Below are 223,029 nucleotides of genomic sequence, written 5' to 3' on the forward strand. Positions count from 1 at the left end.
TGGTTTCTAATAACATATATTCATGGTTTAGAGTGGCCCTGTCAAAGTCCTCACTCAAATCCAATTGAGAACATGATGCAGGACTTGACAACTCACTTCAAAAACCTTTATCCACTATATGTGAGCTTAAGCTATTTTTTGCAAAGAATAGGCAAAAATGTAAATCTTCACCAAAGAATGGTAGCTCCTTTTGAAGCTAAAGCAACTCTAAAAGAAAACATGGTCTTCGAAGGAATCGTCTTAAGTGAAGTTGCTAACTGCTGCAAGTTGATAGACCAAAAAAAGTTGTTTAATACTTCACAATGGAGGCTTAACTGACCATATTAGTTCACTTAAAAAAATGCAAAGCACAGAAGCATTAGATTGCAAATGTAGTTCCACAGCTTGAAGCATCAACTCGCTCTCTACTGCCACCCTGAGGTCACATAGTGGAAGTGTAGACCTGGTACTTGGAACAAAAACGAGCAACTCCGACTGAGGTTTGCTTTATTCATTTATTAGATGTTAAGGAACTCCACAATGAAACAAAAATAATTTACTCATGGCGTACATGAAATTAGAACACATCTGTTAGGGTCATAAAGGAAGAGGGAGGGGTTTTTGGAGGAGCATCTTTCTGGGTGGGAATGAAAATGATGAGGAAAATTCTGATTTTCAGCGTCGTATGGCGTTCTCCAGGCCGGCACTTCAGACCAAAGTGTCGGTGAAACTTCGTCAAAAAGTCCATCTCCTTTCAAAACGCGTCATACAATCGCTGAATACATTTTCCTGCCAGAGAGGGATTTTTTTTTTCCTTTCCTTGTTTTAAAACAGCTCATTTAAAAAAATGAAAGTTGAGGAGAAAGATGTGATGCAGTCCATCCAATGTAAGTGCTTTTTGTGACCGTTTCTCGCACGCATTCACACACATGCACACATAACATTCTCTCACCAATTTAAACCTTTAACTAAAATGTGTTTCATCCAACTTAAAGCAATGGAGTGTGACGTTTGCATGCTTTATTTCTCAGAGACATTCCACTGTGTTCTCAGGCGTCCCTCGCTCAAAAGTAGCCCCGCATGCAAAAAAAACAACAAAAAAATCAGCTGCATGACTTGCGTCCGTATACTTTAGGATTCTTTTACATGCGCCAACGTATTGCATAGAACTCAGGGCTCCTGAAATTCCCTCCCGCGCCGTTTATGCAATCAATGGCTTCGATTTTTTTAATTTTTTTTTTTTATTTACTTTTTTCATAATTAAAACTATAGCTCTACATTAATGACAGTCATTACAACGGTATGCTTGAAAACAACTTCTGTCACCAATTCCTGCTCGACAAAAAACAAACAAAAAAAAAAAAACAATGCATCACTGCACTATCACAGGTCTGAGTGTAGATTATGCTTGTATTAAAAAATTCCTGAGTATCTTTGACTGTTAAGGAAAGGGGACGAGACCCTGATTAAGTTTGCTTCGTTTCACTACTCAAAGGGATTTTTTCATTTTCATTTTTTAAATTATTTTTAGTTAAAGTACCACAGGGCTAAACTATCACTGGGTTTAAACAACAGTCACACTCAGGAAAGTGGAAGCAACACCATGAAGATACAGCAGGAGGATTTTTAGTAGCCTGTGCTTCACTTCTGTGGTACTTGAGACAATTAGTTCACTTATGTTACTCTCAATCTTCACGGAAAATAATTTTTGATGAAGAAAAAGAAAACCGCTTTCGTTCAATTTGATTTTTTTTTTTAAGCCTGGAAAACTTCAGAGGGTTTCTAGAGAACAGCTCAAAGGGCGGAGCGGGAGGAGGTGTGGTTCCAAGTTACTGCGCAGAAGCATTTCTGCGGCCGTTCCCGTTTCTTGGAAGTCAAAACTTTTATTACACTCAGTCTGAACCAGTGTCTTCACAAGTTCTACACCACCACACACAAAACAGAGAAGACACAAATCAGAATTTCAAAAGATAAACCCAAAAGAAAGATTTAAGAAACAAAAACAAAACAAAAAAAAACACACACACCTCACATGGGAAAAACAAAATAAATCTGTAATTTAGAGTACTTCCTCTTTGTTTTTTTGGTTAGACAGTTGCCCAGCCACTTGCTACAACACGGTTTGCTTCCTTTGTATCTGCCGTGATGTCGTCCTGTCCTTTCTGCCTTGGGGGGGCTTTGAACTCAAAAAGACGTGTTCAAAAGTGAGTTGTTTTTTTTAAAACATGTCTACTAATCATTAAATTACAGGTCAGATAATTCTTAAAAAAAACAAAAAAACAAGCTTACGTTAAATTATGAACTGTGTTCGGTCATAAATTCTCATCAACAATATTTGCAAAAATAATAATGGGGAAAAAAACTGAAGCATTTCTGGAGTCTGGCTACAAACTATGTCAAACGTATCACAGCCAGATTTATTGAACTTCAAAAGATTTTGGAACATTTTAATAGCACCAATGTTTTGTACCATAGAATTCACAAAATATATATATATATATATTAGAAAAATGTTTCAGCTGCAACTCAGATGTCTGAAGAGATGGCTGCAATGGGGCCACCTTATGTAGGATCTTTAGCTCAAAACCTTTATTTTTATTTATTTTTTTTAATATGTAGATTATTTTTAAACCAATTTTGTGTACAGCATTGCAATTTGTAGGAGACCATTGGTATTGTTCCCCCGACAAAACATTAATTTATGATTATTTTTATGTTTTAACCTCACAAACCACACTATATCTACAACTAGCTCCTTAAAAGACTATCACCATTCGAAACAAACACAAAAAAAAACCTCAGACAACTTTTCACACACAGGGAAGTTGAGGATATTTAGAAGAAAGCTGAGCACATTCTCTACTTCGCTTTCAGAAAGTTGCACAATCAAGATAAATTAAACTCTCAAATCCGATACAGAAATCAAATAAAAGAAAAATCTTCACATCCTTGTATTTTCTTTCTGAATCTAACGTGGAGAAAGTAGAGAATGTGGCAGCAGTTGTTTCACGCAACATCTGTTTCAACTAGAAAAAAAAATAAAATAAACAGGAGTGAGACTGCCTGGACGAACAAAAACATGCACAACCATTCAGACGGCACCGACCACCAGAAACCTTGGTTCGCTGTAAAGAAAAATGGTGGGAACGGAATTGGACGAGGATAGAACAAAAAAAAAGAGAAAAAGACAAATAGAAGCATCTCTACGAGCTAACTGTGAGATTTGAAAAAGGACTGGTGTGCAGAATAATCATTGCATCACTCAAAGACAGAACTTTTTTTTTTTTATAGCTTTTTTTTTCCACTCTTTTTGTTGATCTGATTGTTGATTACACAAGGTTGTTGTTTTTACGTTAGTAAATGAAAAGCCAACAGGGTTATGTGTTGGGATGGGGAGGTTTTGGAGAGGGAGTCTCAGAAAAATTAGCCTACGTTAGGTTTTCCTGAATCTTTTGCTGGTAGAGGTCCAGTCCCAAGACCAGAGAAAGTTCTCCTGTTGGTGACAGGTGTCCTCCGCAAAACTGGAGAAGTCAAATGTTGCTGCTCCCTGGGGAGGGGAAAGAAAAAGAGGCAGAATAGAAAAAGTTAAAAACATAATGACCGTCATCAAAACAATACAGCAAATGAGGTTGTTAGATTTTAATTTTTTTGATGGACTGAAAAGAGTGCCTTCCATGAATAAAAAGCTGAAGATTTTGTTTCTAAGAACAGTACAGTAAATATTGTATAACATATATTACATAACACTAGTTTGTTTTATTGAACTACTAAATTGAGGGCCTCCGTTTCCTAGTTCTAGTATTTATTCTACGGTATTATCTTTAAATTCACAGTGGTTCACTGAGATCATTCTTCACTTCCTAGTTGTAAAACTACAAAATGCAGTGAGACATAAACCCCACCGGATGGCACTGTGGAGCACAATCTTCAACAAAACGACTCTAGACTTTTAAATATTAAAATGTTCTTGTTTGAGCTTGATTTTTGACAGACAGCTGACAAAGTCCATAAATCATTCAGAAGCCTTCGAACTTGTAGTTTACAAATATGAGTCCATATCATGAATGGAATACAAAGGTGCATTAATATTAACATTAAAAACTTTGACACTTGTTTAAAATTGTATTTCAATGTTGGGAGAATACCATCAGTTTAAAGCTTCTACAACTTTCTGGTGCTTAAAAAAACATATTGGTGACAGCAAAGCTTAAATATCTTCAATACGATGTCATGCGAAAGCGAGTTTAGGAAATACTTGCCAGACATAATAGCCAAGCAACAAGTTTTTAAGCCCTAAATGGTTAAAAAATAATTTAAAAAAACAATTTTGAAGTACAACATAAAATGACACTTAATATTTTCTACAGCTGTTATATTTTTACCCACATGAAACTCCACATCTGAGATTATTTGCAAAACCCCTGAGAGATTTAAATTCCTTTGTGCTGCACTAAACGTCATGCCTTTCATTACAGCTTAGAATACAACAGAGTAAGAAAAGAAACAAGGTTTTTTGGGAAAAGACTAAACTGAAAAAAAATCTACCAGGCTTCAACAGATAGCCTGTAGACTGACTACTTTAAAATAATAATAATAATATTAATAATAATGTTTTTAGTCAGGTCACTTTCACAGGCCAACTCTTACTTTGTTCACTACTACATTGGTTGCTATGAATATGTGAATAGAGCTCTAATTCATGTTCAGTTGTACCACTGAGTGCATTACCCACATAAAGGAAAGACCACAGATTATTGTAAAATACAATGAAAATTCTGGAACAACTGGCTGAAGTTTAGAGTTAATCTGATAGAAAAAGCCCACTTTGGAATCTGGACTTACCTGTACACTGAGAACCAGGGAAAAGGGGGGAACAAATTGTGTTCTGCCACCAGAACTCATCTTGCTGGCTGCCAATTCCTCCCTGACCACTTCTATTTAACAGAGGGAACTAGAAACAAAAAAACAGGAAACATTCGATCAATGTTCCTGTGAAATTCACAAGCACAACAATTTGTGAACCTTCATTACCTCTTGCATGTCGCCAACATAGTCATAAGCGATCCCGTACTTGGGGGTCTGACCTGCTGGTGAACATAAGTGGGGCTGCTTTTCCTCTGCAGATTCTTCTTGTTGAATCTTGCCCACATCCACCTGTTCGCCTGCGCTCGGAACAGCCGCTGCTGTCATTTTGCAGCTCAAGCCGCTCTCTTGCTCGGCAATCGGCAGAAGGGTACTTGAGCCCTCCTGCGAATCCAGAGAGGTCTGGGCACTCTTCTCCATGCCAGACTTCTTTAATCTTGGTAAAAATTTACCAGATTCCAGTTCTGACTTCCCATAATAAGGTCCCTCGCATTCGGCGTCCTCCTCCAGAGGTTTGAGGTCGGCCTGAGGATCGTCGAACACGTCTACCGGCGCCGCGATGGGAAAACTCATCTCCTCTTTGTCGGTCTCGGCCTCCGAATCGCTAACACCACCAGGAGACAGCTCTGAGGCCGATATTGGTCGGAAATGAGTCCTGGGTGAAATGCGGATGGCTCTGTACTGCGTCCGATTGATGCCGTAAATTCGAGTGTGGAAGGCTTCGCTCTCTGAATCCGAGCAAAGAATAGATTTAGGCTTGAATCCCGGACTGAAAGAAGCCATGTCCTCAGGCTCCAAAGAACACTCGACATGGAGGACTTGAGAGAAGGGATTGTTCAGGTTGAAGGATGCAAACGGGTATTCTAGACCTTGCTCCTCTTTGTGCAAGCCCCCGTATGATCCAAGCAAATCTTCATGGAAGATCAGAGAAAATCCCTTATTCAATCCGTCTCCACCTCCTTTAATGGCCTGGTCGCTCTGCCCAAAGGAAACGAGGGGCCTCCATAGGGGCCGGTGCCCAGGGGCGAAGCGGCTGCCCGTGAATACATCTCTGCCCGTGATGGTCAGCATGTCGGAGCTGGACGCGGAAGCAGCGGCGGCGGCGCATTGTAGCAAGCTATCTTGAGTATCGCTAGGTGGCACGACAGCCCAGTTTTTATCGCCGCTTAGTGTTTTCAACTCTCCATACACTCCTCCGAGGATGAACGATGTACTTTCCTTGTCGGAGTTCAAGTCCCAGGGCTTGGACGGAGTCATGTAATCCCCAGCGGCGTCCACTTTAGAGAGTTTGTTTTTGGCCAAGTCCTGTTCTTCTTTCTTGCCGTCCCAAAGGCGATACTCAGATCGCTGCACAGCCTTTTTCTGAGGTCTCTGAACCGAGACTCCTTTAGTCTGGACCTCTAGACACCGGCAACAGCAAGTGCCCGACTCATCGGAGAAGAGCCCCTTGCCTGGCTTGTCTGCCCCGTGCTTCGATGCAGCAAATTTTCCATCTCCTATGGCGGTCCAAATGTCTTTTATAATCCCTGAGCTGTAATTGTCACTCTGTTGGTTCGCGTTGTCCGAAAACACATCTGTGCTGTACGGTTTGCTCTCATCCCTTTCTAGCGCTATGCCACAAATGGACTCTAATTTAGATTTTTTGGTAAAGGTCTGATTGGGTGCTGTGCTGACGCTGACTTTTTCACACTTTTTGCCCGAGTCTTCCTGCAAAAACTCCAATATTTCATCTTCTAGATATGTACCCGAAAGAGGAGGAGGGATGACTCGGTCCGGTTCGTCTCTGCCGAACGGAGCGGCGTCCTCCACCAGAGCATTGCCCTGCTCGTTGTCCGACCGAGTCTCCTCTGAATGCGACCATGGGCTGCAAGTTCGCGTCGATAGGTTCGAACAGTGTTCCGTTTCGTCAAAGGCACTATTTTTGGTCCATATTAGCAAGCGGGACTGCTTATTAGAATGCGGGTCGAGACAGCTACTAGAATTGGTGTTGTTTTCGTGACTGACAGAAAGCGAGTCTCGGGGGAAGGGAAAAGTGGCGCCCTCACACTGCACCTCGAAAAGGGAGAAGCAGGATGAATCCAAAGCAGATGCTTCACTGGGAGCTTCAGGAACAGCTGGTTCTTCTACTGGTCTGGATAGCTTGCTCAGAGTCAACGACACGCTATCCAGCAGCGGAGAGAGCCGGACGGGAGAGTCTCCAAGGAAGCTTTCCCCGTCTATGTCTTCGGAAGAAGATGGTGAATAACACCCCCATACATGTACCAAGTTTTCAAAATCCTCCATTAAGAATCCAACAGTTCCCGAAGCTTCCTGTGAGTCTGCCTGTATTGCACTTTTCCCTTGCTGCTCAAGGCCATCTAACACTAAACAGCATTCTGCCTCATTGTCTCCTTGCTCTTTACTTTTCTGTCGAATCAGGCTCAAGATCCGACTCTCTTGTATCGTGTCTGAGGCACTAGTATCCAATATGGATTGATAAATATCGACTTCATAGAAGTCGGTAAATTCAGACAGATGCTTGTCATCTAAATCTCTACTATCTTCTGGCTGAGGGCAGCGCAAAGTGTCAGTGAGGTCGGCGGGTTCGTTGTCCACGTCGCCAGGTGCTTCCACGAAGTGCCCGTCCACAAATGAGCCTGCTGGTAGATAGGCCCGCTGGTAGCTCTCGCTGGCAATGCAGATTCCCTGGATTTTTTCGGGCAACCTTTCCATTTCCTCAGAAAAACCGAAGCCATCCGGAGAGCCCACCTTGCTGCGATACTTCGTTTCAAGCTTACTTTGACAGCTGCTGAATGGTACAAGGTACTCCGTGATGGGCTCGGTGTACCACAGGGGCTCCTCCTTGTACTCTTTTTTGTTTCTGGCTTCAACTGCAGACTCCCTCGCTTCCAGCCAACCCAGCTCTTTACGAATCTCCTTCAGCGGTCTCTTCCCCTTCTTATAAACTTGTGGTTGTTTAGCAACGCTGCCGGTCGCGCCGCCGCCACTCGCTCCTACTTTTCTTCTTTCCTCCTTATCGACCACCTTCATCTGCAGCTTCACTTGCCCGTTGTTGCGTGTCCTCTTGTTCTTGGTAGCCTCCCTGGATTTGTGCCTTACTCTAACTGTTTTGCTTCTGGATGACTTTGTGTCACCCTGGTTCCCACTGGAGCTCGACCCTGCCTCACTAGAACCAGAAGACCAGGATCTGGGTCGATATTTGCCCTCAGATCTGTGTCTGATCTGTCTCTTAAAGTGGCTGATGGTCTTCTCCTCCGCTGCTGCGCCACCATGGCATCGGTTTTCCTTCTCTTTCTTGCTTCGTCGTTGCTGGCCTCTCTCGCTGGTCACAGTAGGGATGGTACCACACGCCTCGAGGTGTCGCTCTTTTGCAGCCTCACCGTCACTATTGCAGTCTTTGGGGGAAGAGGTGTCTGTGCTGGTTTGTGGAGCTGCAGAGGATGATGAACTGGAGTATGTGCAGGCCTTGGCCTTGTTCCACACCGTCATGATCTCTTGGAGACAAACAGGTTTCTCTGACAAAGGAGGAAAGGCTTCATAGTACCTGCAGTCACACCAAAAAAAGGAAAGGGAGATTCAATTGCAATCAGAGTAGCTTTTATTAACTTGTGGCAAACAAGTTAGGACAATAGAAGACCACAAAGCTGAACAAGTAAGATTAAACTACAAGAAAATGTACAACTATCAAGATAATGCTCTACTTATAAAAAGCAATGTTAAAAAATGACATTTGCCTACACATTTATGCCAAATTAGCCATGCTTTATTGTCTTTCAAAGGGAAATTTTTTTAAATGAGATTTACATTGAATCAGATCAGCTGCAACTCCGCAGTTGTGTAACATACTGACAGATGAGTTCAAGATCAAATCTATTTTAAAGGATTTTGTAGAGAAGATCCAAAGCAAGTTCAAAAATCTATTCATCCAGATTTCTTTATTCACTCATAATGAGACAATGGCAAAAAAAAAAAACTGTGCAAGAATTCAGCATTCATCTGCAAGAACCTCAGAATATCAATATGAGAAAATACATGGACTGTATTCATTAAATTAATTTGCTGTTTATGAAGACTTAATTTATGTAAAAACAAATTACAATCAGACTTCAAACTTACATTTCCACCTGGTCCTTAGAAGAAGGCGAATCGGCACGTTCTGGTGACTGACAGCCATCAGATTTCTTTTGAATGCGTTTCTCTTCTGGAAAATGATTTTTTTTAAAAACAACAAAACATCTTACTAAAGTTACCATTTGTGACTTTTTCTTTATCAAAACAACTGCAAAGACAGCTGAACAGGAGAAAAATATTAGTTTCAAACCTTTCTGTTTGTTTTGGATGTCCTTAAGTTTAGAGCAAAGCTCTTCAACCAGACTCTCAATTCCAGAGTTCTGCACAGAAGACAAAAAACAAGAGGAATATCTGAGATTCACATCTTTCCAGGTAATCAACAAACAGTATGTAGCTACTGAAACTAAATGCTATGTTTCTGTTACATATTGCACACTCTGTATATATTATATGGTCAAATTTGCCACATCTCAACTATTAAAGACATGTTCCAGAAAATAAAATGACTGCAGTCTGTTTGCAAGTTGTAGTTGATCTGGCAAACTACTGTATTTTCCGCACTATAAGACGCACCTAAAAACCTTCAATTCTCTCAAAAGCCAAGAGTGCGCCTTATATATGGACCAATATTGAACTACGGTAAGCAGCCGCCGACTTCATTTTCCCCCGTAGAAGAAGAAGCGCGCGGTGCACGCTGGGTTTTGTGTAAAGACCCCAAATAGATACGCTTACAACACAGAGTTTAAGCTCAAGGTGATCAGTCACGCAGTAGAACACGGGAATAGAGCAGCAGAGAGAGAATTTAACATGAACCAATCAATGGTGTAGAAGTGGATATATATTGTGATTGCACTAACGTTTGATTTACCGTAACAGTATCAGACTGTTTTTTACGTGTTTATTGAATCGAGGAAAAGTTCCCCTCCACTATATGTTATACCTTGCTGTTGTTAAAAGATAAACTGTGTCACGAAAATACCACGTCACTGACTTTACCTCGGGAAAATAATAAAACAGCTGTTTATTCATTTTGGGAATGAATGGAGTTTTCAGAACGCTGGTTTGTAATCTATTAATAAAGTTTGACTGACCTATCTGACTGTTTTGTTGACATTCCCTTTAGCACAGTTCCATCTAATGGATGTATAACATAACCCCAGCCTCTACTGTAGCGTCTATTCTATGCGCCTTATAATGTGGTGCGCCTGATAGTGCGGAAAATACGGTACTTTGAAACAGCAGAGGGAACAAATGGCATGCACTCTTCTGGGATTGCATGCCATTTGAGTAGGTACCGGCAGGGACGCTCTTTCCACTCAGGAATAGGAGAGAACGCATGCTGATTACGGAAAATAGCCTAACTTCCCATCATCAAAAGTCCTTTTTAAATTTTTTTTTTTCCAAAAGCAAAACGACTGTGTTAGTTTATTAATTTTCCTTTCCAATACTACCCACTTTATGTATCTTGAAGCAAATTAAACACTTGAATTTTCCCAATAGTTTTCAGAAATTTTTTGAAAAGCCTGCTTAGAACGCATTGTTTATGCCAATTCGAACGCCCCTCCTGACACCGCGCTGAGCGTCGCGAACAAATGACCAAATGAGCCAACAGTGATATCATATTAAACCTTAAACTATATGCTTTCTAGACATACCCCGTTTGTCAAAGGTTTTTTTTTTAGTTTTTTTGTAAATCATAATTTAAGCTAATTGAGATATTTGCTACCTTCGACAAACAAGTTTAAGTCTATCTAAGCAATGCAGCCAGTTTTGCTAGTTTTGATTTCCAGGGCATAACGAGGCAGTTTATCATGATTCAGCCAAAGTAATGAAATAATGAAGTCTGATTTTTTTTGTTACTGTGCTTCTTTCTATTGAGCAGTGAAAATAAATAAAAGGTTTACATGTCTTTGGCTTCAACTTTTTACTTAGGGTTTGTTGTTAGTGCTGCAGAGCCTGTGCCGTTCAGAGCTGATGTTGCTCCTCCTGCACTTTGGACTGAACCATTGTTGCAACAATGGTTTCTTATTTTTTTCTTTGATGAATGGTGGATTTACTTCGTTCTACGTTTCTTTCGCCTTTACAAATTGATATTGTTTAAATACAAAGGTTATTTTTACGATTTTTTCAGGGGGGACAAATAAGGGTAAAATATTCTCATATTGTAATTAAATCATTTTTTTTCTCTTAACTAGAAAGAACTATGTGCTTTCATAAAATGTTGCAACGATATCAAAAATAGTATTGATTTTTTGTTTTTTTGCATCGGCACTGAGTTTGAAATTTGAGTACTCTACATTCAGCACAGAAAGGTCAATTAGCTTGTTTTTTCAGTCAAATCAGTAAGATGACTAATGCTAAGGAAAGAAGGCTTGTACTAACAAAGTAATGAAAGGCCAGCAGCTACAACTGCAGCCAGCTGATTTGTAACACTATAGGCACGTTCATTTAGCAGGAGCGGACATATCCTTCCAAAGATAAAGAAAGCAGCAGAACAGTGAGTTTCATGCACTGCTTTCATCAGCTAACGTTTACTGCAAACACATCCTTGTAATTTACTGCCTTCTTAAATTAAACGACAACGTGAATTACTTCATTTACAAACTTAGGGTTTGTAATCAACAAAAACCACAAAGCAGCTGCTCTTGTTTCCAACCCGACCGATTCCTGCTGCGCTCCGGTCTGGTCCGAAATAGAAAGTGTTGCTGTAGCGCTTCGCTCCGGCCCTTTTATTTCCTCCTGCATAGCTGCTAATGCCGGTCAGCTGACAGCCAGCCGGCTTTGCTGCAATCACATGCAGCGCTTACTGCTTAAGAAAACAGAGCACAGAGTCCGGCCCCCAGAGAGGAGCATGACACGGCTCCCGTGTTGCAGACCGTTCTCTCCAGCTTTTCATGTTGCATCGACTAAAGCAAACAGTCGTTTAGTCATGAAAACAATATTTGTTTCCTTTTAAGCACAGAAACAAAAGTGCGTTTTTCTGCCGGGTTGCACTAAATGTTTTCTTCTGTTCCTTCTGGTCTTCATTAATTATAAAACACAGCGTGGCTTTATGCTTAGTGAAAGCTGGAGTGCTGACCTGATGATGAAAAAAGCTACAGTCACCTGGCCAAATAAAGTGACGATGTATTTTCAGTCCAGATCTTCCCTTTTTCAATGCTCTGGCTTCCCTCTTTGACCCAGCTTTGTTCATTGCTTCTCTGCTGTGACTTATGCAATTAACATCCGCCTGACTTCACCTAAATAACAATGACCAATATAGTCGATTCTTAAAGCACACAGTGCCTAGTAAACATGTTCATTTCAAATTTTGGGGGGTTTTTGTCAGAGTGTGAACAGAGAACAGAGTGAATTTTATGTGGAATCAACACAAAATCTGCACCATCCTGAAGCGGGCGGGAATGTTTATGGTTTTATTTATGTTTATTTAACAGAGAAATCTATAAATCTCTCATTTATACTCAGCTTTAATTCAGCAGCATTTTTTATTATAACTTAATTTATTATGTTTTTAGAAACTTTTTTATTGTTATTTATTTTTAGTTACTTTTTTAATCATTTTTTCTCATTTTTGGCCCCTTCTCTGTTACTCTTACAAACAAAAAAACAAACATACATTTTTTTAATAAGAAACTGTCATTTCAAGATCTTTTCCATAAGTTCTTGTGCAAAACCTGCTTTCAATATCTACAGAAGACTTTTAAAAGTAACTAGATTCAAACTATGCTACTTATCTTTTTTCATTATCCATATTTATCAAAAAGACTCGCATCATTCTACAAAATACGTTTTCTCCCCTCTTGTAGTTGATTAATTTTATTCTAAAATCTGAAAACAGAAATAAATTCTAGTTTAATGTTAAAACATTTACAGAGCACATATATAAAACATTTTTGCAGCTCTTGGCAAATTTTATTTTGTAGCAGCGGGGGGAAAGGGTTGCGGACCCCTGCTTTACACTAACCCTACACTTTTCCTGGTTGGTTCCTTGGTCATTACTGTAATTAATACTCTCCAACAGAGCACATCTGTACCCAGACTGACTTAAAATCACACAAAAGATTGACTATTTATATCATGTTTGACTTTTGAAGGTTGCAATGGATTTTATTTATCAGAGTAAATAGGGTAAAATAATAAAGCACACCCATATAAGTCTATTTTTTTGTTGTTGTTTTTAACTAAAGAACTGAAAGCTTCCTTCCACTGCACAACTACACATTATTTCCTGCAGGTCTATTTTTTTAACATAAAATATGAAAATGTAACCGGGATGTGAATACTTGAAAACATACAAAGTACTTTTTATTAGAAGGTTAGGTCATTGCTAAAGGTGGAGTTCAGTGTGGATTTCCCTCAACCAAGATTAGAGATTATTTCAAACCTTTCAGAAACTTAACAAACAAGTTGACTAACAGCAGCTGATAACCACAGGATTTCAACCGCTGCGTGGAACAGAGCTTACTTCATCAGATGCAGAGCGAAGGCATTGCACGGCGGCTTGCTTCTTTATCTCCTCCAGACTCAGGTCGGTCCCTCCTTTCTTCTTGCCCTTGCCCCACTTCTTCCCAGCTCCTTTCTCCCATCCCAAGAAGATGTCATTCTCCTAGAAAAAAAAGAAAGAACAATAAAAGTTATTTATGTGACAATTTAAAAACAGAAACAATGACTTTTAGGGTTTCTCTTTGGTTGGACGAGAGCCCACCTGGTCCTGCAGGTCGTAGTCGTAGCTGTCGTGCAGGAGAAGGCTCAGGACGTAGCGGGTGTAGATCATGGCGTCTATCCCACACTTCTCGAGCTCCTGGCCAAGCCAGCTCTGCACCGGCCCCAGCGACTGGAGCAAGGACATCTCTGAAGCGGGCAGGGGGAAGGGGCAAGAGAGGTTCTCAGGAGGAGCAGGACCGTCTGAATCGGTGCTCACGGGACGCATGGGACCTCAGGTGTAGGCCATCTTCAGGCAGAGCAGCCTCATAGCGGGAAGCTAGCGAAGGCGAAAAGGGATGAGGAGGAGCCGATCTGGACGATGAGGTGAGGGTCGGGGAGAGGGGGTCACTCCAGCAGGATGTACTTAAGGGGTTCTACATGGGGATGCATGTAGGAAGTTTTTTATTGCTTTAAGCAAAAAAACAAAAAGAAAACAGAAAATAAAAAAGGAAAGGTGATTTTACTGGCGAGGCATGGCTGCTGAAAGCTCCCGGCCGCTGAGCAAAACACAAGACGTGTTTCTGTCTCAGGCAGAGAGGTCCATGGTGGGACTGGGTCTTACTGCACCGGCACGATCTGGAACACAAAACCAGCCTGTGTGAGTTTTTATGCAGAATAAGAAAAATGCAGCCTGTTTACATCTCAAAATATTCAGGTATCGAGAATACATCTTCACAGTTTACGGTTAAAATGCGAGTGATTATAGGGCTGGGCGATACGGACTTAAAGTTTTATTACAATACTTTCCGGTCACAATAAAAGTGACAATAACAGCTATTTATTACTTCTTTTTATGTAACTGTATGACTATGAGTCACAGCAAATATAGCTCCACAACCTCAAATAGAGCTTTGGAAAAACATTCCCCTTTGCAATGCACTTCTTTAGGATACCAGTTACAAAGAAGTGGGTTTTTTTCACTAAGATGCACACGGTAAATGGATTTTCAAATTTATTGATACTTATTGATGCTTTCATTGAGCAAATAATGGAGAAAATAGTAAAACTATCAATCACTGATAAGGACGGTTGTGGGGTTGGTTTTTAAACATCATGAATTGGAATTTACTGTGACAACGATGATTAAGAATCAATATTTGAGGTTACAGACATGAACACAGCTTAAATTGGTTGATTCCTTCATTTTCTACTAGATTTAAAACTAATATGCCTATCAAGGCTCCGCCAGAACTTCCTTTATTAGTCCTTTAAAATATGAACTCGGATAAAATCAGAATTGGCTCATTAAACTTTAAAAGAAATCGGAAATGTAAATGAAGGCAAAGCAAAAACTGTGTCAGAACTACAGTATATGTATGTAATCTACAAGGGCAATTCTATCCAGCTAAAATAATAAATTTATGCTACAGAGACCATTATTATGACAGTAATAATAGTTAGAAAAGTTAGAAATAATTCTTGATTATAACATAACTTGTGCATAAATAATGTTAAAGTCCCACACTAGCCTATCCTTATGCGAAGATGAACACAATTCCGGGGAGGTCTGTTTTGAAATTCATGAATTAAAGTAAAAAATAATAATAAATAATCCTCGAACACATTTACTTCGACTTATATCCATTCTCAAAAACAGTAAAGAGCAAGGCAAAAGGCGTAGTCCTGGATCACCGACGCCGCTGTGAGCCACTTTTGACAGCTGGGGGAGGAGAGAGAGAGAGAGAGCGGGGTGGAAGTGGGCAGGGAAAACAGAAAGCATGCGTTTCAGATGGTGAAACTGCGGGTTCGGACACCGACGACGCGAAGAGCAAATGGAGGCTGTGGAGATTTGATTGGCTGATCCGGGCGTCATTCAGCGGTGGCATTTACAGAGTCACCCGTCGGAGACGTCAAAAGGGCAAGATAAGGAGCTTTTCTGTGCGCTACCACACGACTTGAGCGATCCGCACCCTTATGCACAATAACACTGAGTCACAGGCAAACTGAGGGAGAACAGCTGAGAGGTTAACGAGCCCGGCCGGTACCGCGGTTTCTAAATATGGCTGACGGTTGTCTAGAAGCCAGCAGTTCTCTTGTAGCGGCAAGAGCCCCGGCTGCCAGTTTCTGTCTGCGCTGTCAACATACTAACTTCATTCAGCAGGTCAAACTTACCCCTACGGCCGTTCTCTGTACAGGACATGCGCTTAATTAGAATAAAATCTTTCCCAAGACACTTTGTAATTTAGAAGCGTTCGCAAACAAACGTGTGAAGCATGAGACGCTGAAAAGAAGCAACACTACAAATAATCATTTTTAAAAGGTTTCAGCTGTACATGGCGTTACATACCGGCAGTTTGTGGCAACAAAAAAATAATAATACTGCGTTGTGTTAAGGCAAGCTCCCTAACTGCGTGGAATAACATTAGGTAGCAGCGCAGCTATTTAACAAACACTGTGACTTCTGCTATTAAATGGCGATATTTACGTTGCTTTGCAGTCAAACCGCAAGGTTAGCTGGACCACCGACCTTTAGCTCATGTTAGCCAAGTTAGCTACCTGGACCTCCACGTATTCCGTCACAAACTTCTCTCTCTTTTAATAATATGGCATACGTATATTACCCCAGAATACGTTTAGGCGTTTGCGTTTAATGACGCTGTTGCCGTTTGCCTGCCATTAAGAACAGAACACTTTGTTACGGGCAGGTGAAGGGAGGTTGCGCTCAGTGGCGGCGATACACTGCTTTTATGGCTTTCCATTAAAATGACGACAAAAACACAAATACGTCAAATATTGGGCTGAATTTGCAGTCGAAAAGAACCGGGCTTTAAATATCTAAATGTCAACAATAGAAGTAAATGCGTCCAAAGAGGCTGGAACCATTTGAAAGCTAACGTTAGCTTTCACGTAGCTACGCTTGTTGTTGTGACCGAGGGGGAGGAACAGCGGCTGCACGGCACCAGAGGACTGTCAGACGTTTTTTTCCCCCCCCCAACAAATGTGCGCCATATCGTCATAAGGCGAAGGAGTTAACAAACTTAACATTATTCACCAAGCGGGAGCAAGAGAAGCTCGACATGTAAAGAACACCAGCGGAGACGGTTTACTCACCTGCCGTGGCCTGAAGTAAAGAAGCAGCGAAAGGGGAGCGGCTAGTTCTCTCCCGCTGCCGTTCCGAGCTCGAGCTCTGGAATCTGCTGCGGTAGCAGCGCGTATCATGGACGCCAACAGAAATGGCGCTGTTTTCGCACCTAGCGCTTCTTCACCAAAGCGCTAGCGAAACTGGCGACATTCGGGCTCCCGTCCAGGAAGGTCATTCGTCGATGACAGGGGATACGCGGAACCACAATGTCCACCGTCAACGAGCCAGTTTCATTCACGTACGACTATTGAATGCGCCACCCTCCGCGTTCGTATCTAGGCAACAAGGCAAACCTCTACTATCCCGCTGCGGTAGGTTTGATTCCTCCGCCCGGAGTATTGCATCAGAAGTCCAACTAGTACTCCCACAGTTTGCGCTCACACAAAGTGAAATTGAAAGACACGGAGCAATACTGAATGCAGAGATTGAGCTGTACAATAAATTCTTCAATCATCGTGATCAATGTTGATATTCACAAATTTACAATTGGATTATTCTAGCTACATTTGACAATATTTAAAGCACCCTGTAAAAGTATCGACACCCTTAAGATTTTTCAGCCTCAATATATTCTAATCTAATTTGTAGTAGACAAAATAGCACCTTACAGGAAGAATAATAATATTTTATAATGTATTGTTTGTTCGTCTTTTGTTTTTCAAATTCAAATCTGTCAAGCATGGTATTCATTTCTTTCAGCCCCCTTTACTCTGAAATTCCTAAATAAAATTTGATGCAACCAACTGCATCCAGGTCACCTAGTAAGTCAGTATAAATCTAGCTGTCAGGGCCACACAAAAAGTTGACATTAAGTTTGACACATATCCTAAAGTGTCAGTTGGAATGTCTATACACTTTTACACAACCAGATTTCTGCAGCTTTTTACAATTTTACCTCCAACAAGTTATTTAGCTTTTCATTTAAATAGTAGAGAATATATGTCAGATTACCCGTTTCAATGCATCACAAAAACTGACACCTTAGCATGGGTCTGTAGACTTTTTTTTTTTAACATCCATACACTTTCTTTCTTTTATTTTTAAAATAAGAACAACAATAAGAAGCATGTGTATATCGACAGGTAAAGTGACTTTGTGAAACAGTATTGCTAAGGAACTAGCGCAATGTACAAGCATAAATATATTCAATAAAAGGTACAAAATAACATTTTTAAATAGCTACAAGGAAGATGAGTGACATACAGAAGCAGTAAAATAATACGGGATGTTCTTAGATGATTCAGTTAAATATAGTATAAAAAAGATCAAAAATCAGCACAAAAAAACAAAAAAATGAAAACCTTCTGTACATACATCCAGTTCTTACCGGTTAAGATACCTTAGCCAGTACCTGGTTAGTGGATGAAACCAAGGATTGTTTGACACTCTAAATAAAATCTTTGTCTGAAAACTGAAAATAGGATCTTTCAGAAAGATAATGGTCAGAAACATGAGGCCGAGTGAGAGATATAGTAGTTTTGTCAGTAATTTGTCAGTAATTGTTGATGTCAACACACAACCTACACACATTAAAAGTTAAAATAATAATAATAAAAACAATCCTCAAAAAAGTAAATAAAAAAACAAGTTTTCTATTTAAGACATTGATATAATGTTTACGGTCACATCTGTTTTTGACATATGGACACAATGAAGAATAATATAACTAAAACGACTGATTCTTATATTGCATGTGTATGTGGATTTTTCTTTACATTTTTTTATTATTGATGTTTTTTTCTAAACAAATGAGGAAAGTCAGTCTGCATTGGGGGATTCTCCAGAGACTGACCCTCTTCCATAAATCAAAGGTGTGTAACGTGAGGCCTGACCACAGGGGTCACCACCTGTAGCATTACATGAGTTGAAGCCCATTGCCCAGCTGTCTGCACCGCTGTCCAGATGACATAAAAACGCTGCCTCGTTGTTTTTAGCTAGCAGCTAAAAAAATACAAAAAATGTGTACATGAGACACTGCTGGCAAACAGCAGAGCTAGTTTGTGTGTAGTTAGCAGCAGTTCAGAGGATCCCTCAGGGCTTTTTAACAGATAAGCTTTTGATTTGTATCTGGAGCCGGAACAAAGCCACCCGACGGCCCGCTGACCTTACAGACGCAAAGCCAAGTGGAAGTCGTGTCAGCCTCCACAGTCAATATCCTGCATGTCCTTGTATGAATCATCCTAATCATTATTGGAATCTTTCTGCTTCGTCAACGTTTCTGTCTTCCCTGAAGCTGATAAGATCTCGCCTCAGCCTCGAGCTGCAGGCCGCGATTTAGCATTTTTCTGCTCCGAGCTTTATACTCTGACAACTTCCTCCTTCGGCACTGTTAATTGAAACTCGATTTAGAGCATGTGGCACAGCTATAAGATTCCTTATAATCCTCTTTCAAGAAGATGGTTTAAAGGCATTAGGGCAGATTTTTTTTTTCACTCCTTAAAAAAAAGACAAGACCACAACGAGGTCTGTACTGGCAGCTCGTTTGAGGAAATGCTTTTTGCATTTCAAGTTGTGTCTATTGAAACCGAATTTGAAACCAGAAGTTTACACACACTGAATGAAAAGACGCACATTTTTTTATAATCTCACTGTTTAATCAGACCAGCCTTCTCTTGGTTTAGGTCAGCTAGAATGACCGACACTATTTCTATTTTTCTAGATGCCACAAGAATGAGAGAAAGAATATGTCAGAGATGTTTTTATTAATGTCTTCAAAATCAGAAGTTTGCACACTGACTGATTACTATGTCCTGTACAGTCATGAGCAGAAAGGCCGCTCAGAAAGGAGGAAGCCGGTGCTCCTAAAGGAGAATTTAAAAGACAGACTGCAGTTTGCAAATGCACACAGAGACAAACATCGTTATTTCTGGAGACATGTACGGTGGTTTGATGAAACTACAGTAGAAATGTTTGACCATATGGCCATAGTATTTGGATAAACCCAATAACTGAACCACCTGGAATTTGGACTCTGTTGAAGTTTTTAATGTCACCCAATCGCTAACATTTGCCTATGACGCAACAGTTAACGCTGTGAAGCTAACCGGAAATTGCCTGGGCTGTAGAGAAGCACAGATCCGAACGTGACAGCTGTTGATGTTAATTCAGTATTTGGATGCGCGGCCAACAATGACTGAACGGCTTCGTTCGCTTCCTTTGCTGCCATTGCTAAAACTACAGGCAGATTGCAATTCTAAAAAAGCGCAGAAAAGCGCATTGTTCACAACGTCTCCGTCTGCTTGCTAACTGGCCATGTAGAAATTCTACCAGAGAAATCCAAGTGAATGGGAGAAAACCCAGACTGAGTTTTAAAGTGAGATAAGAACTGAGCAGAACTGCGTAGGAAGACAATGGCAAGGCTCTGCCACTAAAGAGGGAAATATTTGAAGGTTTTTGCACAGTTTTACTGAAGGTGCCTGCAAAGGAAGCAGACACATGTTTGCATGTTTGACCAACCTGACCTGACAGGTATGGTTTGGAATTTTTGTTGCTGCATTTGGTTCGTCTCAGACAATTGCAGTTAATCAGAGGTAATCCAGATAATCTGACTGGTCTCATGAAACCAGTCAGTCAGTGAGTTAATCATCATCATTTTCCTCATCAATATTGTCATCAGCATCCAGTCACATGCCAGCGTTCACTAAAGCCACAAGAGCAGCAAGTGATTCTTGGCTATTGAGCTGACACACTTCTCACTCTAATCCTTTTAGTGAATTGAAATAGTTGCCTGTGCAGAGACCAATCACAGCCAGATGAATTAATCAAAGGGGCCAATAGGGATCGTTGAGGAACACTCTAATCCCCGCCTTTATCAAAGCCATATGACTTTAGTTCCTCTTTATTATCTCCAGACCTGTTTACCACAGTCTGGTTTCAGTCTCTGTGTTGTTGCCCAACTGCATGCTTGTTCTTCACACAGACCTTCACTGCGGCCTGTCTGACTACGGGATATTTTTCTCCCTCTTCTGCTCACAGTTATGCAATGTTTTTGCTGGCAGCCAGCTTTTATTCTCTGTCAGCCATTATTGTAGGCCAGTCGTATGTATGGTAATAAAAACAAACTCAGCCATGAACCTGTAAACGTCCATATACTGTATTCCCCTGATTGTTGGCAATCTCCTCATTCTCGTTTGCTGGAACGTGTTGCTGGGATCATGCTCTGTCTTGCAGAGAGGTTTTACTGCAAGCCAGATCAGAAAGAAAAGGGGGATTGGTGTAGTTCTGCCTTGCAGTGAAGGTTCAGTTTAACAATGTACTGTAAATATGTATTGCGTTACGACAGTCAGCGGTCGAGGGGTGAGTAATTCTATGACTACCTGACTAATGAAAGTCAGAATTTTTATGCTTTTAGGTCTGTAATTTGCAATTTGGAGTCAAAACAGACGCTTGTCTTTAGCAACTATGCGCACCGCGCGGCAGAGCGTAGTCCAAGCTTGACTCAGTTCAGCTCCACTGTTGAATTTTTGTATAGTTTTCCATAGCTTCTTCTCCACAGGTATGGCTTTCACCTGTTCTCCCTGCCCCGGTCAACCCTGACCAGATTCGTCTCCAATTGCAGACATGACGCGGTTCTTCCCCTTTTTTTGTGGAATCACCTCAGGTCTGGTTCAAACCGGACCTAGCCAGATATTACGAGCAGGCAATGTGATCGGCAGCAGACTGCAGCTGTAGATTGGCCTGTGGGTTTACGTCGACATCTCAGCCACCATTTTCAATCTGCGATGAGACCCAGTAGTTCGCCCTGAAAATTCTGGATTTTCTAATCAATAGCTGCAAAAGCAAATGAGATTGATTAGCAATGCTTGCCTACGACTGATGGTGTCATAACATGCTACGGTGAAATATCATCTCTGTCACTGAATATTGAGCACATCATGACAGTCATGTATGACACTCATGTGACTGTCAGACAGCAAGAGCTCCATCAGTCAGAGGCCTCCTCAGATTCGCTATCTCATGTGACTGCCTCCTCATGGTAGTAACATGACTGACTACCAGCCCACAGCATGACCATCCGCATCAACTCGCTGAAGATACTTGGACGATATGAGTTCCGACAACTTTTTTATTTCCCTTTGGGATCAATAAAGTATTTCTGAATTTCTGAAGAGTGGGTATAGTTCATGTGTTCAGGCTGAAACATGTTCAGTGGAAGCTCAGAAATTAGTAACTACAAGCCAAGAACAAAAATAGAACTTGCAATATCTCACTGAGATTGTGTTCTAAAGCAGATTCCAGAATACAGACTCCTATCTTGGAGACCATTATTGTTTTCCTCAAACCACTGAGGTTAAGATGCTTAAACAACAACTTCTAAAACTGGTAAAGCATATCATTGGTTTGATCTACTGTGTATCTCTTCATTTAAACATCCATTCATTGTCTTTACCCGCTTGTCCGTGCAGGGTCATGGGAGCTGGTGCCTATCTCCAGCGGTCATTGGGCAAGTTGCCAATTCATCACCGGGTAACACAGAGAGGCACAGCACAAACAACCATGCACACACACACACACACCCGCACACACACCCGCACACACACACACACACACACACACACACACACACACACACACACACACACGCATGCACACATTCAGATCTTAGGGAAATTCAGAAAGGCCAATTATCTTAACAGTCATGTTTCTGGACTGTGGGAGGAAGCTGGAGTACCCAGGGTTTGAACTCAAGACTTTCTTCTTGCTACAAGGCAACAGTGCTGCCAACTGCGCCTTTCATTAAAAAAAATAAAATAAAAATAAAAAAACAAGTTATAAATCATAAAAGACACATAAATATAAAGGTATGACACATTGTATTACTTTATTCAAATCACAAGAGCGTATCCTAAACTTTAGAATGAACCACTAAACGCTGCAGACTGTGAGCTTCTTACGGCTCAACTAAATGCTAAAATGCATCTCCTATCCTGAACGGTTTTCTTGGTTCTTCTTTCTTGGGCCCCTTCTATCTTTCTCTTAGGTGGTTTTCGTGACATTGGTTTGACCCACTTAGTTCCAGTTATTTTCATTGTGTGTCAGTCAGACCAGCAGCAGCAAAGCTTTTTCTTTCACTCGCTGCAAATTCTTGCACAGGTCACCGAGTTCTTTCTATAGCGGGACCACGGCTATTTAGGGTACGACACGTTCTTTCTGGACTCACGGCGCTCGCGTAACAAAGCCAGGAAAAGGGGGGAAATCTTGTGATCTTTTATTCAAAATAGTTTTTTTGTTTCAGCAGGATCCACATGAGACGGTCTCTGTTTGATAACCAGCATAGATCCGTGGTAAGTCTGTAGCGATGTTTCCTTTACAAATCCGCACAAAAATTACTATTCCGTTAATGTAAAAAAATAAAACAACACACAATTTTGCAATTGTGGTGTTTCCACTAAATAAGAAATGCAATTAAAATCACATGTGAATAGGTTTGTTCATGTGAAAAGCAGTGTTATCATCCTCCAACTACTTCCTGTCATCTTTTTCATGGTTTGTGCGAGTGGCAACATCTGGTTGTTGATAATGTGATGCAAAAAAAGTGTTTTGCAAAATACACTAGTTTTCCTTTGGCCCAAAAAAAGAAAATAAATGTTTTTTTGAAAAAAGCATTAGGTAAGACGCTTCTGACATTGTCTCTATAAGACTGACTTGACACGAGGATTATGACATTTGCAGCCCATGAATAGGATTCGTCTGCAGTGGCTCTTGCTGTGACTACAGCCTCAGTCCATTTCTTATGACGTTTCCCCAAAATCTTGACCTACCAAATGTTTTCTTCTACTCCACTTTCCATTGTTATGCTTGGATACAGAACTCTTTGAAAAATCAGTTCTCTTCAGCGATGACCTTTTGTAGCTCACTGTCCTTGTGGAGGGAGTCAATGCCTCTGGACATTTGTTCAGTCAGCAGTCTTCCTGATGATTGTGTAACCTACTAACCCAGATTGAGACAGCATTTAGAGGCCGAGGAAACCTGCGTAGGCGTTTCATCTCGATTCACTTATTAGGGGGAGACAATATTTTTCCTCTAAGGAAAGTTCCACTTTATGAAATGAGTGACTTTGTCATAATATTCTTTTTTTTTTTTTCAGATGTTCGTGTGCAGCCGGTGCTATTCTGGAAACTTTTAGATTTAAAATCAATGATGTGATAGAAGGGCCCAGTCCAAGCCCAAATCTTAATCCAATTAAGATTCTGGGCACAAGTTAGAGAACTGATATTAAGAATTCAGAACTCTTTATGTCCGAAGCTGGTAGAGACATGCCCGGAAATTCTTGTGCCTGTAATTGCAGAGAAACGGGCACAACAACGTGTTAATGTGAAGGCAGCAAAGCGGTGGTACGTTGACGCTTGTTGTCGGAGCGCGACATAATTTGCCCCCCCTGGATGTTGCCATATATACAGTATATATATGTATATATATATATATATATATATATATATATATATATATATATATATATATATATTGTGATTGTTGTAGCCTAAAATTACAGATTTTGCAGCAATATTTTTTACAAAAAGTTGCAGTAAAAGTTGTGAGGCAAATTAGAAGGACGCAAAGGGGGATTGGTCAACATTCAGTCGAGCTGCAGTGACTGGTCAGTTTTGCGGAAAAGTTGCGATGACTAGTGAAAATTGCGAGTCTGGGCAAAATTTGCGGAATGATGAATTTTTTTGCATCATAATTTGTTGATGGCCAACATCGTGGCCAATACCAGGCGTCTTCCGGGTACGGACGCCTTTCTGTGTGGACTTCTATGGATGAAAATCCTCCCGTCCTCTAGGCAATTGGTGAAGCTAAAGCCAAGAACTCGTCGGAACTATATCAGACCTCGGTGACGATAAAGGAGAACAGCGCGTCGCTGTCGCTTTGTTTGACTTTGCGTGCGTGTGGGTGTTTGCTGAGCGCACAGCGGAGACAGAGAGCAGGCCTGTTTGAGCCGGGACACGCCACCGGCCACGCTGCTTTTCATTACATCACAGGCGAGAGAGGCTGTGGTGGCAGAAAAATGGGGATTACGACACCGGGTCACAGTCCGTCCGCAGAGAGAGTCTGCTGCTATCTGGGCTCTGCAGGCATGATTGCGCTCTCAAAGCAAACAACGTGTCCTCACAACCCTGGTAAAGCCCGTCTGCAGTGTGCAGCTGACAGACTGCAGATAGTCGCCTCAACAGGTTTACGATGCATCGTTTGCACAGTTTTATTTTCACTTTGAAGTTTGTTTGAACAGAGCAGTTAAAGCCAGACTAAAAGCCCAGCGACAAAATAGTCGAGAAACCAAAATCACTGCGTAAATGCGGATGGGGTATGCATGAGTTGTTTTTATTTTATTTTGATGTCTGTTTTTCAAAAACCCACTCATAAAGATTTTATTCAATAAATGCTTGTATTTATTTGTCATGTTATGTTTTGTTTTTTTTTCATTTAATGTGGATAGTATACAATATTGAACTTATTTCTGTTCAGAGAAACGAGGAGAAATCAGTGTGTTAAGTTCAGATTTTTCACCATCTACGTTTCATCTGATCTGAAAGGTTTTCTTAAGCGTCAGCCATATTTGTTGGTCCTGCTGTTAAAGATGCGGTTTGAAATCACTTCTGCATTGCGCATAGAAAAACAAAAACAAAAGTCCTGTCATCAATTTGAATAAGAGAGAAAATAGTAGTTTAGCAAATTAAAACTGGTGGCACAAATATTGGTACCCCTTAAGTAAATAAATTTAAAAAAATGTTTAGAGGAGATCAGAAAACCACCTCAAGTGAGTATAAAAAAACTTCTTTTATATTCTTTGGGGGGGAAATTAATTAAATAACTTTAAAGTTATTTTTGAATTTTGCCGTTTTCATTCATCTTTTCTAATGCAATTCTTTTAAAAAAAATATATTGATGGAAACACGGAGAGTAAATCATGATCAAACATTTACTCCTATTACTAACGTGACATTGTTTGAGGTTTGCATTTTATAATATGGCGGAAATTTGCCTTTATATTTGTCCTGAACTGAGTGGTAGTTAGTATGAGAAACAAATTCTTGCCTCCCTATGGACAATGGTTTTATGATGTTTGCTGAAGGTAAAATACAGACAACTTGCAGCTTCCTTTCAGTCTCTATTCCCTAAAACAGAAATCAAGCAAAAAGGAAGATTTAGCATGGTTCCCTGAACTTTGCCGCCCGCTTTTGTTTTCAAGCATTTTAATTCGGAACTAAAACCAAAACCAAACAATGGATGTTGGTGAGAAATTTCTGCGTCAGAACTGAACTGAATGCTTCCTGTTCCACGAAGGCTTCAAAACCATCCACCCGATATCAGCAGAATGTTCTTTGCCCTCGCCTTTCAGCTAGCTAGCGACATGAGTGGGTCAAAGGTCACACACTAACTGCTGGTAGTGAGTGCTGTTCCCTTCCTTTCATTCTCAGACCGTTTGGTTATGTCGACAAAGATAACCCGGCTCGTCCGTAGGCGGAGGCAGACGGCGTCCTGCGGCTGCTTCCATGAATTAGCATGCAGCAAAACAGGCTCTGCAGAGTGTTTAGTCTACGGAGCGGATACCAGCGGCCTGTTTGACAGTAACATCCCCTGTGACACTCAGCTGAAAGGTATGCGCGGTATGGGAGGAACTCAGCGGCACGCCGTCTGAGCCCTGGCAACTGGTTGTTAGCCCAGGCCCTAACCTAAAGGCCGTGCACACGACCAACAGGTCGGTCTCTGGAAACAGGTTCCTGGGTGAAAGAAAACGGCGCTCTTATTAATATGATCTGCTGGTTGATTATAGAAGATTGCATGATTTCCTCCTGCTTTGCGATGCAAATTGATCACGAGTCGCTCAGCACCTGTTGCTGGTTTGAAATGTTTCTCATGATTTTGACTGCTAAAAAAAAAAAAAAAAGAGTAGACCTTAAAGTTTATACGGCGGACTTTAGACGGTATAATGAGTTATATTGTTAAGCTGTACTGCTTTAAGTAGGCTGCATATGTTATCCCTGATGTTCTGTCTTCAGGAAACGGTGTGCCTTTTTTATTTTACAACTGCATTCCTTTCAATCTGCACTTCTTTCAGAGAATACAGGTCGGACCGGCAGGGTGGTGATGTGTGTGGTTCCCTTCAGGCTGACATGACGGAAATATTAGCAACATGGAATTTACTCGCCTGTTGACATTTAAAGGGAATGGCACTTACTCATCTTGTCTGATTTATGTCAACTTCTCTAAAGAGCTTCTTTCATTCAAACAACCTGATATCAGTAAATGAGATTGTTTTTTTTTTTGTTTTGTTTCACGCTTCCAAAAATCAAAGTTCTTAATAATGGCACATTACCTCTAAAAATAAGTTATACTTTGGTGCCTTTGTAGTCATCGATGGATTCGTACCAAACATTTACAGGTAGAACACTGGCTTTTCCTGTTTGGGTTGTTTCATAGCGGCCATACATCAACTCATACCACACCAGACTTTTCTCATTTTTGTCAGCTCTTTATCGCTGACGAGGGTTTTGTAATCCACAGTCAAAACAGCTGTCAAGTAAAACCAGTCTGCTGAGGCGCTTGTCCAAAGTCTCAGAATTACCGAGGTCCGTCGGTACAAAAACCAAATGACGTTCCATGTACAGATAAACAGAGCAGAGACAAAGAGCAGCAGTGTGCTCACCGGCGTGTTCCGGATGTCAGGCCACGAGACGAGCCGGGACACCGTGGTGGATCATATGACCCGGGATGTGTGGCTTTAAAACTGAATGACTTATTCATGACTGCGCTTGTCCGTCTCCTCACATGGACCGGGGTTCAGCAGCGTGTACAGCAGCCGTGCGCTTGTAGTTGTGTGTCCCTGTGGTCAAAAGTCCTGAACACCGAAATCCTGTACAAGGTCAAGGGTGAGGCCAGTGGGGAAAACTTTGCCATACAAAATGATTCCATTATTTTATATTGACGGAAATATGCTGAGCTAAACGACGTCGGCTCTATTAAGGTGCCAAACCGAGCGCAGAAATTAGTGATGACTATTACATGTACAGGTAATTTTATTTGTGTACCACATTTTCAGCGACAAGGCAATGCAAAGAGCTTAAAACAAAAGTGTATGTGTGTGTGTGTGTCCAGGTGAGGTTTCTATCTGCATCATATGAGATACAGGAAGGCAAAAATAACTTTATACATCCGTAACCTTTTTTAACTTGATTTAAATTTTATTTTTGTTCATCGTTGTTGCAGTGCTGAAATATAAAGCTCTGCCGCAGTCTCAGGTTTGTTGGAACTCATAAGAAGTTTTCTTCCAGAATTATCCTCCTCTTAACTGCAGCCGTCCTCCCAAACGGCACTCGGGTTTTATGTGCCAAAAATCTGGAACAAACTTCCAGAAAACTGCAAAACTGAAGAAACGCTGAATTCTTTTAAATCAAGGCTAAAAATATTTCAAGTTGCCGCTGATTAATAATAACTGGTACGCTGCTTAATACGTTTGAAAATTATTAGATTAACACAGTGTAAATGTCTGTTGCTTTTTTCATAACTGCTTGTTGTGTTATGTTTTTAGCACTTTGCCTTGTTGCTGATATGTGCCATGCAAATAACATTCACATGATATCGTCCAGTTTCTCTGTCCTTGGTGAAAGCAATCATCCCCATAGCATAATGCTTCCACCACCGTGTTTCGCCACAGATACACAATAGAAATGGCTCCTAACCCATAAAAGTTCCAGTTTGATTACAGACTCGATCATCTCTGGCCCCCTGAAAGGATTTTGTTTGGCCTCCTGACCACAAGAACGGTAAAAAATTTAAATAGAAAACAACTGACGACCCAAAACATTTGAAAATTGCCTGTTTTAAGGCAACAGTTCAAAGCCGTTTTTATGTTTTGGCTCTTTAATTATATACAGATTGAATTAAAAATGTATTTACCATTGAGCAGGTAAAACAAAACAAAAACTTTTAAAATTTTTAATCTAATGAAGTTTGTGGCTCACCATTAGCTTAAATTTGCAAGCTTTGCCAAAAAACACGGACACCACTGACCGAGAGATATCAGTATCTGTTGGTATGTGTGTATTATTGTGGCCCAGTCAAACTGCTTCTCTCCTGACTCAAGGGCCACATCCTCTTCCCCCGTCTCTGGACACCTAATCCCCATAAGCCTCTGTAATGGCCCTGGACTGGAGAGAGGAAGCGGTGAAGGGAAAGTTTGAACTTTGTGACCCCTCAAGCCGATTATTACGGGCCAGCTGAGTTTCACAAGCGGCCCGGCGAGGCCTCCATCTCAGCCCGGACAGGCACATCGCGACAGAAACTTGAAGACATCGTCAGGATATCTGTAGCTCAGGCCGAGAGCCACCAAGGCAAACACTCCACTCTACTGCAAAACGCTGATCTGACTTCTTTAAAACGAGGAGGATAAAATGCCGTGTGCCACTAGAGGGCAGCACCAACATTTGGTAATTACACAACTGTTCTCTGCGGGAGAAAGTGTGTCACTTGGCCGCAGCCCCGTGGTGGGCCGAGAGGGCGATGACCTGAATCTAAAACAGAAAGTATCACAAAGGTGGATTAGCAAAGACGCTCATCTAACCGTGACCCCTTCAGTCAGAGGACCGGTACAGAAAATCAGGTGTAAAAACATTACAGAGCTGCTTGAATAAAAGTAGTGATGCCACTCGTGGTCAAATCTTACTCAACGAAAAGTAAAACATTGCTCGGTCAAAAGTTTACTCAAGTTAAAGTACTGAACTTACTTTTGAAAATACTTAGGTATTCAAAAGTACTAAAAATACGTATTCAAAATGATCTGATTCATACTTTATAATTTAAGTACATCTTGCTTTCTGAGTGCTTTTACACAACCTTGTAACTGATGCCAATGAGGAATTGGCATGTAGAGCCACTCAGCTACAAAATGTCTACACCACCTGTAAAAATGTAAGCATGAAAATCCTTTTAAAAAAATTACAGCTACTTTTTACTATAGCTTTGGCTTGAATTTCTCCAACCGTCTTCGTTGTCATCGTCTTCTAATCTATCTAATCTATTCCCGAATGTTTCTGCACTAAATCAACAATGTTCAATTTCATATTTCTAAGATTCTCAGCTAATTTGTTTCTTTGAACGAGGTAATTCATGCAATGCTTCTCCAACCGTCTCCATTGCGGGAGCTCAGCTCAAGACGCTTAACGAGGATGACGTAATTCCACGTTCCCCCCCCCCCCAGGTGTGTTTGGAGACTGTGATTGGTTCCCCCTCTTCAGTAAAGAAAATCAGAAGCAGCTTGTTTTAGCTAGCTGCAAAGCTAGCCGAAAAGAACAAGTAACGTCAGGCTTCCTATGAAAGTAGTGGAGCCAAAAGTACATTGCTTGTCTTTGAAATGTAGTGGAGTCAAAGTCATAAGTTCCCACAAAAATAAATACTCAAGTAAAGATACCCAAAAAATTTACTTCAGCACAGAACTCAAGTAAATGTACTTTTGTTACTGTTTGACCACTGAGAGGTCAGATACCAACACCTCTTTTCTTCATGTGGTTTTTTATCTAATAATTCTTTACCACAGGATAACTTTAAACTTGAAGAAGGTCATTAGGTGTTGCTGTGTTTACTTTGAACACCCACTCGAGTTCAAAAATAGCCCTGCTTGAGAAACAGCTTGAGGGGAGGGAAAAAGGTTTGTTTGTGGCCGACTTTGCAGAGAAGAAGCCACAGCTCGACCGCTCGCTGGAGATGTTTGCAAGGGTCTGTTTCCATCCAAGCCGTGCGTCTGGTGAAACGAAGTGACTCGCGGCGCTTTAAAAGATAAAGCATCTGAACGTGTTGAAAACTTTACCCCTCTGAAGTGAAATGCACTTAAGAGCTTTCAATTGTTTTAAGATCAGATGACCCCAACTGCGACAGACTGGCGACCTGTCCAGGGTGAACCCCGCCTCCCGCCTGGAACGTAGCTGGAGATGGGCACCGGCACCCCTCCCGACCCCATTAGGGACAAAGGGTGAACAGAAAATGGATGGATGGATGGATGGATGACCCCAATAATAAATCTTTTTGTGACTCAAACCTTCGATGTCCAGACAGCAGACCGACTGTGGAACTTCTAAAAGACGACTTTGTCGGCATGAGGAAGTCTGAGTATTTCAATGAGGAAGTTTGCGATCGCTGTTTAATCTGATGTGTGAGAGAGAACACGATGTACGGACCTGAGCACACTCTCATTATGAGTTGTCTGGACAGAGTGTGTAGTCTCTGGCTTCGAAAATAAAAGATCTAGGACAGGCTTGAGAAGAGCATGGCTTTAGTATTTATGATACCAAATATTTTCCAGTGAAAAATTACATGTAAATTACATTTCCTTTTGTTTTGTTCTGCAAAATGTTTAGTTTGATTTTCACCCGTCTTCACTTTTGATGGAGTGGAGTGGAGCACAACAAATGCATTTCAACAATATACTGAAAGTTTTATGAGATCCAGTTATGGTCTCTTTGTTTTAGCGGTAGTTGAGTTGTGTGAATCAGTTGTTGAGAAGAAATTTGAAAAAACTTGTGGGTAAGTGACGTTTAAGGAACTTCAGCAGGATTTTGTGTCGGATCAGAATCTAGTGCACAAAATTTTCAGTTTCATCCTCTCAAAAAATTGCTCCACAACTGCGGACAGCGCACTACAAGAGCTTCCTTCCCCCTTTTTTATTGTTTACTTCTCCTTATAGTACTTTTAATTTGTTGAAAACAAAACCATTATACACCACAAGGTACATGTGTGTGATTACTTTATTTGCCTCAAAGTAACAGTAAGTACAAGGGGTTTTTCCTCTTCCTGCCGGTGGTGGCCCCAGGGCCTCCTGGGCTCCTCGCTCTCTACTGTTTGCAGAAGCGGCTGTGTGCTGCACAGGTCAGGGCGACGACCAGCGTGACGAACTCTTGGAAGTCAACCTCAGCGTCCCCGTTGAAGTCCAGACCTTTCAGGAACTTGTCCACTTCGCCGGGGTTCTTCGCTGCCTGAACATCAGGAAAAGCAAATGAAGGTTTTACTGGCAAGTTTGCCAGGTGGTTCTAAAAGGAGCATTTAGACTTTCTGCTGATTAAATGTGTATATTTGAGATAAAAACAAGGTATTTGAAGATAGAAATCAATGAAAATGTACAGTAACCCCTGCAGAGACAAAAGCCTTGACGTACATCGACTGACTATTTTTTGTCTAATTTCTAGTATATCTTAGTTCACTTGAAATAAGACAAAATTACCTCACAAGTAACTTTTCAGCAAGATAAAGGAGCTTGTTTAAAGTCAATTATGAATGAAAAAATACTAGTTCCACTTGCAGGTAATCACTTAGGGGAAAATGTTTTGTTATAGGTGAAATTATCTGCCAGTGGAACTCTGTCTTTTTAAAATGACTATTAGGAAATTATTTACCTAAAACAGTCTCCTCTGTCTCGCTAAAAAGTTACTTGTAAGTTAGTTTTGTCTTATTTCAAATGTACTAAGATATTTGCACCAGAAAGTAGACAAAAGTACTTAGTAAGATTTTGTGTTTTTGCACCGTAGTCCAAAATATGCTCCCCAGCAATGACACATTGTCTCAATAGACATTTAGAAACTCTGTTAATGTCAATGCTATGAGCTCTGCATGACTATCTTGTCTGTTTCCACCCCGATGCACCCAGGCATGCCTCCCCAGGTGAGCAACGTACCTTGAGCAACCCAGGCAGCTCCTTCTCCATCAAAGTCTTCACCTCCGTTTTGCTCAGCGTGCTCTTCTTCCCGTCAGAGCCGGCGTATTTGTCGAAGGTTTGTATCAGGGTGGCCATTGCCATCTCCAGTTGACTCATGGTTGCAGCCGGTCTGGTCCTTAGCGTAGTTCGGAGGCGAATCGGAGCGGCGGATGCACAGGGTGTGGGCCACACAAGGTGGAGGCTGTTTTTATATTGCGTGGACCAGTGACGAGGCTAGACTTGAAAGGTTAAGCAATGCCGTGTGTTTAGCATAGGTGGTGGCTCCGACTCTACAGACAACATCCATACTCCACCCAGTGTACATACCCACTAAAAGCCAGCTGCTATCATTGTCTTGTTGATTTAAGGAGAGGCCCTATTATTAATGTAACCACAAGATGGGTCGACTTAAGCTGGAGACCAAATTACTTTAATACTTTAGGTTGTTATCATCTTATTGGGCAACCTTGGATCCAAACATTGCAGATTGTTGTCTTTTTTTTTTTTTTTTAAGGATCACGATATCGAAACAGGTTTAAATCCACAATCACTACGTTTCACCGTGGTCAGTGGTTGCCTATACTTCTGCACACCAGCGAACACAAACAGGTTTGGTGAACAGAAGTGTTTGCTTTTGCTTGCGTTTTCATTTGTGCACCTGATTTCCTGCAAACAATCCCGTAGGGTTTCTGAAAGTAAGCTACCTTCGCTCACGCAGTCAACAACTGCTTTCTCCGCCTTATTTTTTATCTACAGGGATCTGCTTGCAGATATATTATAATAAAGTGCATCAAGAAAAGGTACAAATGTCCATTGCTAGCATCAGCTTCATTGTTAATGTGACCTGATAAGCCCAGACAGGAAAGTATAGTCTATATTTGTGTCCTGGTTGTAGCCTGAATGTTACTTTTGTACCTCTGACAACTGTATCTTCAGTTTTCTTTGCATTTATTCTCTACTGGCTGCGAAACAGATTGCTCCCTGGAAATAATCAAGTGTATCTTGATCTTGTTGTACAGCATGACTCTATAAAGGATGAATAAAAACTGACAGCCAAGCCCCTACTGATGGCCAGAGATCCATGTCAGATTGGATGACTTTATCTTACAGTTCTGTAAAATAATAAGTGTCCACCTTACAGATTTCTTCCCCATTGAAGATTGTCAATCAGGTACTATTTATGTGACTTCTTGACTCTTTGGAACTGCCATTATTTAGACCCAGATGTGGCAGCTTTCCGAAATGTTTTAAGACTGCTTCTTGTATTAACTTTGGTTATTTTGGTATAATACATTTTTTTAAAGATCTTAAGAATTTAAAACATTATCTGTAAGGGGAGAAATGCTCTTTCATAGCACCGTATGTGTATTTTGTCAAAAGAGCTTAGAGCACAAGACCGTCCTACGGATGTGGTGAATATGTTTGACTAGGGCGAAAGGAAAAGGAAAAAGTTTAACTGCAACCAGAATAAACCAGGTCATGATAGGAGAAAAGCCGCAGTAGGTGGTTAACACCTTCTGCTGGTCATTGCAAGGAATATGAAATTGTTGTGGTCATGTGATGATGCAGTTATTTTGATTCAGTTAGGTGAAGGGGAGTTTTGTTGAACTTTTCAACCAGGAAAGAGGTCTCTTGTTTTGATTGGTTTCCATCGACATTTTTGGCCATGAATGTCATATCAAGTTTGGCCTTTAGTTGGTTTGTTTCAACTCTTCTTTTTCTGGATTATTCTGATTGTATGACATAGAGCAGCAGTGTTTTCTTTTATAAACCAATTCCAGTTCAAATGATTGAATTTAATGTGGATTTTATTCCGTCTACACAGGATCAAAATTATACATACGGGCTCAAAGAGAAACATAGACCCCCACTAATCTTTTGGTGAATGCGCTATAGGAAGTTGCACTGTGACCACACACTTCTTTAATTCAGTCATTCTTGTACTCATCGGGAAGCTTCTAGGGTAATTCTTGATGAGCGCGCTAGAATTAGCATATTCAACTTTTGTTGACAGAATCGGTGACTCTTTGGCTGTTTTTTGTTTTGGGTTTTTTTGTCCAGAAATTAGCTTTAGTTTGTATTCTGCCTTAAGTTAACATCTTGTTCTGTGTTTGCTATTGTCATGTTTAAACATGTTGTTGATTCCAAGTCTGAGCCACCTGACAGAATCAAATAAGAAGCTCATGACAAAACACTGACACAAGCTCACTTAAACTTTGCAACATAGACGAGAAATGGATTCAGTGTGAGGCTTTCTGACCTTATGTGACTTTGTTTTTTTTTTTTTGTTTGTTTGTTTTTACTGTAATTTAATCATTGTAAAGGCAGGTGGAACACAAAGATTGATTTGTTTTGCACTATTAGTTGTATTTGAAACCCTTTTCTAAATGCTTCTCTGGGGATTTTCTAACCTCTTTCTTATCCTGTTGTAATCTTTCTCGGTACATCCGAGGGTAATGTCCCTATGATACCTCAGCAGCCTTTGCATTTGCTGCATCTCTTCAACAGATTCTGCAGATAAGCTTGAGTTGAGCTCATCTTCTATTTTGGTCCTCTTTGCTTGTTGCGTTGGAAATGACATTTTCTTGCACAATGCTCACATACACACAGGATGCTTGTCCAAAGGGCTCACTGCCTTTCTTCAGACCAACTTAGCAACTTTAATATTATTACTTCTGAATACATTGTTGTTTCAAATACAACGGACTCCCGTATTTGCAAGTGTTAGGGCCCACAGTCACCCACTAATAGCTAAAATTCCCAAATACTAGGGATCCCCTCTAAACATGTGCATATTATAATAGTTTAAATACCAAATATATTCTATATGCATTAATATGAACAGTGGAAAGCGATTTGGTATTACCATATAGAAGCAAACATTCACAATCTTCCTTATCTCTGCTCTTGGGGACACAGACAATCAGTGCCAAGGAAAACTATTGGCACACCTGGATTAGCTGCTTCGCTAATCCTAGCAGTAGCCTGTCAAGTAGCATTGCGGCTACGTATTTCAGATTCCCAAGCTGCCTCGTCTTTCGAATGTTTTGGGTATGCGCTGTGAAAAAATACGTTAATAGGTCCATTTTCCACAAATGTTTAAGTTGGAGTTAAATTCCACAGAAAAATCTGCGAAAATATGTGAACATACAAATACTGAACTGTAAAACAAAAGAACTTTTTTCTTTTTACATTCATCATCTGTAATCTTCATATGTTCTAGACTTCTTTGTCTCTAAACTTGTTTTGCTGTTTGCTGTGACTTCATGTAACATAAGGAATGAGCAATATTAAATGATCGTTAAAGTCAAATAATTATATGGTGGCTTGATCTTGCTGTTATATGTAGGAGCTTTTTATCCTGTTTTACCAGCATTTAACATTAAATCATTAAGTTCTGCCCCTTTAGCCCATTCCACCTTTACATTTTGTTCTTCCACCTTGGGGTATTTTTAAATGTAACCATTAAAGCAGGATTCTCATGTTTATTTATCAGTATTGAATTTCCATTAAATAAAACTAACAGTTTTAGGTACTGCTGACAGTACCGATGTGGTTTATTCACTTTCACCAGCCACACCAGGATGAGAGATAGGATGTTTTAGCATTTTAAGAGGAGCCTTCCTTCTTCATGATAAAGTATTAGCATCGCTGGACCGTTGATAATAGGGTAGAATTGGAATCCAGAAATCCTGGGTCTGACGGATACAGATGACATCCACAGATGACTAGACGAGACTTTGGGAAATAAAGCACACAAAAAGACTTCTAGTTGCATTTTTAAGCTGTTTCTTCATCAGGTTTTACTTAGCATCTAGCTTCTGTACCTTCTAGTGGCTGCTAGCTAACTAGCGTGAAGAACGCTGCTATGTTTTAAGTCCTTGGGAAGCCATTTGTGAAACCTTATGTAGCCTATATTTAGCTAACATTTTATAAAGTGCTTAGTCCATTGACATAAACCTGTAGTACAGTCCTGCTGTTTCAAACTGAAAGAAAGTTGTGTTTTCCTTGCCACGGTGCTTCTATTTGTGAATAGCCGTAGGAACTCCCCCGTGAATCTTAAATGTGTGTGTTCAGCACACAGTTAGTGCTGGGAGTGTTTTAGTATGGAAGTTCCAGTCAGAGGACATAACAATCTGTATGTAAGCTCTCCGATAATGAGTATTCTGAACGATAACATCACTGAGACACAGTCACAGCAGAGTAAATCAAAGATGTATTGATATAGAGTACACTAAAGGCTCATAGACAGACTTTGACCGTCATGTAGTCGCTTGCTCTTTCCACTTCCTGCCTTTGACCTATTATGCTGCAGTGCAGCAACACCACACTTTCCATTCAGGGTCCGTATTGTGAAACCTCCCACCCCAGCTGTAGAGTTAGCATGTCTTTGTGATGTGGACCACTGCCAGTAATGTGGTTAAGACACAGTAGAGGTACACTTGACACTTTTATCCCCATAAAAAAGTACATGCGTCATATTTGTACACTTACAGTCATATTCAGTAGATCAGAATGTCTTTCAATGAGGTTTATGTCAGATTAAAAGTACCTTTTCAAAATAACTGCATGCAGGTCATAATACTTATCAATCCCACTTTTCTTTATTAAAAACATTGTTTTTATCTGATATACGATTCTAAAGCATAAAATCCTCATAGTAATAGAAATAAAAACTTGTATAGATCAGTGTGTGTGGTGTGTGTGGCGCATGTAGTGTTTCACTGAGTGAACGGACTTACTGAAATAAATCAACTTTTCAATAAGTTGAATATAATTGTATGTGTGAATAAATGAATTGGCCACTCTATTGAATAAGACGTGGTTTATATGAAAATGTGACATATTTACACGCATAAAATGACTTATGTTACTCAGATACAGAAATATACAGCATTTACAAAATTCCAAGTAGGAACGTGTCGGATGAGATCCTATTTAGTTCTTTTGGGCTCCACTTGCTCGAAGTAATCCAAGGAGTCATACATGAAAACTTCACACTAAACAAAACAGAGAGAAACAACAAAGTTGTTACAACATAGTTCAGGATGTTTAATAAGAGATTTAAAAAAAAAAAAATTGTTATACACGTTTTCTAATTTGCGCATAATCAATGATTCGAATCCATAGATGCAAAGTAGCTTTGTGTTATAATTTTTTAGTGTTTTAAAAGTAATCAATAAACAGTTAAGGCTTTTTTGTTTTATGGTTTCTCATAACACTAAAACTGAATATCCAGACTCATACTCACCCACTGAGTTGAGCCTCTGGAAGAACTGGTGCTGGTTTTGTCCATATCTGCTTGGATAGAGTCAGTGTGTGGAACTTCATAGATCACCCTGGCGGCTTGTCCTGAAACACACACACACACACACACACACACACACATGAGTTTTGACATATTTACAGGAACAAACAACCATTCGTTTTTTCACCTGACGAATTAAATGAAAGTGTTAAGCTTTGTAACAGTTTCTATGAAAGTGAGACTTGATATCACTTCTACTTTAAAAATAATGTTCCTATAGTTCCTTTATCACCACTAAGCTCTAGTTTAGTCACACACTTAGGGTCCTATAAGCATAACATCACACTTCAAACTGAAGCAGGAACTTATTTTTGCCGTTCCTACTGAAACACTGCAAGCTACATATATCCTGATGTGTTAAATATCTATAATATATATCTTTGTCAGACATGTACCACAGGGTGCATGCTTTGGTCCCATTTTCTTTTATTTCATCAAGTTCAAGTGCAACACTATGAAATAATGTTGCACTTGAATTAACTCAACCAAATCTTATTTAAAAATGCAGTTTATAAAGAGTTCTGAATGGCTTTCAAGAGACTTTTCTGAACATAAATGAATAGCAACTCCCCGCTACGCATAATGAAGAATAAATGATACTTTATGAAAACGGGCTATATTGAGTTTTATTGGCGATCCATTGAGATTGGCTGATGGTCAAAAGTTGTTGACTGCAATTGGTACAGCAGCAACTAGGACAGGAAGTAAAAGGAGTGGCTGCAGTTTGCCTCGCCCTGGTTTCTTCAAACTCACGTTGCTCACCGATCAGATCAGGTTTACGTTTGTCTCATCTTAAAACAGTTTGGTGGCTAAAAACTTGAAATACTGTCAGATTTTCCAGACACTTTCAAGTATATTTCTATATCTTTATCAGATTAGGTAAATCATGAGTGGCAAATATAATTATGGCTGCCAAACGGGCACTGGTGATCATATTGCCTTTAATACTGTTATTGGCAAACAATTTTCGAGTTCCTGAATGAATAACTAAAATGCAAGTGTGTACATGACAGATGGTATTGAATAAAAAAAAGTGTATTTTTGTAACAATAGTTACTCTGTGTGAAAACATTTAACACGTTCCATTTTAGAGGTACTTCTTCTTGGAATAGAACCATAGGAAACCTCTTTTGCAGAAGTGTTCAGTCAACAAACCCACAGAGACCAGCCTCTCTGGGCTGCCACTGGTGCTTTACAAATCAACAACCTGCCACACACATTTGAGGCGTCAAAACTTAAGCCAGCAACCCAATGCAACCTTTGAACTGGTGGCGTGAAACTCAATAGGTTCACAATGTACTAGACATTAAACAGGGTACAAGATATTACTGAAGCAGAGGCCTTCTACTCCGGTTATCAAGGGCTGGTGTCCTGCAAGTTTTAGAAAGGTCTCTGAATCAAACTCATTACCTCCACAAGTCCAGTCAAGTTCTCCAGAGTCATGCTAACGACCTGATTATTTGACTCGTGTGTGCTAAAGAGAGACACAGCTAAAAGTTTCAGGACATTGGAAGTTGTTGAATCTGAAGACCCCTGTCCGAAAGGGCTAAGCACGTCTGTGACCTGTGACGCCTTTTTGGTCTTAAGTTTGGTCGTAGTTTCAGCTGTAGCTGTTTCTGACGGTACCAGGCTTGGCTGAAGTTTAGTGATCTACTTAGTTACCTCAATTCAACCCAATGTTTCTTAATGGCAAAACCTTTGTGATTAACACAAACCGCACAAGGATAATCTCTGAATATCATCAACTTAAATCTTCGGCTAGTGACGCTGCATCTCTTGAGGAGCAAATGTGGTTTAAACTTACACAAGTCAACTGTGACACGCTGTCTGACCTGTCGGGAATGTAACAGCGATGGGTAGCCTTTAACCCTCCTAACTGACTTAGTCTTTTCTCAAAACACACAGAACGGGTGAATAGGCCTCATGAAATGTTTTGTTGAAAGCTCTATAGAATTCAGTCTTGCTCTATGGATGGATTTCATGCACACCCTTCCTGTGGATTGAACGTCATGTAAATTTTGGGCTTTGAATGATTTGTGTGCAGCATTCTGTAGGCAGGTTGAAATGGTTGTACAACACACAACTTCAATGGATTTTATAAACAGTGATTAAGTGATCAAATATGAACGTGTGGTCAGTTTTCCCTTAAGCCACATGTTCATAATTATACATTCAGGATCAAACATACACAAGCAGTCTTAGTCTTGTATAAATGACCCTGGAGCAAGGCACCTCAGAAGAACACTGTACTAGCAATGAATCGAAGCTTAAATTATTTTCGGCAAGATATTTAAACACTTTTTATGGCCAAATGAATATAGTTTATTTAAATTGGTTGGTTTCCTGGAACTGATCTAACTTGAATCTGTTGCCCATAAATATTAATCATGACTGAAGTCACAAAGCACTGAAAATTATTATTCCCTGGTTTATCAATTCCAAAACAAGTTTTGGCCGAGGTATAGACATGCTAAGATGATTAACCACATATCAGAGAAAAAGTCAACGAATTCAAACTTTTGGATTAAAATTGATGTGTGTAGAAATATTTTTGGTTGTTTGTTGTAGAAAAAAAATTATAAATAAGTTAAAAATCTAAATATGAAGCTGATGGTGAGTGTTTGAAAATCGGACAGCAACTAATGCAAACATGACAGTGAAACTGAAGTAAATTTTTTATTTGTTAAGCCAAAACCTGGTTTAGTTCCGGCGCTAAGCAAGATTACTGATGTTTGTTTTAGTAAAGCGAATCTTAATCTAAAACCTGTTTTGACTTTTTATCCCTTGAGAACTTTGCAAATCAGGGAAGGATTTTCAGAGACATTAGTCCATGATAAAAACCCCGATATGTTTGTTCTGTCAATGTAAGAAAGAAAATCGATGTGTTCAATAATGCAGTCAAGACTATATTTACAGAGAGACTATGAATGTCAAAGTGTTTTTAAGAGACGATATCCTGCATTCTTGCTTCAGCCTAACAAAATCCATGTTTATAAAGTGAAAATCTGTGGTTGCTAATTTTTCTTTTTTCAGTTTTTCATCTCTGCTGTGAGATTGTTCTTTATTTTCTGAAACCATTTCTGTGTTAATCATTTTTTTACATCTTTACAGACGGCGAACAACACATTGACTCAGATTTGTTGACATTAAATGGTCTTCGCTGCTTCATCAATCACTAAAATGCACCTTAAACAACCGTTTATGTTGCCTACTGGGCATTTAAAACTTTATTTAGAGAATAACAGCGAACAGTCCAAAGACACAAGATGAACGCTGCAGGTTTGATGTAACATTACAAAGGCCTTCCTCGTTTGTTCTTTGCAGCTCAGCGTTTCGTTAGCGGTTACTTATTGCATTGTCAGTATGTTTTGGCTCTTTGGTACATTTCACAGAGGAAGCCGAGGCAGTGTTCTAGAGAAATTTAGCACAACTTTTCCAAGTTTTTTCTAAATGATTCGAAGAAATACAATAAACCTTTTTTTTTGTAGATTTCCAAATAAAAAATAATTGTGAATCTTTTTTAAATTTAAGTAAAAAAAAAAAAAAACACTGTTTGAAGGGAACTGTCTGAAAGGGAAAAATGCTCTTTTGCAATATAAAAATAAAAGATTATATATTTTGTGTTTTTGAGGGAGTTTTCGTCATACCTTCCTTCTTTCGCAGAGAGCAGAAACAGATGAGAGTGATGAGGAAGAGCGGGACCATGACACCCACGCCAATGATTACGGGATACTCCTGATTTTGTTTATCACTTCGATCTTAATGTGGGAAAAGGAATAAGTGTTTATTTTTATTAGCAAACACAAAGCATTCTTTCCTACATATTCTTTTTCTGTTAAGCAGAGAAAACCTCTGATAAAATTCAGATTTTTTTGTCAAAGACGTATGCTCTGCATTCTAAATAATGCACACAGTTTATCTGTTAATCTATTAGAAAGGCTGCAGGTGTTGTCACTTACCTTCAAGTGTGCTTTTAGTGATGTTCTCTCTGGCTATAACTGTGATGGTCGTTCCTTTTCCTTCAACTTCTTTTAAAACTGGTATCTCCATAGAAACCTTGCAGATGTATCTTCCTGAATCACCTGTTGTCATGTTTTCTATTATCAGAACTGAACACTTATTTTTCTGCTCATTCTTAGAGCCTGTAGACTGATTTATGACAGTCTTATTCTCTATTAATGTTTGGTTTTTCAACCATTTAATGCCAACTCTTTCTGCCCCTTTCCAGCAGCAGGTGATGTTTCCTGTCTCTCCTTCTTGGACAGAAACATCAGGACTCTGAGTAACAACAAGTGCATCTGAAGAAACACCTGGACAGAAACATGATGGACACGTTAGTTTATACAGAACAAATACTCCACGATTACAGAACCAAAACCAGAAACTGAAAGTTCCCTCAGTTTGAAAGTTTTTGGTAAAGCCAGCGAGGATGTTTAATGTTTAACTTCAACTGTTATGGTTTTACAAGATTGAAACCTGCATGTAGCAAAATTTATAGAGCACTTTTCAGAACATGAATATCATATTCATTTTTGACTTTCATTGAAACATTGACACTCAAAGACACATCTATAAAAAGACTCACTGCATATATAATGGAAGGTAATAAATGTCTCATCATATATAAAGCGACATTAGATATAAAATATTTAAAACTTTCAAGTAAAAGTAAAGGACTTGTACTGGATGGGTGAAAGACTCCGACCATTGTATGCACATTCATATTTCCGTCATAAAAATGTCCTCATCAGCTGTAGCGACAGTGTAACGTAGCTCAGTCTGGGCCCAAGCTAAAACGGCGATGCAAAGAAGTGGAACCAAAGGAGAAGTTTTGTTTTCTACTTACTCCATGATGAGAGCGCGCAGAGAGAGCTAAGAAGCAGACTTCTCAGTAGGAGCTTCATCTTTCCACCTCGATTCATTACAGAAGACTGATCTATTTCTCCTGTTGCGGCTCTAAGTACCACCCACCATCCTCTCAGACCAACACACACTCAGCGACACACATTCGACAGAAACAGAAACATTACATGACTGTTTGGTTTTTTTTTTTTCAAAGAATCTGAACCCACAAATTCTGTTGCTTCCGTCTTCAGACAGACGACAGAGAGAGAAAGAGAGATGGTTCCGAGAAACGGCCTCTGAGATTCACTTTTCGGTCTTTTATAATAACATGATCATTACAGATCTGTAAGAAACACTGCAGACAGAGCAAGAAAGGAAAGTCAGAAACGTTCAGAATAATGACAAGCCGGTGTTTGCATATACATCTGGGGATCAGTTCCTCTTTAGTACGTGCGCTCCTTAAGGTTCACCAGGTACACAGATACAAACTCTTGGCTGATAATAATCTATAATAACTTCCTAAAAGCTATTTTTAACCTGAAAAACAGCCACAGTGTCAATCAGCAAAACCTTAACTTTAACAGAAACACTTCAGCTCCTTAAAATATCAGTCCCAGAATGCCCTGCGCTTTTACAGGCGTCTGAAACATAGTAAGGCTCTGCTGACTTTATGAATGGCTGCATTAACTGTCAAATAGTGATATTTTCACATTGATTAAAACATTTGTAATTAAACCTCATAAAGTTATCTTGCTCTGGGACGTTTGGTCAGCGTCAAGGTATCCCAAACTTTAAAAAAAATGCTGGCTGCCTCCTTGTGTTTTACCTCCAACCAACTTACAGCTGGTACTCTACGATAAGGATGTTTCTCGTCATCTTCATCATTATGTTAGAATATTTTAGCCTCATTATGAACGTTTTCATTATGAACACTCCTGATAGTCCAATAGATTCAGTTCAATTGGGGACCACAACTTCTACATTTGTTCCATTTTCAGCTGCTGTAGTTCGCTTTCACACTCCTCTTTAAAGAACCTGTTCCCCTCCTCGCCTGTGGTGGCGCTGCACCAAGAATCAGTGGAGGAAATGACACAAAAACCTCTGAAGAAGACACTTAACGCAACTCCCATCTCCACCAAATGTAAACAAAAGTGGAGTGACGTCAGATTTTAGCGTTTGTAGGATTTCTCTTTTGTGGTTGATAAAAAAAAAAAAAACACGAGCCATTTCTCAGGCTAGCGCTAGCAGATTTGTTTTGGTTACATTTACCCAGAATGCCCTGTGCTATAGTCCGCTTCCTGCTTTTGGAATGGTCTATGGTTTGCGCGGCGTTCACACATGCATTGGAATCGCCTCAGAATTCACTTCAACCGAACCAAGACGGAGTTTGTAGGCGGACCGGAGTTCTTTTTATTTTTTTTTTTACTTTATTCATCCCAGCCGGGAAATTATTTCGCAGTTACAGCACACGACAGGAGCTGTGTCTGCAGGCAGCCAGCTGAGCCGGCGCCATTTTTTGAAGGAGGACATGCGGCAGAGGTCGTCGTTTCTGGTCCCCATCAGAGTTTGACCAGTCACCCGAACGGTCACGGTTCTGGACTGTGTGTGTGAGGAAGTACCCAGATAGAAACCCCACAGTGAGGACAGGAACGCTCTGTCAGAAACAGCCTAGGCCCTTCTTGCTGCAAAATTACAGTGCTACCATCTGCTCCACTGCACACATATTATATATATTTAGTTGAAAATTTTTGTGTGAATAACTTGACACCATGATATTTTTCATCAGTGTTGTCATATCACGACAATCTCATAATGCCCAATGCCTAGTTTTTGGGTTCTGCATGTCTTAAGAAGTGTTTATCATTTTAATCTACATTTAGTTCTAATGTCTTTGGACTGTCTTCTTTAATAATACAATGCATGAAACTGCATTCATTAAATATTTGCTTTATTTCCTGCTTTATTGTATTATTCACATCCAAGGTCTGTTGGTTCATTTCCTTGCTGATGCTCCTCTGTGGTTATCTGAAGAAGACACTTAACGCAACTTCCATTTTGCCCTGGCCCTGGCTCTCTGGTGGTTAACACTTCAGCAGATGTAAGCAAGACTAATAGCAGGTTGCTAGGAGAAGCAATTTAAATAAAATGAGACTGACAGTGGAGGTGATGGTGAATTTAACTAAAAGTTAATTGTTGAATGTGTACATTTTTTCTTCCACTCCTCTCGTTTTGACCTTTGTGTTGCTTATCTTCTGTTCCATCCTATGTTCTGAATCATGTTTTCTAGAGATGCACAGGGGAAGGAAGTCACTGGCTGCCCGATCAAAGTAGCAAATAGGAATTAACACCTGTGCAGTTTAGTAAAATTTAGTGCTAGACGGTTAGTGGCAATGAACTTTGTGCCTATTTCTCACCCTTCTGTTTGGTTGCTTTGGTTATACCTGAGTAACCAAAGCAACCAAACTACTGTACATTGTCAAGTGTATTTTTTTTTAGTGCTTAAAAATCTTGAAGACAAAAGTTTTTGAAGTTTTTCCACTGCTTTCATTAGAGATGAAAGCAGTGGAAAAACAAAGGATTTTTATGATTGTTGGGATGAATAACGCACCAATATGTCCACATGCTTTCTTTGGCATGACTCCTAGTCGACATTGTCTTGTGTTGTATTAAATGTATATTCCAATGCACTATTTTCAAAGTATCTCAATTCATATACCTGTCCACACAAATTAACCTCATAGTGCTACGTTTAATCCCTGACAGGAAGTCATGGTGGTTTTGAAACAATCTGATTGGCTGACACGGGTTTTAGCTTTGCACTGCACTGCCCCCTGTGGGTGTGGCGTATTCAAAACAATGTTCAGGGGCAGATTATTTGTGGCGATTCAAGTGGATGAAAACTTTCCAGAAAACGAACCCGTGTGCACAAATATTATACTTTTAAATGATGTGATGGAAATTTGTACAAGGCCGCAGTCTTCTCCCACAGCATTACCCTTCCTAATATTCATTTGAAACTCACATCTCCATAATGGTAACAACAACAATCCACTCTTCTTATTAAATACATTTATTAATGAAATAGGGAAGAACATTATTAATCTAGACAGTGACTGTAGGTCGTGTCGTGATCAGAGTCTGTTTTGTCTTTTAAATAAGCCTCCACTTGCAGCTGGTGGGGCGTGTTGGTGTTAACCACATCCTCAGTTTGCTGCCTCCATCCGAGGGGCCGAGTGTTCATGTTCCCCTCCTCGTTCTCATTACTCTCTCTGCTATTCTACAGGTCTTTCTGACACGAGTTTATTAAAAGATGTTGTGACCGGTGTTTCTCTTAACCCTCAATAATCCTCACTTTTAAACTCTTAGCGTTCTAGAGCTCAGCTGGAGTCACGTCTAGAATGTTTAGATCTTTACTTCAATGCTGCCTATCAGCTTTTAACCTATTCCCATTTATGTTTGTCCTATTCTTTGTTATGTCATCAGGCTGATTTTCATCAGTATCTAATTGCATTTTAAACAAGCACTGGTAAAGACAACTTGGATGTTGCTGTTTACAATTTTGTGCATGCTCAGCACAAAGGTATCCTTTTAGCTGCCATCCAGAGCCGCGCTGCTGCAGTAGAACAATTTTGTTTACGAAATAAAACCTGGATTTGTCGGTATTGTAAATTAATCGCAGTCTGCCACCTCGAAGGAAAAAATAATGCAGAAGAACCGCCAAAGAGTAACTCAAAATTACTCGTATTCTTATTTTTTTTCTTGCTCTCTGTGTCAGCTAAGCTGCAGGCTTGTTGCCATAGCAACTGACTGACAACAACGCCACTAACGGATCAGAATTCAACACCAAAAAATATGCAAACATTTCCCACACAAAAATAACAGAACATTCTTTACATTTTTACAGTTTTATGTTTTCAGGTTTGATCTTTATTTTGCAGTTAATAATGTGGTTATTAAGTGATTGTTGTGGTAGATTAGCTACCACAGCTGAGGATTAGCTACCACAGAAATGGTTTGATTTGCCAAATTAAACACCTGCTATAGTGATGATCTGTCAGGGAGCCGGTGTGTGATTAGCCTTTTTGTTTTTTAACTGAACCAAAACACCAAATTCTGCAGCACGTCTAAATGTTAAGGTTGTCAAAGTCAACCTAGCATAACTGACCTATTTCTCTCGCTATTTTGTTTTTTAATGAGAACCTTTTCCTGATCTTGTTATCTCGTTCTCTTAGTGTTGACAGCTAGACTATATAACTTTACAACTTTTTCTTTCTTATGTCATGTGTACATGTAAGATTTAGCGCATTATGTTGACAACTTCACAACTAAAACCAATGGCAGTGAACGTTGGTGACCAGCTTTTTGCCCTTCAGCAGGAATTTTACACACATGATGTTGTGAACTGCAACATTTCCTACCAGCGCTATAAAATAATTAATCCAATCAATTATTCAAATATTAATGACTTGTAAAATTGTTTAATTGTCAGTGATGTCCTAATCTGATGAGGAGACATCACTCCTCAGTAGTGTAGTGGCATTTTTATTTTCGTGACTGCTCCTGAACACAGGCCTTTCGTCCCCAACTGCACCGCAGACACTTCACCACATGCAGAGAACATGGCTGCCAAAGAGCAATTCTGTTTGGAATTGATTTTTGAAATAAAGTACTGCAATAAGTTGAATTTTCAATAATATCCTCAACTGATAAAAAGGAGAATGAGATCTAGATTAGCTCGTAGTGGCATTTTTATTGTCCTGACTGCTCTTGAACGCATCAGGCCTCTCATCCCCAACTCTACCACAGATGTTGACGGCCATATTCAAGGGCCGTACTTGCCAAAGAGCAACAAAGTGCCTCAAAAGTATTAAATAAAGTCAAATACTGCTATATTACTGACATCTGCAGTTATTGAATGTGCGATATTACATATATATTTGCATTAGTGAAATTTCTTTTTTTCAAAGAATTTTAAACTGCTATAAATAGCTTACTGTCTATGTTGTTTACTCCTTTTCTTTCTTTTTTTTTTTACCATGTTCGGTCTCAATTAAGTTGATAAGCACAATACAACTGCAAGTTACATGTAACAATGGATGCAGTGGTTAGAAGAAATTCCATATTAACCATTAAAATAAGAGTAAGAAGAACATGGCTTACTGGTTAAATATGAAAGAACAGTAAGTTTGTGTGACCCCAACTCAACTAGAGGAGGGACCAATGTGTGGCTTTACGCCTTTGGTTTAAAATATAAAAACATGGGAAGTAGAGAGAGCGCCTGCAGTACGAACTGTGTTAAAAGTCACAGACCGTGAAGAGGCAGGTACCAGTACTCGGCGGTAAACCAAACTGGAGCCATGATGTTTCTACTGAGCTTTCTGCTGATTATCTGCGCTCACGTCTCATGGAGTAAGTAACAACAAATTTATATTTTACACTAATTTCACAGAGTGCAACTTAAAGTGGTTGACTTTATGAGTGTTTTTAGATTAACTCGGATATTTGTTAATATGTAACTTACATGCAGAAAACAGACAATTTTAAGAAAAAAAAACCTTTGTTGGGAGAAAATTAAAAAAAAATTAAAAAGTAGCTAAGTAAGTAACAATGTGCTAAAAACAAAAACAATCAAAAGTGCAACATTTTATGGATTTGTCATTGTTCACTGGCGTTGGATTATTTTTGATTTTTGTAGACGTACACAGCAACAAGAATGAAGAAATATATATTTCCAGTGGACAAAGTTACCAATCCAATAAATATTGACATTTCAATTCATATCAAAGGAACAATAAAATATGATTTTGACTTTGATCAAGCTTATTTATTTGTCTGCTTTGTTCACCTGACGCATTGCTTACATTTTTTTTAAAAGTAGCAACAAAATCCTGAGTTGAAGGGAGAAATCATTTCTTTTATTTTAAATATTTTTCATTTCATTTAACTGGCAATGTTTTGTAAAAGTCTCTTTTTTTTTCATTTGACATTAAAGGACTTTTGCTGTAATTTTTTTGTAAAAAAAAACAAAAAACCCCAAAACTGATTTTATTAATTATGATTGATTTGTAAAAGAAATAAAGGGGGTAAAATATCCAAGAGAGTGAATACTTTCTACATCCTTATACAGGCTTTGTTTGATAATTTGCTCCCTAAAATCAGCCTCTTAAAATGTTTCAACATTGTCTTTTAATTTGGTTTGAAACATATGTGTGAAAAGTTATCATGAGAGATTAATAATGAAAACTAACGTGTCCATCACGTCTCTTTCCAGGTGTTTCTTCAGATGCACTTGTTGTTACTCAGAGTCCTGATGTTTCTGTCCAAGAAGGAGAGACAGGAAACATCACCTGCTGCTGGAAAGGGGCAGAACGAGTTGGCATTAAATGGTTGAAAAACCAAACATTAATAGAGAATAAGACTGTCATAAATCAGTCTACAGGCTCTAAGAATGAGCAGAAAAATAAGTGTTCAGTTCTGATAATAGAAAACATGACAACAGGTGATTCAGGAAGATACATCTGCAAGATTTCTATGGAGATACCAGTTTTAAAAGAAGTTGAAGGAAAAGGAACGACCATCACAGTTACAGCCAGAGAGAACAGCGCAGACCACCAACCTGACAGCGCAGACCAGCACAGTTCAAACTGTATGTAAGATACTCATGTCTTAATTTTCCACACTGTAAAAAAAGACCTACAACCTAGTTTTTTCACAGCTTTATGTTAAATTACTCTTAACCTTGCGTGTTTATGTCATTTAGGATTTACAACTGTTTGTTCAATATGAGAATTAAAAAGAAAGATTTTTTAAGATTTCCTGTAAATTCAAGTTTGTAAAAAAAAAAAACCACAAAAACAAAAAAACATTTACCCTACTATTTGGTAGAACTGCCTTCTAAGCTGGTTGGATTGAGTTTAGTATATCCTGTGTCCTCTAACAGTGGTTGGAATGAGGTGGAGTTGTTACCCAAACTTCAAACATCCTTTCTCATGTCTTGAGATGGAACATTAAAGTCTCCATGTAACAGAAAATGGCTGATTTCAAATGTATGTCTTTTGATTGTTGTTGAATTACCGTACATGAAAATCAACATTATTAAATTCTACTAAAAAAAAAAAGTAAGCCATTTTGTGAAGCATTTAAACATCAGCAGGATGTCATTCAGACTTATTTGGTTATTTTGGTCATAGTAATATGAAGTCTTAAGAAATGAATACAGTAAAGTTATATATGGCATTGTATTAATTTTTACGATTATCTCCAAAAAGCTAACTGCACGAGGAGCAAAATAATATACAGAGGTGGAGAACATGGGTATGGAAGGGTTTGTTTTTGATGTGAACATAATGGTCCAAATAGGATGAAGAGGTGAACTGAGCTGGAGGGAGTTGGAGGGAGTTGGAAGGAGCCATCTACCACTGGAAAATATCAACTCTTCAGATTCAATTGTCCATAAATCTGTTGAATTCTGCAGCCAAAACAAAATGAGGCCGGACACTTTGACGCTAACATACTGAAAGAACTGTTGCATTGTTGGTGCAGCTGTGTTTTGAAAAATCCCAACAGTTAGCCGTGGCCGTTAGCATTAGCATACCGAGCCAGGGTATTGCTCTTCTTTAAACAAAGTAAAGTAAAACATCACAACTCCTTCTTTGTACCACATGACACGTTTTTATTTAACTGTGGAGTGGAAGAAAATGACAGTTTAGAACGACTGAAACTCGATGTAGCCGTTGAGTGAAGTTAAGGTGTTGCGCTAAATGCCGTTACCTCATGTCGCTGAAAGAATGCGGCACATTCTCACCTTCTGTAGCTATAAAGAGCAGGAAGGGAGGCGAACCAGCACAGGCCTCACCACTCTGTGTGATTCTCATCCGGTACACACTTTAATGGGCTAATATGCTAACTGACAACCAGCAGAGAAACTTTTTATTCTTTATTCATTTACTAATTTTGGGACAAAAAGAAATGTTAATCCCTCATAAAGTGTTTGCATGCGATTTTGGACAAAACCTTCTGACAAAAGATCACTCAGTGAATTTTTCTCTACATTTTTTTTAAAACATTTTATCAGTCTAATTTACAGAGTTGTCAGTTAAACATAGTAGAAGTAGCATTTCTTGTGCAGGTTCTGGAGATCATTCTGTCTTGTTTTGTAAACCTTTTAGTACTTTTGTGCAAATTATTTCTGTTTATGGATGGCTGTTTTCAATGAGGTATGTAGGTGGATCATAAAGATGCTCAAATCTTACATGAAATTAATTTTAATTACAATCTGGCTTCTAAAAACTTTGTTATTTTCTGCTTTCATTGACTGTGGTCCAAATCCCCATTTAGACAAGTTGACAATAAAATTGTACAGATGCATGACACCTAATTAAAGCAGAATAATATTGCAGCCTGCTGCTGAGATGCATTATTTATATTTTACATATAACCACATTTCAATAGATACCATGATGATATTATAGAAAGTGATTTAAATAATCCACAAGTGGGCGTGAAAAATCTTTCTCTAAAATGACATGACAAATAATGAGATGTTTTGCTACAATAACCTGATTGATAGATCTAACTTCTGCTTATCTGATCTCTTATCTCTGTGGAGGGATTTCAGATGTTCCCCAAGAAGATACTGTCACATTTATTCTGAGATGTCTGCCCATCCTGGCCCTCATCACTGCTTCCTTCTGGCTCTACCACCAGGGGTCCAAAGCTCAGAGAGACACAAGAGGTATTCAAAAAGTAGCTCAACTCATAGTGATGAGAGGTTAGCTGTGGTGAATCTGACTGGTGTTATGTTTTAGTTTCAGCTACTCCACTGCAAAGCAAAGACGAAGACCAGGAAGCCAGTGAAGGACATGAGAGACTGACTGAAGGACATGAGGGACATGAGGGAATGACAGAAGGACATGAAGGAAAGACAGAAGGACATGAGAGAATTACAAAAGGACATGAGGGACATGAGGGAATGGCAGAGGGACATGAGGAAATGGCAGAAAGACAAGAAGGAATGACAGAAGGACATGAGGGACATGAGGGAATGGCAGAAGGACATGAAGGACATGAGGGAATGACAGAAGGACATGAAGGAAAGACAGAAGGACATGAGAGAATTACAAAAGGACATGAGGGAATGGCAGAGGGACATGAGGAAATGGCAGAAAGACAAGAAGGAATGACAGAAGGACATGAGGGACATGAGGGAATGGCAGAAGGACATGAAGGACATGAGGGAATGACAGAAGGACATCAGAAAATGGCAGAAGGACATGAGTGAATGACAGAAGGACATGAGGAGATGGCAGAAAGACATGAAGGACATGAGGGAATGACAGAAGGACATGAGGAAATGGCAGAAAGACATGAGTGAATGACAGAAGGACATGAGGAGATGGCAGAAAGACATGAAGGACATGAGGGAATGACAGAAGGACATGAGGAAATGGCAGAAAGACATGAGGAAATGGCAGAAAGACAAGAAGGAATGACAGAAGGACATGAGGGACATGAGGGAATGGCAGAAGGACATGAAGGACATGAGGGAATGACAGAAGGACATCAGAAAATGGCAGAAGGACATGAGTGAATGACAGAAGGACATGAGGAGATGGCAGAAAGACATGAAGGACATGAGGGAATGACAGAAGGACATGAGGAAATGGCAGAAAGACATGAGGAAATGGCAGAAAGACAAGAAGGAATGACAGAAGGACATGAGGGACATGAGGGAATGATAGAAGGACATCAGAAAATTGCAGAAGGACATGAGGTAATGGCAGAAGAATGATGAAGAGACAATGGGATTATGACAAATCAATGCAAAGCAAAGTGTTGCTCCTACAATACTAGTTACGTTATTTCCTAAAATATTTGGTGAGAATACACAATATAATTCAATGGCAACTGACAAAGGACAAAATACCCAGAATATGAAAATTCCTAGATTCAAATAGGCCCTTGCTTTTGTGGGGTTATTTTGTATTTTGTTGTATTTGAAGATAGATCCAGTTTGTATTCAGTTTAAATGCTGGATTGGTTTTTGGTTCTGTGTTGAGTTTTTGGAAGATTATCTTGGTAAAATGTTTAAAACACTTTACCATGTTTCTAAGTTCATTGACTGTAAACTCAACTCGGACCTAGAGGCTAATCTATTGGAAGAACGACTGCGTGCTGGGACATGTTCACACCAGGACATTCCTTGATCGCCTGGATTAATGACTCAGACCTTCATTCTGCGGACAGAATCAGGGGTCTGTCCGCATACAACACTGACTCAAGTCACTCAACCAAATCAAATTTACCACCTCTGATCTAAACCAATCCCCAACCGGAACATTGGTACTGATGTCGGTTTGAGACGATCTTCACCACTTTTGTTCCATTTTTGACACTCTGCCCCAGGCCTCGTTCATTAAACACTGAAGAACATTGTGATATTTCTGGAAAAGTCTGTAATTCCTTTACTGTTGGTTTTTCATTGACATGGGCTCCTCTAGTCATTCCACAGGGTCCATGTTCCCCCAGAGATGCTGAAACCACAACCGGTGTGGTTCTTCTTAGGAGTCACAACACGAAATCACCTCACACCACAACACCCAAGTTTTCAGAGCAGCTGGGTTTGGTTTTGTCACCAGACATTTAGGAGGAAAAGATGCCGACGTTTAGTGATAAAGGGCACTTACTTCCAGCTAGCCAAAGGGATGGTGGCAGATTAGACTCATTTTCACTCAGGTTACCCTGAGAACCAGATCTATACAGATAACCTATGGTTTCTGCAACACTGTGCTCACTGGATGATGTTGTAACATGAACATTTTTTGTTGTTTTGACGTCAGATGTGAAATATCTGACAGATGCTCTGGATATTTCCATGCCTTTCTTGAACATGGTGAACTGACTAATACTCTGTAAAGAAAAGCAATTAAAAGTTCAGGAAGTAAAAGCCTGCATCTCACTTGTCCTTTCACATGTATAAGCACAGTTTAAAATGTGACTGAATACAAATGTGGCAGCAAGCAGCTGAAACAAACCCCATGTCTCATCGTCACCCACTGAGGGAAAGACGCCCGGTTGACGATGTGAATCGGCGTAAGAAAGGAGGAGTTGACTGCCTTCTGCTGATCTGCAGGAGACAGTTTGTGTTTCACGGAAACTCTGCGAGCAAAAGCTGGAACGCTTGTTCTGATCTGGACGTAAAGTTTCTGAAGCGATAACGGCGATGAAGCTTCCTCCGAACACCCTACTGCTCCTCTGTGTCCGTTCATCTGGGCGTAAGTGAGAACCTGAAAGTATTCTTTCATCTGCTTATGCAGAACTCACAGGAACCCAACCAAATTAAAAGAGCTCAACTGTAGGTTACACCAGAAACTTGTTAATAATTATAGAAAGTGGGTAGTCCAGGCGCAACCTGCTGAGCGAATACTTACTCAATTATCAGTGCTTTTCTATGCACGTTTAAAAATGTTCCAGTAATCATTTGAAATAAACTCCACAACCGATTCAGGCAACTAGTTCTTTCTTGTGCCATTGTTCAAATAAATGATGAATAGTTCAAAATTAAAATGACAATCATGCTGATGACGTGTAAACATCAAATAAACTTGTGTTTTGCTTACTGCATTACTGCATTTTTTATTTCATGTAAAGTCACAAATTCAATCGGAACATGTCCAAAAACAGGATCTGAATTGTTTTATTTGTCTTACCATGCGACGTGACCCTATTTTGTATTATCTGATGTTATGCTCCAAGTGTTTCTCCAGTCACTTGTTGTTACTCAGAGTCCGGATGTTTGTTTCCAAGGAGGAGAGACGGGAAACGTCTCCTGCTGCTGGGACGGGGCGGCTGAAAGAGTTGGCGTTAAATGGCTGAAAAGCCAAACATTAATAGAGAATAAGGCTGTCATAAATCAGTCTAGTACGGGGTCTAAGAATGAGCAGAACAATAAGTGTTCGAATCTGACAATAGAAAATATGACAAACACTCATTCAGGATAAACACATCTGCCAGGTTACTGTGGAGATACCAGTTTTAAATGACTTTGAAGGACAAGGAACGACTATCACAGTTACAGCCAGAGAGAACACCACTGACCCAGCAGGATGTAGTCACTGGTGAATAAACTCTGTTGGTTCAACAGATAGAACTGAACAGTTTGTGATAAAAACCCTTTTATCAAGTAATGCTGAATTAAATTGTGTATTTTTTACATCAGTGAATAGAATAACTTTTTTTCTTTTTTTTTTATCGCTCTTTTTGTGGGCTCTAGTGTCCCTTTTTCAAAGTAGGTTGACAGGAAAGGGGGGAAGACATGCGGTAAACGTCGTTGGATCCGGGAGTCGAACCCGCGACAGCCGCGTTGAGGCCACGTTTTGCCTGAATGTGGGTCGCGCTAACCCCTCCGCCACCACGGCACGCCCCAAATAGAATAATTTTTACTGACATTTGATTTTGCATTCCCCCGTTGTTGTTGGGGGACGTGAGGGTTTGTGCTTTGTTTAAAAAATCTTTCCAATAATCCTGTTTACTGTAAACTCCTTTGCTACTTTTTAGATTATCCATCTTCCTCAATAGGTGATTCATTTCTTTCATGTTATCACACGACCACTGTCTTTCATTAATAAGGAGCATGGCTCCACATTTCACCAGATATTACAGTAAACTGGATGTATTGTATCACCATGATAAGGCCAAAGCAGCAGGCCAGTAAGTTTCTTTTTATAACATTCAGTTACTTTATAAACTGAATGTACGGCAGTAAAATTTACTTTTGAAAAGTTATACTTTAGTTGATATTATATTTTAGTAAGTAGTAATTAAGTCAAAATTACTGCTTCTTGCTCGCTCCTCGAGTGGCATTGATACAAAATGCTACTTGAGGAGCGAGTAGCATTCATAATATCATAATCATAATACTTGGTTCAATATTTAGAAAATGATTGTCATTGTAAACAATAAAAAAAGTTATTTATTTCCACCAGACAAGAGTAAAAGCAAGAAAGAAGAAAAAGAAAATGAAAACAAGCCACCATGCCGAAGTGTCATGCAACTTTATATTATCTGTTCGAAAAGGAGGAGAAGATGCAAGATCTTGCAATGTCCTGTCCTCAAATTATGTGCTAATTTGGATATTTTACAAATTGAGATGAAAAAATATAATAATCTGTGACATGTTGTGTGTTCATTTGACCTCCAAATGGCACAGCATTCTTCATCTACCTGTACAATCAAGAAACTTCATTTTAACATATAAACTATGCGTTTGGCTTCACCTCGACAACACACTCTCAGAGAGGACAAAAAAAGCACAGTTATAAAACCTTAATATATATACATATGTAGGTTTGTGTCTAGTGTATTTCTGGTTAAACATGTGATCTACTGTAACTCAGAGTGCGTATAGTAGTAGAAATGGTACCATAGTAAGAGTACTGTTGCTTAGAAAGTAATGTTACTCAAGTAAAAGTAAAAAAACAAAATGTGGTAAATGTTACCATAGTTACTAGCCATCTCTGTTGGTAATGATTCTGATCTTTCCAGAAAACCCACGCGCTCCCCAACATCCACATCAGGTTTCTCCTGAAGGGCCTGCTCATCCGCTTCCTCTCCGTCCTCTTGGCCGTCTTCTGTGTTCACCGTTCAGCTGGGGAAGCTCAGAGGAGAGTCTCAGGTTCCCGACCAGCTCCTCCGCCGTGCCGTATACCAGCATGTCCGCCACCGATCGTTCGCTGCGTCGGAGCTGACCGGCTGTGTTTTCAGCTTCAGCTGCCGCAGAGAATGATAACGCATCGCTGCGACGCAAAGAGGAAGACCAGAGAGAAGAGGACAGAAAGGAGAGAGAGACGGACGGACAGAAAGGAAATGTCCCAGGAGGAAAGAGTGAAACATTCTAGTACCTGCCAGGTGTTCTGGGAAATAACTACTCGAATTCAAATGATTCATTATATTCAACACAGCTAGAACCTCAGACAGAGAGAATGAGACACTGAACACCAAAGAACACATGATGTCAAAGCTCATTCACATTTTTCAATATGGATGGATGGAATCTGTAAATATCAATATGTTTTAATGCTTCCACTTTTCCATACGGATTGCATTCTTAAAGGGGCAGTGTTGTGTAAGTTTGTCCGCCTCGCAAAGTCGCAACTTCGCAAATCAGATCCTTCAGACTAGCTGCCAGCAATTAGCAAACTCGTTATATGAGCTACTTCTCAGAGCAACGCTGGTAAAAGCGTTAAAGGGTTAATAGAGGAGCCATGTTGCAATGACTTCCTGAAGGCGGACTTTCGGAAAGAACAGGAGCTTCTTAAAGAGACAGAGGCTTAATTTCAAACCTGTGGAGTCAAATTTATCTCTAGTCATGTTTGATATTTACAGCATTTTATAACAACTAAAGTTAACATAGTCACTTGATTTTGCTATAAAATAGCACTAAGTGCCTAGAGAACACATAACACTGCCCCTTTAACAATAAGAGACCACCACGGTCAATCCACCATTTGCTGTTTCATCACTAAGCCAATTTCTGGCTTTTTAACTGAGAACTTTGTAATTCTTAATAAATAAAAGAAAAGACGTCTGCTGCACCAGTCACCATCATCGGAATCAAAAGAGCGACATTCTGGTCCGATTTCATAGAAGGAGAACATCTGTTTTCCGTTCTCAGATGTGAAAAGCAGATTATGTTAGTGACCCGGTTGTTTACAGGGTCTGTTCAGGCCACCTGGCCCCTCTTGTTCTACTTCTCATGTTGGTCTGCTTAAAGAAAATGGCCGCATGCTCCGCTTTGACAGAAACAGGAAGACGAACCACAAACCTCACAGCTGCCACTGCCGCGCATCAGCCTTCACATCAAGACTCTGCAGTACAATAAATGACGGCCTGTAAATTCACAAACAAACAAACATGGCAACTAGTCACCTCCTAATGGACCGGCCGGTCTTGTTCCTACACGTCACGTTGTAGTTCGTCGCGTATTCTCACCCTAGTTCTAACTAGGGCACTTGTGTTTTGTCTCCATATTTTCACATGTATTTCTGGGGAATATGTTGCTATTTGACACCTATGAGATTGTACAAACTGGAAGAAAAATATTAGATTGGCTCTATAAACTCGTGAGGTTTTTCTGCCAGTTTGTGCAGTTGAGAAATTTTACAGTTTACAATTATTACATGTAGATTATGTCATTTTATTTCTTGTTTATGTGGCATTACTGATATTTAACCACTTAAGTTAATGTGACTGTGTGGTGATGTGAAAGTGGGACCTCTGTATTCGGTCATTATTATCTCTCTGACTCGGTGCTGTTCACACTTCTTTTTACACCAAAGTGTCACCTCTGAAAAAGGTGCGACTGCCACTTGCCACTGTGCTTTCTAGCAAAGTTTGATTTAAACATTTGATGGTTTGGTTCTAAATGAGCATTTATGTTTGACTGATCTAAACCACCCAGACATCCAAAAAATGATCAAATATCAAAAATAACATCTCAATTCTCTGGTGATTCTATGTTGCATTGTGTTTCTGTGTTTGATATGATGTAAAGCACTTTGAAATGCCTTGCTGCTGAAATGTGCTATACAAATAAAATTTGATTTGATTTGATTTAGGGTAATGCCACAGCAGTCAAAGACTTAAAATATTAAAAATATATATTTTAATCTTTTCTTGCAGTAGCAAAAATATTACTCTGGAGAGTCAATGTATGCTCTTTTTTGGTATATTGATCAAAGTACTCAATTAGTATGATTCCATGACTTCCTGTTTCCCTGTGTCACAACTACGATGTCACACGGACGCCCACTTAAATGACTTTGTCTTCAAGTTAGGTTCGATGTGTGTTGAGCTTCTTAAGGGAGGAAATGGCGGCAAGAACAAAGCTTCTCAGCTCAGGTTTTCCACGTCAAGTCAAGTCAAGTCAAGTTTGTTTGTTTGTTTGCTTTGCACCTTTCAGCTCAGACAGTTCAAAGTGTTTTACGTGAAAATACCTAACACAATGAAAAAGGAAAACAAGAAACATGACGATAGAGCAGGGAGAAAGACATCACTTCAAAACGACTGTAAAGAAAAAGCCAGATTGCAGTTTGCACAGAGGAGTAAAGATCTTTATTTCTGTAGAAACATTTGATGAAACTTAACAGGAGCCGTTTGGCCTTAGTGACCACTGCTGCATTTGCAGGAACAGTAGCGATGCTAAGCATACCAGTACATGTTTGTTTTTTGTTTGTTTGTTTGCTTTAACTTATGTAATCATTTGAGAGCGTCAAATGGAATTATGAATCGTTAGCCGAAGGGAGTGACTGACTTTGCTGAACAGAGAGGTGCATACGTGACCTTTACCGCTGCCTCTCTCAGCAGATATTAGTTGTGGAAATCTCTCATAAGAGATGATCCGTTACTCCAGTGACTCAGAGGTCAGGATAAATGTTAACACCGTGCCATGCCACCTACCACTTCCCCGTGAGCCTTTCTCACTGCGTGAGAAGATCAAAGTCTTTTTTTCTATCCTTTCATACAAAGCATTTTTCATAACTTGTCGATATTCTGGAACCTCCGGATTAAAAATGACAATCCTCTGTTTGGAAAACAACCCTGCTTTTCCAAATCGTACTTTTACTTTTTAAAATCAAATGGGAACGTTACAGCCGTTTAAGCATTTCACATGTTTGAATGAACCAGTGAAAATCCGCCTCTGTAGACGCTGATACCTCACAATCTCTCAACAGAATGGCCACCTACTTAAATCCGAACCTTTCTTTTAAACTCAATATGAACTACAGACATTTTTGAATTAGTTTAAAAACACACACACACATTTGGCCACCTTGATAAAATAATGACCTGTGTTATTTTTTGTTTTGTTGTTTTTTTTGTTATATTGTTGTTGTTGTTTTTTTTTTTTTTTTTTTTTTTTACCTAAAAACAATTTAGGCAATACAATCATTTTGGCAAAAAAAAAAAAAAAAAGAAATCACCAAGGCCATTATTTTAGGAAGGTGACGATGTTAAACTTAATGTCAGAAGCGGAGCGAGACGTTAGTCTTACGTCCACCTCTGCTGCCATCTGGTGGCTGAAGATTGTAACTTCCTGCTAAGGCCTCCCAGCAGTTTCTAGCCCTACTAGCAGCGGCTCTCTAACCGCTGGTTATGACTGCAGCGTGTGCTACTGCTACCGTCGCCCCTGGCTGTGGTTTAGCGCAAACAACTTCACCTGATACCAATGCTTGTTGCGGCTTCGGCTTGTATTTTCCGTGATCTCTACACGTAAACAAACCACTGAGGCGTTTTTTTCCAACTTAGCAGGAAATGGTTACATCAAACAAAACAAAAAGGCCAACCAAACTGTCAAACGATGAACCCCAAAAGGAATAGAATCTCACCCACAAGCTGAATGCAGGGAAGAATTAAATGTACTCACCACTCCCTGGCGATAAATCACAAGTTGAAAAATGATCAAGTGTGTTTGCAGCAGTACATTTTTATGCGGAAAAATAACTGGATGAAAACACATGACTTAGTGATGTTGTGAAGGCTAAAAATGTGCAATTTTGATTTAGATTAACTGGACCAACAAATATCAGACAGATAAAAGCATAGTGTGTAAGACTGTGGTGTTGTGGGTCAAACCAGATGGTCATCAGTGCAGGAGCACCACAGGGAGCTGTACTCTCGCCGTTCATTTTCACTTTGTACAGTTCATACTTCCAGCACAAGACAGAGTCCTATTAACAGCACAAACACCCAGTTGACAGTGTAGTTATCAGGAGCATCAAAACAACATTAAAAACATGTGGTGAAGTATTTATTGCCCAGTGTGGGAACAATAATCTTTGAGTTAAAACAAATCAGCTGATTGTAGCTTTCAGGAGAAACGGGAAAATGAAGAAGCGGAGACATAAATGTCTCAGTGTTTACCGGTCTACAAAAAGAGACAGAGGGAGGTTTGTCCATTCAGGAATTGTGGCAAGATGTATATCTTCGATGAATGTATTGTGGAGAGTGAGACCTCTTCTGCTATCATCCATTAGACTACAGCAGCATCACAACCAGGAATTCAAAAACTGTAATACTGACCCCTACAGGAAGCTAATTCAGCTTCCTAACCACAACCTTCAGCATTGTTTCTACAACAACTCTTTGCAGAAACTTGAGTAGTTTGAGGTCAGCAACATTTAATTTCCCTTTTGGAATAATAAGAGTATTTTTTGAATTGAAATGGATTAATTGAAAATGAAAGCGAAAGTGGGAGCAAGCTCTGTGTTCCTGATGTCTGAAAAATAACTTGCTTTAACATTGTCATCGCTGCATAAAAGAGAAAACATCTGATCCAAGTGACCAGCGACAAAAAGCTAGCAAGAATTCAGCTAGCAGTGATCACATCCAGACCGGTGAGGCATCTGTTTCACCAGCAGGGGGCGCAAGACACCAGTATTCTGAGTGCAGCCCTCTGCGTTTTTATTTCTAGCTTAAAAAAATGTATTTTTCTTAATCTGATACCAATACAATATCAGATCAATAGCAATGTTGTGATTCTGTGTCAGAAAGTCTTTGTTGGGTTTAATAAATCTAAACATAAAAGGCGCATTTTAAAGTTTTCATAGCTCTGTGTGAAGGTGGTGGTAAACCTTGGTGCGGTTGACCACGCAGAGCAGATGACGCAGAAACACTGTCACGCTTTCCTGGAGACGACCTTCGTTTCTGTAGAACCGGTCAGGAGAAAAGCTCTTCATTCTTAAATTAATCTTAAAAACTACACAACAATGCTTCGTAATGAAGATAAAGGTGTTAGCTTTCAGTCACATTCATGGTTTATACCCTCTATGCTTTTTCCACGTTTTGCAATGTTGCAACTAGAAACACGACGGAGTGTGTGATCTTGAAGTCGGGGGGGAGGGGGAAATCATGTGGTTTCTAAAAAATGTTAACAGATTAAAAATATGAATAAAAGCCTCTGTTCTGTGAAGGCCTCAGATCCAATAGAAAACAGTGAACAAGCAGAAAGCGTCCAAGAAGACTGTATTAATCCCTTATAAAGTGTCAGCAACAGTTCATCTTTTAAGTGTTACTATCACAAGCTCTCTGTTTCAAACAAAAATAAATGTCCAAATATTTATTTTCTTCTGGTTCTTCACCCAACCCTGTGACTGAACACTATATAGTTCAGTCTTTCACTGACATTGGATAGTAAATTTGCACATATGATCCACCGATAAGGTCACAAACTAGCACAGCTTGAAATATCTTGGCTAAGCAAGATCTCTGTGATTCATTGCACCAGATTAATAAAATGAAAGTAAGTAAAATGTCTTCAATTTTTTACATGACAAGAACATGAAATTTGTGTGCGTACCGGTATTACATTCCACACCTTATATTATAATATATTTAATATTACGATATCTTCATTAAAACAAGTCTTAGCCAATCCAGCTAAACGGTTTAACTGTTTTAATGATATTCTGTTTTTCTGGCTCCCATACAAAATACAAATTGTGTCATGAACGGTGCGGTGTAGGTGGTGAGGCAGACGCCAGGAGATCCAGGTAAGTGAAATAAAGAATATTTAATGACAGAACTGATCCAGAAATGTAGTCCAACAACCAAGGCAGCACTGCAGAGCGGAAACCAGGGCTCTTCACAGGTAGCGACAAGGAGAAACGAATGGACTGAGCACAACATCAGATAAGACGCCAAACGAGACGAGGACCCGACGAGGAACAAAGAACACAAGTGGGAATAAATACACAGAGGGTGATCACGGAGAACGAGACACACCTGGGAGAAATCAAGGGGCGACAGGACAACACGGAGACACAGGGAACACAAAATGAACACAGAGAAAAACTCAAATTATGATAATTTGAGGTTGAAAAGGAACATTGCACTTTGCCCTGAGCCCTTCACCCACACATACACAAATTTGTTGTAAGTTTGTAGTTACTATTTTGTTTGTTGAAGCACTTGAAAGACACTTTATAAATTACTTTTTACTTTCTTGCTTCTTTCCTTTCTCCACAACCACACATGTTTGGTTGACTGGATACTTTAACTTACACTTAGTTGTGTTTGAAAGTTTTCGTCTAGTTTGTGTCTGTGTTGACCTTTTTTTGGGCTGGTAGCCGGGTCAGTTCAGGGAGAAATCCTGCCTCTCACCCGTCGACTATTAGAGATGGGCTCCAGCATCCCTGAGACCTACAGGTCGGCAGACTGAATGTAAAAATAAATGGACCTATAGGCAGTTCAGTCCACGTCCTCTACTGGATGAACATGATGATCACTAGACATCCCGGTCTTCGTTCGTTTCCCTTTTGCTTCTTTAGTCACAGTCTCTTCTCGGTTGTTTTCTGTGCGTTGTTGCGAAGACGCTTTATTTCCAGAAGCAGCTGGAAATTAAAAAAGAAAAACAAACATAACATCAGTCAACTCCACAGCTAAGTATCCATACAGGATACTTTGAGAGGATGTAATCCAATACCTGCTTTTTTTCTCTGGGCTTTAGTCCCTGCATAGTAGAGCCAAAAGAAGGCAGTGATGAGGGCGACGACGGGCAGGGACCTCAGGATGAAGGTGAACAGTAGCTCCTGGGAACCGTCTAAATACAATATCCACACAGGTTATTGTTGTCAGTTCAGCTTTTATGTTATGCGGGTTGTGCAAAGTCTTGACGGCTCAACATATTCAACGAAACATCTGATTTACCGTCAGCCGGTCGTTGGTTTTCTCTCTCTCCCCATTTCTCTCTGGTTTTCTCCTTATCTGTAAAAAACAATCAGCTAAATCTTCCTGTACGGATTGTTGGTAGTTCCATATGGTATCGCGACAACAAATGACACTATTAGTTACTAAAACTGCAAATATCAGATATGTCACTTACCTTTAGCCATGTCATTCATTGGTCTGTCAGTTGTTTTCTCTTTGTGTATGACTGCCTTCTCTTTATCTTCTAAATAAAGATAAAGACAGAGTTTCTAGAACAGACATTCTCCCATTCTCCGTTGCTGTATTTCTATGAGCCTCAGGTCTCTGGTGTTTTGTCACCTACTGTCTGCAATATGGGTTTTACTGTTGTCATCTCCTCTGTCTTTACCTACTTCTTCTATCCTCTTCTTCCCTTCAAATTAAACAAATATGTTATTTTACAGGATTCTTGGTGAATCTTGGTCAAAAGAGTTTTATTGGTTACCGTTTCTCGTCTGGTGGTCTGCTCTGTCAGCTGGGTTCTCTCTGGGTGTAACTCTGATGGTTGTACCAGCTCCTTCACTTTCAATTAAAACGGGTATTTCCACGCTAACCTTGCAGATGTACGTTCCTGAGTCAGTTCTCTTAATATTTCCCAACGTCAGATTCTCACATTTGTTTTCGTGCTCCCTCCAAGAGCCTTCGGACTGACTCATGACGGTCTTATTCTCAATTAAAGTTTGGTTTTTCAGCCATTTCAGGCCGACTCTGTCGCCAGTGTCAGTCCAGCAGCAAGTGACGTTCACCGTCTTTCCCTCCAGGACAGAAACATCCGCACTCTGACTCACAGCAAGAGCGTGGGACAAAACACCTGCGGAGGGACACAGTCACAAGCATCGGGAAAAATATTCGCAAAAATGTGTGGAGAGGAAGCAGAGCAGTTCTGTTTTCTGTAGTATTTATTCGTTTTTCTGGAAAAGTGAACATGCGTTCTGATGAGGCTCATTCGTCAGATTACAAGTACCTTTTGAAAACAACAACCTTCAAGCAGGTATTAAACACATTTCTTATTATTTCTGTGTTATAGATGTGTTTCCTTTTGGTCTGATGTAATATTCTAATCCCGATTTTGTGTTTTCATCAGCCGCAAGCGGAAAATCATCGTTATTAACAGAAATAAAGACTTGAAGTCACCAAGCTGTGTGTAATTTATCTATATAAAATGTTTTACAGAGTGAACTAAACTGAATTTTATTTACTTAAATAAATGAACTTTCAAGAATATTCTAATTTATCGAACATGACTGTCGATGTGCACGATAGAAACACATCACTTAGTTTTTCAATTTTATTTCGTAGGACCATCAATTACAACTATTAAGTGAAATCGTTATATCGATTCGAATATCGATATAACAATATTATATCGTAATATCGTTCTGTCTTTAAGCTTTGCAGGATTCATTCAAACATTTTTATTCCAATATGTCCGAGCTCAACCGATTGCGACTAACTGTTGTCGAGATGACACAGTTATATGTTATGAATTTGTGATAATTGAAGCAAAAACAAAGATTTTTCTGTTCTTACTTACCCCAGGATGGATCTAAACCGACACACAGGAGCAGAAAACACTTGAGGAGGTTCATCCTGTCACCCGACTGTCTGCAGCCTGAATGGAGTGATGATGCTGAAAGATGAAGACTTTCATCTGAAAGTCTTCACAAAGAGGAACGTAGGAAACCACAGGTTATTTCCTCCGTGCGCGCTAGAGTCACACCTTTCTCTCACAGCCCGTTTCTCTAGTTTTTTTTCTAAACATGGAATATCTGAGGGACAAGCTAATATTTCATAAATGTATTTAAAAGCCGTGAACGTCATAGCTCTTCAAACGTCATGAATCAGCTGATGCAACATAATCCAAGTGCTTCATTAAATGCTATAAAATAAATAGCATATGAGCCACAGCATAATTTGAAGTGCTATGGCTCTTTGTACATAATTCAGTCACATTAGATAAAAAAGTATTTCTTTCTTTTCTGCTGATCCTGTTCTAATATACCATTTAAAGTATTGTTTTTAGCTTAGCTGTCAGTACTTTTAATTTTTGCCCTATGGACATTTTTGATTTGGTTGATCTGGAGGAAGGGAAAAATAATGTTTTCATAGAACTGCTCTTCTTCTTTCTCTAGGTTTAAAACTGATTTCCCAGCAGAACCAGAACCTGCTTTTGAGATTTTCTTTGTTGCCTCTCAATCAATTCCTTTTCCTCCGCACCATGTCAGTAATACGACAGCAGCACGTCGTTCAGAGACTCCCGCTCGCATCGAGCTCTGAACCATCATGAGGTCTGTTTATCGGAAATGGCTTCACTCTCTGTCTCGGACGGCAGAACAGGAAGACGCTCAACCACAAACCTACAGACTCACAACATCGATCTGCAGCAGATAAATGCGGGACCGACATGAAAACAAGAAACAGACATAGAACAGAAGCAATTTGGAGAAATACAATGACAACTCCTTAAGTAAATACAGTCATGGTGTATGTTGTAAAATATGGATTGTTTTAGACTATCTTTCCTAAACGCCAAATTAAAGAACAGGAGAATTGAGTTGGTGGCATTTACACTCAAGAATATTCTGATTTTGACAACATGTTGGGTTTATTTCCACAATCCTCTCACGGGAAGATGAAAACATGGCTCCAAAAATTAAAATCTTTGTCCCAGAGGGCATCTTCAAATCATAATCTAGCTCTCTGTGTTGCTTTTGGAGAAATGGCTTCATCCTCTCTGAGCGGCCTTTCAGCCCATGTGGGAACAGGACTAGTTCTGTTGTGGATAATGAGTCACTCTAACAGGTTTCAGACAGAACCTCTGTGGAGGATTGGCTTGTGGCATAGTTGTTATAATAAGCTTTAATAAAACTCTTAAAGACAAAGGGTTCAGTCCTAATCACTTCTCTATCAGAAAATTCCACAACGCACAATTCGTCTTCAGAAGCCTGTTTGTTCCTGGACCGTATTAAGGCCAGATGTGTTCATGCTGTTAATACAAGTGGCACTTTCAGGCATCTGGATGCTGCGAAAGGAAGCAACATGGTGGAAGTGTTGTTACGCTAACATGCATTCACAGCTTGTGAAGCCAGAAGTCACAGACGGCATCATCCCTTGGGTTTTCTCAAATGGTTTAAAAGCCACAGTCGGCTCAGTGGATGTAAAACTGACAGGAGCAAATCTCTCTGGTTGTTTGCTTCTGTCTGTTTGGGTCAGAAGCAAACAGACAGCAAAGGTTGGTCCAGAGTAGCGCCACCAGTACGTTTATAAAGTTTGCGGTTGAGCTTTTTCCTGTTTAGCGCTGCTTTCACACTAACAGAGGTCATGTTTCATTAGCATGACCTCAGATGGACTGTAAATAACTGAGTCTCTAAATGAGGCTCAGTTATTACACTGACGTATTTTGCAGATATGAGAATAAGAAAACAGAGATCTCTGATGTATTCTTCTTTTTTCCCTCCAGGGGTCTTTTGTGGGCTCTAGTGTCCCTTATAGGAAAGTGGGCTGACAGGAAAGCGGAGAAATCATGCGGCAAATGTGGCTGGGTCCGGGAATCAAACCCGCAACGGCCACATCGAGGACTCAAGGCCTCCAAATGTGGGTCGCGCTATCCCCTACGCCACCACAGCACGCCTCCCCAGATGTATTCTAATCTTCATTTTTATTTGCAGGGTCCTGGATCACTGAACCCTACAGAGCAAATTGCGAATGAATTAAAAGTCGTTTCACATTTTGTAAAGACGTGATTTCTATAACAATCGTCAGACTGGACCTCAGCTCCCATTCTCTTTGCTCATCCAGATAGCGTGTGCTGCTTCTGTGTGTCTCCTTTCTTTGTAGTTCTCTTAAGGTTGGACATTGAACTCCAGTGGAAATCCTTAAAAATATAAAACATGCATTTTAAAAAATACGAACTGCAAAACTCGTGTATTTAGTTTTTAGAACAAATACAGATGGATGGACTTTGCCAACTGATCTCTGTCTGCCTGAGAAATGAAGTGACGCTTTAGAGAGGAAGGAACCTGGTCTGCGGTTTGTCACATTGCTCCTCAAAAACACTTGAGATTATTTATAATGAAGAGAAAGAGGCGGCAGAGTGATCTGTGCTAGAGGTCAGATCTGTGCTAGAGGTCAGATCTGTGCTAGAGGTCAGATCTGTGCTAGAGGTCAGATCTGTGCTAGAGGTCAGATCTGTGCTAGAGGAGAGAGACAGTTATCGTTATTTAGAAGTGTTCGTTGGTCAAACGATGGCACTTCTACTCACCAGTCTGCTGCTCCTCTGTGCAGGTTCATCTTGGAGTGAGTAACTTTTTTTTAATATATTCATTTATTTACCGTTTGTTCATGTTGGATGCTGTCTATTTCTCAGAAGTGAAAGCTGTAAAACAAAAGGATGAATGTTTGCTAAACAGCTAACTTCAGCTAATTACGCTTGGTTAGTTTGTATGAAAAAGCTTTTATTCTGGGAAACACAAAACCTCGTGCTCAACATGGACGTCGCGTTCAAAGACTAAAGTGTAATAGCAGGCTGATGAAAGTAATTTACTACTAAATTAAACTATTATCATAGGTGAGTAAACCATGGCTGGGAATTGTTACAAAGAGACAGAAGGAGTACACAGCTTGATCTGTCATTAGTCAGATAATAAAAGATTAATTAGAACAATCAAAATACAATAAATGCAACACAGATGAGCCGATGACTTCCTGTTCCAAGGCAGAGGAGCAACTCAGATCTAAGTCTGTTGAAAACTAATCTTGATGTTTGATGTCAAAAGTTTATGTCAGGCATTATGTAAATATGGATATTTTATAAAATGACAATTAAAAACATTTATTTCATCACTGTCTGATCAGGAAATGCAATTGTAATGAGCAAGAGCGACATTTTCCCTCAGCTATTTTCTGCTCTTTGTTTAAATCGAACCTATCATATAAATATCCCTATGTGGCTCATTTTCATATCAAGGTGCAAAATCAGGACATTTTCAGCTTCACACAACTGATTCTCAGCTGTGTTTCTGTCCAGGTGTTTCTTCAGATGCACTTGTTGTTACTCAGAGTCCTGATGTTTCCGTTCAAGAAGGAGAGACAGGAAGCATCACCTGCTGCTGGAAAGGGGCAGAACGAGTTGGCATTAAATGGCTGAAAAATCAAACATTAATAGAGAATAAGACTGTCATAAATCAGTCTACAGGCTCTAAGAATGAGCAGAAAAATATGTGTTCAGTTCTGATAATAGAAAACATGACAACAGGTGATTCAGGAAGATACATCTGCAAGGTTTCTATGGAGATACCAGTTTTAAAAGAAGTTGAAGGAAAAGGAACGACCATCACAGTTATAGCCAGAGAGAACATCACTAAAAGCACACTTGAAGGTAAGTGACTGAAACACTGTTAATCTGACTGCTGGGTGAAATATTAAGTTCAGAAATCAGAGAATAATTACAAGTGTGAATCTTATTTGTTATTGCATCGCTGCCTGTCTGCAGCTGTGCAATATCACAGCTGCAAACTGTTATATTGAAGCTTTGCAATAATAATTTTTCATTTTACAAGAATAATTTTATGGAGTAAATTTGCCTTTGTTGAAAATTTGATAAGTTAAATCACGGCAATAATATCCTGCACTGTTTCCATCTTGGTTTACCATTTGCTATTTCAGACATGTTTCACTCCCCTGCAGCACACCTATGAATAATTATAAAAGGAATATAATAAACATAGTTCAAAATGAAATCTAGAATATATAAAGTCAAAACAAATAAAATTACAGTTCCACTGTTTGTAAATAAAAGAAACAATAGCAGCAAGGCTTACAAAGAACAGCAGGAAATTTTAGTCTAAATCCAAGTAGCTAACAATTTTATGTTTGACATTATAGAAATATTTATTTTAAAAAAATACATCATTTCAAGCTGCATTCTTTAATAGGAGCTATAAAATGTCTGGAAGAGTTCAAACCTTCTGTATTTTTCTTCATTAATCTTGTTGTGTGAAGACAACAGATTAGTAAAAAACCAACAAAGCAGCTTAAATGGACCAGAATTATAGGTGCAAAGTTCAGACAACATGGCAGCGCCAGAAGATTTGACTTCATGCAGTCTGCATTTATGATATATGTTCTTCTAAATATTCAAACTATTTGTAAAATATACCAAAAAGCTTGACTTTCATTAACTTCTGCATTTATGTTCCTCTGTCTCTGTAAAGTACCATTAGACCGTTCCAAACCTAACAACATCATCTTCATCCTGAGAGGCCTGCCCATCCCCCTCCTCATTGCAGCCCTCATCTGTGTTGAGTGTTTAGTTCATAAAGCTCAGAAGAATCAACCACCAGGTACTGAGAAGTTGTTAGATTAGTAGCATTAACTGCATTAACAACAGCAGAGCTGACTGATGTTTTGTTTCAGCTGCTCCTGGAAATAAATCCACTTCAGCCCAGAGCAGAGAGGAAGAACGAGGAGACGACGGAGGAACGGAGAGAGAAGAAGAAGAAAATGAAGAGACGAGATGAGGATGATCACTTCGTCTAGAGGAGATGCAATTACATTACATACCGTAACAAGTGTTTTTGTTACAGTATTGTATTTTTGTGGATTATTCATCCAATATTTTTAGTGTTCCAACTTCAGAAACGTGAAGAATAAGAAAATGTAAGGAATTCCTTAGTAGTAACAGATGAAGTGGGTTTTAGGACACGGAGTGGTTCTGAAGGCAGAACGACGTTCAGACTGAGTTTCCAGATGTAACTTGGCTTGGTGTTCATTCAGGATATAATCCTGGTAACAAGTCAGAGAAAAATTAAATTAGGTTAGATTGGGCGTGCCGTGGTGGCGTAGCGGTTAGCGCAACCCGTATTTGGAGGCCTTGAGTCCTCGACGCGGCCGTCGTGGGTTCGACTCACGGACCCGACGACATTTGCCTCATGTCTTCCTCCCTCTCCTTCCCCGTTTCCTGTCAGCCCACTATCATATAAGTGACACTAGAGCCCACAAAAATACCCCCTGGAGGGGTAAAAAAAATAAATAAAAATGAGGTTAGATTAGTAGTTTTCACTAATTACAAAGATCATACAAGCCAAAGCTACACAATCTGGTATTGTGTTTATATACAATCCATGTGCCCATGCAACAGATTCCACCAAATGGATTATTTCAGTTGTAATTATATATTTTCATAGACACGTTGATAAAATTGCTGACTGTTCTCACTTCATTAATTGAACACAAATCTTTTTGTCTTAAACTTTTCCAGCATCCTGCCCTTTCTGTCGCTGTGATCACCACAGACAGACATTTTCCTCCTGCTTACAGCTGCTGCTATAGACAGTCTTATATAATAAATTGGAACATATTCGTCCCGATGAGTCAAAAGAAGCTTTTATAAATAACCTTTAAACAAGTTTTAAATGTACTTTTCGTTAAGGCCCCATTTCTGTTTTAAACGTAGTTTTGTTTTTTTTAGTCTGATGTAATATTCTAGTTGTAAATGCCATGTTTTTACTAGCTGCAAGCAGAAAATTGTCATAAATAAAGGCTTTCAAATATGCATCTGTGTGTAATTAATCTTAATAATAAAGTTCCTAAAATAAACAGGCAAGCTACCCTTCTAATGATATTAAAGAGCTCAGAAATCAAAACCCAAACATCCAAAGATTGACACAAAGACTGTCCTTTCTTCAAAGTAACCTTCACCATGCACATTTAATCAGTTCACAACCTTGATCTTTCCTTTCTTAAAACATTCATTTCAGCAATGCTTTGAGAACATGAATGTATATGTACAGATAAAAGGAGTAAAATGTTATATATCTGTGGAAATCAAATATCTTCAGGTGTGAAGCCGATCTTATCCACCAATGTTATCAACACCAGCAAAGGTCTAAAAATCAACCAGCTTTTCTTTTCTCCCTTGAGAGGCTTGACTGGCAAACCAGCCGTCCAGGTCATGTCTGCACATTTACAGTTAACAATAGTCACTCCATATTGAGCAACATTTCTGATTAAAAAAAAAAAAATGGTATTGGCCAAAATCGGAATCAGTCAGTTAGGTTTTTTTAAAAGATCGGTAATCGACTACCGGCCAGGTGCACCCCTACTTATTATCTGTGATAAAATATTTTGAATTTGAATGTTGACGCATTTACCACAATTTAAGGGGAAGGCGGTTCAGCAAAATGACTTTGTAACACAGTTGGGCTTTAAACTTTCGTCAAGCACGGAGATGCGTAGATAAATGAGCATCTGCACTGTCTGGAGATTTGCTCCCATTTGTTGTAGCTGCTTGCTCCACCAGGAGGGGGCGCAGAAAACCAGGAAATCTGTTTTATGATGGAGTTTGTCCTTGAGTTTCTCTTCTCCTATGGATCATGTTTTAGTGTGACGCTCTGCGCCGTCGCAATGTTTCAAAAGCACAGAAATATGACAGAGATCAATTCACACAGCACAAAAAGTTTTCCACCGACATGCTGTTATTTGAGTAATTTTAAGAAATCTATATTAATTTGACTCTGAGCAACAAAAAAAATCTGAGGAGACATTGTAAAGAAAAAAAAATTATAATAAGGCCAAATTCAGACAGAAGAAAATTCTATAGATATTATTATCAGGGATTTGTTGTTTTGTTGTTAGACTGACATCTTTTTAACGACAAAGTTGATGAAAACAAAAAAACTCTTATTTCACCTGATAATCATACATTCATGTGCGGTACTAAGACCGCAGCTACAACCGGAACTGGAACTCTGCAGATTTTCAAAAGAATAAACTCATAGTTGCACATAAGAGCTTTACAGGATTTCTTTGCCCACACAATATATTTAAATTTTTTTCAGATACATAATGTTGTTTTGCAAATTAATGAACACAAAGATTTAACCTCTTGTAGCCGCCGGAAACTGAAATTTTAAGTTAACGTCCGTATATGTAAGAGAGTTTGATAGTTTTGGCCCTGGGGGCCTCTCATAGGGGCCCCATATGTCTGACGTTGAATGTACGGAGCTTTATGGTTTCCTCCTGTGATGAACAGAATAGGTTTGACCGACCAAACTGGTTTATAATGGATTTAGTAAAACTGAACTGCTAGTGGCTTTGTGTGACTCGCCCGCCAAACGGAAGTGATTTTTTTATTTTTTGTCATTAAGTGGGAGGAGCTAGCTGAACCACGTCCACTCTGTTAATGGAGTCTGCGTTTTATTCTGCCGCAGTCTCTTCTCCACGTGTTTAGACAGAAACACAGTTTATAGTTTTATTTTCTACTCAGTCGTATCAGACCGTGTATTTAGTCAACAGCTCGCTATGGACGGCGGGAACATTATAGAGACATAGTAACGGGAACATTTCCTCAAGGTGAGTCTCTGACACTAAGGCATCATGTTAGCTAAGAGAGGTGTGGAAACACGAGCTACAGCGAAGCTACTAAGTTTTAATTAGAAATATTACATAAAATGTCAAATTAGTAAGTTATTTAGTTTCCTGTGGTCTGGCTGATGAAACATCTCACGGTTTAGGTTCCTCATTACTCATTACTATGTGTTTGAACTGATGGATATTAACATATTTAGGATGAATTAACATGAACATCCAAGTTATTATTTTGTGGATGAAGCTGATAATGTTACTTTTCTAAATTGGCCGAACAGGTGCGCATACAGAAATTACAATTAATAGGCACACCAACAAGTTTAAAACATCCCTGGTGAGATAGCTTTATAATTATAAAATCAGAATTTCCAAATGTTTGAATATTGTATACATTCATGAAAGCATGCATTCATTACAAAAATATCCTTTGAAAACTTCTGGGCCCTGTTAGCCCATTTCAAACAGTTAACAGGAGCACATGTCTCATCAGTGACACGTTCTTTGTTTGATAAAGATGTTAGAGTGATTTGTCAGAACTCATGATATTAAGATTCTTTAGCATTCCTACTTACAGATAGTCTTTTTACAGTCATACAGTAACTATCTGATTGATCCATCATTAGATGGGAACTTCAGTATTACTCTTTCACTTTAAAATGAAGTTTATTCTACAGTTTAGCCTCATCGTAGTAAAAGCAACAAGGCCTCTCAATGATGGTGAAACATCTGAACTCTTGGTTCACATCTGGATGTTTCTGATGATGCAACTTTTCTGAAACTTGAAGGCGACAAATTAATGAGCTCTGATATTTTTTATCTCATCTCGGGTTCAAAGCCGTGGAAACTGTTAAAGCTTGAAGCTGTTGCTCAAATTAAGGCTGTTTTTAAAACTACAAGCAACATGTCTGTGACGTAGACATGGACCCTGATGAGATTCTGACAGTTTGATGATGTTGGGTAAAAATGACAAAGAGTTTCAAGATATCATGGTATCCATGGGAACATTTAATAGTTAAGATAGAAATGCAACAGTGTCCTAAATGCTGCAAAACTAATTTAAATGAGTTAATACAATTGGATAAATGTAATCTTAAGTTTTCTATCTCCAGATAGCCCTGTTATAAAAAAAAAATCCAGATTTAGTTGCTAAGTTATGATTATGGAAGGGGTTTGGACTGTTTTTTTCTTCTTTTTTTTAAATTGATGGAACTGGAACTGGAAGATGTTAAACAAATGATGTTTTCAGAGCACCATTTGAATAATGGTCAGAGCACCATTATTCAAACCAAGCAGTAAAACCTTGATTAAATGAATACGTTGGGACAGGTTTATTTCAGGCTCCAGCCTCCCATTAAAGTTGGGTTGGGCTCAGACATAATGTCTCAGGGCTCGGTCCGAGTCGGGTTGGGTCCAATCTAAACTTTGTTTATATGGAGTCAATTAAGATAACTGTTCGGTTGGTGGTTTTTATCACTGCGGAGAAAAAGTTAGTTATCTTCATCTGCTTGATTAATGTGTGACGGGGTCTGGATTGTCTGTTCAACTTGTTGAATATTAAATGTGACAGAATAGCCCATGTTGATATCAGTTAAAATTGACAGATAAAAGTAGAACGTGACGAAGTATTTCTGACGGCGTCAGTCAAAATGATGGACAGCAGAAAAGTGTAGTGTGACCTCTGACTCTGTTTTCTCATCTTGGTGACACTTTATGATATTTTTGACGTTACTGTTGTGACCTTTCTTGTGTAGGCAAGAAAATAGATGTGTTTTAATGAGAGGATTTCTCATTATAACTAGAAAGTTTCTCATTTGAACTCGCAGTCCTAGATTTTAGACGTTACATGTAAAGTACGTCGTATAAAATGTTATGAATGTAGGATGATTTCAAAGCCCAAATGTGATCCTTTGAAATCAACTGTAAGCTTTCTATTATTTACTTGTGTGAAGGGAAGATCTGTGCAGGCATGAAACAAACTCCCATTTAAGGTAAGTATGGGAGGATCTCATCCAGATTTATTAAGAGATCATGTTGATCTTTTTGTCATCTGCTTCATGTAACAACAGAAGCTAACTGGGTCAAAGTTTCTGGTTGTTTGAGAACAAAAAGCAGGATTAGCTCAGGTTATGTTGTTGTTGCTAGGAGCAGGAAAAGAGACAAATAACAGGAGAGATTCTCACATTCAATGAATATTCAGCCTGAAATCTCAAGTTGGTTTTTTTTCTTTCTTTGAAAATTGAGAGGAGAAACATCTTTACAGTTTATGGGGGAAAAGAGTTAATTCAAATATGGACAGTGAGATTTTGTTCAGCTGACCTTGACATGGTCAGTTTGAAATCCAGCAGGTCTGTAGGATCCGATGATGTCAGATGCAGGAAGTGGAGTCAGAATAAACAAAATGGAATCCACAATAAAATTACTGGGTGATATTGACGAGAAGGGCAAGATATTCTGTAGGTCCTGGCGATATGGCTATGATTATCCATAATTGTCAATATTGATCATTATAGATTTTTGTTTTAAAAATCTGAAATGCTGCCAGACGTTACTTTTTCTGCTTTATCCTTAATTTCCTCTCCAGCTGCTTTCCTCACTTTCTCCTCTCACGCCACGAATGTTTTTTTGTGTTTTTCTTTTGTCAAGCGTGGTGGCGAAACACAAAAATGCCGCTTCGCAAGTTACTCAACAGGTTGTTGCTCGGTCACCAAATGGCGAGAAACTTAGTTGATGGTCCTCATCTTGCGTAACTCACCGTGAGAGCAGCTGAAGCCTTTGCCTACATCCCCCAGAATGCTGTGTGGTTCTGAATTGGAAGTTCAGTGACATTTTTGAACGTTCTGTCAGACATATTTTCTATTGATATTGATTAAGTGTCTGTTGCTATAGATGTTATTTAGTTTCCGTACCCGCCGTTATGCTGGGCTCTCCTCTCCTTTCCACACACACAGAATGAATTAGTCATTCTGGCAAAAAAAACTAACTCTGAAACACCAACGTCTTCCCAAGAAAATAAATGAATCACTCAAAGAGTTTTTTGTCGGCACACAGTTGACCGGAGGCGTAAAGATACGACGATTACACGGAAACATGGAGAAGCTAACTTGCTAGCTGCAGCTAGTTACCTTGTTCTGCTGAACTACAGCAGTTTGTTTGATTGTGAAACAGAATAACAATAAATGTTGACTTTTTTCTATTGACTTGTTCATTTTTAGTCATTCACATCATTATAAAATACTGTTTGGGTTCATAAATAGCTAAAATGGAATTTAGAAAAATGAAAACAGAAAAAGTGAAATTTTGGGGGGAAAAATCTTCATGGATTTCATAGTTTGTCGTATTCTGCTTAAAATACGTAATTAATTCTGCTTTGCTCTGACTACTTTTAGTAAAACAGATAACGTGGGTCAGAAGTGTTTTTTTTAAAAAGGGTCTGGAAGTGTTTTAAGCAGCTTTTAAAGGGGTTGGATGCGTTCAGACTGTCTCATTTGAGGCTCTTTGTCCTTGAAAGACACAAACAGCTGTCTGTCTGTCCCCCTGGTAGAACAGTGTATCATTAATCCACAGTGGGATTTCTCTGTCATTAGCTCCAGAAGGACAAAGCTTTGGGGAATATTAAAGCCGGAGGCGGCGACTTTCTGCCTTTATGTTTTATTAGAACACCAGCAGTTTTTATCATCTTTGTTTTTCCCTGGTTCATAATTTACGAGCACATTGTAATTAGTTCTACTTGGCTTCGACAGACATGCTGTGAACTGATGTTATGAGTTCTGAATAACCTTATTTCCTGCTTATTGTTAAAGGAAAGCTACTGTGAGTCACTCTGATTAAACATTCTGGTGTTTTGTGAAGAATCCCAAGGCCATAATGGTGTGTGTGTGTGTGTGTGTTTCTGTGGTGCACTGTGGTGTTTGAGTGACTGAGACATGCACGTTTACTTTACCATGACTGTGACTCATACACTTTTGTTGGTTAGAAACAGGAAAACTGAATGCTGACAAATGAGACGAGAACAGATGATTTTGTGAAACTCAACCAAATAAAAATCAGGTTGTTGGATTTTTTGTTTTTGCTTTTTTTTCAGCTATGGCTTCCCAACCGATGTGTGTTCATGAGGAACAACATCAGACTGCTGATGTCGTTTGTTCTGTTCAGCTCAAAGCTAAACCAAAAGTGGTCAGACTGAACTTCAGTGTTTCCAGTGACTGGGCTACAGCTGCCAGCCTCGGGGTGTCGGAGCAAACAGGAAGTTATTGAACCTTCAGTCCGTTTGCTTTTTTAACTGGAGGACATGTTGACTCCTGATGTTAGTGGGATTCTGCTCTATCGATAAATCCATCAGGTTTTATTTAGAGAGCACTTTTGAATGCAATCGGATGTAACAAAGTGTCTCACAGAGGTTTAAATCAACAAGAAGAAGTTAATGATACTTGATTTGATCATTGGAATAAAGTATGATCTGAAATATAGAAAAAACACGTAGATGTAGTGGAAAAATTTACATTGTAGGACACAAAACTATTTATTCTGACAATTTGAGAAATGGGTAAAACATAATGTTTAGAAATGCACCGATTGCAGTTTCCTGACTGATGCTTATTTTGATCTTCGCCGATGCCAGTTTTTTTTGGGGGAGTTTTTTGTTCTTGAAAAAGTCGCTAAGTCGGCAACAGTGGGTTGACCATAATTAACCGCTCATATTCAGACGTGATGCGGTAGGCGGGTCTGTTGGTCAGTCCTCTCTCACAGGAGATGGCTGAGGACAGCGGCTGATTTCTCAGACATTTGCAGAGGCGGATAAGATCGGTGGATGAGATCGGTTTCACATGTAAGGCTGAGGCAATTAATTGGGTTAATTATGACGAATTGATTATTGAAATGTCAACTAATTTAGTAATAGATTATTAACTGGACAAGAAAAGGACATTTGCTGAAAGAGGAATGTATTCAGAGCAGTAGATGAGCCAAAACTGTATAAGATATCAAATAAAAGCCGTTGTCTGTGAATCTGTTCTACCCAGAAGTCCTCAAGTGGCAGTTTTAGCTTCACTTGGTTCAAATTCTGTTTTAAAAAAATCTCCTATTAAGCACCTTTTGCTATGTAATTATTAATCAGTGAATCCAAAAAATTGTCAACAGATCATTCCTACACTGTATTGATGCAGTGTAGCAGAACATTCTGAGCTTTTCACATGTTAGACGTATTTTATAGCTGCTGACTCATCCAACCAATCAAGCGTTCACTAAAGGAATGCTGTTACTGCATTTTAGGCAATAAAACACTCTGTTTCTTATTTAAAAAAGGAGTGGAATGATTTTTTTATATCTGCTATTATTGCATCAACTAAGCTTAACTGGTTAAATGATGAATCTGCAGAATGTGCCATTAAAAAAAAAAAACAAATTAAAGAAATTCAGGTCAAATTTACCAGTTTACCCCTAATGATGTTACATTTTATTTATGAAATCTTCAGTAAAAAAGGCATTAAAATCACATGAATGAAGCAAGACCAAATAAATTTAAAAAAAAACCCCAATCTATAACATGATGAATTAAGTACCAGAAATAATGTGTTAAAAAATTTGGGTGCACCGACGAAAAAAAGTTGGTGTATAGCAGAATGTAACTGACCAGAAAACATCTTGATAACTTTATTACTAAGTAACTAAATATGCAAGTACTTTTGTTTTTTACAAACATTCAGTGGTAATAGATTTCAACCTTAAAATCTATAAGTACTTTGTTACGATATTCAGCATCTCACAGGATCGTGGTGTTTGTTTTCATTTCTCTGGTTTCAGCAGAAACTCCAAACGTCACTATGAAAGGCCGAACCGACACTCCACAAGACCGGTGAGTGAAACCGTCGCTTCCTCTTATTCATAAAACCAACATGGAGTCTGTTGCTGAAACTTCTGCTTTTACATCCATCTTTCTCTCTCCTGTCTTTCTGTCCCCGTTTCCTCCCGTAATCTCTAGGTTCTGCTTGGTGGGAATCTTTTTCTTCATTCTAGGCCTGGGAACGCTGCTGCCATGGAATTTCTTCATGACTGCCTCACTGGTAAGAAGAAGAAGTGAAACGGTTTCCATAGCGATGCTATATTTGACAGAATGTGAAAAGAAGGATGTGGGTCCATCAGCGCTTTACTTAGAGAAGATGGAAGGAGGGGGATCTTAGAAAAGGAAATGGGTTTTAAAACAAGCAGTAAATGACTCTGTCCTCAATCAGACCAAAAATGATTATTATCAGCATTATCCTGCAAGTTGTGCATCAGGAGTCGAGTTTAGAAAACAATCAGCAGCAGAGGCTGTAAAAGTCAAACAGTAGCCGTTAATCACTGGAAAGAACGAGAGGCTGGTTACATTTTAACCGATGATAACAACGTTGCCATAACTGCTATCAAACGTTTCGTCTGACTGCTGCAGACAAACGCAACACATGGCTTTGGAAAATGGCTCCTACGACACAAGAGGCGTTTCTGGTTACATTAAAGATGTTTTTTTTTTTTCTTTTTTTAGCAGATCTCGAACAAAATGTCTCGATCAAAATGAGTCAGAACAAAACACAGTCTCTGTTGACGACGTGCTGCATGATGAAGGGGAAGGGAAGAGAGAGCATGCTTTTCTTTCTTTTTTACCAATGCAAACTGAAAGGAGTAATGAGCGTCTTTTGCTAACCCAGAATAACCCGAAATAATATCCAGTTCCAACCTTTCAGTTTTACTTTATTAAAATGGTTAAAAGTTAAAAGTTCGCATGGATAAGTTAATTATTAATTGATTAGAGAACAGACAAAAAGCTGTAATGTGTGTTGGCCTAAATCAGAATCAGCAGGTCAGGCTTTTCAGAGATATAAAACCGGCCAGAAAACTGCAATCAGTTCACCACTAAATATTATGATTTACATATTTGTCCAATGGTCAGAATAATTGTTATCTCGTCTGAAAATGTACATTTTATTTTTATTCCAGCCACTAAAACCTGACTTTCCAATTATGGTCAATACTGATATTAGTTTTTTTTTTTTTTTTATAAATAACTGATGCTGTCAGGTGCTATAAGGTCACAATACACCTTTAGTGTTCCGGTCATATTTTAGGGAAAATTATGATTGGTTCTTTAACATATTGTTTCCAACGTATCCAATAACAGAGATAAATAAGTTGCTAGGTTTGTCGCTAGTCGTTTTTATGAAAAGTCTCTAGATTTGTTGCTGGTCCCTATTTTGAAAAAGAGCAGCTGGATTTGTCAAGGTAGTTGCTAGAGAAGTCAATCAATCGCGTCACAACTAATTAGCCTGTCGATAACAATGATGAGACTTTTATACAGCAGCAGTCTTTGGTCAGAGGCTCCTTTACATTCACTCCAACACTGACTGCTTGTGGACATCCTTCATTCCACAATGACTCTTTGAATATACTTGGATGATTTGAGTTGGATTTGATTTCCTTTCGGGATCAATAAAGTATTTTTGAATAGAATACTGGAGGAAAACCTGCTTAAAAAAATGTTTGTTTTTGGATCAGAGCTTCACCTTCCAGCAGCAGAACGACTCTAAACATTAAGCCAGAGGTACAACAGAATGATGTAGATCAAAGCACATCCGTATGTTGGAGCGGCCTAGTAAAAGCCCAGCTCTGTTTCCACATGTCGAGTATAAATAAATGGGTCTGATTTGACTCCTGCTCTCTGTTGGCAGTACTTCCAAAGCCGCCTCAACAACACTGAGCTGACGAACGGGACGGCGGTCAGGAAGGAGTATCACTTCAACAACTGGATGACCTTTCTGTCCCAGCTGCCCCTGCTGGTCTTCACCCTGCTCAACTCCTTCATGTACCAGAGGTCAGCACTAACAGGCAGCACCGCCCTGGTGGTAACCTGGTGGTAACCTGCGACCCCGATCACCAAATTGTTTTCCGTTCCAGGATATCGGAGGCCATCCGCATCGCAGGCAGCCTCGTCTTCATCCTGCTGCTCTTCATCCTCACCGCAGTCCTGGTGAAAGTGGACATGCATCAGGATCTCTTCTTCTCCGTCACCATGGCGATCATCTGGTTCATCAACTGTGAGTTTCTTTGTGTGGAGGCTGTCTAGAAGCACCAGTTTTTGTTTTTGTACACGTTGTGATGGTGCTGCTGGTCCGCAGCGTTCGGCGCCGTGCTGCAGGGCAGCCTGTTCGGCCTGGTCGGCCTGCTGCCGCAGAAGTACAGCGCCGTATTCATGAGCGGCCAGGGCCTCGCCGGGACCTTCGCCGCCATCGCTATGCTGCTCGCCACAGCCAGTGAGCCACCCCCCCCACACACACACAAACGCATCACTCTGTTGCCTAGCAACGTAGTAAAGCCGCTATAAACGGGCGCCTGAAATCCTTGAAAGTGCTTGGATTTCATGTAGGTGTTTTCAACACAGTTGCAACTTGATATTTTCACACACAAATAGACGTTTTTTTTCACACCTTCTGAAGTTAAATCAGACTAAACATTTCCTGTTTCACACTGCAAAAGCACAAAATCTTACCAAGTTGTTGGGTAAATTGTATTACTAGTATTATATATTCGTTGTATCATGTAGCCTTGTAGTTACATTTAGATAATGTTTACTTATATGCTTTTTCTCTTTTACTCTTAGTATAAGTAATGTTTCTGTGTGTTCAATAACTTTGATTCCTTCCTGAGGCCTCCCTGGGAGATAGAAGTGACAACTACTCCCAGCAGAGTTTATTGCCCTGCAAGAAACTCTGCTCTCCTTTGTTCTTTAGAGAGCTATAAAGCCATCGCCTTGAAGATATACAACGTGCCCTGCTCAACCCCATGCCTGAAACAACAATATTCTAGTGTTTAGGTAACCTGTGTCTGACTAGTGATTGTCATTTAGCGCTGCAACTATGTGATGAATTGTTTCTCCCGCCCTTTGAGAGTTGCAGCGCCCAATGTGAGAGGATTCCTAAAAGCAATAAAGAGAGGAGCAGGCATATGTGTTTTCAGAGTGGTAGGAGATTGTAACTGAAAGCACATCTCTGTCTGTTCTCCTCGCGAGTACAAAGAATCTAACTCTCTTGTCTTTCCTGTGTTTGTTTAATTTGTCTTTAATAGGTATTTAGACCTGACACAAGTATTTCCAGTCTAGTTTCTAGTATAAAAATATTTTAATACACTTCAAATAAGACAAAACTATCTCATAAGTAACAATACTTAATAGTCAATAATTCGTTAATATTGATCAAAAAGAACTATTTATAAGTGATATAATCTACCAGTGGAACTAGACATTTTAAATTATAAGAAAAATGACTTGTTCCACTGGCAGATTATTTCACTTATGTCTATATTTTTAAAAAATCAATTAAAAATAATGAATTAATTATTGAATTAAATCAAGCTCCTATAGCTTGCTGAAATGTTACTTGTAAGTTAGTTTTGTCTTGTTTCAAGTGAACTAAGATGGTTCCTCTAAGAACCAGGCCACAAATACATGTTAAGAGTTTTTTGGGGTTTTTTTGTCAAATTGTTTTTTTTGTTTTTTTTTTGCTCGAACCAGTCAGGTTTACAGGGTGTTTGTAAGAGAGACATACATTTTTATATATATATTTTAGTTTACCTTACCTCTGCTGTAGAACATAGAATACTCACAAGACATTTTTGATATCTAATAAATGATATTACATAATAATGAACTGAAACTGTCTTTTTTTCTCTTAGTTCATTTGTATTGTTTTCATCTCCAAAGTTTGAAAACTTGCCTTGCAAATGCATGAAAGTTGCTGTGGGGAAAAGCCTGTGAACCCTGATTAACATCGGTTCATTTCCAAGGACGCATTTCATGCCGAGTCTCGTTCTGTTCCCCGTTGTGACGCAGGTGATGCGGACTCTGCATCTGCAGCCTTGGGTTACTTTATCACGCCCTGTGTGGGAACTCTGCTCACTCTGTTGAGCTACCTGCTGCTGCCACGCACGGTCAGTACGACACACAGACTGCAACCTTTAAGTTGTCATTTTACGACAGTAAAAGCTGCTTCGTCTGCCTGAGAACCTGCGTAGATTAATTCAGCTCTGCCGTGTTTTTATAGTGCTGTCTGGGCTTGTTTGAAATTCCATTGTTGTTTCTCTGCAGGAGTTTGCTCGGTTTTACCTGAACAGAAGCAGCAAGTATGAAGAAGGCACAACGGACAAACTGCTGACTGGTGAGACTTTGTTTAGGGCGATAAATGTGCTTCACAGTGTGACTGAATCAAATCAATTCGTTGGAATATTATCTCATTAGGTTTGTTGACTCTCCGCTTATCCAGTTAAAAGCCAGACAAAGACGGCTCTGTTAGTTGTCACACACACACTCACTCACACACTCACATTTTCCGTCCTGCTTCGAGCCCTGAGGTGCCTCCACTGATGAATTAGACACAGGAAATAAAGGATATGATAAACCCAACTGGTATGGAAGATAACAGAACTTTTTCCACATTTTGTCTCCTTACAACCATAAACTTGAATATATTTTAGTGACATTTTATGAGCCAGACCATAAGTGAAGTGGAAGAAAACTTCACTTTTTTCTTTTTTTTTTTCCAAATTAATACCTCAAAAATAAAGTGTGTGTATTTTTATTCAGCTGGCTGAGTCAGTGTTTTGGAGAATCATGATGTTTTCATACCTGATGGTTGACAGGGAACAAAATTGCAACGTTTGTCAAATATTCTGCTGGTGTGGTTTTCTTTCACGCCAACAAAAAGGTTTGAAAAACTTGTTCATTTTCTCGCCTGTGGTGGCGCTGCACCAAAAACCACTGAAAGAAATGACATGAAAACCTCTGAGGAAGACATTTAGCGCAACTCTCTTCTTCATAAAATGAAGTGGTGTCAGATTTTAGTAGTTGTAGGATTTCTCTCTTGTGTTTGGAAAAAAAAAAAAACTGGGAGCCATTTTTCCTGCTAGCGCTAAATTAGCATGTTTGTCTTGGTTGTAATTACCCAGAATGCCCTGCGCTGTAGTCCACCTCCTGCTTTTGGAAGTGGACTAGTCGGCGTTCGCATATGCATTCGAACCGCACCAGAGTTCACTTCAACCGAACTGAGACCTAGATTTGTATTTTTTGAGCGTTTTTCAGAGTTCAGTTACTCGTTCACAAACCGGATGTTTTAGACAAACGGACTGGAGTTGGACCGAAGTGGACAGACAGAACTGGTGTGAATGCGCTGTTAGTTACAGCTGTAAGCAGAACGAAATCTTGACCAGAATGCTCTGAACTGCAGACGGAACCTCTCTGGAGAACGGGAAGCTAAATGGCCAACTTAACGGCACGGTGGCCACCGTAGCCCTCAGCAGCAGCAGCAGCAGTCGGGACGAGGCCAAGCTGGAAACCAGTCCAGACAGGAGCGAACAGGCCAACAGCTCTGCAGAAAAAGCCTCGGTGTTGGAGGTGTTAAAAAAGGTACGGGATGAAATTCTGGGAACCTCCCGTTTTCTCTTTGCTGCTTCTTCAAACGTACAAACCGTTTCATTTCTTTACGTCTCAGATTTGGGTGATGGCGTTCTGCGTGACGTTTGCGTTCACCGTCACGCTGTCCGTATTCCCCGCCATCACTGTCGATGTCCGAACAGCATTCCCAAATGGAAAATGGGGTAAGAGTGAGCAGCGCTGATTCAGAGAAGATCTGCGTTCAACATGGAGCCGGTTTACTGTCGTTTGCCTCCCTTAAATTGTCTCTCCTCTCTCAGAACACTACTTCATCGGGGTGTGTTGCTTCCTGGTCTTCAACATTAGCGACTGGTTAGGCCGGACCATCACTACGTGGATACGCTGGGTGAGCCTCCAACTAGGGCTGAAACGATTCCTCGAGTTATTCGAGTACCTCGATTATTTAAATTCCTCGAGGAAAACTTGCCTGCCTCGAAGCTTCGATAAGTTGTGTCTTGTTATTTAATGCACCGTGTTCCGGCCGGGTCGTTACTTGCGTTGCGCAGCGCTCTCACTTCCGCCTGAGTTGTTGACGGAAGCTAAGCGTTGGCAGCATAACGTCCAGGGACCAATAAACATCCTTAAAAAGACGGGAGCGAAGCCTGGAGTACGGCAGCTTTTCTCCTCCCGGAGCTGCTGGTTCAGAGCGAATGGCAGGGACTTTTGTCCTAAATGTCCTTATAAGGTGTTTAGACACATATTGGTGGGGGCAGTTCTTTTTTTTTCTTCTTTTTTTTTGCCTGTACAGTGTGCTAAAAGAGAAGAATGTCGCTGTAAATAGCATTCAAACCCCATGCAAATGCTAACAGCTCGTCGGTTTCTATTTTTAGCTTACTGACAGTTTATATTCCTACGAACACAACATGACCTCAACCAATCAGGGAACCTTAACCGACGTGTTGCTCAGTCTTAGCGTGACGATTGATGTGAGAGTGAATTTAGGAGAACAAAAGTTCCATCATAACTTCCTACCTGTACATTTAAAGAGAAGCAGCAAAGGCAAAGGAGGCTTATTATTAGTATTATTATTATTAGCACAGCTAGCTAGCAATTGATGATGTCATCCAGGACTTGTGACCTTGGATTATAACCTCTGGTGCCTGGAAGTTGAACTGCTAGTTGTGACTGAAATATAGCAACAGTCTCTTCATGTTCAATGCAGGAACACATTCCAACTGGAGAATATTCCTCCTCACAGCATCATCATCATCCACAGTAACTCTTAGAAGATACTTATTGACATGAGTTATGACAATATTTAATAATTTTATTTTTGAATTTGAGTTAATTTGTCAGCTTTTAGAGAGTTTAAAATTTAGACTCTCAATAATTTATCCAGCTTTAGCCACTATTTTTTCCTCTCGTTCTCTTTATAAATTCAAACACGATGCTGGAAAGACAAACATGTAGAATATGCATCAAATGTTCCAGCGTGTTTAAGGCCAGGGGTGCAGCTATTCTTTTACACAAATCTGTCCCTTTTACTTGTGATCAAATTATTTCTGATCACAATGGTAGATAGGTTATTGTCACAGATTCAATTAGGGATATACGTGTTACATTAGCTAATGTCTATGCTCCCAACTGGGATGATGAAGCTTTCTATAGATGCTTTTTCTCTGAACTTCCGGATATGTCAACACATTATTTAATATTAGGCGGAGATTTCAATTGTTGGCTCAACTCGACATGCGACCGTTCTTCATCCAAGCCGGCCGTGCTCTCTCGATCGGCCAAAACAATTCATTCATTTATGCAGGAGTTTGCAGTATCTGATGCGTGGCGTTTTCTTAATCTTTTGAAAAGGGAGTACTCCTTCTTCTCACCTGTACATCGTACATTCACTCGCATTGACCTTTTTCTTATTGATAATAGGCTGGTACCATCCTTGTCCTTGTGTAGATATGATGCCATCGTTTTGTCTGACCATGCCCCGCTTTTGATGGATGTTCAATTAGGCATGTTATCATCCCAACGTCCATTACGGCAGTTAAACACGTCTTCTCTCAAACACTAGCTTTATTGACTACATTTCGAAACAGATAGATTTTTTTCTGACAACAAATAGAGCACCGGGTATCTCTCCCTCCCTTCTTTGGGAATCATTGAAGGCTTTTATTAGGGGAGAGATCATTTCTTTTATTCATTTCGAGAATAAATTAAGGAATGAGAAGTTGAATACCCTAAGACGACAAATTGCGCAACTTGATAATATGTACGCGGTCTGTGCTTCCCCAAATGTGTATAAAGAGCGTCTTTCACTGCAATCCGAATTTGATATACTCATGACCCACCGCACTACAGAACTTATGTTGCGGTCCGGGGCACAGTTTTTCGAACACGGTGATAAGGCCAGCAAATTGTTGGCACACCAAATCCGCCAGGTGTCTGCATCGAGTCAGATTATCAACATTCAAACTGACACAGGTGTGACGACAGATCCCTGTCAGATTAATCTTGCTTTTGAGAAATTTTATAGGTTATTGTATTCATCTGAATCCACATCCACAGATGCTGACTTGGATAATTTTTTCGCCAAATTGGAAGTGCCTACTGTTGATCAGGAAACGGCGGTTAACCTGGGTAGACCTATTACTTTGTCAGAACTTAATGCGGCTATGCGATCTCTTCAGGGAGGAAAATGCCCGGGCCCTGATGGGTACCCCTCTGAGTTTTATAAAGCGTTTTGGGATAAACTTGCACCACTCTTATTAGAAATGTATAAGAGAAATGCTTTTGTTATTGGAGTCCTGCCCGAGACTCTTAATCAGGCCACCATCTCCCTTCTTTTGAAAAAAGCCAAAGACCCTCTTTGTTGTTCATCCTATCGGCCGATAAGCCTTTTAAACGCCGACTTTAAACTGTTATCAAAAGTTTTGGCTATGCATCTTGAGTGTGTTCTGCCTACAGTAGTTCACTTAGACCAGACCGGGTTTGTTCAAAATAGACATTCTTTTTCTAATGTTAGGAGGCTTTTTAATGTTATTTACAATGATTCATCCCATAACAATCCCGAAGCCTTGATCTCTCTCGATGCTGAAAAGGCTTTTGACCGAGTTGAGTGGTCTTACCTCTTTTATATTGTCAAAAAGTTTGGTTTTGGTGAAGCTTTTTTGACTTGGATTAAGTTACTCTATTCTAACCCACAGGTCTCGGTTAGGACTAACAACACTCGGTCGGAGTACTTCCTCCTTCATCGCTCTACAAGACAGGGATGCCCATTGAGTCCCCTTTTATTTGCCCTGGCTATTGAGCCGCTTGCCATCATGCTTCGTTCGAGTCCCACTATTGTGGGCATACGACGTTATAGTTTGGAAGTTAAGGTCTCACTTTACGCTGATGACTTACTTTTATACGTTTCAGATCTGCACAACTCTATTCCTGCTGCTTTGCACCTGCTTTCAGACTTTGTTATCTGGGTATAAGCTGAATCTGGGTAAAAGTGAATTGTTTCCTATTAACTCAGCGGCCTGGGCTCTTCCGCTGCATGGCATTCCTTTCAAAGCAGCCAATGACAGTTTCACATATCTTGGAGTTTGAGTTACGCATAGGTATGAGGACTTATTTAATGCTAACTTTTCTCCCTTGCCGTTGAAAGTTAAAGAAGGCTTTGAGCGCTGGTCCTTACTTAAACTGTCTCTGGTAGCTCGAATTAACTGTGTCAAAATGAATGTTCTCCTCCGTTTTTTGTATCTTTTTCAATGTGTCCCAATTTTTTTAACCAATTCCTTTTTTGGTCGGGTAGATTCTCTTGTTTCAGATTTTCTCTGGGAGGGGAAGGTCCCTAGATTGTCTAGACAATATTTACAGAGACCTAAGCCACTTGGGGGGATGGCCTTACCGAACTTCAGGTACTACTATTGGGCTTCCAATATTGGGGTTTTGACAGCCTGGCTTCGGTGTGGCCCATCCTCTCCTGACTGGCTTGTAATAGAGACGAATTCGGCAAAACCTGTGTCTCTCGCAGCTCTATTGTATTCACCAATTAAATCTTCGACTGTTGCTTGCACAAAGAATAGCGTAGTTAAAACCTCTCTTAAGATTTGGACTCAATTTCGGCATTATTTTGGTCTACAACTCCTTTTTCCATATGCTCCTATCGCAAACAATCATGTCTTTTCTCCCTCTCTCACAGACAAAACTTTTGTGATTTGGTCAAACCTTGGCATTCAGACCTTTAGGGATTTATTTATTGATGGTGTCTTTGCTACCTTTCAACAACTCTCTGCCAAATTTACTCTTCCATCTCGAGACTTTTTCAGATTTTTACAGGTGCGCAGCTTTGTTCATAGTAATTTTCCCACTTTTCCTAGGCTGCCTGAGGACTCTGATCTTGACTCCTTGCTTTTGCCCATTCCTAGGCTGAAAGGATCTATTTCAATTCTTTATACCCGCATAGCTTCGATCCGCTCTGAGTTTTTAGGCTCAATCAAGGCCCTCTGAGAGGAGGATATAGGAGAGGCTATCCCTGACGAGCTTTGGTCACGTATCTTAATACGGGTACATAAGTCTTCTATATGTGCTAGGCACTGTCTTATTCAATGCAAGCGTGTGCACCGCTGTTACGGCCAGTGGCTTTTTTTTTTCTGTGTTTGTTGTTTTTCAGTGGCTAATCAGATTGACTCCACCTGGAAGTGGGTGCTGCCCTGCTTGTCCTGTGCCACATCCTGAGGCCTACCGTGATTGGGTCATCAATTGCCGGCTCCACCAATCACTGTTGAGGCCTCCCTTTAAGAACCAAGGACATCCTGGGAGAAGGCGCGGCTGTTTCCTTGTTTAGACAGCTTGCCACTTTGTTAGGGGTTTGACTGCTGTAACCTTGTTTTGATAGCTCTGACAACCTTTGTTAGCTTGGATAGCTTGTGTCACTCACTTTGTCCCTGTGTGGGATCTTTGGGTCTCTGTTAGAGATTTGTAGGTTGTTTTGTGTACCCTGTTCTGAAAGTCTACTTTTGTTTGGTTAAGTTCTTTGATTTACAACTGATTGTTTTGGGGCTTTGTTTTGTTTAGTACCCTTTTTGTTAGTCTCTACATTTTGACTATTGTTAATTTTACCCCCTTTATTTTTGTTGAACCCAAACAATAAAACCTCTAAACTGTTAGAAAAAAAAAAAAAAGCCACTGGCCGTAACAACCGCGTTTACTATACCAGGGCTCGTCTGTCTAAATTTTATAGCACGGTTTCCCCAGTTTGTGATAGATGCCAACAGTCTCCTGCAAACCTTATACACATGTTTTGGTTGTGCCCCCAGCTGAAGAGTTTTTGGACAGAGATATTTGTTGTTATATCAGATGTGGTTGGCAGAAAAATTGATCCGAACCCCCTGAGTGTTTTGTTTGGGGTGTTTTCGGGGCCATCTCCTTTGTCCTCTTCCCAAGAAAATTCTTTGTCCTTTATGACCATTATTGCAAGGAGGATAATTCTTCTTAAATGGAAATCACCACAACCTCCTTCTTTCATACTTTGGTTGAGGGATATTGTTTATTTTCTTAAACTTGAAAAAATTAGGATGTCACTACGGGGTTCCTCTGACAAATTTGCAGAAATCTGGCAGCCATTGCTACGATTGGTTGGTCAAGTTAATTTCCATTCTGTCCCAGTCTAGTCCTTCATGTATGTATTTGTCTGCTCATCCTGTGTCCTTTTTCTCGGATTTTCCTTTTCTTATGGTTCCATATTTACTTTCCTGGGCGCAAACTGTACTTTCTTTGGGTGTGGCAGAATGCATCTTAATTTTTATTTATTTCAAAACATTTTTTTTTCTTGCGTGTGTCCTTGTTCTTATGACTTTTTCTTATTGCCTGGGAGTGATTGGAGGTCGTTTAGTTGTGTTTTTTTGTTTTGTTTTTTATAACTTAAGGGAATTGTATGGTTTGTTTTATATGTATCACATTGTAAATGTATGGCTATGCAATTCCTGTTAAAAACCAAATAAACAAAGTTTGAAAAAAAAAAAAATGTTCCAGCGTGTTTGTAGAATTTCATCCTCATTTCTGTGACCAACACGAAGGAAAATGATGAATAATTGTTATTAGTTTTAACAAATGTGAATCAGAAAAGTGCGCATATTTAATACAGTTCCATCCAACCCAGGTGGGAGGATTATATATGAATTGAACGTTTCCTCTCTCCCTCCTCCCCTGCAGCCTGGTAAAGAGTCTCGTGTGTTCCCGGCCCTGGTGGTCTCCAGGGTGATCTTCATCCCCCTGCTGATGCTCTGTAACGTCCAGCAGCGCTCCCACCTGCCCGTCATCTTCTCCCACGACGTTGTCTTCACCCTCATCATGATTCTCTTCTCCGTGTCCAGCGGTTACTCCGTGTGCCTCTCCATGTCCTACGCGCCGCAGTGAGTACACCGCAGCAGGCGGCTGACCTCTGACCCCCCACTTGGTTCACAACTCCGCCACCATCATTCTTTGTCTTGTTCTGATCTTACCTGTTCTGGAATTTAGTTATTGCATCACCTAAAAAAACAAAACATTTGAACTTTAGACAGTCAGACTGGTTCTGTGTGTGTGATTCTCTTCATTGTGTTGGTCTGACTCATCAGGTCTTTGTGTGACTTGGGAAGGTTGCAGCTAATTCATGATTTAACAAGGCATTTGAGAACTCCTCTTTATAAGGTTACTCCTGTCTGATACTAAGATTTATTTGATTAGCTCAAAAAATAAAGGGAGAAAGAAGCAAAAACAAAGATGGTTGATCATTTTTAAGAACGTTTAGTAAAACATAAACCCTAAAGTCGCCTCTGTAGTTCTCGAGCACGACTTTTGCTTCTGTCACTACACGGCCCTCTTGAAATCAAACTGAATGGAAAATCTTATTATGTGCAACATAATTGAGAACGTATGCATGTTTTAGTTATGTTAACATTCTGAATAACATCGTCTTTAGTGACTGGCGGCTAAAATCTTCTGGTTTTGTGGCGTCTCTCCAGACTGGTGGAGCCTAAAGATGCAGAGACTGCAGGAGCCCTGATGACCTTCTTCCTGGCCCTGGGTCTGTCCATCGGGGCCGCCCTGTCCTTTCTCCTCAGGAGTCTGGTGTAGTTCCCATAGAAACGGCACGGTAAAGCACCTCCACACTCCTTGAGGAAGTGGCTGTCAGTTTGTCTAAAAACACATCCAATATTAGTTTTCATGTTAAGTTAAACTGGTTTCTGTTCAGCACGTTGTTCCAGTGGAACAGAGAAACATTTCAGGACTTTCAGTCCAGAACAATCCGTACATCATTCTGAAACCACGTCAGTTTTCTGGGTTTTCGTCGCTTCACAGTGTTTATTTTAAGACAAATATTTTTGTATTTTTTTTATTTGTACATTGTTGTTTTGTAATGATTTGAACAGGAAGTAACGCTGAATGAACCAGGTACTACAGCAGGATTTCTAAGCACTACAAGCTAATTTGATGGTAAATACTGCCATCTGGTGGCTAAAGTGTGTATTGTTGGTTTAAAGACATCTTGAGACATTGACTAATCAGTACCATGATTGTTTATCTCTGATTTTATTTCCTCATCACTTTTACTGGTGAGGTGCCTTTTTTTTTTTTTAGTGTGTTTCAACTTTCTTTCCCAGCCTGCAGCTTCACCTGGACTCCATGTGATCATTATTTCCTGATTAAAGACCAAGCAGCAGAGGCTTTCTACGCATTTAGTTTCAAACTGTCATTCTTTTAAATAAATTTAAAAAAGCAACCCAGCATAACAGTTTTTCCGTACTCAAATTCCCCAATTTCACTTATTTATTTATTTACCATTTAAGTGTAAAATCTGAACTTTTTAGCTGCTTAGCCAACGTTTGGGTTTTATCTCTAGATAAAATCCAAACGTTCCACATCTGAAAAGAAAAAAAATGCTGGAGTCTGTTTTTGGTTTCTCTTAAAAGTATTGAAAATAAAATATTTTTTATAACCTTTGGGACGACCCGGTTTTCAGTCGGAGTAAAAAGAACTCTGGTTTTATTTTTCCAGTCCTGAGTTGTTTAATCGGAAGATGAACTCTGTGTGTTTTACAGTGTGTGCTGCTCCATGATGTTTTACTTCTCATTTTGACACCACCGGAGTGTTTTTGTTTGTTTACCACTAAAGATCATTTTCAGTGCGTTTATGTTCCTGTTTATGTCGACAATGTGGCAGCTGTTGCTTCAACACGTTTTCTTTACAATGGGATCAAAAAAAAAACCTTGAAAGTGTCTGATTTTGGTGATTTTTTTATTTTTTTGCTGGACTTCCATCTACTGTAAAACGGACCAACAACACAGAGAGGAAACGGCAGAAGTTCACTGCAGTTAGATGAAGACTAATCCATGAAATCCAGTTCCATCAGAACCAATAAGGTTCTGAAAGAGACTCAAATGTTCTGGGGGAGTTTAAGATTCTGTTGCCTTAACGCGCGGCCCGGTATGTTCCGGTTCCCACTTTGGCGATGACATGAAACTGTACAAGCAAAATGTGTTTTGTATACCATCAGTATCCATAGCAACAGACTGCGTCCTCATGTTTTCAGTTCCGACCGAATGACCATGTAGTGATCCGCTGTGCCGTTCACAGTAGAAACCAGTTCCAGCAAAGGGAATCATTTTTTCATTGTTCCTGTCAATAAATGAATCCCAACAGTTCTGTGACGTCTGCTGGTTTATAAACAATTAGAGTGAAATAGTACAAATTAAAATCTTAAAGGAAAATATCTGCTCTACTTAAGTCGTGTTGATTTTCATCAAAAACCAGACGGTGCATCATAATTTTTTTAAATTTGTTTTTAGTAGTATTTTTATTAAAATTGGCTAAATGCATTAAATGTTTTCAGAGTGTTAACCAAATCCTGCTCTTATTGCTGAGGGAGGATTAAATGTTTTCTAGATTTTTCTAATTTGCACATCTGTGAAAGTCTATTTCTGCCATGAAAGCAAAGTCATAATTTTGACATCCAAAATCATAATTATGAGACGGTCGCACTGTTTCTCTACGGCATCTTATCGTTCTGACTTTAAATCGTAAAATTAGAACTTCCTGTTGGATGGGGGGTTTTTTTTCCTTTTATGGCAGAAATGGCCTTCCATACAAAACACTTTAAATTTTGGAGTTAGGATTCACACATCCCTTTCCTACACAAGATGACTTTAACTAGTATTTTATTGAAAATTTAACTAGCCAAAAACAGAAAAATGACTCATATTATTGCATGCCTGCATAATGTGGCACAAAAATTTCTTTTCTAAAAGATGCTATTTTATTAATGCCTTTGAGTACTTTTGACAAGGTTTGGATGCCTCTGCACTAAGAATGAAGTCTATTAGAAAATGAAAAACCTAATTACATTAATTACACACTGATCTTATGAATGTAGATTTTTTATTTTGATCCATAAAACTAATGAAAACCCAAAACTCACTTCATGTTAGAATATCGCAAGACTAATAATATTTAATACAGAAAAGTTCCAGTCTACATAGGTGACAAGAAAAACTGCAGACTTGACAGTCGAGCGTATTAATGGAAGATTGAGTGAAAGGAAAAAATACATATTTTTGAAGTGCACAACCCTTCAAAATATGTTTTGAAGTCATTGTGAGATGATTGTGAGACTTATTGAGCTCTGTAACTCCATGTCGCCTGGGTTACCAATCTGAATGTGAATTAAACTTGGGTGTAAATAGGCCTTTTGCAACAAAGAAATCAATTAATCGTGTGATAAATGAAAATGATCGACCTCATTTCAATTTATCGGTTTTGTTTCTTCCTTTTTCTCAATAACACTGAATGAAAAGACTCGACTCTAGTTCTCTCCTCTGATCCTCCCTTCCTCATTTCCTTAGCATAATGGAGGAGTGAACTATTGCATCAGGTAGTTGGATTTGCCCATCTTTATCTCATTCTAATGATTATTGAAGGGCAATATAATACACAGACTTCATAATCTACACTCCTGTGGTTGAATGTAATTTTTATTTTCACTTTGGTTTTATGTCGTGTTCAGTTTTTATTCGGGTGCATTTTTTTTTGTTTTGTTTTTGGATGTTTTAACTGTCAAATGTTCTTTTGAAAATAAAGTATTTCTTTTTGTCAGAATGTTCTTGCATTATTATATTACTACCATTACATCAGTTTGAAAACAATATCATTTATCGCAATAATTAATCGCTTAGGAAATTTTGGTTAGTTGGGTTTAAAATGCAGAACTCACTGATCACTGGTTCAGATAAACTTAGTTGTAATTTAAAACTGAAACCTCGACATGTGAGCGGAACAGCCTGAAGACAGAGAACTTTATTCTTTCTCTAAATGAGCCAAAGAGATGAAAGAAGGACACAGGATGGGATTTATTCCCTGTATTATTTATTGAAAACCCAGCAGTCATTAATACCTGTGGTGTCTGTACAGGAGGAAGGACATGTGGCAAACTAAAAACTGCCGTCATTCTGTTAAGAGAAAAACCAAAAAAAAAAAAAAAGACAAAAATATAAAGATATGCTACAGAATGACTGTGTCTTACTGAAACACTTTTTAAAAAATGTTACATAGATGCAGTGGGAGGATGAGGAAGAGGAGCTTAGATCAAGAAGAAGAAAAGTACAACACCAGTTCAAGAGATTAAATGGAAAAAAAAAAAAAAAAAAGGTTTTTGGAGAGTGGGGGGTGTTTTATTTAAAATAGGAGGTTCTGGTTCCTTCTCTGCCAAGTGTTGCTTTTACTTCTTTAATGTGAAAAGCCAGAAGGAGACAATCGTATCATCTCGTCATCTTTCTGTCCGTCTGTCCGTCTTCATCGTTTTTTGGGGGGCTGGGCTGTGCGGGGCGGCGTGACGGGCCGGCCGGAGTTCATCCCTCCATACTGGTACTTGGCCTTCTTCTCAGACGGCTTCAGGATCTGGGAGGAAGAAGGAGAAGAAGAATCGGTTATTACTGGACCAGCAGCTCTACCTGGCAACGTGAGCTGAACTCTTGAGTTTTAAGTAAATATTTGTTAGTGTCAAACATCTCCACGGCAACATATCTGAATTTCATGACGTCTGATATGGAACAGGGCAAACCTTTGCATTAATAGCACTGAGGCCGACACACCACACTGAGCTATGATATGCTTTATGTTATGATTTTACTACATGAGTCAACATTAAGTTGTGTAAAAGATTTTTTTTTTTTTCTAAATATTCTGAATTTTCATTTTCCCATTCTTGTGTGGATTTGGAAAATGATTCAATCAAACTCCATACTTTAAGCTTGTGAAGGAACAGCCTGTGTTTGTCAAAGTGGGACTGCAGTAAACCCAGGGGGCCACCAGAGGGCGCTCAGGAAGTTGGAGGGAAGGCGAGTAAAAAAGTAAAAACAAAAAAAAATTAATAGAAGAAATTTTGTCCAAATTTTCATCCTAAAATCTGATTTGTTTTTCTATCATTATTGCAAAATACAAGTTAAAATAACTGAAATGTATTTTCTGCTCATCTTTATGAACAGAAGGAGCAGTAAAGCTGAGGATTCTGCTGCAAAAACCCTAAATATTCCTCGTCAACTAAAACCAGAACATATGAGGCTGAATTTAGGCTAAAATCTAATAATTATAGAATAGTGGAAAAAAAAGTGAGATACTAATGCTGTTTGGGGTCACATGGTGTCTAAAGGCTTTGGAACCTCTGGGCTAGGCAACAACATCCTGTTTGATCACTTCACATGATAATCTGGATCCTAAAAGATCCTGGATCAGTTACTATGGCAACAGACCTGGAAGGAGCACATCAGGGTTTCGTCCACGCTCATCATGCCACCGGCGTTGTCAAACTCCCCGCAGTAGTTGGGAGCCGAGAACAGAGTCACCAGCTGCCGCTTGGCGAAGAACTCATACCCATCTTCTACCACCTGGGGGCGTCAGACACACAAGAGTCAGCCAAGGCCTTTACAGCAGGGGGGGGGGAGAATCTCTGGTAGGAAGGAGCTGTGGTACCTGGTGAGCTCTACAGATAAGGTCCAAATCGTGACGGTTGAGGAACTTGCTGACCACGTCGGCGCCGAACGTGAAGGAGACGCCGCGGTCGTTCTCCCCCCAGCCCTGCACGTCCTTATCGGGGTCCGACCACAGCAGGTCGCACAGAAGACCTGCAGGGGGGAAGAAGTGAAACAAAACGTCAGAGTCCGTCACCATCTAGTCACCTGGTTGCAGGGAAACACTGGTAGTCTTTTTTTATTTTTAGTGTGACATTTGTGAAGCGTTTACATGCAGACACGGAGTCATGGCGAAACTCCATAAGAGGATGTGAGACGGAGGCTGCCAGGGTCTTAACTCCAGCTGCCTTATAAGGACAGGAAGAGGTTTAATGAGGGGGTGAACACAGAGAGGCTCCTCTTCCTCTGGTCCAGCTACTAGTAGATAAGAGGGAATAAGGCTGGAGAAGCTCCTGTTCTTACATTAGACCACTAATCATTCAGCAGAGAAACAGGAAGAGTTCACAAGAACCTGAGTTCATGTTGGTTCATCAGGATGAAAAGGGAAAATGGGCTAACCAGGCCACCGTAGGAGAGGCTGAGAAAAACCTTTTACCCCCTTACTAAGTTAATACAATTTGGCTTTCACACTTAAATGTGTTGTACAGACAGAAAACACCAAGTCAGCCTGAGTTGAATTCAAATAAAGGTTTTATTGGAGGGAAACTAGCTACTCAAACCAACCAGGCACTATGGGAACCAAGTGATAAACCCTAAACCTAAGAACTGGCCAGTCATTTCTGGGAAGGTTCACTCTTCCAACTTTTTTTAGTTGTGACTGTAGTTTACTGGAGTCCTAAAAACCTTCAAAATGGCTTCCAGAGTTTCTCCAGTGTATTATCAGCCTGGCAGGCTGCCAGGATTTACTTACCCCCCACAGGGCTAAACGGCATTTGTCTATTTTAAATGTTTTTTTGTTTGTTTGTTGTCATAATGATGGTAGGAGTTCACCCTGCAATCAGTGGGTTGCCGGTTCAGTTCCATCTCCATCCACCTCTGCTGAAACTGGTCAGAGGGCCAGTGGGGCAACATGGCAGCCTGGCTTCTGTCAGACTGAACTTTGTGCTCCTTTCCCCTCTGATCCAGGTTTCAGTTCTCGTTTATTTTTGAATTGCCTTAGATGATTTGTTGCTTCTTTTCTTTTGTTTTGTTTTTAATCATTTCGTTCAGGCTACATCAGGTTGTCAGAAAAATTCCTCGACTCCACAGCTTTGGCAAAACTTGCAATTTCTCTTTGATGAGTGGTTAACCCTGAATCTCAATTGGATTCAAACTTTGACTAGGCCATTCTGCAACCTTATAGAGGTGTTCTGGATAATGATACTAGAGGAGACGGTCACAAACTGATGGACACATCATCCTTCAAGATTTTTCTTGTAGAAAAATAAAACGAAAAGGACCATTTGCCTTCATTTATATATATATATATATATATATATATATATATATATATATATATAAAAACTAGCCTACGGCTGGTGTGAAGTTTTTCTACCTTTGGTGAGATCATTTGAAGATGTTTTATTTTGCCGTTGTGCGATCTTGATGGTCTGCTCTGAAAGGGAACCCAGTTCACTTCTAAAGACACTGAAGAAACGTCCAGACAAACCAGATGTGGATGTGAGGCAGCGGATCATTTTTACCCCTCTGATTTATTTCTAAGTTCTCCTTTTGCTTGGCTTGAAGCCCAGCTGGTCTGCTCTGTGTGTGTGTGTGTGTGTGTGTGTGTTAAGCTACCTGTGTCAGGCACGTCTGTGGGTCTCATGATCCGTCTGATCTGCTCCATAGACTGGAGGTCAGGAGAAAGTCCTGAAGGAGAGAGAGAATTGTTACAGGACTTTGTTTTTTATCATAAACCTGCGACACTCTCAGGTCTCAGTACCTCCATGGCAACAGAAGATCTTCTCATCCACTATGGCGGCGATGGGCAGGCAGTTGAAACAGTCGGTAAAAGTCTTCCACAGTTTGATGTTGAACCTGCGTTTACCTGCAGGATCAACCAGAGTGTTAGAAAGAGCCCAGTGTCAACTCATGAACACATTAGCTTGTCACAACAAGCAGCAAATCAATTCATTACATGATCAATTAAAAGGAGTCGGAAAAGAGAAGCTTAGACAACTGTAAGAAAACAGTTGTTAGCCATTTCTTAACAAATAGCTCAGCTAGTAAGCCGAGCTATTCCTTAGCTTAATTTATTAAATAGTTTCTTTTCTAGTTAACAAACAGCTTAATTTGTTAGCTAAAAACAGATAAATTATGTTATTTGTTAGCCTTTATTTTCAGGCATGACGAACCTTCTTATGCTTCAGATTTACAATTCTTTACTTTTCAACTAAAACTTGGCTAGCATCATTAAAATATAGCATTTTTAGCTTACTGGTTAGCAGGAAAGATAAAAATATCTTTATGAAAAAAAGTGGTTGCTATTACTTTCTGCATAAGTAGCTGAAATTTGGAGACCTCAGTGAAAATGGTTTATGACAAGTTTAGAAGAAAAAAAAAAAAAAAAAAAGTATTTTCAATGTTCCGTCTATTGAACAGAACTGAAATAAACTGCGACCTCTGTACTTGGCGTGCTTCTCTGTTCCAAACCCTACATTAAAACAGGAAGTAGATGGGAGTAGGCGGAGCTCACACTCGTCGTAGAAGCCGTAGATGCGGTTGATGGAGGCACACTCGTGGTTGCCCCGGAGCAGGAAGAAGTTCTCAGGGTACTTGATCTTGTACGCCAGCAGCAGGCAGATGGTCTCCAGCGACTGCTTCCCTCTGTCCACGTAGTCGCCCAGGAACAGGTAGTTCGCCTCTGGAGGGAAGCCGCCGTACTCAAAGAGCCTCAGCAGGTCTGTGTACTGTCCGTGGATGTCACCTGGAGGAAACGGGAAGCATGCTGCGGGATCCTTCCAGGAAAACGTGCCGCTTAGTCAGGGAGGGGGGCGGAGCTTACCGCAGATTTTGAGCGGAGCCTCCAGCTCCAGCAGGATTGGCTGGCTAAGGAAAATTTCCCGGGATTTGATGCAGAGGCCGCGCACCTCCGCCTCCGTCATCTGGACGATCTTGCCTGGGCGGCATCCTCGTACTGGTGGGAGGACAAGGAGAAGTGGAGAACAGGTTAAAACAGATGCATTTCTCAAAAGTGTCGACGATCCGTGTTGTCACATGACGTCTGCCGGCTTGGCTGTCAGTGAACTTGAAGCTAAATACGGGGGACGACGTTTAAGCAACGGGAAGACAGAAATGGACTGTGTGGGAGGGACGCTTGGACACACTTCCTGTTGGGCAATGTTTAGTTTTTTTGTTGTTTGTGTTTAAGAGGAAAGAAAAAAGAAAAAAAACTTAGCTCAGTCACATCAGTCATGTCCAATTTCAGTCCTATTTTTGTGTAGAAACAAATCAATGTTCTAATACATGTAGCCTACACTTCATTATTTTTATTTTTTAGGATTTTGTTCTGTCCTACAGTCAAATACAGTTAAAGTTAATTAAGTCACATGAGGAAAATCCAACTTTTTTGTAGCGCTAATCTGATCTTAGACTGTAAACCAAACATTTGCCACCAATACACTACTTGATACTTTTGCCTGTTTTCTTCGTCTCTAAGCTGAATGATTATTTTTTTAAAATGCAGTTTCAGTTACTGAGACTTTATTGTTGTTTTGTTTTATTTTGGATATTTGAAATGTTTCCTGCTAAAATGTAAAAAAAAATGTTTCCGACTTTTGAGTGGGTATTCTTGCATCAGTAAGCTATTATTATCATTAGATCAGCAGAAAATGGTGTCAAAATGACAATATTGCTGTTTATTGCAATCATTTCTGGGACTATTTATCAGCCAGTAAAATGTGTTATCATGAACAGCCTAAATTAATTATATTTGTTTTGGTTTCAAACACTTTATTATCAAATAATAAAGTGTGAAACCAGACAAAGTTAGAACACCTCAGAAAATCAGATGCTCAACTAGTTAGGATCAGCCATGTTGATTTTATGTCTGTAGGCTGGTTGTCACGGCAACACATTTTTCCTGGTCAATAAATTGGCCCAGAAGTTATTGCAATAAACGATATAATGATGTTTTGAGGCCATTTCCAATAATAATAATAATAATGCAAGAACACTTTCTCAAAGATCAATAAACTTTAAACTCTAATGAACATTCAACACTGGAGCTGGAAGACACATTAAATATACAAAATAAAAATACAAATAGAAACGACATAAAGTGAACTATAAAGCCTCTGAAAACAAAATTGTCATTAAAAACGAAATAAAAGAAGGAGCTGGTTGAGACCGAAGCACTGGGCTAAAAACTTTTCATCTGGTTTTTGGTAGCAAGGAAAGAGAAAAAACAATAAATCATGAACATGGAAATTATTGAGCACATTTCAATTGATCGTGCCTGTCGGATCTATTTTGTGATATTTGTTTTAATCTATGAAATCGTTTTTTAGATGACCCTGTTAAACGATGTCAGAACTCTTCCCTTCAGCGTTCCCCCGTTTCTTCCTGCTGTGTTCACACTAAGAACAAGTCCGGCGCCTCTGACAGACAGAACCACTTTTCCCTCGCTGCTGTAGAACCACAACAGTGGAGCAGAGCTGACTCAGACCAAACCACAGAACCACAGCGGGCCAGGAGGGCTGCCGCCGCCTGCTTTAATGAGGAGGAAAGTCGTCCCTTTTCTGCCTGGAGACGGTGGTCACGCCCACCTCACCCTCGGCCTCATGCCAACACAACCTGTGTCCATGTTTTGACTGAAAGGCGACACCAGGACTATATCTGGAGGGTCCAAAAGAAGGGACGGCTCAGGTTGGCCAGGAGAACGCTGCACCGGAGAATCTGATGTTCAGAGAAACAGGACCGTTCACACAACAATACACAACCAGGGGGAATGTGTGTGTGTGTGTTGGCTGTTGTGTGTTTACACAGCTGTCCCCTTCCAGCTGTGAGGTGACGTGTTCACACATCGGTGCTGCCTCAGCTGACATCTGGGACGGAAAAGTAGGAGGCCTGAAAGGATCGGCTTTCAGGCGCCGGGGGAATCTGAGCTCGCATCAACACCTCGGTTTCTCCTACCTCTCTCTCTCTCACACACAAACACACACGGTGACCTTAACTTCGGACCGTACCACTCTAAGCTCGAGGGGAGGGAAGTGTACCGGCATCCCTGCGTCCGTCGCCACGGCACTGCGGCTCATGGAGAGGGGCGGCGCCTACCTCTGATCGCCATGGAAACGTTGCGAGGTTGTCGTCTGGGAGTAAAGGATCTGCAGATGAGGTAGAACCTCCAGCGGGTTGCAGCCTGTATACTAACGCCTGCTGCGTCAGAGCGGAACCGGCTGCGCCGATAATCAGACCCATTTCCTGAACTTTCAGCCGATACTTACTGGACAAACCAACCTTTGTTTTCTTTTTCTACCTCCGCAAAAGTCTGAAAGTCGGCCAATCCTGTCGAAATAATCAACTAATCGCATAATAAATGAAAATGAGCTCGATCATTTCCATTCTGATGACTGATTTTTACAGGACAGTTTTCTTCAGAGAGACTTCATAATCCATTCTGTTTTCATTTTAAATATTTGTAACGTCTTCCTCTTGTAGCGTCGAGCGTTCTGAACAAAACTAAAAGTTTTCTAGCCTCTGAGAGAGCGATCACGCGTTACTACGGCAATATCAACGCATTATCTGGATATGGTCTCCAAACAACAATACTTGGCATTTATCCCCACAATTTCTGCGACAGTTTATCGTGTGCCGTTAACGGTTGGGTGACAATTGTTAGAAAGTTGGCAACGTTTTTCCCACCTCAGTGACTTTCAGACACACAAAACCAACCAGACAGCAGAAAAAACATGGCTGAGAGAGTCTGGAGAACTGATCCTCATAATTTAAAGAATTACAACAAAGCTTTTCCCCCCCAACAAAGTTCCAGTTTGGCGTGAAAATAACGACACGTATGATTTCTATTTTCCCCTCTCTTTACCTTCCATCTATAATCTCTGACATTTATCAATACTGACGTCTGGATACAACTTTGTAACACCAGATATGGACTGATGTGATATCACACAAATAATTCATATTGTTATTACTTATTTTGTAGTATTAGAAAGGACTTTATCAAGTGATATTATACTCAAACAGAGAATAATAGTCAATAATAGTCACAAGAATAACTGACTAACTTATAATCCTGTTTTATTTATCGGACCGTATCGATATGTAAAAAAAAAAAAAAGACTAGTATCGGCTGATACCGATGTCAATGCCAGTATATCGTTCATCCCTACACCTGTTGGAGTGCTTGTATGATAGATTTTAGAAGTGAAACAGATGCCGATATGAGGTACTCATTTTTCAGACCGATTTTTGATATCAATATTGTATCAGAACGACACTCAGACCCAGAAAAGCAACAACCAACCAGGGAGGAACACCAGGAATCATTCTCACTGCAAAACTCAATGTCGCAAATAAATTTTCCAAAACTTACGACATTAATCTAAAGATTCCTGTTACACCGCAATTCCTTCAGAAAGAATAAACTAAAAATAAATGTGGGATCCTTGTGCACCTTAGTTTGCAAAAATATCACATATGTCTCTTTAAGTGGCTGCATTCCTGGGTCATCACCCTGCTGCAGCTTCAGCGAGACACTATGACGTCAGGAAAAAGCAGCGCCTCAAACACGCACGCACACACACACACACACACACACACACACACAACACCCCCCTTCCTCAGGGAAATTTGCATTCCAGACAGCTTCACAGAGCTCTCAGACCTGAGACGAGGATTTACTGCAGCAGAAACTTAGCGAAACGCAACATAAACAGCAATTCCCTCTAAAACATCATAATATTACCTCATTTTTATTTTCTGTTAAAAAAATAAATAAAAGGATGAACAAGAAGAGTATTACTAAAACACACTGTGGCTTTGATTACACTGCTTTAGCCGTTTCTGATCCTTCTAGGTACAAACAAACCCAGTGTTCCCAGAATTAAAGTCCGGCTGCCTAGCAACAAGCAGGTTAATTCGCCAAATATGTGGAGGGATCGGAGGGTGAAGCCCAGCTCAAACCACACCAAAGCGCTTGTTGCAACAGCCAGAACAATGCAACCCACAGAGAGAAAGCACAGGACCAGCCTGATCACTTCTGCTATCAGACCGAGAAGGCCTTCAGTCAGGTCAGAAGGTGCAACATCAGCTAGCTTGAAACAAGCTAGCAGGCTGGTTGCATCGTGTTCCTGTGTGTTTACAAAGAGCTCCAAGAGCCGACTGGTAAATAAGTCAATCACAGACGCCGGGAAACGAACATGTGACCATATATGGGCACGGGTGAGGAATGGAAGGAGGAAGTAGTCAGTCAGGACAAAGAAGGAGTGCTGCATGGGACGGAGAGAGAGCCAGAGCAGCAAGCAGAGGGCTGGCCACACTGTAGCAAAAATAATAAAAGTTAGCCAGAGATCAACTACAGTGTTTGCTTGGTGGTCTGTGTCTGATTGTCTCGAAAGGCCCAGAACCAAACGTAGAGAATCGGCAGTCAGAACAAACCCAGAACAAACTCCTAGAGAACTGCGGAGACAGTCAGAAAAAATACAAATAAAAAAACATCACCCTATTAAGAGCTTTTTTTTAAAAAAAAAAAAACATCATATTAATGGAATAGTTGGAACACTGATCAATGTACTTGATGTGAAGGTAACATTTTAAATTCCGCTGTGCTTTCTTTGTGCACAATAACAAAAAAGACATTTTGATTTATTGCATGTTTCAGAATTGGTTGCACGATGTTTACCATGTGAAGCACTTTGAACTGCTTGTCGTTCACAGGCTGTGACTGACTTTTCTTAATAAAATCAGCAATATCTTTATATTTTATTGTAGATTTGGTCATTGTTGCAACAAATAAGCTAAAAACTGAGCATTAAATTGTTTTGTTGTGCTTATCAGTTACATAAAGAGGCCAAAGTGAGGACATCGTGAAGTCGACAAGTTTTAAGAGTTCGTTCTAGATTTGAAAAAAAAAGAAAGAAAAAAGCAAAGGTTTCTGCGTGTTAAAACAAAATATTAAATTTTTAAAAATCTAAAGCAGTTCTTTCAAGTACCGTCTGAAATTGTGTTTCTAGACAGTTGTTTGGTTTACGGTCTACATAAACTACAAGTTAGGAGTTACTCAATACAACTCAGAAAATGTTAAATACATCTGAGCTGCTTTGTTTTTTTTATTTATGACCTGGGGCTCCCCTGTTTACGATCTAATATTTTTGACAAATCGAATCAGAAGTGGATAAAGCAACACGAAACAGGTTCCGTTAAAGGCAGTGTGAACAGGGTCACTGATTTCATACTGCTATGAATCAGTTCAGTCAGTTTGTTCATGTCAAAGTTTCTCACAGTGGACCGACTTGCTTTAAAAAAAAACAAAAAAGAAACACACACACACACACACACACACACAGAGCCCTCCTTGCTGGTGAAGCTCATTAAGCACGTGGTGAAAAGTTCCCCGGCTTCGTCTCCTGAATAGTTTTATTGCACCAACAGCAAAATGTGGAGCTGCTTCCCTTTAACTTGGGCACAAACACACTGCAGACTCTGATATTGAAACCAAATACATCTGGAGATATTAAACCTGTCACAGTGAGCAATCAAGCTCGAGAATATCCACTGAGATGATTCAGATTTTTCATAAGGAAAACTTTATTCAGAAAGACTTCATATTTATCGTTTCAGTTCCGTTTTATTTATTGCGTTTTATTCTGGATATTTAAAAAAACGTCCTCCAGCCGCAGTGTCGAGCGTTCTTTCACAAATTAAACTTTATTGACATTTGACACGGCATTTCCAATAAATTATGGTCTCAAAACAATAACATCGTTTATCGTGAAAATTACTGGGACAATTTATTGCGACGGACCCTAGACGCGTTTATTCATCTGTTTTGATGTTAAAAATGAAAATATGCCTCACTGTTTTGTTTTGATTTTTTTACAGATATGAAAAGCAAATTTGATCAGAAACAGGAAGTTTGGGGTTCTTCCTTCTTCCTGATCAAGTGCATTTCCCGTTGGCGGATCAGTAGCGCCCCTGTGAATTTTGAGCAGGCATGACTGCGCACGTTTCTGTCCCTTCTGCATGAAAACGCCCCATCAGACCTTTTTTTTTTTTTTTTTAGCTGTCCGCCTCTGTTCTTTCTAGCTGGGACTCAAGCCAACCACCCCCCTCCTCTATCTAAACCTCTCCCACGCAGGGGCAGATGGAAAACAGTGACCCCCGTCCCCCCACCCCCATCACTGAACGAGAAACTCAGAGTCCCGACTGCAGTGGCATTTCTGCATTTTCATTGGGATGTTCTTGTTCGCCTATAAGTGCCAGCTGTGAATGCTTGGCTTTGTGGCGCCAAAGAAAGACTGAAATTGAGAGGAGAGAATGAGAGAAGAGGGGGATAGACGGGATAGTGGGAGAAGAGTGGAAAAACGAGAGGGGTGGTGGTGGTGGGTTTGAATCGCAGCAGCAAAATGAAAGTGCAGAGAAAAGAGTGGATGTGAGGGAGGGCTTTTACTGGGCGAAGCGCTGGCTGCCATGTTTGGTGCCAGGGGGCGAGCGCGCCCCGCCGCACAGGCTCCACCATTGTTGTTTCCACAACAGAATGCCACGCCAGCAGCCTGGAGCTGAGCAGCTCTCACACTCAGAGAAAGAGGGAGAAAGAGAGAGAAAGAGAGAGAGAGAGCGAGAGAGAGCGAGAGAAACACAACTGGGGAGACACCGACTGCAGAGAAACATTTGGAAAAGATTAAAAGTGTTCAATGGAGAAAAAAAAAAAAAAAAAAAAAAAATCAGGCTTTTTATTGTTTCGGGGTTTTTTTAAACAAAAAGTATCAAAGCTTAACTCAAACTGAGAGAAATATTAACCGTTTATGGATCGAAGAATATGCATAGACGTAGCTGCTGCTAGGCAACATGTTTACATTCTGGAAATGATGGGATGTTGCGGTTCTGAGGCGTGTAATCGATACAAGGCTGCGGCTCGAGATTATTTTAGTAGTCGATTATTCTAATGATTAAATATATTTTAAACTCTATGATTCTACATTTTATTCAATACTAGAAATGCATAAAATGCAACAATTAAATTTTTTTTTTTATATAAAATAAGCTGTTTATTCCCTAAAAGGTAACAGCATAGCATTCTGTCAGTGATGGTTTATCATTATCATTTGCAGAAAAGGATGAATCTGCAGCTAAACATCAACTGATCAATACAGAGTATTAATTATATGTTTTTTTTCTTTTACTAATTAATCAGTTAGCAACAGGTGCTTAAGATTTTTTTTAATAGAATTTGAAGCAGGTGAAGCTACACATATGCAACTTGAGGAACTCTGGGTAGAATGTATTTACAAATAATTTTCATCTTCAGTCCAAGAAAAGGCAGCTAGCTAGAAAGGGTAAATTAGCAGCTAGTTAGCAGTAGCTTCAAGTCACAGGCAACAATGAAGAGGTTTGAGTGAGACTCAAACTTTTGCCTGACAGAAAAGTCCAGCATGATTTTTTTTTTTTTAATTAAAAAAACGTTAATTTTTTTTTACCCGTCTTTGTTGTGTACTTTGGAAAAATTGAATTTGGCAGAAAAGTTTAATTTTATTTCTTTTGGTGTGGTGTGTACAGATCTTTAGCTTGTGTGGGTCATATTTGTCAATCCAGTCAGCAACTACTACATTTTTTTTTTTTTTTATACAATTATGCTATAGTATTTGCTGTGGAATCACTAAACAAGGTCATGGACTTCTGGCAAATCAGTTTCACAAATCCGACATTTTTATTTCTCTCAAAGATTTTGTAGTCCAAAAGTTCAATGATGCCAAACCTGCAAGCAGGTAAGTGTTGCAGTAAAAAAAAAAAAAAAAAAAAGTTCTATTGTCGTTGAAGGATTGACGGATCAGTTCCTTCTGTCTACGGAAACGATGGACACAGCAAGTAATACATTGGTGGGGGGAAAAATATAAATAAATAAATCTCAACATTAGATCTTCATAAACAGCAAATTTTGCAACTATTTGCCAACAACTGAAATGAAAACTTCCCCTCCACCCTTTTTGCTGATGCCGTGTGACCATGTTGGTAATCGTGCCACATAAAACCACCTGTTCTGGTAAAGCAACACAGAAGGGCTGTTGTTGCTAAAGCCTGGAGCAATGTGGGCTTAGCACTAGTAAAAGCTAATGAACAGTGAGGAGGAGGAAGAAAAGGAATGGGGTGGAGGAGAAGACAAACGCAGTGAAAAAAAACAAAAAAACCATGAGGTTGGTTTGGTAGACTGAAGGATACCGGTGACCTTGCTCAGACACCCTGCAGCTTCAGTGTGCTGGAACTAACAGCAGAGATATTCTCTTGGAAAACATCAACTGGAAAAACGGCAGATGGCTGTTTGATTCCCCACTGTGTCCTGCACTGGCCTTTTTCCCTCACAGCAATAAGGATAAGCCACACCTCCGACATGAGACCCTTACAGTGGTCGCAGTGTTTTGGCGGAGGTGCTGGAACTGGTCCTAGGTCAGTTTGGTGTCAAGGGTGATGAAACCAGAGGGCCCTGAAGTCACAGACTGGCCTCAGCCGATTGGAAACCATGTCAGTCCATCAGGTTTAGCCTGTCGTCTGGACAAAGCCTGCTGTCACACCTTGTTGGAACGGCCGATGAAGAGCATATTTGTTGTGAGTAAAAGGGCTTAAGATACCACGATTAATAATCAGAATGATCAAATCATTCTGATTAAATGATCAGAATGATTTTATCAGGTCATACAAATGAAGAGAGAAGACTGGGGAAAACCGCCGCTAGTCAATATTTTAGCAATCAAGGATTCATGTAGCAGAATATCTGGGTGAATCTTCATACACAAAGGGTTACTGCATATTTATCAAGTCTAAGTTGCAGACTTTCAAAATCCTGTTTTCAGTCAACATTTCACCCAGTGAAGTCCACTTCTATTAAAAAAAATAAAATAAAATACAGCCATGATTAGTGCATAACTTTGGTCTTAAATAGACAAAAACAAAGAAGAAACCAGCTGTGGTCTATTTGAAGAGATGATCAAACCGCTGCAGTGTTACCAGCAACTCTGGACTGACTGAACCTCAACTGGATGGTTCTACACTGGATGTTACATCCCCAAGGCAGTGGAGAGGAATTGGAGGAGGGGAGGGGGGGGGGGCGTAACAATAAATAAACCAGGGAAAAATGAAGAGACAAAACCAGGAGGGTAAAGTTAAAGTTTTATTCTTCAAGAAGAAATCTTAAAGGCGAAAAATGAGAACCTAAAAGAAAAGAAAGGGAAGAGTAACAACAAGAACCAGGGTTTCTAGCAAACAACAAATCCTCCATCACAGCAACACAAAGCTGCAGCACACATGCTGCCCAATTGGCCAAGAGGCCCTGAAATCGGTTCCCCAGCTGACCTTATACTCTGCTAAACAAGAGGCAGAGTGAAACCAGCTGGGCCTGCTTAACCTGTCGGAGCTCAGCAGCTTCCTGAAATGGGGGAAAAATCCTACATGCAGCCACCACTGCATGTAACACTGGACCACAATCATTCAGAATGGAAAGAGGAAAAGAAAATAAAACAATTATTACAGTTATTGATCAGAATAACAAATAAAGGCACTATGAAATCACTTTTATCAGTTTCCCAAATCCCACTTTCAAAGAGGCACCATTATGCGTTTCCCAGGCATATAATTAGGGCTGTTAAACGAATATTTTAGTAATCGAGTAATCTATCGATTATTCTTACAATTAATCAGATTTTTAAAAAACAACTAAAATATGGGTAAATCTGGCATGACACTGGTGTTACTATCAGATATCAACATCGGTCCAATTTTTCATATTTGAACTTCCCTTTTTTGTAGTTTAGAAAACTAACCTGGTACAATAATAGCTCACTTTCTAAGTTAACCAGAAGAAAAGTTATACAAAGATCTGAAATTATATTCAATTTAATAATAAAGAGCCAGGCTCACAAAGATGCTTATAAAAAATGTCTGTACTCCAGCTTTTAGTTTATGTATTCATCTTCAGTCAGTTTAATAGATAAACTCTCACCTTGCCCTATACCCGTCACGCTTTGGGTTTGAGAATATGGGACATGTTGCCTGGAGTTGGGGGCAGGAAATAGACCAGGGAACAGACGAACTTAAGTCCGGGGGGCAAAGACGAACGGTAGACCAGCGGACGAAAGTAAGAACGGGGGGAGCATTGCGGGATATTTACGGCACTTTTGTTCGTCATAGTCAGAAACTCATCTACCAGCTTCGTACCTCCACCCATTTATTGAGACCGGGATGATATGAAATTTATTGTGCGGTTTATCGGTAAAGCTGCACTTGCACTGTAACCATCTACTACTCAGCCGCCCGTCGTGTTCAGTCTATCAGCTCACCTGTATAAATACTCCTGCAGCGCTCTTCCCGCCGTTCTGCTGGTTGAAAGCTGCCGTACTCCAGGCATCGCGCCAGTCATTTTAAGGATGTCTCTGGGTCCCCCAAAAATGATTAAAACCACGGCATTATCAAAAATCAAAAAAATCCCCACGGCCAAACTTGAAAATTGGACGTTATGCTGCTAACACTTGGCTTTCGTCAACAACTCAGAGGCGGAAGTCAGAGCTACGCGTAACGCAAATAATGTTCCGGTCGGAACACGGTGCGCTAAATAAAATATAACTTAACGAAGCTTTGAGGCAGGTACATTTTCCTCGAAAAATTTTAATAATGGAGGTACTCTAATCATTCGAGGTATCGTTTCAGCCCTACATATAATTCCATTTTATAATAAAATCAAGTAACTATGTTAGCTTCAGTCGTTACAAAAATACTACATATATCAAATATGATTTAAATTATAAAGTCACATTTCTTTTAACACCTTGATATTGGGATTCGATCGCTTTAAAACTCCTGCTCTGAAACTTCGCCTTCAGGAAATCATGACATCATTCCTCCATTAACCCTTTAACAACGTTTTTACCAGCGTTGCTCCTATAATGAGCTCAGCAGTTCCACCAGGTGTTTGCTATTTGCTGCTGGCTAGTCTGAAGGAGCTGAGTGGGGGAGGGCCACTCTGTGAGCAAGAAGCTTGGAAACTGCAGCTCAGAGGCGGAGCTTCGCCTCGAAGGCAAAGCTAGAGCCACCCAGTTGTTTTGCACAGCTGAATGGTTGCCATGGAGATCAAAGGATTTCTCAAACATGCATGTCAGAGTCAAACGATCGGTATGTTTTTGTGTAGAGAATAACAATATCACATGATATAAAGCACAAAAAAAAGGTCAATTTAAAGTTTGGATGTTTCAGCAAATCGATAGCCAAAGATTAGTTGCTATGCAACTTTAACAATATAAAAAGTGCTGCATTCAGCATAACATTAAGTGATTTGGACAGATATTTAAAATCATTTCTTCTTTAATTGCCAAACACATTCATGAACCAAAGGATCTCACACGTTTCACGCTTTGAAAAAGGAAGTCTTCCTCGTAAAAATGCTTTGGAGATGAGCTCATTTCCAAAATATGAATCATAAAGAAACAAAACTTGCCAGCAGTAAATTCTTTCAGTCACTTGCCTAATAGAGCTTCTTGCTTGCAACGCTTTCCAAAAACAGACAGAGCTTTAATTAAAAAAAAATTTTTAAAATAAAAAGTTTCAACTTGCTTCTCCTGATTTAGCTAAATTAGTTGTTGCAGAGGCTGACATTTTTGATGTGAAACTTCCTGGTCATCAGATATTCTTGGGGATCCAAAACAGTTTTAGTCACAGCAGAGTTTAATGAAAGCAACGATTCAAAAGGTTTTGCCTCGTGAATTTCTTCCAAATCAGCCTGGAGACTGCATTTCCACATTGCTTAAACATTAGTGCTATTAAAGTTGACTTGCGTCATCCAACAGCAAGCTTACTATCTGCAGATCTACCAGGTTATGTTTAGAAACTGTTTGGATTCTTCTTTTCGGTTTGCAGCAGGACAATCAACAGAGAGGCAGCAGTTCTTATTGGAAATATTTGCCAGTCAATTTTAGAAATGGCTTCGTCCACAGATAGCTGGGAAAACAAATACATTTTTATGCGTTTTGGACTTTAATCTACACAAAAACTCTGTGTAATAAAAAAGAAAAAGAAAGCCACACACCAAAGAGGAGATTTGAGAAAACGTGCTTGACATGATCGACATGGTCTTTATAACTTTATATTCTAATACACTACTTAAAAGTAGTCCCATCTCTATATCTGTCCACAAAAATTAACCTCCTGGCGCCATGTTTAATTCCTAACAGGAATTGAAGCAATCTGATTGGCTGACATAGGTTTTAGCTTTATGCTACACTGCCCCCTATGGGTTTGGCATGTTCAAAACAATGCTCAGGAGCGAATTTGTGTGGACGAAAACTTTTCTAAAACCTATCTTGTGTGTACAATTTCTTTTTCTTTTTTAAACAATGTTGCATAGATTTTCATTTTCAAAAATGAAAATCTGTGCATTTTTAAGAATGCATAGATTTCTTAAAAGTTCTTTCTAAGTCACAAAAGAAAGAACTTTTGTGACTTAGAATACTTTTAGCTCACTACTGTTTATTGTTCAAATTATAACTATTTTGAACAATAAAAAATTCAGAAACTCAGAGCAAGATCACTCAGTTTACTGAAAATGGGGCTAAATAAATCCCCAAATACCTAAAATGCAACATTTTGTCACTTTGTTTCTATTTTTTTTTTTAAGAAAAGAATTGAAAATAGAAACCAAGGGCAGCCATATCACTTTATGTCTGAGTACAGCGCCCTGCCCTTGTGGATTGCTGTCACTGAAGGAGTGTGTTCATTTCAACCAGAGACAGCTGTTGACATTTAGTAGGACATAAACTCCTCTGGAAGTTGAGTCAGTAGAAGTACCTAGCTCCCAATCTGTAGCAGTGCATGCTGAAAGAGGGGGAAAATCAAACTGCTACAGCTATGAAGGAAAGCCCTTTCACTGGTGGAAAGGCCCCGTTATTCAAGCAGAGAAGAAGTAGTGTGCAGTCAGTCATTCTGATCTGCAGGTAAATCCCTGACAGAAAAAAGAAAAAAAAAGCCACAGAGTTTCCCTTGAGAAGGTTTTGATGTAACCCGGCCAGGTAAGCAGGAGGAAACCGTAGTGGTAGAAAAGAGAAGTCTTTGTGTTTGTGAAAGGTCAGATCTCTAAATAAAATCTGGCAATTCAAGCATTTGGCTCTATATAATATTTTCCATGGCTTTAGGATGAACACAAGGGGCAAGGTTTTTACCCGACAACAACATTTTAGTTTCCTTAACATAACACAACATATACAGAGACACAAACATATCCACATGGTACATAAGTGATGGCTGAATTGGTATTAAAAAATCTTAAATGAGTTCATTTATTAGAGGATATGTACGTAATGTGCCTCAATCAAAGTGGCTAACACATTGTCTAGCAAAGAAGAAGATACAACAGCTAGCTGGACGTCACAAAGGCTGTCGTGTTTTCTCGTGAATAAGTCACCATGGTAACATCTGCTCAATTCCTTTTCTGGAGCGGAAATTGTTTTAACTATTAAAGAATTATAATCCTACAGGGTGATAACGAGTCCTAGTAAATAAATAAAAGTCAATCCTTCTTAGCAATGTGCCTGTATCCGGTCTCAGTTGTTAAATCTATTTTGTCCTGTAGCATAGAAAGGCCAGGATGTGTTTCTTGCTCAGCCTGACCTTCAGAACTCAACTCAATATTCCTAAAAATTAGACAATCGGTTGATTTTTGTGAAACGGATCTGGATCCTCCACGTTTGCATCTTGATGCGTGAAAAAAATCTGTTAAATAACAAGCCGATGTAAATCTCAGTTGTGTTGACATTGTAACACCTCTATTTAACCGACACCTTTTAACTTCTTTTTTTCCTACAAGAACTCAATTTCAGTTAAGACAATAGGTTTAGATTAGAAGTCCATTAAAAAATTAGAATAAGCAACTCTGAAATAAGCATCCAACTGTCTTTGCCAAAGAGTAACGCCGGTTTCTACAGAGTCAGAGCAAGAACAGAAAGGGACAGGACATTCTTTCCTCCCAGATGACAACTTTAGAACGGAGTTAAATCACAGAGTACTTTATTGTGACACTCTGTTTAATGCTGGGGTCCACTGTATATGGTGCAATTTAAAAATAGTACTGATCAGTACTGGACTTTCACCAAATTTACCTCGAGTTCTGTTCCATTCTTCCCCAGTGCAGCTCAGAGCCAGCTAACAGGAACCAAATACTCAACTGTATGTTTGGAGGACTTTGGTTCAAACTCTGTGTTCAAGCTTCAGAGCACCTTGGAGGCTCCGCTTGCAGCACTTACGCTTCCTCTGATGATTCAAAGCGACAGAGAAACAAGTTTAGTTCCATTAGGTTGCTCAAATCAAATTGAACCCGTCAACCTGTCACACCCTGAACAACAGAGAGTAAATCGTGGCCTTTCCTCTGTCTACAGAATAAAAAATACACACCTGCGGTGACTTAACTATGATTTCCTACTCGTGTTTGAAAGATCTAGCTCCATCTGTGGGAGCTGTCACATTTATATCTGCGGTCACACCGAGTTCTAGATTCACGTGTCTTCTCAGGTGTGTCTGGAAAGTTACTCCTACCTCCCTGCTCGTTGACTACATGTCATTTTGCTCCATCTGTACATACTTGCCAGACTGTTTTTCTTCCCAACTCTTACTGTAATAACGAGTTGATGGTCCAAACCCAGAAAATTACCATGAGCATGGATTGTGAAGAGTCAAAAAACATGTTCATACCTGATAGTTCAGTCCAGATTCTGTTCTATTGGGGATCAAAACTGCAACATTTATTACATTTTCCGCTCATGCGGTTTTGCTTTCACACTGCACCGTGTGAAGCAAATCAAATTTTTTGAAAAACCTCCTCGCCTGTGGGGGTGCTCCACCAAGAACCACTGAAGGAAACACAAAAACCTCCAAAGACATTGAGCACAGCTTCCTTCTTCACAAAATGGAAACAAAAATGGAGTTGTGTCAGATTTTAGCGGTTAGGTTTTCTCTTGTAGCTGGTAAAAGGCAGAGAGTCATTTCTCCTGCTAGCGCTAGACTTGCTCGTTTCTTTTGGTTGCGTTTACCCAGAATGTCTTACACTACGGTTCGCATCCTGCTTTTGGAACGGTTCCCGGTCCGCTTGGCTGTCACTTACGCATTCGAAGCGCACCAGAGTTCACTTTAACCAAACCCAGGCTTAGGTTTGTAAGCGGACCGCAGTTCGCTTTTTTGGTCCACATCAGAGTTCGATTGTGCATTCCCGACGCCACAAACGAAATAGAGTTGGAGTAAAGCAGGCTACAAAGGGTTGGTGTGAATGAACCCAGAGCCCTGATCTGGAATTGTTTTCCTTCACCTTTTCTGTATGTTGCATTACAAAGCAGACATACATGAAATCTAACCTGAAGGCAGTGTCATCATGCACTGCTCACATACCGAGCAAACAACTTGTAATCACCCTTTATCAACTCAGTTGTTGCTAAAATTTCATGCAAATCCACATCCTGCTGATTTGCATATGCTAACAAACTGTTTGCATTTATCCAGCACATCATTTTAACAACAAAATTCAGCGCCACTGGCTCACCACCAGCTCGAGTGTTTATTGCACACAGTCCGTGTTCCTGGCCGATCGGCTCACCTGGGTCAGGATCCCATATTTATCTGGGGAAGTCAACCTCCCCTGCCGTGCAACACAGAGCAAAAGATGTAGGAACAACAGAGGCCTTTTCTTCGAAAGTACATCCACAATTACCAGAGCCAAACCAACAATATCAGCAAGAGAAGCAAGAACGATGGCCAGTGCAGATATTTATCAAATAAAAATCCATCTTTTTTGAGTTTCACATCATGTTATCTCAACAAAAAACGTACCTGGATGTTGCCTTGATTCTTTCAGGCATGTTTGAGAAATCCTTTAATCTCTATGGCAACCACTCAGCGGTGCAAAACGCCTGGGTGGACCTAGCCCCGCCTTTGAGGACAAAGCTCCTCCTCTGAGCTGCTCTCTCAGACCTTCTGCTTCACAAAGCAGCCCTACCCCATGGCTCCCTCACTTAGTTCCTCTAGACTAGCCAATAGCAATTAGCAAACACTCGGTGGAACTGCTGAGCTCATTATATGAGCTACTTCTCAGTGCAACGCTGGTCAAATTGTTCTTAAAGCGTTAATAAAGGAGCCAAGTTGTGTGAAGGTGGCCTTTCAGAAATAGTAGGAGTTTCTTAAAGAGACAGAGGCCCAATTTCAAGGCACAAAATTACAAAGTCAAATTTCTTTTAAGTCACATTTTATTTATATAGCATTTTTGCATCAACTGAAGTTAATATTTACTTGACTGCAATAAAATGGTACCATGTGCCTGGAAAACACATAATACTGCCCCTTTAAAATCTGAGCAAGACAGGAATTTAGAGGTGGAGACGCATCATGTGACTCATGTGCGTCTTTAGTCACAGATCTACTCCACCCCACACACACACACAAACAAACACACACCTTCTCAGGGAGAGAAAATACCCAGAACAAATGATAGCATCATCAGTACTGCTGGTGGAAGTTTACTCACAAAAGAACAGCTGATCCAAAACTTACAATTAGTCTAGTACCATGGTCAAGAATAAAAAAGATTTTTTTTTTAATGGCTGATTAGTAACTATTTTCATCACCAGGGAGATGTTTGAAGTGACAGAGGATGCCTAATAAGGAGATGTTTAACTCCAACAGATAACAGGGCAGAATGTATTACATTCAAAGGAACAAATTAACCAATCAAGAAGCCCGATTTATGGTGCTGTATTGGGAACGTTGGTGGCCATTTGGAAATCTCCATAAAGGTGCTCTAGTAAAGCTAACCACGATGATTTAAAATGTCATCACTATAACTATTGTTACATGGTGAAATCCTGTTTAACTTCAGAGCTGCGTAACCATAGTAACTCCTCTGGTCCTAATACAGATAATTAAATGGAGATAGTAAAAAACGCTTCCTAAGTGCTGGAAATGATTATGAGAAATTAATACACAATCCAACATGTTGGGTAGTAAAGCAATACTTTATTTTTTTTTAAACTACTGTGCTTTCTGAATGGTTCTTGTAGAAGAAAAAATTTAGATATTTTATTTGTTGCATTTTCATTTTGAAAATGCAAAAAGAAGCAAAAAAAAGGGATCAAATGTTGGATCTGATGCAAGTTATAATTTTAAAAACACTTCTGCTCCATAACCTGAATGATTTTACTGTGCTCAACAGAAAGACAAGATGTGTAACCTGCTTTTGAGATCATAATCAGCTAAGACAAAAAATGATGAATACATAGACCATGTAATCCCTGATGGGTCCAATTTTAAGTTTGTTTTTTTCCCCTTCCTAGTCTGTAAATGTTTAGAGGCTACTGCTGAGCATTAACGTTATTTATCATAGAAAGAACAAAAAAATCATTTTAAGAATTTTGAAGATGAATTTATTGTTTCAATGTCTGAAAACCCTAAGAACTGCCTTTATTGCGGGACATTTTTATTTCTACCATTTTCAGTTTCTCTACAGTTTGTCTCATGAGAACATTAATAAAGTTAAAAAAAAATAAGTGCAATTATTGTGTCCAGTTTAGTGATAAAAAAACAACAACACATACTTATAAATAAATAAATAACACCTCTTTACGAATCCAGTAGCTCAAGACAGGTGTCCTGGAGATGCCTTTTTAAAAATGAGTATGTTTTTTTTCCCCCCATTTTCAATAGCTGCATTTCTGTGTGTAGGAGCTATTTGGGCTGTCCCAGCTATAAAGTTGCCACAAAAAAAAATACACAACAGCAGCACAGAAAAATAAAAAGTAATCGTGACTAAACCTTAGCTCCATAACTTGAGGCCATGTAAATGCATCTAAAAGTGGAAGATAACCAATTCTCATGCACACACTGTCATTTAGCAAAGTTCACACAGAAACACAACACTGTGACGTCTTCAGCCGCCCCACCAAACCTCATTAGAAAAACTCGTTTCTTTTTAGGAATAGTTGTGGCTTAAAAACTAAACAACGCTCACACCTCATCTGGCATCTTTCTATTACGTCCAACGTTTCGAGCCGCAATTAGTAAAGTTAAAAATCGCCATTTACTCTGGATGGACATCCAAGTTTGTGGTTGGCAAATGAAGCCTTTGCATACAATCGAGTACTTCTTACTGGGCTAATTAACACATATACATGAGCAGGGGTTGTAATCCCCCTGTCATGGCTGACATGAGGTTAATGGTTATTTAGTGTCTGATCTGCAACATGCCGAAGTAATAACCTCAATACTGCGACATGAAAGCTGGCAGAAATTAATTGCTGGTAATGGAGAGTCTGACGTTCCTCTCCATACTGAACCAGAGCACAAACACTAAAAAGCAACGACTAAAACGAGGGAGGCTCAACATTTCCAGGCTGAAAGCACCACGGTGTTCTAAGAAACCATTTTATTCCAATTGAGTCTAAAAGGAGCCGTGAGACGTGAAATAGTAGCTGGCTAAGAGGAGTGCCTGTGTCCTCGGACAGAAAGACCAGCGTTGTACTCCCGAACGTCAAGCTAGCCGACGAGTCAAGCGAGTTCATTGATGTTCCCAGGTCAAAAATACATCCATGCAGTTTAGGAAAAATAATCAACAAGCCACAGCGAGCACAGTACGGAGAACTCACCCTCTAGAAGCCTGGAAATCAACGAGTCAACGTCCAACTCCCCCTCCGCCATTTCTGTAACGCAAAGCTCTCTATGCGCGCCGCAGTCTGGTGTGCAGGCAGCGAAGGCACCGCCTCAACTCACAGCAACTGCCCGCCAACTCCTCCCATTAATATCCTGCTGTTGCATTAAATGACCCTCGGAAAATTTGATATTCCAGCGAAAGAACAGAAAATGTATGCATTTGCCTCAAAAGATTTCTATTTCTTCTGATAAAATATGACCAGCTCTTCAGAATGCAACCCAAATCTACCATAGATAGGCCATACATACCGCAGTGGTTTATGGGAAATGTAGTTTAAGAACTACAGCTTAACGGAAATCAAAGATGGAATTCCTGAAATGACTTGGATTTTGCGTCCAGACTCGCCTTTCTGTCCAAGATTGAACTAGTGTCCTACACACCTATCCAGGTTTTCTTTACTGGTATATCCGGACTGTTTTGTCTTTTTTTTCCCCCAGTTCTTTTGCCTAACATGTTTCAAAGTTTTCTAGTGTGTATTACAACAATTAAGCTTGAACTTTAAATACGTTAAGCATTAAGAAAGTATACGATCGTCACAACTTCAGATTCAAAACAAACCAAAAAATTGACCTAGCATGCCTTTTTTTTTTTTACAATTGACAACAACATACTAAATAACAAAACAGTACACAAAGAACTACACAGAAGCTGAGTAGAAACCAGATGGTTCGATATAAGAACGTGTCTGAATTCTGAAATCTTTAACAAAATATTAAACTCCACATATCGATGATTCTGCTTAATCACTCACCCAGCGATATCTGGAGTTTAATATTTTGGCTTTTGAAGGGATCTACACATGAGATCTCGCCATTGTTTTTCAAAGGGGCGTCAAATGTGGGCACCACTTGTACTCTTAATGTTGCCCATCAACTTGTCGAAATAGAACTTCAGATGTTTTACTACACTCGTCATATATACAAGTTGTGATGATGGACTTTTTAAAAAAGTCGTTTTCTTGGCTTTCAGCACCCTCTGCCGGTCAAAACAAATGTGATGCACACATTTGTTTTAGTGCCACAGAGATGGCAGAATTCCACTATTCATTGTTTTTTTTTTAAGAAAGAAAGAAAGAAAATTTGCATTAGTAGCTAAAAACATTGCTACTAATGCCACATACTGGTGGTTGGAGCACAGCTTTTAAAGCGTCGGGAGACGTTTTAGGCAGTGAAATAAAAAGCCAAAGAGGTTTGACTCGTTAAAGGCGGACAAATCTCGGTGGACGTTCTACTTTTAGTGAGGATAAAAGCCATGAGTGCACTTTTCTAGCGGAGATGGAAAAGGATACAGGTCTCTTTCTCCCATTCTTGTTATTGCCTCGCCCACTCACAACTTATTTTTCTGTTCCTTTAAAGTGCGTCATCTGGGTATTTCCGCACCGTTTGAGTGGGCGGTGGTGAGTTGCACTAAGAAGGAAAATCAAAGAGCAGCAGCTGTCAAGTTGCACAGGAGTCGGCGCCGGAAACCCACGAATCCTATTTTCAAAATAAAAGTCCTGGGTAACATTGACCTGGGCACAGTCATCTTCATGTATTATGAATCATTTTGTTCTTTGCTTTACTTATTTGTTCCGCCAGGTAGTTAGTAAGATTGAGCTCACAAGCAAGCATACAAAAAAAAACTATTTATTGTATTTGTGTTTTTGATGTATTTGCAATTACAGAGTGAATGAAATGTGACACCAGACCACAAGAGGCAGAAATGAATAAGCTACAAGCCTTTACTTATGACTGTAACATTTATCAGTTGAAATCTTAAATCAAAGTTTTAAATTTCACAGTATTTCACATTTGGAACTCTGAAGCAAAGCTAGAACGTAACTCTTTTTTGATTAACATAATTTAAAATCTGAAGATTCAAGGTCTATGTATGAGAAGTGCAGTGTTTAGTTAGCCTATGTCTTGTTTGCTGATACCGCACACCTCACTACCATCTTCCTGTCCTTGTGGTTTTACTTGGCATCTGGAACTTAAAGTACAGCAATATTCGTGACTCACTTTGATTCAAATTTGTAGATTGGGTAGACTCGAAAAATATCAAAACATGTTCTAAGTATAAGTGAAATAGAATAATTCTCTAATTCAGACTTTGTATTTATTTGTACTTCTTTGCATTTCAAGACTCAGATTTTCTCAATATTTCTTGTCCAACTAATAGAGAGGAAACTAGAGGCAGTTTGCCTTATTAGTTTGCTAGTGAATAGTCACTAAATTCTGCCTTGATAGTCCATGGGATCCAAGACAAATCCGCCAATTGAATTGTAAAATCCAAAAAAGAGTCTTCATAACTCTAAACTTATGTAGAATGTCATATTTCAAAGCTAATTTCAGCATTTCTTGTTCGGATTCAGATTAAGGAAGCAGTTTATCAATTTTCTTCTCTTTGAACTTGTTTCTTTGTTATATATCACAGTATTAGATAAGATTACAAAACTGGGAAATAAATATTATATCTTAAAATTTGTTTTAAGATATAATATTTGTTTTAGGATTGTTTTGTGAAACAAATTAAAAATAAAATTGTAAAGTCAGCTATTTACCTTTAATGTTGCTCATTAATTCAAGTGAACAATGTGGTTATAAGTTTAAACAGGTGTTATATATTTTTTTTAAAAAAAGACGGTCAAGCTTAGACAATACGAAAAGGAAGGTCAGTGGTTTGGGGTGTCCGGTGGGCCCAGGGCCTCATATAAAGTTTGACCAGCTCTGAAATGGGCACATTTGATCTATTTGAGAAATGCGTCAGAGGAGTTACTCAAAACAACTGGGACTATTTCAGTCGCAATTGCTGACTTTGACAGTGGGACATTGCGCAAAAAGCAAACAAGAAGCTGGTGCTCTTTGTTCTCTGAAGTACGCGCTGTATTTCTAGGCTACTTTTACCGGAAAGTGAGTGAGCGCTTGCCCCGGCGCTTTACTATGTAGGTGGGGCGAAGGAGGCCGCAGCACAGCACTGTCAAGAAGTTTTTCGACTTCACATTGTCGTTGTTGCAACGTCTTTTCTTTTCTTGCTAAGAAATACAACATAAAACAGGACAGGTGGTGTGAGGGAAAAGTGGTGTGATAAGAGGAGTGTGAGGCGGGAACGGACGCAGCCATGGACGGTGAGTTGAGCTGCCATTATTTGCCCTGCTGCTTGGCAGGAGGTGAAACTGTACGGGTAGTTGTTTTGCGAAGAGGGAAAGCCCCGCTGTCGCTGGGTTTGCGCTAACAGGAGTCGGTTGCTCTTGAATAGTAAAGCAAACTCTTAACCTAAAGTTTAGTATTTGTAATTAATTTCCTAAAGGGTATGACACATAAATTTCAAACGAACTTGTTTGAATTATTTAGCCTGTTGGTGGCTGCTTCACCTGGCCTCGAACCTGTCGCTCTGCCAGGAGGCCTTGTGGGTCGGTCCTAAAGGATTGACTGCCAGACTCCATTCAGAAGTCCCACAGCTTAATGTTTCTCCATCCCTCTGATGAAGTGCAAGTTATGAGTCGTACTCAAATACATTTATCTGATATATTTAACTCTTCGGCTTACATTCGGGCTGGATTTTATCCACCACGCTTGTTTATTTTCATTTTTAAAAATCTCTTTATTTCGTACAACTTCATCTAGCCGCCCAGCTGATTTCCTTTTTTTTATTTATTTATTTTTTTTATAGGAAAGGCAAAAAAAAAGAAGGAAAAATGTATGCAGCAGCAGTGGAGCGGCCATTAAATATATTTATTTATGATTCTCTCATTTCAATCGTAAATTCAAACTGACAATATTCGGCTTGATAAGACATACGAAACTGCTTCAATATTAATAATAATTTCATAGTGACGTCTATGTTGGGTCACTTAAAGTGAAAGTGACATCCAGTTGCCCCAAAAACCATCAGCAGTTATGATATTAGTGCGCTGTGTGACAATATGCTCTCACACACTCATAGACATTTACTTTCACTTTCATACGAAGCTGAAACTAACATAAATTATGCCACTCTGATAAAAAATAACAGTTGCATTCCCATAATTTCAATGACCTGAATTTTAATTTTACATGTATTTAAAAAAATAGTACATCTCCAATAGGATGCATTGAGTTGGTCTATTTTTAAGCAGGGAAATAAAGCTGTAGGTGTTATATTAAAAAATATACATGCATTTTCTCCACCTTATAGTGATTTGTAAGCCCTAGAAAGCAGGCAAGTTCCAGCTTGGAAAGTATCCCACTCATGGTTCTGAAATGAATGCAGGGTGGAGCTTTTTGGCCACCTGATCTCGTTGCACCTTCCTCTCAGGAACCGGAGTTGAGCCAGCTTTTTTCCTTCTCTAGCAACAAATCTGGTAATGCGAGACGTCGGCACGTCACCCCCTTGTTGGCACTTTTCCTCACTCCAGCGCCTCTGGATCTTTGGCGGGCGGTTTACGAGCAGTAATTATATTTAGCTGGGAAGCCCTTATATCTCGGCGGCCTCCTGACCTCTCCTGGTCGCTGTGCCATCTGGTAGATTTCCACTCGGACCGCACCGCAAATGACAAACGCGTACTAAAACCTCAAATATGCAATGAATCCTGCTTTTTTTTCCCAATGTGTTTTAGTCATTTGTGCGGCGGGTTGTGTCGTGCGTCACTTGATGTAGATGATTAACTGTTACTCCTCTTGGGAGTTTACCTAACCCTATCTCTCTGTCACCCTCAGGTGTGTACGGATGGGGCATGACCCCTATTAACCCAGGTATGAAACCATTTTTATAATTTTTTTTAAACTTGCAACCGTTTTTGTCTTGTTTGTACACTGATTATTGATTATCTTGATGTCACCCCCCACCAGTCCAACCAGCGACCCCTTACATAGAGATCATCGAGCAGCCGAAGCAGAGGGGGATGAGGTTCCGCTATAAATGTGAGGGTCGCTCAGCTGGCAGCATTCCTGGAGAGAAAAGCAACGACACCACTAAGACCTACCCGGCCATCAAGGTTGGTCAAATCAACGTTTTCCTGCTTTGATTCGATTTAATGAAGCATAAAATTCACTTATTTACCAGTCAGACTACAACCTGTCGCTGCACAGTTACTGTTTTCATCTTAGGTCCTCAATCTGAACGGGATTTTATGAGATAACCCAACACAAAGTATAATTTTGAATGGAAGTGGAGCGTTGGATAGTTTTCAGTGGTTTGCACAAATAAAATCTGCAAATTGTCACATTGCCATTGTATTCGGTTCTCTGAGTCAATGTTTTTAACCGATTTTACTTATTCTTTGTAGAATAGCTAAAGCTCGGTTAGACTCAAAAGAGAATTTTGGTCGGCACAAATTTTCAAGTCTCTCTGTAGATCAAGTTGAATTTATGTCTGGCCTGTTCAAGCACATGAATATGTTCTGATCTAAACCATTTCCTTGTAGCTTTGAGTGTAGGGGCGCACTGATCACGGCTTTTCGACCAGTCACCGATCTTTAAAAAAGCCTGATCTATTGGTCTGTATTAGGGGTGCTCCGATCAAGTTTTTTGCTGCCGATTCCGATCACCCATGAGGGCCGATTATTGCCGGTTACCTGGATTGGCTGTTAATTTTTTTGCATTAGATATAAATGCTGCTTTGTGAGCTGGCAAAAATTTTTTAAAAAATGATCTGGCAATAAATTCACCTAATTTAGACATAAAACATGCCAAATACTTGTAGACAGAATACAGCAGCTACTCGATCAAAAGGACGATTGAAAAACCTGTAATCAGTAAAACAATATTTAAGGCTCTAAACAGCCTAAATTATACATGAGTCAGATAAATCTCACTACACTGCCTATATTAAATAATGTCAAGAAAAAGAGGAAACATTCATTCAAAGTTAAATGCAGGTTGTATCAAAATAAACAAAATTAAAACTTCCTGAGCGCATGGCTAGCTGACTAATGCTGGTTCTGATTCACTGTTTGTGACCGAGCGGAGTAATTTTGCAGAATGCTAGAAGGAGGCAGAGGAGATCGATTTTTTATTTTTTTTATTTTTCCCCACTGATGTTAGGACATAAGGAAAGTTTTAATGCATACGTAAAATCTTCTGTTTTTTTGTTTAACTTGCGTGCTGAAGCTTCAAGCAGGCGTTCAGTGTGAGTGTTCACTGCCAGTTGGTGCTCCGTCTGTAACATATTACTACCAGTAGCGCGTAGCGGCGGTCCAACAGTGAGAGCATGACCAGCGTCTTACACCGCTAGCTCGAAGACTTGAATAATTTTTCGAGTTATTTGTTTAGCTTTCTGACCATCGTGCTCTTCCGGGTGAGTGTTGGTAGTTGTGCACTGCTTTATCTGCTGTCTGATCGCTCCGGAGGTCTTTTTCCTGCAGTGAGCCTCGACAGCTCACCACAGTCCGTCAGTGCTTGTTTTTTAAATGTCGTATTAGATTCGTTGTGTTGATGCATTTTGACCAGTGAGGTCTTCCCCATTCATTCCCAGAGCGTTGAAGTTCCTCACCACATTGCTTAGCATTTGTTGCCCCAGTGTGATGGAAGGATTAAATATACCTTTGCCAGGCAAATATACCTCTGCCTGTTACATTTATATAGGGGATAATCTGTGTGAAAAGTTGTTGTGAGAGATGATGAAACACACAGTAATAACAATTATGATAACGATAATTGAAATAATCAAGAAAAGTACACATTTAGGTTGAGAGATGAATAACATATGAGCAAGGAGGAAAAGCTGTTGCAGTCACCTAGGTAACCATGCCTTTGATGCCTTGATGATTAGCTGTTTTCCCGTTGAGAATAACACTACTGGCAAACTTCCAGTAGTGTTCCTGGGAAAGCTGATGGGGACTAATAGAAGCCAGGAAATGTGATTAATGTTTTCATGTGTTGCCTAAACTGGGAATACCCCTAAAGATGCATGTGGGCAGTGAAACCAGGGGCCATTTAAAGGCAGGTGTGTAATGGGAAGTAAAGGCTGTCATGCTTAGAAACCATTGCTATTTTGAAACTGAACCTGTCCATATTTGGACTGAAAGGTTGACGTTTGGACACTTGACTTGACCTCAATACACAAATGTTATTTCGACATATATGTATGAACATTGAAGTAGCTCACATAGTTCTAATTTAGGAAGTATATATTTTTTCTCCATGGTTCAGAATATTAATGCTACACACTATTAGAAAAATATTGCAACGCAATAGGATATGCACTAAATCCATATTTTTCTGCCTCCTCTCTTTCCCTTATAAAAATAACTTAAGTTTGAAGTCCTTTTACAATATTAATATTACATGCAGTGATACTACAGTGACATTTGGTATGCATGTCAGTGCAAGTTTTTATGAACACGTTGGGAAAGGATTTTTGTTAGTTTCCACTCATCAGAAAAGCAATCATCTACTGTAAAAAAAAAAAAAACAAGAAAGAAAAAACAAAAAGTATTGGCTAAAATCATAAAACGGAGTGTCTGTGCATTCTTAAAAATCTTAAATTCATGTATCTTAACTTAAAGTTTTAAAATGTCTTAAATCCATTGGAAATTGTGTAAGTTGGCCTGAAATACATTAATCACAGGTCTTATTTTGTTGTAGCATGACTGTTTTATGTATTTTTCTTGAGGGACTTTTCTGTCAGGCAAATGTTTGACTCACACAGACGTCTTTATTACGTTCTGAGACTCGAGACAGTCGAAGCTACCGCTAACTAGCTGCTAATATACCTTTGCTAGCTAGCTTGCTAGCTTTTTTGTGTCTGTTTAAGTGTAATTTATCGGCACTTGGCTAGACGATGTTTGTCTTTGCCACCTGCTTCCGTATGTTGCCAACCCATGCAGTGCTACGTTCATTCTGTGCAAAAAAAGCTTGGCACTTCCACATAAAGTAACCAGTTTTATTTGTATAATTCTGTCGTGATATAGATCTTTAAAAGGGTCTTAAATTTGAGTTGATGAAACCTGCAGACGTGCTGTAAAACAACATCAAAGTTGCCTTTTTTAATGTTTCTACATAAAGGACAGTGATTGGCTGTTCTTTATTTACTATCAGATGACTGAGAGCCATCGAACCTGCTCTGTTTTTTCTCTATCAACCTGCAAATTTGTCTCGTTTTGTCTGACAGGTTCACAACTACAGCGGCCCGCTCCGGGTCCGCATCTCCCTGGTGACAAAGAACCCTCCGCACAAGCCCCACCCCCACGAACTGGTTGGGAAAGACTGCAAACATGGCTACTATGAGGCCGACCTGCAGGAGAGACGAATCCACAGGTGGGCTAGTCGATCCTTAGATTCGGTTTACAGAATGAATCCTCCATGTTTCTGGTCATTTAAGCAGCCGTGCAGATAAGGGATAGTTTTCAAAGTAAATTCAAAGAGCGTGACGACAAGTAAAGGACAGGAAAAACCAGATAGATTGTTTTGCTAAGTGACTGCAGCTCTCAGTCAGCTCTCGGTCATTTTAGTCAAAAACTAAAATGACCTACATTCCACTTCTTGCATGATAGAGACGCACTTCATCCAAATCTTCCCTTTATCCACTTCAGAAATTTCATCAGTAAAGCTACCAGCTCCACCTTCTGCGTGGACATGAGTAAAACATTAACTGGACCCATTAGGAACTGTTGAACTTCCTCTTCAGGGTCTGATATCCTGACTAAAACGGTCTTTTACTGGAAAGGGTCTCGTCGAAACAGGAAGCGGCGCGCTCTCAGGTGTTCTTTACGATCAAGAACTTAAAAACGCGAGTCAACAGAAAGTTTGACTGCTTGACGCCAACGCCTTGTGTTACATAATTAAACCGGTCTTCCTGGTGAGACTGAAATATGTCAGTGTGGTCTAAAACAGAAGTGATGAAGTCTTAACAAACAGCATGTACTTCAGGTGGTTTGAGTTAATCCACTGGGTATATTAGTCATTTAATAAATAAAAAAAACTTTATACAAGGGCTTTATAAGTTTGCCTGATTTAAAAGGATTATAGGAACCTGAACATGAAGGAAGTCTTGTGTTTTTTTTTAAGCTTATTGTGTTCCTACCAAAATGACTGAAAACAATTATTTTATTTTATATCTAAATATATGTTGGGGCCACAAAAAAGGAAAAAAAAAAAACTTCCAGAAGATAAAAATGTGAAATTTAAGAAATATTATTCATGTTTAAATGATGAAGTGGAACCACACAATCCTGAGATGTAGTTCTAAAATTATTCCTGTACATAAAAATGTACATGAAAGTATAATCTTCAGTCAACCAAGAAGTTTGTTTCTGATTGGAATGGACACAGTTTTCTCCCAAAGATAAGGCAATGAGCGAGGAGTATTATGTTTGAAAAACAGAAAACGGCAGAATATCAGAAATTATTTATACTCAGTCATTAATGGAAATTAGGGGTACGCTGATAAGTGTATCATTTATCGTGATACATTTCTTATCATAACATTGATTTATCGTTCCCGCGATACATTTCAATTCATCCTTTTGTCCAGATTGTTAGTTTTACTATCTTCTCCACTGATAGTTCAATAAATACCAATAAATCTAAAAATACAGGTACTATGAACAGTTTAGTGGTACAAATCACACTTCTTTATGTGACCTGTGTCCTAAAGAAGCGTAGTACAAATGGGAATGTTTTTCAAAAGCATTATTTGTGTTTGTGGGGTAATAATGGCTCTGACACACAGTCACAATCTGACAGTTGCCTAAAAGAGAAGTCATATTTTGTTCTTGTCATTCCTTTTATCTCTATAACAACAGTGACTTAAATGTGATATTAAAAAAATGCAATAAAATTCTGCTTAAAATTATATTTGACTAGGAAGCTGGACTTTATTGGTTTTTTTTATTTTTTATCCTGACACATTTAAATTGTAGAGATCAACAAGCTACAATTGTATTATATTATATTGGCCAATATTTAAATTTCCTGCTTTAAAGATGATGAACCCAGTTGGATTTCTTTGCTTTTTCACAGAAATGTTTGTTTTTCTCCTAATACAGTTTTCAATTTAAGACAATGCAGATAATTAAGGTTTCTCTGCTGTCCAAGCAGTGCAAATATAGAGTACTTTTTTTTTAAAAAGGCTTGAAAATTGATTGAAAAAATCTGCAGATTCTAAAACCAAAACAGCATATAAAATATTATAATTTAAGCAAGACAAAATTCCCTTAAAATAAATAGATGCAATTATGAAGTAATGTTGCGTAAATTAGGTTTTTGATTTTTGCAGCCATGTTTACTATATTTAAATGAACAGAGTCTGATAATTCTGACAAACCTTCTAAAAGGTCTTAAAGTATTCTGCTCAGCATTGTTCCCAGAAAGGAGATATTAAGGGGACATTTTTGTAAAAAAATTAAAACTGTACATAAATAAAGCCAAAAGGAAAAAAAAAAACAACCAAAACTTGTATTACCAATATCTGTAATTACACAGATCAATACCCAATCAGTCAAAACATGGAGCTCTGGCGTCCCTTTAATAAAACTTGGTGTATTTGCCCTTTAGTTTTCAGAACCTGGGCATTCAGTGTGTGAAGAAGAAGGATGTCAACGAGGCCATCACTTGCAGACTGCAGACCAGCAACAACCCCTTCAGCAGTAAGTGTCAAACGTTTTCTACTTTTAAGTTGCTGCATTCTCTCCTTAGCGCCCAACTAGACTGATGATAATAATACAGATGCAAATTGAAATGCAAATCAGAATAATAACTTTAGCAGGACGTTTTATTGGGACAAACCCTGTTGAGACGCCAATTTTTCTGTTTTTTGGGGGGGTTTTTTCAAGCGTTCCACCGTTTCTTGACAGGATGCAGTGCTCAGTCAGACTGCCGCGCTGTGTGATTACACTCCCCACCCTTTTCCTTTCTCTGTTTTGATTGCAGTTCCTGAGCCCAAGGTGTGGGAGGAAGAGTTTGACCTGAATTCTGTGCGACTTTGCTTCCAGGCGTCCATCACCCTTCCCACGGGGGACATGTTTCCTCTGCCGCCCGTCGTCTCGCAGCCCATCTTTGACAACAGTGAGTTGGAAACACGACACTCAACTGTTTGTGTGCCAGTTATTGGCTGACTAAGGCAAAAATAAAGAGAGAGAGAAAATTAAAATTTAGTAAGAGCTCATTTACTTAGATGGAAAAATTGGTTTTGTGCAAAAGTGGGGAAATGTTTAGGCCCAACCCTATGGTGTGTAAAGTTAAAATCATGGTCAATTAATTCTGAACACTCAACATCTATCATTTCACTAAGTCTCACTGGCCTAACCTCAATGTGTAAAGAGATATTTTGTGATGCTAGTTTAGAAATATTGGCAAGGGTATTTTTTATTCATTAAACGTTCCAAAATTTACTTTTAGAAGAAAAAAAAAAGATGAAAAGGCACAGTAATTTTCACCAACGTGTTGATCACCTTCTATAACTAGACTTCAAGTTGGCTGAGGCAGCAGTGTAGTTGAAGTATGAAATACTGCCACCTGCAGGTGGTAGTTAGAGGTCATTTAAACCTAATTGAAATAAACTCAGAATTACGCATTAATGCAGACAAAAAAAACGTTGGAATCTGTTGATTCTGCATGAATTTCCACCAAACTGGAGGGACTGATCATTGCTAGTAGCTACCGCACCACAACTCAAATCACTTCAGAAGTATTGGAGACAGTCTGTGACTGGTTGATGGGTTAGAGGGTTTTGGTTGGCCAACAACCAAAAATCTGACAAACATTTAGAATCTATTCACTAGAATGGACCAGTTTGATCAAATGGAAGGGAACTCAAAATGTATACATTTGAGCTGTACAACTGCTGCTGGCGAGAGAGAGCGAGACTTTGAGCGGATAACAGGAAGGCTGAACAAGGTACGAGAAAGTTGCTCTGTTTTCAAACATTCCGGATTTGGAAATGTTGGCACCCTTGTGAAAACAGTGGCATCAAGAAAATAAATATACCCAGAAATCACCAGCCACGCTAACAATGCTAATTACTAGTGTAAGATGCTAACGCTTGGTTAAAGTGTCAACTAGTTACATTTACTTGAGTAACTTTTTGGGAAAAATCTACGTTTAGGAGTATTTTCACTACGCTGTACTTTTTACTTCGGTAACTTTATTATGAAGTATTGCTACTCTTACTTGAGTAAAATTTCTGTTTATGCTACCCACTGAAAGTAACTTCATTAAATAAAGAACAAGCTTTGTTTTGACCAAAAATTTACCAGACACACGACTTTTGTTGGTGATTCATTAGCTTTATAATGAAAGAAATTGATATGGAAAAAACTCACCTCTGCAACTTGGTAATAGAAAAACCTTGTTTTCTTGTTTTACAGTGACTGCTACACATTAACTGTATTCTGATATCGACTTCACCCCCAATCTAAATAATTAAGAAGGCGAAAAATATATTTTCAATACCAGAGAACGGTTCTGAAAAGTAACTTGCAATCAGCTTCAGTCAACATAAATGATGTTAAATTGATCAATCGATTTAAGACTATTGATGACAGCCTTCAATGTCTTTATTTACTTTTGTTTCAGTGAATAGATTTGATTTTATTCCCATGTAATTTCATCTATGAGTTACACTTTGTCTGTCAAGTGAATTTAGGGCAAACCTTTGAAATTCTCTCAGAGGGAAGCGTTTCCTCTCAGCTTCAGTCTAAATGATACAGCACTGTCAGCAGCTTATTGCGAATGTTCTCTGATAGTGATCGTAATTTCACGAGGAAACGGGCGATTATTACAAATTCGACTTATCGGAGCACCTTCTTGCAGCCTCAGACGCTCTTTGTTCCTCTTTGCTTACCGACTTTTCTCATCAGCCTGAAGATACTGACAAGAATTGATCTCTATATTAGCCACATCCTATTTTCGTGCAGTAAACTCAAGTTATTCTCTGCTGCAATCCTTTACTGAATCTTTGTTTCACTACTAATAATTTTTAATTATTTGTTTTTTTTGTCTTTCAGGAGCCCCGAACACAGCCGAGTTGAAAATCTGCAGAGTGAACCGTAACTCCGGCAGCTGCAGAGGAGGGGATGAAATCTTCCTCCTCTGCGATAAAGTGCAAAAAGGTGCCTGTGCTGTCTGACATTTGAATACATTACTACAGCTTTTAACTTACAGTTTCGTACTGAGTAGTCTGTAAATAGAACTCAGAAGTGAGTAAGCAGAGATGTGGCTTACGAGGCATACAATTCGGCGAGGCAGAAAACTGATCGCACCCACAGGAAGTCAGGGTCTGTTGCCTCATTTGAAGAAAAGCACACAGATGTTTCGTGTCAACCAAAAAATACTACCTTTTAGATTGCGTAGATGCAAAAAGCTGTTTTCAAAGGATGATTTAGTTTAAGTGTAAAATCGACTCAAACCATGAATCGCGAATTGCCGCATTTTTGCTTTTTTCTTTTGTCTCAATTCACATGAATAAAGCCTTTCTGTCAACGTGAAGCAGGCCATAAAATCTCAAAGACCGCTAATATTCAGAAATTCAGTCACAGTCAATGAAAGGTATAAGTCTGGATAGTGTCACAAAATCATTTTTAGCACTTTTAGACTCCAGGAAACCACGGTTTAGCCATTCCAAACAAAATGGAGAAAACATAAAAAAGTGGAGAACCTTCTTTAGGACTTCTGAAAGAGTAAAAAGCTTGCAGGCCTGTCACATTACACGTACGGGTCAGATAAAATACCTTGGCCAACCCGGATGTGGCCCACAAGTCCTGCGCTCGTCACGCCTGATCTAGGAGATAAAACATCTGATAACGTTTCTACAGCAAAAGGCGTACGGTCGTGTGACTGGATATCAGACTTATCTCGAGTGCCCAAAATGAGCTGCCACTGCAGTTTGTTGCAAATGTTCAGTTGTGGTCCTGTCAGTCATCAGATGACTACTTTAGCGTGCCTGTCTATGGCCAAAAATAACTTTTCTGCAGCATTACACTTCCGTTTGAAAGACCTTCTGGTTTCAGATGAAGTCATGTTGCGACTGCAGGGTTTTGTTTCTCTGTTGCTGTAGGGTTAGAGTACAACAAAGCAGTGACACTGCATCTAAATGAACAAAATCTGTTCTTGTAATAGTAAATCATGGGTTTAATTATGTACGGATATAGATATACACTACCTTACTGACATTCTTATACTCGTTTGAACTTTTCCACATTTTATCACCATACAAGTTCAAACTTTGGTCCATTTTATTGGGATTTTATGGGATAGACCAATACATAGTGCCTAGTTCTGAAGTTGGGGAAAAGGACAAATGGTTTTCAAAATCTGAAAAGTCTTGTGCATTTATGAGTTAGTACTGTTTAATTTTATTGCAACTACTGCAGCAAGGCTGGTAGATATGCAAGCATCTACCAGCTTGGCATATCTAGAGACCAACATTTCAGGCAAATTTTCTTTACAAATGACCAAATATTTCCAAAAGAATTGGATCACTTGCCTTGCCTATAAGCTTAAATGACATTGTATTTTTAATATACCCACAAGCTGTTGTCAATATTTTTTTAACCAACATTTCAACACCTGATTTCTGTGGTCAGACACTGATGTTGGATGAGATGGCCTGGCTCATTGTCTCCACTCTCAAATCATCCCAAAGGAGTTTTACGAGGGTGGCGATCAGCTCTCCATGCAGACCACTCGAGTTCCTCCACACCAAACTCGCCTATTCGTAAACAAGCTGGGTATTTCTATGTGTACTGATGTAAAGTCATGTTTAAGCTGAAAGGGACTCACTTTCAAACTGTTCCCACAGAGGCAGGAGAATAGAAATTGCTCAAAATATCGCCATAAGTCTAGTGCTGTTTGTGGATCTGGAGGTTCAAGTCATCCGAGCCACATACCCCCCAAAAAACAAACCCAACTGCCAAAAAGCAATGCCCAAAAACCAAACCCAACCCCACTGTTACCCTCTGGCCTCCAAATTTCACACTTGCCAAAATGCTGCCAGAAAACTACCGTTTCCCTAGCAACTGCCCAACCCAGACTCGTGGGAAATGAGATTTTTCACTGCAGAAACCAGAAGTCCATAGAATCCATTCCATGAAGCTCACTACACTCTGTTCTTGTGTCAGTCTCAAATCAATTCCTGGTCACCCTTGTTTTCTAAATCTTCCCGGTTTGCCTGTCCTCCTGCAGAGGACATCGAGGTGCGGTTCTACCAGGACTCCTGGGAGGGGAAGGGCACGTTCTCTCAGGCTGACGTCCACCGGCAGGTGGCCATTGTGTTCCGCACGCCTCCCTATCGCGACACTAACCTCAGCGAGCCCATCAAGGTGAAGATGCAGCTCAGACGGCCCTCTGACCGTGAAGTCAGCGAGCCGATGGACTTCCAGTTCCTACCTGCTGACCCAGGTGACAGACTAGAGTGTTTATTTAAAGGCTCTTGAAAATAATTGAAAAAAAATCACGTAAAATGTATGAAACCTAGCAATTTGCCATTTCGATGATCCCTTTACAGATGAATACAGGCTGTCTGAGAAGAGAAAGCGTACAGGAGACATGTTCCAGAACTTGAAGCTGGGATCTATGTTATCAACTGGTAGGTTATGGCCTGGATGGCCTTCTTTTTGAAATTATCATTATGCTTACATTGAAACTCCACTCACAAGCATGTTTTGTAAAATTCTAGTGTCCGTTCCACAAGACAGACGCCACATAAACCTCGCACGGAGACCAGTTGCAGCTAAACTGAGTTCAATGAACACACAAGCAGGTGAGTTAGTCTCATCCACTTGTTGTCTGGAGTCTGTTTTATTCATTTGATCAGGGAAGACATAAAACAATGTTAACATAATAATATCCTGGTTATATTCTGATGACATCATCAATTGTTGGCGAGCATTGCTAATCCACCTCCTTTGCTTTTGCCGCTCCTCTTTAAATCTGTGTCTATGGTCAACTCCTCTGGGATTTGGGGCCATAGTTCATGTATTGTTTGAGTTTTTGAGATGCTAATCAGCTGCTTCCTCTTGGGAAAAAAATTGCCTTGTTGCCACGGTTACACATCATAATAACCGTTCAAAGGTTAAAATGTAACACCAAGAATCGAGATCCAAACATGCAACACCTTTAACATAAAAATGAAAAGTGTACAAAATTTAGAACTAGCATAACAAGAGCTTCTCTAACATGCTTCCACAGTAAGCAGCGTAGTTCTGCAACGGCTCATGTCAAAATACATTTATATGGTAAAATGGCCCACACATAAATACATTTTTAAATATTAGTGCCAGGACTTTAACACATTAAATCTGATTAATTAACTACATAGATTTTAATGTGTTAAAATGTTAAAGCAATTATTATTATTTTTTTTGCATAGAAAAAAAAAATCTTGAGCCGGAACCTTTATATTATGTTTCTGGTACGCCAGTAAATGTGACACACAACTGACATCCACAAACAGCGACAAAGCCTCTTCTCTCAGCCCACTGGGAGTAAATTGTTTTCTTCAAAAACGATCGGATGGGACGCTGGAAATGACTACTGTTGTGTTGGAACGAGTTAGCCTGTTAGCGAAGCCATTCAAGCCTGAAACATGCTAAACGTGCTGCAGCAGCAGCAGCACAGACATTCCCAATGCTAATGTCAGTGCCCACATTTCTAAAGTCCACATTTCCAAATAAGTTCCATGAATGGTCTGGACCACCTAGATAACAGATTAAAAACAACAAATATCTTTATTGTATGTTTGTGAGCCCCTTAATAAATAGACATATTGGCCCTGTGATATAGCAGCAAAAAGTGTTTTTAAATTGAAACTTTCTTTTCTCAATATGGTTTTTTAAAATGCAATTAATTGCAATTAGTTAATTACAGACCCTCAAATTAACTCAATAAAAGTTTTTTTACTGAGTCCCTCCACTCATAAATTTTAATTTATTTCATAAGGGACAAATGCACAATGAAGGTTTCCCTTAGCAAAAAGGCTATTTCTCATCTGTTGGTGATGGGAAAATAAAGAAAAACACACACATGGACGAACATATAGTTAACAGCAAATTACAAGGAATGGTTGTAGTGATACAAATGACCAATTTTAAAAAGCAATATGATAAAAAATATTAAAACACTCCATTCAAAGATATTAATTTAAAACATAAATGTAGCTTTGATTATTCAACAGCCACTGTTTAAATTATTTTCTTAAACTGTTCACTGACATGTTTGTACAAATGGATATAACGAGGCTTCAAAGTTGATGTTTGCAGAAATTTCTCTTTGAATACCATGCAAAGCACTACCTTTTCCAGTACCTGACATTAATCTGTGAAGTAGTACTGGTCGTTCTTGCATGTTAATAATATCTTAGAATTTGTTTCCGGCCAGAAGACTGATGATGTTTTTTCTTCCAGCAGCGGAGGTTGCGCCTTCTGCCAGTGGGTTGAAACCGTTCTCATACAATCAACCAGGACAGCTGTTCTCAGTCCAGCCTAAGGTTGAGGCATCTTCGTCCATCTCTACGGCGACTACCAACCAAACCTGGAAGATCATGGAGAGCTTGAAGCTGGGCCCCACCAACCCGGTGCAGACCTTCACAATGAGCTCCGTATCGGCCCCTTCCTCCTCCACCGCCTCCACCGCTGCCAACAACGAGTACTCCACCGTCAACCTGTCGGACCTTCACGAGTTCTTCCCCAACATTTCCTCCCCCATGGCCGAGGAGTCCGCGGCTCCTCAGGGAAGCGCCGCCGCCCCACAGACTGGCAGCACCTTCCCCCTGCAGGAGTCCCAGTTCCGGGTAGACCCCCCGCTGGTGGACGACGAGATCCCGGACTTCTCCAACTTCACCGACGCTCCGGTGCCAGGCACCCTGGACAGCCTCAACATGGATGAATTCGAGGACCTTCTGAACCCGCGCCTAATGAGCGAGGGCGGATCTGCCGCGTCCATGCTGACATCTTCCCAACATGGAGTCCTCTCCAGCTCGGCTGCTGCGTCCCACAACGGCGCCTCGTCCCAGAACCTCCCAGACCATGTCAACAACCCAGGAAGCACCTACATGAATTACCCCAACAGCATCGCCAACCTGCTCCGGAACGAGGACATGATCATCCTGGCGTCCAGCACCAACAACAACCAGCAGCCCGCCGTGCTGGATGACTTCGACGTGCTGATGTCCGCCGACGAAGACCGCCTCATCTCCATTTTTAACAGCGGGAGCCAAGCTGGCTTTGTGTCAGGACACCCAACTTAATTGTTTCCCCCCCAAAGACGATTTGTAAATCTCTTCCCTAAAGACTCACTTATTAATAAAGACACAATAAAGGATGCTGGACTGAAAAAGGCTCGAAGAGGCTTAAGGTAGCAAAAGTTCTCCCTGTGGACAAACTCAGAAATGCTATTACCAAATGAGAAACCACAGGACTGAACGCGTCTTGATTTCATTCGGCTCGTTGAAAACAAACATGGATAATGATTTACCTCTAGTAAAGACTGGGTGTGGGTCAACATGAGGTCGTCACAGTGGTTTAAATTTGAATTGAAAATACCATGATACCATGGTATTTACTCAACTGTTTGTTTAAAATGGCCGCCAATCTCCTTGCTTTGCAACATTTCTTCTTGACTGGAAGTGTGCAGCAACAGGTGGGGGCAGCACCTACAGGAACTTCGGTTTGTTGGAAACATTTTTACAGTTTAAAAAACCAAAATGTTTAAGGTTACCGATGAAGCTGACCTATGCCTAGTAAAGACGTTTTGACGAATACGTCAGTAAGGTTGTTCTGAATACAACATGTGTAGCTTGTTTTTTGAGGTTTTTTTGTACTGTCAGTGGAATCATTTTTGGTAGCTAAAATAATTTTCTTCACAGTAAGGCTGGGCGATGAGGCTTGAAATTAAATTTGAAATTAAATTTCTTGTTTAATTACAAGAAAACAGACCAAGTATTAGCAGAATAACGACACAATTTAACCAGAACTAAAATTACAAAAAAAAAAGAGTCCTTTTGATGAGGGGGAAAAAAGGCTTCGAGATCTAACCTGAGCCTTTCAGTGAGCGCGGTTTTCTTCAAAATGAACTGTTTCAATGTCCTGCTGCTGATAATTTGAATTTGGGTTAAACCCCCCCAAAAAACAGCGATGCCAAGGTATAACTTTAAAAAAAAGGCTCAATAATCTTTATTGAATATTTTTATTTTTAATGGAGGAGTTCTCATAAAATTATTACTGCATTCTTTTTATATTACAACTGTACTCTGGTGATACTATCGCTTTATTCTCACATTATTTTGACTTTATTCTCATATTGATACGACTGTATTCTTGTAATACTTTGACCTTATTTTCGAAATTAAAACATCTTTTTAAATTCTGCCCTAATATTCTAACCTGAAAAAAATCAACATCCCCTTCTCCTACGCTTCACTTTGTCCAGAAGTACCGGACCCTCTGCTATCGAGAAACAATTGCTTTGTTAATTCATGAACTCTATTGAAGTTTTAAACTTTAAACCAACCGCTAACGTTTGTCCGTGTCTTATGTTATGCGCCGGTTCGATGCTATGAAGCTTCCGGAAATTGCCTGCGCTGTAAGCAACCATCCTCTGCTTAACCATCTTAACGTTAATTCCATATTTGGAGACGTGGCCAACATGGACTAAACGACTTTGTCCACTTCCTCCGGTGCCACCCCTAAAACTACACGCAGACTATTTGTAATTCTAAAACGGCTCAGAAAAACGACAGTCGTCCACTACTTCTCCTGTCTGCCGATTGGCCCGGTCAAAGTTCTACCGGTGGAATCCCAAGTGAATGGGAGATGAAAATGGAGCGGAAATGCTTAGTAAGACAGTGGCCAGGTTTCTAATATTCCCGTCATGCAGTTGACCTGAATTCAAAGTCCAAATAAATACAAGCCGTAAAAGACGCTTGTTGAGCAAGATGAGCTGTGGGTGTGCTGTCATCATTATGAACTATAAAAAAGGAGTGCATTGGTGGGGGGAAAGAAAAACCAACAGATTTTCCACAAATTAAATCTTCAAAAACCCCCAAAATTAGATTTTATCGCCCAGCCCTACTTCACAGAAGTGTTTGATCTTGCTTTTTGTGTTGGAAAAATGAACAGGCTGGTACTCCTTAGAATGTAATCTAATCTAGAGGGAAGCCTATGCAAATCCAGTGTTGCTATTATCCAATACCACTTTCAATTAACTTTGATTATTAATTAGGGATGCACTGATATGAAAACACAGTCGATGGCGATATTTATATTACTGCTATGGCTGGTAATTGATACTATACATATGTTTTCCTACCCTTTCAACAACCACACTGCTGACATCACCATCAATAGCTGTGTTTCCATTGACTATATAATTGCATAAATTGGAATTATGAAATAAAATTTGCTTAATAGAAACGTAAAAAAAATAAATTTTGCACAAGGATGAAGTAATTTTATGGCTATATCAAAATTAATGTATTTTGCAGAACTGTAATGGAACCACTTTTTTACATCACCAGTCATGTGATCAACAATGGATGTTACTAATGGAAAAGGGACAAGAGGACAGGAAGTAGTAGGATGGTGGTGTGGCATGTTTTTTTTGATTACCTCAACACACTTTCACGTGATTTTAATTTCATTTCTTACATAATAGAAAACCCACAATTGCAAATGTTTTATTTTTTACATTAGCGGAATATCTACAAAGTTTTGCGCGCACTTGTGATGGAAATGCAGCTATTGTCACGTGACTAAACAAATACCACTTACAATCCCCTGCCAAAACATTGATTGTATCAGCCCAGTTTTACTTGCGGAACCAGTCTGTAAAAAAAAAAAAATATATATATATATATATAGTGTATCCCTAATTTTTATGTTCACTGAAGTTACCATTTGAATGTGGTAAGAAACCAAATGAAGGTCTACATGTACATACGGTATAAGCGATTTAAGAGTATGCTTACTAAACCGAGGATTTATTCTGGTGAAGTCATGGGTCAGGTTGCTTTTAACTCCCTATAGAACCTGCAGCAAAAACCAGGTTAAGACTTATGTAAAAACTATTAAGTAGTAACATGCTTTTTTTCCCAGTTATTCTGCCTTTTTTCTTTTTTTACATATGGCAATGCATATATTGGATAAAGATGTAATTTGTTGTAATTAATGACTGTCCCGATTCAAAACACTCTTTGCCAATAAAAACCACAACCGTGTAAAGAATTTGTTATTCAGATGTGTGTTTTATTTGGAAATAGTGTAATATGCAGTACTTAGCACGATTTAAAGCTCAAAAGAATAACCAATTCCTTCTAATCAATGAGTTCCGTTCATAACTCGAATCACCTCCTGAATCATGCGTATGGCTCAAACAATCCAGCCAGTCCCTTAAGTGCTTTATTCCTGAATGGAATCTATCCAAAGCAATCACCCCTGGTAGAACTTAGAAAATGTGCCAGTCAAAAGAAATTGAAGAACTTGAGATACAAACTCGATCAGTTTTGATTACCGCACAGGTTCACCCAAAGGCCTCGTCTTAAAATCAGTCCGGGGGGGAAAAGGCACCCAACTAATCTTCCTTATGTTACTTCCAGATTTGTGACTTTGTTGATAATGTGCGAGCGCCTTGGCACACACTCCAAGTCAAACTTGCTCTCATAGATGGTGGGGCAGAGCTTCCAGCGGTTGTTCCGATAGATCCCCAGGTAGGTGTAGACGTCTGGCTTGTAGGAGAGGGGGCATTTGACGCCCGTGGCCCGGATGAAGGAGTCCAGGCGCACCACTTCGCCTTCGTCTGTGAAGTTCTGGTTATAGGCGCAGATCACCTGCTTGCCTTCCGCCTTGGGGTTGTAAGGACTCACTTTGACCAGGGAGATTTTTCCCTCTAAGGCTGCTCTGGCCACGCACTCCCACGCGTGGTCCAGCTTGAAGCCAGAGGCCAAGTGCATGAGCCACTTTCCGGAGAGTACGCCGTGGTTGAGGGCCAGTTCTTTCACAGTCTGGAAGGTGACAGGCCGGGAGCTGGCTAGCAGTTTGTCCCAGCTCTCCTGGAGACCAGTCACGTCACCTGTAGACGGGCAGTGGTTGGGACCCACCACGGCTATCCACCCCACGCTACTGACCCCGTTGTCCTCGTCCCCAAACCGGTACACCTGGGAGGGTCTGTTGCTCTCCAGCCAGCCGTCAAACTCGGACCTGGGGGTATTTCTGGAGTCGAAAACGATCCAGGGGTCCATGTCCGCAGCCATGGCCTCGGCGGCGTACGTCTCTGCGGAAAGGGGGGTCTCCCCCTCGCCGTCCGCGGGGGCTTCCTCCTCCATGATGCCGTCAAGTGTGCGCTGAAGACTGAAGAACGACTCTTGAGTGGGGAGAGCAGACGCAGCTGTTGAGTACTACAGTTTGTTTTACTACGCCCGTATTCCACACCCCCAACAATTGCTAAATAGCAACAACGTCCAAACCAACGTTTTCTGTCCACACCGTCTAATAAGGCTTGGAGAAGAAATGAACAATTACCTCTGCCCTCCTGCTGAGGCTAGCCCGCTAAGCTAGCGACTTTCGAGCATAAAAACTACTTTTTTGAGCAATTTTGAAGGAGCAACAAAGACTAACGAGTAACTTATAAACGCAACAGGCGTTATAAAATCCACACGCAATCTGTGGAATGAACACGTCATGAGACGTGGAGCATAAATGTAGTCACTTTACCTGCTGTAGCTCACGTTTGTTAGCCAGTGTGGCTCTTCTTCCGCTCCACGGCGCAGCGATGTTGTTAAAGTTAGCTTCTGATTTGAGGCTTTGATAAAGGGACATTTCTGTGTTTTAATAGGCCTGGGGTTTTTGATCGCATATAATATAATATTTAAAAGATTTAGATGAATCAAAGTTGGTCTGAATTGTTCTACAGTGCCTTCACACCTTCTCTGTCTTAGTAACCTCCAAATGTAATTGTCTAAAAACCCATATTAGAACTTCCAGTAGAACTTTTGTGTTTTTTCTTTTGTGGTGAAAAAAGGCTTCCATAAAAAGCAGCAAGTCGTTGTGAACTGTAAGAAAAATAATAATTTTCTATATTTGTGGCCTTTATGAAAAAGAAGAAAGTCATTAGAAGTCCGGTTTAGTGCAACCCATGAAGAGGACTCTAGGCAGGAAGTTAAATAGTGCTGCATGCAAATCGACAGAAAATAGTGCAAACAAAACGCAGAGGTGGCAGCAGTATGCTGTGAAATAGTGTGAAAAATTGAGAGAAATGCAAAACTGGTGTGACGGATCTAAATATTGTAGTTTTTAAGATTTAATTAGAATCCTTCTATAATGTCGTCTACATGATACTGAAAATAAAAGACACTGAAGCAGTTCTCCTTTTAGTTTCACAAATTATGTTGTATTTTTGTGAATCTTTCCTCATTAAAGTTGTAACAAACAACTTTTGACTGTCAAAACTGGTAAAAAGAAAATCTAGTTTTTCAAACAAATGTGACGTAGCCCTTTAAGCGGATGTGATTCAGAACCAACTTCAAGCTTGATGACGCAGCTTTGTTGTAACCAAAATACATGTTCTTTTTTTTCTTTTTTTCTCAACCAATTAACGTTAAATATTCCTTTAAAATATTTGGTCATTTTCAACGCTTCATTACAAAATAATTTTTAAAAATGCGGGGTTGTTTTTTTTTTATCGAGAAATATTGTTTTATTTAGCATATAAACATCAACTTCAAAAACAAACTGCATAACGCCTTCACTATATTTCTATGATTTATAGCTACCATATCGTAATGTAGAATGCGATTTTTTTTTCAGAGAAAAATGAGGAACAAACTCTGTTTGTTTGAGCCTGACGGGCGCTGAGACCCTGCGGAACCAAACTGACACGACTGACGACAACGTGCTAACAAGTTAGCCGGGACTGGAGGAGGATTGTATATGGTGTAGGCTTATAATTCCGAGCGTTTTTGTATTTTATTTTACTTTAGCTACAAAGTTTATTTAATTATGCCTAGCAAAAAGAAGAAATACAACGCCAGATTCCCTCCGGTGAGTTGAAAGCTTTATTTCTACCGGCGTCAGCACTAGCTAACTTTAGCTAACAGTGAAAATGAGAAGCTATTTGTTGTAGCTAAACTTGAGGGACTTCGGGTGTCTTTTATTGCCCAGAAAGCCCAAAAAACCCAAAGAGCTAGCGGAAAGTATTTGCTAAAGCAGTCAAACTTTTTTACGGATAAGTCGTAGGGTTCTCTGAATTAGCTAACTAACTTATGTTTCATGTTTTTATCCCAAGTTAGCTTGCAGGAGTCGTTGTTTTTAGCATGTGCAGCTAACCCAGGCTGAATCTTTTAGAGATGTTATTATTTGTACGTCTTCTGTGAGTGCATGAGGTGTCATGGTGCATCCTGCACATTCTGCTTAAGATCCGTAGTAAATTATCCGCCCAAAGTGTTCAAATGTAGTCATTTCAAAGGTAGCCATTTGAACACTTTGAGTGTTTGCATGGAAATAACATCAGATCTGTCCTTCTTCCAGGCGAGGATTAAGAAGATCATGCAGACAGATGAAGAAATAGGCAAGGTGGCTGCAGCAGTTCCCGTTATAATCTGTATCCTTCTGGCTTAAGGTGTCTGTATGCGAGATATTTGATAGTGTGCCTCCAAACGTTTTAAGTCGTTAGCCTTAAGGAAGGCTAATTGGCAGTAAGCAACTTTCACACCGCCAGAAAACTGTTTCTTTGCTGATATTACGTGTTGTTGAATGATGTAGCAGTTACATTAGCTAGAATAATTTTAGCTAAAGCACATACCCCTGAGTTTGTGTATCATTCGTTCTTTTTATGAGATCTTTATTTATTTCGAACAAGTAAAATGTCAGAAAAAGAAATAAGAAGAAAGCAAAACAGCATATAATAATAATTAAACATAAGAAAAAAGACAACACATCTATATATCCTCTACCCACAACTGTATATATTGCCCACTGTTGCCCATATTTGCACATGGGAGTGTAGTTTGTTTACTCATGTTACAATCTCTATGTTTTCAAAATTATATATACAGTAAGCACAAAATTTATTAGTATGAAGTCTGCATGATTTTTTACCATCTTCATCCTCCTGCATGATAATCCATATATACAGCTGCGTTCATGTTTAGCAAAACAACCAAAAGCGAAACATTTTTCTGTTCTGTATTTTTCAATTTACAATCAAGAAATAAAAAAGTCACCCTTTTTTGTTTGTGTTGCTTTTTGAATTGGGTACAAAAAAGGGCATATTTTTCAATTTTAGCCCTGGTTTAAAAAAATGGGGGAAAAAAATTGCTTTTCATTCATTTTATTTTCACCTCATTTGTTCCAGGTTATGCGTTCAGAACACATTCGGCTTTTAAAATATTTTTACAAACGACATGATGGGTTGCTTTGTTGTTTTTTTAAGCTCAAATATAAAATAGTGGAAACATGATGGGCTTTAACGTGATCAGAGTAATACCTGGTGAATGATTTTCGGTTCATGTAAAACTCGAGCAGTGAAATATTAATCTCAAATTCTGACTTAAATTGAAAACATGAAAAAAAAAAAGTTTTTCATGAACGAATTCAAAAAACCAACGACAAAAACCACGGATTGGGACCTGCAGCGGTTTATTTTCCTGAAGCGAAGCCTCAGCGAGAGCTCTGGAGCTTTTCCTGGAGTCGCTGCTGACGAAGGCCTGCCAGGTCACCCAGTCGAGGAACGCCAAAACCATGACGACGTCTCACCTGTGAGTTACTACATTCGGAACGGGTTTGCCGTAGGTCTTACAGGCTAGTGCTTGTTCTCTTTTAAAGCCCCTCGCATCTGTTTTTGGCAGGAAGCAGTGCATCGAGCTGGAGCAGCAGTTTGACTTCCTCAAAGACCTGGTGGCGACGGTGCCGGACATGCAGGGCGAGGGCGAGGAGAACCACACCGAGGCCGGAGGAGAAAAAGTACCTCGCAGGTAGTTCAGGGAGCCAACGCTCTATCAGGGTCAACAGAACAGACTGCTCAGAGTTAGGGAAAGTACTATAGAGTCAAAAACCATTCACTCGTGATAAATAAAAAATTGCGCCCCCTCATGGTGTTAGCACGTTATCTGTTACTTTAGTTCTGATTTCTTCTTTTTGTCTGTTATTTTTTTGGTTAAGGACAACAATTCCCTCCTGTTTTGCTTTTGGACAGTTGTTATAATGTGTAACCGTAGCAACAAGGTTTTTTTTCCCTGTAATTTACTGTTGGACACAGTTCATTCCCTGATCTATGACCCCATCTGTTAGCATGTTATGACTGCCGTGCAGAAACCGTCTTGGGTTAGGGGCCTCGTCTTGTTCGTTTTGACACTGACTGCTACTGGAGGCCCTTTCTGCCCACAGCATGGCCATTCATAATGGCTCTTTGAAGATACTTGATATGAGTTACGACAACTTTTTAATTTGTATTTCGGATTAAAAAAATGTACTTTTGGATTTAATTAAATATCAGCATAATATGTTAAATATGTCTTACAGTTGATTGGTTGACATTTTTCCACAAAGCAACTCCGACAGGGTTCGAAATAAGATTAAATACACTTTAAATATGGCTTTAGTTATGTTTTTTTTTTTTTTTTTAAACTGCAAATGTAAAAATTTGCTGACTTTATGTTGTGAAGTAACTTCTCTTTAATAAGCAGGTATTTGTTGTTTTAGTGTTCCAAAGTAGTTAATTTACTGAATTCACAAACTGAAAACTGAACTGTTTGAAAAAAGTTCCTGGAAGCAGCACCTACCTTCACTCTTCATTATAAAACCTATTTATTGATTCTTTTTTTCTTTACTTTAAAAAAAAAAATTTTTAGGGGACGAAAGCCAGGATCCGGTCGCAAGAACGGGGGAGCCGGCTCCAAAAGCAAAGACAAGAAGCTTTCTGGAACAGAGTCGGAGCAAGAGGTGGGAGATGATTTAAACAGCGATGTTTTAAGGCTTTGTGTTAGCGTTGGGAGGAACAACGGCAACAACACACTTTTGTGTTTTTTATGTCGGTGAAAACAGGAAGAATCCGAAGACAGCGAGACGTACGGAGACGAGGACGACGGCTCCCAGTCGAGCACAAACCAGCAGGCCGCGTCCATGTTCCACAGGTGATTAGACGAAGACGGCGTGCGTCGTCTGAAAGCTTGTCACTCCCGCAGCCCAGAGCGGCTGGAAAAGGTAGAGACGAGTGACCAGACAGGGAACAAAATGGAGGCGAATGACAGAACCGCTTGAAGTAATTAGGTGCTTAAATTAAAAGCACTTTAAATTAAAGTGCTTTTAATATACATTTTTTTCTACTTTTAAAGATGATTTATTAAACTTGAAGCAGAAATAATGTCAGGTCTCTATGGCTACTAAAAGCCCTCCATTAGAAGTACGAATTTGGACGTACAGGGTTGGAATCATTTCAGAAGTTTTTAAAGTGACATTATAATCCCAAACCAGTAGAGGGCGCTGTTTTCCCACTGGAATCAGAAAAAAACCATTTCTGTTGAGTTTAGACATGAGGATTTTCCTTATGGTAGGAAGAGACAAAAGAAGACAGTTTTCTCTAATGATGCTCACATATTTGAACTAGCCACATCCCGTGCAAAAGTTTTCATACCTCTTGAACTTTTCCACATTTGATTGATACAAGAAGATATCATTTTGCTTGATTCCTATAAAGAGTCTTGATGTGTGCTCTGTATAATTATTACTATTGTTCAGGGGAGGCGTTATGGAGAAAACAATCCAGACAGTTTTGGGGATTTTCAAACCTCGTTACATGGAATTCATCATGATGACAAGAAATCAAAATTGTTATTGCGATAAGAAATTGATCACGATAAGCGATACGATAAATGCCCACCCCTTTTAATATTATTGTTATAACCACATGGTTAATACGTTTCTTAGCATGTTATGTTGAGGAATGTAGAGCTGTACATTTTTCAATATTTTTACCCTCCAAAAATAAAAATCCTGAAAAGTGCAGCATGCATTTTTATGAACCTTCTTTGTCTTTTATACTGCTAAACAAAATTCATTGTAACATAAAGAGTTTGGAACCACCCTCAGCGGCCTATATCATACATTTTCTGCTTGTGCTCCCTCCCCTTCCCAGCTCAAACCCCCACTCCCAGTTCGGGAACACGGGCAACATGGCGACAGTGGCCAATCCGGCTCCGGCCCAGGGCACCATGACGTTCGCCCCTCATCCCTCCATGGTGAGCGTCGCTCTGCCCCCCCCAGCGCCCGCGCCGCACAAAAACGAGGAGGAGGAGGACGACGATGAAGACTATGACTCTTAGCTACCTCCCTCCCCTCCGCACCAACATCCTCTCTTTATCTCTCACACACACACAAACACACACACACACACAAACCCAGCATTATTTCCAGATGAAGTTGGCTCCCTGGTGGCTGCTGCGGCAGTGAAGAAGAGGACTCTTCATCTTCATCGCAGCCTGCTGACAGAAGAAAGCTGTAAGAGACAAAACCTTATTGTACATTAGGTGTTTTAATTTTTTTTTTAAAAAGCTTTTATTTTAATGTAGAGATTGGGGGGGGGGGTTATTTTTAAGCTAGGTCTTTGCTGTTTAGTTTTTTTTTTTTTTTTTTGGTCTTGACTAGTATAATACGGTGAGCCTCAGCAGACAGGATAGGTGTGGTTTATTTCACCTCACAGCTTTTTGTTTCTTTTTGCGCTTTTTTTTCCTTTCTTTTTTTTCTTCAAAAATTTCTCAGCATAATAAAAACAAACGCAGTTCCTCCTACCCAAAGAAAAATCACCTTTTCAAAGCTCGGGCTGATGGCCAGCCCAGCTGAGTTCTGAAGCGTGTATTTGGTGTCGTCTTTCAGCCGATTGTCGAGACGCCAGTTGCGTCGTTGCAGTCGCGCCTGATCTCAAGACGACAGAAAAGCAGTTGAATTTTTTTATTTATTTTTTTTCCTACCGTTTGTTTGCAACCCGCTGTTTGCTTTCGTTTCAAATTTAGTCTCTACTTTAAACTCAAAATTGATTTCAACCACATCAGCAGGGGGTAAAGATTTTGATCTGAGTGTGTTTTTATTATTTCACTTTACCATACATTTATTTGCCTGTAAAATACACAATGAACATTGGACCAGATGTTTTGTTTGTTTTTTTTTTTTTTTTTCTTTTAAAGTTTTTTTTTTTTTTCTGGCCACACCCTTCAACGTTCGCTCCTCTGTCTTTAACGTTCGTTTTTCCTTCTTTTAGATTCTTTATTTTAAACGAACGCAGAGGCGGAACTCCCATTTCCGCGCCGAGATTGTTGTAAAATGGTTGCGAGACAGTTTACTCTGTATTGTAAACTTTTAATGTTCTTTTTATTTTGTATGGGTGAAATAAAGTTCACATTTCAATTTAAAAAGAAAAACAGACAGCTGTTGGGGTTTCTTCGTTGTCGTGAATAGAAAAAAAACACAAGTTCACGTTACGTTCTGCTTAAATGTTGAAGTTTTTTTTCTTTTTTTTTTTATTTAACCGCAAAAAAAAAACAACGTTTTCATAAATGTTCCTCCTGAGTCGTACGCTAGAGAGTCAAGGCACCCAACAACCGGGACCTGCTTCTTCTTAAATTTCTATGTGGTTGTATAGTTTAAAAGTTCAGATAATTTTTCCACGTTGGTAGTGAAAATAATCGGCCAATGGAACAAGTAGTTTTTTAAAAATAAATATCAAACAATTATTGATTCTAGACAAGCACCTAAAAAAAGTTACTTGTAAGTGATCTTTGTCTCATTTCATGTTCACCAATGTGTCTACAAACTAGACCAAAAATACTTTGTTAGTTTTTGTTTTTGCAGCGTAGAATCAAGTTATGTTCCAAGAGAAACTTCTTCCACCAATCAGGACCTAGTTTTCTGTTGACCCGTGTATTTCCATTTTCCAGTGTGATGGAGCAACGTGCCAAATAGTTAAAACTTTTGGAACTCATGGCGTGGTTATTTAAACTTTTGTTTTTATATTAATATAACAACATGCACAACCCCCCCCCCCCCCCCCCCAAATAAAAAACAATGTTAAGGCAGATATGTTTAGTTAGGGCTATCAGCTGAGGCGTCCATCTTTAGAAATGGATGTTTGGTTCACTGGCTGGAAGTGGAAAAGTGAAACCCTGTGGCATCTTCTGGCAGAGTCGTCAAACTGCTTCCTCCTTCATTTCCCCGTTTCACAACAATACATCACATGATTTGTAATCCCTTGGCTCCGTTTTTGTTCCTCCCTCTTTTTTTTAAATTTTTTTATTTTTTTATGTTGCCTCCTCCCTGAATTTTGTAACGCGGAAAGGTTTCCATGGACGCGGCTTCACGTTCCGTGACTCACGCGGCCCTCTGGAAGACAATGCCTAGCATTTATCGGCAGCCTCTCCTCCTTGGGTATTTGAATCAGATTAAGTGCAAGACAGCACAGGTTGGGAGGAGAGCTGCTGTGTTGGAGTGTCGCGGGGGGTGGGGTGGGGGAGGCTCCCGCTTTGCCCTTCGGAGCGTCTTCAGCCCATTTCCTCTTCCCACTGCCATATTTGTTTGGTTAACCCCGTGCTTTTTACCACCCAACCAAAGAGGCGACTTGGATCTGGTGCCGCAAAAACAACTGCATCCTTCCTGCGCAAGAGTTGACTCAGCAGACTGGGAGGAAGGAGGAGCCTCGTTTGTGTGTTTGTGTGCGTGAGTGTGTGGTACGGAGCAGGGTGGGATCGGAGTTTGGGTGGTTGACTTTAGGATTGGTGTTCAGACAAAGAGCAGCACGGGGGAGGGAAGGGAAGGCAAGCCTGCAGAAGGAAGCGCACTGTTTCCACACAGCAGCCAACAGGGGCCAAAGGTGGCCCCTCTGATTCCCATCCGCTCCCATCAAGCTACTGTCTTCTAGGCTGTCTGCACTTTTTAAAAACAAGCGGAAATGTGAGGTAGGAAAAAACGAAAAAGAAATTCTTCACCATACGGCTGTCTAATTTAACGTGTATTTTATTGTTTTAAGCGTTAAGTCTGTTTGTTGTTCAGTTTGGTTGTTTGCTAATATGATATCAACAAACTTGCATGAAAACTTAAAAGTTTATATTGCCATAAATGGAAGAATTGGCACCAAGTCGACATGTTCCACATTTAAATTTGTATGCAGTTTTTATATGCATGTGCTTGATTAAAGTTTCTGGATAAAAATAGTGCTATAAAAATGTTTCCCTTCTGGATTTCTATACCTTTTTCTCAACTTGTCATGTTTTATTATGTGAAATCAACTTTTGAGTTTTACATCATGCAATTCTCTCATCAAATACATACCAAGAGGGTTGCTTTCATTTTTTTTCATGCATGTTTGAGAAATCCTTTAATCTCCATGGCAACCATTCAGCTGCGCAAAAACGCCTGGTTGGACCTAGCCCCGCCTTCAAGGACAAAGCTCCTCCTCTGAGCTGCAGTTTCCAAGCTTCCACCTCACTAAGCCTCTGTCTGCCTCCCGCCGCCGCAACTCCTTCAGACTAGCCAGCAGCAATTAGCAAACACCTAGTGGAACTGTGCATCAGCTGGGCTCATTGTGCGAGCTACTTCTCAGTGCAAATCTGGTGAAAAACGTTCAAGAACAACGTAGTGATGACTTCCTGAAGGCAGAGTTTCAGAAAGTGCAGGAGCTTTTAAAGAGACAGTGGCCCAATTTAAAAGGTGTTAATTTTCTTTGAGCTATCCCAAGAGATCCCAATAAATGAAAAAAGCGGAATGAGAATAATGCTTTTATGACTGGTGTAGGAAAATAAAATACATGAAAGAGTTTCAACATATTTCAGAAATAACCCCCAAAAATTGGGGCATATTTCAAATGCAATATATATCTTTTAGGACATTCTGTTCTTTAAAGTTTAACCAAACATTAAAGGTTCAAATGAGTAAGTCTTCCTGATTTCTAAATTGCTTTAAGCCTTTTTCCCCAGAGAGTTTATTATTCAACACGTGGTGTAAAAACTGGACAAACACGCACTAATGGTGTACTTTTCAAAATAAAAACAATTTTTAAAGAACCATAGCTGGGGTTTTTGCCCTTTAAATTACAATTTTGTGTTCCTTCTCTTTAAAAGTGGCTGCACAGTGGGGCAGTTGGTAGCACTGTTGCCTTGCAGCAAGAAGATCCTGGGTTCGATTCCCGGCCGGGGTCTTTCTGCATGGAGTTTGCATGTTCTCCCTGTGTGTGCGTGGGTTCTCTCCGGGCACTCCGGCTTCCTCCCACAGTCCAAAAACATGACTGTCAGGTTAATCTCTCTAAGTTCTCCATAAGTGTGTGTGTGCATGGTTGTTTGTCCTGTATGTCTCTGTGTTGCCCTGCGACAGACTGGTGACCTGTCCAGGATGAACCCTGCCTCTCGCCTGGAACGTAGCTGGAGATGGACACCAGCAACCCTCCCGACCCCATTAGGGACAAGGGTGTTAGAAAATGGATGGATGGATGGATGGATCTCTTTAAAAGTAACCATTCCCTTCTACACAAAAGTACCCAGACTCTCAGTCAGATTGTGTTTTTAGCAATATGTGTCACTAAATATGTGAGATGTGAATAAACAAGGATTTCAGTATGAAATATTTAAATGGAAATGGCTCCAACCAATTGGTTAAAAACAAACAAACAATAAGAACAAATTAGTGATAAATATTCTTTTTCACTTCATTTCAGCTGAATAAACATTTAATTAAGTGGTTTGTCTGTTTTCGAAGGTAAATTAAGGCAAATTTGGTTTCAGTAAGTACATATTATGTTTCAAATTGGTTGAACTCTTAATTTTTAATTATCAGTAATATCGGTGTAATTAGTAGATTTGAATAAGCTTTACTTCGTAACATTTATCAAATTTAACTGAACGTTCTTCAATTCTTTAAAAAAGAAACTTGATTTTCAAAGAGAAACTTGCCACTCACAAGATGGCGGAAGCCTTTTAGGTCTGGCAGTGTGCCGCCGTTCTACTTTTCGCCTGGCTTAAAGGCCCGTATTGATGAACTCTTATTTTGAAATCGGAAGTTTTGTATTTATTTAGTCCCCATTGGCGGAAGAGTGTCAGCTGACTTTGTTTCCTGTTGGGAGAGGAAAAGTTTTGAAACCCCACCCTCCGGCACAGCGGCTGCAAGCAGCGACGTTGGAGTGGTCCGAGGTGCTGGCAGCTGGAGGCTGACCGAGGAAGAGGAACGGAGTAAGAAGTTCTCACGGAACAGTTCTGCAGTCTGGACAACCGTCGTTATGAAGCGGAGCCCCGAAGAGACCCGGACTCGGCGCTGAACTCCCGACAAGAACTAAAGTTAACGGGAATAGTTTGTTTTTCTTTCTTTCGGTTTTTTTTTTTACCCCCCCTCCTCAGGACTGAAAAGCCAAGCAGGTTTGGAGAACTCTTCCTGTTCCCAGAGTCGGCGGCTCGCAGTTTATGTATGAGCGCCTTCATAACACAGCCAGCATGGATGTTGTGGCGCACGGGAATGCGGGATTTCCTGAGCGGTCACCGCAGTGTTGCGTTCAGGTGCACTTTCTGGGTCCTCGGGTTTAAATAATGAACAGTGGTCAGCGCTTGAAACTGGTCGTAAAACACTGGCTGGCTGGACTGAATGCTCCTTTTCCTGCTATTCTTCTCCTCCTCTCAGCGCTTCCTGCTTATGGTGGCCACTGCTCTTAACGGCTAAAAATACATAAAAACCCAATATGGACTATCAAGTGTGTGGGAAATGTTGATTTGGACTCTTGTCTGTAAGCGGGATAATTCCTGAACATTAATTTTGAACTTTGACTCTTCGGACTTGCTGCTCAACAGGTGGTTGTTCTGAGTGAGGAGGGGAAAGGAGGACAAATTCAGTCATAATGAGTTGATTCCAGAGTCTTTTAAACACAGGATGATGAGATGATAATCTATTCAAACCATGTGCGGGGAAACCACACACCACACCAATCTTTCAGAGAGTTAATCACTGCTGTTTTTTAGAGATTTGATAAATGCTACGAAAAGCAAACCGTCTGAGGACTGCCGAAATGGAAAGATTTGAGTTTAATCCCAGAACAAATGGAAGACATTTGGCTTTCATTTGTCCCTGAATCCTCTTGCGTAGCCCACCTGTTGGTCTGACTTTTGAACACACCTCATTGGTCCCTGATGAGACAACAACAAAGACAGGAAAGGGAGCAAGGTGCAATAAAGTACTCCTTTGTACTTTATTTTCAGACCCCTGGAGTGTGCAGTCGGATCCAGTCAGGCAATATAGTGGAGGTTCCATGGAGCCGCTGAAGAGCATATTCAGTCGTAGCTCGCTGTCGAACTGGAAGAACTTGGATCAGTCCCAAAAAGGGAACTTCACCAACCCTGTATGGACGGCCTTGTTCGACTATGAGGCCTCCTGTAAAGATGAGCTCACCTTGCGTAAAGGTGACCTGGTGGAGGTTCTCTCTCAGGACTCTGAGATATCTGGGGATGAGGGTTGGTGGGCAGGTAAGGTCAACAACAAGGTGGGCATCTTCCCATCCAACTACGGCTCCTTCAAGCCTAGTGGATATGCCAAGCTACCAGGTACCAGCGTGGTGGAGGAGCTAAACCATGCTGTGGTTGGCACCGTCGATCCCGCGGAAGTGGATTTCCGGGAGCTGAGCTTGGAGGAGGTGATTGGGGTTGGGGGCTTCGGGAAAGTGTATCGAGGTACATGGAGGGGCGAGCTGGTGGCTGTGAAGGCGGCCCGGCAAGACCCGGACGAGGACATCAGCGTGACGGCGCAGAATGTGAAGCAGGAAGCCCATTTGTTTGCCATGCTCACCCACCAGAACATCATTGCCCTGAAGGGGGTGTGCTTGCAGGAGCCCAACCTATGCCTCATTATGGAATATGCCTCGGGTGGGCCACTGAGCCGGGCACTGGCCGGCCGCCGCATCCCGCCTCACGTCCTGGTCAACTGGGCCGTGCAGATAGCAAGAGGAATGGTGTACCTGCACAATGAAGCCATCGTCCCTGTCATCCACCGGGATCTCAAATCCAACAACAGTAAGTCCTTAAAGTCTTTCAACTATAACACCCTGGTCTGCCCATCTGTGTCTAACTGGTGGATTTAAGGTTAGGGATATAATCATAGGGACCTTAGTGGTTTCTAAAAGGCCTTTAGGTGTTTATAAACCTGTCATGCAATAACGAATGAATGTTACCAGTTATAAGGTTTTAAAATTCTGGTTTTAAAACCAGAAAAAAAAAAGGTGTAATGCAGGTCTGCCCTTCTCCCACTTGTAGGTGTGGGTGGCTGAAAGCAAGTTCTAGGTGTCATTGTCAATCTTTCTCTGGTTTGTACATTTTTTCCTGTCACGCTAACCCTAACCTTTAAAACCAGAAAGAAATTCACACATGGAGTGAAGGGAGTGTCAGAAAAATGGGTGACAATGAGGAGGGTACTGCCACTGCTCCAGCAGGACTAACTGAATGACTCAATTACTCAAGAGAACATCGTCACGTTCCTCAGCTGATTGAAATAAGCGTCGTTCATGTGATTTTATGTTTGTTGAACCAGGGAAATATCATAAACCTGCAGGAGCTTGCTCAAGGCCCTCACAATTTTTCATTGTGGGTTGCTAATGCTTTTTTGCAGTAGCCCAATCACATGACTTGCAGGCCGACAAAAGCAGGCCTCAGTGATAGAGACCGCAAGGTCTTCGAGTGAGCCGTCGACGGGACGAGAATACTTTGCTGCCGAGCAAAGGTCAGGAAATGTTTCCGCATCAGCACCTTTGGGACTCATCCCTCAGACTTTGATACCTTAAGGAGGCGGCATGTCGGCGGAACACGTCTCTGCTGTTCCAGTACTTTTACCTTCAGTTTCTATCTTCCATCTATAGTTCACAGCGGTCGTCTCTATGGTGTTATCATTCCTTACTTTTACCGTTGTGCAGTTCTGTCATTTCCTGAGAAATACGGCTTTGACTGGTGAGGTTAACCCGCTTGACTCGAGTTGTGTTTATTGCACACTTTGAGGGGAGGAGGGCATTATGCAGCACATCCCTCCTCTCCTCCGTATGCATCAGTCTCAGTCGTCAGATCGTTGACATGATTGTCATCACAGGCGTCTTCGCCCTCCCTTATCTTTGCCTCCCCCTGTCAGGGTTTCTCTCCCAGATGAAAACTCATCTCCTGCAGGGCAGGAGAAGAAGAAGAAGCAGGGAATTATAATAATATGGTGTTTGTATATGGGGCAGGCCAGCTCCAACACAATCCCTCTCTGTGTGCGCCGCGAGATCATATCGCTCTCCTGCCGCCTCTTGTTTTTTAATTCTTCTCTTGAGCTTTTGTCCCCGGCCTGCCTCTACATGTCTCCATACAGACGTAGCCCCGTTGTGTCACTGAGCAACATCCTGTTGTGCTGGAGGAAGGATAGAAGAAAGATTAGTGGGGGTGGCGGGATCTCACCAAGACAATGTCTTTTTTTGTTGTCGTTTTTGTTTAATAGGTTTACTGATTGGTTTGACAAACAGGTGCAGGAGCATCGAAGGGGGATCTTTTAAAGGAAATAAAGCAGAGTTACTTGAATGATATGGTTTGTAGTTCAGCAAAAAAAAAAAAAAAAGATCAGCCTCTGAATGAGGTGTCAGTTCCTCAGAATATTGATGCAAGTTCTTCTTTCTTGAGGTGCCATTTTATTTCATAAATCCGTCACGCTCGTTTTGTCTCCTTTCTTTTATATCTGTATCCCCAAGTGAGCTGCATTGCAACATGGCAGCGACTTGTAAAGGAAATATTAAAAGATGCAGTCGACTGCAACGTTTTGTTTTTAGTCGTTGTTGTTGTTGTTGTTGTGATCTGGTCAATCGAAAACCACAGGTTAAGAAAATGACGAGCGCAGCATAAAAAAAGAGAACTTGGGGATAATTGGGCTCATCTGTCACAGTGATGGATGGAGGTGCAAAGTCATTATCCTCGCAGGGCTCATAAACAACACCCAAGAGTTGCTGTTGAAGCTAATGACCAGCAGAAGATGCTGATTAAACAGGAGTGTGCTGGAGAGGGTGCATTGTGGGGGCGCTTGGGTCGAAGCCAGAGGGCCATAACTTGAATTCCAGCGAACATGGACAAAGAGAAGAGAGTACAGGATTGTGTCTGGATGTGTGCAGAGGAGTTGTACTTTTGGCACGTTACAGTTTATTTCTGTGGGATTTTGAGACTTTGCATGAACTGGAATCCCTTTAAAGTCCCTTTGATGCGCACTGCCAATGAGGGGCCCTAAAAAAAGACATCTTTCTTAGAAATAAAACAGATTTTCTTTTTTTTTAAAAGCATATTCATTTGTAAAAATAAACACATCTCTAAAGCTAAAGAGCTGCTTTAAAACTATAATTGGTACATTTTAGACTCTATCCATGCAGATAATCTACCTAATAAACCTTATAATATCAGTTATACTTGTGTGAAAAACAGCAGAACAGCAAAAAGCATTTTGCCCAATTGAAAACTATGGATGCACCGATCCAATTTTTTTCACTACCGATACAGATATCTGAGATTTAGTAGCAGCTGATATCTTACCCGAAACAGAAGAACAATGCTGAATTGACTTAAATCACACTGTACTGAATTACAAATGTACTTGATGACTCAGCATCAGTCCAGGACGCTTAAATTCACCAATATCTTCACAAGCTTGGCCAGACATATTGACACAACACAAATTTAATTTGTTCACTCAATTCAATTAGGAGAATAACGGCCGATGTCAAACGAGTAATGAAGAAACTGAAACTGACGAAAAACAGTAGGTTGACAACCTTGGTCAAAAATGTAGAAATAAACTGCAACAAACCTTCTTTCAAATAGTTCAGAAAGTGCATTTAGGAATTCTAAGTGTAATGTAAGATAAATAATGAAGCATGATGTCGCTTAGAGTTAGACTGGACAGATCTGCCCAGTGGATCGGACACATTGTCACCGATACCCGACCTAGAAACGTTTTCCAATATCCCATCAGTACATTGCTATTGAAAACCACAACAAATGGTTCATTTTAATACATAAATATCACCAATAACATAATAATAACTGCTATAATCAAGTTACCCTTGATTGACTCTGCTTGATTGAAAGTATTAAAAAGTGATGAGTGCACCTGTAAATTGGAAGGCCAATAAATCAACCCTAATTTCCTTAATTTTGGGTGATTAGCCAATTCTTGGATGTGAAACCAACTTAGGCATGTATCCAACTTAGCAACTATCTTGTTTAATTTTCAGACCAAAAAAAAAATTGGTATCGGCCAAAATCGGAATCAACATTTCAGGCTTTTTAAAGATCAGAGATCTGCTAGAAAACTGCAATAGAAGCACCCTACCATTTCCCCCCCGTTAAATAAAGGCATCAAAGCTAAGACTCTTAACCTTGATGTAATACAGCACAGTCACCTTCACTAGATTACACAGCGTGCAGTGATGATTAGCTAAAAGGCGTCCAGCGAAACCAGTAGCTTGTTTTGAGTCATCTTGAATAAGTACATGGCGACAGTGTGGAGGAAGAACTTCCTTTAAACACAAGGAACCTTCCAGCAAAAAGAAAAAAAGTAAACATAAAGTGAAGCTAATTCATAAAGAGAAATGCTTGAAAATACATGTTGAAATTCAAGATGGCAGTGATGGCAGCTCCTTCAGACTAGCCAGCAGCAGATGGCAAACACCTGGTGGACCTGCACATCAGCGGAGCGTATTATACAAGCTACTTCTCAGTGCAACGTTGGTAAAAACGCTGTTAACCATGGAGGAGCCATGTTGTGACGACTTAATGAAAGGGGAGTTTCAGAAAGAACAGGAGCTTCTTAAAGAGACAGGCTCAGTTTCAAGGTGTTATTTTATGAAGTTAAATTATTTTAAGTCATGTTTTATACTTACAGCATTTTTTCTTAACACCTGAAGGTAACATAGTTATTTAATCGTGCTATAAAATAGCACTACATGCCTATTTTAAAACCTTCTTTTTGCATCTGTTTATGACAAAGGAACCAGCTCTGGCTTTTAGGTCATCTTTGCTTTGATTAGGAGACATAAAAACAGTCTTTATGTATGTTAAAACTATGGGCCACTGAGTCTCTAATCAGAAATAGATTATCAGTCTGCGATATGTTCTTCGTCCTTGCGTTTCACAACCCGTCAGGTTCAGCTGTGCTCTTTTCACCCTGTGTGTTTTACTTTATTTTTTTATTCCTGCACAAAGCCTTCATAGACCCAAAACCAGCTATATGCAACACCACAGCACATAAAACTCTGCAGAGAGCTTTAGTTAGAAATACCAGCGGGGGGGAAAAGCGCCAAGCTAAGCACTCTCTGGGCCGGCGCTTAGAGAGTTCTTTCTCAGGAAGAAGCCGCAGATAGATCTTGGATCAACACAGCCTTTTTTTTCTTTTTTTTTGCCGCGAGTGGACAAACATCTGATGCATCTCTTTACCAGCATGTTTTCATTCAGGGCCCCCAGTGTCCCACGATGTCACGCACTAAAAAAAAAAACAGCAAAACATCAATAGTGTGTGATGTTTTTTGCATGCATGTAGGGAATTGCTGTCCCTGCTTGTATTATGTTCTTGATACAAGATATTTAAGCATTTTCTTTCCCCTTTATGACTGTTTAAATTTAGCAAGTTAAATGTTGAGCTTATGTAGCGACGGGTTCCTTTGACGATCAAAAGTACACAAGGTTGCTTAAGGTAATTAGAGTTAAATAAGGTTGTGAAATGTATTCTCAAATTATGCGCAGGGCAAATCACATTGGCAGTAAATGAAGCACTAAAAAGAATAAATCCCACGTGTAACATAATCTGTACCAACCCACACGCGAGATACTGCCATCATAATTTTCTGTCCAATTTATGATCTTGGTTATTTTTGTCTTTAAGAATTTGACTTACTGTTACAGATTTTTGCTGCACTGAGAATATTTCTCTCAGCTTTTCGTCCGTGAGCGGACATTAAGCACTAAACCAAGTCTTTGAAATTTTTTTTTAAACTTTTAATCTGACTTAAGCATCTTCATATTACCAGTTAGAGCAGTTAGCGAGGTTAGCATTACAAAAACTCCAGTCTCCACGGGCCACAGCCGTCCGCTACTTGCTCAAATCTGTCAATACTTGAGATCCCTTCTAAAAATGGTTATAGCTGCTTATTTGAATACTTCAAACACCAAACGTACCATAAAATGTTTTAATACAGTGGAACACTACTTAGCGCTACAGTAAACCCAGGCTTTTTTGCGGTTTCAGGATTTACTAATTCATAAGTGTCTCTGTGGAACGTAACTCTAAATTATTTGCGGAAAATGAATTAATTCACATATTTTTCCAGAACATATCTAAAATGTCCTAAATTGAAATTCAACTTGGGAAGCTTAAGTGCCTGGATGCAATGCTACTTTACATGGCACTGGCTGGCATTTACAAAGCAGCCAGTCCAGGAGAGCCATTTATTTCGCCGATTGACTGTACCTTCAGTAGCGGCGATATGGATGACTGTAGAGATTAGCTTCTTCTGACCCATGACCTTAGATTTGCAGTCAGACACTCTCCTTGAACACTTTCTGATTAAAAAGCAGAATCAATGTCTCTATGAGTTATGACTCCTGGCAAACAGCAAAGTACCCCCACACCGTGTTTCACAGTTGATATAATTTTTTGTTTTTCTGAAATGCTGCACACTTTCCTAATAGTTCAAATAATAGTTTCCCCATCAAGATTTTTTTTCATCCAGTCTTTATTGCTGAGTCATGAACTCTGACATCAACTGAGCAAATGAGGCTTTAAAATAATTTCATAACCCTTTCTACACTGACGGATGGCTCTTTTTAAGATGTTCTTGAATTTCTATAGATTAAGGCGTGATGACGTGTTGCTGTTTAAGATCTCTTGGCCTCCTCCATGTTGTTGGACAGGTTCTATGTGAAGAATGTTTTTTATTATCATTTTTAGGTTTGTAGTTTCTAAAGAAATTAAACAAGAACATGTTCATTCCTGTTTTATCAAGACGGGAAACTATATTTTCACACAGGGCTGGGGGCTGTTGGAATAACTGCCCCCTCCCCCTCTTAATAATCTTAACCTTCATTTTAAATTAATGGGGTTTTTTCTGCTAATAGTTTGTTAGTTTGGAACTTTCAATTCAGCTCCATTCAGAATGATCAATCCCAAAAGGAACTCACATTTGTTTTCCTTTATTTTAATGCACTTAAAATATTTTTTTAAATGGTTGAATGCTACAAAAAAACCAACCTAAATTGAAGTAGATACTTTTTTCTTTCAAGGCACTGTAATTGTCACTATCACATCACCAGAACCCAGTGTTAAAGCTGAATATCACTTTTAAATGTCAAAAATGTCCTATTCCTCTGTCTTCTTCCTCACTTACACTCAAAACACTTTTATTTTTTTACTTAAAAATGTTGAAACTATTCATTTGGAAATTAATCTCACTACTTTTTTGACTGTGGGGTCAGAATTAATCAGACACTGTACTGCTGTTCATGTGAGAAACAATATCATGAAAACGGATGTGGACTTGGTCGTAGCTAGGCTAACAATTAGGCCTTTCAAAATAACACATTTTATTGGACGGTAAATTGACCCCGAAATCACTGAGTTAAACGACACTATTGTCATTTAAAGACCATTTTTAGGTCACATAGTGATAAAAGGCATAGAAAAAAAAAGTTTGCCCTCTGAAAAAACTTTCTTTTTGTGCAGAACATTCCACGATGGAACTGGAAGATATTTTAAATATCCAAAATAAAACGCAACAACCAATAACAATAAATAAAAAGGAAATAAAAACCACATGCAGCCAAATTAACAGATAAAAAGGATTATGATGTGCTTAAACAAAATCGAGGAACGAAATTAAGAAAATATTAATCATCATTGTCAAAACAATTAAGTAATGTACAGTATGTAATATATGTAAATATTGGCTGTCTACATAGGTCCAGTTTTTCAGATCGGTGCATTCTCGCAAATAAACAGTCGTTCTGACTTCTAAGGGGCCTGAAATGTATTTCTGGTGAATATTTATCTCGTCATGCCGGTAACATTTTGAAGGTTTTAAATATTTGGAAGCGGTCTTCCGTTATAGTTCTTTTACCCATTCTTTTGAGGTGGTTGAGGAGTCTCTGAGTGTTGGAAGTAGAAGTGCAAACAGGAACGCTCAAAAGATGCACTTCCTCAAGCTGCACAAGTACTTCTCAGAGGGGAAATTTCAATCACGGAGCTCTACTTCATACATCAGAACTTCGGCTCTGGCTCTGATCACTGCCTCGCTTCTAGGTCAAGCCGGTGGCAGACCTCCAAGCCGCCCTTTTGTGAAGTTTTGTAAGGAAGCGACCCTAATGAAGGTTAAATTTCAACACAGAAGCTCGGGGGGGCTTGTTAATAAATGACTACTTACACACAGACTTTCACCTGGTGGAGCGAATCATTTATAACCCCCTTCCTGACAGTGTTGAAGTGGCTACCGAGACACAGTCCTGCTTTGTGTGCATTCGGTTAGGCTTTGGATGATGGTTATGATGAAAAAGCAGGATAGAAGTTGGTTCTGTTTTTCTATGTAATCTGTGTCTCTGACTGTAAGATTGATTCCACAGTATTTAATGTACAAAGTATAGCTAAAAAAAATCCTAATATTGAAAAAGAAGTCTTCTAAGCTCCAGTTGTTTTTATATTTATCTGGCTTTTGTTTTATATAAAAAAAAAAAGTCGATGTTTTAGTCATCACGTATGCTTTCTTTTACTAAGTAGGGATCTTAAGGTAAGTACTAAAACCAGTTGAACATTGAGGTTTGACTCAACCCAATGCTTCCTTATTTGATTTGACCATCAAACCTGTTTTAAAATAAATTGCAGTTCATTCTCAGAGTTAAATGCTGGTTGCTGCTTCGGTGAACTGCTTCCTGTTTCCTTGTTTTAAGTGCGAAACACAGCAGGAAATGGGATTTAATGTTTGTGCTTAGAAGAACTCATATTTTTTTTTCTTTCAGTGGTTTGCTCATTTTTATAGTTTTTGTTTTTGTTGTTGTTTGTTTTGTTTTACTGGTCACTGCCACTTTTAAGTCTGACTGTCCGTTTCCGATTTTGGCTGATGCAGTTTACCGGTCCAGAACGTCCCCCACATACTTAGGCATACGGCACTCCACAGAGGTCAGCGCAGAATCAAACCGTCAGACACGTTCACGCAAAGGTCAACGATTTTACGCCAACAGTGTAGAGTGGCGTACATGCTAGGAAGCTTGTATCTATTCAGATTGTGCAGAAAGAAGGATTTTAACACAAGAAATGTGGACAGTCGGTATCCTCGACTATAAAATCTTGACTGTCCTGATCGGCCAATTCCGATTTCGACCAACTTTTATTTTTTTTTCTTTCTTCGTTTTTGTCTCTTAAGTCACTAAATACACAGCTACAAAGTTGCTAAGTTGGCAACAGTGGGGTGACTATTGCAAACAGTGCATGTTCAGACGTGACCCGGTGGGCAGGTCTGTCAGCCAGTACTTTCAAGGCAGAGCAAAAGGATACAGAAGCTGATTTTCAGACGCTTGCACTGGAAGAAGAGATCAGTTTCACACATTAGTGTCGGCCAACAGCTGAACTCTCAGTATTGAGGAATCGCTGCATCTGTTTTCTCACTTTGCATAGGTGTTGTTTTGAATGGTGCGTACCCATGTGACTTGCTTCTAAACAAGAAACTATGTTGTGTATTGATTAAATGTTGAATTCTGGTGGTCGCAATGGCGAGAACAAGAAAGTTTCCTTCTGTACTTCTTTCCCTCCACCTTTCCTTCCTGAATCTCAACGTTTTTTGGGGGTTTTTTTTTGCCCGCTACCAATTTCTAACAACATCCGAGAACTGCGACCTCAACCCGCTCTGCTTCCTTGCTATAAACACTCCTGCTCGTCCTGCCTGTCCACGAGAACTGGCTCCGATCCGATCGATGCGTCCAGAAATGGTTTGAAGCCGAGAGATCGGGCCGGATTCATTAGCCAGAGAAAACAAAGCTCACTTGTCAGAACTGGCCACGTTAAACACGGGGCAACATTGAGTGATGGATTTAGACCACACTTAAATTGGCAAACTAGATAGAGGAGACCAAACAAGCAGCTGAACAAAGAGGGTCTTACAGGAAACAAGATCCCCCCCCCCATCTCTCTCTCCCTTTGAAAACACAAGACGGATACTCTGCAACAGATCCAGATATTTTTTTTTTTTTGCTCAGGGATTTCAGACCGAATATGAAAATTATTTAAATTCGATTCCCACTTTTTTCCCCCCACCAGGGTAACATCAGATTGACTCTAAAATCTTCTGCTTATTTAAAAAAAAAAAAACCTCAGTTTGTCCCTGTTCCCTCTATTTAAACTCCCTGAGGCAGCTTAACACCACCCGGCACTCAGAGTACAACTTAGTGGAGCGAAGTGGAAACTCCAGCAGAGCAAGTGCTAGTTTCGCTGTGAGCTGACATCTTCTCAGCTATGATTATGTCCCGCAGCTCTGCCTTCCTTCCTTCCCTCTCTCACTCGCTCACTCCCCTGCCTGGTCAGGGGTTGCCAGACTTTCTGTCAGCCCATCGCCTCGTCGCCTCATGGGACAAAGCGCCCGTTCTTCCTGGGGAAAGCCCCCCGCCCCATCCACTCCACCCCGCCTGGATTCTGCTCTCGCCTACGAGTGCAGCGGGAAGAGGGGAGAAGGTAAAAGGGATCACGCGCAGCGGGAACTATCGCAGTGACATTTAGGGCGCATTCGCACCAGCCCTGTTTTAGTCCGGTTTAATCAACTCTAGTCAGTTTATCTAGAAAGTTCAGTTTGTTCAAACTCTTGTCCGTCGAAAACCCACAGCTCCGGGTAAATGGAACCAAAATAAACTGGCGAGTCTAGCGATAAAGGGAAAAATGTCTCGTGGTCTTTTACCAAAGACAAAGAAAAAATCCTACAACCACTAAAATCTGATGCGACACCACTTTTGTTTACATTTCGTTAAGAAGGAAGTTGCGTCCATATCTCCTTCGGAGGTTTTTATGCCGTTTCCTTCAGTAGCTCTTGGTGCAGCGCCACCACAGGCGAGGAGGTGAACAGATTTTTCAATTAGTTTGGCCTGTGTGGCTGGCAGATTTACGTGTGTGTGTTTAACAATCAAAGGACGTACCTAATAAAGTTGCCGTCGGAGGAATAGCCTAGTTGGAAATGAGATGAGGAGGTGAGGATGGATGCCGTAGAGAAGAATGTGCTGAGAGATGGAGACCCAGATCCAGATGTAGCTCCGTCCACGGAGAGGAGATCATTAAACGAGGTGCAGAGTGAAGAGGCACAGCGCTGACGTTTGGGTCTCAAAGGTGACTATGATTTCGCATGTTCAGCTCTGCCACGCGGCCTTGAGCAAGGTGGTGATCTTCTAGATTTTGCTCTGTGCGCTACAGTTTAGATGCTTTTGATGGACTCAGATTTTGCCGTAAACCACGTAGTGTTGCTGCCTGGACCACAGTTCATTTTAAAAAGGCGAGGCATATATTCAGATAAAAATATCAAAGCGATGCTTCGCCGTACAGATTCGGTCGGAACAGGCTGGGCTTTTCTTCTTGCCTTCGGTGAGGTTCTGTAAAGATTTGGCATGCTGTTCTAGGTTTTAGTTAGTTTGTCTTTAAGAAATATAAATAACAAAATACTTGATGTTGCCTCTTTTTTTTTTTGCATAAATTGAAAATGTATCTGAGACAGTATGTTATTATTTTAACAATTTTCTTTAAACAAAATAGTTTAAAACACTCCTTTAATCTGTTAATTTGCAACAGGGAGAGCAGTCTATATTACACAGCTCTGCAGTGTAAACTAAATATACAAGCAACATGCCCTTGATTTATAAATAATGAGATTTATTGCTTTCTATTAACCGTATATAACATCCAACAAACATTGGTACTGCAGAAGCAGCTTATTTCAACTTGTATCCATTTGAACAATAAGGTTGATTGAAAACGTCGTTTCTCCACGGTTCTGGCAATGACAGCACTTTTTTGCAGTTTATTGAACACTGAACTACCTTACCACCACTTTATCTACTAAAACATGTTCAAAAAGCTTTTGGCACTGTATCACAGCCTGTTATGTCACAGTCTTTTTGATACTGGCTGTTCAGACTAGGCCATAGGCTGGTTTTCAAACTACCTCTCTGGTGGGAAGCAGCTGTTAAACTCCACAATTGTTATCTTGTCTTGTTATCTTGACGTCAATTAGGGTGTGCCTCAAGGCTCTGAGTTGGGTCCTGCACTCTGCAATTTTAATTATAAATAAAATTGCCTAATGCATCTGGTACATCTCTATGCCGATGACTCAGTTGTTTGCTGTCGTGCAAACTGCTTTACCCTTGTTTTTGATTGCCTTCAGGCTGTTTTTGACATTATGAAGTCACTTTTGTTTTATCTGACATTGGTACTTAATACTGACAAATATAAAGGCAACTGAAACTAATTACAACAGGACCTGAAGCTGTGCAGCGCAATTGAATTAAAGACTTTTATTCAGTTCTATCTTGTCAATATAATTAGATGGATTTTAACAAGTTAACATGTTTTAGCATGTTGTAAATTTGTGTGTAGTATGTATATGTAAAACACGTAAATGGGAGTTATCTGTATAAATAAAGGTGTAATGGAAGAAACTACGGAAAAATCTTTTTGGACTGTGGGTCAAAATTGGAACGGTGAAAGTATGCCAGGGACATATTTATTTTTCAAAGTAAAAACACACACACAAAAAAAAGTACTTTGAATTCTTTTCCTTTTACATGATCAGTGTTAAATTATATTTTAATGTAATATTTTAATAAAACAAAGCATAAAATCATTGTAGATTGTAAAAAGAGTCTTGTTTTAATTAAAGAAAGGCACAGAAGTTCCTAACTTTTAGATTAGAATTTTCTATTTTTCTACCCGGAAAATGTTTCTAGTCTACTCCCAGCAACAAGGACTTTCTTCTGAAACCATTGCTGTATTTAGCCGAGCTTAATGTACAGGTGTGCCCAACAAATCTATTGAGTGAAAAGCCACTGTATGTTTTTGGCCTGACTTACTACGACATTAACATGAAACTACAAAAAAAACATGGCTAACAAAAGAAAAAAAACACTTTGTGTTGTACCCGATATTTCCCATTTAGGATTATATAATTTTTGAAAAATAAGTTTCCTTCTGGATCAGCTCTACTACATTTGCACCATTGTTGAACAGCAGTCAGGAGGCACGCAAAAATATCCCAATTATCACAGTGGACCTCCGGGACGCCCCCCCTCTGCCAAACAACATGTAAATGGTGAAAGTAAGATCAATATCAGGATAAAAAACAAAGGGAAAACAGCATTAATAAGGAGTTATGTAGCGAGGCGATGTGGCTCTGTTTGGGCCTCCTGTGGCTAACCTACAGTAACCAAGTACAACAACTTGGCAGCTGCCTCATACTAAGTTTTGAACAAGGTTTATAAATGGCAATTAGTGCTTTTGTAAGAGACTGAATGGTTCAAGGGATGTTGCACAATACAAGCCAAAAAATAAAATCACTCAAGACCTCAGCTGACTCGGATGCACACAAGGGCAACTGGGCTTTTACAATACGTGACTGCATGAGTTCAAAAGGTTTTAGGGAGTTTATGATCCAGCAGTGAATGCAGATAGATAAAGCAAAGCAAACTCGTCCTCTCACTCTAGCAAGCCTGGCGCAAGAGGAATATTCCAACAGGTTTCCGCTCTTTCCTTAGCGCCCCGCCTTAGTTTCCTTAGCGCCCCGCCAAAATTACACAAGAGTTTGTGAAGAGAAAACGAGAAACTAGGTATGTCGTTTGACTAGAAACGGAATACCTTTGTTGTTGTTTTGCTAAAGAGAAGGGAAGAAATGGTAAGTCCCCCCCCTTTCAGCAAAGCACAGGTAAACAAATATGTTGCATAAAAAAGCCATACTGGAAAATTTAGCTGGACTGGTATCTCAAAAATTGGCGTTTGCTCAAATAAGAGGTGTCTGATTGTTACCTCAAATATCAGGGGTTGTCACGTTAAAAAAACCCCTCAACATTTAGATATAAAAGTTTCTGTCTGCTCATGTTAAAGTCAGATTTTATCTTGAAGTTGTGGTTTTCTGTGCCGTTTCAGCTGGCTCATTAAACCAAAGACACTCGCCGGATCTCTGACTCGGAGTGTTTCTAGGAATGAGCGGTAATTAGTTTGAGTCAGCAACACCAAGCTTGCGTCTGGGCCGCGTTTGTGTATGAGGCCCTTCTATAACTGATGCTCCCTTGTTTCCGTGCAGCAAACAGTAACCAAACAGAGGCCCCGTTGCCATGGAGATGGTGTCACGGTGTTTTCTCTGTGGTGACATTGTTGATTTCCCCTCTCAATCAGGACGATGTTCTGTCTGGGCAAGACTGATCTGCTGATGATACTTGATGTTGCTCGCCGCCCCTTCTTTTGAAACGGCAGGTTTCCGTCTCTGTTTACCACTCTGGGAAACGCACAACAGACTGTTCCCACATTTCTTCCCAAAATGAAAGGAATGTGGGAGATAACAGAGGATGCAGGTGGAATCTCTTAAACAGCGTATAATGACTCAATATTGGACATGTCATTTGAAATTTTGGAAATCCTTTCTACAAAGAAAATACCACCTTATCTTCCGCCGTGGACCTTTGGAATTGTTTTGCACTTTAAAAGTTTCCCCGTGCTGATTTGACGATGTCAGCGGCATTTCGTTTTTATTTGGGTCAACGGCTGATTTGGACACAGTGCGTTGCCACATGCCGTCCAGTAAGCAGCTGACTAATGCAGCAGCCGCCATCCACGGTGGGAGTGGGGAGGGCTGGATGGGGGCGAACAAGGGCTGAACTGTGGATGCACTCTCTCTCTCCCTCTCTCTCTCTCTCTTCCTCTCCCTCTGCTCAGGAAGTGGGGGAAGAATGCGGCGTGTATGTGTGCTGAGATTGCTGAAATGCTTTCGCGTGTGTGTTTTGCTTCTCCTCTCGGCTGCACGCGGATGTTGCAGAAGCATGCGTGTCAGTTCGGAGACCAGGTAGACCACGTGCTTCCTGCTATTAGGGTCGCTTTAAGATGTATCAGTGGTAGTTTCCCCCCCCCCTTTTTTTTACAAGCTTTTATATTACTGAACAGATGTACATAAGAAGATACTTTCTCGCCTCTATTGAGACTTTACGATTAGACTTGGATGTACTGCCAGAGTCACTGACTGTCTGCCGTTTTTGATGCTTCAGCTGTCTCACCAGAGCAAACTCTGGGGTTTGGTCGTCACTTTTTCTGCTGTTTATCAGTGTGCTTAACTCTTCAGCTGCATCTTTTTCTCACACGCTGGGCCACTGTATGCAACTTCCTAGAAACGTTCACAGCAGTAAATGAGTTGATCTCCTTGGACTCAGCGATTGACATCGAGCGCTTTGATTGGTGGTACTGCAAAGAGTTGAATCTGCAGTTCAGCTGAAAAGCATCCATGCACAAAACAACACCAGCTTGTTAACATTTAAAAATATGGCAGTGGTTAAAAGGAGAAACTTCAATGTATTTTTCTTAGCATTTCAAGTGAGTAGTGTCCAAATTCTGGCAACTTGGCTAAAAATTGTCAAGTATAAAGTGCTTCTTTGACATGGTTGACAAACCAAAACATACTTTTTCACAGTCAAAGCAGCATCAAGCCATCTTTATGGTGGACAGAGGGGTGTTCTTTTTAAAAATATTTTCCCCCTCCGGATGTTGTAAGGAAACAACAGTTGGGTGATCAGTCTTTGACATCCTGATCTCTTCCTGTCTGACTTTCTGGACTCATGTGACCTCTCCTAACACGTGTTTACAAAACTAACATGGCTTATTTTATGCTCAAAGTTCAGAAAACACTGGGGAAGGCTTAAAACATATGTCTTTCAGTTTTTAATGTATAGTGTTGCCACTCTAGTTGGCCAAAATCCTTGACAGCCTGGCAAGCGAGGGTTGTGGTGGAAGCTGGGTGGTGGGGTGACTCTGTTTTATACTCCCCCCAACCCAAAGAGCAGGGCACAGAACCCATGACTCCGATGTAAAGGGGGATGCAAATGATCAAGACGTTTTTTCTTTTTCCTCATCCCCTCCACCAGAAGATCTTGATTTATTCTGACTGAAAGCCTTCATTAATCTTTTGCCTTTGCACCTTCAGCGGAACAGGGTGCATAAATTGGCCTTGAAATTAGATTGTGAAAGACCCAAGTCTCTTCATCGCCCCTCAAAGCTCCCACAAACACAGCAGACAACACAACTTCTTGTAATGCATTCCTTTGTGACGTCAAAGTCCCTGCCTCTGGGCTACGAGGCGCAGCACAGGATGCCTCAACAAGGGAGACAAAGGTGTCCGAGAGATGCAACGAGAAAAGATGAAACTCATATTAATGTGTGAAGAGAGTCTGGACAAAATCGATTTTTCTTTTCCATTGAAGTCTAAATGGGGGGGATGGGGAGGAAGAGCGGGGAAAGGCGCCAAGTGTGGAAAGTGACTCCAAATAGCTGGAGTCCTACTTCCCTATAATGAGTGATACTTTTCTTTGCTGCTTCTCCTTTGCGAGTTTGACAGCGAGTCGTGCCCTGAACGATGACCAGTCTGTCAGCAAAGAGGAAGAAAGACGCCACTCGCTCGCTTGCTCTGAGACATGTGATCCAGCATCAATGTCGAGCAGCAACCCCCATCCTCAGCGTTAGACTCTCTACTGAGACTTGCCCTGTCAGGACTGCACAACACTGATCATCGGCACATCTTTAAGGTCAAGTCTCCTGCAGGATATTTTTTACTGACATCGAAAAGCATCCTTAAAGCAAACATTTCCTCTGAAATAGTACTACAGATGCATCTTTTCCTTAGGGCTGTTGATGCAGAAGTACAGAGAAGGCCAGAGGGAGCTGGATCATGTTGCTCTTGTTGATCTTGGATCTTGTCGGACAAGATTTTAGATCTTGTTGATATAGAGAAAGTGTATGACCGGGTGCTAATAGAGGAGTTGTGATATTGCGTGAGGAGGTCTATAGTGGCAGAGAAGTTTGTTATTATTGTGGTGCAGGACATGCATAAGAGGCGTGAGACAGGTGTGCTGTAGGAGGCAGAACATCAAGGATCAGCTCTACGCCCCTTTGCTTGCTTTGGTGTTGGACAAACTGACAGTTGACTAAAGAAGGAGCATGATGGTTACAAATTTACAGTTTATAATGCTGCTGTGTTTTCACACCGTGATACTTGGGGGTTAGTCTGGTGAAAACGAGCCCCTTGTTCTACGTTTTGCTTTGTACTGAGAGTCTGAGCTCTGTTACTGAGAAATGATTGCTTACTGGAGGCATGGACTCTGTGGAAGGTTTAAATTTTACCCAGTCACTAATCTTTGTCCATGACGTATGTTAACATGCCAGTTCAGTGCTATGAAGCTTACCGGAAATCGGCTGCAGTGCGTTCTGATTTATTAAAGTAGTTGTTGTAAAAGGCCACTTAGCAACAGGCTGCATAAGGAAACAAGCAGATCAGTGATCCTGACCTGCCGCTAATCACGCACACACACACACACACACACACACAGAGTGTGGGTTGCTTTAGGAAAACACGCTTACTCTTAGCAAGTTTAGACCTTAACTTGTAGCTGTGCACCTAAAGTTTTAATTTATTAACTGTGACTCAGTCATCAGTTTCTAGTGCAAAGGATTCTGATTGTAATATCGATGTTCGTGTTTGTGTTCTCCGTCTAAATCTATCATTTTGTCCTTTGGGATGAATTCTTCAACACCGTCCTTATCTCTCCCAGAGTTTCAAAATAACTGTTGCTTAAGAGAAACCCCTGTGTTTCAGGGTCTTTTTTGTGAGTCTTTATTCAACAAGCTGAGAGCTTTAAAGGTTGTCCATAGTATTGAAGCTTTCTAAGCCCAAACAGCGAGATCTGTCCAGGGAGCAGAGCCTCCTGAGCCCAAGTGCGGAGCACGTTCTCGGTTAAAATAGCTGTCAATGTGAGACATGTTTAGTTTTTAACAGTAGCCATCTTTTTATTGTGATTGTTTAGAAAAAAATGGCTAACCTCTGAGAATATCATCTTGACGTTGTCTCATTGAAGCATGTTGTAGGGACTGGAAACATCCCATCATGGACCAAACACGGGAACAGAATAAACCCCCAAAATAATACAGTGATCAATAGAAATTAAAATTTTCTTTTTCTGACCTGCTATCATTACTTTCACTGGTTTTATAATTTTTTTTAATAGTTTTTTTAAAAAAGGAAAATATGTGTTGTAGATGATAAAGGTTTTGAAAATGCATTACAAGATTATCCCTATTTTTTTTTTTAATCAAAACTGCATAATCTGAATTTTCTTAAACTTAAAAAAAAAACCTGTTAATCAGAGTTGGTTGATTAGCTGACAGTGGACAGGGCCTCGACTGTGATATAATCATTTTAATGAAGAAGTGAATCTTTTTCTTCTGCTTTTAAAACTCTTCCTAAAACCAATTTTTAAAAATTCTTTGGCATTCAAAAGGGACAAAACTTTGCGTGACCTTGTATTTGTATTTGTTTAATCTTTTATGATGTATCTTTATAGTTTGCTGTTATGTGCAGCTGTGGTTGGTTTTAAAGTGCTGTCTAAATAAAATTGCTTTGCTATAGTTAAGTTTCATTTTCAGAGCAATATTTGTGTTTGTAAGGTTTTAACGGCATGAAATCGTAGATTTGCAGCCAAAAATAAACAGAAAATTTTGTAATGACTTCCGTTTTATGCTGATTGCAATGCACACCACAAAACATCAGAGTTACTGCCCAGTGTCCATATGTAAATAAAAATATTTGATACAGAAGTCATCTGAATTCTGCAAGTTAAATGTGTGACTAGCTTTGTGTGACTAGCATAGCTAGCCTGCTCCCAAGAACGCACATGACTTCCTTAGCATTGTATTTTCAATGCTTACAATGGATGCACCTTGCTCCATGTAGAGGAGCACTGACGAATTTTGGCAGGCGAAGACGAATATATTTACAACAGGAAAGCGAAGTGTGACGCAGGAATTGCTGAAATGTGTCTGACTGGATCACAGTGGGCTGAAAACAAGAGGAAGAGGAAGTGAGAAAGAAACAGAGAATCCATGTTCTGAAGGAGAATCTCAGCCACATTTGATTTTTACCTGCTGTTACGGGACAAAATCTCTCTAAAGTTGGCTGTTTTATCAAAATTTAAGATCACGATGCCTCTAACACAAACCATTTTTTTTGCTTCCTTCCTTTTCCTACCTACCCCGTCTTTGTGTTCTGCAGTCCTGCTGGCTCAGCCAATAGAGAATGAATGCATGGAGGGGCTGACATTGAAGATCACTGACTTTGGCCTGGCGAGGGAGTGGCACAAGACCACAAAGATGAGCACGGCCGGAACCTACGCCTGGATGGCCCCGGAGGTCATCAAGTCCTCGACCTTCTCCAAGGGCAGCGATGTTTGGAGGTGAGCATGGTTACACTTATGGTTGAAACATTACATCCACTCCTCTTGGGCAGGAATTTTGTATTATACTTTGGCTTTATATCACTTACACTTTCAATAGTGTAAATTATAATTTTTAAGCTAATATTTGGTTAGGTGTCTGTTGGATGCTTAATGTGTGCCTGCTTTCCCCTTTTTAAAACCTTAATGACAAGATGAATGTTTTAGGAGACTTTCAGACCTAAGGACACTGTTTTATTGTGCAAATATCTTAGTACACTTGATATAAGACATAACTAACTAACAAACAACTTTTCAGAAAGATATAGCAATTTGCTTTATCTAAATATATATATTTTTTTAATATTGATGATGTAGTCCTTCTGGAACTTTATTTTCCTTACAACGTGACGTTATTCCCAAATTGAAATAAACTGCCAGTGGCACTAGTGGGTTTTCATGAACTTTAAGGAATTATTGACTTGAAATAAGCTCCAATATCTTGCTGAAAAGTTTTTAGTTAGTTTTGTCATATTTAATGTGTTGTAAGATATTTGCTTTAGAAACTAGACCAAAAGTACCTGGTAAGATTTTGTGTTCTTAGAGTGCAGACTGAGTTATATAGCTGTTTTTTTTAAAAGCATTGTGACTTTCATAGTTCATGCGTACATTGGTGCAGTATTCTCCCCAAAATTTACAAAAGTTCGGAGGCGCCGGCGCTGCTACAACGCGCGCGCCAACACGCAGAAGCGCAGTTATGTACCTAGCATTAGCCTGGCGGGTTTTCAAGTTTTGTGCTTGTAGCTTGACAAAAATGTTAAAAAAAAAAATTAGATTTCCAATGGACACTTTGTATGCTTTTTGCAAGGCGTATGCTAGCATGTCCCAGCAACTTTTGTGGAAGTGCCGAAGGAGCTCGCAAGTTTTCGTTTGTGTACAACAGACGGCTTCCAATCATCTGTAAGGCTTGAACTAGTGGAGTTTTTGGTTTGGTAGGAGGAGAGAAAAAAAAATAGAAGTTGTAATTGGAGACTTGTTGATGAAGAGGAGAGGCAGTGTGATGGATTGCAACAAGGCCACCGTGACCATGTGACGGCGTTCCCTTCAAAGGCCTGCTCTGTGCTTTGTTGTGAGACATGTGTACTGCACACTGTCCCATTGTCTCTGCTATAGACAGAGAAGGAGGCCTCACACCAGACCTGACCGCGGCCCTTTATCTGGGAATAGCTTAGTGTTGGTGTGTGTGTGTGTGTGGAGCCACATCTAGACACTATAACTGGAATCCGCTGATTATGGCTTTAGGGTTTATCATAATGACTGAGATTTCTTAAAGTGGTGTTTTAGAACTGGAATCTGGATGGACGTAAACACAAAGTCTTCATCTTGGCAGTAGGAAGAAAGATTTGTAGTTTTGTAAATCGATGAGTCATTCTCAAGATTTGTTTGCCGAGATTAAACTTCTACTTTTATATGCTTTGCTTTAATTGTCACCCTATCCTCCCTGTGCTTCTTAGGACACGTTCAAAAGAATGTCTAAACAGAATCTAGATATGCTGGAGCTATCAAAGAAAACCCCTAATTAGTATAAGTTTACAGTTTTTCCCCATTTTAATTTTTTTTTTTAGTTTATCCACTGTCTCTTTCTTTCTGTCTTGACACCAACAGCGAGAAAATGGGGCGACGCGTCTGCATTTGCAGAGCAAAGTAAGGCAGCCTGCCTTTGGAGAAAAAAAACAAAGGCCGATCTTTGTTCTGGTATTCTTTCTCATCTGTCCTCAGCTGCTTGTCTCCAGATTTTCGGAGCGGAACCCGACGGCCGCCTCTGAGTGCGAGCCGACGAGGCCGGTTTTCTTCTTCTTCTTCTTCTTCTTCTTCTTCTTCTCCTCCTTCTTTCTTTCTTTCTTTCTTTCTTTCTTTCTGCGGAGTCACACAGCGTGTGGAAGTTGTAATTAAAGAACTAAATAAAAAACAAAAAGGCGGCGGCCCTGTGCTCTCCTCTCAGCGGGGCCCGCAGAGCGCGCTCAGTCAGGGCCGGGCGAGGGCTAATTGACGGTGTGGGTGATCCAAGTCCTCTACGCCACGCTTTGTCTTCTGAAGACACAGTGCTGAAGCCTTTGTGCGCGCTCAAAAAAGAAACTCTCCCCGTTTGTCTGTTTGTGTTCATCATGCGTGACTTGTTGGTGCTGTGTAAGCATGTGGTTCGTCCAGCATGATGCTCCATTGCATCAGTTTGTCATGACGGGGTTTTATCACGGTTGCACAAGAGCGAGCCCAGTGTCTATGGTGTTATCAGGTTGTGTGCTTGGGACTAAAATAGATGTTGTCACACTGTCATGGAATAGACAGGCGTAACTCATGGTTGACTGGTCACCTGTTCTGTATTTAGTGGCTGATCGCTCCATTTGACGGCAGGTTTGGTTCAACCTCTTTAGGTTATCAGGACAATATTTAATTGGGATGCTGATGAAAATTAGCTTTTTCTTTCTCTATGTGAACTCTTGTATCTCTGCCACTTAAAACAAAAGGCCTTGTTTACACTGAGCTGATTTTCAGTGAAACCGTAACACGTTTGTTTACATGTGATCAGTGATCAGATTCTCTCACAATAGCTGCGTTTCCATTACAAATGTGCTTAAAACTTTGTATATTTTCTGCTATTGTTCGGGGGGGGGCTAAAGCCCATGGACTTTAGTTTTTCAGGTAACTAAATTGGGCTTTTTTATAATTGTCATATTTTCATTAAGTAAATTTATTTTCATAATTCCAATTTGCGCAATTATACGGTCAATGGAAAAGCAGCCAATATGAAACGTTGTACTGCATGTGCTACTTAGCCTTTTCAGTTTAGCTCTTCTTGTGACACAGAACATGTTAGGTAAGCACTTGGTTCATCAGAGACAAGGATGGTCAAACACTTTTAGACGGCATGCTGAAATCACAGCGCCACATAGTGGCCTGGCATGACAACTACAGCACATTCTAGGTAACTTGGCAGTCTCATCTCACTGATGCAATGCCTTCTAGACGTGGAACCTTTCACCCATTATCATCTGAAAATACCAGTAGTCTCCAGACATTGGATTTTTAACTATGGTGTGTGTCCAGCTGGTTGAATACATTGACAACAAATATACTGACAATTGAAATGTTCTGCGCTCACGCAAGCCTTTGAGATTTAAACACTGCACACACTGATGTTGTGGTGACGATTGCCTTTTATTACACAGTGGACCCTAAGAATTTGCGAATGACTGTAATACCTTAACACCTAAAAGCCTTCTAAAGGTGCTTCTAATTGCCTATTTTAATTGGTCACACATCAAATACGCCGAAAACTGTTTCGACACTACCACAGAACTAACATTTACAGTCTAAATAACCACTTAAGATGTACTTTTCAAAAGGGAATGGACCTATAAATATGACACAGATTATGTCTAAAATAATAATTGAGAGGTGTTAATGCTTTTAAACGCTTTTTCAATAATGCCATTAGTCACTATTCATATAAACATCTTTATAAATTAAGTAAGCTGCAGCTTTTTTTTTTTAAACACTTCTCAATTAGTTTCTTATGTCATTTGTCTATTTGTTGTATTTCTCTGTTCTTTTTCTCTTTAATAAGAACCAATCCTACAGTTTCTTTTGGCTCTGAGTGGGTCAAGTGTGAGCGTGAGTCAGCTGCTTCCTCATTTAGAGCTTTGTTTGTGTGGAGAGCGGTCAGGCTATCGTTTTTTTGTTGTGGTTGTTCATCTTATCTTTCAGCAGTTTCTCTTCCAAGATAGAAGCACCGTAGTCGTTGAACCAGGAGTCGTATTACATCTGCCAGTCTCCTCCCACTCCGTGTACATCACGGACTACAACCTCACTTCCTGTTTCAGCCGTAGTATCTGTCGGGTCACAGGCTCTTCTTGTTGTGCTGGAATTCTTGTCGGGCGGGATTTTCCAAGGACTCATTTTGCTTTTCTCTGTGGCCTTTACTTAGATGTGCCGCAGTGGGATTATAGTTTGTCGGATGTTCATGAATCGTCTTTATTAATGTTAATTTACAGAAAAAAAGAATAAGAATGGGGAGGGGGAGTTTTGGAAAAAGAAATGCGAAAAATGTAAATTATTTTATTAAAAATCTGAGCTAAGAAAAAGATGTTGTACATAATTTCACATTTATTTCCTTATTATTTACCTTGTCATTTATTTAGGGGTATTAGAAGTGAAAACAATGCCACTTTTTCTTTTTTAGTCTTTTTATTATTATTATTTCCAAAGAAAATTTCCTTCCACTTCACAATTATACACCTGCTTCACAATAAAATATGCTGAACATTCTTTGGTTTTAATAGATTTTGCTTACATCAAAAAATGTCAGTACCAGAGGGCTCCATCAGGACAACAAAGCAGAGAGAGAATTAATCTCTCTACGACTCTACAAATATATCCATTTTATAAATAAGAGTTTTTGAAGGAGATATATTCTACAATTCTTGAGTTTAGCTTTTTTTTTCATTTTTGGTGCACTGATAAATCAGCCCAGATTTTCTTAATTTTGTCAGATCAGTAATTAGCCGATTGCATGTAAAACTGATCTTATCCACTGATCTTACCTACCATATTTAGCAACGTTTCAGACAAAAAAACAAAACAAAGCCGTATCAGGCAAAATCTGAACCTCGTAATTGGCAATCGGACAGAAACCTGCAATCGGTGCACCCTTACTGGTCCAACTTTGTTCTGAGCAAACTGGTTTTCTTTTGTCCCATTTCCAGCTACGGTGTCCTGCTGTGGGAGCTGCTAACTGGGGAGGCCCCCTACAAAGGGATCGATGGTCTTGCCGTCGCCTACGGAGTCGCCGTCAACAAGCTGACCCTGCCCATCCCTTCCACCTGCCCCGAACCCTTCGCTCAGCTCATGTCAGGTGGGCTTTTTTTTTCCCGTTTGGTTGTTTGAGATTGATTCATCATTGCAACAATCACATAATTTTATTTTTGTCATTTCCACAAAGCTGCACTTAAAAGAGAGAAAACAGATTCGTCATTGAGGTTGTTTTTTTTTTTAAATAAGAGGAAGTGCGTTCTGGATATGGCTTGTGAAATTTTTTCTTCTCTTTAACAGAAACAATACTTGAATATTTTGGTATAATATACTTTTTTTTATGCTTTATTTGTCATCTTTCTTTATTGAAGAAAGAAACAACAACCCTAAGTCACTGTTGGCCCCCAGATGATTATTTAATTAATGGATTTGTTTTATTATTACTGTGCCCAAAGTTTTACAGCAAATGATGCCAAGCCCCCCCGTAGCAGGTTAATTAGGCCGAACCCTCCCAATAAGAGATCAGCTAATCCGTGGAATCGGCTGGCATAAACGCCTGGATCGCTTGTACATAAAAGTCACAGGCACGGCAGGATCTCTATCAGACATTCTCCAGTGCAGAACCAGCCGTGTCAATGAGTCACCAGGCCTAATTTAAGTCATAAAAATCGGATCTGACGGCTGTTGAGTCGAAGCGTTGTGAGCGAGCGACTTCCTCGTTTCTGGAGGAAAAGAAGTGAAACCGTTCAGGTTCTCTATACCGTCTTCAGGAGGCAGCTGCGACAAGCCGAGGTCAAACACAGATCTGGGGTTCTCAGGCTTATCAGCGTTTCCCTCGTCTTCTGGGCATTAATGCGCGATACAGTTTGTTGCTGACACGCTTGCCTGTCTGCGTGTGACAGAATGCTGGGACCAGGACATTCACCGACGGCCCGACTTCGCCTCCATCCTGACGCAGCTGACCACCCTGGAGCAGCAGGTGAAGGAGGAGATGCCGCAGGAGTCGTTTCACTCGCTGCAGGATGACTGGAAGCTGGAGATCCAGGACATGTTTGACGAGCTGCGGGCCAAAGAGAAGGTAAGAGGTTGGCGGAGACTTCAGTTAGCGCCTCGCTGACGCATTAGCTGGTGGGGAAGAACGGTTGGCCTTTTGAAGGCACCGATCCACTTTTTCTACTTTCGATACCGATACTGATATCTGAGGTTTAGTATCGTTCGATACTGATTCGATGCAAAAAGCAGTGCTGAAATGACTGAAAAAAGGTTCTTTTTGTTATTTTAAACGCAGACATAAATGTACCGAGTTACTGCACCAGTAAAGAACACCTAAACACACCAACAGCTTCACAAGCTTGCTCAAACTTGTAAAAACAACGCAATTTTAATTTGTTCAGTCAGTTCAATTAGGAGTAGAGCATCCAATGTAAAATATATAATTAAGAAACTGAAACTAAAAACAATAGGTCGACTACCACTTTTCTTGGTCAGACATGTAAAAATAAACTGCAACAAACCTTTTTTTTAAATGGGTCAGAAAGTGCAATTTGGAATTCTAAACGGGTGTAAGATGAATAATAAGGGATGGCATCGCTCAGATCACAAAGTATAGAATTGGACTGATTAGATCTGCCCTTATGGATCGGACACATTGACACTGAGTCACAATCTAGAATTTTTTTCTGGATTCCTATGTATAAAGGACTAAACCGTGGTTTTCACAATATGGTGGATATTTGACATATATGGCTTTATAAATTTTTGTGTTGCTGCCAAAAACCTGGTGTGTACTTTCCATTTCAGGATGTCCTGACAGAGGCACAACAGCAAAGGATAGTCTGAAAGTATGTTGATTTCATGGCTGAATTAAAACACAGGAAGAATATTTATCACTAAATTATGCCTAAAAAACAGAAAAAAACAAATAAATAAGATAAAATAGTAAAAATGGTTAAAGTAAATTAGAAAAAAAAGAAGTTAAAAAGTAACATTTTGTAGGCCAAACTTTGTAGTTAGCATTTGCAATGCATTTCCTGTAGAAATTCTTCCTCTACTGCCTGTTATTGAATATAAGCAGATTTTGCCTGCAGTGCCATCTACTGTTCAAAATAAGAACTGCAGTATACAAGCCAGAAGGGCACGCTTGTTAATTATTATTTAATTAATCTTATTAGTACAACAAGCACTTTGGAGGACTTACTCGTGTACCTAAAGTAGAAAGACATTAACATTTTTTAGTTGCCTACTTGCAGATTACATCACTGTCATTATCATAATACTAGCAGCCCTACTGAGAATCCAGTTAAGTGTATTTATGTACTACAAAAATGCAGTTTGTTGATAGTAGTATGTTTATACGTGCTAAAATCAATCATATCAATCAGACTCTCTCTGAAGAAGCCTGAAAAAATTTGACCATTGGTTTAAAAAGTCTGCTACGGGAAATATTTGAGTGTAAATATCAAATAATGGGACAAGAACTGACTAGAATCTACAAATTTGTTCTTGCAACTTATGTCATTTTGGTAATAAACTTGCCTGACAATATTCTCTTCAGTTGTGGAAATATTTTATTTTCATGTGTTGAAAACTGAAAGTCCTACTGGATTTTCCCTGTCGGGACAGAAGTGTCAGCCATATTACAGTTCACATATCAAACATTTTTTCTTTTTTTTTTTATATACTACATTCCCTTTTCAGCTTCATGGTTCCTTTTTATACAGATGTTTCGGTTCGTCGCACGACTCCTTCGAGACAGGCAGCTCTTCTCATGATGGAAGCGTCGGTTATTGGTTGTATTTTGAGCTGAAAACATCAAATGAAACCTAAAAATGATGGCCTCTGCGCGAGCTCTCGGACTGGCGTTTAACGGGCCTCGCCTTGAACGTTTACTGGCGGAACGGCGCATATTTCTGCTCCTCTGAGCTGGCATTTTAATGTGAGCGCCATCGGACTAAAAGCAAAAGCTCCGGTTTAAGCCGGTAATGTTGTTGCTGGGCTTTATGAAGAACACACGTTACCTCTGGATATATTGGAGGCTGTAAAGCCGTTGTTTATTGGGAGCTCAGGCTGTTTTTCAGACCGTTCCTGACAGCGATAGTCCAGAAGGAGAGCTAGAAAGAGTTTAAAAGCTTTACTTGTTGTTTTCTCTAGTCTGAGGAAGAGCAATGATGAAAAGCTGGGCAACATTATGAAGTTAAGTCTTATTCAAGCTAGGTCAGTTGTTGTAAAGTAAATGTATATGAATAGAGGTACACCATGTGTAGTGTAAGCTCCTTGAAGTAAATAGATGTTGTTTTGTCCTCTTTAGTGAAACTGTGTCTATTAAATTGTGAATTTGGCAATGAAATATTGTTGCTTGGCTACCGGAGTACACAGAAAAAATACTGAAAAACTATTCGTGTGCCTGTAAATACATATATACAGGTGTTACTAGTGCAGGTAAAAAAAGGATAAAATAAAACAATTCTAAAATGAATATTATACAAATAAAATATATTGAGGCACCAATAAAAGCAACAATGAATTGTTAAATTAAAGATACTGAACTTAGCATTTGGCTGCTTAGCAAACGTCGGCTAATAGCACATCAAGTAGCTTTGCGGCTAGCTATTTCAACTAAATTTTTAAAAAAATGTTTTTAGATATGCCCTATGGACAAATCCACAAAAGGTGAATTTTCCACATATAATTTAAAGTGACATTCAATATATAAATACGGGAAAAACTAAACCAACAGGGCAGTTAGGCAGGGGCCTTAATTGGTGTATAAATGTGAAGCAAAATGATGCATTACTTTCAGACAACTTTGGAAGTGTGGCATTACACTGTAAATATCAAATAATGGGATAAGAACTGACTAGAATCTACAAATTTGTTCTTGCAACTTATGTCATTTTGGTAATAAACTTGCCTGACAATATTCTCTTCAGTTGTGGAAATATTTTATTTTCATGTGTTGAAAACTGAAAGTCCTACTGGATTTTCTCTGTCGGGACAGAAGTGTCAGCCATATTACAGTTCACATATCAAACATTTTTTCTTTTTTTTTTTATACTACATTCCCTTTTCAGCTTCATGGTTCCTTTTTATACAGATGTTTCAGTTCATCGCACGACTCCTTCGAGACAGGCAGCTCTTCTCATGATGGAAGCGTCGGTTATTGGTTGTATTTTGAGCTGAAAACATCAAATGAAACCTAAAAACCTAAATAAAATCCAGTGTGTGCCCATTGCCCTCCTGAAGCAGTGTAGTCTGCAGAATGACCCTAACGATGCGGCGGTGCGTTTCCTCCTCCACCAGGAGCTGCGGTGTCGCGAAGAGGAGCTGAAGCGAGCGGCCCTGGAGCAGAAGTCTCACGAAGAGTTCCTGCGGCAGCGCGAGCAGCAGCTGGCCCAGTGGGAGCAGGATGTGTTCGAGCGTGAGCTCAGCCTCCTCATCCTCCACCTGAACCAGAACCAGGAGAAACCAAATGTCAAGAAGCGCAAGGGCACCTTCAAGAAGCACAAGCTCAAGAGCAAGAACGGCGAGAAGATCAGCATGCCACAAGGTATTTCCGTCTCCGTGTGCTTTTTGGCTTTTAGGGCTTGGTTTGATTGAAAACGCAAGCTTCGAACTTTAAATCGCCTTGCAAATAAGGGTTCTTTTGCTTGTCAATCCAGTGAGCGGGGGATTAGAACCGTGACTGTCCCGACAATGCGTTGATCGCTTTGAGCAATGGTTTTCTCTAGAAACCTTGCTAAGCCTGGTGCTAGGGGCATTAGAGCTGTCCACCAACAGCACAACGTGTTTTTGTGTTAATAAATGTTAAAAAGTTACAAAAATTCAGAAGACCAGGTGCAGGGATAGTGCGATGGTGCACAAAGGGGCACACCACTTTGTCCCCAGATCAGTGCGTCAACTATAAACCTAGCTTAATCCGTCCTTACTGTCACTGTTACTTGTTTTTTTTAAAAAAAAAACCTATTTAATATGATCAAATAATGTTTAACCTGGTGGGGGCAAGTAAAGCCTGGAGGCCCGTCAGGCTTATATCACACTGGGTTCACCGATGGCAGTTTTCAGGTTGACTACCGATCTTTAAGGTACCTGCCGATTTCGATTTTGGCTAATAGTCATTGTTTTGTCTGAAATATTGCAAACTGTACCAAGAAAGTTGCTGAGTTGGCAACAGTGAGGTGACTATTGTTAACCGCAGACATTCAGGTCCATCAGTCAAACCTCTGTCATGCCAAGGCAAAACAAGACAAGACAGTGGTTGATGTTTAGACCTTTGCTGAGGTAGATAAGATCGGTGGGTAAGATCGACTGCACTTTTAAGTATCGGCCAATCAGCGGTCTCCCAAAATGAAGGAAATCTGGGGCCGATTTATCGGTGCACCCCTAGTTTTCCCCAGTATTCTCACCCGACTGCTTCGGCTGATGTGTCCTCTGCTGCGGCAGAGTCACGCAGCCAGCAGCAGTTACCATCCAGTGCTTCAATGCGAGTCTGAGTGTATTTTGGGCCGAGCATGCATGCGTAAATGCGCCGTCTGTGTGTGCCTGTCAGTGTGTTTGTGTGTTGTGGTCAGCTCTTTTCCCAGCAGCAGCGGCAGCAGCAGGGCGGTGATGCAGCGGTGGCTGTGGTGGTGGTGGGTGGGGGTGTAGGGGTTGATGAGAGGGGAGGGTGAGCCAACCACGCCTCAACACTTCCTGTCCATAGATATACTGGCCTCTCTCACTTTGGCGCTTCCAGTCAATGCCTTTGGCTCTTTCTTTTTAGATACCTTCCTTTCCCCTAAAGTCGGTGTTTTTGTTTTCCTGCGAGCCGTATCGCGCTGAAACCTTTTATTATTTTTGCTTTTTCATTTCCTGTGCATGGCAGTTGTTGTTCTGCTTGTGTTCCTCTTGCACTTTTGACTTGAAGTAATTAGTTTCAGACACAATATGTTAAACTGTATGTAGTTTGATGTACAGTATTCTCAAAAATGTTTTAAATACATTTAATTGTTAGGTGTTGTAACGAAAAAGACCAACATTTTGAACTACAGACTTAGTCCAAAGGTTCCTGCACGTCCAGCTGGTATTTACTGGTATTTAAATTACGTCCCAGTCCCATTCTCTCAATATTATATGTGGTGCAGAACTATAAAATATGCTCCACTGTCTCATCTCAAAAAACAGAAGTCATGTTTCCTTGTAGCATGTTTCCCCAGTTATAAATAATACAATTTATAATTTAACCCAGTTTGACCAAGTCATAATCTGGATATGGTCAATTTTCCGCATTATGCCAACACTGTTTCTGCCATCTTCCCTTGACCTTTTGTTTTGTTACTAATTTCATTTCTCTTTTGCAGAATAACATTATTTCATTTTTTTTTACTGCTTGTTTTGCATATTTGTCTCGTTCCCTCTTCTTACTACATGCTGAAGGTATCCACAGAAACATAACTATTAGTCGCGCCGCTTGAATTCACTCCAGTAATTGTTGGATTCCTATTAAAAGGTCTGGTCTGCTTTATGAATAATTGTTTCAATGAGTATAATGATGAACATGAATTAGAGCAAATAAACTCGCTTAACGGACAAACTTCCTCAATCTGAGTCTCAGGAAAGGAGCCTGAAATTGGATGTGAAGACTAAACGGTTAACATATTTGAATCCAAACTTTTTACCTGCAGAATAGTTACATTTTACTACCAGGCAGCTTTTAAATTGGCTACTCCACCAACTACTTAGTAGTATTTTTATTTTTATTTTCCCCTTTCTACTTAGTAGTAGTAGCCAGCTTTCTAGCTGGTTAAGTAGTTAGACGTAGCTAGGTAGCTAGCTAGGTAGTTGGTAGATGTAGCTTGGTATTTGTTGGCAGTAAATTATTATTTTTACATAATTTAAGAATAGCAACAAATCTTTCAGTTATGATTTCTATCCAAAAACCCACAGCCCCTTGAATTGCTGCTTCTCGCTGTTAGCAAACTGTTGTGCCTCCCTAGTTAAATGACTAGGGAGGCACAACACAAAAAAAGCTCTTGGATGAGTTTTTTTTATTTGATTATCTCTGCGGTGAGTTGTCATGCAGTATTGTAACATTTTTAAATAAGTATGAGTTTTTTAAAAGCAGAAAAGCCAAATATTCAAGGAATAGTGTAAAATAGTGCAGCTAAAATCTGTTGGAAATCAGCTGAAATTGTTGAGATTCTTAAGGAAACGGGCAGATAAAAAAAAAAAAAAAAGCAACTTTTTAAACAGCACCATGAATTGTATTAAGCTGCTTTGTGAATATTTTAATTTTAATTTGTGTGTGTGTGTGTGCAGACTTCATCCATAAAATTACAGTGCAGGCATCCCCAGGCCTGGAAAAGAGGCGGTACTCTCCAGATTTGGGTTCGGGCTCCTCGCCGTCCTTCGGCCCACGGTTTCGTGCAATCCAACGTGAGTATAGTTATTTTCCCTCTGCCCAGATTGCTTCTGATCACGTCTTTACGCGCATCCCGGGTTGCAATATCTCCATTTGTGAACACCATGTCCTTTCATGTTGTCTTAAACACACGTCTTTTGTATTCCCCTTATGTCCCTGTGTGCCCCACCCCAGCCCACCCCTAGTTTCCTGCCCTGTTTCCCTCTCGCCCTCTCTCCTCCCTGCTCTCTCTCTCACACACACCCTTTTCCCCTTTCTATGGTCTGCTCCAGTCCAATTATTATCCGACTTCCTCAGCCGTTCAGCACTTCTTTTTTTATTTTCCCCAACTGTGGAGCTCCTCTTGTTTCTTCTGTCTGCAGTTGCCACAATCCAGCAGGAGGGGGAGCCATCCAGCTATACTTCCTGTGCAGAAAAATGGAGACACACATGTGCTCCATTTTTTTTCCAGGATCTTTTAATGTTGTTTGTGTTCTTGTGTTTTCTGACAATTCCAAAAGGGACAATTTTAATAACACAATAGTTGAAGGAATTGATATAACAGCACAAATTGGAATAAAAAAATTTACCTGCAAAAGTGCTTTTAACATCTAATAGACTTATCACTTAATTATTAAGTGGTATGATTATTTTTAAAAAATTTCTAAATAACTCTCTGTAACAGCAGTTACTAATTCATGAGTGGGGCGGCCATTAAAATATGTTTAGAAGATATTCATCTTAGAAGCCAGAAGTTTCTTTTTTTCATCTCTGGATATTTTAGTGGAGAACTTTTATTTCTCTGCTCAGATCAGTTCCATTGTTTCATTATCTGACAAATGAGATAGTAAGAAATTCAAACCAGCCCAAATTTCTTATGTGTCAGCTCTGTTTGTAATATAGCTGCCTAGCTCAGCGATACATGTTGGAAGCTAGCGAGTATTTCTGCTACAATTTATTTTCTGTGTGTTTTCTGGCAGAAATAATTAAGATTTTTGTTCCTTATTAGTTATTTCACTTTTTATTTCGAGTGTGACAGCAATCGTTACAACCCCGAGAGCCATTTGGTCAAAATGTGTTTAGAGCCACAAACGTTACATTAAGCAAATTAACATATCTTAACAAAATCAACAATAGGATTTTTCTTTATTTAAATGAAAAAAAAAAGACACCATTTTATGTTTGTTTTTTAGGTTTAAAATAAAGAAAATCAAACATTTACACAAAAATATTTTTGATTTTTCCAAAGGAACAGAACATTTTTATGTGGGAATTAAAAGAATTAAAAGAACATGCTTTAAAACCAAAATATGGAAAGCATGTGCTTTATCAAAGTTACTATATCAAAAATTAATATTCCTTACTCTATTAGTGTCATTTTTGTGAAACATCTTTGCATAAAGCAAATGAAAACAACTTTTTAAAAAGATGTATTTTTACTTTTTTTTTTTTGCATTTTTGACCACAGTGTTTGGTCTAACGAGCCACATGTTGCAGAATCCTCCTCTAACCAATCAGGTTAGAGTTTCTGACCTTTTACTAATTGAATCTCCAAGAATCTCCAAGAAAAAAAGAGAGAAAGGAAAATAAACCTCTAATGCACAAAAAAATATGGAATATGATGATGATGGGAGCCACGTAAAAACATCCAAGTCAATTTTCTAAATCATGCATCGGCGCACGTCAGGAAGGCAACCAGATTGCCTCTAATGTAGCACAGTTTATCTACTGAGCCTTTTCATTTCTGCTACTGAAATGAAATGAAATTTTGGAGTCACAATAACAAGGTACTCTGCAGTTGCCATTATGACAGTTTTTCCTCCAATATTTCTTTCTCCCGGAGTTGCAAAAGCGCGGACTTACCTCTCCCTGGGTACATGCTCTAAATTTAGAAAACAAAATTCGCTCGGTGCTCCGTCTCCTCCTCTGTTTACGTCGCACCGCGGCGCGGAGGTCGGTCCTCCGGAAGTTGTACTTAAACCCCATCCTGGAACTGAAAGACTGTTGCGGATTTCCCAGAGGTTGGCTTGATTCCTAACTGTGCGGCGCTAATCATGTTACGCATTACAGCCGAATTTGGATCAAACGGTGGCAGCTGCTCACTCCATTTAACCTGGATGTATAACTTTCTCGCTTGTTGTATCATCATAGTGTAAATTGATATTAACTTGTGTTTTTAAGATGCTTTTTTCCCCCTTCATACTTATTAGAAAGGGTTTGCTTTAGCTTCATTAGGTTTGTATAGAGCTTTAAAACTCCACATGTAACAAGTTCTAATGTTTAAAGAAGTGCATAGAAAACGATCTGTTTCAGTTAGTTGTTTAAATGGATTATGTAATTAAGGCTAGTGAGTCATTTTCTGTTGTTGTTGCTTTTTTTATCGTGTTATTTCACACTTTGTGAACATAATGAGGAAAACAAACTAACAAGTGTCGTTTCGAAAAACCAGCACACAAGAAAATGCAGAAACTGCAGCTAAAATTAGTATCTACTAAAGTAAGAAAAGGAAATGCAGTGGATTTCCAACGTATTCATACCTCTCTTCCAACTTTTGTCACAGTGCAACCACAAATGTAAACATATTTAGTTGGAATTTAATGTGCAAAACCAACACAAAAAAAAAGATCAGAGTTGACCTGAATTTTTTTTTTCTTTACTTTCTTTAAGGAAAAAAAATGCAGAACATTTTTTTTGTAAATCAAATTTGATATACAATTTTTTTGTTTGTTTTGTTTTTAATTGGCCAGCCCTAAACACTACATATTTTAAGGAGAAACTCTTTGAGCTGCATTTGTGTAAATCAGCACTTGCACCAAAAATGTGTTTTTAAACTGTAGAAAGCCAGCTCATTATCGCCCCCTTTAGGTCTAAAATTGGAAAGACCAACAGGGGTAAAAGCTCTTGGAAAGGGCTTTATGGGGCAGAATTATGTAACATTCTGGTAGTGTTGCCTTGATTCTTTCATTCATGTTTGACAAATCCTCTAATCTCCATGGCAACCACTCAGCTGCACAAAACGCCTGGTTGGACCTACTGTAGCTCCGCCTTTGTGGACGAAGCTCCTAAACTAGGCTGCAGTTTCAGAGTTTGTGCCTCACAAACACAAACTCGGTTTGCACTCCAACACTCAGCTCCTTCAGACTAGCTTGCAGCAGTTAGCAAACACCTGGCTGAACACATGCTAAGCTCATTGTAGGAGCTACTTCTCAGTGGTAAAAACGTTGCTAAAGGATTAATAGAGGAGCCATGTTGTAATGACTTTCTGAAGGCAGAGCTTCAGAAAGAGCATGAATTTCTTAAAGAGACGGAGGTGCAATTTCAAGCCCTTAAATATTGAAGTCGTATTTGATTTTTTAAAAATTATTATGTATTTTATAGTAACTGTTACTGAAGGTAACAGTTACTATATTGTGCTATAAAATGGCACTTTGTGCCTGGAAGACACATGACTCTGTCCCTTTAAAACTTTTAGCACAGTGACAGCTGTTGCAGACGGTCTGGTTTAGACATCCTCTGTGTTACTGTGTTACTGTATGCTGTTCACACTGCTGGCAGCGCAGACCTGTTGGTGTGAGGAGAGCTGAGATGTGTCACTTGAGCTCGGCAGATGCAATCTCAGTTATTCTTAGAGCTCAAGTCCCACCAGTTCCCCCTTTCCTGTGAGCCATGTGTGGTTCTGACCAGTTTGAAAGTTGAGTGTCACCGTCGGCCTCGGAAATACAAAAGCAAAATGAGAGAAACGTGCAGATTAATTTCATCTCATGTCCTCTGTCTCTCTCTCTCTCTCTTTCTCTCTCTGTCTCTTCAGTCAGTCCCAGCGACAGCAGGGCGTTTTGTCTGACCCCGGTCCGGTCATTAGAGACCCCGTCTCACAAGCAGTCCAACGGAGACCTGAGGCTGAACCCACCCTGGAGGCCCCAGAGCCCAAAGAGTCCCAAAAGCCCCAAGGTTCTGCGGCTCAGTCCCCAGGAAAGCAGGTTTGCCGGGACTTTAAACCACTAACGTTCTACTTTGGTTCTGCTCGTTTCTTTTTTAACAATATGTATTTAAACAACAACAAAAAAATCACATATTACATACTTCAACAAACATAAAACGGTTTTAGAGCTGTGCTGCTCATGGTGGCTGCATATAGAAATAACTTTGTTATGTTAGTTCTGGTTTGTTGTTTTTTCAGGCTTTTATTCCCTCTGGTTTTGGATGCTGTGCAGCTGGAAGGAATTTTAGTTTGTTTTTATTTTGTTACTATGAGTAACAAAAGGTATTGTTTTTACAACCAGGATATCAAAAAAACAACAACAACAACAACCCTAAACTACAGCCACAAATCACAGAGGAGTTAAAAGTGAAACTTTGTGACTGCAGACAGAGAAGAAGGAAGTTCAAACCTTCTCTTCCATCAATCAGAGTGGATGCTGCCTGGAAACTGAGCTGTCAGTGTGTCTGCTAGAGTCATAAGCCTGATGAAATAACGGTCTTCAGTCAGAGGCCTCTTCTAATTTGTTGCATCACTGACTGTTTCCGGAAATCCTCCCTTTGCTCCTTATTCCAGATCACAAACTTTCATTCAAAACTTTTGTTTACATCACCATGTGACATGTTGATTTTAAACTGTAAATGAAGGAAATAAATAAATAACATCAAAACTGGGGATGCACAATGCACTTTTTTTCCACTCCTGGTACGATACTGATACAGAAGAGCAGTGCTGAATTGACTTGAAATATTTTTTCTGTTTTCAAACACAGACATAACTGTGCTGAATTACAAATGTATCTGATACCTCTGCACCAGCACGGCTAAATACACCAACAGCTTCACAAGTTTGGCCAAACATGTAAACACAACCTCAATTTATTCAGTCACTGCAATTAGCAGAGTAACACCTAAAGTAAAATAATAATAAAGAAACGGAAATTGACAAAAACAGTCAAACATGTGAAAATAAACTGCAACAAAACATCTTTCAATGGTTCAGAAAGTGCAATTAGAAATTCTAAATATAACGAATAAGCATGATGTCGCTTAGAGAACAACACATAGAATTAGACTGAACAGAGTCTACCTTTATGGCTCAAGCACATTGTCACCAAGTTGTTTTTTCCCAATATTGCGACTGATACTGATATTAGGCGTTCTAAGATGTTCTGCTCGTCTGACTGCTTCCAGTTTATCGATGAGGGCCAAGCTGCTGGGGTCGGACAGCAACGAGAACGGAGACGCCATGGACGACTTCGAGGAGTACTGCCCCCCCACGCCGACCATGGCCTCCACTCAGAACGGTAACGCCGCCCTCTGGGCAGCACTATGTGAAATCGACTTTTTTTTAGCTTTACATCACGTTGTTATTCCATCATCGAAAACATACTTGGGAGTGTTGCTTTGATTCTTTTATGCATGTTTGAGAAATCATTTAATCTCTATGGCAACCATTGAACTGTACAAAACACCCGAGTGAACATAGCTCCTCCCCAACGCAGCTCCTTCAGACTAGCCACCAATTAGCAAACACCTGCTGGAGCTGAGCTCATTGTAGGAGCTGCTGCTCAGTTCAACGCTGGTAAAATGTTGTTAAATGTTTAGTAGGGGAGCCATGTTGTGATGACTTTCCAAAGGCGGAGTTTCAGAAAGAGCTGGAAGCTTTAAAGTGACAGAGTCCCAATTTCAAGACGTTAAGTTACAAACTCAAATTTTAACTCATATTTGAGTTTCTAACCACTGAAGTAAACATAGTTACTTCACTGTGCTAAAATGGCACTATGTGCCTGGAAACACATAATACTGCCCTTTTAAGACTCACCCAAGTCTGGCAGTGTGAATTAGAAACAGAAGCTGAATGAATAATAAATGCGTGGAGTCATTATTCTCTCTCACATCTTTTTCTTTTTTCTCTAAACTTTCTCTCTCTCACTATAGGCTCCTCGTCAAAGGACAGCCTCCGCCTTCCCCCCTCCCAGGGAGACTCTGGCAGCGAGGAGGGGGGCTACTCCCCGGCCGGCTCTCCCATGCCCGAGAGGGGGTTCCTTGGTGGCGCTGTCAAGAATACGCACCGAGTATTGCTAGGCTGTGGCTCCCTCTTGTCCTCCGTGGCGCTGGGTCGGGGCTTGGACTTCCCCCCCAGGGTTCCCCCTCGAACTAACCCCCCAGCCTCGGAGGAACGCTCCTCCTTCGAGCTGGAGATCTCCTCCCCCAGGCCGCTCATAACCGACCCCCCCGTGGTGGACGACCTCATCACCTTCTCCACGTCTGAGCCGCTCCCCAAGCCGCTGCTGGATTTAGCCCTGCAGTACCAGGAGCTAAAGCCGTTGCCCCTGACGCCGCCACCGCCCAACCCTCGCGAAAGGTCCGGCCCCCGGACGCCGCAGACGCACCACAGCAGCCCTCCGAGTCCGGGGACCCCACTGCAGCAGGACGGCGCCGTCCCGGCGGACTGGACCGCTAGTTCTGGTTCCAGCAACGGAGAGCTGAGCAGCGAGGCCTCGGAGAACCGACCCGACCGCAGGAGGAGGTCCAGCTACACCTCCCAGCTGGGTCAGTGGGTTCATTCCCCCTAGACCTGCTATCGTTATAACCTTGAGAGCCACATAAATAATATCACACCTGATAGTCCGGTAGACTCGGTTCAATTGGGGATCAAAGTTGCAACATTTGTTACATTTTCACCTGGTTTAGTTCCCCTCCCAGCCTATGGGAATGCTGCACCAAGAACCACTGATAGGTCTTCTTCGAAAACCTCTGAAGAAAACACTTTCTGCTTCACGTTATGTAAACAAAAATGTGACGGCGTCAGATTTTAGCAGATTTTGTCGATGGCACAAGACAACAAGTAATTTCTCCCGCTAACCCTAAAAAAAACCAACAGGTGTTTGTTTTGGTTTTATTTACCCAGAATGCCCTGCGCTCACGGCCAGATTTAAAAGGATAGGGGCTTATTTTGGTGCTCTATGTATTTTACTGATATAAATGAAAACACATTGGTGGAGATCATCAGTGGGTGCAAGTAATCAACTTTACATATTAATCTTGAAAAGATGTACTTTAAATTTAGAGTCAAATTTTTAATTACTCTTATCATTTGTATTCAAAATTTACATTATTAAAACACTTCATTCGATACGGGTTGGTTAGTTTTATGTAGACTACAATGTTTATAAAACATGCATTTGTAAATATAAATTAAAAAAATAAATCTCTGGAGCGCCCAAACACTGGCCGCTCTGGGCTACTGCCCCTGGAAGCCCTTTTTAAAGTCTGGCCCAGCCACTTTAAAAAATTATTTTAAAACCTTGACCTCGTTTAAAAAAAAAAAAAAAAAAACTTTCAATTTTGTGTAAATATAAATATCAACTTAAGAAAATTTGTTGTCATTTTTTTATTTCTGTTTTTAGGTTTTAAAATAAGGAAAAAACAAAACTTTTGTAGAAATGAGAAACGAACAATGATTTCCAATTTAATAACGAAAAAAAGTCGATCCCAAACACTTCTGGTGTGGAAAATCAATTTATTACATAAAAAACTGTTTAAAGCAGCATTTGCTATTAATTTTACATTTGAAACATTAGTTGATTCTTTATCATTTTAAGGCGGAGTTATGAAGAGCCATTGCTGAAGATCCAGAAGCCTGATCTTAATTTAATTAGAGTCTACCTCTGCTGTTTTAATTCTCACTAGTGTTTTCTTTGTTTCCTTTTTTTTTTTTTAAATTTGTCTTCTCCAGCTCTCTTCTTATTGGAAGTGCCATTTTAAATCAGCCGAGTACTTCCTTCAAGTACCTGCTCTTCGCCCAGATTGGGTTTCGGATTCGGGTTTTTAATTTAGCTCAGTGATTCACCTGCAACCCCTAACCGAGCTCGTTCCACCCGGCCGCGCACGCAAATCCCATTCCGGCTTTAACCTTGAGTCCCGTACCACCGTGGCATAACAATGTTTCCCCCCCAAACCCTACACACACACACACACACACACACACACACACACACACACACACACACACACACACACACACGGTTCTCCCGGAATTATCGTTCTTTGTTTTTAGTGAGAATTTTTGTTTCCATTTAGCAGCACAGGGGATACTTCGTTGCTGCAGGAGCTTTTTCATTAGCATCAAAGCTTCTCTGCAGCCATTTGCATATCTCAGGTAACAGCTGGCCCTCGCTGTACTTTACTGCTAATACTGGCAAAGCAGAGCTATCAACCAGGGTTGTTTTTTTTTAAATGCTGTTTTTTTTTTCACTCTTCTGAGATTGGAGTTTTCTTTCATTGAATAGCGCAGGATGAGTGCAGCACATTGGATGGAAGAGTAGCAGATTCCAGACTGCTAATCTGCAGTCTGTCTGCTGGAAACCGCCGCCAATTTCAGTAACGGTGTTCACGTTACGCATTTGATGGCGTCGCTGCGTACGTTTTGTGCCACATTCTTCGCCGTTTTCTCTCCGAGCTTTAAACCGACGCAAAGTAGTTCATGACTGTGGAGTAGGAGGAACATAATGCATCGTCAAAATGTGTTTTTTTTACAGTTAAAAATATGAAAAGTGGAGCATGCATTTGTATTCAGATTCTCTGACTAGAAGTATTGTGAAGTTCCTTCCTTTATTTGACAAAAGAAATGTAAAAAATTGGTATCGGTCAAAACTGGAATCAGGCAAATCCGTGAGACCTTCTGAGAACATCTGGATTTATACTGACATTTTAGCAGATTTCAGTTGACTGGATTTTATTTTGTAAAGGGAGATAAATGCAAATTCATGCAGATTTGCAGGGTTATCTTTTGTGATGAAAACACATGAACTACATTATGAAAACTCCAAGGAAATGTGCATGGTGTAGTATTTCAGACAGCTGCATCGATTTTCTTTACACCCGTTTTCAATGGAAGCGACCCAATTTTGGCGCCCCCCTTTGGTAACACCCTGGTGTTGAAAACAGGTCCAAATGTTCTCCAAACCTTTTGGTCGCTTGAACTACATATCACAAAAACATATACAAACCTTACACGGTGCCCTCGCATCCGCAAAAAGTCTTCAATTAATGTATCTAAATGTTTGGCCTTAAAATGTCTTAAATTTTTTGTGAAAAGTGAGTTTGCCTTTAATATATGATGACAGTTTTTAAATTTTGTTTTGACAAGAAGAACTATTTAATCTCGTATACTCTACTGTATGTAATTTTTTCGTGTGGGACTTTTCTGTTTAGCCGCACCCAGACTTCTTCCTTGTGTGTGTCTGGAGACGGCTGAGGCTAGCATGCCACTGCTGTGGTAGCTCATGATTGTGGAGTACAAGTTTATCGCCAGTTGGCTGGACGAAGTTTGTTGGGCTTAAATTCCCTTCATAGTGGCCTTTAAAAGTCTTACATTTGAATTGGGGGGAGAAACCCTGAATTTCAAGACAAGAAAAAAATAGACATCACACATCATTAACCAAGTGTGTTTTAGCTAAACAATCCTGATATGCTTGTTGACTGGAATGACGCAGGCGACAGACTGCCACATGGTTTGCCTGGCAGCGTGCGCTTGAAAGAGAGATGTTTATTCAGAGGACTTTTCTCACTTTCTTCTTTCTTTTTTAAAATACGCTGCTGCTCTTGTGTGGCTTCTGATTGCGCGCTCTTGTCAGCTGAAAAGCTCGGCAGCCTTTGAGGGTAACTGTTGATGTAAATAATGCCATTTGGCAGACGCATCACATTTGGAAACAGCAAATGTTCACTCAGGGTGATTTATTCTGAGTTTAATGTTCTTGTCAGCGCCAATTTACACTTTGTCTGCTGCTCTTGCAGCTCTGTCAACTAGTTAGACAGCACTATGTTACACTTAATTGAGACTAATTACATCAACATTCCTCACTTGTAATTGCTCCATTTCTGTTTTTTCTTTTTTTGTGTGCTTTCATCTTCTTGTTTTTGATCAATTTCACTGCACAGGTTTGTTTTCTGAAGGGTTTTTGAACAGACTAGATCAGATGAGAGAGGCTTGAGTAGAGCACTTCAACCATTAGATTCGGTTAAAGAGACATTTTTGCTATGCTCCTTGGTCTTGAGGATATTTGTTCACTGACAAACCTGAGGAATTGACCGAACTAGGAACTGAATTCACTTGCTTACAGCAATATGACATCATTCTATTACAGATTTAATTTAAGGCTATCAGAGTATAAACCTCCACTAATGTGCTAATTGCATACAGCTATATATATATATATAATTTTAGCATTTAACGCACGTAGGTTCTCCAAAATTACAATTTCCAGATAAATTCTGTAGCACTAATGCGTAAACTTTCAGATGAATAAAGTTTAACATCTGTTTTCAGGTTTTGGTTATCGACTGTTAAGAATTCTTCCAAGTAGTTAGCTGTTTATGTCGCCTGTCTTCTTTTTGTGTTTTCTCGCTAATAACTATTTCAAACAATAAAAAAATCTGGGATCAGAATAACACACAGACAATAAAGAACAAGATCTAAACATAAATACAATGTCTGAGTCCATTATAGAACATAAATGATGTCATCATTAGATTGTTGTTGAAGGTTGTATCATTAATTTGAACTGAAGTTAGCACATTAGCATTAGCTTCAGCTAAATGCCATGTTTGCAGAATTGTTTTGTGCTAGCAGAGCTAATGTTTATGATTAGTGCTTTAGGGTTAGCACAACTAACTTTTTAGCTAGTATTGCCCACCAGTGCTGAATACAAATGCAAATCACATTTTTCAGATTTTTGCTAGCAAAGCATTTTTGATGTCATGTATAATTTTCATGTTGATGTTCCACACTTAACGCAAGTGGAAAGTTTCTTTTTATCTAGGAATCTATTGAAGCGTAACACTGGCGTGTTGTTTTGTTCCAGTTTTAGATCTCCCCCTATGCCAAGACACACTGGACTTTGAGGACAAGACCTCCGTACCCTACGCTCTCCACCCCAACCCAGCGCTATGGAGCCCCAAAACCCGCCGTCTAGAGGTCAGCGTCATCCCCCGGCCACGCCCGTCTCCCATCCGGCCCCGCATCGACCCTTGGAGCTTCATCTCGGCGGGTGGCGCCATCTCAGCAGGCGGCCGCAGCCCCATCCGCTCAGACAGCCACGCCTTGGGCTACCAGCCCTCGCCCACCAACCCCTTCACCAGCTGCGACCCTTTCCCCTCTCCAGACTGCGACCCCTTTGCCCTCAAGGCGGACCCTTCCAGCAGCTCCGACGGTGCGCCACCCTTTGACCCGTTCTCCACTCCGTTCCCGACCTCCCGATCCGCCCCGTGCTCCACCAACGGCTCGCCCACTCTGCCCTCGTTCCGCATCGCACCCATCAACCCGGCGGACCCGGCCTTCATGGACCTGGGCTGGGCGGCCTGCGGCAAGCCTCTGGACGTGACCAAAGAGAGAGCCCACCCCCGCAGGACGCTGGGGCTCAAGCCCTTCAAGTCGCCAACGCAACTCAGAGACGATCGCTTCTGAATCCAAATCTCTTTCCCAGTCGTGGATTATATGGAATGCATCCCAGCAATACCTGAGCGAGGTTGACCCTGCCCCCAACTCCTTCAAATTGATTGTAATTGGTGTCAAACATTTGTGCTACGTTTGTGCAGCTCAAATTTTAATTGATGTTCATAAATGTTTCTGGAGGTCATCAAAGGTCAATCAGCCATTCCAGATTTACAAAAACAAACCAAATACGATGTCTCAAACCATTTGTGCAGCACAAATTTATTGTTAGTGCCGCTATAATTTTAAAGATTTTTTTTTTTAAGTTTCTGAAGATCGACCTGCCCCTAACCGCACTAACAAAATCTAACTGTACTGACATAAATGAATTGTGCTATGTGTTTGTGCAGCTAAAATTTTAGTAGCAGCAAATTTGACAGAATCTTTTTGATATTATAAGTGTGAGGGCAGGGGCCGGGGGAACCTTTAGATGACTTCACAAAGTATCTGGAAACATTTGCCGTTAATTCGGTGGGAGACGTCTGGTGGCCTAGAAATCTTAAAAATCATAGCGGCACAAACAGAAATTAATGCCGCACAAATGGAACCCAGTCGATTGAAACCATTATGTTGTTTGATTTTGTAAATGTGGAGTAGCTGGTCGACTTTGTTGGCCTCTGCAAACATTTAGTAATATCTTTAAAATGATGCCGGCACAAATGACGATTTTTGCAGCACAAACGTTTGACACCAATTTTGTTTCATTTGAAGAAGGTGGCGGTTGCTGGGCAACTTCAATCAGGTGCCAGTGCAATTCAGTCCAGGACCATTTTCACTACTGTGTTTTTTTTTTTTTTGTTGTTTAGGTTTGTTTTTGGTTTTTTTGTTGGGACGAAAACTTGGAACCTTTCAAATTAAAATCCCACTGAGGGTAGCAGTTCTTCTGAGGGAAGTAGTTCTTCTTTCTACCCCAGCCTGGTGCTTTGGAGAGCAGAAAGCCAGGGGAAAAGGTGATACAATGGATTGTGGGATATCTTCCTGTGAACCAACGGCTGGTGCCAATTTCATTTTCCTTTGTTATTTTTCTTCCCCGGGTCTCGTCTGTGTTACTGCTGTCCCTTTGAAGGAGCAGAATCCAGATCGGCAGCCTCATCTTGATATTCTGTCATCCTGCTCCTATCAGCTGCTTTCATCTCCCCCCCTCTGCTTTGAAGCCTTGTGACAATGCAGAGGTGGATCAGGCCATTTTTTTTTTCTTTTACAGCTTCATCCTACAGACTGAAAGCAGTCAGGACAATGAAAGAAAATTGGAGTGCCTTATTTTGTGAAGTGTTTTTAATATATATATATATATATATCTATATCTCTTAAAGGTTCCCCTGAACCGTTTAGCCGGTGCGTTAGACAAGATTTGACCTAAATTTTCAGATTGTGTAAGAAAAGAAGAAATAAGAAGAGAAAATCAAATGCTTGTGAGTGTGCATCTGTGTCTCATTGTTAGAAGAAAGCTTTTTGTTTTCTTTTTTTTTATAGTTTTGTTGCTTTATGGGAGAATCCACTCGGTAGATATTCTAGGCCGCTCGTGAAATCCAAGACGAAAACCGCGACCTGGGCGTAGCCCCCCCCCCCTCCTTCCCTCCCCTCCAGAAGTAGAAAGCATTCCAGTCACATTCCTCGGGAAATGCCAGGGATTGGACGGATCCACTGGGCTGGCAGGCAACGCGGCGGCACAGGAAGCGGGACGGGGAGCCCTCCGTCCCCCCCAACCCCTCCTTTCTCCTGCCAAAGAATGCCGCCCAGCGCTCGGACAAAAGGTGCTTACAAATAAGCGGTTTTGGGCTCAGCGCTGCGCCGGGCGGAGGCAGCAGGGATTCACATGCAGAGCGGCGCGCAGAGGCGTTGGTGGGAACACAAATACATTTTATTATTATGGGAGTTAAACGATATTCTCCATAGAACTTGCTAAATGCTCGAAGGCTTCATTTAAAGAACGTCTGCAGTTTTCCTAGAATCTGAATCCGGTTCAGAGAACTTCATGCTGGTGCAGTTCTCAGTTTAAAGACGTTCTGGGTGCAGCTCTTAGGAAGATTTTCCAAGTAAGACAGCTGAGCTCCTGCCGAGGGTTTTACATTTTAATTCACTTTTCGCGTTTTTTCACTGGAAAGCAGCTACATGACTTATTCTGGCATTTTGTAGAGGAAAACAAAAACCACATTTGATTTTGACACATTGCGAAATTCTCTCCGCTGCTGCTGCTGCTGGGAAAAGAACAGATCTCTGAGTGAAGGTTTTGTGATTAGAGTCAAAATTCTGAATTCTAAGAAAAAAGTCCGAATTCTGAGATTTGAGTGAAAATTCTGATTTAAAGTGGACATTTTGAGTTTAACGTCCAAATTTTGAGATTAATGTCTGAATTCCTCCTTTTTCCAATTTTTGATTTGAAAAAAATGTTGTTTTAAGAAAAAAAAAAAAAAGTTCTGAGATTTGAGTCAGTTCTGCAAAAGTCAGCGTTGTGAGATTAATCTGATTTCAGACCTTTTTTCTTAATTCAGATTAAAAAAAAAAAAAACAACCTCAATTCTGATATTGGTTAGAATTCTCTGAAATTCTGAAATGACTTATGACTTTTTTTTTCAGTATTCTGATTTTGGGAGTCTGTTTTGTGGCCTTATCCTGTTGCTGCTTACCGAAGGCTAACATCTCTCCATAAGCTAAAATAACTTAATGATTTTATTGTATTTTTTTTAACTTTCCTACAAAGTTGCAAAATGGCACCTTTAAGCTTTAAATAATAACTTCATAGAACCTCCATTCAAGAAATGTAAGCTTTAGGAAGATTCTTGCTTAATCTGAACTGATATTTACCTCACAAACATTTCAGATTCATTTCCATTTTTTCATACAGTCCTAAATGTAAATCACCCTGATGTGTTTCCTAGCTTGGCCTTCTCAGACATTTCAACATCCTGCTGTCTGCAACTCGCTCCTCTACATGTGCCACCATGGAGTTGCCAGGCAACTAGCTGAGACTTTTAGGCCAAGTTACACAGTCAGATTGGTTGATTCTTGCTACATCTGATCCGAGCCTGTCTGGCTGTTTTTGGTTGGCTTCTTGCTTTAGGTCCGTTTTTTGTTGTTGTTTCCAATCGTTCTCATCAAAGTCTTACATCCCGTTTGCATTCCACATTAAGGTTTTGTAGGCTTTGCGCCTATTCCAAATCATTCCCACAAAACGTAGCTTCCTGTTGACACCTGGATCATCTTATTGCGCGTCACACGTGCTCAGACACTTTTCATAGGATTTCTGTGAAAGCGCTGTGGGAAATGTTAATTTGCACCTGGAGCTGAACTTCCCGCTGCAGCGAAGGCGTCTTATCCTCAGGAGTGTGTTGAATATCAGAGTGACGATCCACACCAGCCTCTATTTCAAGATGGCCCCTTTATTACATGATTGTTTTGCAAGCGAGCGCCTAAAAGAGACCCACTGGTTTATAGCCGACAGTCTTCCTATTAGCTAAAAATAATTTGAAGTATGAGAAAGATTCTGACCGGCCGCGTCACCGGAATACATTCATGGAAAAGCTCAAATAAAATCGCCAGTTTTATTGGAAGTATTTTCCTTTATATAAAATAGTATAAATAATAATAATATATTTATTTTTTAAATTCATAATACACAACTGATGTTCGTTGCCATTAATATCCAGTACTAGTCACTTTTTATTTTTTTTTTTTGCTGTACTAGCTCTTTTAGATGGGATTTGAACACAAATAAGAAAAATGGGGGGAAAAAGAACCAGGCTGAAATAGTAAAAATAAGTTGTAAATTAAAGCTTTATTTAAGACAAATAAGTAGTTAAGACTGGACTTAAATAGCTAACTAAAGAATAATTTTGTTAGCTAGCATGAGAGACTTAGTAATAATAATTTCAGCTAACTGCCAGAGCGGATTCTTGCTTTAAAACTGTTTATTTTGTTTAAATAATGTAAAGTCATTACCAAAGCGAGTTAGATTTATGCATAACTTTCTCCTGTGTACCTCTGAGATTCCTCTGAGCCTCCTGATGAGGGCGGGGGTAGCACAGCATTAACAAAGTGATCAGATATTTGGGTAATTAATTAGCCCTAGCGATGCCGTGCTTTGGGCCAGAAGTGGGTCTGCTTCCTGCGTCGGCTCCCATCCAGATGCATGTTGTGTCCTGTTTTCTCTTTTTTGAACGTGTGAAGTTTCAGAGCCCGTGTGAGCTGGGGTCTCCTCCCTTTCCGTTCCTTTTTGTTGTTCCGTGCCAGCGGCTACAGCTGCTGACTGCGCTGTTTCTGCTTCTGCAGCCTTCCCTCCTCACATCTTGTTTACCTGGCCGTTCTTCACTTCTCCCTTGACTTCTCCTTACCGTCTTCGTTTTTGGGGCATTTTCTCATGAATAGTCCTGGCATCGGGGGAGCATTCAGGTCTGTAACACCCATGAAGTGCCGGAGGGCGGGAGAGGGAAAAAATACCGTGGCATTTGTTCTAGGGCAGAGTCTACTAACTGTGGAGCAATTGTTTTCTTTTTGACACATTCTGTTCTGGTCCAAATCATTTACTGGGATTTCAAGTTATGTACCGTCCCACTGCTTCCCAGCTTTAAAAGTTTTAAAGCCGTCTTAAACGGCCACAAGATTTGCTAAATGGCTGCCAGTTAGGAAAAGACAATTATCCCTAGAATGAAAAGTCTGTAGCCACAAAATGGTACGCCATAATGGCTGCTGAAAGAAACGATCATGACAAATGGTTCCTAGTTATTTTGTACCCACAATTTCCTATTTCATCTAGAGCTGCAAAACATAGCTTCTTTTTTTTTTTACTTATTTCATTTCACAGAGACGATGTAGAACATTTCATTAACCTTTCAAACAGAGAGATGCATGGTACCAAGTTGTAGCAACTGCACCCCACTTGCCAATAATATGCTCCTCTTGGATGTTCTTTCGTTGTCCTTCACTAGCTAGATCACACCTGATCTATATCTACTGACCCTTTTCCACTAGTGCCAACTCGGCAAGACTCGACACAGTTCCAAGTGTTTTCCACCGGTAGCAGCTATGTGGCTGAAAACACGACATCAAACTGGTGTTGGTCACTAGTTGCGTCATGAGAGCAACGCCCTTAGGAGAATCAGATCTACGATTCATAAAAACCCAGTGAACGTATTTGGAGCGTTAAGGACAATAGCAACTCTGAAATCAACAATGTGGTCCAAGGACGAGGTGCAGACATTTTGCGCTTGCGTCACATACAGATCAGGTTGGGGTGTTTTTCAGACTCTGATTGCCTTTTACTCCACCCACAGAAAGCTGGTCCCCAATTCTAGTGGAGAATGACTCAAACTGAGAGGAGCCAAGTCGAGCCATAATGAGTAGGTAGTAGTGGAAGAGGGCCAATAATGAACAAGTTTCTAAAGGAAGTTGGTAGATACAACAACTAGACGAGTCTCCAAATTTCCTTGCATTAGACTATGAGCAGATACGGTTGGACAATAAATCAATAATGATATCGAAGTAGACATGTGTACAATATCAATCAAAAAAAACGTCTAATAGCATTTTAATAATTTCACTGAACTCCCATCCTGAAACGGCATTCGGGGGGATGTAGGCAGAGGTTGTAGGTCAGCTAAGAAAGTTGGGCGCCATCGATTGACTCACTCTTTAACCAGAAAGTGAGTGAGTTATTCAACCGGTTATACAACCCGTTGAATAAGTTGCACGGCAGCAGTTTCAGATTTAAGTTTGAAGGGTATGGATTGAAATCCCAGAAAAGTCGGTCATGAATTGACCAAAACAAAGATCTAAAACAGCAACAGAAAGAACCAACCAACTCCCAAAGCAAACATGTTTTGTTTGATTAACTAGTTAAAAATGAATAGCTAAAATGAACCAAGCAAACAAAATATAAAGAGTTGGAACTTTGATTGCAAGTGAATACTTAATGCCTCGCCTCAGTATGTCAACACGCTAAAGCAAGTGCCATCTTATGATAGTCGCTACCTTTGGGCGGCTGCTGTTTTCATTGATCAAAAACGTGCGTCGAGGAATCTGAGATGATTGAAATGTTTGGGGAAATTGCTTCAGTCGCAAGTTTTCCTGTGTGAAGTATCCTCTTCCAGCTGTCATTCAGCAACCCGCCTAGGCTAGATTTGAATTTTTCCTTCAGAGATTTGGTTTCGGAAAACATTTCTCGTCGTTTTCTACTTAATAATTGAGGACCCTAAAATATGACTCGAAATAAAAGGAGTCTCTTGTGCTTCTCACAGATGATTACTTTCCTACCTGCAGTCAGAGGGGGGAATGTTTTTCCTTCTGGTAATCACTTCTGTTGCGGATTGACCCAGAATGAATAAGCGCTTGCTTTTGCACACACACACACACACACACACACACACATAAAAAAAAAAAAAAACTCCCCGCACTCGCTTTCCCTGAACTTGGTTTTCTAATTTGCTAGCTGTGAGGAAAAGGCTTGACACATTTTATTCAGGATGTCTTTGACAGGGATGTCTGATTCTTGGTTTTGGCTGTCAGATTTAAGAAGCGAAGCTGCCATTCGTCGCCCCTGAGCTGACAACCTGCGCTTCCACAAGAAAGTCCTGATGAGTCTCTGCGCGTATAGGCAGCAGGCAGTCCGTCACCACAAGTCACTGTCCTGAGTGCAGCTGACAGGTAGTCAAGTCCCTCCGGCCCCATTTGGCAAACTTCATTTAAAGACATGCCCGGACCATTTACAGTAATAACTAAACGCAAAGATGGCCAGTGTGTCACCTGACGAAAATCAGTAGAGAAAGCACCGACCCCTTACTCGCAGTAATGTTACAATTGACTGTTACAAAATGAAAGCTCGGTTAATTTTATCCAAAGTTAGTTTGTTGGATCATGTTTACATTCCTGCTTATTTTTCCCTGTTTACTTTGATTGAGACGTTGAGTTAGCTGGTGCAGTTATCTTATCTTATCTTATCTTATCTTATATTGGAATTTCCATTTGGAAACGCCGGTTTGCATTTCAGGAACCTGTTTGGGTGCTGAAGCCAACGTACAATGTATTGATTTTGGTCCATAGCTGTTAATGGGAGAGTGTAGCATCAATTGGCTAGCTTTTCTCCCACCATTAACACTAATTGGACACTTTTTGTTGAAGTGCGTCAAGACTGAGCAGATCAGTGGATTTCAGCTGAAGGCTTTTGCTTTATACTGAGACTGAAAGCTTCAGTGGTTTTTGCCCTAAATAGAAAATCACATTTGTGTTTTGACACTTTTGAGAGAAAATTAGGTTTAGTTTGTTTGTCACATGCTGTGGAAGTATTTCCCTTAATATAACATAACAAGTCTTATATTTAGTTTTTTGGTACAATGATACTCAACCAATATATATTATGCACATATCCAATACTGGCAAATATGTTCTGTTTTAGATTTGAACAGAAGAACTAAAAAAAAAATGAAAGCAGCCTGAACTTACAACAGTTAAACCATAAAGTAAAAACATAAGTAACTGAACTAGATCAATAGAAGAAACTTTAAAAGTTAGCTGAACATTTTTTTTCATTAGCTAGCTTGATTGACTTAGCAGTAGCAATTTGCTCTTTATTATTAATATAATATTACCAAATTTAGTTTGATTTATGCATAACGTCCCACTGTGTATTTTTTGATGGCCGCTATACGTCACAATTTAAATTGAGGTTTGTGCTCATTTCTAGATTTGCATACATGAGAAAAACTAAAAATAATAAACTAGGCTTAATTATTTTTGATAAAGCCATAAAGTTAAGCTTTATTGAAAACATATGAGCACATCTACTTAAATTTATTTTTCCGTTCCCACTGTGTAATTCTTCCTTTTCTTGTTTTGGTTTTTCCTGGCTGAATCTGAATGATAAATCTGTCTGTGTTGGCAGCTAGTTTGTGTGTTCCCATCTTCTAGTTTCTGAAAACCATGCAGACACAATCCAGTTCACTTCTTTGTCAAAAATAAATAAATAGACATAAATCAATGTGCTATATGGAACTGCAACAGCATGGTGGGAAAGGTGATGGAGGTAGGAAATATATTAATTTAAAGCCTTCGAGGTAAACTAACCAAGCTGTGGAACAACAACAAAAAAAACGAACTTTTGTCAGTGAGGTAGAGAAAATAAAATAGATAATTTGAATTTCTAAAGAGCTGAGGAAGAACAGTGTGCTCTTAAACATGGCAGGTTTCTGCAGCTTGGCTTAAAATGTTCTTATTTTTTCCCCAACAGTTGCATTTCTCCAGGGAAAATTAGAAGCAGTTCAGTAAGACTTATTTTCAAACTGCTTCAATTCAGTTGTTACTTTGGCAAGCTAGTTATTATTTAGCTCCTACAGTGGCTCTCCATTCATCACTGGCAGTTTCTTTTGTTTGCTTGCGGTCAATCGGGTGGATGTTCCAAGCGTGTGGTTTTCTGGTTTGCTCCAATTGCTTCTCAGCTTCCTGTCTGAGCCAGAAACATTATTTAGCGTTTCTGAAAGTGAAACACCTGGCCGGAACCTTTGTTTGGCCCCATTAGACCGGCACCGAATGATTAAATCTGACCTCTTGCTGACCGTTTGGCGACGGCGGAACCCCGGTGGGGGGGGTGATGCGGACAAAAAGCCCACGTCCGCGAGAGATCGCCAGCAGGTGCAGAAGCTTTAATGCTCGCCCTCCGAACAAAACTGTGAATATTATTTCTAATTCTTTCGGCGCGGGCACCCAAGGTCACAATCTGCTGTCCCCCTTCTCTTCCAATAACAATGAAGACAAAATGAATAGGAGCCGCGAAAGGAAGGCCGATTGGTTTCCAAGAGCACAGCGGCGGCGGACAACTGGCAGCGCGTCTGGAAAATAAACACAGATTTCGGCGAGGTTATCAAGTCCAAGGCTCAAACACGCTTCCCTCATTGAACTCAACAGCATGCGGCCGCTTGCTCGTGATTATTGCTCCGTCTAGTTACTGACACTCAATTACCTTTGTCATCTTCCGCTCTAGCAGAAGCTATTCAGTTTGTAAATTTCTGGGGGGGGGGTTAGAGTACGGTACAGCCCTGCTGCAAATCAATTTGGCTGAATGAACTCTGATCGGCCCTTAGATATGGAGGCACTAAATGATTTATTACCGTTTGCTCCTACAAATAGATGGTCTTTTCGCCGTTTCTCTTGTCCATTTGATAAACCGATACAGATCACAGTTCATAAGCAAATCTCTTTCGATCTTTAAAAGGACTGTAAAAAAGTATTTTTCCCCCCCTTTTTGGTCGGTTTGGTTTGAAATGCTAATGGAAAACGTCTGCTCACTCAGCTGCAAAGACTGTATAAAATAATTATCATCTCCCAGTGTGGCTGAATTACAAGCATTCAGCAAAGATAATTTCTGTACAAAAAAAACTGACGGTTATTCCAGAAAGCTTGATCAGGGTCTTAAGACTTTTTAAGACCATTATGAATGAAATTTAAGGCCTGTGGCGCTCCAGAAAAGATGACAAATTGCAAGTAACTTTGCACTTTACCCATGATGGCTGGCTAGCTGGCTATCAGCTAGCTAGCGGTAGCCTCAACTGCCTCAATGAAGATGACAGAAAAGTCACACAAGTAAAAAAATATATAAATATATATATATGTACACACACACCCACATGAGTTTACATTTGCCACAACGAGATTTAAGACCTTTATTAAAAAAAAGTATATTTAGGACTTCTTAATGGTGCGCTTGACATCCTGTTGATGGTAGTTGCTGCCAAGGACGGAACTACTACTTTCCCGATTTAAAAAATATTTGATTTTTCCCAAATGTTGGACTTGATGGCTTCTCTTTTTTTTCCCCTCCTTATCCTCCCTTCACAAAGCATTTTTGCTTGCACTCAGGTTATCTTCGGTGTTCAAATCACTTTTGACGCTTTTGATAGTTTCGAGTGTGACCAGCAAACAGCGGAAATTTCTCATCGGACCAAAGCTCCATCACATTCCTGCGAGAGGAAGCCAGGAAGTTTGGAACCGCTTTTCCTCTGAGTGCTAGCTCCTTTTATCTACTGGCTAATCATCCCAATTATTATCATGCAAGGCATTTTAATAGCAATTAACAGAAGCGTGAGAGTATTTAGCAGTGGGTGATCTCTTTTCAGGTGTTCATTAGAGCCGAACTCCCAATGATCCACTGATGCAATTTGCAAGGAACAAATCCCCGTGACTCACTAGTCAAATGTTTCACACTCGACCTCTAAAGGTTTTATTTTCAATTATTTTTTAACTTCCCTGCTCACGGTTTTTCCATACGGCGGTCAAAAAGGACATTTATGACTGGCCACCTTCTTAAACACTGGATAGAGACTCTTTGGTTGGTGGCCGCTGACGCAGTCTACTTTAAGATGACAGATGCTTGTTTTAGGTTTTCACTGGACTCTTGACGAGGCACGCTGTTTGGCTGCTTCTGTTCCTTCATTTTTAATGTCAGATATTTTCTCTGCAGTCAAAGAGCTTCTTTGCCTTTTGAGGATTCAAAGTTGAGCTATGTCGGTAAAGTCACGCCTTAAATCGAACATTTCAGCCTGATGTTTCTTTGGGGCACCCAAACGTCCAATTTTATGTTGAACTCCTTTTTCTTTTTTTTTTTTTTGGACCACAAACATGCTTCATCTCTCCTGCCTGTACATCATGCCTACTGTTGTAACTGTTTGACCATTTCTGCTCCAACGAGTTAAAGACTTCGCAGGCCTTCGTGCTTTTTCAAATATTCTTCTCAGTTTTTTATTTTTATTTTGTGTGTGTGTGTGTGTGTGTGTGTGAAATCTTGCACTGGGCTGGGCCTGAATCAACTGTTTTTACTGTGCGTCAAGAGTATTATTTCTGTATACAGTATGTGAACGTGTTTTTATTTCTTATGATTATTATAATGGGTTTTAACCTGTGGAGAGGAACAAAAAGCTGGAAAAAAAAGAAGAAAAAAAAAAAGAAAGAAACGACCAAATAAAACGTAACACTCCTGACTCGCCTGCGACTTTTATTGTTGCTGGGAGGCTTTTGTGATTCGTCCGTTCTTCCAACATAAAAACGGCGTGAAATTGCTGCCGACTGATTTGAACTGTCGTCGGTGTGGTCCGCGACAATTGTTCGGCACTTCACTGCCATGTTGGACATCAATGACAGAGTGGGACACCTCCCGCGCTCCGGCGTCGCACCAACCATCGCAGGCTGGAGCGAATGTGTTGCTCGTCTGATGACATCCTCATAATTATCTGTCGCAGCAATTACTTTGTTTGGAAATAGCACTTTTCGCATCACGCCAAGAAAGTGGCTTTTCTTTCTTTTTATTAAATATTAATGCATGAGGTTTGTGTCTGTGTTTGGTGTGTTGTTGAAACGAGGTGAAGAAGCCTGATTCTGACAGACATCTGAGATTGGAGCAAGACGTTTTACTGACTGGGAAAGGAGGCGGAAGAAGAAGAAGAAGAAGTGAAAAGCTAACACACGCATGGATTTGGTCTACGTGGTTCGCCAGGTTAACGTTGACAAATGCTGACCAAGATTTCCATTCCCAAATTCAGATTTCTTAGTACAGGGATGAGATGTTCCTCATTTTTTCTCCTGGGGACTCAAAATCATAATTCGCCCAGTAGAAGAGGCTTGTGGTCAAGGGACTGCAAAATCAATCTCTTGCAGAGTTTTTTTTTTTTTTTTGCTAGAAACACAAATGTGATTTTAGGTTGAAATATTTTCTTTGTTATTTTTGTTGCTTCTGTTGTAGATTAAAGAACCAGTTCATTTTGTAGGAAATGAACTGGTTCACACAAACAGCAACATTTTCTATTTAGAAGCAACTTTGTCTCTGGATTTGAAACTTCCACGCCGTTTGTAAAGAAACAGGCAAAATTTAACATCAATAATTTAGGTTTGTCATATGAGGGGGGAAAAAACAAACATGATTCACTTTTTTTACCATGTTATTTAATGATTTATAAATGTCACAGTTTCAAACTATTTAGTTAGCAAGCTAAATATTGTCAAACTGAAGCTAAATATTCAGTTTGAAGCTGAATAGTTTGCCTTCAGTTTAGGTCTAAACTGAATATTTAGCCAGATAGCTGGTGGAGAAATATTTCATTTGCAAACTAAACATTTTTAATGTAAAGTCTAAATCTAAAATAATTACTTAAAACAAATTATTTAGTTTGGAGTTATAATCAACTAGCTAAAGAGTTAGCTTAAAACTGAGTATCTTGCTAATATTTAGTTTGAAGCTAAATATTTAGGTAAGCTTAGCCTTCCAGCTGAAACATTATGAATTGAGACCCATCATGGTTCAGCGATTCTGCATCAGTGCGAGTCAGTGGTGAGACTCGCAGCTTTAGGTGATGACAGATTTGAACAAGTGTGTGTCCTCCAAAACATGACATTCTGGACCACCATACTGTTTATTTATTTATTCTCTCACTGTGTTGTTACCTTGTCAGGGCAGACGACTGGTCCGTTTATGAATAAAACTGCACTGCAGATGAAATATTGACTTTTTCTTTATGTTAATACTGCCTACTTTTCGAGCTGGGAGGATTTGAGGTCATAGATGTTTTAAATATAAAACAACCATGTTTTATCATGTTGTCTCTGGCGTGATGTTAAAAGGCAAACAGGGAACCGTTCGGTCCAAACCAAGCAGTTAGAGCTCACAGGCCGCTAACTCTCCTCGCGGACAGGTCAACCTGTTTGATTAGCTCAGCGCGCGCCGCGGGGCGCCCGTCGCTGGGCCTCACGCAGACATGGCGGCTGCACGTCCCTCCGGCCCGGTCCCTCCTCCATCAGCTTCTTCTCCCAGCTGGACGACGGGCGTCGAAGAAGACGTGAAGCAGGAACTCTCGCCAGCGCCTGACCCTGCAGCACGTCTCAAAGGTTCCTGTTTCCATGGACACCGAGGATGAGGAGCACAGCGGCGAACACTTGAAAATTTCTTGTCGAGTTATTTCATTTATGATTTGAATTTTTACTCTTACTCTATTCCCCCCCGCCCCCCAATTCTGTTTTATTATGTCACACAACAAATAGTCTCACAATACTTAGGACAAAAACAAAAAACAAGTTCAGCACAGTAAAATAGCTTGTGGATAAATATTTCATTTACAAACTAAACATTTTAAATGTTAAGTTTGAGGATCAGAGGAGCTCAGCCTTTCTGTAAATGTTCCCAAATGTTATTTCCAGTTCCAAAATCTCACGTGCCACACCGTTTTTTTTCTTAGGCTTCCTTTAACATTTCCTATGAAATGAATGTATCCGCAGCATTTTTGTAATCTGAATTTTACTTTCCCAAGGTGATCAGTCACTTTAATCAATAATATAATCATAGTCTTAGTCAGATATCAAAATGGGAAAGACGAGGGAACATGCAATTCGAGTAAATTTTGCCACGTCAGGAAATGGCCAAGAAAACAAACCGAAACTTGTCAGAAAACACACAGTCAGCAGGATGGTAAGAAATAACAATAGTAATAATACATCACCAGGAGTTCTCAACGCTGAAGAATTGTGGGAAAATGTGTCATCTTGACACCTCAGACGCCACATATGATCACCTGGAGATCTTTTCTCTAGACTGGAGAAAGTCTCGAGTTGAACATATTAAATGTTTCAGGTGAGCTGCAGACGCTGCTGCCGTGTTGGACATGATTTTGGATTTTTCAGATGTTCCCACTGTTCATCCCCATTCAGGGCAGCTTGGATGCTGAATGGCTGCAGATCCACAGCGTCTTCTCCGAGGTGATGAAAGTTGTGGAAGAGAAGAGGTTAGCCATGTTTATCTCAGTAACAGTTTTAAATCAGTGGCTCCCAAAGATTTTCTTCTGGGTATGAGAAGGTATGTTTTGGACAATAGGTTTTTTTTATTTAGCTAAATAATGTAATAAATCTGTTTAGTGAAACTTTCATTGACTATTATTCGGGTCTAATAAATATAAATCACAAAAAAAAAACAACAAGACATACACAAAAAAAAACAAAGAACTGACAAACAGCCCAGGTTTTAAACTGATAGCACAGAATAATCTAAATTAAGCACATTAATTTTGTCATTTCAGTTTGCAAAATTTTAAGGTTAATGGCAATGCAGCTTCTGCCTTACCTACAAGTGTTTAGTGTTTCAAGAAAAGTGTACCGTGTGTCCCCCCACGGCCCCTAGGGGACATGGGGGAGGGGGAGATTTGTTTTGTGTTCCCTCGCAATATGCTTACTGCAATATTTGCTGGTCTGTATCGTATACAGTCACAAATGTCAATTTAACATTTCAAATACAGTAAAGAGCCTCAGTGTTTATTCTCAACTCTTTGGTGCAAAACGTTTTATTGAAAATCGATTTATACGCTGCATGTCTACGTCTGTCTGTGTAAGGTTGAGATGGAGCTGCACATGAAAACAATCCTGCACCATCCAGAAAACCAACACAAAAGAGACACAATCCAACCTGTCAGATGACTCACCACGCCATCATAACTCAGAAATAGTCCAAATAACTTGGATGCATGTTTTCTTTCTTTCCTTCTTACAGAAAGTTTCTGTTTATATCATAGGTCTGTGACGCTTTTCTGTCCTAAAGAAAAATATATATAACACTTCAGATATTTCACAAGGAGATATAGCATACATAGAAAAACCTCACGAAGGCCTTACATTATAGCAGAAAGTACCATGTACACCGTAAGAAAGGCTTACAGTATTCAATTATGTCGCATGAATTCCAAGGACATGTTGTATTTTGACGATATTACATAAAATGAAACAAGCATTTCCTCTCTGTGTGACATTAAATCAGACTATAAACAAGAGCGACGTTTGTAAACGTCACGTCACAAGGGAAGGAAACCAGTTTTTTAGATCTCTATTGAATGTAAGCTGGACAATAAAGCTGAAAACTTCATAGCAGTAAAAGTCTGTCAATAATTGTTAATATTGATAATTATTTATTAGTCTTTTGTTTTAATTATCCAAAATACAACCAAACTGGTGGCGTGAAATGTCCTATTTTATCCAGTTTTAACTCCACATGTTTGTTTTTTAAAATTTTTTTCCAGTTATGAGGCACAGTGGCCAAACCTGAAACTGCTGCTGCGCAAGTTACCCAAAAGGTCGTTGCTAGGTAACCAAAGAATGACTAAGTTGCTAGGTAACCAAAGAGAGAGCGAGGAAGAACTGTGCGGTGAAGCTAAAAATTGAACAAAAAATTTGTGTAACAGACTTTTACACAAATTATAAATCTGTTACACAAATTGTTTGTGTAACAGATCATTTCACCTCCTCTGGGTGTCACAGACAGAATCTGAGCCTGAGAACCGGCAAGAGGAGAGTTCATATCTACTAGGTAAGGTTTATTTGACTATTTTTATAACTTAGTGTAATTTGTAAGAAATAGGCTATGTAGGAATATATGTTTGTGTGTGTGGCTGTGTCGCATTGTGTGTGTTTGTCTTTGTGTGGGTCAGACACACAACGTGTCTACATTTGTGTGCTTGTAGCCTGTATTTGTGTGGGTCATAAGCATTGTGTTGGTTTTGTGTTTGTATGGGCGGAAATTAGGGCATAAGTAAATTATTACTTATCTTCATGATAAGTAATAATTTGCTTATTACTTATCTTAGTAATAAACAAATTATTAATAAGTAATAATTTGCTCGTCTTAAGCAAATTATTCTCAGGTAACAGAAGATCCTACATCATGGTCCTGCTGCTGACCTCTGGTCTGTTGTCTCCTCTCCGACTCTTTGCTCCTTCTGTTGTGACAATAAACATTTCTTTGAAATATATCAAAAGCAACAGTGAGAACAACTTTTGCAAAGAAAATAAAGAGAACTGGGTTTATTCCTGGCAACAACTATCTATCAAGGAATATTACATGGGTTAACAGCAACATTAATATTCATGTTAACAGGCATTTCATGATATATTGGTATGAATTAACTAGTCATCATCTAGCCAACATTTTGTGGATACAACAACATTAGTCAACTTACATGATTATTTGTAAAAAAACTGCAACATCTTTTCTGTACTCTGTCCATCTGTGCTGAGCTTCAAGACTCTCCTTAGTGACTCACTGGTGTAACATCAGCATTAGCTTTGTATGCTATTGGTTAGTTCAAAGTATCTTCATAGTCTGTCTTGTGGGGAGCCAGAAATCTGAATGGACAGGGCCACCAAGGGCCACCAAGGGCCAGCAAGGGCCACCAAGGGCCACCAAGGGCCACCAAGGGCCAGCAAGGGCCACCAAGGGCCACCAAGGGCCACCAAGGGCCACTCCTTTTCCAGTTCAGGCATTCGCCTTGTTAGGCCGACAACAAAGTTTATTTGCCCACAGCTGTTGAAGCCAATAGGACCTCATCACATCTGCAAAAAGCAGAGACGCAACGCTAAGGCCACTAAAACGGATCCCATCAAAACCTTGACTGCATCTAGACACTGGTGACAAAGGGCAACTTGTGGAGAGCAACCTGTGGAGAGCAACTTGTGGAGAGCAACGTGTGGAGAGCAACCTGTGGAGAGCAACTTGTGGAGAGCAACCTGTGGAGAGCAACCTGTGGAGAGCAACTCTCACCTGACATTATGTTTCTCTAATCTGAACCGTTTGCAAATTCAGTTTTCTAGAAATTAATGCTACCTTTCTTGAGGACAATGTTCATTATAGTCAATCACCCCAATTTACATCATTTTTGAAATCCTGGGGGGAACCGGAGCACCCGGAGAAAACCCTCCACTAACACGGGGAGAACAGACAAACTCCCACAGAAAGAGGCGCCTGGTTGAGAACAAAGGCCTCTTTTCTGTGAAGATGTCGTGTTAACCACTGCATCACCGTGGTTACCTTTTTTTTTGTCTAAAATATGAGATGTAATTTGAGGTTTTGAAAATGGTTCTGATCTGGACTCTTTTAACTGGTTGCTTGTTTTAGAGGTTTTCTTTTCTCTCCACAAATGTTTCTCCAATCTGAACTGTTTGCAAATTAAATTTGACAGAAATTAATACGACCTTTCTTGAGGACACGTTACATTGGGCAATCATCAAAATTTACATGGTTTTTGGAAATCTGGGGGAAACCGGAGCACCCGGAGAAAACCCACGGCCATTTTTTTTTTCTGCTCTAAAATAAGAGATTTATTTTGGGGTTTTGCAAACGGTTCAGAAATTAACTAGATATTTTCTCCTAGTTGCTCTATTAGGACGTTTTCTTGCTCTTCTTCTGTTGTGATTTTTTGAGCTTAAAACTGTCCTGTATCCTTTTCCATACGGATGTTTTCTTGCCCGCTGCCTCCACAGGTTCCTCTGACTGATTTGCCACACAGCTGTCTCTCATGTCTGTGGCCACAGGTTCTCTCTCTACCATAAAATTATTTGCCTCCTTGTTCGATCCATGAGGAACATCAATGTCCTCTTCCAGTGTTTCTTCTAAGTGATGGTCCTGATTTTTGGCTGCAGAGTCAGAAATGCTGTTTGTGTCTTTTTCATTTCCTTCTTGACACTTTGCCATGTTTTTTCCTGGAGGTCCAAATTTGTTTCCATCTTGAAGATCAGATTTCATTTTTTTCTTCTCACAGCCAGAGTGCAGTTTCTGGAAGGCAGTTAGTTCTTTTATAAGATGTTTCTTCTCATCTTCAAGCTCCATGATTTTCAGTGAGGAAGCTTCCCTCTCTTTAGCTACATCCTGCTTAAAAATGTCTGCCTGCTGCATCAGGCCAGAAACTTCGACTTCATGTCTGGCTTTAAGTCCCTCAAAAGAAATAGTAGCCAGATCCAGAATACTCTTTAGATGTATTATTGTCTGATTGGATTGTTGTTGCAGGACAGACAACTCTTCTCTCCTTCTCTGGTCCAGACTTTCTTTTTCTGCTCTCAGTGTGTTGATGAGCTCAAGGTCGTTCCTGGCTTTTTCCAGATGTGCTTCGTTCAAACGAGTTATTTCGAGCTGGTAATCCTTGTTTTGTTGTCTTAGCGTAGAAACATCTGCTTCATACGTCCATTTCAGGTGTTGGTAAGAAGTCGTCATCTGATCTAGCTCTCTCTGCAGACGTTTCTCCTTGTTGTCATCATTATAGTTCAGCTGCATCTTGTCAGAAGCGTTTATAGCTTCTGGACTGCTAAACGTCTTTACTGCCTCTAGTTCTGTCTTTAACTCTCTGCTCATTTTCATGAATATCTCCTTAAGAGTTTTCTGCCTCTGCAGCTCATTTTTTGTCTCCTGTAGTACTTTTTGGGTGGAGGCCAGCTTTTGGGTCTCGTCAAACCATTTCGCTCTCTCCATTTCAAAAAGAGATCCGAGTCTTTGGATCTCTCTCTGGAAGTCCATCACAGGTCTGTTCTCTTCCCAGCCTTGCTGCTGTTGTTCAGCTATAAAATCTGACTGCTGGGGTCTCATCCCACCGTTGGAGTATTGTTGTGTTGGATATGACATGTTTATACAAAACAGTGCTGGTTCAAATCTGTCTTTTTCTGCAAACAATCTCCTTCTGAAAGCGCTTTGCGTACGTCTGAACTCGTCAGTAGTGCAGGAAGCTATGACAAGAAGGTAGCAGTTTGCTACATACATACAGTGCTGATGACATCACAAGCATGACTCTAGTTGTGACATCACAGTTTTCCTTCATCTTTGGAATGATGATGATGTCAGTGTTTGAGAAATCTACCACACTGACCAACCAGCCCCCTCTCCCCCCCACCCCCATATTGAAATTGGGCTGGGTGGGAGTTGGGGGGGGGGGTGTTATACAGTGTTAGGGTGACTGATTAGGGTGACTGCCCCCAAGTGTGCCCCTGCACACTAGGGGGCAGTGTCTCAAGAACTCTGAAAGTCTCCATTTTAGTTCATAGTTATTTGTTTTGCTCTTACTGTTTTAGTTTCAGGTGATCCTGGTCCCTTGGCTCTGACACCAAATAATCACATCTAGTTGAAACAAATTGAGGCCATTTTATATGGAAATAGTTGTATTGTCTGTAATGTCAGCATCAATCCATTTGTTTCATAACTGAATCAGAGGATTTTCACAGAATGGAGAGACCAAAGATCTTCATGAATCCCAAGGAACACGGCGGGGAACGGTCAGAGAAAAAGACATAAAAGTTCCAGTTCTAGTTTGTCATAAACCATGTAATTTGTTTTATTGGTATTTTGAACGACTATTCCATGGACTCTAGACAGAAGTTGCTGGTGGATTGGAAATGAATGGGAAAGCTGCAGTTTTTAGTTTTTAATTTTATGAAGAAAAAAACAATACAGGAAGATGCCAACGCCCAATGGGCTTATGTAAAGCTTCCACCAAATAATAAGAAAATAATATGTAATAAAATCCACTAATACAGTCCTTCATTTATTGATTATAAATGCATGAAAAAAAACGTCTACAAAGTTTTGACAGGAATTTAAATAGCTTGGGAGACTTTAACAGTCCCTAACACAAGTTAGTTTTTGGTGAACATTGTGAAACTTTATTTGATGTTGCTAAAAATTCAGGAAACATTTGTTCGGTGTGACGAGGTGTTGCTCGCCTTCTCTGTGAATGAATCCGTGTCGTCTGAAAGTGGAGTCCTGGACAAGAAACGTGGAAACGTTGCATCGGCTCGTGTCCTGCGTGGTCACAGAAGTTTGGAAAATCGGCCTACAATCCTTAAATTGTGTGAACCAGACTTAAGACTTACAACTCCACTCATCTCGTGGCGACCGCTGCCCTAACGCCAGCGCGTTCGCTATGCTAACGTTTACACATCCCTTCAAAATAAGATACAGATGCGCCAGAAAAAACAAACATTTTATTTTCGTGAAAAATTTAACTCACGATAACGACTAATAATGGATAATGTGGGAAATCACCTCATATCCACTGTTTAGCATGATGCTAGTTTCTCTCCCTGCACACTAGGGGGCAGTGTCTCAAGAACTCTGAAATGAGTCTACATTTTAATTAGAAATCTGGTGGATTTTACTATAAAGTTGAAACAGGGTGATTAAGTGTGGCATCTTCTCTTTTTTTAGAATAAGAAAATGCACATTGAAAAAAGAAATTATGTGATCCAATTACCCAACTAGGAACTAGACATCACAAAATGTCTCTAACAAAAATAAACCAACAAATGAAATGAACTTTAACATCTCCAGTAGAACTCTAAAAAATTATGAAAGAAAATTGGAAATTAACACAGTATTATGTAAAATCGATGTTTTTTTTTAAGCTTGTTGCTTTGATTCTTTCATGGATGTTCAGTTCCTTCAGACTAGCCAGCAGCAATTAGCAAATACCTGGTGGAACACCTAGGAGCTACTTCTTAGTGCAACGCTGCTAAAAACGTTGTCGAAGGGTCAGTGTTGTGATGACTTCGTGAAGGCGGAGTTTCAGAAAGGGCAGGGGGTTTAAAGAGACAGAGGCCCAATTTCAAAGTACGAAGCCAAATCTCTTTTAAGTCATATTTGACATATATAACCTTTTTCTAACAACTGAAGTATTATTCTACAAAATGCCACTATGTGCCACTTAAAACAAACACGAAATCACTTGATTTCTGTGCTTAGAAATCATAATCAATGATTAATATCTTCAATCATAGATTGACGATATTAATTTAATACATCAGGTTAAAACTAACAAAATAGCCACATGGTAACCATTATATTGCAGTTGTAATTGCATTACTGATTACGATATTTTACTAAGAGACAGATTTAGTTTTTTTTTCTCCTAAGAGTTTTTGCGGCGCTAGTGGCTCGTATTTTTCCTACAGTAGGCAGAGAGGAAGGAGGGTGAGGAAGACATGCGGTAAAGGACCGGGAATCGAACCCGCGACGTCCTCGTCGAGGACTAAGGCCTCCAAACGTGGGGCATGCTAACCCCCTGCGCCACCACAGCACGCCCCAGATTTAATATTTTAACTTAAAATGACTGACAAGAAAATGATTTGAGTTGGGGTAGATAGGACTTTTTAGTCCACCACTTGGTTAAAAATCAAAGACCCCCTGCAGACATTTTCACTCAGCCCAGCCTCAGAGGGTTTGCTATGTTTTTCATAGCAATTCAGCAATCTAATGGGACCCCCGCTGATCGGCGTGAATCCCCCAGAAGAGGACGCTGATGATCAGACAGAACATTAGGGGCCTCAACTATAATGCAGAATGCAAAAATACCTTCAATACTTTTCTTTAAGGGCAGGGAAATTATGTGAGTCTTTTCATTTATGAACCGGGGGAGAAACTTCACAAAGCTGCTGAGGTGATAAAAGTTTTGGGCAATTTTTTTTTTTTCTCTCCCTCTGCTGGAGAATTTTTTCCTTCCCTATTAATTTTCTACTTGGAAATTGATTACAGGCCGAAGGCAAAACAAAAGTAAAACTCGAAGCTTGAGCTGGGAGTAAAAAAAAAAAAAATAAAAAAATAAAAAAAAAATCAGCGCCTCCAGTAATTTAGTTGTTTATGCTCCTCATGGAGAGGGTTCCGAACGGGGCCCCGAAATTGATTACATTTTATCAGGAGCCAGAGAAAGAAGGAACATAAAGCAGGAAGACGTTGAAGGAAAAACAAAACAAAAGCGTTTGTCTAGAATAATCTGAGCACAAGAGAGAGAGAGAGAGAGAGAGAGAGAAAAAGAGAGAGAGCATGAATGTTTGTAGCCTCTGGGTGTGGAGAGCCTGCAGCGACGTAGAAATCAATGAAGCTATCATTGCAGCGCCGCACGCTATCAGCGCAGATTCATGCGCCCTCCGCTGCATTGGATGCATTGACTAGACCTGAGTTACCCAAAGCAACTTCCAATTTCAGAGGAACGCAGAGTCAATTTGAAACATTTCATGAAAAAGAAGTGCTTCAAAACAACAATATACGGTGTAATTTGCAAATTTCTCTTTTTATTTCTGACACACAATGCTAAAAATAAAACCACCTGAAAAGCTTTCATATGGCAGTTCTCACCCTCAGGTAAGCAGATGATGGTGATTTGATTTCAGACAGACATTTCACCAACAAAACATAATAAAAAAAGACTGTTGTAAATACAATACAATACCTTACAAATATATATATACATATATATGTATATATATAGAGTATGTACTGTACATACTCAAATACGTGTAAATACATCACTTGTTCGGTGACTGTGAGTCTGAAAAGGAGTATGATGAAGTTTATATGATCATCATCATTTTTCCATTCAGTAATTCATTAAACAAATAATCTTCCCATTTCCCGATGCAAACACATTTTTTGCTAAATGTCTGACGTTCAATTGGATCAAACGTCTCTCGTTTTAACTTAGCTAGAGTACACAAAAATTATTTCCATTTGCTAAATGCCAGAAAACGTAGCGATAACATGTTCTTAGAAACATGTTTTGATAACTTTAATCACTCATTTGGTCAGCATCAAATGTGTCTTTTGACTGTCTTTAAAAATGTCTGACTCGGGTCAAATCTTTAGTGTTGCCTGACACATTTTTTGAGCTATCTTTACTTGGCTATTTAAATGTTGCACAATAGACTGCACTACATTTCTAGGAAGCTTGTCATTTCGTGTCAACAAACCTGCCAAATGATTTTCTTCGATTTTTCGCCCCTAATGTGTAAGAATTACAAAACTGTCTTTCATGTTTCACAGGCCCACCTGTTGCCAAACGCCACACTGAGCCCTTATTTACATCCCACAGATTTGTTTATACTGAGCAATTTCTGCAAAGCTCTTGGAAAGGGTTTATTGCAGGAAACTTTGAATAGATTTTACAAACTTGTGTTTAACAAATCTATACCAAAAGACTCTAATTGTTTTTTTGTTTTTTTTAAAAAAAACCCAGTTTGCTGTTGGCTTCCTGTGGGGAGTTTGCTGACTTTAATGTCTCTTTTGCAGTGGTGTCGCCAGAGACAGCAGAATTAAAATGTCATCAGCTGAGCAGTTAAAAAAAAAAAAAAACTGAAATAGAGACAAATTAATTTGGTTATTCAGGGAGTTATAGTGTAGATGAAAACTGTTTGGGTTGCAACATTTGCATCCCGATTCTTTTTGGAGGGATTCTAAGCTTGTTCTGGCCACCGACTTTGCGTATGAAGCGCAGACGTTTCCTCCGTTTTGAAGAAGAAGCGACTGCCTTCTGCAGTTCCTCCAATAATCTTCTAAAATCAAGTCCTTGTGAGAAAGCCAGACAGCCGTGTAATGTCTGTACCCGGAGATTCTCCGTGGAGTTCAGGTTCCGACTCTGCGGAGACCAATCCAGGGGTTAAAATGAGAATCATGCTCTCTGAAGCAATCTCCCTCTATTTGAGGCCAATGAATCCTGGCATTGCCATCTAGGAATACGGTCTACAAAATCAGGGAAGGAATAAAAGCCATTGATGGGGGGTGAAAACAAAACAACCAGATCATTCAGTGTGTATCTTCATGGGAAGCTGAAGCCTTTTGATTCAATTATTCTCACTGATAAGGAGTTTTCTATCAATGTCAGTTTTATTTCTGTTGCACATTAGAAGCAGCAAAAGAAGGAGGGAGCCATCCTGGCTTCGAGTCAAAGCGAGGCCTGGGGTTCTATTTGCATCCGTACGAATAATTCTGTGAGGCTTCCTCACAAAATTAATGCAGTTAACAAATAAAGATTTATAACAAAACATTTTTCCCATGTTATAATTGAAATAATCTGCCAGTGCCAATGTGCAATTTGACATTTCAAAGATGAATTTGCTCAATGTGAACACACCAATTAAAAAAAAACAAAACTCTTGTTTTTCTATAAAAGGGTTGGCACTAGGATGAGGTGATTTTTATTTATTTTTGGCCGTATCGAAGTTAGTTTATGTCCTGAACTGCAACGGAAACACTTTTTTTTTTTGCATCACACAAGTCACATGACCAACAACAGGATGATGCTACTGGGGAAAACCACGAAGAAGAAAACAACTGGAAGCAGTAGGAGACTGACAGCGCTGCTCGTTTTGTTTTAGTGACTTGTCGCGTGAACAGAATTATTCACGTGATTTTAATTGTTTCGTATTTAATTGTGATTACGAAACTGGGTTTTTCGACAAAGTTTTGAGCACATTTGTAATGGAAACGCAGCTGGTGGAAGTAGTAGTTTTTCATTAATATTAAGGAGTTATTGACTAAAAAAGTTAGTTCTGCTTTATTTCAAGTGTACTAAAATATTTGTGCCAAAAACGAAGCAAAAATACTCGAAGGTTTTGTGTTTTCCGCAGTAACCACACGTGTCTGTCGATGCTCTTCTTTGTCTTGGACTGAATGAGAAGCTAAAGGTGTTTGTAACTTCTTCAAGACATTCTCACTGACCTGTCCTGTTCCTTGGTCTTTATGATAACAGTTTTTTCACCGTTAGCACTGTCTGTTCCCTAACAGAACAACTGGATTTTTACTGAGGTTTCACTCCCACTCACATCACCTTTATACACAGCTCAGTAACAAAATGTAAAAAATGTGAATACTTTTGAGATGCAATGATACTTAAAATCATCCATCCATGATAAAGTTAACAGTTTTTGCACAACTGAATCTCAGCCTACAGTTCTTAGGGTGCAGCTCGTCTGACTTTATATCTGTTAAGAGGCAATTTTGGTGTGATGTGCGCTCCACCAGCCAAATTACACTAAGAGCTTCGGAGGAGAAAGAACCAGAGTGGGAAAAAATGGGTGTCTGATAAGACTGGCTGAGGGCAAATCGACACCGGAAGCAAAGATGCCCCCCTTTCCCTGTAGCAATGAACAAGCTAAAGCTGAAGCCAAAGAGTTCAAACTGAGGGAGGAAGACCTAAACCTAACAGAGGAGTGGGATTGTTAATTTTAATGCCAATGTAATTTGAAAGAAAAACCTCCTTTTAATCGAAAAAGGAAAGAAAAAAAAAAAGACATCTCTGCATTTATTCATCAGCGTGCAGATCCATTCACTTCTGCTTCTTCAGCTCCATCCACCAGGGGGCAGTGTGAGAGTGCGCCGCATAGTAATTTTAGACTTTAGTGTACTAATTCACAGGGGCGCAACTCCATATTTTTAGGTGGATGCGAACATATCTTCGGCGCCCCCCCATATATCGAATGATGACTGAGGCCTGCTCTTGCTTTGAAATATCAGGTGTGCAGTCCAGTTCCACTGCAAAGTACTTAGAGGACTTGATCTTGGCAGATATTTTACTCAAAACACACTCTGATATTGAATCTAAAAATTCATTCTGAGTGCACCATGTCAGATATCCAGTGGTTTGTTTGGAGGCAGCCTTTCTAAGATGCTCTGCCAGTGTTACATCATATCGCGCTATGAGCTCAAGGATTCCCAGAAAATTTCCATTTTTAGGATTTCCTAACTGAGAATTTTTCCCCCTTAGTGGCAAGTTTCTCTCTGCAAGGAAAAGTATGCAGTCGATAACTCTAGTCAACACACTTCTCCAGTGTGCTTTTTCAGCTGCCATGGTTTTCTGCAGTTCACTATCAGTAGTTTTACCTAGGCGTAAGCGAGATGCCATTTCTTTCCACGTCAGATAAGCATTTATGTGAGAACTACTGGTTTCATGGTGCTTCCGTGTTTTTGAAAGACATCCCCAGTTATTATACCCCTCCACAAGGCATGTGTCAAGAACTTTAGCTTCACCAAAAAGCTTACATGCAAAACAATAGACTCTGTTAGTATTTTTAGAATACAGTAACCAATCTCGTTCAACTTTCTCTCCATTAGACAGTAAACGAAAACAGTATGCTTTGGAAAAACACCTCTTATTCTTCTCTGATCTTGGATATGGACCATCAGAAACTTTCTGTGGGCCATTTACAACCATGTACTGCCTAAATGTGTCCCCCATTTTGTGTGGTAAAGGCCACTCCTTGTTGGATAACAGTTACTGATTGGACATTACATCTGATCTGACTTATCAGATACATCACAACACCACTGTAGTGGTATTGAATAAGACATTTAAACTCAAGTGTCCCCCTGCCAAAAAGGTTGGTAAAATAGGTCACCAACCTTTTTGAGTTTAAGGGCTTTAGTGACTCTGATGACTAATTTGTCTGATACACGCATGAACTTGAACAACTCATCTTTAATTAAAGAATCCATAATACATATGAGTGAAAAAATGCACCCAGGAGGGCTAAGTGTTGGACCATAGCTGGGCACTGCTGCCACAGCAGCTTTAGCTTGCCTGTGTTAATATTTCCTGAGTTTTATTTCGGTCATTCTTACTTAGTGTGCGGTTATGTGTCTGTGACAGGTTTATGTATCAGATATTCATAGAAATACAAAACAAATCGCGTCCCTTAATGGTTTAATAGGGGAGGCAACTTTTAACAGCAAATATGGGACGATTCCGTATTAGGCTAGCTGCTAGCTTTAGCTAACTTGATTATTTACAGCCCTCCTGTCCTGCTAATACACTGACGGTACTTACCTACTATCTTTCAACCACATTGAAAGGCTTTTTTTCATCCCGCCAACATCTTTATCCTTCTCCCTTTTACTTTTTCTGTTTTGCGCCCCGGACAGCTTTTTTTTCTGCCGCTCCATTTTGTCAAGTGCACTATGAGTGGTAGTCTAAAATAAAAAAAAAAAAATTAAAAAACACGCCTGCGTACTCTTAGGGGCGCGTGCACAGCCACCTGCATGGGAGGAGCAGAGGGGCGCCTAATCAGTGCTGTTCCCCTGTTATTGATCATTTCATTCTGTTAATTATAGAAAATGCCAACAAGAAAAAAACATTTTTCGAGACGGGGTTTTGGCGCCCCCTCTAGTGCAGCGCCCCTATGCGTTGCATACCCTGCATACCCACTTTTTGCGCCACTGCTAATTCATTCTGTTTTGTCTTCGCTGCGGTCTGCTCTTTTCGTCTCCGTGGATTCAGCGGGGAGTTTTGGAGTGAGCGCCGCGTCAGGTCAGTGGGGTTGAGCGCGTGTTTCCCTTTTCTCTGCCCATGTGGAGAATCTCTGGTCGGAGGCAGCTGACTCTGCGCGCGCGCGGCTGAATAATGATGTTTTGAGAGCGCGCGCGCGGGGTCCTCCCACAGCAGCACGGAGCAGCACGCGGCACGGAGGAGCGCTGAATGACAGATTGAGATCATGGAAATTACAGACAAAAGGAAAATGTAGGCAGGACTGAATCGTTACACAATCTGTGCTCTTTGCTCCTCATCATAGTAGCGCGTCTATCATCGCGTAAAGAAAGGGCAGCATGCAAACGTGCTATTTAATCTCTTTAATTCCCTCCGATATTTTGAAGAAGAAGGAAAAAATAATTACACACTTGCTTGGTGTGAAGTTTATCTCAGATGTTCCGAAAAGTCTGATTTTGAATATAACCCTAAAATATTCAAAATTAGCCGCCGCTTTAGACAGACTTAATAAAAACATTTCCACTGTCTAGCCGCACCTTTTGGCTCTGCCTGCCAGTGGTGTCCCCAAGTGGGGGGCTAATGGGGGGCGAAGCTCACTGGAAAAATAATCATCACCTCAGAAATTCTTATTCAGTTCATACAAAGGCATCCAATCAAGATCAAGATATGAAAAATAAATTTATTTAAATAAAAAAAGTAATTTTTTGCCAAGTTTTTAAAATTTTTTTTTTTGACTTAGGCCATTGTTGCAGGTGATGATATAAAAAAATTATACCTAATACATATTTTTACTATCGTTAAGGCTCGTTAAGCTGAGAGAACGACCGTCTCCCGGCACGTTGCTTTCAAACTCCCGCTGATTTTCGGCAACGAGTTAAAAGCAAAAATAATTCAGTCAGACAAAATCTAATGCTAATGTTTGCTAATTTTATTATTATTATTATTGTTACTATTAATTACAAACACATTTATTTAAAGTTGGTGCTGAAAGTTGTTTGGCACTAGGTTAGTTTTACTTGTAAATGAAATGATATGTGTCATTTTATTTTAGTGAGTGCTATATTTATTTCTAGGACCATCAAAATGACTCTGAACTTTTGAAATTGCTGGTTAATTACAAGTTATTTGCAGCTACAAGGTTGAATTCAGTCGTTCTTAAAGTTTGATTTGTGTTTTTGTCTTTTCTGATAGATTTTGTAATTAAACACCCAGGACCTTCGGGAGATCTTGTTTTTATATATATATCTTGTTTTTTAATCTTGTTTTTATATAGTGAAATTCAAAATCTCTTTTTTTTTTTACCCAAAATAATAACACT

General features: G+C 40.0%; 11 protein-coding genes and 1 long non-coding RNA gene across 21 annotated transcripts; 6 read left to right on the forward strand and 6 right to left on the reverse strand.

The window, feature by feature from the left end:
- Positions 1-475: 475 nt before the first annotated feature.
- kiaa0232 (KIAA0232 ortholog) lies at positions 476-17,003 on the reverse strand. Its single transcript, XM_028038112.1, has 9 exons — positions 16,669-17,003; positions 14,082-14,193; positions 13,619-13,991; positions 13,379-13,519; positions 9,164-9,233; positions 8,959-9,043; positions 5,011-8,386; positions 4,822-4,930; positions 476-3,526 (listed from the first exon to the last, which is right to left on the reverse strand). The coding sequence occupies exons 3-9, from the start codon at positions 13,841-13,843 to the stop codon at positions 3,510-3,512; spliced, it is 4,023 nt and encodes a 1,340-aa protein (XP_027893913.1). The 5' UTR covers positions 13,844-13,991; positions 14,082-14,193; positions 16,669-17,003; the 3' UTR covers positions 476-3,509.
- A 14,416-nt stretch (positions 17,004-31,419) lies between these two features.
- Positions 31,420-32,624, reverse strand: LOC114156819 (protein S100-P). The gene is made up of 2 exons (XM_028037335.1): positions 32,361-32,624; positions 31,420-31,665 (listed from the first exon to the last, which is right to left on the reverse strand). The coding sequence occupies exons 1-2, from the start codon at positions 32,496-32,498 to the stop codon at positions 31,525-31,527; spliced, it is 279 nt and encodes a 92-aa protein (XP_027893136.1). The 5' UTR covers positions 32,499-32,624; the 3' UTR covers positions 31,420-31,524.
- Positions 32,625-36,818: 4,194 nt separating this feature from the next.
- LOC114156766 (uncharacterized) lies at positions 36,819-42,760 on the reverse strand. Its single transcript, XM_028037261.1, has 5 exons — positions 42,536-42,760; positions 41,649-41,999; positions 41,337-41,447; positions 37,633-37,733; positions 36,819-37,381 (listed from the first exon to the last, which is right to left on the reverse strand). Exons 1-5 carry the CDS (start codon positions 42,609-42,611, stop codon positions 37,316-37,318), a joined length of 705 nt encoding a protein of 234 aa, XP_027893062.1. The 5' UTR covers positions 42,612-42,760; the 3' UTR covers positions 36,819-37,315.
- Positions 42,761-47,668: 4,908 nt separating this feature from the next.
- LOC114157813 (uncharacterized) lies at positions 47,669-49,124 on the forward strand. The gene is made up of 2 exons (XR_003598275.1): positions 47,669-47,943; positions 48,806-49,124. It is a non-coding gene; the product is annotated as an uncharacterized LOC114157813 (long non-coding RNA).
- Positions 49,125-62,082: 12,958 nt separating this feature from the next.
- Positions 62,083-64,941, reverse strand: LOC114156860 (uncharacterized). The gene is made up of 7 exons (XM_028037392.1): positions 64,811-64,941; positions 63,722-64,087; positions 63,581-63,649; positions 63,413-63,481; positions 63,238-63,294; positions 63,014-63,130; positions 62,083-62,921 (listed from the first exon to the last, which is right to left on the reverse strand). Exons 1-7 carry the CDS (start codon positions 64,863-64,865, stop codon positions 62,779-62,781), a joined length of 876 nt encoding a protein of 291 aa, XP_027893193.1. The 5' UTR covers positions 64,866-64,941; the 3' UTR covers positions 62,083-62,778.
- Positions 64,942-67,467: 2,526 nt separating this feature from the next.
- On the forward strand, positions 67,468-70,154 carry LOC114156856 (uncharacterized). Of its 2 annotated transcripts, none has more exons than XM_028037386.1 (4): positions 67,468-67,572; positions 68,303-68,653; positions 69,489-69,617; positions 69,691-70,154. In XM_028037386.1, the coding sequence occupies exons 1-4, from the start codon at positions 67,521-67,523 to the stop codon at positions 69,792-69,794; spliced, it is 636 nt and encodes a 211-aa protein (XP_027893187.1). In that variant the 5' UTR covers positions 67,468-67,520; the 3' UTR covers positions 69,795-70,154. The 2 variants fall into 2 exon arrangements, with proteins under 2 accessions (XP_027893187.1, XP_027893188.1); XM_028037387.1 differs by having other exon boundaries at positions 69,537-69,617.
- A 2,256-nt stretch (positions 70,155-72,410) lies between these two features.
- LOC114157268 (equilibrative nucleoside transporter 2) lies at positions 72,411-92,835 on the forward strand. 5 transcript variants are annotated; one of them, XM_028038113.1, is made up of 13 exons: positions 72,415-72,627; positions 78,442-78,493; positions 78,620-78,701; positions 80,340-80,482; positions 80,566-80,705; positions 80,787-80,921; positions 82,496-82,593; positions 82,751-82,820; positions 83,886-84,064; positions 84,150-84,255; positions 84,352-84,437; positions 90,239-90,438; positions 91,030-92,835. In XM_028038113.1, the coding sequence occupies exons 2-13, from the start codon at positions 78,462-78,464 to the stop codon at positions 91,139-91,141; spliced, it is 1,383 nt and encodes a 460-aa protein (XP_027893914.1). In that variant the 5' UTR covers positions 72,415-72,627; positions 78,442-78,461; the 3' UTR covers positions 91,142-92,835. The 5 variants fall into 5 exon arrangements, with proteins under 5 accessions (XP_027893918.1, XP_027893914.1, XP_027893915.1 ...); XM_028038114.1 differs by having other exon boundaries at positions 78,445-78,493; XM_028038115.1 differs by lacking the exon at positions 72,415-72,627 and adding an exon at positions 77,369-77,467.
- A 1,569-nt stretch (positions 92,836-94,404) lies between these two features.
- LOC114157270 (serine/threonine-protein phosphatase PP1-beta catalytic subunit) lies at positions 94,405-117,988 on the reverse strand. The gene is made up of 8 exons (XM_028038118.1): positions 117,834-117,988; positions 99,011-99,142; positions 98,702-98,932; positions 97,949-98,053; positions 97,804-97,875; positions 96,029-96,180; positions 95,809-95,943; positions 94,405-94,957 (listed from the first exon to the last, which is right to left on the reverse strand). Exons 1-8 carry the CDS (start codon positions 117,883-117,885, stop codon positions 94,853-94,855), a joined length of 984 nt encoding a protein of 327 aa, XP_027893919.1. The 5' UTR covers positions 117,886-117,988; the 3' UTR covers positions 94,405-94,852.
- Positions 117,989-120,805: 2,817 nt separating this feature from the next.
- On the forward strand, positions 120,806-137,792 carry rela (v-rel avian reticuloendotheliosis viral oncogene homolog A). Of its 2 annotated transcripts, none has more exons than XM_028038325.1 (11): positions 120,806-121,001; positions 122,572-122,607; positions 122,704-122,849; positions 125,966-126,111; positions 128,350-128,441; positions 128,725-128,859; positions 130,800-130,904; positions 132,976-133,191; positions 133,298-133,378; positions 133,469-133,552; positions 135,195-137,792. In XM_028038325.1, the coding sequence occupies exons 1-11, from the start codon at positions 120,995-120,997 to the stop codon at positions 136,034-136,036; spliced, it is 1,890 nt and encodes a 629-aa protein (XP_027894126.1). In that variant the 5' UTR covers positions 120,806-120,994; the 3' UTR covers positions 136,037-137,792. The 2 variants fall into 2 exon arrangements, with proteins under 2 accessions (XP_027894126.1, XP_027894127.1); XM_028038326.1 differs by having other exon boundaries at positions 135,198-137,792.
- c14h11orf68 (chromosome 14 C11orf68 homolog) lies at positions 128,618-141,410 on the reverse strand. 3 transcript variants are annotated; one of them, XR_003598147.1, is made up of 2 exons: positions 140,496-141,410; positions 128,618-128,909 (listed from the first exon to the last, which is right to left on the reverse strand). XR_003598147.1 is itself a non-coding variant. In XM_028038327.1 (2 exons), exon 2 carries the CDS (start codon positions 140,105-140,107, stop codon positions 139,367-139,369), a length of 741 nt encoding a protein of 246 aa, XP_027894128.1. In that variant the 5' UTR covers positions 140,108-140,145; positions 140,496-140,818; the 3' UTR covers positions 138,391-139,366. The 3 variants fall into 3 exon arrangements, 2 of the variants coding, with proteins under 2 accessions (XP_027894128.1, XP_027894129.1); XM_028038327.1 differs by lacking the exon at positions 128,618-128,909 and adding an exon at positions 138,391-140,145 and having other exon boundaries at positions 140,496-140,818; XM_028038328.1 differs by lacking the exons at positions 128,618-128,909; positions 140,496-141,410 and adding exons at positions 138,391-140,145; positions 140,304-140,489.
- A 152-nt stretch (positions 141,411-141,562) lies between these two features.
- On the forward strand, positions 141,563-169,373 carry drap1 (DR1-associated protein 1 (negative cofactor 2 alpha)). Of its 2 annotated transcripts, XR_003598079.1 has the most exons (8): positions 141,563-141,821; positions 142,308-142,380; positions 143,443-143,536; positions 143,627-143,752; positions 144,629-144,719; positions 144,822-144,910; positions 145,912-146,170; positions 169,355-169,373. XR_003598079.1 is itself a non-coding variant. In XM_028037744.1 (7 exons), exons 1-7 carry the CDS (start codon positions 141,780-141,782, stop codon positions 146,096-146,098), a joined length of 702 nt encoding a protein of 233 aa, XP_027893545.1. In that variant the 5' UTR covers positions 141,564-141,779; the 3' UTR covers positions 146,099-148,048. The 2 variants fall into 2 exon arrangements, 1 of the variants encoding a protein (XP_027893545.1); XM_028037744.1 differs by lacking the exon at positions 169,355-169,373 and having other exon boundaries at positions 141,564-141,821; positions 145,912-148,048.
- On the forward strand, positions 150,864-202,863 carry LOC114157052 (mitogen-activated protein kinase kinase kinase 11). Its single transcript, XM_028037743.1, has 10 exons — positions 150,864-152,803; positions 171,100-171,280; positions 176,023-176,171; positions 176,971-177,146; positions 180,368-180,614; positions 183,362-183,478; positions 187,252-187,420; positions 188,613-188,725; positions 189,360-189,974; positions 194,288-202,863. The coding sequence occupies exons 1-10, from the start codon at positions 152,047-152,049 to the stop codon at positions 194,887-194,889; spliced, it is 3,126 nt and encodes a 1,041-aa protein (XP_027893544.1). The 5' UTR covers positions 150,864-152,046; the 3' UTR covers positions 194,890-202,863.
- Positions 202,864-223,029: the final 20,166 nt, after the last annotated feature.

Source organism: Xiphophorus couchianus, chromosome 14 (genome assembly GCF_001444195.1).
Source record: "Xiphophorus couchianus chromosome 14, X_couchianus-1.0, whole genome shotgun sequence".
In the NCBI taxonomy this organism is placed as follows: Eukaryota; Metazoa; Chordata; class Actinopteri; order Cyprinodontiformes; family Poeciliidae; genus Xiphophorus; species Xiphophorus couchianus.

Bases quoted from the DNA above. Each gene is read 5' to 3' on its own strand.
- rela (XM_028038325.1), top strand. The intron at 128,860-130,799 runs GTGAGTTGGAAA...TTTGTCTTTCAG, and splicing joins GCAGCCCATCTTTGACAACA to GAGCCCCGAACACAGCCGAG. The intron at 133,553-135,194 runs GTGAGTTAGTCT...TTTTTCTTCCAG, and splicing joins TTCAATGAACACACAAGCAG to CAGCGGAGGTTGCGCCTTCT.
- LOC114157270 (XM_028038118.1), bottom strand. From the start codon at position 117,885: ATGGCGGAGGGGGAGTTGGACGTTGACTCGTTGATTTCCAGGCTTCTA. The intron at 99,143-117,833 runs GTGAGTTCTCCG...TCCTCCCACCAG, and splicing joins GATTTCCAGGCTTCTAGAGG to TACGAGGATGCCGCCCAGGC. The intron at 97,876-97,948 runs GTACTGAGACCT...TCTCTCCTTCAG, and splicing joins GATCTTCTGTTGCCATGGAG to GACTTTCTCCTGACCTCCAG.
- drap1 (XM_028037744.1), top strand. From the start codon at position 141,780: ATGCCTAGCAAAAAGAAGAAATACAACGCCAGATTCCCTCCG. The intron at 143,753-144,628 runs GTAGTTCAGGGA...AAAAATTTTTAG, and splicing joins GGAGAAAAAGTACCTCGCAG to GGGACGAAAGCCAGGATCCG. The intron at 144,720-144,821 runs GTGGGAGATGAT...CGGTGAAAACAG, and splicing joins GAACAGAGTCGGAGCAAGAG to GAAGAATCCGAAGACAGCGA.
- LOC114157052 (XM_028037743.1), top strand. From the start codon at position 152,047: ATGGAGCCGCTGAAGAGCATATTCAGTCGTAGCTCGCTGTCGAACTGG. The intron at 171,281-176,022 runs GTGAGCATGGTT...TCCCATTTCCAG, and splicing joins AAGGGCAGCGATGTTTGGAG to CTACGGTGTCCTGCTGTGGG. The intron at 176,172-176,970 runs GTGGGCTTTTTT...TGCGTGTGACAG, and splicing joins CTTCGCTCAGCTCATGTCAG to AATGCTGGGACCAGGACATT.
- c14h11orf68 (XM_028038327.1), bottom strand. From the start codon at position 140,107: ATGGAGGAGGAAGCCCCCGCGGACGGCGAGGGGGAGACCCCCCTTTCC.
- LOC114156819 (XM_028037335.1), bottom strand. From the start codon at position 32,498: ATGAGTCAACTGGAGATGGCAATGGCCACCCTGATACAAACCTTCGAC. The intron at 31,666-32,360 runs GTACGTTGCTCA...CCTGATGTTCAG, and splicing joins AGCTGCCTGGGTTGCTCAAG to GCAGCGAAGAACCCCGGCGA.
- LOC114156860 (XM_028037392.1), bottom strand. From the start codon at position 64,865: ATGAACCTCCTCAAGTGTTTTCTGCTCCTGTGTGTCGGTTTAGATCCA. The intron at 63,482-63,580 runs GTAGGTGACAAA...ATCTTTATTTAG, and splicing joins TAAAACCCATATTGCAGACA to AAGATAAAGAGAAGGCAGTC. The intron at 63,131-63,237 runs GTAAATCAGATG...TATTGTATTTAG, and splicing joins AAACCAACGACCGGCTGACG to ACGGTTCCCAGGAGCTACTG.
- LOC114156766 (XM_028037261.1), bottom strand. From the start codon at position 42,611: ATGAATCGAGGTGGAAAGATGAAGCTCCTACTGAGAAGTCTGCTTCTT. The intron at 41,448-41,648 runs GTAAGTGACAAC...TCCCACATTAAG, and splicing joins CACTAAAAGCACACTTGAAG to ATCGAAGTGATAAACAAAAT. The intron at 37,382-37,632 runs GTGAGTATGAGT...TGTTTTGTTTAG, and splicing joins CCAGAGGCTCAACTCAGTGG to TGTGAAGTTTTCATGTATGA.
- LOC114156856 (XM_028037386.1), top strand. From the start codon at position 67,521: ATGGCACTTCTACTCACCAGTCTGCTGCTCCTCTGTGCAGGTTCATCT. The intron at 67,573-68,302 runs GTGAGTAACTTT...GTTTCTGTCCAG, and splicing joins CTGTGCAGGTTCATCTTGGA to GTGTTTCTTCAGATGCACTT. The intron at 68,654-69,488 runs GTAAGTGACTGA...GTCTCTGTAAAG, and splicing joins CACTAAAAGCACACTTGAAG to TACCATTAGACCGTTCCAAA.
- LOC114157268 (XM_028038113.1), top strand. From the start codon at position 78,462: ATGAAAGGCCGAACCGACACTCCACAAGACCG. The intron at 80,483-80,565 runs GTCAGCACTAAC...TTTCCGTTCCAG, and splicing joins AACTCCTTCATGTACCAGAG to GATATCGGAGGCCATCCGCA. The intron at 84,065-84,149 runs GTACGGGATGAA...TTTACGTCTCAG, and splicing joins TGTTGGAGGTGTTAAAAAAG to ATTTGGGTGATGGCGTTCTG.
- kiaa0232 (XM_028038112.1), bottom strand. From the start codon at position 13,843: ATGCGTCCCGTGAGCACCGATTCAGACGGTCCTGCTCCTCCTGAGAAC. The intron at 13,520-13,618 runs GTGGGCTCTCGT...TTTTTTTTCTAG, and splicing joins ACTACGACCTGCAGGACCAG to GAGAATGACATCTTCTTGGG. The intron at 9,234-13,378 runs GTAAGCTCTGTT...TCTTCTGTGCAG, and splicing joins TTCGCTCTGCATCTGATGAA to AACTCTGGAATTGAGAGTCT.